At 38.6% G+C, this 288,358-nt stretch overlaps 2 protein-coding genes across 8 annotated transcripts; both read right to left on the reverse strand.

Annotated features, from left to right (window-relative positions):
- Positions 1 to 43,376: 43,376 nt before the first annotated feature.
- On the reverse strand, positions 43,377 to 116,371 carry Mtmr12 (myotubularin related protein 12). Of its 4 annotated transcripts, none has more exons than XM_076857342.1 (17): positions 116,188 to 116,273; positions 109,692 to 109,731; positions 85,802 to 85,862; positions 82,827 to 82,969; positions 80,767 to 80,839; positions 79,899 to 80,029; positions 78,261 to 78,354; positions 75,873 to 76,002; positions 72,137 to 72,212; positions 62,724 to 62,830; positions 61,397 to 61,521; positions 59,847 to 59,925; positions 57,618 to 57,688; positions 54,078 to 54,250; positions 51,328 to 51,495; positions 50,271 to 50,432; positions 43,378 to 46,437 (listed from the first exon to the last, which is right to left on the reverse strand). In XM_076857342.1, exons 2-17 carry the CDS (start codon positions 109,695 to 109,697, stop codon positions 45,868 to 45,870), a joined length of 2,169 nt encoding a protein of 722 aa, XP_076713457.1. In that variant the 5' UTR covers positions 109,698 to 109,731; positions 116,188 to 116,273; the 3' UTR covers positions 43,378 to 45,867. The 4 variants fall into 4 exon arrangements, with proteins under 4 accessions (XP_076713456.1, XP_076713457.1, XP_076713458.1 ...); XM_076857343.1 differs by lacking the exon at positions 116,188 to 116,273 and adding an exon at positions 115,688 to 115,718; XM_076857341.1 differs by lacking the exon at positions 109,692 to 109,731 and having other exon boundaries at positions 43,377 to 46,437; positions 116,188 to 116,350.
- A 12,443-nt stretch (positions 116,372 to 128,814) lies between these two features.
- Positions 128,815 to 204,169, reverse strand: Zfr (zinc finger RNA binding protein). Of its 4 annotated transcripts, XM_076857345.1 has the most exons (21): positions 204,060 to 204,169; positions 203,670 to 203,769; positions 185,856 to 185,879; positions 184,320 to 184,602; positions 182,013 to 182,157; positions 179,735 to 179,953; positions 172,371 to 172,618; positions 169,262 to 169,453; positions 167,927 to 168,218; positions 165,424 to 165,620; positions 163,418 to 163,537; positions 161,999 to 162,144; positions 159,862 to 160,024; positions 158,935 to 159,140; positions 157,736 to 157,886; positions 155,052 to 155,193; positions 150,409 to 150,506; positions 149,451 to 149,546; positions 136,411 to 136,522; positions 136,200 to 136,297; positions 128,815 to 130,667 (listed from the first exon to the last, which is right to left on the reverse strand). In XM_076857345.1, the coding sequence occupies exons 1-21, from the start codon at positions 204,094 to 204,096 to the stop codon at positions 130,488 to 130,490; spliced, it is 3,249 nt and encodes a 1,082-aa protein (XP_076713460.1). In that variant the 5' UTR covers positions 204,097 to 204,169; the 3' UTR covers positions 128,815 to 130,487. The 4 variants fall into 4 exon arrangements, with proteins under 4 accessions (XP_076713460.1, XP_076713461.1, XP_076713462.1 ...); XM_076857346.1 differs by lacking the exon at positions 185,856 to 185,879; XM_076857347.1 differs by lacking the exons at positions 185,856 to 185,879; positions 203,670 to 203,769 and having other exon boundaries at positions 204,060 to 204,160.
- Between the last annotated feature and the right edge of the window lie 84,189 nt (positions 204,170 to 288,358).

Below are 288,358 nucleotides of genomic sequence, written 5' to 3' on the forward strand. Positions count from 1 at the left end.
TTGCTTAGCGCCTTGCTGTCTCTGAGGCTGGCTTTGAACTTGTAATTCTCCTGTCTCAGCCTTCTGAGCTGCCGGAATTACAGGCGTGAACCACCCCAGTCTTCCTGTCTTTTTTTTTTTTTTTTTTAACATTTTTTGTTGTTGTTGTTGTAGATGGACATAATAACTTTTATTTATTTTTATTTTTATGAGGTGCCGGGGATAGAACCCAGTGCCTCAAGCATGCTAGTCAAGCACTGTACCACTGAGCCACAACCTCGCCCCCCTCCCATGTCCTTTTGATATGTGTCCCCATCTAGAGTTTGTTGTTTGTTTGTTTGTTTTCTTTTGGTACTGGGGATTAAACCCAGGGACAGAATACCACTGAACTACATCCCCAGCCCTTTTTATTTTTTATTTTGATACAAGGATCTTGCTAAATTGCCCAGGCTAGCCTTGAACTTGTGATCTGCCTGCCTTAGCCTCCCAAGTAGCTGGGATTATAGGCATGTGCCATTGGGCCTGGCTTTTAGCGTGGATTCCTTTTAAAAATGGAATAGGATTTAGAAAGATAAAGGGCACTGGGTGCATGTGCATTTTAAATGAAGTACTCATTGACCCTCCAACATACAGGCCCAGGTAGTGACTTCCTCGTTTGGACTACTAAATTTCAGGAAATAATACCAAGAATCAGTAAATGGGATGGCATCAAATTAAAACACCTCTGTACAGTGAAGGAAACAAGAGCATGAAGAGAGGGCTGAGGTTGTGGCTCAGTGGTAGGGTGCTCGCCTAGCACATGTGAGACACTGGGTTCCAACCTCAGCACCACATTAAAAAAATAAAGTTACATCCATCTACAACTAAAAAAATATTTTTAAAAAAGCATAAAGATAAAACCTACAGAATGGGAAAAAAATCTTTGCCGTCTACTCTTCACAAGGACAAATATCAAGAATATGTAATAAACTAAAAATCCAACCATCAAAAACACAAATAACCCAATCAATTAATGCAATGAATAAGTGAATGAGTAAATAGATACTTCTGAAAAGAAGAAATACAAATGACCAATAAATATATGAAAAAAATATTTAGCATCTTTAGCAATAAAGAAAATACAGATCAAAACTACACTGAATTATGGTATTATGTAAAAATGTGGATGTGTAACCGATGTGATTCTGCAATCTTTGTAATGTTTTGAATAACCAATAAAAAAAAAAAAACTACACTGAGATTTTGTTTCACTCCGATTACAACAGCAATAATCAAGAATACAAACAAAAATGTATGAGGTGGCTCACGTCCACAATCCCAGTGATTGGGAGACTGAAGCAGGAGGATTTCAACTTTGAGGCCAGACTCAGAAACTTAGCAAGGCCCCTTTCTCAAAATAAAAATAAAACCTTAGGATGTATCTCAGTGGTTAGAGCATCCCTAGGTTCAATCCCAGGATCACAATCAGTCAATAAATAAATAGAAGAAGAAGGAGAAGGAGAAGCAGGAGGAGGAGGAGGAGGAGGAGGAGGAGGAGGAGGAAGAGGAGGGGGAGAAAAAAAGTTACAGAGGATGTGGGGGGAAAGGAACACTTATACACAGTTGGTGGAATCATAAATTAGTACAATCAGTATGGAACTAAAAATGGAGAGTCCTCAAAAGACAAGGAATACAACCACCATGTGACCCAGCTATACCACTCTTTGCTATTTATCCAAAATTAGAGTCAGCCTACTATAGCAATGCATGCATACCCATGTTTATAGCAGCACACTTCACAATAGCTAAGTGATGGAACCAGCCTAGGTATCTATCAATAGACAAATGGATTTCAAAAATGTGTTATATATACACAATGGAGTTTTACTCAGTCATAAAGAATAATGAAATTATGTCATTTCAGGAAAATGGATGGAACTTGAGAGCACTATGTTAAGTGAAAAAGCCAGACTCAGTTAAGGATTGTATGTTTTCTCTCATATGTGGAAATTAGAGAGAAGAAAGAAAGGAGGGAAGGAAGGAAGGAGGGAAGAAAGGAAGGAAGGAAGGAAGGAAGAAGAAAGGAAAAGAAAATAAAAGAGGGAAAGAAAGAAAAGGTGAGTGATAGGAGTGTCTCATGAAAATAGATGAGAGACAGGTAGAATACAGGAAGGGGACCAAGGACATAGAGGAGGGGAAGGAGAGGGAAGATACTTGGGATTGAAATTGACCAAATTATGTTATGTGTATATATGAATATGTAACAACAAAGCCTACTATAATGATAATATACCAATAAAAAATAAATAAAAACAAAAGATCATAAAAAAGAACTTACGGGGCTATGGTTGTGGCTCAGTGGTTGAGCACTCACCTAGCATGCATGAGGCACTGGGTTCGATCCTCAGCATCATATAAAAATAAATAAATAGAGGAGAAGCCTGCCCCACTCCCAGAGATATTCAGTGAGCCACCCCACACTGGGGTTCCTTATTCACCAAAGCGTGGCTACACAGCTCAACATCAGGGTACATATAAGCTTGAGGCTACCACCACCACAAAACTGGGATATTGTCACTTCTATCAAGGGACAACAATAAGGACCTGGTAAGACATCACCAAGGTCCCTGTGGGCCCGGCTGCACCAGAGGTATCTCTACTAGGGATGCTAACAATTATCCTGTTGCTGAGGTAACAAGGAGTCTTGCATGGGGTTGCCTGTCTCTTGTTTCTCCTACTAACAGCCAACTTCTTATGATTACTTTTTCACTAATCATAAATCTAATACTTCCATATTGTCACATCCTACCTCATAAACATCTCAGCCAATCCCCCAGTCCCCACTTCTACCATTAGAAACTGTAAACCATTACACAAACCTATTGAATATAAGGTAGAAGATAACAGAACTCATCATTTCTGATTATAGTGACAAAACTATAAATATAAAAATAGAAGCTGATATATGACTGTATGTTGGGTACATTGAGTGCTGTAATATTGCGCTCCCCCTAAAAGTGAGGTATTGGTAGCCTATAGGGACACTATAAGACAATAGGGCAGAAGCTGTAATACCTCAGATCCACAGTACAAGAGAGGAAGACCCATGGATATCATGAAAAAACAAGGGAGAAAAGTGCCCCAAACAAACCAAGATACTACAACAATAGAATCTATAGATAGCGCAGTAGGTGAAATGTCAGAGAAGGAGTTCAGAATATTCATAACTAAAATGATTTGGGAATTAAAGAATGACCTAAGTGACCTAAGTGAGCAGATACAGGTAAAAATCAATCACTCCAACAAAGAGATAAGAGAACAAATACAGGCAACCACTGATCACACCAACAAAGAGATAAGAGAGCAAATACAGGTTGCAAGAGATTACTTCAAGAAAGAGAGATATGGGCTGTGGATGTGGCTCAAGTGGTAACGCGCTTGCCTGGCATGTACAAACAAAGATGTTGTGTTTGCCGAAAACTAAAAATAAATAAATAAATAAATAAAAAAGAAAGAAAGAGAGATACTGAAAGAAAAACTAAACAGAAATCCTTGAAATGAAAGAAACAATAAGCCAATTTAAAAACTCAATAGATAAGATCACCAAAAGACTAGATCACTTGGAAGTCTGGACCTCAGATAATGAAGACAAAATATACAAACTTGAAAATAAAGTTGACCTCACAGTGAAGATAGTAAGAAATCATGAACAGAATATCCAAGAATTACAGGATACCTTCAAAAGATCAAATTAAGATTCATTGGGATAGAGGAAAGTTCAGAGACTCAAACCAATGGAACGCACAATCTCTTCAATGAAATAATAGCAGAAAATTTCCCAAGCATGAAGAATGAACTGGAAAATCAAATACAAGAGGCCTATAAGATACCAAATGCACAAAATTACAACAGATCTACACCAAGACACATTATAATGAAAATGCCTAGAATACAGAATAAGGATAGAATTTCAAAGGTCGCAAGAGAGAAAAATCAGATTACCTATAAGGAAAGACCAATTCAGGTCTCAGTAGATTTTTCAACCCAACTGTCAAAGCTAGGAGATCCTGGAACAATATATACCAAGCTCTAAAAGATAATGGATATCAACCAAGAATCTTATATCCAGCAAAATTAAGTTTCAAATTTGACCATGAAATAAAAAAAAAAAAAAAGCTCGAAGAACTTACAGCAAGAAAGCCTGCACTACAGAACATTCTTGGCAAAATATTCCACAAGGAGGAAATGAAAAACACCAAGGAAAATCTGCAAAGGGAAGAATTACAATAAAGAAAAAGCCAACCAAAGAAGAAACCAAGTCAAGCTAAATACCAAAAATAAACAAAAATAACTCCTAATGTTAGACCAGGATGCAAGAAAAGACCACTAACTCCAATTAAAATCAAATTAAAGCAAGCTTATTATTTCCACCTGCCAGGCTGCCTCTCCTGGCAGCACTGCAGCTTTCTTGCAGCCCAGTTTTATAGCCCAGAAAGTTACACAATGGGGGGGGGGGAGGGTTTTACAGATAACAAAACTCTGAGGAGCATAACACAAAGGCTAGTTTACATTTTTGCTGGCTCCGACATCAGAATTTATGAAGGTCATTAGAGCCTCAGAGAGGGTCATTATCTGGCCAAGGAAGGCCAAGATTTATAAGGCATCATTAAAGTTTCAGAGGGCTGCTATCTGGTCAGAGAGCCAGGCATGGGTGAGTTCAAGGCACGGGCAGGCATTCCAAGCAAGTTCAGAATTTGCAGTAATTTATAGTAAAGCCAAAATTATCTTTTCATGGCTTTGTGGCGAGATGGCTCTCAATTTTAAGAGAAAATCAGGCTGGGCCTATCATTCCCCTCCTTTCTTATGTGTCCCTTTCAAATCTTTGTTAGGGTAGGGGAAGAGCACTGAGGGAATTTTAATCCCTCAGGTAACAGTCTCCAACTTTTTTTGAACTCACCCAAAACCAGTCTCCCTGATTTGACCTGACTTAATTAATTATTTATATTGACTGTCTATTTTTGGCTCCATTATTGTAAAAAGAGGGGCTTCACTAGTTTTGGCTTCTTCTGAGCTGAGAGGGGATGATGTGAGGGGGCACAGCATGAGGGACGTGAGTTTCCTTTTAGAAGTCAGTTCGGTTTGAAGTCTGGTTGGGGAAGAACAGGTTGTAAAGTCATCTGGGGATGGGTGCCTCTAAGAGAGAAACAAAAACCATGAGTACTGAATAAATGTTGCAGCAGCTGGAATATGTCACTGTATAATAGAAGTCCTCTCACCAGAAGGTGTGAGGGCTGAGAAGTTTATATATATTTACCAGGAGAAGCTGTCTCCATAATGAGGCCAGAGTGGACAAGGCCTGTATATAGAAATGTAAATATTTAAGATTTTAAAGTTATCAGGAATGTAAACACAACATTTACTTTTAATGTTACAGATATCTTTCCCCATAAGATACAGTTTAATAATTTAATGTCATCTGATCTTGTAAAATTTTTTTATCAGTCTAACCTCTGTGTCTAATAGAGAAACCTTTAATTCTGTTACTCAGGGCTGGATAATCATACTAGCAAACACCAAGCCTACCTGTGTAGGTTAGGAATATCTGTAGGCCTTAATCTAAAAACTTCTGTCTCTGGCATTCCTTTTGATAGTCTCTTTTTATAGTTATCAGGCATTTCTGTCTGAGAATCCTTCTTTGTAGCCTCCAGTCTTACTTATTTTGGGGGGCTAACATAAGGTATATACCTTAAATAATAATAATAATAATAATAATAATAATAATTATTATTATTATTATTATTAATTAAATGCCCAGGAATGGCTGTGTTTTGGTTTTAACTGTCTTTGCTAAGTGTTTAAGATGAAGCAGTCAAACTGACTTTTGTTTCTGTCTATTGTTAACAGTCAGCTGAGTTTTTATGGGAGTCATTCCTGGGGAAACTTGAGAGCAGCTTCTCTGTTCAGCTAGTGCCATTTGCGCTAGGATGGGTCCAGGTCTTGCTTGACCATGTGGCTTCCTTTCGAAGCATCAGGGATGTCTCCCTTCTCTAATGACCCTCCTCTTCATAACAAATGCACTGATTGGCTTTCTGTTCTCCAGTGGTCTCATTAATCTCCCTGATTGGAGGTTATGTGGCCCAGAGTTGTAAAGCTCTTTAGAGAAATCCCCCGTTTCCTGGATTCTGACTGACTCAGAGGGCAAGAGCCAAATATTGGTTTTCTTGGCCCTTTTAATTTAATTTTGATCTTTAAGTCTTGATCTTAAACATCTAACAAATTAACTTTATCAGCCTTAAATTAAAAGTACTGGGATTTAATGTCTATAACTTTACAATTATTTACCTTTTTTTATTAATTGGGGTCTGTATTATCCTATCTGTCTGATGGCTTATTATCTTAAATTAACCCAGGTTGTGCTCTTAAAGCAACACCTCTGCAAAATACTAACAGGGAAACTTTAGATCGTTTATAAGGAAATTACAAAATAAAATTAACAAGAGTAAAAACATATTTAGTTCATGTAATAGCTACCTTGAATTTTGGCTGAATTATACATTATATCCCCTGTTTAAGATCCTAGTAATCTTGACAGGAAAAAAAAAAAACAACTTTTGAATATAATTTTAAATGAACTAAAATCTGGCCTACTGATTTTGTAGTCATTCTCACATGTAGTAAGATGGGACTCAGAGCCTATTCTCAGGAAAGGTAGGGCTCTTCATAAATCTTAAGTGTTCTAGTTTTAAAGCTGATCTTTGCCTTTTAAATATCATTTTACAAAGTTTACATAAATTGTTTGAAGTCACATGAAATTAGCTAACAACATATTATATTACATTTAAAACATGAATTTAAGAAAGCCTGAAAGTTTTTAACCTTTTGTGGAAAGGTAGCAAAATACTTTGTGCTTTATAATATTAACCTTTACATAGATTAGGCTCTCATTAACTTAAAAATACATTTAAATTGTTCCCCAATGTAAAAAGTAACAAAAATTTATATATCTTATTGATTACAGGTAAATAAATCCCCAATATGTGTTTTTTAGCTTAAAATTACCATACAACTTTAGAACACCAGCTTGATATAATGCTCTTTTAAAGCTTTTATCTTACAAACTCATATACCTGGAAGATATGAGCACATTAATAGTATCACCATTACATTGATGTTTTTATATTAACCAAGTTTAGCTTTTGAAGAAATGACAATACAATGCTCTAAAATAACAGTTCTTATTTAACCAGTTGTTTAATTTTTATGGTTACTTGCTCTAGAAAGAAAGAAATAAAACTTAGTAAACACAATGTTATGGATAAACTTATGTTTTAAGAAATCTTTGTCTTTTTAACACATGACTGATTGTAAATCAATCAGATATCTAACAAAAGTACACATGAATGAGTAATCACATATCAAATTTACTTTACTTATTTTATCAAAATATTATATAAGTGTATTGAACAGTGTTAGCAATTTTTTCCTTGTTAAAGGAAAGTCCTAGAACCAAGGCATATTAGACATTTTATAGACATTAGTATTTTATTAGTTTTTTGAACACATAGAAAAACTTGTAAGCTTAAATTTAAAGACATTTATTTTTATCTGTTTATCCAATTTAAATTGAACCATTTAATTCACATGAATTAAAGATCTTTGGATCCATTTTTTAAAATTTTTATGAGTGCTCCTTATATCTGTTAATTTGTATATCATATATATGATATACAGACATATGTACATATAGACATACAACACATAACACAAGTGTGCACACATGACACAATAGTAAAGGTCTTGTGGCTTTTCGCAGATGAAATCTCCATTGCAATGTTTAAAAACTCCACAACTGATCAAAAACAGAACTGATCAGAAAAACATTAACCTAGGTCTGTAGGATCAAAATCATGAGCTCAAAAAAATACAGAATCTAAGAAAAAGCAAGAGTCCTAGAAAAGATGACTGGCCAGTAATTAGTAAATATCATACAATTTATTTATTTATTTATTTTCTTAGGCTTTAGATCAGTCTCCTACTGAGCTTGCAGGCTTTTTTCATTTGCATTTCAATGTAAGTCCTGGCTGAGGTCAGGAAGGAGCAGAGAAAACTGCTCTTCTGAACAGAAACCTCATGCCTAAGGCATTTTAACCATAAGTCTTAATTTTCAGGTTACATGTTGAAAATTTTGATACAAGTTTAAGATACAATTTACAAAATTACATCTTGTTTTCTCAACGGAAAAATTTTTTTCTACACTAGAAAAACTTGCTCACATACAACTGAAAATAGGATCTTACTTGATAATATAAAAGCTACCATCAGAAGAAATTCCTTCAGGATCATTAAGCTACTTTCTTTGCTCTGAAGTTCTTATAGTAGTATTAAATTATAAAAGAGAACCACACACTACCATCTATATCCAAAATTAAGCTTTAAAAATTCCCAAGACTATTGGTACTCAACGTCATTTTAATAAGCCAGACCAACCCCCAATCCAACACTTTTCTTTCCCAAGTCCTACACACTGAGGAGAACAGATACCATACTATGATTTACTATCCTTGTCCAAATTAATGCACTGGGACACACAGTGACATCTTCCCAGGCTCCCCAAATCAAAAATTGGTGAAAAAACTGAATGATTGGGAGTTACTTGCCAACTTGGAAGAAGAGTTCTTTAGTTTTCCATCTTAAGTATTTAAGTTCTCTGGCATGAATTATCTGAAATCATAAACTAAACAATTACCCAAACCCAACTTTTAACTAAAAGATTGTGCAATGCTTCAAAAACCCATTCAGATACCAGATTGTTACAATAAAACATCATCTTTTAGACCCACGTTTAGCCAAGATCATTCCCAAGAAACAATCTATAATATCAACACATTATTGCCCATGTCTTAAAGGGCCAGAAATGAACAAAGGTACAACAACAGACAGACAGAAAGGAGCTCCAGACTATGGCTGACAGACAGGAACTTTTAAAACCAACAGATCAGATAAGAGAAAAATCTCCCCAAGTTTCCAACTCCCATTTGATTATGACTCCTATACCAGTGGCACCATAGATGTCCCTCCCCACAGGGGACCAGATATTTTCACAGAGGGTCAACCAGAAATGTAAAATCAAGGGTCTCCGTGGCGATTTTACTGCATTTAGTGTCCCCTTTTTCTTTTTCTCTTTTTTAAGTAGACAGAGGTAGCATAATCCTTACAGTGCAGGGAAGGAAGGTGGGAATTCCTGGAAGCAAAAGGGCTTCGGCAGCTGCTGGGAGTCCCTCGGTCCCTCCTTTTATCTACAGGATTAGCTCCTCTGGTTGGGTTCCACCCCAGGCACGCTCCATCTCCTAACATTTCAATAGTCAGCTCTCAAAAAGTTCATCTTACATATTCGGCATGCAGTTGTTTGGAGTGCTAGACTTCCCCAAGAAAGCGGAGTGGGGCTCCTCTAGAATCCCCCCTGGGGTGTCAAAATTTGTAACTGAAAGTTTGCTTCCAGACCTCAAAGTCAATTGATGACAAGTTAATAATGAGGACAGGGCTTTGAGAAAAAGAAAAAGGGAGGTTTATTGCTTGGCTAACAAAGAAGAAACACAGGGGACTCCACCCCAAAGGTTGTGACTCTCTTGATCTGGAGGGACAAGGGGTTTTAAAGGAGTTTCACTTTTTAATCTGGGAGATATTCAGTTCTTAGACCCACAGCAGGCATTTCCCTCTGCAGTGGGTGTACTCAAGATGGCCAACTAGGGGCTTCTGTAATCCTGCTTAACAAAGGGGGGTAAAGTTTATCGCAGTTCCTTAAAACACAGTTCAAAGGGGTGTCAGGCTTACTTTCTTTATTACCCATTTTGAAGTCCAATTTCCTTAAATTTTTACCACAGAAGTCACACAACAAAAGGCAGAAAAAAACATATAGAACACAGAACAAAACACAAGAAAACAGAAACCCGGCGCTGAAACAGAAAAACAGAGGAGCAATGCAATGTCTTGCTAAAGCTCCCGGGGTAGGAGTGCATATGTGCCCGTTGGCACCTCTCTGCCCTTCCAGAGGAATTCCCTACAGACCAGTACAAAGGACAGAAGGATATCTTGTTACTGTCCCGGATAGGAGTATATGTGAGCCTCGCCAGGCCACCTCTCTGTCTTCAGAAGAGATCTCCCTTAACAGAATACCAGATGTTATAAAGGCGCCACAAACCTATAGAGGCCTCCTCCACCAGGTACTTGCTAATAGTTTTAGGGCAGCAGTTCACTGCAGTGCTCCGGGGACCAAAGGCTCACTCCAAAGCCTTGGAACGTCTCAAGGTGCGTACCCCCTAGAGTGGCCCTCCAGCCTGGAGCTCTGGAGCAAAGTCCGGCTTTAGAATTTCTAGCCGTCTGGTCTTGTGGTCTGGTCTGGCAGGGTCATCTCACTGGGGCCTCCAAAATGTTAGACCAGGACTCAAGAAAAGACCACTGACTCCAAATAAAATCAAATTAAAGCAAGCTTATTATTTCGACTGGCCAGGCTGCCTCTCCCAACAAAAACCACAGGAAAAAGACAGCACTGCAGTCTGCCATGCTACCAGCGCGAGCTTCATGAAAGAAGGTTCGGTTCATAAGAAACTGCTAATGAGTTTTAAATTAAAGAGATAGACTCTCATTACCTTTAACACAGCTCCGAGAGGGCTTCTCCTAGCTCCCGCCTCCAGCCACCTAATGCAGTGGCGAGGTTTACAGAAGAGACTAGCGAGAGAGGGAAAGCATGCCAGGGAGTGAGCTTTTATTGCGGAACAAAAAATTCCAGGGAAAATCCCATCCAATGAAGGTTAAGAGGGGCAGCATTCAAAGGTCAGGGGCGGCGATTGGGTCTTCAGGTCAGTGGCCAGGTACGCCTCTGCACGGATAATCCCTCAGACCTGGGAAAGGGTGGGGAAGGCTTTTTAACATCGGCTGTGTTTAAGCGCCTCTCACCCAGCCAGGGAGGTAACTCAAATCACATGCAAGGATGGCCTCCCACACTGCAGCTTTATAGCCCAGAAAGTTATTCAAAAGGGGGTTACAGATAAAAAACTCTGAGGAGCATAACACAAAGGCTAGTTTACATTTTTGCTGGCCCCAACATCAGAATTTATGAAGGTCATTAGAGTCTCAGAGAGGGTCGTTATCTGGTCAGGGAAGGCCAAGATTTATAAGGCATCATTAAAGTTTCAGAGGGCTGCTATCTGGTCAGAGAGGCAGGCATGGGTGAGTTCAAGGCACGGGCAGGCATTCCAAGCAAGTTCAGAATTTGCAGTAATTTATAGTAAAGCCGAAATTATCTTTTCATGGCTTTGTGGCGAGATGGCTCCCAATTTTAAGAGAAAATCAGGCTGGGTCTATCACTAATACAATTCATGTCTCTTTCAACCCTTTTGGATAAATTTTTATGCATAAAAATTTTAACTACAGGGGCTGGGGTTGTGGCTCAGTGGTAGAGTGCTCACCTACCATGCATGAGGCACTGGGTTCAATCCTCAGCACCACCTAAATGTAAAATAAAGATATCGTGTCCACTTCGAACTAAAAAATGAATATTTAAAAAAAATTTAACTACAATATCACCTAATTTTTCAGGTTTTTGTTTATTTTGTATTTTTTTGTATTCCATTTCTCTTCACAAAGTTACACAAATATTTTCTTTAAAAGTTTTAGCATTTTATACATTATATTTTAATATGTAATTAATCTGGTATGTGTATATACATGGTCTGTGATATGAGGTATATTTTACTCTCTTATAATCAAATATCCATTTATTCAAGATTCAAAGATAAAAAAACTCAGAATAAAAATTGTTTAATAAGGTATTTATGAAGGTAAGGGCAAGGTTGAGGGAAACTAACAAATTTTGTGAAGCACCTTTCCTTTGGTAAACTTGGAGAGGTAGGAGGTGAAAGAAGAGAGAGCCATTATGAAGAACTTGTAGGAGAAGGTGACCTAACCGAAGTTATTCCCACCAAAATCATGTAGAAAGCAACTCATGGTCTAATAAAGTCTTATAGGGAGGAATAAAGCACCTTGCTCCACTCTCGTATATTCTAAGTTCATCTCTTTGATGTCCCTTTCTGATGGAACTCAACAAGAAACCACATAACAAGAGGACTCATCATGCAGCCTACAGCATATGTCTCACCAAAAGGTGAAAGATAAAGAAAGAAGCCAATATGGCAGCCATTGGTTACATGAGGCTACTGAGTATTTGAAATGTTTCTAGTCTGAATTGAGATGTGCTATGTGTTAAATAGACATTAGATTCCAAAGAATTACTAGGACAAAGAAAATGAACATGAACTATCTTACTAACAATTATTTTCTTTACAAATTATGTTGGAAATCCATTGGGTTGAACAAAAATATATAAAAATTAATTTCTCTATTTTTTTTTTAAAAAGAAGTAAAGGAGAACAAAGTAACATAGTCTGTATCTTCACTGTAGTACTATATATCCATATTTATATGTTGTCATTTTTATATTTGTGTTATCAAAATCCATATAACTATAAAACTAAATAGGGCAAATTGTACCATATATAAATTATATCTCAAAAATATTGCTTTAAAAGAAATCTAGTTCATGAAGTGCTTTAACAGTATTGAGTACATACTAACTACCTGATAAATAATGGCTATTTTATAATTATTAAAACAACCAGCATCAAGCTGTTTCATAGTGGGGTAGGGAGGGGGAACATGGGAGGAATAGACGAACTTTAGATAGGGCAAAGGGGTGGGAGGGGAAGAGAAGGGCATGGGGTTAGAAATAATGATGGAATGAGATGGACATCATTATCCAAAGTACATGTATATATAGGAAAGACTATTTTACTTTCCTGATATTGTATTAATGACCATGTAGGTTTTTAAAATATTTCCACTATTATAAATGTTATTATTTGAAAATATTTTATTATTCCTATGATCTTCTCCAAAGTTCTCTAGTTCTAAAAATCAGATGTGCTCAATTTAATAATGTAGTCAAAGCCACTATTTTTTCTTTAATGGCATATCACTTGATTATCTATTTGGAAATAAATTTCCTTCCTAAATAATATTTGCTTTTCTTCTAATAAAATTGTAATATATGTGTAAAAAAAAAAAAAAGTACATGTATAAAGACCGAATGGTGTGATTCTACTTTGTATACAACCAGAGGTATGCTAAAATATGCTCTATATATGTAATATGAATTGTAGTACATTCTGCTGTCATATATCACAAATCAGAATAAAAATAAATAAATAAAATAAATGTACTGTGTCCATCTGCAACTAAAAAAATATTTTTTTATAAAAGAACTCATTGATTCTGAATAAACATTGCTCATGGGGCTGGGGATGTGGCTCAAGCGGTAGCGCGCTCGCCTGGCATGCGTGCGGCCCGGGTTCGATCCTCAGCACCACATACAAACAAAGATGTTGTGTCAGCCGAAAACTAAAAAATAAATATTAAAAAAAACAAAACAAAACATTGCTCATGATTGAATTGTAGGGGTTCTTTCAGGTTATTTGAGATTTTATATACATGTATAATGTATATAAATATAATGTATATAATGTATATAAATGTATATAAATATATATAATGTATATAATGTATATAAAATCTCAAATAACCTGAAAGAATGTATATATACATTATATATAAATACATTATACATATATATATATTACATATATATTATATATGTGCCCATTATACATATATATACATACACACACACACACACACACTCATATATATATATATATATATATATATATATATATATACACTAATAATTGAACACAGGGGCACTTGAACACTGAGTTACACCCCACTCCTTTTTATTTCTGTATTTTTTTATTTTGAGACAGGATCTGAATATGTTGCTCAAGCTGGCCTCGAATTTTGAACTTATAATCTTCCCGCCTCAGCCTCTTGAGTAACTGAGATCAAAAGTATGCATCACCACATCTGGTTGAGATTATATATTTATTCTATTTGTTCCCAAATAAAATAAAAGTACTTTTGTACCATTTCTTTCAAATATAAAAACAATACCCGGTCATTGTAAAAAGAATTCAGAAAATAAAAGCCATGAACATAATAAAAATCATGTTGCTAGATCCCTTTCCAGCCTCCCCGGGCAGACCTGGCTCTACAAGGAACCCCACTTCCATGCTGAGGGTGCAAAGTGGCCGGAGAAGAGCCAACTGCAGGAGAGTTAGGAGATGGGTGATTTTGCCTCAGGGGAGGAGCTAAGCTTGTGGGTAAAGGGAGGGACTGAGGGACACCCCCAGCAGCTGCCCAAGCTCCTTTTGCACTGGGGAACTTCCGTCTTCTCTCCCTGAATGGTACAGGTCGCTCCATCGTGGTCCACTTTGAGAAAAAGGAAACTGAACTCAGTAAAGTCGAGATACCCTTGGCCACCTGACTGGTGAAACTGGCCTGCCAGATGTTTAAACCCCAAACTTGGAGATCAAAGTCAAGGAAGTAAAAGGGTCAAGGAAAAAGCAGCCAACAGTTTGTCCCTTGTAGCCAGGACACAGAGAACAACAGGACTCCTCATGGGGCCCTGAAACTCCACCTGATCCCTGCCCTGTGTATGCCTTGTGCAGTCACCTGCCATCTGCCACTGTGGACCTCTGGACTGCTCTGATGCTGGATACCCTAAACTGTCCATGCCCACTTGATAGAGAACAAGAACTCTGGGTGGGTTACTTCCCCCAACTTTGCCCTCTTTCATCAAGAAGAGCATGAAGATGTTGTTATGGGCCAGGCTCTAAGGGCAATGACCAAACAGACTCCATTTTACCCTGAGTGTCCATAGCATGTAAGAAATGCTTCTCCGTGGGAAAGCCCCGCCTCTGTACCCATTAATAGTTACCTAGCATACTTGGCAACACAAAACAGTAATTCTTATACAATGTAAAATTGTTCTCTTTGCTTTCCATTTTTCTTGGGCAATCAATGTACCTTGCCAGAGATTGATTGTCTAGATGTTAGTAACTATTCTCTCACTTGTACTCAACTAGGGTCATTTTGACCCCCTTCCCTGCTGCTTGCTTGCTGCTACACCAACCTGGAAAGTCCAGTGGGAAATACAAATGCACCTATTACATTGTCTCATAACTACCCAATCCAGCTTCTGTACCTGTTTGTCAACCCAGATGTAGTTTTTGGCCTTTAAATATACTAAAATGCTCAGGCTCAGGGCTATTCTCTCTAGAGACAGTTATGGGTCCTGTGGGGAGCAGTCTCTGGCTGGCCGGCTAAATAAAGACTCTTCAATTTGGACAAAACTGGGACTTGGTGTGTTTTCTGAGCCACCTGCCCCACGACATTGGAAAGCCCCAGCGAGATCCACTTTTCTCACTTCCCAAAGATCACTCAGGACCACCAAGGGAGGTGCAGTGGTGAAGAGATGCCTAGGGGAGGACTCTGAGAGATGTTCCTCAGCCCCAGGCCATCCCTCCACCAACCCCAGTTCAATTTAGACAAAACTGGGACTTGGTGTGTTTTCTGAGTGACCTGTCCCACAACAATGTCATCATCCGTATTTCCATAGAAATGGAATGTAGACTTTGAGGCGGGGAAATATAACATGAATTCACTTTGTGCTTTGAATGTAATCCTTGCTTCTCTGCCACTGCAATTTTTAAAACAGACATGTTTCTTCCTCTTCCTCTCTCACAGCTCCTCCCTAATCTCTCCTCCTCCCTAACCTCAGAGGAAACAGGATTACCTTTCTTGCATGTCCTAGGCAGAATTATCTATCCCTGAGTACACACCTACCAAAGTCTGTTTGGTCCAGATTTTGGGGATAGCACCAGAAGATCTCAGAAATGACTCTCTTCCAAATTAACAAGTGAATTACAACTCCAGCAGAGAACCTATGGAATGTAGTCTTTTAATCACCTCTTTAAAATCTCCCTGATCCTGATAAAGGACAGAATCATAGCCTTTGGAGAGAGAGAATTTTTTTAATGTCTATTTTTTAGCCTTCAGCGGCCACAGCATCTCCGTTTGTATGTGGTGCTGAGGATCGAACCCGGGCCGCACGGATGCCAGGCGAGCACGCTACCGCTTGAGCCACATCCCCAGCCCTCAGAATCATAGCCTTTGGGACAGAAGTACCCTGTATTTCTCCTTTGCTGGCAAAGCAATAAAACTTTTTCCTTTTTCTCAAAACTGTGTCCTCCTTACTGCATTGGCATCAGGACATGGACCAAACTTTCAGTAACAATGTGACATTCTAAAGTCATTCCTTCTAATCACCTTCCATACATATAATTAAATAAAATCTGAATAAAGTGTACCTATAAAAAAAAACACATTGCTCTGTTATGTAGGGTTAACCACCAAGACAGTAATGGTGTAACTCTAATATTTTATAGTACGAATGCATCAAAAATATATTTCACTGGGGCTGGGGTCGTAGCTCAGCGGTGAAGCACTCACCTAGCACGTGCAGGGCCCTGGGTTTGATCATCAGCACTACATAAAAATAAAATAAAGGCATTGTGTCCAACTACAACTAAAAAATTTAATATATATATATATATATATATATATATATATATATATACATATTTTACCAAAATATAATTGTTGTATATTTCTAAAATGTGCACATGCAAATAGGTATACATATGTGCATATGTATATATGTGTTTATATATATAAGTTATGCATACATAAATTTATATTAAATACATATTTAAAGGATAAATTCCTAGAAGTAAAATTGCTGGGTCAAAAATATATGCATTGGGCTGGGGTTGTGGCTCAGTGGTAGAGCACTTGCCTAGCATGTGTGAGGCACTGGGTTTGATCCTTAGCACCAGATTAAAAGTAAATGAGTAAAATAAAGGCATTGTGTCCATCTACAACTAAAAAAAAATTTTAAAAAAATATATGCATATTGTAATTATAAAAGTGACCAGGACGGATCACTTTTATGCTTACAAATTCACAAATTCAGCAAAGCCTTTATTCAGGATGGAGTCATCACCCATATTTCCATAGAAATGGAATCAGGGATGGGAGGGCACACTTTCTGGGTGGAAAATGACCCCGATTACAGGGAAGGTATGGGTTTACATAGGCTACACACTGGGAGATGACTTAGCCATGGAAGACTTGAATGAATTCCAATTCATAGTACACATATAGAGCACGACTTTTCATGTCTCTGGTTATACACAAAGTAGAGTCACACCGTTTGTGTCTTCAGACCTGTTCTCAGGGTAATGATGTCCATCTCATTCCACCGTCTTTTCTACCCCTGTGCCCCACCCTCCCCTCCTACCCCTTTGCTCTATTTACAGTTCATCTCATCCTCCCATGCTCCACCTCAACCATGCAAGACTTTCACAGAACATATCAGTTTGGGCATTTAAGAAACAGGTTGTGAAAATTTGAAATTTGCTTTTACTGGGCAAGAAATGGAGGGTCCAGGGTTCAGCATTCAGTGCTTACCTCTCTCCCTCCAGGGTCTGTTGTACTGTCACTGGGAAAGGATTTATTTGGGGAAGGATCAATTTTTTGGCTCCTTCCCAGAGACTGTCATTTTTAGACTTGGTGGACCTTTTCTTCCCGGGCATTGTCCTGTCACTGGGTGATGTGTGCTTCCTTCCTAGGGACTGTTCTGTCACTGGGAAAGGATGTATGGGGAAAGGATCCATGTTGCAGTGAGTTGCCTTCTTCCTCCTTCCCTCTTCCCAGGCCTCGCCATTTGGGGGGGTTGTCATTTCCATATCCTTCACATATTATACATAGCAAAGAAAATGTGCTAACCATGATTAAACACCAGAAACATGCAATTAAAATCCCTTACGAGGGCTGGGGTTGTGGCTCAGCGGTAGAATGCTTTCCTAGCACGTGCGAGGCCCTGGGTTCGATCCTCAGCACCACATAAAAATAAATAATAAAAAAGTAAAGATACTGTGTTCAACTACAACTAAAAAAAATTTTTTTTAAATCCTTTACGACTATCAAAATGTGTAAAAAATTTAAAGTGACCATACCAAGAATGTGGAGCAACTGGAACTCGCTACACATTGATGGAGCTCTCAGAACCACTTTGGGAAGCTGGCGATATCACTAAAGCTGAACCACCCTGAAGGCCAAGACCTCAGTGTGAGTTCTACAGCCGTCTTTCCCATCTCAGGATGAAAATGCTGGCCATTTTCTTCTAATTCTTTCATTGTTTCATTTTTACCTTTTATCCTTAATCTCTGTGGAATGTAAGTATGAGGTAGAAATCTTAGTTTTATTTTTTTATTTTTTTTCACAAATGGTTATCCAAATTCTCCGACTGCATTTATTGAACAATTAATCATTTCTGAGCATAAATCAATTCACTTAGTGCAAAGACAAAGTAATAACATTCTAAATGCTTATATTTTCTTAAATACATATTTTTTCGTTTTCTTCTTTTTTGTTCTTTTAGTTATATGTGACAATAGAAAGCATTTTGACATATTATATATACATGGAGTGTAACTTCCCATTCTTGTGGTTGAACATGATGTGGAGTTACACCAGTCATATATTCATACATGAACATAGAAAAGTTATAATAAAAAAGTAAAGATACTCTTTTTTTTCCTATTCCCATCCCCTTTCCCTTCTTTTCATTCCCCTTTGACTAATTCAGTGAACTTCTGTTCTTCCTTCCTACCTGCTTATTGTGTTTTAGAACATGCAAATCAGGGAGAACATTTGGCCTTTGGTATTTGGGGACTGTTTTTTTGTTTTTTTTTTTGTTTTTTTTTTTTACTTAGCATGATAGTCTCTAGTTTCACCTATTCACTGGCAAATGCCATGATTTCATTCTTATTTATGGCTGAGTAATATTCCATTGTGTATATATACCACATTTTCTTTATTAGATTCATTTTTTAAACTTTATTCTTTTTCATCTGTCTTCCTTATTTTTGTGATGATTACTGAATCATATATCTTATTATCTACAGAGAAAATCTTCCTCTTTATTCTTCTTTCTCCAAAATACCCTCAGTATTTTCACATATCTCAATTCTAGTGGAACTGAAGCATCATTTTGTAAGAGTTGAATTTAATTTGGGATTTAGGTTGAAAATGGGTCAAATTTTAAGATAACCCAAGGAACTCTAACACATTCTGGAAGCGTGTGTGTTTCTCCATTTATTCAAATCTTTAATGTATGATGGGATTTATTTTGAGGCATAGTTGCCTGTAGAGTTCTTTATTCATTTTTGGTCCTCAGGTGGGGCAAAGTGCCTAGACACAACAGGTGCCTGAATGAAGTATTAGTCAACTGGGTGGACGAAGGGCTAAAGTGAGCTCTCAAAATACCCCTTCTTAGAAATGACCCACGTGTGCTCTCTTCACTAGAGCTCCTCCGTCATACATACTTTAGGACTTAGGGGGGCCTGAAGAGTGAAGGCGAAGATAAGAAATTTTCTTGATCAGGAGCCGGGGTGTACGTAGCTCAGTGGCAAAGCACTTGCCTGATATTTGCCAGGCTTTGGGTTTGATCCCTAGCACTGAAAGCAAAAAACAAAAAGACACGGACAGGAAAATATTCTTTGATTAAAGTGTGCACAATCACTCTGCCACCAGGAGTAAGAATGAAATAACTGGCACTTGAAGTAAAATGTGAAGAATCGGTTTTCATTGGCATGCTTGATTTTGCCCTTCAAGGAGCAGCTACATTTATGACTCACACTTCTTGTTTTATTTCATGGATGACAATATTAGTTTGAGACAGATCACTGGAGAAGAGAAATCGGTTATTGGCTGGAAATGCGTGTTTGGAGATGTCGATGACAATTCAGGGGACTCCACTGACGGAGCTTGCCCACATCCACGCATGATACAAATAGGAACGGACTAGGGAGAAACACTAATCTGAATTTTTAAAGCTCTAATGTCATGAAAATTCCATGGTATAATGTGTGGTTTTTCAAACCACGTTTCAACCTGTATGACCAAGTAAAGCCTGCCAGTTTGTTATATAGGATACAAACTTATGGGTGCAAAAATATAAATCTATCTTCCTGTAATTGAACTTAATTTCTATTGAAAGCCTTCATTCTGTCTTTTGTCTGAAAATGTAAACCTAGCTTTTGTAAGATGTTCTCAGTTGTTTTGGAGTTTTCTCACTTCTGAGAGTTGCTGCAGGGGGAGATGATCTTAAATCATACAAAGATGTGGCCATAAGACAGGAGGTATGCAGTGAATTCCCATCATTGTATGCTGGCTCAGTATCCACTCTGAGTATACGATGGACTTTTCTCACATGGGGAGCAGGGCTCAGTCATCCTTGATACAGTTTTCAGTTCTTCAGCTCTCAGTATGGTCCGAAAATATCTGCCTCATGCAACATCTTCTGGTGACCACTCCAGTCTGGGACAGCTAGTACAACCTACTTGATTCCACCCACTGACCCTACCTCTTATGTGCTTTGCAGATATGCCACAGTGACCCCTGTCTCAGTCAAAGCGAGACTCCAGGGAGCTGTCTGTCTGTCTGCTGTTAAACCACCAATTGGAACTCCCTGTGGGAAACCCACCCAGGGAACCCTTTACTGGGCCCCAATAAAGGCTTTGGCCTGCAGGTCTCTCTCTTTCAACCTCTCTAGCTCTATACTTGCAAGTGTGTCTATTACGGTTTGGATATGAGGCGTTCCCCAAAAGCTCAAGTGTGAGACAATGTAGGAATGTTCAGAGGAAACCATTAGATTATGAAAGCTGTAAACAATCAATCAACTAACCCTCTTGAAAGGATTAACTGGGTGGTAACTGTAGGCAGGTAGGAAGTAGGTCGTGGGGGGCAGGTGCTTTCTGGCCATCATCAACGGAGCAGCTTTCCTCTGCCACCCTTCTGCAATGATGTTCGCCTTTCCCTGGGCCCAGAGTGATGGAGTCCACTGACTCTGCACTGAGCCTCTGAAACCGTGAGCCAAAATAAACTTTTCCTCCTGTTGGCAGGAACAGATTGGACAGGGGTGATTGGTTACTTCTAAGTGGGGTGCACATTCAAACTGATTGGTTTTGGGACTTGTAATGTCTACGTGCCATTTTACAGAGTCCCAGGTTATTAGACAACCAGAGGAGCCAGTGAGAATGTTTACTGGGCAGCTCGGGTATTGTCCTAACAGCTACAGGGATTACAGGTTTCCGTGGTAGCAGAGGAATTGTAACAATAATCTTTTACTTTTTAACCCAAGCCTTGCAGTTAGAGACTTCACAATGTCCGGTCCTTTACACTTTAACTCTGGCTCTGCTGCTTAGAATCAGCTTAGAAATTTTACCTTTACATTCCCCACTCCTTTTTCTGACTACTTTTAATCTTAAAAGTACTGAATCATAATTATTGAAGGGTCTCATATTACATGAATTGTTTCACGTTCCCTGGAATCATTTTTAGTATGGCCTCTATTTTAGATCCCACTTGATATTAGACCGAATTTAACTACACTGACTACCTAACTTTAAATCTGACTTTGTTTCCCCCCCTCTAATTTGGGTCTATCGAGTGCTCCATGATAAAAGTCCAATTGAGAAGTAACAGACTGGAGGGCCATTTGAATGATGAGTGGTCCATAAGAGAAACAAGAATTCATTAGTACTGGAACCAGATTGATGGAGCAATAAATCCCACAGCACAGGAATATGCCAATGAGTATGATGGCAAAGACAAAGACTAACAATGTTTTCATCAGGCAGTACCAAGAACCAGGAGCTAAGATATTGTTTCCATGACAAAGTTGCTGAGGACATGGCTTCTATCTGAGCATGTAAATCTTTAAGGATACTTGTCATACAACATTTAACTTTTAGGGTTACAGATGCCCTTTCCCTTAAGATATAGTCTGTCTAATAATTTAATGTCATCTGATCTTGCAAAATCTTTTTACTAGTATGACCTCTGTGTCTAATAGAGAAATCTTTAATTCTGTTACTTAGGGCTGGATAACCATACTAGCAAACATTAAGCCTACCTGCGTTGGTTAAAGGCCTTGAACTAAAAACTACTCTGGCAGTTCCTTTCGATGGTTATCGGGCATTTTTACCTAAGAATCTCTTTTGTAGCCTCCAGTTTATTTATTTATGGAAGTTACAGTTAACTATTACTATCATTTAAAATGCCCAGGAACAGCTATGCTTTGGCTTTAACTGTCTTTGCTAAGTGTTTAAGATGAAGCAAGTCAAACTGACCTTTGTTTCCATCTATTGTTAACAGTCAGCTAAGTTTCCCTGGGAGTCCTCAGGGAACTTACAGCAGCTTCCCAGTTCTGCTAGTGCCATTTGCGCTAGGATGGGTCCAGGCCTCGCTTGACCATATGGCTTCCCTCGGAAGCATCAGGGATGTCTTCCCTTTTCTGATGACCCTCCTCTTCACAGCAAATGCACCGATTGGCTTTCTGTCCTCTACTGGTCTCATTAATCTCCCTGTTCAGGAGGTTATGTGGCCCAGAGTTGCAAAGCTCTTTGGAGAAGTCCCCCTATTCCCTGATTTAGACTGACTCAGAGGGCAAGAGCCAAATTTTTAATTTTAAAACTTGATCTTAAACATCCAGCAAATAAGTTCTAACAGGCTTATATTAAAAGTACTGGACTTTAATGTCTATCTCTCTATCCTGTAGGTGGTAACTCCTTATCTTAAGTTGAACCAGGTTGTAAGTTCTTAAAGCAGTATCTCCTTAAAACATTAACAGGCAATCCTTAGACCATCTAAGAGCAAACTACAAAACAAAACTAACTAGGGTAGAAACATATTTAGTTTACATATTAGCTACCTAGAATTTTGACAGAGCTATACATTATAATCCCCTGTTTGAGATCCTGGCAGTCGTGACAAAAACCAACTTCTGGACACAACTTTAAATGTACTGAAATCTGGCCTACTTTTTTATACTCACTTTTACATGTAGCGAGATGGGACATAGAGCCTTATCTCAAGTAAGGCTGGGCTCTTTATAAATCTCAAATACTATAGTTCTAAAGCTGATCTTTGTTTTTTAGACATCATTTTACAAAGTTTACATAAACTGCTGTTCAAGTTTACATGAACATAATATCACACCTAAAACATGAGTTAAAGAAAGGCTGAAAGTTTCTAACCTTTTATGGAAAAGTAGCAAAGTATTTTTGTGTTTTACGATAAAACCTTTACACAGATTAGGCCCTCATTAACTTAAAAATACACTTAAGTTGTATCTCAGTGTAAAAAGGTAACATAGAACTGTACATATCTTATTGATAACAAGCCCAGTTATAGAACACAAATGATATAAATAAATCTTTAACATGTCTCTTTTTTAAGTCTAAAATTACCATACAACTTTAGGACACCAGTTTGATACAATGTTCTTTTGAAGCTTCTACCTTACAGACTTGTATACCTGGAAGATATGAACATATTAAAATTACCATAATAACATTGATGATTTTATATTAACCAAGTTTGGCTTTTAAAGAAATGTCATAGCACAATTTTTTAAAAAGACAGCACTTGTTTAACCAGCTGTTTAATTTTTTAAAATTACTTGCTCAAAAACTTACACTCCTAACCAACTTACACAAACCTTTTTTATCACTTACTTAAACCCTCTTAATTACCTAATCACATAGACTTTCTTATCTAGAAACACATTTTCCCTCTATTAAATCCATATCTAGAACCTTCTAGTTTCTCTCTTTTTTATCTGTTAACCTCCTTCTGTTCACATTCTGAAACAATACTTGTAAATTTTTGAATTTAAGCAGATTATTTTATAGACATTAACACATAACTTAAGTTGTTTAAAAACTTTACAGTTGACCAAAAATAGAACTGATCAGGACAAAACAGCGTATAAGGTAGGAGCATAGTCCAATCTTTTATGCCGGTCTCCAAGCTTAATTTCGTTAAGGTCTCTTTGATGGTTCTATTTATCCTTTCTACCTGTCCTGAACTCTGGGGTCTATAGGCACAATGTAACTTCCAATTAATCCCCTGGGTCCTGGCCAGTCCCTGACTTACCTGGGCCACAAACGCCGGTCCATTATCGGACTTCATTACCTTAGGCAGTCCAAATCTTGGAAAGATGTCCTCCAGAATCTTTTTGACCACTATCTGGGTTATTTCTTTCTTTGTGGAGAAGGCTTCCCAGAGTTCTGTATCTGTGTCCCCAGATGATAAGCTGCCTGAATGTTCCTGTGCAGCCAAGTCTCCGTCTTGGAGGAAGCTGCTCTCATCCGTAAACCATACGACCTAAGGGTAGGGCAGTGGCTGATCCTTTAAGTCTCAGCGCACACTAATCTCTTCTACCAGTATGTGTTGACAATCATGAGCGACAGGTCCTGATGATTCTTCCGGCAACAGTGTAGCCAGGTTAAGTGGAGCAGGGGGTCCCAGCGTTATTCTGTCTTTGTCAAGCAAAAGGCTCTGGTAATGGGTCATTTTGGAGTTTGATAGCCACCTGTCTGGAGGCTGACGGATGATGCTCTCCAGGGCATGGGGGGCTATGATAGTTAGCTTCTGTCCCAACATTAATTTATCAGCATCCTTTATCAGAAGGGCTGCCGCTGCTATAGCCCTTAGGCAATGGGGCCACCCGCTGACCACTGGATTCAGTTTCTTTGATAAGTATGCTACCGGCCTTTTCCAAAGTCCCAAAGTCTGAGTGAGCACTCCCCGTGCTATTCCTTTCTTTTTCCTCGATGGAGAGTGAAGGGTTTTTTTTACATCTGGGAGTGCTAAGGCTGGGGCGGATAGCAGCGCCTTTTTGATATTATCAAAAGCCTGTTGGTGTTCAGGGGTCCATTGGAATTGGACATCCCCCTTTATCAGCTGGTATAAAGGGGCAGCCAGAGACGCAAACCCAGGAATCCATAACCTGCAAAAGCCGGCAGTCCCAAGAAACTCTCTGAGCTGTCTCTTATCAGATGGGGGCGGTATCTGCACAACAGTTCTTTTTCTGGGCTCTGTAAGTCATTGTTTGCCACCCCCAAGAGATTAACCCAGGTAGATTACTTTTTGTTGACAAACTTGGGCCTTTTTGGCAGAAGCCCTGTATCCGAGCTGAGCAAGCTCGGATAATAGTGCTTGGGTCCCAGACTCACAGTTTTCCTTGGTGTTGGCTGCCAGCAGCAGATCATCCACATATTGGAGTAGGGTGACTTTGGGGTGTGCAGTTCTGAAGTCGTTGAGGTCCTTGTGGAGAGCTTCATCAAAAAGAGTGGGGGAGTTTTTGAACCCCTGTGGGAGTCTAGTCCAGGTTAGTTGGCCAGATGTTCCTATTTCTGGGTCTATCCATTCGAAAGCGAACAATAACTGACTGTCCTTATGTAGGGGCAAGCAGAAGAAAGCATCTTTTAAGTCCAGCACAGTGTACCATATTCGCTCTAGATTCAGAGTGCTAAGCAAATTATATGGATTAGGCACCGAGGGGTGAATGTCCTGCACTCTGTTGTTGATCTCTCTCAGGTCTTGAATAGGACGATAGTCCCCAGTTCCTGGCTTTCTTACTGGTAACAGGGCGGGTGTTTCAGGCCGATTGACAGGGCCTTAGGACCCCAAGAGCCAGGTATTTCTGAATATGGGGTCTTATCTTATCCCTAGCTTCTTTGCTTAGAGGATATTGTTTAACACTGATTGGAGAGGCAGAGGCTTTTAATTCTATTACTACTGGAGGTTGTTTTATGGCCAGACCTAACCCAGCAGTTTCTGCCCAGGCATCAAGATAATCTTTTAGTTTGCTTGTTTGATCAGTCCCTGGGGGCGTAAAGAGTTGATATTTATCTTTTACTGACATAGTCAAAGCCGTGACTATGGGAGTTTTTATTGAAGGATTTAGAAATTTCAAATGTTACCCTGAGCTCGGGGAGGGGATCTGAGCCCCGACTTTCCTAGTCATCTTTTGGAGTCAGCATAACAGGCTGGTGTAGCTGCTTCTTTTTGGGGCACTCTTTGGCCCAGTGTCCTTTTTTTTTTTTACAGTAGGCACATTGGTCTGAGGCCAGGGGCAGCTTTTGGCATGGGCTCAGATATCCCTTCCTGTCTCCCTGCTTTCTAACTTCTGGCCTATCTGTGGCTGTGACCAGGACCTTAGCCAATGCTTTAGTCTGCCTTTTGTTCCTTTCATCTTTCTTTTGTTCCCTCTCTTCCTCAGTTTCTCTAGCCAAATCTCTTAAGGTCATACCCTGGATAATCTCTCTTACCTTGGCCAAATTAGTTGGCCGCCTAGCGGCCGTTTGGAGACCCACTACAAGAGCCCGGCGATAAGTGGACAGATGCTCCCTACCTTCAAAGGTGTTAGGGTCCCAGTTGGGTCGGTTCAAGAGGAAGCCAGCTTCAATGATATTGGGAAGTTGAGTTGGCCTCCCATCTGGTCCAAGAATATTCTTTCTGGCTTCCAAGAGGATTTTCTCCCATTCCTCTGTTGTGAAGACAGTCCCCAGAAGCTGTTGACAGTCATCCCAAGTGGGCTGGTGTGAGAACATCAGCAACTCGATTAAACCTGTAAGTCGGGTGGGGGGAGGGGTTGGAGCTGGAACAAGGAAGGGCTTCACCCATGTGGGAGGAAATTCGCAGAGATCCTGCCAGGATAAGATATATGGCTGTTGATCTGGATGGCCATGCAGCCCCGGCTGAAAGACAATATCTCTGACTTGGCAGATTCACTCTGAAGCGCAGAGTGTCTGCCAGGTCCGGCGTTTCACTGTAAAGGAAAGATTCTGGGCCCTTGCGCAGACATCTGTCCAATGATCAAGGGTCAGGGGCAGAGGCGTGGAATGGCTTTGTCCCATACTGGGAGTTACTTGAACCGAGACAGAGACAAGACAATACAAACAAGACACACTGAGACGCAATCACAGACACACAGTAAAACGTTTAACACAAGTTCAGAAGCAAAAATTAAAGACAGACAGTGAATTCAACCTGAGAACAACAAAAAGAATTGCCGGCAAAACCAGACGGATTGGCAGCAGAATACACCTGACGAGGGCTCCTCCCTCTACCTGATGGGGAGCACTTCCGTCCCCCCGAGTCCCCCAAGGCGTCCCTTGGAGGGTGGCCTGTGGCTCCAAAGACACGTCTGTCACCACAGCCAGGGAAAACTTACGCTTTCCACTGGCAGCCACACGCTGCCAAACCCAAACCCAAACCAAGGCTCTGAGAACTTACGCCCTCTGGGAGCTTACGCCCACCATTGAGCCACCAGAAACCAAACCCCGAGCGATCGCGAAAGAAAAGCAAGGAGAAGAAGAAGGAAAAGAGGCGCCTTACTTACTTACCCCCTAAAGCAGTCCGTTGGGGTCTCCCTGTCCGGCGATGCGCAGTTCCCGGCCAACGCACCAAATGTAAGGGTCCAGCGAAACGTCGGAGGGAGAGACCTCAAGAGACCGGCTCCGTGCAATTGGCAAAAGGGGTTTTATTGATTCAGCATGCCGAGGCTCCAGGCTCACTCAGGAAGATAGAGCAGCCCAGAGCCATGAGCAGAGGTCAGGCAGAGCTTAAGTACACTTTTTTGGAGAGGGCGGGGGGCTTTGCATACATCAGAACAAATCATCATGAGGCGCGGGAAAATCGAACAACAACTCTGAGACCTGGTTAGCACATTTGTTGGCAGGAACAGATTGGACAGGGGTGATTGGTTACTTCTAAGTGGGGTGCACATTCAAACTGATTGGTTTTGGGACTTGTAATGTCTACGTGCCATTTTACAGAGTCCCAGGTTATTAGACAACCAGAGGAGCCAGTGAGAATGTTTACTGGGCAGCTCGGGTATTGTCCTAACAGCTACAGGGATTACAGGTTACTGTGGTAGCAGAGGAATTGTAACAATAATCTTTTACTTTTTAACCCAAGCCTTGCAGTTAGAGACTTCACAATGTCCGGTCCTTTACACTTTAACTCTGGCTCTGCTGCTTAGAATCAGCTTAGAAATTTTACCTTTACACTCCTTTGAGTTGTTCCCGTCAGTGACACAAAGGGCTGTGGCAAAATCACAGTTTAAAGCACTGTGGCAAAATCACAGTTTAAAGGTTTGTAGATACAGATCTTTTAACAGGATTTGCTAGCTCTTTGCAAGATATTTCTACTTTAAACTTGTCTTCCAGCTTCTTTCTAGCTCAGCAATTGATATCTTTTATTCCATGAAATTTATAACATGTTCTCAACATCAGGTAGCTTCTGATCAGGTGGATCATCCAGCTATTATCGTGTAACAAATTACTCCAAAATTTAGTGGTTTAAAATGACCAATTTTTATTAGCTCACGATTCCTGGGAGCCAGGAATCTGGGCATGGCTTAGGCAGGTCCTCAGGCTCAAGGTCTCTTTCAAGTGGGGCTCTAGTCATACCGATGCTCACCCAGGGGAGGAGCCACTTCCAAGCTCCCTCATGTGGCTTTGGCAGGCCTCAGGTCTTCAGTGGCTGTTAGCCAGAGACACCGATTTCTTGCCATATGGACCTGTCCACGGGGCAGCTCACAAAATGGCAGCTTGCGTCCCCTGAATCAAGGGCTCCAAACAAGATGGGGGTGGAGAGAGGGGACCGTGGCCTTCTTTAAGCCCTTCACTTTTGCCATATTTCATTTGTGAGAAGCAAAACACTATGTCTATCCCATACTTGAGGACCCAGATCACACACAGACGCTGGGAGCCACTTCAGAGGCTGCCTGGCACACAGAGTGATTTTATTTTTCCTGATTATTACTATTCTTACCCTCATGTTCTTACAGGATGGATGAGGCCACAGGATGTGTCCAGTCAACTCCGAACTGACTCAGCTCATACATGAAGCACGTACTGTGTGTTCTTCCACAAATACTTTAATTAAACAATGACTACCTAAAGTGGGAGGGCCTTGTAGAGCAATCTCATTGTTCAGATCCATCTGGTTATTTAGACTTCCAGATCAACGGTGGGTAACATTTGGAGGCATTGGGCGCCTTTCCCTCAGAACCTGACTATCTCCTCTCCAAATGTCCTTGAAAGTCCTTTGTCCTACCTGCCCCTATTGAATGTCAGTGGGTTAGAATTAATTATGCAGGAAAAAAGACTTGAGGTTCCAAAATGCCACAGAACAGCGTATCAATACCACAGGACAAGGTTTTATGTACTTTTAAGGCTTTCTTCCAAGTAGTTCCAGGAGCACAAGCTCAGGTGTAGAGAGGGTTTATGAGGGATGAGTGATTTGGGCAGGGGAGAAGAAACACAACCAGAGAAGAAAGGTGCCAAAGATGACAGTCACTCACCATGTGGGGTGCGGGACTGCCAAGTTGTTTCAACCCCTCTGGGTTTGAATTTATTCCTTCCCAAAATGATGGGGTTGAAACGAATAATTTCTACATGTTTTGAGTTATTGGTAGTAGAAAGAATTTATGAATAAAGAATGTTTAGGTGTTTGAAAGTGAGAGACATAAATTAGGGCTGATGTATGATGAAGATACTGTGAATAATTTTTGAAATTAAAAAAATAACATACCTTCTACAAATCTTAATAAAGTTTCAGGTTGGGAAGTCTGTTTTTTCTTTTTTCTTTTTGTAAATACAAAACTCCCTTCTTTCTGGAAACAACCACCTCTTCAATTTGTCTCTCCGATCCCCCTCCACCATGATTTCCGTGGAAGCTGGTATGTTAGTGCACCAGGATTCCACCCCTATATGCAGGTGACTGGACCAGACGGGACATCCTCAATCCTTACCCTGAAGACTCGGGTTTGGAAGCAGGTACAGGCTCATCTTTAAAGTTCCCTGTCTTTCTTAAGAGTTCAGGACTCTAAATTGTGATGTTAGAGTCTTTCAGGTGCCATGTTTTCCTTCAATTGCACAAGAAAAAAAAAAAAAAAAAAGGAAGAAATGAAGTAGACAAAGGGAGAGAAGCCACCAAGATGAAGAACATAGACAGCATCCGCGTTTCTGTTCCAGGAACTGATAGACCCTGTAGTTCCTTATGGATGAGTTGCTGAGATAAACAGGATCTCATGGTAACTTTGTCCTGGGGTGAAAGCATAATTAATGGGTTTCGGTTGCTGTCTCCTGCAACTAAAGGGAAAATGGAACTAATTCATAAGTTTATTGAAGGAAAAAAATGCTCAAATTTTAAGCAAAAAATGATCGTGATTCTATCACTTCCAGATAACTTCTCTTAACATTTTGGGATTTTTTTCCCACCATTTATCTATGGATTTACATAAATAAAGTTTGAATTTTAGTGTGCTTTTTAAAAATTTGTGTCTTTTTCTCTTAAAGATTATATTGTGGGCATTTTCTGAGTCAATTAATACTCTTTGAAAATATAGTTCCTCTTATTCTATAATGATTCATGTTTATGAACTTTTTTTTGACCTTTATTTATTTTATGTGGTGCTGAGGATTGAACCCAGTACCTCTCACGTGGTAGGCAAGCGCTGTACCACTGAGCCAGAGCCCCAGCCCCATGTTTATGAAGTTTTAATAAATGTATCCATGTGGTATGACTGCAGAGAATAATTCAGTTTTATTTGGCCCACTTCTGAGAACAAGATCTATGATGTAATTAAGGGAAAGAAGAAAAATGGTTAATATGGAAAGGTACCATTGATCTATCTATGCTAACTGGAGAAAGAATATAAAGTCTTTGCATGATGTGATTTCCTTGAAAAACTTCTATTCCTTTCTCTCTCACCATTTACCCAAAAACAGGAAGTACTTCTAGGAAAAAAAAAAGTCAATGGTGCTATGTTCCCTGCATGGACTAATTTTTAAAAATACTCAAATAGGGGCTGGGGTTGTGGCTCAGAGGTAAAGCGCTTGCCTAGCATGCGTGAGGCACTGGGTTTGATCCCCAGCACCACATTTATAAACAAACAAAATAAAGGTTTTAAAAAAAGAATTACTTTAAAAAAATACTCAGATATGTATATGTAATATCTAGTTAACAAATAGATACTTCAAATTTAACTCTTGATACTTATTGCAAGAGAAAAAGACACCAATACAATTCTAGATAGGTTTCACAATAGATATAATATTTAGAATGAAATTAGTATTATGTTAACATAAAAATTAAGAGAAGAGGAAAGCTAAAGCCTGATGGAATTGCCTTCCCAGGAGACCAGCTCTACACATGTGACCATCCACTGCTGAATTGTGCCTTCATGGCTTCTGCCCTAGTTCTTACCATGGGAGACAGGCAGGGCCAGCTGATGAAGGGTCCTGAAAGAGGGGTTAAGGACTCACGTTTTTATTCTAAGGGCAATTAAAGGGCTCTAAAGAATTGGTTGCAAGTAGCATTTTGGAACAATTCTGGCTGCAGAGTGGGGGTCAGACTGGAGAGGAACAGAGGAAGGATGAGATCAGAGATGTTGATAGAGGAGTCCAGGTGATTGCCCATAAGGGCTGGGACAAAGGTAGTAACCAGGCATGGAGAGAAGGGAAAGAACTCAGAAGACAAGCAGCAGGTAGACTCCATGGACCTAAGGGTTAATTAGGGTTAGGGAGTGAGGGAAAACAAGACATCTAGAACAATCCTCAGATTTCTGCCTTGGACAATGAAGTGAATGACATAGACACTAAGACAGAAAATTCTGAAGATGTCAATCTGGATGAAATAAAATGAATTTAATATTGGTCGTTTGTGGTACTTTGAAGCCATTTCAAATGTTGATATGTGAGTCAAAGTAGGAGATAAAGATTCACAAGTCAGGGCTGGGGGGTGTAGCTCAGTTAGATTACATGCAGGAGATCTTGGGTTTCATCTCCACCCTAATATTTGGAGATCACTGGTGTGTAGGCAGAAGATAAGGGTTTGGGGGTCATTTGAACACAAAAGACTGAAAGCCTCAGAATGAATAATATCAGTAAGAAAGAGGGTTAAGAGTGAGAAGAGACTGGGGCTGGAGGTGTATTTCGTGTAGAGCGCTTGCCTAGTACCTGAGAGCACAGAAAGTAAACAAGAGTGAGAAGAGACAAAGGAGGTAGAACATCTCCCCAGGAGCAGCCAGAGGCTGGGAAGCAGCAGAAGTGCAATCTCATGGAGACCAAGAGAAGAGACTCCTGAAAGAGGAGGAGATGGCCCACAGAGATAACCGCCGAGAGACAGGCCTGGAGAGAGAGTTTCCTAATGCATTTCCTCCTCCTTGACTTGCCCCACCGGGTTTTAACTGATAGATAAATTGAGACCAGAAGTACCCTTCAAGTTTGGTGGCATGGAGCTGACTGAGAAGCGAGTGTGAGACCTAACAGTGAAAACCCAAGTCAAGGGGACTCTGAGAAGTTGGGGATCTGGGAGTTCAGCCCTGTGGTAGAGAAATTTCTTGGCATGCACAAAGGTCCTGGGTTTTTTAAAAATTAAGAGAAAGGAAATATGTCTGGATGGTGTAGGGCAGAGAGTGGGGTGTACACATAGCTTGAGCAGGAAGACCAAGGCACACATTTTGTTTTGAGACTGGCTAGACCAGGGCACCCTGCCATGCCCAGGAGCAGGATCAGGAGAGAGTAAAGGGCTGAGAGAGAGAAAATGATAGCAAAAGCAGCTAGGCCACGAGTGCAGGGCCAGGGATGGGGCGAGGAAGGCCAGGTCGACCACGGAAATGGGAAGGAGAGAAAGGTGGTGGGAGAAAGGAAGGAAGTAGTAGGAAGCGGGGGTGACGCAGAGCCTATCAGGAGCCACAGCCGCTCTGGGCAAGGCTGAGTCAGATCCAAGGAGCTAGCAAGGACGTCCCTCCTTATCTTCTCTGTTATTAAGACTGCCCTTAAAATCTCTGGTGGTGGCTTAGTTCACAAGTATCAAAGACGATCTTGGGCTGGGGATGTGGCTCAAGCGGTGGCGCGCTCGCTCGCTTGGCCTGCGTGCGGCCTGGGTTCAATCCTCAGCACCACATACAAATTTGAAAAAAAAATGTTGTGTCCGCCGAAAACTAAAATAAATCAATAAATAAATAGGGCTGAAGTTGTGGCTCAGTGGTAGAGAGTTTGTCTACCAAGGGTGAGGCACTGGGTTTCAATCTTCAGCACCACATAAAAATAAATAAATAAAATAAAGGTATTGTATCTATCTAAAACTAAAAATATATTTTAAAAAATAAAAAGGGATAGGGATGTGGTACAGTGGTTTAGCACTTCTGAGTTCAATTCCTGGTACCACAAATATTTTTAAAAAATTAATTTTAATTTTAAAAAACGTTGCCATTTCCTAGTAGGCAGAGGACAGAAGCCTGGGAGATAGGGCTCGCAGTACAGTAGGCTCCGCAGAGACAGCCTGGGGACAGGTAAGAGTGACTGTGCCTCACTGAGGACAAACGCAGGTGAAGGAGAGCCTAAGAAGCTGAAGGCAAGTGCTGTCATACAGATTCTTGGTGCAAACTTGCCGGGAAGAGCACAAGAAGCACCCAGTCAAGTTCTCAGAGTTTTCTAAAAAGTGCTCAGAGAGCTGGAAGACCATGTCTGCTGAAGAGAAAGAAAAATTGGAAGACATGGCAAAGGTGGGCAAGGCCCATTATGAAAAAGAAATGAAAACCTATTCCCTCCTAAAGGGGAAACAAGAAGTCCAAGAATTCCAATGTACTCAGGAGGCCTCCTTCAGCCTTAAAAAAAATAGTTCTTTTCTGAGTATTGCCCCCAAATCAGAGCATCCAGCTCCTCCACTGGCGAGAGGTGCACAGTGACCCTGGGCACAATCAGCCTTATGAAAAGAAGGCTCCTGAGCCACGGAAAAATGTGAAAAGGATGCCGGTGGCCACCAAGCTAACAAAAGGAAAAAAGGGAGTTCTCAAGGCTGAAAAAAGAAAACGAGAAAAAAAAGAGGAGGAGGATGAAGAAGATGATGTATAAGTTGGTTCTAGTTTAATTTTTTGCCTATAAAAAACTTGTCCCTGTAAATAACTCCTTAAAAAAAAAAAAAAAAACCTGAAATACAAGGATGAGTAAAATCTGTTTTACAACCACACGATCTCTCTTTTCGTGTGGCTAACACTCTACCGTCTGTGGGTTTAGATAGCGTTGTCCTGGTGGTGTTTTCAACAGCACTGACCTTGCCTGGAAATTTAAAGGTTCTTGTTGGGGCACAGCACAAATTAGTTATATGTGGGGACTGTAGTTTTTCATCTCTAGTTGTCTCTGATGCAACTCATATTGTTGTTCTGTTAACTGAATACCATTCTGCAACTGGAGGTGGGGGGTGCAGCTGTTTGTTGACATTCTGAATACTTCTAAGTAAACAGAATTTTTTTTAATTAAAAAAAAAAAAAAAAAAGTCTGGGAAATCATCGGGCCTGATAGCCAGAAGCTTTGGGCAGGGTGAAACTCACCCTCCTGTTTAAAAAAGGATATACTTAGAAATGCCTGCCTGGCTTTGAGGATGGAGAAAAAGTGCTCCTTTATAAACAGGGGAGATCCAGGTACACTTGGGACCGGGGGGAAAAAGGGTTTCTGTTGAAGCAGGAGAGAGCTGGAAACCCCAGGGAGGTCAGGCTTCTGAAGAGGCTGTTGTGTGCCCAGAATGAGGCCCTGTGAGCAGCCATGCCAGAATGCGCCAGGACTCTACCGCCAAACTAGAGCGATTTTTCACAAGAATACAGTCAGAAAAGCAAGATGAAGAGATGTGGGTAGAGCTGGGCAGGGATAAATGCCTGTAATCCCAGTGATTTATGAGATTTAGGTAGGAGGATCCCAAGTTGAAGGTCAGCCTGAGCAGCTTGGCTCTTTGCTTTGACAGTGTGGCTCCTTTCTGCTTGTCTCTGCAGGACAAATTCCCCTTGTGCTTAGAACACACTGAGCCCTTTCCCTGGGTTCAAAATAAAATCTAAAGAAGGGCTGGGTATGTAGGTCAGTGATGGAGTGCTGTCCTAGTATGTGTGAGGCCCTGGGTTTAATTCCCAGCACTGTTAAAAAAAAAAGATGTGGGTATAAACACCAGGCTCTTGTCCATCTGTTAGATATAAATCACATGAAATCGTCATTTTGCAGTAAAGAGTGGTCAAATGTTGGCCATTTTATATTGGTTCAATCTAATATTTATATATACTTGTATGTGATTATGTGAGTGTGAAAAACATTATAAAAGGAGGTATATGAGGTTAACAACGTAGTAGAGAAAAGAAGGGAAATGGAAGGCAAGAAACAAAGCAAAATGAAGACTATACCAGGAAAGAAAGAGAGAGAGAGAAAGAAAGAGAGAGAGAGAGAGAGAGAGAGAGAGAGAGAGAGAGAGAGAGAGAAACACAGACACATGAAAAGAGACATCCAGAGAAAGAAGAGAAACCTGATATACATATGTGATCCTCTTCATAAACAATGCTGTGTGTCTGCATAAACACTTGGTAAAGGGATGTGTTTGAACTTTCTGCTAAGCTTTGGTTCAAGCACAAACTCTTGCTCTGGGCAGGGTGCTGTCACAAGAGTAGACTCCTCTTCCGTACTCTGTGCCTGGTCTTTTAGGTCCTCCCACAAATGAAATCACAGAGACTTGCACTTCCAGTGTTTTTCCATTCGTGGGAACCTCTCAGGAAGTTACCAGGGACAGTTTCCTTTTCCTGAACCTTGCTCCCTGGTCAGCTAGATCCTCTGAGTAGGGGGTGGAGGGTCTTCCTTTGTTCATACCACTCTAGCTCAGATTTGGAAGTTGTAGCTACCCCAGAGAAAAAGAGGAGGGAGACTGTTAACCTGGAAATTGTAGAAACAGAAAATCATAAGTGCCACATTTTAAAACTCTGCCTCAGCTAGAGATTGAGACTAAAGCCTGAGGCTCCCAGGCTTCAAGTTAAAGGAAGAATGTTAACAGAGTCAGACTTTAGACCCTGCTGCTTTAAAAAAACAAAGGCTTGAACAGCCATTATACTTTCTAAACAAACAGGTAAGGAGAACAATATTTGCATACTAGTATCATAAAATCCAGGCCGAATTTGTACCTAGTTTATACTAAGTAATCAAACTTGCTTCTATTTACTATGAAGGGGAAAACGCTTTCCTATAGTATTGAAAAGTGTCAAAGTTCCAAGGAATGCTTGACTTGTAATCTGTAGGTCAAGAATGTCAGAATGAGCAAGCAGGGTTTCTTAACCACCTGGGACCAGATACTTCTTTGTTGAGGATGGAATTATCCTGTGCACCATAGGGTTTTTTTGCAACTTCCTGGGTCCCTACCCCATCAGCTGTCAGTCTACCCACCCCGGCTACAAGTTGTATGAACCAAAAATGCCTGTAGACACTGCTTAATATTCCCTGATGGGCTGGGGCACAAGGGTTAAAAGAGAACCATTAAGAACCCCTAGGTTGTTAAACTTCGTTTTTTAACACATTTGTCGAGGGCTGGGGTTGTAAATCAGTGGCAGAGCGCTTGCCTGGCACGTGTGAGACACTGGGTTTGATCCTCAGCACCACATAAAAATAAGTAAAATAAAGGTATTGTGCCATCTACAAATAAATAAAAGAAAAAAAAATTAAATGTTGTTGAAGAAAACTATGTCTATAAAGTTAAATTATGGTTATCATGAGTAGTTGATTTTGCCAGGTGCAGTGGTGCAGGCCTGTAATCCCAGCTACTTTGGAGGCTGATGCAGGATGGCAAGTTCAAGAATAGCCTTAACAATTTAGTGAGACCAGGGCTGGGGATATAGCTCAGCTGGCAGAGTGCTTGCCTCGCATGTACAAGGCCCTAGATTCAATCCTCAGTAGCACAAAAAACAAACAAAAAAACCCAAACAATTTAGTGAGACTCTGTCTCTAAACAAAAAAAATACAAAAAGCTGGGTATGTGGCTCAGTGGTAGAGTGGCCCTAGATTCAATCTCTGGCACCAAAAAAAATTTTTGGTTAATTTTACTCAGCAATTTATTATTTTTTTAGCAATTAATTTACTGTCTATTACTTCACTAACTTTATTTTGTAACTTAACTATTAGAAAAGTGGTAGAACTTCCCGTGTTAGAAAGCACCAAGACATATGGTCTTAGCTTTTTCTAAGGCTGTTTCTGATATTGAGAGACAAAATTTCAACAAACTTAAAGGTCAAATGGACTTTTATTAACAATTTATGAGTCAGTCAGCACCTCATCTATTATTAAGAAAATAGGTGCTCCATTGGGCATGGCAGAACGGTCAGTTTTTATAAGATAAAACAGGAACAAGGAAACAGAATACAGGTTAACATCAGGTCACTTCAGGTTACATTTTTGTAAGGGTTTAAGTAGGAGGAACTTCCTTTTCATACCAGCTTAAATTGACTGGGTGCTTTCACATTGGCTGTTGTGCATCTCTTGCTTTTAGAAATAATTGTTCTGTTTGGGATTTTCCTTCTTCCTTAAAGTTTCAGTTTAATTACATGGCACTTGGCAACTCCATTTTGGTTTGGTTTATTGGGTCCTTGTGCAAGATCTCAGTCTAAAACAACAGCTTCCCATAAATTCTATTTAATGCTGAGAACTCTTGTGATAAATCAAGTCATTTCTAAAAAAAACAACAGACATGCTAGTTTTTCTCCACTGAGAGGAAAAGGGGAGGCACCTAATCCACAAGATTCCAAATGGATTTGCTGAGACTGGAAAGAGAAGCTAAATACTTTGGTGTCATTTCATGTTGCAGAGGCCTGGACTACGGGTGGGGGTGGTGACTCGTGTGCTGAGATAGGTTAGACTAAGCCACCAGGTGCTCTGTCTTTGGCAAGGATGCTGTCCTCCAGCTTGCCATGGAGAGAATGGTACCTGTCTTCCAAGGGACCCTACAGACTACAGCAGATGGTGCCCTCCCCATATCTCCGGCAGTCCCTACCCATGCCAACAGATTCCCAGAAACAGTCCGCAATCAGGCAGTGGGAAGGAGTTGATGTGTCAACACCTCAACTTCCTCATTTTCTAGTGGGACCACTCTGAGCTCTTCCACATGGTCTCTCGGAGAGTCCTGGGGTAGGGAGTGAGCCCCAGTTGCTCACTTGCTCATTCATGCATTCTGTATTTTCTTTCCTATCTCAATTCTCTGCTTTTTTACAGTACTGCCTGGGACCACTGCCCAAATAAAGGACTTGGACCCAAATCCATATCTCAGTCGGCTTCTGGAGGAATCTAAGACATATAGACCTTACACAATGAGCCCCAGAGTAGCAGCCTTGGTGGCCAGAGGCCATAGGTAGACTTCATGTAGCCCAGGGCTCCATACTGCTCCAAGGAATGAGAGGAGGACTCCATATATAACTATGATTGAATATCCAGGAACACTAATCATCACTGACTTTCCATTAAGTCTGACAGGATGTCAAAAATTATCCTAAGTCAGTTTGGCCACTCAGCTGTTGTGCCATTCTTGGGGCAAATACCAGTAACTTCTAGAAGTTAGAGGTAGGTGGGGCTGTTTCCTTCAGCAGGAGGTGCTTCCAACGAAAGCCAGCATTGGACCAAGTATTTCAAATGCATAAACACTTATTAACAGCACAGATCAGTTGTTATTTGTTGTTCCTAGAGTTTGGAGGAAGGCCCACTCTTTGTCCTCAGGCTTCCACACAATACCTTCTGAGAAAGCTTCACTCCTAAGACAGATGCAGAAAGACAGCAGGCTCATGAACTTTGGGTCAGAGGATGTGAAGTTCACTGGGCCAGTGAAGTTCATAGACCTTGTGCTCTGCTTCTAAGGCCTTGACATAGAGGGGTCTGATGGATTTGTATATCCCGTGGGTGTGAGGATAGGGCCTCTACATCTTTTTATAGCCAATCACATACCTCAAGTATGTACTCATTTCACCTTTGAAAGACAATTTTAGCATTCCATGTGCTGCCAAACAACCCGTCTGGGGTAGGTTTTGAAAACATCTGAAGTGCTTATGTAGACACCTTTGGAACTTGGATTCCTGTTTATAGTACTTCAAATGCTATTTCTGGGATGGAGGCCAATTTACACACACATGCACATACAGCTAAATTTTTTGAACATTTATGTCCTGATAGAACTGAAAAGAAACTTATCTTTAACTCTCTAGCCCTTCAGTAAAGTAGGCTGCACGAATAGTGCCATTTTAAGCAGGAGGAAACAGAGACAGGGATGTGGCAGAGGATCTGTGAGTTGCAAATCAGGGTCTCAGACTCAGGCAGTCAGAGAGTCCAGATCCTCAGCAATCAGACTATACAGCTTCTGATGGGGGCCAATGGGGGAGTCAGTGTGGAGAAATAAAAAAAAAAAAAATAGGACTTTCACTCTATTACAAAATTTGAGAATCTGAAAGAGAAAAAGATGAATACTCAATAATTAGTAGAAAGGTAGTAGTTCTCCTGTGAACCTGTAGATACGTACATGTCATCTGTGGGAGCAGTCCTATTCCTGCATTTAGGCTCTGCCCCCAAAGAAAGTTGGCCCAGACACTCTTCCCCAGCATTGAAATGAGGACCAAGATTCCAGCTTTAACCTGACTGTTGCCTTGAAAACAGAGGTGCTGCAGGAGTTTCATCCCATTTCATGAACTGGAAAGATTAGGAAGCTGGTTTGAGAAAAGATCACAAGGTCCTCTAACACTGGGATCCAAGTCCCTCTGACCTCAATCTTCACACACACGTGAAATTCTTCTTTCTGGCTTAAGTTTTTGCACCTTGGAATTTTAATAAATACATACATGGAAAGTTTTTGAACTAAGAAAATACATGTCTACTTTATGAAGATTCATTGACAGTTTATGTGCTACAAAGCAAGACAGAGGGGACCAGAAACAGAGAAAAGTGAGGACAATGATCCAGGAAACAGAAAATGATAATATAGAGATCCTGGGAATGAGGAGAAAAAAAGGCCTGGTGGAGGAAGGGGAACATAAATATTCTAGTTCTTCCTTCAAGATCTCAAATTACTATTTGAAATTTCTTTCTTCTTTCTCCAAGTTTCATTATATCCCCTGGGGGCCAGGTAACTTGATAAGAATAGAGTTTCTCTTTTCCCTTAAAAAAAAAAAAACAACAATATACTGCTTAGTGTGGTGATGCACATCTGAAGTCCCAGCAACTGGGGAGGCTGAGGCGGGAGGATCAAAAGTTTGAGGCTAGCCTCAGCCACTTAGTGAGACCCTCTCTCGAAATTAAAACAAAACAAACAAACGAAAAAAACTAAAAAGGGCTGGGAACATACCTCAGTGGTAGAGTGTCCCTAGGTTCAACCCCCAGTACCATACACACACACAAAATAGAACCAATACACTTCCATATACATTTCCCATGTTTATAATTATTGAAGAATTTAAACTTTTACCCAATATATTGTAAAAAGTTTCAAATGTATAAAGTTTTAAGATGTTTGTGTAAACACTGCACTGTCCTATTCCTACCTCCGGATTATCTCACTGACATTTCATTGTATTTGATTTATCAAGCATCCAGCAATGTCCATTCCTCCATCAACTTAATTTTAGTGCAAAATTTTGACAATACTACACTCAGTATCATTAAAGAGTTCAATATTTGCTTAGTTTTTTTTTCTTTCGTTATTTATTTATTTAGTGTATGGAACCCAGGATCTTAGGCACACTAGGCAAGCACTCTACCACTAAGCTACATCCTCACCTTATTTTTCTCTTGATGCAAAATTCAAATATAACAAAATACCCAAATCTTAAATGTACATTTTCTGGGTCTGGGTGTATGTTTGTGTGTGTGTATAACTGCATAACACAAATGCTTATCAAGATATAGACTGCTGTAGCTGAGTGTGGTAGCCTGTAATCCCAGCAGCTCAGGAGACTGAGACGGGAGGATTTCGAGTTCAAAGCCAGCCTCAGCAAAAGTGAGGTGCTAAGCAACTCAGTGAGATCTTGTCTCTAAATAAAATACAAAATAGGGCTGGGGATGTGTCTCAGTGGTTGAGTGCCCCTGGGTTTAATCCCCAGTACCAAAAAAAAAAAAAAAAAAGAAAAAAAAAGATATAAACTACTATTATCATTCCAAAACATTCCTTCCAGTCCTTTCCCATCCATCCCTACCCCTCTCTTTTTAGTTCTCTCCTTGCGGCTACTTTAACAGATCCCAATCAGGGTCCTCAGTCCAGGGATGCAATGTGGTCTATCTGCATTCTTTCCCTGCACAAGAAAGGCGTGCACTTGTGCCTTCCAGTGCTGAAGATGATTGAATACTGTACTCACCAGGCTTAAATCGCTTTGAAGAAGATAATTTGAAAAGTCCTCCATTTAGGATTTTGTAAAAAGATTCAGGGCCAGTATAGTTCTTCATAAAAGACAGCCAGAAAGCTTACTGTGTATTTTACATATTGTATCATCCCTCCTTAATTGACAAAGTCAGTGAAATAAAATTATGAAAACAAAACAAAACAAAACCCCCAAACCTGGGCCTGAACCACAAAATAAGCTGAGATGGCTGCTTTGTTTTTTAATTATTATTATTTTGAACTCCAGGGGCACTGTACCACTGAGCTATATCCCCACCCTTTTATATTCTTTGAGACAAGGTCTTACTAAGTTGCTGAGGCTAACCTTTTGATCCTCCTGCCTCAGTCTCCTCTGAGTAGTTGGGATATGGATGTATGCCGCCACACTCCATATGTCTGTTCTTTTTTGTTTGTTTTTTGGGTACTGGGGGTTGAATTCAGGGGCACACAACCACTGAGTCACATCCCCAGCCCTATTTTGTATTTTATTTAGAAATAGGGTTTCACTGAGTTGCTCAGTGCCTTGTCATTGCTGAGGCTGGCTTTGAACACGCAATCCTCCTGTCTCAGCCTCCTGAGCTGCTGGATTACAGGCATATGCCACTGCACCTGGTGATACATCTGTATTTAAAGACACAAAACTACCACTTGAGCAAATTACTTTCTTCTTCAGTATGTAAGTGACATTTAAAACATTTAGTTTGCATGACACATGCTGACCTGGTTATCCACCTCATGTGTAAGTGCTTGGACATATCCCTGGTTACACTGGAACTTGTGGCACAAACAAGGACTGCCTTTTTACTCCCACTCTAATATTTTTGGTGTAGGGTGTGTGCATGCATGTGTGCATGTACATGTCTGTGTATTGGGGAGGTTCTTAGAAAGGTACATGTCAGTTGGATGTCCTGGCCCATGCCTGTAATCCCAGCGCTTGGGAGGCTGAGGCAAGAGGATTCCAAGTTCAAAGCCAGCTTCAGCAATTTAGCGAGACTCTGTTTCAAAATAAAAAAGGAAAGGGTTGGGGATGTGATTAAAAGCCCCTGGGTTCAATCCCTAATATCAATAAACAAGCAAGCAAACAAACAAACAAACAAAGAAAAGAAAGGTATATGTCAGCATAATAAGGACATGTATCACTATAGGTCCCAGGTGCTTACCCTAATTTGTCTTGTCCCAGGGATGGCTTTATAAATATTTAGAGTCACAATGAGGCATAAGCATAACCCTGCAGCACAACTGTGTCTACAACCACTGGAGAGGGTTAGAAAGCAGACTAGTCGGGCTTCTCTGCTGCCAACAACCACTCAAAGTCAGGAGGTGACACGAAGACACAGGTGCCAATTCTCAACAGGAACCAACCCCGCTCCTGTTTCACACTGAATGGAAAATGTTCCCATCTTTACTCCCTCATTAAGGCCCCTATGCCCTCACCTGAAACCAAGAAATAAGCAAAATTAAGAACCAGAGACAACAGAGTCCACCTAAAGGCCAAGAGCTAACCAGATGCGGAGTGCAACACTAGAAAACACTAAGCTCTCGGGTCATAACCACTTGGAAATTTCATACAGATATCAGAGAACTGAAAAGTCTGCAAGGAGAGCTTGGATTCCAGGGAGGCTTCAAGGCTGGCTTTCTGGACCCAGAGGGGCCTGATCAGAGGGAAGGACAGTGTGGACAAGCAAAGAAGCAGCAAGCCTGCTGTGCAGGTAGGGAAGGTCAGAGAAACGAAACTTTTAAGACCAGACATGTCTCAATCTAATAAGTACTAAACAAAACTAATTAGATAAAACCCTACCCTCATAAATCATTTCACTGTGCTAGCTCATGGATCCCCTCTGGGAGGAAAAACAAAGCCTTTTCTGTCAGTTTTAAAGGAACCAGATCCCTTCCAGCAATACAACAATAGATTCTAAAGTCACATATCCCCGCAAAAGCAAAGAAACAGTGGTGTTTAATCTCAGGAGTTAAAAACTCTTTTTCTTTTAGTTACCCTATAAGACCTCCTAACCCGACTTTATTTTTCTTGATAGCATTTTATCACCACCTGGAATTTTAAATATCTGTTTAGTTACACATTCCCTATCACCAGTCAACTGCACATGCGTGCACTCATGCACAGGAACTCCTGCCTGCTCTTCAGGAGAGCACAGCCTTGAGATTGTCACAGATCTTAACGTCTGTGGTAGGGCCTGCCAGGACCCAGGACAGGCTTACCAACATTTCCTGAATGAATGAAAAAGATTTCTCCATGTGTTAGATCACACCAAATACGGCAGTGCTTGTAAATTGTGCTTTAATTTCTGCAATCAGATATGTATAAACTTTCACTGTGCATTCAGAAAATAAAAAGCACATTTATACAGATTTAGCCTAACAGCTTAGTCCCTAAAAAAAAAAAAAAAAAAAAAAAAAAAAAAACCAACTTTGACTTTCATTAAAGCTAGTTTATCTTCAGTGTAAAAACCTGGAGGTATAAACAAAGTTGAGACATTACATACAGTGAATTATTAATGTACAATTCCAAACTTGCACAGTGCAGCATTTTAAACAAAGTAAATGGTCTCATTTCAGCTTTTACTATTAAGCATGATCCACATCTAAACCTTGAATATAAATTTCACAATATATAAACCCACTGAGAATTCTGTAGACAAATACAAGTTATAGAAATTGATTTCAAATATAAATACATAAATCATCATGACCTTACATGTTATAACAGCTTGCTTGTCTACTTATTTTTCTATTGTAATTTTAAAAAATTATAGAAAAATATTTCGATGCACATTCAACTGCTATGACAAGGGCCATGACCTTGTGCCTTTAAACCATACTTCGTGGAGTATAAAGCATCATACCACGCATTTTTGGAATGAAAATTACTAAGACTGAATAGGTGACTATAAATATTCATGTTATAATATGGTAACAAAAATAGTTAGCTCCATAGTGTAGCTGGGAGGCAATGGTGCAGATAAGTGAGTGGAGGTTAGCGCTGGTTTAAAAAGGCCCACAGAACAAACGTGAAGGTAGCTAAGGAAATAATGTATTTTAAAAATCCCTACTGCAAGCCTAACACTGACCTCATTCACAAGACTTTTTTTTTGGGGTACTAGGGATTGAACCTAGTGGTGCTTTCCCACTGAGCCACATCCCCAGCCCTTTTTATTTTTTATTTTGAGACAGGGTCTCACTAAGTTGCTTAGGGCCTTGTTAAATTGTTGAGTCTGGCTTTGAACTTGAATCCTCCTGCCTCAGCCTCCCAAGTTGCTGGGATTACAGGTGTGCACCACCATGCTGGGCTCATTCACAAGACTCTTAAGGCAACCAAGACTGCATGTGTGTTTGGCCCCCAGATGAACAGATGTTGCCCTACCCTCCACCTGTCATCTTAACAGACCAACCTGGCTTGTGCATTAAGGTGAAATGGGCAAAATGATTGTATGTACAGAAAACGATTCAGTGCAAATTAGAAACTTCTCTTTATCAATAGTTTCAAATTTTCTTATTGCCCTTGAGCAACTGAAAGTTTTTTCTAAATATCTAACATTCAAATGGTAATCTATCCTGGAGAGCAAATATATATAAAAGGCAAACATTCAATTTAAAATATTCTAATGTAGGTTTTTTCATTCTTTTGTAGGATTTGACAGGGTTCCAGTGAGCATGAAAACACTGGTCCTTACAAAGTACGCTTTCCTCCATTAGAATATAGATCACTTAGACAGCAGACCCAAGGGGGCCAGGCATCGCTGAGTTTCTTTATGGCTTTTAAATCACTGAGGTATCATGTGATAATCATCACTTCTGACGTCATGCTTCACTGCTTTCCTATGAAAGCCACATTCAAAAGTGACCCAGCCAGCAGCCTGTGAAGGTAATATTGAAGTGGGGCAGGGGGGAGTAGATGAGGTGCTGCTGCAAAAAAATACAGTCACAGGTGCTCCAAACCCTTGGCATATGATTAGCAGAGGGTGAAACACACTGTGTAGACACTGAGACTCCAGAGGAACAGAAGTTCCTCTGCTCAAAGAGATTCTGCCAGGTCAGCTGATAGTTTGAGCAGCAAGACACTGGACTATGTGCACCAAGGTGGGCAGCGGGAAGGGACAGTGGCATGTGGCATGGAGCAGGCAAAGGAAAGACCTGGAGCTGTCAGCACAGGAAAGAGGGCGGGTAGCTGGCTAGCCACTCTCACATACAATGTGATACAGTCTATGACACATCCAGGAAGGTGGAATGGACACATCTGGGAAGGAAGGAGACCAGACTAAATGTCAGGATGAGTGACACACTGAATTGCTCAGCTTTTCTACAGAGAAGGAGACAACAGAAAGAAAAAATGCTATTGGTAAAGTCATGCCATATGACTTACTACTTTTATCTCAATCTTTCAACTCGTAAATACCACAAAAAACTGAACTTGCTCCTTACTGAGATGGGTTATAGAGAACCCATTCTCAATGGCTGGATAAATTATATTGGCACAGAAAGGACTGGAAGAAAGTATCATGTCCAAGCACATCCTATCAAAGTTCTTTGCAGGTTGTACGTGATGCTTAGACCTCAGAAAATGGCCACAAACCTATGATGGGTCAAGTAGGAATTTCTTCCAATTAGTAATACTAGAGATATGATTTTAATTGCATAGTCTTTTGTAACCATGAAAAAAAAAAAAAATAAGAACCCGATCTTTTCCTGAAGGCCCAAGTTTTCTCCAAGAGCGCCAGGCTAATGACCCTCCCAGCCTTAGCATAGGACCAGCCCAGGGATCAACTGTCCCATTCTCCCACAAGCCATTTTCACAATCATTGTGCACACAAGTCACACATCCCCTAGATCCACAAACTCATCTTCTCGTTTGGCCAGATCTTCTTCATCTTCCAAGGCTTTCCAGCCACTGGTGGGCAAGACCGGCTTAGAGGAATGTCGCTGGAGCAAAGCAAAAGGAAATAAAGAGGACAGGCGGGCAGGGTTCCTCAGCAGGCAGGGGACCTCTGCCTGGAGGGCCTCCTGGCTGTGGTGTCTCTCATCGATTTTCTCTTGTAAGCTCTGGACTTCCTCCATCATTTCCAAGAGTTTGCTCATCGTGGTCACTCTGCCACCACCTGGGATTTGGGCTTCTGGAATCCAGCGCAAGTAGCGCTGGGCCCAGACTTTGATTTCTGGCCCCTCTACATGAGGCAACAACAATCCATGGTAGTCAGTAGGCTTGCTATGCCAGCTGTCATAAAATTCTCGAAAGTTGTCTTGCAGCTCATCAGAAGAATTAATAAGTTTACTAATTCTCTTGCCCAGAAGGTTTTTAATTAAATGATCTGTCTCTTCCCTGAAAAATCCTCTTTTGGGAGATGACTTAGATTGGGTGAGTGGCAAAGAAAGTTGTCGTTGGTGCTTTGAGAGAAAACAAATAAAAATCTTTGGTTAACAAAAGAGGTAAGGTTACAGTTACTGTTATAAAAAAAAGACACAGCTCTGCTTTAACAAATATCAAGAGATATCAGAATTGTCATGTGAATGCATGCTCATTAAAATGCGGTAACATATAGAAAGAAAGAGTGAGTTCTTATTTATTCTCATGATGCAAACATCAGATGCACACTGTACTCTCTATAAAGGTACATATGGCAGCAATGCAGAAAGCATGCTGGGACAGCAAGTGGTACTTTCCATCCCCCACCCCCTGGAATAGGGGTACCAAAGGACACAAAGTACTTTTAAGGAATGGGTTTAAGATAGGTTAATGATTTAGGAGAGTTTAGGGGTGAAGACTAATCATTCTTTAAAGGGAAACAAAATGTTTCTTCTTTGAGAATATTGGGACTGTTAACTGCTACTATATTCTGAACACCTCCAAGGAAGCAGTATTGACAACCTGAAGATTCGATCATGTGGCTGCAGCAACTTGGTAGTTTATCAGGCATTTGGCTAGAATTCAAGCCTCAAATCATAAGGATTCTTTTGAACACAGAAAACAGGCAGACGGAAGCAAAGGAATTTTGCTAAGAGGAACTGACTAAGTTGGCCAGTTGTTCTTGTCTGACATCTACATAGAGTAGAAAATATGAGAGCATTTAAATGTTTTTCCTTCTTGATAATTCTCTCTACAGCCAAAGCAAGGCGTTATTTTTTGGGGTATGCTCTAAGAGGTAATAAAGATGGCTGAAGTAATCAGAAGGTTCCAGGAACTCTTCAGTGCCCAAGGGAGAAGGTAAAAACTGTCAGGAAAAGCTGTTTTGTTTTGTTTTTTTTTTTTCCCCTGTCTCTTTTGTTTCTAACATGTTCATTTAAATTAAGAATAGATAAAAAATTTACTTTCATCCTAGCTTTATAATCTAACATATTTTTGCCAGTGGGTCTTCCTTGTAAAAAAAATGATCATGGAGCAAAAATTTCCTTATGATAGAATATGGAATAACAATAAAAATATAAAGAAGAAAACAAAATTATCCACAATCCACAACTGACCAGATCAGAAATGACCAGGATTTTTGACTCTGCATCTGGAGATAGGACAGATAAAGGCCAGGAGTCTTTCTCTATAGTCATCAAGGTGAGTGAGGCAGGAAAGGGAGTTGGGGAATGTGGAGGAAACCTGTTACTGAGCACTTACTGCCTGCTCAACTCTGTGCTCACTGTTATATGCACTGACTTATCCAATTCTCAAAGTCACTATTATTGCTCCATTTTATAAAAGTAATCTGTCCAAAGCACCAACCACCGTAGTTTTAAACAAGCTTGGCTCCAGTCTGTGTTCTTAACTGAACTTACTTGGTCTTGGAAGCCCTCTCCTCTCAGCCTCCTCAGTGAGTGGCACATTCAAGATGTGCCTAAGGGGGAGGATACCACATGCCCAAAGCGTGGCTGAATACTGGAGTGAAGCTAAGACTACCTGCCTGAGTGAATCCTGCCCCTCATGAGGCAATTCACAGAGCAGTGCTTGATCCTTTACCCTTACAAGTTACTATGGAACTTCTCTGAGGCCAAGGTCCCAAGGTCCCTGTTGCCCAGCCCCAACTCTGCTTTAATCTAATAAAATGTCTAGCCCTTCAGTACCAATCTCTCCACCAACCTCTCTTGGAGGTGAGGGACACTTAGAAAAACTGGGTCTGAGGAGAGAAATTAAATCCATTCTTAGAAAGAGCTGTAGGCCAGGTGCAGTGGCGCACTCCTGTAACCCCAGTAGCTCAGAAGATTGAGACAGGAGGATTGCAAGTTCAAAGATAGTCTCAGAAAAAGCGAAGTGCTAAGCAACTCAGTGAGACTCTGTCTCTAAATAAAATACAAAATAGGGCTGGGGATGTGGCTCAGTAGTGGTACAATCCCAAGTGCCCCTCTCCCCCACAAAAAAAGATGGTGTTTCTGAGGATCCTTGCTCCAAGGGCATTCAGCAGTTCTAGCATCCCAGCCCAGCTCTCATGAGAAGCATGCAGGTAACCACCAGGGGGCACAACACATTGAAGGAAAGATGATTTTTATAGCCACCTTGTTCCTGGGTTTGTAGCAATTTTGGTCAAACTAACAGAAAAGTGGTTGAATCAGAAAAGGGAAGCAATCATCTAGGGCCTGAGGACAACCAAGAGGGTCAAGTGGTAGTTTTAAACTGCACAGCCAAAGACATTTTCTCTGAGTGCTGACTTTGGTTCATGTCCTAAGAACAGAACCAACTGAACTGCAGGCTTCCTGGAATCTCTCATGATCAGGCAGGACTGGAAGGATGGTCACAACAACTTGGATTTATCATTACTGCTATCCATCTCCTCTATGGCTCTACTGGCAAGAGATTCCAGGCCAGACAGAGTTGGAAGTGTGTGAGGATGGCCTAAGGCCTGAGCCTAAGCAACTCCATTTTTAAAACTCCAGTTTGAAACTCCAGTCTCATTAGGCACATCCAACAGATTCCTCCAGTATGGCCTCAGACAAGTTACTTCCCCTCACCCTGATAAACAGAGTGAAGCCTCTGGCAGGCTGTCCTTGCCTGATAAGAGAGAAAGGTGAGAAGATCAGGGTGGATACCACCAAACCAGATGTTTCTGACCCCAGGGTAAATTATGTAGTGGTAGCTGATAAGGATTGAAGGGGGGGTGTCAAAGCCCCAAAATTTAGTTTAAATAATGGAGCTAAAGAATAGGGATTCAGCCAGCCGAAACAAGGATGCACTAGAGCTGAAGAGCCTGATGAGAACCTGGACTGACATCCCATCACTTGTCATCATTTCCTGATCCCCTGCGTGATCCTCACTGCTCTCAAACTCTACTGCCTCATCTGGACCCTGGTGAGAGCTGCAACTTCTCCATACAACCCTTTCCTCAACCGGTCATCCATTCCACACCTGGAAAAGCCTACCTTGGTTCTGGACCTGATCAACGTGGTCTGAGTAAGTGTGCATCTGCTGGACGTAAAGCCTAAGGCTTGAGACTTCTGAACTTAGCATGCAGAGGGAATGTCTGTCATTAGCCTGTCATGATTAAGCATGTTTGCAGTGCTAAGAATTGTTTGCAGTGTCCTATTGCAGTGCCTAGCATTAAGAATTGTCTTTTCTTGATTAAGAACCTATAGAGTGGAATTGTACTGAGTAATTTGAGTGAATAAAGCATTGAAAGGGGCAAAAGCATGTGGACATTCTTTATTTCTCCCCTCGACTACATACGTCGCAATTTTGCCCCCTTGAGACAAAGTGCCATTTAAATAATTTACCAGTGAAGGAATTTTTGAGTAAAATAAAATCAGGAATGAATAACTGAAAGGAAACTAAAGCTTTGACATTGTGGTTGGGCAAAATCTAGTGTGGCACCTGTTTTCATAAATACTGCAACACAGCAAGGCCCATTGGTTTGTGTACTGTCCAGGGCCACTTTAGTACCATGACAGCAGAGGGTAGTTGCAACAGAAACCATATAGCCCTTGACAAAAAAACGTAGCCAGCTCCTGGTTTACAGCTACAGCTCATTACCATGTAATGCATGACTTACACTATACAATCAATGTTCCTTTTACCTTACTAGCTACCACAGACGTGGGATAAGAGGCATGATTCCACACAGCATGACTAAGGGAATAGCATCCTCAGTGGCCTGCAGCAAACAGCCACTTCTCATCAGGCCAAAGACTACCTGCTAAAAGCAAAGGATTCACGTAGTGGGCCCTAAGGACTTGACCACCACACATCTTGATCCTTTACCCTTACATACAGGGAAATGAAGGGGATTTAGATGTGAACATCTTACTTTAAAACGCATTCCTTTCCGTTGGCCTTTGTCCAGTTTTGACTTTTCCACATAGAGAGGGTTTTTGAGCAACATCTGGGCTTTGGGTTCAAACTGTACAGACCAATCCCACACGGTGAGCAGATTCAAAGGCTTGCTTTGTGTATCTGGGCTTTCTCTACCCTGCCAAAACAAGCACAGGTCACCATGGCTTCCAGGAGGACTGAGGAAAGAAAGCATGCATTCTCAGAAACAGGCACCAGGAAGGGGGCTCCACCCTGCTCCAAGGCTGAATGTTCAGGGCACTTCATTTTCCACAGCCCAGGCTATCAGTGCTTACTCACTAAAAGCTCTAGGTGGGGGAGGAAGGTGCGGAGCACACTTCTTTGGGAGGGACCACATATCCCTCTGGGCTGGACACTTTACCAACATCCTTGTAAGATAGCTACTATTTTCCTAATTTTTTATTTGAGGAAACTGAGGCTCAGAAAACTGAAGTGAACTGCCTGAGATCACAAAGCTAGTGAGTCCCAAGAAACTCAGATTTGATTACTCCTACTTCACTATGGGATTTGGTAGCACAATTTCAAACAAACCCTGAGGCCAGAAGGCTGCCTGGAGGCAACTGATTTGTTTAGCACAGCTTCAAGAGTGACTCAAGGGCTTTAAGAAGCAAAGTCAGGCTGGCTTTCCTGTTTTGCAGTGTTCAGTATCTGTTCTCCTAGGAACTCCAGGCATGAAGATGAGGGAAGAGAAAGCACCTGGTCTGGAAAAAGAAGAGCTTTTAATTTGGCTTAACCCCTGCTCAAACACTAGCTTCAAATATTTACGATGTGACCTTGGGCTAGTTGCTTATTCTTTGTGTGCCTCAGCTTCCTCAGGGATAATAATATGTAACCCAGAGGGTACTGTAAAGATTAAATCCTTTCCAATTGTGAGTACCTGGAAAGTACTTAGAACAATGCCTGGCACACAGTCAATGTTAAAAGAAATATTATTTTTTTAGTATCAATGTTATTGCATCCTATTTGTGACATGCAGCTTCTTTAATATACAGGTTTCTTAGAGGAACTCTTACCATGTTAGTATCTTTCTGATGAGGTGAATTGAAGAAGAAGGTGCTAAAAATAGGTATGTACAGGCTATCTGACAACACTGTCAGGTAAGTCTCTGTGAATTCAAATGCTGGGGAATGCTGGTGCACCAGCTGCCAGACACAATCTAAGAAAAGCAGGAACACAGGAACCTACATGAAAACAAGATACAGGTTACTTAGAAGCTCCTTACAACATGAGCTGTAAGGAGCTCACTGTATAGCCATTTCAGCAGCTTTGAAGTAACCACTTCTGAGCCCTATATTCTCTGGGAAACATAGTATGCTCCATTCCATTACAAAAAATGAACATGCTCAACTGAAACCACATGCTTTCAACTAATAATGGTATTTGACAGTACCCATCTGTGTCAGACACTTCAAAAATGAAATATGGATCAGCAGGGGCTGGGGATGTGGCTCGAGCGGTAGCGCGCTCACCTGGCATGCATGTGGCCAGGATTTGATCCTCAGCACCACATACAAAACAAAGATGTTGTGTCCGCCAATAACTAAAAAATAAATATTAAAATTCTCTCTCTCTCTCTCCCTCTCTCTTTAAAAAAAAAGAAATATGGATCAGCATCACCAGATGAACATTTGCAATTAATTCTGATGACACAAAATAGCAATTTTAAACTCCAATTAAGTGAAATGTTGCCTTCCCCACAAAGAATTCCTTGTCCTAGTCCAATAACTGTTCAATGCAAAAATCTGTACTCAGTGATTGTTATTTTAAATTTTGTCAATAAAAAGTTGTTTGTTTGTGTGTGTGTGGGACTACCACTACCATTACCCACCCACACACAAACTAATAGGGTTGGTGTGAAGAGGCTGGAATGAGAAGCCTTCCTTCTCCATATCCCATGATGAGGGCCCAGAAGACAAAAGGGAGGGGAGAGAACGCAGCAAGAATGAGTTCCTAGCATTTTTTCACAAATGTTTTTCTTAAAAAATTTACAGGCTTCCTTTACTAGCCACTCAGAAGTGAGCCCTTTATTTAGTAGGGACAGTAGTTTCTAAGGTGCTTTATATTTACAAATGCTATTCTTGATTCACCAATGATTCTGCAGGCTGCATAAGACAAGCTATGTGACAGTCTCTCCCTTCTGGAAGATTAGTGGTGATGAGAGGCTGGTCAAGGTCTCAAATGGAGCTGGCAAGAAAGAGGAGTTAGGAATTCAAACTATTGGTTCAAAGGCTATATCTACTTCATATCACAAATTAGACCACCTGATTCTCCTTCAAACTCTGATTTATTGATGCTGAGGTGCTAAGAACCCCTTTTCAGAAACTTTAGTTCATACTTCATTTTAAGCACAATATCACTAAACAGAATGAAAAATATATGAATCTCACTGTATAGTCAGGGAAATGGGCTCATAAATTGTGAGTGACTCTCCAAAGGCTGGGTGAACAATAGATTAGGTCTTCTCTTGGCTCTTTCCCCACTAAATAGGGTGACAGTCACTATCCCTTTTCTTAAGATATACAAAATCATATTTTTATTCAGATAATACTAGTTCTATCCTGCTTCATGAGTACCATCAACCTTTCATATTATTTCCCCAAAGTTCCTTCTAAGACTAAAAGATGGTGACTTCTAGTCAGCTCAGTATCACACAGAGACATACAGACTGGGCCTAAAAGAAATTGCCTGGCCTAGCTAGTAATAGAGGCCTTGGTTTCCCCAGAAACCCACCCAGCTCTGCATGGCAGAAACCATGGCTCTCTATTCCCGCAGCATGCTGTGTCAAACTGCTCTGCACCACAGACAAACATGTTGTATATCAGGAGTAAGAAAAACCACAAGTCACAATACCAGTACATGTTAGCTCTACATGTTAGCTCTCGACTTATGAAAGACAGTGGGTTCATTTCCATTCTTCCTTCTACCCATCACCAATGAATCAGCCAGGAGAGTCTGTATGGCTGTTGCTTAGACAAGTCAACCTTAATTTGGGGGTGAATTAAAACACTAACTTTCCTGGCACAGATCTTAGGCCATTCACCTAGACACAAGCAGAAGAGGCTGCAGTATAGCCCACACACATCACTGCCAAGGCCCTGGCAATCAGACAGTATTAACTCAAACCTGTACTTTCCTTGGGAGAGGTTTATGTGGTAGGAAAATTTACTTTGTTATCACGTATTTCCTGTAGGAAATCTGCACAACGAATATCTACTTATTGCAAAGATTAACTTGGCAAAATTTGTAGGAGAATCTCTTACTGGGTTATTATATATGTAAGCTGGGTGTGGTGGTGCACGTCTATAATCCCAGTGGCTTGGGAGGCTGAGGCAGCAAGATGGTGAATTCAAAGCCAGCCTCAGCAAAAGTGAGGCACTAAGCAACTCAGTGAGACCGTGTCTCTAATTAAAATATAAAATAGCACTGGGGATGTGACTCAGTGGCCAAGTATCCCTGAGTTCAATCCCTGGCACCCCCTCCTAAAAAAAATCAATATTACTCCTACTATAAAATGTATTACATCCTTGCTATACACAACTTAGAAGAGAAGACTCTGAACATGCTTGTCTATCTTTTCCTTTGGGAAGGGCTTCGATATTGTTTAAAGCATTTAAAGTTACACATGATAATCTGATTCAGTTTTCCTAATGACTGTGTGTAGCATGTACTTTGTAAGCAGAAACTCTACATCTGAAGAATGGTATTGGTAAGAGACTGGGGAGTTCTCCCTGTGCCTGAAACAGTCTTCAGTGAGGGAACTCACCTCCTCCTTGTCACTCTGGCGGAGATGGTTGCAGCGATCCAAGAAACAGTGGCCACCCATGACCCACTCCTTTTGGATGAGGCTCTGGAAACCAATCTTGGTTCGGCAGTGGGGGTCCATCATCACTTGCACCAGAGAGGAAAGGAGGCAGCAGAGGTCGGAGGCATTTTCCTCTACGAGGGGCCCAGTAGCAGTGCCAAGAGGAAGGAGGGCATGGAGTGTTAAAAGCTATAATGCTCTCACCACACAGTTAAAAGCAGGGTTCCCAACACCAAAATCTGCTATTAGCACTCAAGTTCTTACTCCCTCCAGGAAACAGGAAATGAAAAAAAAAAAAAAAAAAAAGAAGCTTGATATTTTCAGACCAAGAGACAAAATGCTTCCAGCTTGTCTAGTACAGGTTCTAGCACACACTGGTGCTAAATATGGATTTGCTTACTGAATAAATGCAGCCCTGAAAATCCACTTTCAGTATTTGGGTGTTCAGATATACCACATAACCAGAGTGGAATCATCCACATGATGATAACCTGCCAGGCACAAACTGAGTCTGAATTCCTTCCCTCCTGGTGGGGCAAACCCTCAATCACTAAGCTCACTGTCCCAAGGCTTGCTATTTCTCAGACTCACCTTAGAGTTCCTTTCCTCTACTTCTTATTCCTCCTCTAACTCAACTTTGCAGGAAGTTCAAACTTTCTGGACTGTACCAAAATGATCTTATTTTCTGCCTCAAGGCTCTTTTCTTTTCTGTTTGAGGAGTGGTCTACAGGAGAAATTCTCCTTGGTCCACCTCCATGTGCTCACTTGGAATTCCCTTTACAAAACTCAAATGACTGAAAAGTCCATTTTTATACCTGTTTAGCACTCATGATTCAGAGCAAATAAAATCATTCATCTATAGCCTTATATTTGTCTTAAAGGATTTTTTAGTACCAGGGATTGAAATCAGAGGCACTCAACCACTGAGCAACATCCCCAGCCCTATTTTATATTTTATTTAAAGACAGGGTCTCACTGAGTTGCTCAGCACCTTGCTTTTGCTGAGGCTGGCTTTGAACTCATGATCTTCCTGTCTCAGTCTCCCAAGCTGCTGGGATTACAGGCATATATCATTGCACCTGGTTCAACCTGCTTTTTAAAAATGTCCGTAAGGGGATGTGAGGGCAATATGGCTGTGACATCTGTCACCCCACTGATCACCAGGGTTGATTTGACTGATCTGGCTGGCTAGACTGGTGTCCCCTTCCTCCCTCACCCCTCCATGTGCACCTCTCCTGAAGCTGCACGCTCTGTGGAAGAAGAAAACCTTCCTCTTTGGTCAAGGGTGTATGAGTAGCTGTACTTCCCTGCTAGAAACTCCAAACAAGCTCTCAAAAATGTCCATGAGCAGAATGGTGTGTGTATGATTAAAGAAATAAGGATAAATTTATTATTTTGGGGGGTAGTACTGGGGATTGAACCAAGGGACTCACACATGCTAAGCAAGAGATTTACCACTGAGTTACAGCCTCAGCCCCTGGCCCCCCATTTTTTTTTTTAAATTTTGAGACAGGGTCTTGCTAAGTTAGTGCTTTGCCTGACACTTGCAATCCTCTTGCCTTAGTCTGGGATTACAGATGTATATAGCACTGTGCCTGACTTAACTAAGGATGAACTTCAACTAGGAAGTTACTCCTACTCTTAGCACTTTTTCATCCTGACCCCCAGAATCATGAAGTACCACAGGTCTCGGCTTACACTGGTCTCTTCTAGGAAACAAACCTAAACTACAGGAAGACATGACTTCAATGAAAACAGATTTTTGTGCTTATCTTCTAGTGGTGTTTTAATTTAAAACAAGTTTCATTTTTCTTTAGCAGTGCTGGGGATTGAAAGCAGGACCTTATACATGCCAGGCAAGCATGCTATCACCGAGCTACGTCACCAACCCTACAGGTTTCATTTTTAAGGGAATCTTTCTTCTTGCATTTGAAAGATAATTATATCCTTCTGAGAGATGGGAAGAGGAACTAGACAATGAGACTTCAGAAGAGACAACACAGAAGTCCATCAAGGAGTGGAGGACATCTCACTTCCATTAGCTAAAGATTCAGATTTCATTTCAGGGGACTCTGATTATTGCAGTCTGGCCTTGAGCCCTACATTTCTCAGACTTCCAATCTTCCTCCTTTCACCAGTTATTTGGTACTCAAATAATACTCTTTTTTAGTCCTTATAAATACTAAGGTAGAAGCACAGAATCTGCACATTGTAGATGCTCAACTCCAAGTTAGTAAGCTAGTATCAGCTGTTCCAGAAGCCACCAGAAGATACATTTTCTAGATTGCTCTTAGAAACTAAGTTCCAACAGTCAAGGAAAGCATCAGAAAAAATGAAAAAAGTTTGGATTTATAAAAGCATGAGAAAAAAATTCATATGCAGTGTAGGACTAGAAGAAACAAAATATTATAAAAACCAAGCTGGGGGCTGGGGTTGTAGCTCAGTGATATAGCACTTGTCTAGCACTGGGTTTGATCCTCAGCACGACAAAAATAAATCAATCAAATAAAGGTATTGTGTCCATCTATAACTAAAAAAACAATACATATATTAAAAAAAAAAAAAAAAAACAAGCTGGACATAGTTGTGTAGTCCCAGCCTCTCTGGAGGCTGCAGCTAGAGGATCAATGAGCTCAGGAGTTTGAGTCCAGCCTGAACAACATACAAAGACATTGTCTCCTAAAATAAAATTTTAAAAAGGTCTTTTAGTTTGAAACAGGATCTCAATAAGTTACTCAAGCTCCTCTCAAACTTGCAATTTTCTTGCTTCAGGCTCCTGTGTTGCTGGGATTACAGGTGTGTACCACTGTGCTTGGCTACAGCAATCATCCTTATTACACAATGGTTTATACTTGCTTTTACACATTCTAAATGTTTATGTCACTGCCCTCATGTTTGCCAAATTAAATCCACTGAGAAAAGGGAAATAACAGCTCACCAACTTTCTATGGAAACTGCAAAAAAGTGTCAAATGGGGGGCCGGGGTTGTGGCTCAGCGGTAGAGCGCTCGCCTCACATGTGGGAGACCCTGGGTTCGATTCTCAGCACCGCATTAAAAAAATAAATAGGTGAAATAAAGGTGTTGTGTCCAACCACAACTAAAAAATAAAATTTAAAAAAAAGTGTCAAACGGATACAAAAATAATAATCATCTATGAGTCTATGTGAAAGGGATTACCAAAAGACTGTGACTTCAACCTAGTTAATAAAAAAACAAATCCAAAATATTAAGAAATGTGAGCTTTGGTAAAGATATCAAATAATTTCTTCTTGGGTTGTGAATAGATCTGCCAAGTTCCAAGTGAAAGAATTTTATTTTAAACTCTAACTCTGAAATCTGAGGCAAAGGATTCCAAGGTTCAGGAGAAAGACACTGGGAGGATTTCTACAGTAGCTTACTCTCTCATAAGACAATTACAATCCTGTTAAGTTACATACACAAAAAATTAAATCACAAGTGAGATAAAAAGAAAAATAATTTTTGTGCTTTAAATATGTTACCTAAAAGAAGAACGTTCATATTTTGTGCTTCCAGACATTCTATGATCTCTATTGCTTTTTTCAGGCAACGTCTGAATAGGAAAGAGACAAGAAATGAGCATTAGGTCTTGAGTTTGGTACCATGAACAATAAGTTTAGAGATAGCATGAATTGTTCTTCAGTTCTTTTTTTTAACACAATACCTTTATTTTATTTATGCATTTTTACGTGGTGCTGAGGATAGAACCCAGCGCCTCGCACATGCTAGGCGAGCACTCTACCGCTGAGCCACAACCCCAGCCCTCTTCAGTTTTTCCTTTCTTTTTTTTTAAATATATATATATATATATATTTTTAGTTTTAGATGGACACAATATCTTTATTTTATTTTATGTGGTGTTGAGGATAGAACCCAGTGCCTCACGCATGCCAGGTGAGCACGCTACCAGTTGAGCCACAGTTTTTTCTTTATTCATGAAAATAAAAATTAAAAAAAATACTTAACATTTACACTATTCAGATACTGAGAGATGTTTATCTGCCTATTAGAAACTGAGTATGGGTGTACATCCAAAGGGATTAGACCAGTTTCTCAGGTATCTGTGCTCCCATGTTCACTGCTGCATTATTCACAATAATCAAGATATGTAAACAACCTAAGAGTTCACTAACAAATGAATGGATAAGTACAATGGTGTGTGTGTGTGTGTGTAATGGAATATTATTCAGTACTTTAAAAAAGGGAAATTCCACCATTGTCATACCATGGGTGAACCTGGAATAAATATGTTAAATGAAATAAGCCAGGCACATAAAAACCACACAGCATGACCTTGGTTGTACATGAAATGTAAAAATGCTGAACTCGGGCTCAGTGGTAGAGCACTTACCTCGAATGTGCGGGGCACTGGGTTCAATTCTCAACACCACATATAAATAAAAACTAAAGGTCCATCAACAACTAAAATGAATAAAATAAATAGATTAAAAAAAAAAAGCTGAACTCTTATACAGAGTAGAATGGTAACTCCAAAGGGATGTGAGTGGAAAAAGTGGAGAGAAGTCAAAGGAATAAGACTTTCAGTTATAAGATAAACAAACCTGGGGGACCTAAAGTACAGCATGATTGGTGATGGATGTGTTCATTTGATTATGGTAATCATCACACAATATATGCCAAATCATCACACAGTGTGTCTTTTAAAAAAACACTGAGTATTTTGATACATACAATCTTTATTAATTAAATACTTAAATATTTAATTCAGAATAGTTAATAAAGAATATTTAATTCAGAAATATTTAATAAAGAAATGGAAAATTTTTTCAGAAGGGAAACCCAAACTAACATAAAAGTGCTCCTAGGCAATTTCTAAACTATAGATTCTTTCTGAAAACTTACATCTGAGTCTTCTGGTGAGTCCTAGTAAAACCCACAAACATCAATTCCTAGAGAATATGATCCATATTGCTTTATTCAAGGTGAATGTATGAGAGTGTCTGAAAAGATCCAATCTACTCAGAAAGATTTTTTTTTTGTAGTTGTACACAATAACTTTTTTTTTTTTTTTTTTTTAAGTTTATTCTTATGTGGTACTGAGAATCAAACCCAGGGCCTTGCACATGTGAGGCGAGCGCTCTCTTGCTGAGCTGAGCCATAACCCCAGTCCCAGAAAGATTTATCTCTTTCTATCTGTTATTCCCTTTAGGACTATAGCCACAGCTTGTAGCTTTGATTTGTCCCTAACTTCTAGCTAAGGAGCCATTTAATATATGAATTAGGAAAGGCAACATAACCACCCTCTGGGACTCTTAACCTAATTCCAAAACCAAAAATGACTAAATGACATTAACCATGGTTTAAAAAAAAATTTAAGTGGGTCATATACATATGACACAAAATTCAAAAAAGTATTTAGTGAAGTCAGTATCCCTCCTATTTTCATTCCCCAGTTTCCTCCTTGAGGGCAGCACTGTAGTCTCAATTATAATTTTGCATTATCACACCCTTTATTGTAGTCTTTTTATAGAGTGTATTTCTTTGTAAGCAGGTAACATGTTGGTAAGTTTTGTCAAATGTGCACAGAAATAATAAATATAAAATGTAAAATCCAGCCAAGCCCTGAATAGAACATATGGTCTAAGAATATTTAATTGTGAAATATCAAAGAGTTAAATTATTTGTCAATTAGCTCTACTACTCTGAATTAGACAACTGAAACTCATGAGCAAAACAATGGTTTGGAATACCTGATTATGTCAAGCCAGCTGCTATTTTCCAAGAGCGAAAACCATTTTATGTCTGTGTCCCAAAATTCAGTACTGTTATCTGAAAAAAGGAAAAGCAGAAAGATATTACACTTGCCACAAAACACCTGTTATTCCACTGTGCTGTTCAGATCATTGGTCCTAGACTCAACCTGCAGAATCCAGGCACGAGATTCTATTTTAAGTAAAGAACATTTCAGAACTTCAGCTGAAACAGTTTATGAAATTAGGCCTCAAGAAGGGTGTGGTTGTCAAGAAGAGGTCTTCCTTGCTGAAATAAGAAAAGCCTCTACCACATACTCAAAGCCATGGTCTACCCTATAATTCAACTGAGAGACTGACATGCTTTTGGCAGAAACAAGTGACATGGAGGCTGCTATTCCTAGAAGTGGAAAATGCAACCAGATGTATACTGCCATGGACGTCTAAGGTGAGACTTGACTTTTCTAAGAAATTTAAATACAAGTTCATTTACCTTGCACACCACTGTAGGATTCCCCCTTACACATCTTATAAAGCAGAAAATCTTGAATTTTAATACATTTAAAATAAATTTAATACATTTAAAAGTTGCAAACTCAAATCAGTAAAGAGAAGATATTCTGGAAATCCTGGGTAATTAAAATAAAACTGTAGAATCTCAGTCCTGGATCAAATAGGACCTTGCCTCCAGATCTCTACTTCTTACAATCTGTTTTATAACATGTATCACAACATGTTTTAGTTAGAGGCATATACTTCTGTTTCCCCTGTAAGAGTATGAGTTTTTGTGTTACATTTGCCTTGGGTAAATGCCTAGCAAAGTTAGTATATACAATGGAAATTCAATAAATGACAGCTGAGTAAATCCTAAAATAGTTAACCATTTGTCAGGTTAAAAAGTCCAAGTTAGGAAAAGTTACCTTTAAGCAAGCACACCTCAGAGAGTAAAGACTCATTCAAGAATGGAGAGAAATGAGACTAGTTCTAATTGTTACTAGCAGACTATGAGAGTAGGGAAATTGCCAAGGGAGGCTGGAATAAGCGTATTTCATTTTTTACTCTGTACATTTCTGATTAATTGTATTGAAATTAATTTTCATCCTAAGAAACTGTACATGCCTAATCAGGAAAGAAATATTAAAAATATTTCCCCTTTGGGAAAAAAGATCATTCACTTTATAAATGTTTATGCATATCAGTCATTAATAGGTAATGCATAGTCCAGAATTTTAAGTAGAGAAGCCAAAATGTTCATCACTGAGCAACCTGGTATGCTGGGAAAGAAGAGAGGAGAAGAATGCCTGTGTGATCACTGCCACAACAGGGGGGCCATGGAAGAAAAGCCTGAAGAGAGATGTTCTGCATGCAGCATGGCAGTGGCAGCTGGCCCTTTGGCTATTGACTCTTCCACTACATGATAGTGACCTTCGAGGCTAGGAGCGCCTGTGTATCACCAAAAGGAACCCAGGGGAAAGGTACCAACTTGCAGCTGATCCATGTGGCATGTCTTTCCCCATTTGACAGAAAGTTTTGCTCAACACTCTTCTCACCTATCAGAAATAGCTGTTTAAATTTAGAGTATGCCGTCTGGATTTCCTGCAAGGATATGAAGTTGCTTGATAGATCTTCAGTTTTAACAATTTCATAGGGTGGCCTATGGATGATCTTGTAAATTCTAGGTATGAAAAAGTAACATGAAATTAGAAGAGTTACATGAATTAAAAGAGATTATATTTCCTAAGCAATTACTATTTGCTCCGATATGTTTCAAAAGGACTGCAGGTATCCCCCTCCCTACCCTTACCTCTGAGGCAACTGCTACAGGACTGCTCTCCCCAGTTAACAGTGGGAATAGAGAACCCAAAGTAGAACTGCCCAGCCCAAGGTTATCAAGTTTCTAAATAGATGGGGCCATGATTTGGACCAAGGTAATTTAACTACAAAGTCCACTTTTTTTTTTTTTTTAATTTACTCACTTTGGATTTTTTTAAAAATATTTTTTAAGTTGTTGATAGACCTTTATTTATTTACTTATATGCAGTGCTGAGAATCGAACCCATTGCCTCACACATGCCAGGCAAGTGCGCTACCGCAGAGCCCTAGCCCTAGCCCTCCACTTTGGATTTTCTTTTCTTTTAAATACCTTTATTTATTTATTTGCTTGATTATTTATTTATTTGTTTGTTTGTTTGTTTATTTATTATGTGGTGCTAAGGATCGAACCCAGGGCCTTACACGCGCTAGGCGAGCACTCTGCCACTGAGCCACACCTCAGCCCCTCCACTTCAGATTTTCAAATTTATTTTGAAAAATTCCAATCATGTAGAAAAGTAGAAAAAGAACCATAGTGACATATATCATGACCTAGATTTGACAGGTATTAACATTATAGACAATGAGTGAAGGTGGTGGTTCAGTGGTAGAGCACTTACCTAGCATGTATAAGGCCTGGGTTTACAAACAACAACAACAACAAAAACCAGACACAAAAACGAAACCCAAACATTATAGATACTATGCCACTTCCTCCCTAAATACTTCAGTGTACATCTCTAAAAATAGCATAGTCAACATTCTTTATTTTTTGTCATTTTTATTGCAGTGCTGGGCATTTAACCCAGGGCCCTGTGCATGCTAGGCAAATGCTCTACCATTGAGTGGCATCCCTAGCCCCCATGAAATTTTGATTAGTGATTATGTTATACTGACTAATTAGTGATTATGTTATATTGACTCCTTTAAAAAGTAATTAAGAATGACCCCTATAGGTTGTATTTTTCTAACACTAAGCTACCTGTACGTACACAGAAATGGACACTACTAAGAACTAGTCCCTGCTTCTTAGAAAACAAAAACAGATGAAGAATAAGTACTGACCCATCCAAGACACTCTTCTGGATTTGCAAAACACCATCATCCTGTTCTTTGGGCGGTGCTGACATTTTCAAAAGGGCACTTCCATTGTGGCAGGACCAACACCATATCTGCAGGGGGCAGAAGACATTTGCCAGATGGAACATTCACAACCCAACAGCAAAGAGGTAAGCTTAGCATTCAAGTTCAGCCAGGGAAATTTATCTTTATGAAATAGCTGGATATATTCAATTTTATTAAGTCAGGGAGAATTTATTAAATGAAGAGAACTGATTTAATCTTAAAATGAAACTAAAAAACAGGAATAGGTAGTTACATTCAGACTTGCTTATGGTCTAACATACATCTTTTGACTTGACACTAAAGTGCTGGTGACCTAGATAATGACGACGACAACATTATTATTAGGATAGAAGCCATCACTAGAGAGCAGCTTACATGTCAGCCATTTTACATGAATTAATTCATTGAATTCTCATGGTAAGTCCTTGTGATGGGTATGATTATTATCCCCATGCACAGCAAGAAACTGAGGCTCAGGGAGACAAAGGATTGCCCCAAGACATGGAAAAAATAGCTGCAGTATAACTAAAGGTGATGCTTTACCTTGATGGCAAATTGAGGGGTCTTCCAACATCAGAGAAAGTTCACAGGAGAAAAACGGAGAGTTGGCTAATCAAGACAGTGAATAAAAGACTCACACACGGAAGGCACTGCACCAGGTTGTGAGAGGACAGAAAGGTGATTAAGGGATTGCTCTACTTTTGGAGACCATACACTCAAAATATGACAGAAGGTAGAACATGGCAGACAAGGGGATGGCAAAGAACAATAGAGGGGAGGCAAGGAATAAAGATATTCTATGAACGACTGCAAATAATAGGCTAAGGGGTTCCACCTTTTTTCTGGATACTATGAGAGATTTCAATTCTTATTTTGCAAGCATAAAAGGAGATTAGAACTAATCTTGGAGCAAAGTAATCTGCCAGTAGAGCCTAGAAGGGAGATAGGAAAGAGCAGGTTGAATAAGTAGATTCAGCTGTAGTCTCTGCCCTGCATACAGGCCTGACTAATGGCTTAAGAGTGGCTAACATCTGGTCCTTGCTCTGCTGACCAAGTCATCAGCCCTGGATCAACGGTTAACCCAATGAAAGAAATACTTTTGTAATTGGCTGCCTGAGTAGGCACCATTTTGGCTTCTACCCACACGCATAAACCATTTACTGGTTATACTAGCAACAGCCTGGGCCAAGAGGTAAAGACCAGCACTACAATCCAGAAAACACTTTGTACTATACTTGGAAAGTCAGAAAGAGGAACTGGTTTGGGGTTTCTGGGGAAGATGATGGGATTGGCACTGTGTGTTGCATGTCTAGTGCCATTAGGACATCCATATGGAGATACTCAGGAGGCTACTGACATGAAAGCTATGAGTATAAGACAGGAAGGCAGGACTGGAGTGCTGGACATGATAACTGATGGTCAGCTAAAGTACAAAAGATGACAAGTCCACCAGGAGAGCAAGGACACAGAAACACAGAACAGCTTTAGGAACTGCCAAAAAGAGCAATAACTCCCGAGAGTTAAACCATACTTTAAGACTCACATGCAGTGGAAATATTAGAACACTATGACAAATTCAAGGGACATTTGCTGTTCTCTTAGTCCCTTTTCCAATGTCATGCTAAGCAATGTGCAGAAACCACCACACAGATCTAGGGCCTCTGTGAAAGGTGGGGATATTCTTAATGCTCAAGGAGTTATGACCCCTAATTGATACAACTCACTCAGACATAAAGGAGTGTACTCTTAGTCATGACTGGATGATGGGATCTAAGAAATTAAAGTTTACCTCCATTCCTGGGGCAAAACCAGTAGGCCCTTGGTGTCATCCAACCACATTTCATTTTCTAGTTGGGACATGTGTAGTGATAACCTCCAATCAGAATTACCTTATCTTATCTGAGCTACAAAGAGGTACCTATTCTTTATTTGAAAGATTAAGTAGAAAGGAGTGAAATTCCTGGTCAGAGAGAGACTTCTCAGGAATTTAGCAAAAAGTCTTCTCCTATCATTATAATATGTACAGCTTCTCTTGGGAAAGAGCCACAGAGTTCTTAGTACTAATTACTTAACAACAGGCAAGAATCAATTTATTGATCACATTTATTTTCTAAAGGAAGAATTACTTGTTACTTTTTTTTTTGGGGGGGGGGTGCATTTTAAGGTGTCTCTCTGTAGAGTCAAAGAGCTTTAGAGTAACACCTATATCCCAGGTTAGAAAATAGTGCAGTAAGGGGACCAAGATAGTACAGTATTTCCAAAGTCAGGACTGGAATTTTAAAAAGGCAGGACATAATTAGTCAAAAACTGCAACAATGTTATAGAGAGGTGGGGCTGTCCAAAGCTCAATGTCTTCTGAGAGGGTAGTGTCCAAGTGGGGGGAGAAGTCAGTCACCTTGTAAGAAGAAATAGCAGCTGGTAGGCATGCGTGTGTGTATGTGTGTGTGTCTAAGTAGTAGTGTGTGTGTGTTTCAGTAGTGTGTGTGTGTCTAAGTAGTAGTGTGTGTGTGTCTCTCTCTCAGTAGTAGTAGTGTGTGTGTGTGTGTGTGTGTGTCTCAACAGTAGAGTGTGTGTTTAGCATGTGTGCAGCCCTGAATTTGATCACTAACACCCCAACGCCCCCCCCCCCAAAAAAAAAGAAAGAAGAAAGAAAAAGAAAAAAAGGAGTAGAAAAAACCAAGTATAGACTTGTTTACATATACTGGCAGTATAGGAAAGAACAAAGTAGTAGCTTCACTGTTAAGAAAGGGCTTTCTCCAAATGTCTTCTTTGATATAAAGAGAGCAACTAAGAACAGAACAGGGAGGAAGAGCATGAGGAAAAGATTAACATTAAACAAAGACGAGTGGGGGAGAGAAAGGGAGAGAAAAGGGAAAGCATATGGAAATGGTAGGAGACCCTCAATGTTACACAAAATTACATAGAAGAGGTTGTGAGGGGAAAGTGGGGGAAACAAGAGAGAGAATTGAACAACAGCAGATGAGGTAGAGAGGGAAGATGGGAGGGGAGGGGAGGGGGGATAGTAGGGGATAGGAAAGGTAGCAGAATACAACAGTCACTAATATGCCATTATGTAAAAATGTGAGTGTGTAACCGATGTGATGTGATTCTGCAATATGTATTTGGGGTAAAAATGGGAGTTCATAACCCAATTGAGTCAAATGTATGAAAGATGATATATCATGAGCTTTGTAATGTTTTGAACAACCAATAAAAAAATAAAAAAGAAAAAAAAAAGAAAAAAAGGGCTTTCTTAGAAGAGACTTAAAGATGTCTTGAGAGAGAGAACGAGAGAGAGAGAAGAACATGCTTTAGAAATATAATGGAAAAGGGAAGTCTGATGATGGAACCAGGCTCCAGACAAGGCAACCAATATTGCTGGCAGAGGTTCAGATTTGGTGCGAAGGAAGGAGGAGCACAGAGAAACAATAGGAGGTCAGAATAAGGAAGCTGTGGGAGTCTCAGGTCCCACTATAGTAGGGGAAAGGCTATAGCTGAGAGTATGAATTAACAATGATTTTACAAACGAAATGAAAACATATTTACTCAGGAAAGTATGATACAGGAATCACATCAGGGCCTGAGCAGGGCAAGGATGCCTACAGTTTTCATGAATCCCATTAAGCACAGTCTGCTATTTGGTTTGAATAATCAATAGAAACATTCTTTGCCTCAGAGCAAAAATTTTAAAAAGATAAAAAAAACCCCTCAGGGCTGGAGACTAGAGGAGGGTCAAGGAGGCCAAAGTCTCTAAAATGGCAAGAATTTGAATGAACTGACAAATTATGCAGGTCATGGCTTTAGAGATATATGTGAAGGTAGGAAGGAACAGACTAGATGAAAAGCCAAAACAAAAAAACATGGAGATATGGAAATGTTCTGGAACTAGATCACACAACATTGTGAATATACTAGGTAATATGCATTTTTTTAAAAAAATATTTATTTTTATGTGGTGCTGAGGATCGAACCCAGGGCCCTGCATGTGTGAGGCAAGCACTCTACCGCTGAGCCACAACCCCATGTGTATCTTAACACAATTAAAAAAACAAACCCTATGAATGGTACTGTAGGCCCTTCACAATTTAGGCCCAAATCATCTCTTTACTCTTGCTATTCTCTGATGCTCCTATTGCATATAACTGCTGCTATTATTTTTGTTGATGTGATAGTCCTGGGGATTGAAGGGGCACTTTACCACTGAGCTACATCCACAGTCATTTTTATTTTTTTATTTTGAAACAGGGTCTCACTAAATTGTAGAGGCTAGCCTGGAACTTGTAATCCTCCTGCCTCATATATGTGCCACCTTTCCCAGCTTAACTGCTACTGTTGATGTACGTGTTTACTTACCAAATCCTGGAGGAAATATTATATAACATTATAGATCAGTGGCTTTCAAACTTTTTGGTCTTATTCCTTTAATACTCTTAAAAATTATTTAGAACCCAAAGACTTTGTATTTGTGTGGATTATAGCTATTTATATTTAACACACTAGAAATTAAAACTGAAAGACTTTAAAATATTAATTCATTTTAAAACAATAATAAACCAATTGCATGTTGGTATAAATAACATTACACACACACACACACACACACACACACACACACATACACACACAGAGTAAGAGAAGTAGCATTTGTTGAATGTAGTAGTTTATGCCTATGATTTTGCTACTCAAAAGGCTGAGAGGCAGGAGGACTACAAGTTACCCCACCTGGGTAAATTAGTATAATCCTATTTTAAAAAAAAAAAAAAAAAAAGCGAAAGGGGTGAGTAGTTCAATGGTAAAGTGCTTGCCCTGCATGGGTGAGTCTCCAGGTTCCATCTCCACACCAGTCCACCAAAAACCAAAACAAAACAAAGTAGCATTGTTTTATATTTTTGCAAACCTCTTCCTTTGCTTTAACATAAGCTTAACTATGTTATCTACTCAATAACAACCAAGAACAAAGGAACACAGTACAAATAGATGGTAGGCTTAATAGAAATGAGAAGGAAAGACAAAGAGGATGCTTATGAATCCTTATGCTACTAACAGTCATATTTTCTATCTGGTGAGACATATGCTAATTAACCAAGAAAAAACCAATATAGATCATTCTATCTGGTGAGACATATGCTAATTAACCAAGAAAAAACTAACATAGATCATCTTAAGGCAGAATTTTCAACCTGTGTTTGCCCCACAAGGGACATTTGGCAATATCTGGACATACTTTGGTTGTCAGCAATGATGTTAACTATTCTATAATGATAACCCTGAAACAAATAATTATCTGGCCTAAAATATCAGTAGTGTCTAAATTGAGAAATTACGCCTTAAACAAAACAAAGAGCAAGTGGCCCCAGATTGCAATACTGATAATTTTACATTTGAAAGGTTTGGGTTTCCTAGGTTAAGGTACATAATTTCATCAATTCCAAATATAAAACATATTGCTTTCTAATTTGTCTGAGGTCATTTCTGGTGATCTTTCTATTCTAGTCAAATGAAAGTCTGAAGAGAGAGAGAGAGAGAGAGAGAGAGAGAGAGAGAGAGAGAGAGAGAGCGCACGCGCGCGCAAGCCAGGAATGATAACCTACACACGTAATCCCAGAGACTCAAGAGGCTGAGCAGGGAATTCAGTGGCAGAGCATCCCTGGGTTCAATACCCAATGGAAGGCAGGCAGGTAGTTAGGTAGGCAGGCAAGCTGGGGTATAGCAAGCACAAAGTCTTGGGTTTCATTCTCAGCATTGCAATGGGTAATGGGAGAGGGAAAGAGGGAAAGAGAGAGAGAAGAAGGGAGGGAGGCAGAGAGAGAGAGAGAGAGAGAGAGAGAGAGAGAGAGAAGGCAGGGAAGACTGACTGAAAGCTCTGTGTTCCCCTGGATAGATGTGTACATTCCATCTTGTATATAATTTTTCTGCTGTCTATTCATACAAACTCAACTAATGATTTTCAGAATATACAATTAAAGTAGAACTAATGATTAAAAAGTTGGTGTTTCTCACTTAGGTCTTACAAGAACATATTCTACTTCTCAACCCTTAGGCTTGGCTAGAACACGGTGTATGTAAATCTACATATGTGGATTTTTTTTTTTTTTTTTTTTTGAACATTGAATCCAAGGGTACTTAACCACTAAGCCACATCCCCAGCCCTTTTTATTTTCTATTTTGAGACAGGGTCTCATTAAGTTGCTTAGAATCTTGCTATATAGCTGAGGCTGGCTTTGAATTTGCAATTCTCCTGCCTCAGCCTCCCCAGCCCCTGGGATTACAGGAATGTGCCACTGCACCTGGCGACAATTCATCTTTGTTTCTTCCAATAGAACACTTTCTTTTCTAGGTTGCTCTGAGAGAGGCTGATCATTCCTCTAAGACTCTGATTTTCAGTAACTAACTGGGAAGTCCCAAAACCCTTTCAGGTGGTCTGAGAGGCCACAACCATTTTCATAATAATCCTAACAATATAATGTCTTTTCCATGGTGTTGACATCTGCACAAATGATGCAAATGTAGTGGTAGCAATGTGTTTTGTATTTGGAATTGATGAAATTATGTACCTTACTGAAATGATACAAATGTAGTGGTGGCTTAGCACCAATCAAGGAAGGGCCACACAACTGTAGTGGTTGTCACTGTGTTCTTCATCGATACCATTAGCAGGAAAGAAATCTGATTCTTTTGAGATTAACCTTAATGAAGGATTAACAATTATTATTTTTATTAATGTTGACCACACATGTATTTTAAATATTCTGTGTGCAAGAATGGGAAGTAAGCATTGAAGTTAAAATATTTGTCCCAATAAAAAGCTCTTTTATAACTGAGTTGAGAACTGAACTCGTACCCTCTTTTAAACAAATCATGGGTGTTCTGACTTTGGTATCTGGCAGATATTCATTTTTAAAAAATGAATAAAGGCTGGGATGTGGCTCAAGTGGTGGCGCGCTCGCCTGGCGTGCGTGCGGCTCGGGTTCGATCCTCAGCGCCGCATGCAAGCAGGAGTGTTGTGTCCGCCAAGAACTAAAAAAAATAGATATTAAAAAATTCTCTCTCTCTCTCTCTCCCCGTCTCTGTCCTCTAAAAAAAAAAAAAAAAAAAAATGAATAAAGTGGGCGGATGTGCACACCTGTAATTCCAGCGGCTTGGGAGGCTGAGAAAGGAGGATTTCAAGTTTAAAAGCCAGCCTCAGTAAAAGCAAGACTGCTAAGCAACTCAGTGACACCCTGAGTCTAAATACAATACAAAATAGGGCTGTCGATGTGGTTCAGAGGTCAGGTGCCCTTGAGTTCAATCCCAGTACCAAAAAAAAAAAAAAAAAGAATAAAGTGAGTTTATTACTTCATGGGAAAAAACTGATAATCTACTGTAAATGATAACAATTAGAATTTTGGAAAACTAGTACCTGTTACTTTTGCTGAGCAGATTCCCAACATTTAAAGACTCTTCTGAAGAGACCACAGTATTAATGAATAAGATTTTTAAAAAATTTTATAATAAAATGTGTCAATAGATAGGAGTTCTTTATAACCTATGAACCCATATTTTCCAAATGGTCAGGATACACTAGTACAAAATCATGCATGTTTTAAGATCCACTCAAAATGTAAGACAGACCAAAGGTTTTAATTTAACAGAGAATGGAAAGTTCATTACGTTTTCAGATAAGTTATTGCAAATAACCTTTATGAAATTTTCACTTGCCAACTTTTTGGTGTACCATCAGAGAATAATATTCTCAATTAGGTTGTTAAGTATTCTCTAAAAAGGCTATTAAATATTCCTTTCTTTTCCAAATACATAGCTTTGTGAATCTGAATTTTCTTCATGTACTTCAATCAAACCCCCAAATTACCACAACAGACTGAAAAAAAGAATCAGATATTAGAATCTAGCTGTCTTCTATTTTCAAGAATGTAAAATAATGTTATTCAAATTTACTGTTTTGAATAGTTATTTTTCATAGAAACATATTATTTATGCTAACATGTAATGTTACTTAACTTTTTCTTTTTTTGTGGTACTGGGGATTGAACCCAGAGACTCATAAATGTCAGATAAGCACTCTGCCACTGACCTATATATCCCCAGCCCCTTTTTATTTTATTTTTGTGGTACTAGAAATTGAACCCAGGGGCACTCTACCACTGAGCTACATCCCCAACCCTTTTTATTTTATTCTGAAATGGTCTAAGTTTTCCAGGCTGGCCTCAAACTTGTGGTCCTTATGCCTCAGTTTCCTAAGTAGCTTGGATTACAGGCATGTGCTACCATGCCTTGCTGTTACTTAAATTAAAAAAAAATTAGTCTAAATTTTTATATGGTAAGTACCAACAGTTACAACCCATATAAACAAAAGCTCTTGGAGAAAACTTTGATACTTTCTAAGAGTATAAAGATTCTGAGACCAGAAAGTTTGGGAACTGCTGCCCAAATTGCCCAAAGGTTGCAAATTGGTGGAATGTGTTTCAACTTTAGCCCAAACACATGTTTTTTAAGCTTTTGGATCAGTTGTATATATTTTGAGATCAGAAAAATGCACATGGAAATTGTATCTTCTGGCTACCCCTAAAAAATCAAGACATCTGGCAACACTCAGCTCATTTTCCCACATTGTACAGACTAGCTGGTGCTGAAGAGCTGCACTCTCGTACCAAGCAGAGGGGCCCCTGTTCACTGCAGGGGCCTTGCTCAGTACCTGCTTGGCCTCCACGGGCTTCTGAGCATGTAATGTTGCTTCGCCACCTTGCTTTCCACCCAGAATTGATCCTTTTGGTGAACCAGCCATGTACACAGCATACCAGTTATTTATAAATTCTCATTCCTTACTAAATTCCCCGCAGGCTTGGCAACTCCTAACCACCAATTAGAAATGGGGATGACTGCCAGAGTCTTGCCTTCTTTGATCAGTGACCCATTAAATATGGCTCCCATCCCATTCTATTCAGTAAAAACTAAGAAATGTTGTCTCTAGGAGAAGACACCACCATGCCCATACCAAGATTAACTGTGCCAACCACAAAGAATCTGAAATTTTACTACCCTGAGTGGTCAGCTGAGGTTCAAAATGACTTATGTGTTAAACCAGGTTTGCTTTCAATAGCAGACAAATCTGTAATTCTCTTAAAGCTTTTCAATGTCTTTTCTAAAACTCAAGTGTATTTATGAAAACTTCAGAACTCTATCTCACAGAGCCTCATGTTTAAGACTCTTCTAGGGAGTTCTTATGGTATTTTTGGATCACTCTTGGACTGAGGACAAACTCCTGAGTACCAAAGCCAAGAGCTTTAAGTAGGATCATTTTGCTAGGATGGGCCAATGAGCAACCCATGTCTCTTCAGGATTTCAGATACACTTACTGGTATGTTGTGACCCTGAAAGCGTTGCATATCCTCTTCAAGAAGAGGGGTAGGGACAACAAAGTATGCTGGCAACCTAGAAAAAAAGGATATCATCAGACTTTAGTACTACACATGATTTACAAAATATGAAAGCTCAATTTCAATGAATATAAGAAAGCTAAAGAGAGTGTTATAAAAATGACCATATCTCCCTGTTAAGAAGAATCAGCTCAGATGAACTGCCATTCTGTTTGGTATAAAGTACTGTGACCAAATTACTAGTTCTAATCCTAGCTCTGAATCCAATTCTGCATAATGTTGGGTAATTATACACCTCTCTAGGTCGATTACCTTTTCCATAAAATGATGGGACTGGAAAATATGGTATCTAAACACACATGAATTTCAAAAATGGAATAATCTTCCTTTCATAGTAACAATATAATATATATAGTAACAATATAAATACTTATGTTGCTTTAGTGTGAAAGAATTGGAGAATTAGGTGGAAGTCAAACCATTATGGGCCCTGGAGTGTTTGTTAAGAGTTCTGTTCTATACCAAAACCAGTCGGAAACCACTAAAGCTAGAATAAGTCTGATCAGATGCATATGGAGAGGTTCATTTTACCTGCTGTATGAAGAATGAATTCTGGGGAAGGGGTTATGGCCACATAAAAATAAATAAATAGTATTGGAGGACCAGAGAATATAGGAAAGACCATGGAGGCAATACTGTAGTGGCGTAGGAGAAACAAAGCACAGCCTTTCCTGTATTATGTTGACAGCTGAGGCAGTTCAAGTAGTATGTGTCAGCACTGAGTGCTCAGAGTCTTAAAATCCAGCTAAAGCTCAATTCTCCCCATTCATCACTAATCATAAAGTTTTCCCCTCTGACCTCTTAACCAGGTTTCATTTATTTATTCTTATTTCTTTTGTGTAGTACCAGAGACTGAATCCAGAGCTTCCTGCATGCTAGCCAAGCAATCTACCACTGAACTACACTCTTAGCCCCAACCAGGTATAGTTTTGAGATGCTGACACCTATGTAAACACCCCAAATCAGTATGTATCTGAATTAAAAAAATAATAATTCAGGGCATTGTGCATGTGGCACATGTCTTGGGAGACTGAGGCAGGAGTTAGAGGCTAGCCTAGGTAACACAGCAAGACCCCATTTTAAAAAACAAACAGAAAACAGTTCTGGGAACTGTGTAATGGGAACCTCCCATTACACCTCTTAGGAACAGGGGTTTCTAACTTCTTTCTGAGTGAGCGCTAGCTTTCCCCTTTCAAGCTTTTCACCCAGGAAAGTGGAAGCAGCAGTGTGGGGCTAACAGAGATGTTCTGGGAGGATCCTTCATAGGCCTCACACTGTCACCACAAACTGCATTATTGGGTGTCACCTGATAAATGCTTGAGACTGATCAAAATCTAAACTGACCTGCTAAAGAGGCCTATCAGAACCTGAATACAAAAACACTAACAAACAACAATATTTTATGAAATTGTTAGCAGGATGCTAGGGAGTGTGCTCCAAAATGATAAGAGTCAGGTTTCTAAAAACAGATTATGCAGAGTCATCCTTTTAAAAAGTAGGTCAGATCACTCCCTGCCTCTGCTCAAACTCCTCCTCACTATTTTCAGTGTCAGGAAGGATTATACTTCTGAAAGTGCCCAACCATCCCCTCTTTCCCCTCTCCTCACCTCTGCTTTTTCCTTCACTTATTCCTCTGCTGTCCCTCATCCCCTCACTGCTGCTCACACAGCTCTTGCCTCACTGTTCCTTCCACCTACAACACTTCTCTGCCAGCCACTCTCAAACTCAATCTTTCCTTTGCTTCAAGGCTTTGCTCAGAGGTCATTTAATCCTGAGGCCTTCCTGACCAACTATCCCCACCATAACCTCCAGCACTCCCCAGCCCTTTGCCTGATCTATTTATATATATATAAAACTCTCAACTGAACTACAGCCCCAGCCCAATTTAATTTTTCTAAAATATTTTTTAAATTGTGGATTGACACAATACCTTTATTTTATTTATTTATTTTTATGTGGTGCTGAGGATTGAATCTAGTGCCTCACACATGCCAGATGAGTGCACTACCACTGAGCCAAAACACCAGCTTAATTTTTGTGTGTGCGCGCCAAGGATTGAACATGTGCATTCTAGAAACACACTCTACCACTAAGCTGTACCTCCAGCTCCCTAGCAATTATAATATATGATATTTTACTTCTTTATTATTGTCTTCCTCCCACTAGAAGGAATGCTCCAGGAGGACACAGGTTTTCAGGTGCTTGTTGACTACTATCTTTCTAGTAATTAGGGCACTTCTTGGCATATAATAGGCATTCAAACTTTTTGTTGAATGAATAAACAAAGCATTCAATAAAAGGAAATAAAACACTATAAATTAAGAAATTCCTTTTTTACACTTAGGTTATAGCACAAAAATGGCAACAATCACAAAAAGATACAAACTCACTTTTGAGTATTTTAAGGTTTCTTTTAAAATCTAGTGTTGAGGGCTGGGGTTGTGGCTCAGCAGTAGAGCACTTGCCTAGCACATGCAAGGCCCTGGGTTCAATCCTCAGCACCACATAAAAATAAATAAATAAAATAAAGGTATTATGTCCAACTACAACTAAAAAATAAATATCTAAAAATAAAATAAAATAAAATCTAGTGTTGAACCTAGCATGCATAAGGCCCTGGGTTTGATCCCTAGCACTGCAAAATAAATAAATAAACAAAAATAAAAAATAAAGCTAGTGTTGAGGGGTTCAGGGTACAGTTCAGCAATAGAGCAATTGCCCAGAATGTGTATGACCCAAGTTCCATCCCAGCACCATGACAAAAATATAAACAAAAGTTTCCAAACACAGTGACACATGCATGTAATTCCAGCTACTAGGGAAGCTGAGGTAGGAGTATCGCAAATTTGAAGCCAGACTGGGCAACTTAGCAAGACTCTGTTTCAAAATAATTTTTTAAAAGGGTTGGGGATGTAGCTTAGTGTTAAGAGGATTCAATCCCCTATATTGCAAATTAAAATTAAAAACATAAATACATAAAAGCTAGTGTTGATTTGAAGAAAAGAATCCTTATACACTGGTAGTGGAAAGTAAAATGGTACAATCATCATGGAAAACAGTCTGGCAATTCCCCCCGCCAAATTAAACCATAGTTACCATATATTTTGGCAATTCAATTTCTAGATTATATATCACAAAGAAATAAAACCATATATTCATACATACACAAATGTTGCGAAGACCTAATTCACAAGAGATGAAAAGTAAAAGTAACACAAATGTCCATTAACTAATAAAAGGATAAATAAAATGTTGTATATCCATACCATGGAACATTATTTGGCAATAAAAAAGAGTGAAATTCTAATAATATGCTACAACATGGATGAATTTTGAAAACATTATACTAAATGTAAAAGGCCAGTCATGAAAGACTATATATTATATGATTCCATTTATATGAAATATTCAGAACAGGGAAATCTATAACAGAGACAATAATTAGATTAGTGGTTGCCTAAGGCTGGGGAGAGGGAGACGTTCAGAGGAAATATAGAGTGATTGCTAATGGATGTGAAGATTTTGGGGGGATGATGATGAAAATGTTCTAAAATGGACTGTGATGATGGTTACACAACCCTGTCAATAAAATTAAAAACACTAAACATTTCAAATGGTTGAATTATATGGCAAGTAGCCAGCAAGGAGAGCTTACCTCTCAGAGATTCTATAGCCTTCATTGACACTCACTGCTTTGTACTTCACATTGCCTTTTGTCCGTTCCAACTCCCAGCACCAGTCCTTAAGTGTGTCAAACATTACTGTCTGGTTCTTGGGATCAGTAGCTAACAAAACAAAATAAAAAAGACAATAAAATCTTTCTTTGAAGCACTGGTATTTTAATTATGTGGAAGTTCATCCTCAGACCCCAATTTCTATCACTAAGCCCATTTTTATCCAAGCAGAACTGACTGCTTAATAATAACCTTGTTCCAATTTTTTTAATCTAAGTTAAATTATGACTGAAGTTGTTGTTTTATATTGTAGGAAAGAAATTATTCATATTCCATTTCTTGAAAAAGTCATTTATAGCTACATTTTCAGTCATTTGACTATGAGACAATTTATATAAAACAAAAGGATCACGTGAAACAATAGAAGACAGGCTTGCACAAAAGCTAAAGTAATGAAATACTTTTAGTCCTAACAATATGTTCATAAGACAGTAAACTGATTTAAATAGCATGTCAGATTCTTAAATGTAAACTCTTAGGTCCTGAGGGATCACTGTCATTTCCAAGATCACAAAGCCAGAAAGTAGCTGGGCAAGGATTTGAACTCAGATAGGACAGACACCAAAACCTATGCCTGTATCATTTCATCTAAATTATCAGAGTTCCCAAAATGTAACATGCTCTCTAAGACAGCTATGCCTCTGCACTCCTCTAAACCTACCAGATGCTTCTACCATCCTCCACTACTTATTCAGGCACAGCCTTCTCTGATTTTTTGGCCCCCCTCAGAGAGGGTGGGTATGTCCATCAGAGGACACATCTCTCAGCTTCTAATCCTATTTGTGCACTCCTTGAGGCAGGGATTAAGTCCTGCTCTCTCCACGCCTGTATGGGATGTGTCCCACAGCAAGCATTCAATAAATGTTTACTAAATGAGTGGATAGTAACTCTGCAGTCCAGAAAACTTTATATGTTGGTGGATTTTGTTTGTTTTTGTTTTGTTTGACACTGGGGCCTCACACATGCTGAGACACATGCCCAGCCCTATACATATGCTTTTAAACAAACCTGCCACTTCCTTGATATGGGATTCATGGTAAGAGTAATGGGCACAGCAAGTGAATAAACTAAGGGAAAATAACTGGAGAATGAAGAAGACAGACATCTACAAAGACATATGCTAGGCATGGCTAATGGTTAATTCAGATGGCCAAAGTTTGTTACTAAATGCAGACTAAGGGCTGGAGATGTGGCTCAAGCAATAACGTGCTCGCCTGGCATGCGTGGGGCGCTGGGTTCGATCTTCAGCACCACATAAAAATAAAATAAAGATGGTGAGTCCACTGAAAACTAAAAAATAAATATTAAAAAATTCTCTCTCTCTTTAAAAAAATAAAAAAAAATGCAAACTAAATGGAAAACATTTGGTATTTTAAGTTTTCTCTTAACAAAACAGCTTTCTGAATGGGTTTCCTTATGTACAGATGTCTTATTTCCCTCAAAATATTTGCTATAAAACAAGCTCTGGTTGTTTAAAAACTTTCAGGAATGCAGGACATTCTCTAGAATCTTATGAAATGAAATCAAGTATATTTAAAAGAACCCAGGGATAAACAGGGTTATTTTCAAATAAAAAAGAATCCAGGGAAAAATACTGTTATTTTAAACTTGTTCCAGTTTTGTTTTTTTTTCCTATAGTTTCACACTCCTACTATAATATATTGATTTTACTTTTCATAAAAAGCAACCAAATGGGGATGGGGTTGTGGCTCAGAGGAAAGAGCACTCACCTAGCACGTGTGAGGCACTGGGTTTGATCCTCAGCACCACATAAAAATAAAATAAAGGTACTGTTTCCATCTACAACTAAAAAAAAAATGTTGTTTTTTTTTTAATAAAGCAACTAAACAGCAATCCAATTCAAAAAGCAAGTAAACAAATCTAAAAGGTAAGTTAAACAAAGATCACTGGAAAAGGCAGATGAGTTAACGCATGCCTATAATCCCAGCAACTTGAAAAACTGAGGCAGGGGGTTGCAAGTTAAAGGCCAACCTCAGTGACTAGCAATGCCCTATAAGTAACTTAGCAAGACCCTGTCTCAAAATAAAAAATAAAAAGGGCTGGGATGTGGCTCAGTGGTTAAATGCCCCTGGGTTTCATCTCTAGCACACACACAAAAAAAAAAAAAAAAAAAAGAAAAGAAAAAAAATCACAGGGAAAAAATATAAACCTTTTGAATGAATCACCCAAGCAATAGATGACCAACTGCTAGAGAAAAGAAAAACAAAAAACCTTCTCATGTTTACAGATTTTTAAAAAAAGTATGAAGGACACTGTCTATCCTCTAATTAAACCCAGAAGATGCTTACCTGTATTGTTTTGTGCAGCAGTTGCATAGGAAAACAGAAATAATCTCTTAAGAAGTATAGAGGTCTGGGTATGATGAATTATGCCACGGACAATCTAGAAAGAATGAACCAATGGGTATAGTTATGATTTTGACAGGTAAACACTAAGAAAGGCAGGAGCCAAGTTGTCTAGGTTCTCAGTCATGCTAATGGAGCTCTAGGGTCAACCCAGTAATCCTTGTTAAAGTATGAATCTATAATTTAGTTGTTGGAATAATGCCAGACCAACAGAATACTATTTTGTCAGACTTATTGAGCTCTGAATTTGTAGGGACAAGTTTTTATAATATAGTCAAATTTCTCAAAAACAAAGTGCTAAAATCCTTAAGTGCCCTATTAAAGTCACGTATTCCAAATATCTGACATGTTGAAGATTTCCAGGTGATATCAGATAATAGCCAAGACACTTAGCTGTTCTTTCTGACTCACCTGTGGTCTTTAGAATCTTCTAGAAGATGAAGAAGAACTCAGTCTACTGTGCCTTCTGTTTGTCTACTGTACTAAACAAAATTATGTTTTGATAGATGACTAAAATCAATGTTCTAAGTGAGGATTCCAGATTCTCAGTGCATAATCCATATCTATACCACTCTTTCTCCCCTCAAATATGTACACAAGTCATGTGTGTCATTCTACCTGAAATACCACACTACCATATGAAAGACAATCAAGCAGTGACCTGGAAGTAAGTGTACATGACTCATTACAGAAAAGACGCACTAGACTCTTGCTAAATCTCCCCTGATGTATGATACTGGCAAATGTGAGATCTTTATAATCTCAATAAGACAAATCTTGGAAGTTATAACGAACACTAAATTGCTACAGCCATTTTTTCAGTTCACTCAGTTATGGATCTCAATTTGCCACGACAACCAGGGAATCATGTTCACAGTCTCCAAAGGCACACCCGGTGACTCGGCTTTGTTCCTCTAACCTTAGCTGTTCTTAGCTGTACCTCCTCCTTTCAAGCACAACCAATACCTCCAAGAGTGACTCATTTATTCACAGGAATAGGAAGACAGTGCAACTATCTTTAGAATAGGTTGTCAAACATAGGGAGGATGGCAATGAGAGACAACTTAAACCTATCCCATCCTTCTCTTTCTCAACTACTTCCTGACCTGGCTTATCATCTTCCATCTTTTAGTGGCTCTAGAAATCAAAACATTATGAATTGAAGGAGTAAAGGAAGCATGTGCTAAGATGATATGCAGGCATGCTTTATCCAATTACCTCTCACATTCTGAAGAAAGAATATGGGATCCACAGAGTGGGGTGGTGCACACCTGTAATCCCAGTGGCTCTCAAGGCTGAGGTAGGAGAATCACAAGTTCAAAGTCAGCCTCAGCAATTTAGTGAGGCCCTAAGCAACTCAGTGAGACCCTGTCTCAAAAAATAAAAAGGGTCGGGGATGTTGCTCAATGGTTAAGCGCCCCTGGGTTCAATTCCCAGGATCAAAAAAAAAAAAAAATACACTGGATTCAATTTCACAGAATAAAAGGCTCCCCTCTACCTTCAGTCAATGTAAGCAAAACCTAGAGTCAGTAGGGAAAACCTGAAGGGAAACAAAACCTAAAAACAAATGCGACTAGTTACCCTTTTGACTTCCTCTTCTTTTGTGTATCTCAGACAAAAGTGAAACACTCGGAGGTCTTTGCAGTGGATGATAAGTTTCTCAGGGTATTTCTTCAGTTGTTCAGAGAGAATTTTTTTTTTCTCATCAAACACTATAGATCAACGATGAAATTGGGAAGAAAAATTATGTTATACAGCAATAAATTAATGTGAAAACAAGGCAGACTGCTAACTTCTTAGAATAGGTATTCAGACTGTCCCAGCAGGGCCCTGACTCTGAGAGCACACAGGGTTATTCACTGCCCTGGAGCAAGCATAAGACCCAAATGGACTGGCCACTATTAGCAGAATAGATTTCACTGGCATGAAGAAATCACAGCTCTGAAAGCTGAGATCATAAAGGATGGAAGAAAGAGCACTAGGGACATGCATTTCTGCCAGTCAACCCCTAGGTTTGTGCTGAGGCCCCTCCTGACACCTTCTTTCCTGTCCCAGAGCTACCCAATTAGCACCTATTGGTACTGAGAACATCATAAATAGCTATTGAATAACTTCTGGAAGTGCCCTAAACACAAAAATGGAGAAGAGAAACAGAGAATGAATTGGCAGGAGAGGCCTGTTTAACTAGCAGAAAAGATATTCTGATGCAATACAACAGACCTTCACAAATCAGCCTTAAACATGAATATAGAAGGATCAGTACTCCTCTAGCTAAGTAACTCCAAACAAGCTACTTCACATTTCAATTTATCATCCATAAAACTGACTTAAGTAAGGTAATTTATATGAATATATTTTTGTGAACTATAAAGGGCTATAATAATATTATCATCATTACTAACTATATATTCAAAAGCTGGCAATAATCCAAAGGAAAAGAGATCCTTACCTCCATAAATCTGATCAACACAGTGGAGTGTAATGTCATTTTCTCCCATAACCTTATTCTTAAACTGAGTTTCCTAAAAGATTCAAAAGGAAATAAATGTGACTCCCTTCTATGCCCTGTTAAGACATTTATAAGCAAAGTAAATCACCATTCTCCACTTGCACATTGAAATAAATGGGGGAATGCATCTGTATATTCCTAAGAAAGGGACAAGTGAGTATGGGAGAAGAGTTTATAAGCACTGATTCTTTCAAACTTGGGCAGACCATGCAATTTCTGGGCTGTTTCCAGGCCCACCACTCCACACAGCCACTTTGAGAAGTATGGGCAAGTGACGTGCAAGTTAATGTTCCTCCACATAAATGCTGAGATGACTGACAAGCTACCTGAGATCTTTAGGAAGAAAACACTGGGAGATTAAAGTTTATGGTGAATGCTGTCTTTATAAAGGAAAAGGAATTAAGTCACTACAGTGGACAGCAGCACAAGAGACCAGACTTGGAAGAAGCAAGGGAGGAGCCAGGCAGGCTAGCACGAGCCTACAACTACAGCTATTGGGAAGGTGAGGCAGGAGAATGGCAAAATTGAAGCCAGTCTCAGCAACTTAGGAAGAACCTGTCTCAAAACAAAAAGTAAAAAGGGCTAGGGGTGTAGCTTAGTAGTAAAGCAACCCTGGGTTCAGTCCCTAATATTGCAAAAATAAATAAATAAATAAAAGCAAAAACAAAAAGCCAAGGGTGGTCCAGGATGGCCTGCATATTGCGGGCATAGGGTGGGGGCGGGCCGGACTGGGTTTCCATTACCACACAGTGCTCTTCCAGTGTTGCAGACAGTCTTCTCCTTCCCCAGCATCTCAGTAATAAGTAGGAACAAGTCTCACAAGAATGTTGCCCCTAGATTCAGATTAGGCATAAAGTAGACTCAAATTCAAATGCTACACTTGCGATCCATTTCAGTATCAAACTTAGTTTCTAGATTTGAGGAAGAATTTAGAATAGAGAAAAAATGGGGAAGTAGTACATTTGGGGACATGTTATTTCAATGATTGGTTGATTTTTTTTTTTTTAATATATTGGGGATTGAACCCAGGGGCACTTAACCACTGAGCCACACCCCAATCCCCCCTTTTTTCCTAAAGTTGGATCAGTATTGGTGACCCATAAGTCTCTAAGACTCTAGCCATTCCTTTTTTTTTTTCAATTTTTTTTTTAGTTGCCAGTAGATTTTACACTTTATTTGTTTATTCATATGTGGTGTTGAGGATAGAACCCAGGGCCTCACACATGCTAGGCAAGCGCTCTACCACTGAGCCACAACTCCAGTCCCCGTTTTCTTTTTTTTATTATTATAATTTTAGTTGTAGATGGACCTTTTATTTTATTTATTTATTTTTACATAGTGTTGAGGCTCGAACCCAGTGCCTCACACATGCGATGCGAACACTCCATCACTGATCCACAGCCCCAAACATTCTTCCCCCAGCTCTCACCTTTTTAAAAATTTTATCTTGTAGTTGTAGATAGATGGACAGAATGCCTTTATTTTATTTGTTTACTTTTATGTGGTGCTAAGGATGGAACCCAGTTCCTCACACATGCTAGGCAAGTGCTCTGCCACTGAGCTATAGCCCCAGTCCCTCTAGCCCTCTTTGTTTTTATTTTGAGACAGGGTCTAAGTTGTTTAGGGCCTTGCTAAGTTGCTGAGGCTGACTCTGAACTGGTAATCCTCCCGTCTCAGCCTCCTGAGTTGCTGGGATTAGAGGGGTGCACCACAAGGCCCAGCTTCAGTGAGTGCTAAAATACAGAAGAAAATGAAAAAAACATTGATGGTGTCAACTTTTGAGGTTAAAAGCAAGCCAGCATGACATGAGGCATAGGTGGGAAATTTCTGAATGGTCCTATAGCTGAAAGAAACTCCTGAAGGATAGGAAGCAGATAAGTGATGAGACTTCTCTCTTTTGTTTTTATTATGTGTTAGAGTTGGGGTGGAAGAATTGAGAAGCTGAGGGAAGAAACAATGGAGCCATAACTCCATTCCCTCCAAACACAGCTCATACATACACCATTATCCAATGCAGATTCGTCATCGCCTAAGAAGGCAATCTTGAAGTCTGTGCAAACAAGTCTCCCATAGACTCCACGCTGACAGGAATCTTCCTGCACATACTTCAGGACAGTGTTGGCTTCACAAAGCAGCTGTTCACCTGGTGGAAACCAAAACAAGTCCTTCTTAGGGTCCTCAGTTAACAAAGTATCCAAACATTAAGAACTTTCTGCACTCTATTTAATGAGGACAAACATAGTACAATGCAGCACTTCAAAATGAGACACTTTTCGAGAAGGTCAAGAAGTGCAAATTTTAGGAAAGAAGATGAAGCAGAGTATGGAAAACAAAATGGCTCAGATAGAGGCTGGGGACTCAGCTCAGTGGTAGCATGTGTGAGGCCCTGGGTTTGATCCCTAGAACTGGAGGAAAAAAAGAAATAAAAAAGACTTAGAGGTGTCTCACTACAAATAATGGAAGTTTCCAAATAGGTGGTACTGATTTCAGTTTGCACTTTCAAGCATATATTTTAGTGTTTTTATTACTTTGACCCCAGCAGAGGTTCAACAACTGCAATACCCTAAGTGAGCAAAGACTGGAGCAGCTCGCTTGCATGCCTGGATGCAGGTCCCACTCCCTTTTCCTGTGAGAGCTCCAGGATTTCCTCAGACACAAGAGGCACTGCAGCCTTCCACAGCATGACCACCTTGTTCTGGCTGCACACGAGGAGGATGAGAGGAAAAAAAGAGGTCAGAGGCAGTGTGTGTGTGTGGGGGGGGGGGGGGGTGAGTTTCCTCTCTTTCTTAGTTGAGAACATTTCCTCTCCAGGTGTCACTTCTCCTGCTCTATCTGCAGGCACCCAGCCAACATGAGAAGCTATATTTCCTAGAGACAGAAATTCTGTTTATAGTTAAAAAGTTAGAACTGGGGTACAGGTAAGCATTCTCTGCTCCATGGAAGCAGAGATACTCCTGAGGGCTGAGATGTCTTGGTGAGGGTAGGAAAGAGAAGAAAAAGGGGAAAATGAAAAAACTAAATGTAAATACTCTGCAACAACAACAACAAAAGGAGTTTTCTTCTCATTCAACTATCTTCCCCCAGAATCTCCCTCTGGATTTTTCCATCTTTAAATTTATTTTTTGGGCTGAAAATACATTTTGTCTAGCTTGCAATAAGAAAACAAAGAAGAGGGCTGGGGTTGTGACTCAGTGGTAGAACATTCGCCTAGCATGTGCGAGACCCTGGGTTCCATCCTTAGCACCACATAAAAATAAATAAAATAGAGGTATTGTGTTCCACTACAACTAAAGAATAAATATTTTTTAAAAAAGAAGAAAACAAAGAAGAATTTCAGGCAAACAATCCAAGGGCCCATATTACAGCGTTTTCTTTTTTTATCTTTCAAGGGGTTAATTGCCCCTGCTGAAACACTAAGGAAATATTGGAAGATGGCTCAGTCACTAGGTCAGCCTCTTTAAACAACAGAGTTTAAAGAAAACAATGAAGTCAGGGCCTCATTAGGGTTTAAAATAGTCCCCCCCAAAATGTCACAGCTTAGTTCAAGGTGAAAGACACGTGGGCAAAGTTTCCTGTGCTTCAACTCCTAATGTGCAACAGCTTTTATCAGCAAGGCTCTCCTCAAGACCAGGATAGCCCATTACCAGAGTTTTGTATGGAGCCTAGAAATCAGCAATGTAGTCCTATTACAACCTTCCTGGTGAGACTCTCCACAGACATGGCAAGCTGTACCATGGTTACAAATTGTTTGTACCAGACAAACTCTCGAATCATGAGAGTTGGGAGTTGAAAATGATCTTAGTCTACTTTAGAAAACTGAGACTCAGAGAAGTTAACTGTAAACTCACAGCTGTGCACCTAGAAGAGACCATCTAGTAAGCCAGGAGAAGGGAGAATATGACACAAAATTTAAAACAAAAGTTAATTTCTGAATTTTTAAGTCCAAGAAAAGAAAAAAACAACAGGAGATATGAATCAAGGTTTAAGTCAACATTGTAGAAAAAAAAGCCTTTGAAATTTAAAAACATTAAAAAAGGTGGAAATGATCAAAATGTTATATGCAAGTAGGAATATGCTGTATTGAAGCCCACTATTCTGTAAAATTAAGATGTACTATTAAAAAAAGAAAAAAAGTTAAAGGGTTCTAATATGTTTTACCAAATAACATGAATCAGTCAGAAACTTGTACATATTCACATTCCCTGGACAAACTGGAACAAAGTTTAAAAATACCAGAATTGGGTCTCTATTGTTTTGGGAAAATGCACATAAAAATTTATTTAAAAAGTTATTTTGAATTGGGAAAAAATGGAAAAAGAGAATACATAACTGACAGGAATTTCCATAAATGGAGAGGATACTTCACCAAATAGTTTCTGTTCCTGAACTCAAATGTGATAAAACCTAACTTAAGTTACTGCCACTTTTTCCAGTCTCAAAAAAATTCAAGCAATTCATTCATAATGAATGACTCAGAGCAAAGCCCCAGTGGCCCCAGGATTGGTAAACCCCAGTATCCCCAGGACCCACTCTCAGATACACCAGCACAGATGGCAGGTGAGACCATCTACCAACACCTGCCCTGGGAGGCGTGGGTAGCTGCACTGTCCAAGGGCAACTACAGACTTAGGCAGCATAGACTGGGATTTTCCTGACTAGAAACCACAAATACTGGATGGGACCAAGTAAGACAACCTCATTTGCTTGTCAAAGAGGCAAGAATTTCCCAGGTTTATTTTCATCAGCTGGGGGGGTAAAGGGAAACAAGAAAGATCTTTTTTTCCAGATAGTGTAACACTCAGAGTCAGGTGTACAGTTATTGAACTAAAGACCTTGATATCTTTGTCTAACTCATTACTGTTATATGCCAAAAGATTAAAAAACAAAGAAGTTTATATATAGATAAACTAGGGATGATGTAATTTATCATTGGTTTTGAGTTGCACTGGAAGTATGAGGCTAACATTACTGTTACCTGGCAACAAGTGAAGAGTTACTTCCTTCTCTGTTACTTCCTTTTCGTTTGTGTGAATTTCCTAAAAAAAAAAAAAGAAGAAGAAGAAGAAGGAGAAGAAGAAGAAGAGCAAAGGATAATATTTTTCTTTGTTTAAAGGTTCACAGTAATATAAAGACATGCTTATAGAATACACACTAAACCACAGGAGCTTTATTTGACAAGCTAACTTGTTAACTAAAGGAAGACAGAAAATTCCAAAAAGTTAGTGATAATCAAGATATTAAACTAATTATTTAGGATTGATAACTATTAGTTGTCCCAAGCACAAATGCAGGGGTAGGCATCCTTTATGTAAAGGAACAAGTTGAAATAACACATAGCAAAGTAGAGTACACAGAGTCAGAAAGAAAAGACACAACCCAGCATGACTGCTTTCTATCCAGTGAGAATCAAGGATTGAAAGCAAAAGATCATGAGTTCTTGAGAGAAAACTGACATATATAAAAGGCTTAAAGGCAAAAATAGGAAAATATGACTGTATCTAGTTGGTACAGATCCACTTACTTTATAGCATACCAAGGCTCAGTAGAGAAAGCTGGAATGTTCACTGCCCACTATTAGTTACCTAAATCCACAAGAAAGTGCCAAGGAGTGCAACCACCTAATGGGTAATCAAGACCTTGTTCTGTGTCTGTTTCTCAATAAATGTATCTTCAAGTTCCTCTATTTCACGCTCAGTATTTATTGGATATGCAAAGATAATTAGCAAACTCTAATGAATGATGCTTTCAAAATAATGATCATGAATGGCTATTAAGACAACCAAAAGAGTGATGTGGTAATAAGCCTCCTAATGAAGTCTACCGAACCTCTATGAAGTATTCTTGCCAAAATATCTAATCTCAAACTGCTTGAGCTTCTATGGCAATTTACTAATTAATAAGAAACACTCAGACAAGAAACACATTAAATGGCACCATGGGAACATAATCAGTCCAACCAGGAAAATTCTATAACACAGGCTGGGCACTGTAGCACATGCCTGTAATCCCAGCAGATCGGGAGGCTGAGGCAAGAGGATCATAGGTTCAAAACCAGCTTCAGCAAAAGCAAGGTGCTAAACAACTCAATTTAGAGACCCTGTCTCTAAATAAAATACAAAAAAGAGCTGGAGAAGTGGCTCAATTAATGAGTGCCCCTGAGTTCAATCCCCCTCCCCCCAAAATTCTATAAAACACAAGTTTTGTCAACAAATAAAACTGTATTATTTTATTTTATTTTTGGTAGAAGGATCCAGATATAGCAATTTTCTAAATTTGTTAGTTCAGAATGAATTAGAAGAAATTTATATATACTTGAGGCAGGGGGAGATTAGATAGTCCATCTAAAGGCTGCAATAGAGTGCCACAACTTTTCCAGGGAACCCATATAGAGCATGGTCTACTGTGGAGGTGACTATGATTTCTATTCCAGGCAATGGCCACAAATCAAGTCCGTTGGGGCAATGCTTCTCAAACTTGGGACATGTTTGGTCATCTGGAAAGCCTGTTACATACACAGACACTCAGACCCACTCTACCACAAGCTAAATGATTAAGATGTTAAATGCTAAATAATCTTTCTTTAGATTTATAAACCCTAGAACATTTGTTGACAGTCAGATTATATCAGAAAGTGTAAAGATGATGCTTAACTTATAGAAAAGTAATATTTGTCTAAATAAGTACAGGAATTAGCTCCAGCCAGTCAAGGTCAATTGCAGTGTTCTGGGCAAAAAAAAAAAAAAAAAACAGACATTGTGCTCTGGATGACGGGAAGACCCTATTCAGGGAAGACCCTACTCAACACTTAATCTTTCTGCCCATTATCTGTCCCACTGTACCTCCCAATAAAAGCACTTTTGTGTGCACAAGTTCCCTAAGATGGTGCTTTAGGACAAAGGCCCCCTTCATCTTCTCATTGCCTGTCCTTGAATAAATCTGACTTTCCTTCCTACCAACTCTCATCTACAGAGTACTGGGTTTTGAGCAGTGAACTGACAGACTTGGGTCCAGTAACAGTAAAATATCAAATGGGGTGGAGGAGGTAACTATTCAAGCCAGTCCTTCTAAGAAAATGACACATGTGAATCCAGGTATGGAGACATATGCCTGTAATCCCAGCTACTGTGGAAATTGAGGCAGAAGGATTGCAAGTTTGAAGTCAGCTTTAGCAACTTTGTGAGACTATCTCAAAATGAAAGGGTTGATGATGTAGCTCAATGGTAGAGTACTTGTGTGAAACCCTGAATTAAATCCAAGAAGAAGAAGAGGAGGAGGAGGAGGAGGAGGAGGAGGAGGAGGAGGAGGAGGAGGAGGAGGAGGAGGAGGAGGAGGAGGGGATGGCACCTGTAGAATGTTCAGAATTTTAATAATGGACAGAAAGAAGAGGAAAGAAAAGAGAAGTTGTAAATACCTATAAAGGCAGGTAATGTTGCAAGAGAGGTAAGAAATATGGCTGGTATAAGCACAGTCTAAAGGAATTTGAGGCGTTTTGGCTTAATCCTGTTGGCAATGGGGAGCAACTGAAGGATTCTAATCAGGGGAGTGAATTAAGCACATATTATTTACTATCTCAAACTTTCAGGAAAAAGCACTGAACTAAATCAGGAACCTGGGTGGCTCCTACTCGACAAAGACACCAGGAAAACCTTGGGTAAGTGTCCCAGTATCAGTGTCCAATCTGGAAGAACAAAATGAAGAGCTGTTCTGCCTATTTTGTGAGGTGATGCACAAGAGAGTTGTGCATGGTTAAAATCACAATATGATTTGAATCTGGGTAGCTGTGTTCAGAGGGAGGCAGGGTGCTTGGTGGCTTTCCCTCATTAGAAATGGAAAAGGAAAGCTAGGATTGTAGAGTGCTTGCCTAGCATGAGTGAGGCCCTGGGTTTGACCTTCAGCAAATACTCCCTACCATAAATAAATAAATAAATAAATAAATAAATAAATAAATAAATAAGAGAGGGGGGGGAGGGAGGGAGGGAAGAAAACAAAGGTGGGAAGGGAAGGAAGGAAAGAGCAGGAGAAAAAAGAAATGGGTCTCCATTCTCAACATCCCAGATCAGTCATAGAATGTATGCTATTCATCCCTGAGAATACCTGTTACCTGGAGCATTTCCTGAAAGGAAAAAGGAGGAGGCAATGTGACCTTTTCCCACTCACCCTTATTTTATCAGATGCCTCAAAAACTCAGTGTACATTTTTTATTTTAGAAGTATTGACTTCTCTTTTTCCCCAGAACAAAGTTAAATATGTTTTAATGTTGGCACTATGCTGCTGACCAAAAATCAATTTGATAGAGAAAAGGGAAAACTCAAAAAGCAGTTAGGTCACCAGGAGCCAATATTTTATTAAGCATGAGATAATTCTACATTGGAAGAGGATGACAGAAAAACCACCAAGATTCCTGACAGCATTCAACTTCCTACTAAAGTTGCTGCTATTTATCTGACTTCCTTCAGTACTGCAGATAGGGAAAGGAAAGGTCAGAACAACAAAGTACACTGCTGTTGAAGAGCCAGTGTCTAAGAAAAATAACCAAATCAAATACATGCAAGCCCCTGCCTCAAAAGCAACTAAATCAACTATACCAAGACCCTATTCATTCCAAACCTAGATCATATAGCAACCTTTCACCTATTTGGAATACTGCCCAAAATCATAAGTCAAAAAGACTTCTGAGCAGTAATAAAAACATGTCCAACTCTGCAAAACAGATATCAAAGTCCTCCACAATCTGTTTGCCAGACTGATTCCACCACAACTAAATGCTTTTAATTCTAATGATAATAGCCAACTATCAGTAAGTTTCTATTATGTGCAAGATAAGTACTCTTCATTAGTATCTCATTACTTCTCATAACAATTCTAGTATTACCGCCATTTTGTGAAGAGGAAACAGATTTAGGGAGAATCAATAACCTGCCTTAGATTTTAGAGGAAAAACAAGTTACTAGTCAAGTATTAGCCCAAGCCCTATCCTAACTCAGGACTCATAATCTTTCTGCTGTTTGCTTGTAGAAGTTGAAACCAGTTTTACTACAAAACTGATTAGAACAAATTAGAAGAAATCTCTTAGGGGCTGGGGATGTGGCTCAAGTGGTAGCGCGCTCGCCTGGCATGCGTGCGGCCCGGGTTCGATTCTCAGCACCACATACAAAGAAAGATGTTGTGTCCGCCGATAACTAAAAAATAAATATCAAAAAAAATTGTCTCTCTCTCTCTCCTCTCTCACTCTCTCTTAAAAAAAAAAAAAAAAAGAAGAAATCTCTTAAGAGAACTGTATTTCACTGTACAAGAAACTGCCACATACAGGATTAAAACACACAAAAGTTAAAGTCAGCTACAGCTCCTGAAGATCTGCTAAAAAGACCAAGAGGTGGCCTGGTCACTTTCGTTCAACTAGTTCACAAAAAGTCAGTTCTTTGATTTCTTACCAAGTTCACCTTCAGAGCACACATCTTGTCAAAAGTTGATGGACCTGAGGGCACCTCACAAAAGTCAGAAAAGGGCCCTCCCTACCAGAAAGACCAATGACCTTGAAAAGAACCAGGTAGGGGTTCACAAAGACACTCTCATAGGTCAAAATGCTTATAAATGCTCAAATCAACAGCTTTCAGTCAAAAACTGAAATTACCTTAGTGATATGAATTTTATCCAGCAGAGGAACAAACTCTTAACAGGCAACATCCCTCAAGATCCCTAAAGATTCCAAAACACAATTTCTTTCCATTGCAACAAAATGCTAAAAGGACAAAAAACGCAGACACTGCACTTCCTCAAAGTTGCCCTATTTTTCTAGAATGATCATTTAATACTCTTTGTTTTCTCCACTAAATAGAAAATCTGAGAAAAATGTAGTTGCATCCACAAATTTGCATCTACGTGTGTATCTTAAAACAAAATTTACCTTTTTTAAAGCAAAAAGTTGTACTATAAATATAGCATAAAACCAATAATTTAAATTTTGCCTTCCCCATATTTCTCTAATCTTCTTTCTGTGCATGAATTAAAAACAGAAATAATACAGATTTGGGGAACACAGTCCAAATCTGGCTCTGGTGCCTACAGAAATGACTGGGAATGTCACTTAAACTAAACTTCAATTTATTCCTACATAAAATGGAAAAAGTCCCACCTAAGAGAAAAGCTTCAAGCTGTTTATATGTGTAAACAGCTGGCACCAGTATTTAGTAAATGGAATTTTTATAACTATTAAACATAGCAGTCTGTGCTGTTTCTTGCTTTTCTTTCTTCCATTTTCTCCTTTCCTTTCATGAGTAAACAAATAATTTAAATATAATACTTAAGAGATGAAACTGTTCAAGGTAATGTCACATGAGTACAATAATTTTTTCTCTCATAGTTGTTTCCCACATTAAAATAACTGTACTCAGGAAGTCCCTCATTCTTTTTTCTGTGATTCAGAAACTCTGAAAACCTGCAATACCAAAGTTGGCCCTAATTCTATAAGACTCTGACTACACAAGAATATCTACAGCCATAGAAAAATAAATAAAATGGTATTTTTCTATTAATAGGATGTGTTTTCTAGAAGTCCATAGTGATTTAGCTCTTTTCACTGTGAATCCTATATTTATATTTTGCAAAGAACATACTTTGAAGTCACCATAAGACCAAAGACCAAAAGTGTAGACTAAATTTTTTTTTTTTTTTTTTGGTACTGAGGACTGAACCCATGGGTGCTTTACCACAGAGCTATATCCCAGCTTTTTTTGTTTTTTATTTTGAGGCAAGGTCTCATTAAGTTGCCAAGGCTGGCCTCAAATTTGTGATCATCTGGCCTCAACCTCCTGAGTAGCTGGGATTATCGGCACATGCCAACATGCCTAGTTACTATTATTGCAAATAGATATAGTTGCTGTAAATTGGTAATAAATTGAAAATAACTGAAATAAGCACTCAAACATTTCAATTTAAGGTCTGACACTGTACTCAATCATCACTGATATCTAACCCTTTTCTGGTTAACACTTCAAAAAATTACAAACTATGCAATTCTTACATATAATTAACCAACATCAATTACATCAACCATCCCTCCCAATTAAAATATACACCAGTCCTAAGAAGAGAAATAACCTAAAGAACTCCAACAAATCACAGTATGCAAACAAAAAACATAAAGAAATCCACCCCTCAGAAATAGCTGACTGAAATTTTTCTTTGAATTTGGTTTTCAAAAGTTACCTGCTGTTTGGTAGGGAGGGAGTAGAGGAACAGAATGGATAGTATTCATTGTTAATGTCCTATAGTCTCTTTATATCCCTGTGTTTCTAAACAGTTTTTTTAATTCTACAAGAAAAACAAAGAAGGTACTAACAAATAGGGAGGTAATATATCAATATTCTTAAAATAGTTATACCATCCTTTGCTTGTTGATATCAGGAAAATGAACAGAGCTGATGGGAAGAAAAAGGAGGTAGATACTAACGAGATACAGAAGAGTCCACAGCTGGATGAGCTGAGTCCTGGAGGTGGACTTCTGTTGGTTTTGGACAAGATAAAATTTCCACACATGTGTGTCCTACTCCTGATCATGCTATTCTGATGGCATATAAGCTACTGTCTTCCTCAGCAAGTTTACTGGACAAATGATTACAGGCTATGCAACTTGACATTCACAACTGAATGAGTACATATAAATTCTTCCTTAGCACATTATAAGTTACTACAACTTGACTCGCGGATTGCTTGTGGACTGTAAAGATCACATCTATCCAATCTGTGAATGCCAAAGTCTACAATCCCTCTTTCCAAAGTAGGTACAGGGCCAGCCCTGAGGTAGAGAGCTAAACAATAAACATTTACTAAGCCATAAGTGCCAAGCATTGTTTAATGAGCTTTTTATTTATTTTGTTTATTTTTATTTTTTTATCTTTTATTGATTTTATTTTTTTTAAATACATGACAGCAGTGAAATGCATTACAATTCTTATTTCATATATAGAGCACAATTTTTCATATCCTTGTATATAAAGTATGTTCACGCCAATTTATGCCTTTATACATGTACTTTTGCATTACAATTCTTATTACACATATATACCACAATTTTTCATATCTGTTTGTATATAAAGTATGTTGACACCCAATTCAAGTCTTCATACATGTACTTTGTATAATGATGTCCATCACATTCCACCATCCTTGCTAGTCCCCTGCCCCCTCCCTCCCCTCCCACCCCTCTTCCCTATCTAGAATTCATCTAATCCTCCCATATGAGCTTTACATTTATTAACTCATTTAATCCTCACAGCAAGTCTCTGAAGTAGAGTTATATCCTCAAGCATCTCCATTTTACAGATGAAAACACCAACTGGTACATGTTGAGGTGGAATTCAAGCCCACGTACACTGGCTGTCTGTGTTCTTAACAGATGCCTCTTATGTGAAAGAAGGAATAAAGTTAAAGAGGAAAAGCAAGACAGAATGATTGGCTAGACACCCCTAAACCAGATGAAAACAAGCATTACAATCACCCAGGCAAACCTCAAGGAGCACTGTGGAGAGGCCAAAGGAAGCTGACGGGGAAGCAGAAAATACCTACCCTTCACAAATAATGAACGTAAGTGACACTGGCCGGTCACATGGGGAACAGAACCTTGGGGCTTCATCCACACCTGCTCAGAGTTATCTCTTATGACTTACTCCATTGTGTCCCAAGGCATCAGTGTCTAGGATCTTATTCCAACTGACCTTGAAGAGTTCAAGGAGAAGGGACAGATCCACTGCACTCTGGGAGAGCTCTACCTACAGAAAACATTGCTATGTACTACACAGAAATTCTGCGTCTGTCTCAAAGAGCATATAATCTAGAGGTCATTCTCTGAGTTTCCCTTTACACCTCCTTCAATTTCATCCTCAATATCCAATCTGTCCCCTGATCCTACCAATATTATCTACTAAATACATCTATAATCCATGAGTTTCTTTTATGTTCACCAATACCACTCTATTCCAAGTATTCTCATCTCTTTCCTAGACCACTGCAATGGCTTTGCAACTGGTCTACTTGCATCTGTTTAATCCATCTTCTCTCTTCAGGCAGGAGTGATCCTTTCACTTTCCTTTTCACAATCCACTTTGCCTTACTCATGGGATGACATGGTCTCCAAGGCCCTACACAATCTGGCCCATACTTACTTGCCCAGTGTGATCTCCTTCTATCGCCTTCCCTCATCTCTCCATTTTGGCCTCCCATACTTGCCTTGTGCTCTACCACACTGACAGTCATTTCCACAGGCTGGCTGTTCCTTCTATTTGGAATGCCTATCTCTCTTTGCCCTGTGAATTTTTTGTTTGTGGTAAAAGGGGTTGAACCCAGGGTCTTGCCCATGCTAGACAAATGCTCTGCCACTGAGCTACATCCTCAGCCCTTGTCCTGTGAATTTTTTGTGTAGCTATCAGATCTCAGGTCAAGAGTCATTTCCTTAAGGCAATTACCAGGTTCTAACAGCCTCATGGGTTTCTTTCTTGTTACATCTGTTTACAATTATAATGTAATATTTGTTGAAATAATTATTTAAGTCCAGCTCCCCACCATCTATAAGTCCTTGGGGACAGATATTTGTCCCTCGAATCTAATACAGGTCTTGCACTCACTAAGTATTCACATTTTTTGTTAAGGGCTTGGGATGTAGCACAGTGACAGAGCACTTGCCTAGCACTGCACCAAGCCCTGGGTTCAATACCCCATACTGAAAAACAAACAAAAAAGATTTTGTTGAATCAATTCATTAATAACAACTTTAAGTAGTGAGAGGTTTATTTATTTATTTTGTGGTACAGATTTTAATCTACTAAAGAAAGAGAGCATTCCCTTAAAGTCCACCATGTATTAAGGCTGTCCAAAAAGAACCGCATCAGGGCAAAAGCTGTGGATCTCATAGCCAATTTGCCCAGCAGCCAATGAAATGATTCAACCAAGTGCCTCTGTAGTACCCTTGTTTTTAGGGGTGGTAGAAGCTTCTTAAAACACCACCTAGTTTTGGAGAGGGGACCAGAATTCCCCTTATGCCTTTACTCCTTCTGTCATGCTACTTTTTCATTCTGCCACTCCCTGCCAACTGCCTACTCAGAAAATGGGGGCAAATCTTATTTCTGCAGCTATAAAAAGTGATATAAAATTCCATGCCAACCTCACTAACTATCACATTAAATGTGAATGTGTAGGAAATGAAAGAAAGAAAAGGTGTGGTTATTTAATAATCAAGAAGAACTGGTTTTACTGGTTAGGCTAAAAGACTTCTCAAACACTCATTTGAAAGCTACACAAATTTTCAACAAATGGGTCTGTTAAAAATGAACTATGTGCTCTATGTAGCACCTCTTGCCATTCATTTAGTTTTCACAAAGCTTGCTATTATGGCACAAAAGAAAGGCAAAATCTGCTGCAGCCATAGCATGTCCAAGTTTTTAAAACTAGGCTATCTCAGTGTTCTAAATTCAATTAGAATAGAGGCATGATGGAAATTAAGAGTAGTTCTGTCAAAGGGGTAGGATCAGGGCTAGGTTTTTGTTGTTGTTAATTTCATATTTCAAAGTTTATCTAAATGTTATGGCTATTCTTTTTTATTTGTTTGTTTTACTTTAAAAAGAGGATAAGATCATGAAAAATAAGTCTTTCAATTTCCTTATGCTTTATCCCACAGATCAAAAGGAGCTAACTGTATCTGTTCTAGCTCCCACTGTGAATAAACAATTCCCAGGATGCACAGTTACTACTTTACCCATGACATCTAAGAACCTCACCCATGCTGAGCCAGAAGCTTTCCTCTTCTAACAATGTCTACCCCAGACAAGATACTAGAGTTTGAAAACTGTCATCCATTCTTCAACAAGCATACGGTCCAAAGAAGACATATCTACTGGAATTCACATCAGCCAGCAATGAGAAAGTTGTCAATCTGATCTCTTTGCTTCTCTGTTCCTGAGAAGGAGTAGCCCAAATCACAGGGCTCCAATAAGGCTAAATCAACACTCAAGCTATATGTCTGGTTCCTCCAAGAGTTGCACAACAACTTTATTTCTCATATATACCAGTTCATTTCAACAAACAGCTCCTGAATATCCTAAATACAGGCTCCTCTGACCTCCTCATAAGGCCTGTGTACCCTGGATGAGTTCTGATCAGGTATTTCAATACTTTTGGCTGATGACCCCAAATAGTTCTTCACCAAGATCTGTCATCAGAGCTTCAGACCTGGACACCCTAAAGCCTTCCAGCTGCCTGTACTAGAATGTCCCTCAGATCCTTAAAATTCACATTTCAAACCAGCTCATCACCATCTCTGTTCCCTAGTGTTATCCCAGCCACTTGGGAGGCTGAGGCAAGAGGATGGCAAGCCTGCTCCTGTGGGCTCTGGCTAGCTTACCTAATCATACCAGAAACCTGGAAGTCACTCTTAACTATTCCCACCTCTTACATACTGTGCTCTGCTTTCTGAACACCTATAAATCCATCTACATCTGCCCCTGCCTGTTGCTGCTCTCTTACCTCAGGTCACCATCCTTCACATGCTCCTGTGACTGCCCATCTAACCACCTCTGTCTAGCCCCCATGCACCTACTAGGCCCACCCAATCTACTATCCCCAGTCCTGTCCATCCAACTCCCCATTCAATCCTCTGTCCACACAGTGCAAGCCCTTTGTGAAGCTTTCTTGGATTGAAACTTTCTCCATCAGAAAGTGGGGGGAACACCTTTTCTGGGTGCCCAAATCATATTCTGTATATGATTCCATTGCAGCACTTTTCACACTGTAGTGCAATAATCTCTTACCTAGTCTGTCTGGCCAATCAAAGACACAAATCGAGGGCTTAGGCTATATCTTTATGGACTTTAAGCTTTAACTCCTAGTATATAACTCCTGATAAAGTATATTGTTAATGAAAGTCCACTGAAAGTACACATACATGAAAAAATACAAAAAGACAAATACTTCTTGATCCTGGTAATGTTCTTTAATGCCAGGCACAGTTCTTTTTTTTTTTTTTGCGGTGGGCGGGGGCGGGGGGCGGGGAAGGTACTGGGGACTGAACTCAGGAGCACTAAACTACTGAGCCACATCCCCAGCCCTATTTTGTGTTTAGTTAGAGTCTCACTGAGCAATTTAGGGCCTTACTAAGTTGCTGAGACTGACTTTGAACTCATGATCTTCCTCCATCTTCAGCCTCCCCAGCTGCTGGTATTATAGGCATGTGCCACTGCGCCCGGCCCAGACATAGTTCTTCAAAGGTAAAGAAATAGTTCTATTAAAAATCCCCAAGCTGGGCACAGAGGTGTACATCTGTAATCCCAGAGGTTCGGGGGGCTGGGGCAAAAGGATCTCAATTTCAAAGGCAGCCTCAGCAACTTAGTGAGGCCTTAAGCAAGACCCATCTCAAAATAAAAAATAAAAAGGGCTGAGCATATGGTTCAGAGGTGAAATGCCCCTGGGTTCAATCCCTGGTTCCAAAAATAAATAAATTAAGTTCCAAGTGCTACAGTTAAGACCTGAAATGTCCATCAAAAGCCCATGTGGTAAAGGCTTAGTCCACAGCTTGGTGCTACTGGTAGGTGATGGAAACTTTAAGAGGTGAGGTCTAGCTGGGGGTGGTGGCACACATCTGTTATCCCAGCTACTTGGGAGGCTGAGGCAAGAGGACTGCAAGTTTAAGGCCAGACTGGACAATTTAGTGAGACCCTATCTCAAAGTAAAAACTAAAAAGGGCTGGAGATTGCACGAGGCCACAAAAAAAGGAAAAAATAAAAAAAGAAGAAGGAAAAAAAAAAAAAAAGGTTGGGCCTAGTGGGAGGTGTTTAGGTCACTGCAGGCATGCTCTCAAAGGGGACTGTGAAACCCAAGTCCACTCCTTTTTTCTACATCCTGGCCATGAAGGGAGCAGTTTGCCCTAGCACATTTTCCTGGCATCATGTGCTGCCTTGCCACAGGCCCAAAAGCAAAAAAGTCAAGCAAACAAGGATTGAACTTCCAAAACTGTGAGCCAAAATAAACCTTTGCTTTTAAGCTGTTAAAGTGATAGAAAGCTCACTAACACTCTATGTATATGATTAGTGCCAGGTTCAACTGAACTACTGTTCCATTTTTCCCTTAGCTAGCTTTCTGAAATGTACTTTAGTTTCATTGATGGAGTAGGGGCATACTCAAAATCAGACTTTAAGACTTCTCATTGAGGATACAGACTAGAGTCTGAATGAATCCATCCCTTATCCAGTTCTAGGGAGCTAGAAAAAGAAATAGGCTCTGTTTCCTACAGTTAGTTCCCAGAGCTGCTGATTGCCAGCTTCTGGCTGGAGGGGTTGGCTCTCTCAGAGTCAGCCTGACTAGCAGGCTCATTCCATAAGCCTCCGACTCTGAAAACATGACCAGGTAATAGCTTTGCTGCTGACCACAGCTCTATTCCCCTAACTATACACTGCCTGTGGCAGTTACAAGCACCAATTACTCTGACAATAAACCAAGAGAAACAACATCTGAAGCCAGGGAGGCAGACATGCAGTAAGACTAACTGACAATCTCTGTCTGGTCCCAAGGTAACAGACCATATACATAGATGACTGTACCTAGTCTTTAAGGACTCTGCTGTTTAAATACTTATTATGCAAATCAGCTATCAACCATAAAAAATGCTTATCTCATAAGGCTATTTGGAAACTCCAGACAGCATTTACAGACTAAGTGCTGTTACAAAGATGTACATCTAACTAAACACACAAAAATATAATTTGTTGGAGGTGTTACTGTGACCACTTTCATATGTCTCATGTCACTTGACAATCCTGTAAGGTATTTTCATCCCTACTTTACAGATAAATCCAATGAAGCTCTGAAAATTTAATAATATGTCCAAGGTTCATATAGCTAAATAGATGGTAAAGCCAGAACTTATTTTCAGACATTCTGACATCAACTTTAGAACTTCTGATCCTTAAACTTCTTTTTTTCTTTTTCTTTCTTTTTTTTTTTTTTTTTTTTTTTTTTCTGGTATCAGGGATTGAAACCAGGGGCACTTAAGCATTGAGCCACATCCCCAACCCTTTTTATTTTTTGAGACAGAGTCTTGTTAGTTGCTTAGGGCCTAAGTTGCTGTGGCTGGCTTTGAACTTGTGATCCTTTTATCTCAGTCTCCCAAGCCACTGGGATTACAGGTGTGTGCCATCAAACCTGATTTGAGGGCTGGGGATGTGGCTCAAGCCGTAGGGCGCTCACCTGGCATGCGTGTGCAGCCCGGGTTCGATCCTCAGCACCACATACAAAGATGTTGTGTCCGCCGAAAACTAAAAAATAAAATTATTAAAAAATTCTCTCTTGGGCTGGGGATGTGGCTCAAGCGGTAGCGCGCTCGCCTGGCGTGCGTGCGGCCCGGGTTCGATCCTCAGCACCACATACAAATAAAGATGTTGTGCCTGCCGATAACTAAAAAATAAATATTAAAATTCTCTCTTTCTCTCTCTCTCTCTACCTCTCTCTCTCTTTAAAAAAAAAAAAAATTCTCTCTCTAAAAACTTTGATCCTTAATCTTTTTTTCTTGTTTTTTAAACATTGGATTGCCTGCCTGCCTGCTTTCCTTCTTTCTTTCCTTCCTCCTTCCCTCCCTCCTTCCTTTGTACTTTTGCCTTCTAATTTTACCTCCTACTCTGTTCTGGCCTGCAAGCAATGAGTTGCTATCTAAATGTCAGCTCTGGAAATTAAAAACATAGCAGAGATTGATATTTTCCTACCTAATTATTTGTTTTTCCCCTCCTAAAAAATACATTTAAATGTCTTCAAGTCATAATGCACAGCATTTAGGCAAAAATTTCTGGACATGATAAAAAAATGTGATCCATAATCAGGAGGAAAATTAATCAATAGAAACTGATAAAATAATAAATAAGACATAAAAACTACTCACAATGGCTAGAACTTAAAGGTGTTTATGACCCAGGGTTGGGCATTTTTCTTATACCTTATGTCATGTAGAAAACTATACCCCTAGATTTTAGATGATCTAACAGCTGGAGACCTCCCCTTCCTAGTCTGTAGAGATTACTCACCAGATCCCCATAATTGGCTGGGTTCAGATTTTGTTATGCTTGTGGAAATATGAGAAAATGTGACTACTATTTTTTTTTAATATTTTTAACCAGACAAAACATCCTACACTACTACTTTGCACTCTCTGTGCTACCCAAACACAACATCTTGGGAACCTAATGTGGAAACTGGGACAATGGAGAGGAAGGACTGCTGATGTCGTCTGGTGGTTCCCTTGCTGCACATGCCCCTTCTCTGAAATAGTCCTTGAGGTCACAATGATTTGTGAAAAAACCTTTCCCTCCCTACAGTCCCCGCCCCCTTGTGCCTGATCCCTCTGAGTTGTCGCCCTGAGCAGGTCTGGTTAGTTGATAAATCAGGAGGAAAATTAATCAACAGGAGGAAAATTAATCAACAGAAACTGATGAAATAATAAATAAGACATAAAAACTGCTCACAATGGCTAGAACTTAAAGGTGTAAGGCCCATACATCAACCCTACTCTGTTTGGGTAGGGCTGAGGGAGAAGCCAGCTCATCTGAAGAGTCTACTCTTTCTCTATGCACCTAGTATGGCTCCTCCTGCCTAGAAGAAACCAGTTCCACAACTCACCTATTTAAAGAGTTTAATAATACAAAGTATTAAAATGGTGTTCGATATATTCATAGAGTTGTATAACCACCACCATAATCAATTTTAGAGCATTTTCATCACCCCATAAAATTGGCAACCACCAATGTTAAACCCCTTTCTTCTTACAAAGTAACACCTTCGAATGTCCTTTCAACTGTAACAAATTTCTAGGGTGGGGAAACCAGCAAGGACTTGTAAAAGTACACTACTCTGATAGCTAAGCAATATTACTTACTCATGTGGCAATTAAAAATCCTCTCTTTCACATTTAGACTTACTATTTTTTGTTTTTGTTGTTATTGATGTTGTTGTTGTTTGCCCTTGCCTTAGATTTCTCTCTCTGTCTCTTTTTTTTAAAGGAAGATAGTAACTGGTCAGTAGGGTGTTTACTGAATTCCTCACTCTGTTTTGACAGCTCATTCTTTATTGAAGGCAGTAAAAGCATTTCTTATTCATACTTCTTAGCAAGAATTATCCTCACCAGAATTTATTAAGCCTTTAAACAATCCAAACACTATATCAAACTCTCCCTAGTAAGAAATAAAGTCAGAGAAGAAATGGTAAGACCCAAATGCCAGTGAATCCACAGAACCCAGAGGTCTGACTTCACCAAACAATTGACTGGCTTGGTTCTCTCACTGTCTGAGTCACACCCAACAAAGAGAACCTATATACCTGATGGAGTAAGGAGTTGCCTGTGGAAGCAAAAGAGTAGCCAGAGACATAACAGGGGAACAACTGGGCTTCAAGCACCAGGACATGTCACTGGTTTAACAACTAACTGCCATACTATTAGTAAAAGGAGTATTTCAAGGCAAAGCACCTTATGCCAGAACTGATTACTGGGGCATAGAGACTGAGACTAGAGTCAGGGATCACTCTAAAGACCTAACACAGGGGCTGGGGATGCAGCTCAGCGGCAAAGCACCTGCATAGCATGTGTGCAGCTGCAAAAAAAAAAAAAAAAAAAAAAAAAAGAAAGAAAGCCTAACATATCTCACAACCTAAAATCTTCAAAAAATATTCAACAGAAGAAAAAAAGCCTCTGAATGATGCTAATCACTAAGAACCAGAAGTGCAGACAACTCATATACCGACCAAAAAAAAAAAAAAAAGGCGATGCCAGATGCCAATTATGAGGACAGGCTGCAGAGGCTGAAGGGATAAGGGCCTAGATACTGCTCAGCCAGGAGCTTGTCAAACTGCTTCTCACATCTCTCCTTTCTCTCTACATATTGTTGAGTTTTCCATGATTTCTTTTGAAATAGCAGTTCTCAACAAGGGATAAGGGAAGAGTTCAGTTACCTAAAATTTTGAAAAAAAATGTAGATTACTACAGTGCCTCCCTCCCCTATGGTATAATTATGTCTCCTATGTAAAAATTTTTATTTTATTTTTTGGTATTTACTTTTCATATCTGATTCTCTAAAAGAAACATGTTTTAAAACTCTATAGGAAATGAGACCTCAAGGTCACACAAAAATTGGCCAGAGCTCAGGCTTCCCAAATCCAAACTGATGCTCTTTCAACAAAACCAGAAGCAGGCTGAGATCCTGCATGAGCCTTGAAAGCTTGTTAAGATTTGGATCAGTGGAAGGGGCAGGAGAACAGAGGGCTCTTAGGTGGGAAATGACAACATGAAGACTGAACTCAGCAGGAGCCTGGCCGTGGTGTGCAGAGGATCTCTTGAGTGGTACAGATAGAAAGAGGTGGGAGGTGGAGAGGACAGTCAAGCTCTTGCAGAAAATGAACTCAGACACAAAGGGGGATACCAGACAGGAAGGGTGGCAATTCGTAAAAACACAGACTATCACAGAAGGCACCTGGGTACTGTGACTGGTTTGGAGTACAGGTGTCTAGGAAGAGAAAGGGGCTGCTGACTTAAAAGGAGAGAGAAGGAAGCTAAGCCAAATTGAAGGTGTCAGCTCAGGACTTACAACGCTACCAAACTTCAAGTCCTCCTAGAAGTTGGGACAAGAAAAGATAACTGCTATAGGAGGACAAAAAGGAAATCATGAATCTATTTATTGAAAAAGAAACTGCAGTTAAGGGAGGCCCTCTGGATAGAAAGTAAAGTTAGTCATGGTGGATAAGGTATAGTCATTCAAGAGCAAAGGCACCCCTGTCAGGTCCTGAGCTGGGTATACATAGTTGATTTCTTCTATCCTCAAAATAAGCCTGCATGGAATATGCCTATCCACATGTTATAGGTGAGGAGAAGTTTCAGGTGAAGTCCCACATTTAAGATCACCATCAAATGGCTGAACCAGGATTGAAAAACTCCAGAATCAAAGGCTCTTCTACAATATCATGGTACCTCCTTCCCATCTCCGAACTCCCACCTCTGGGAATACAAGGAAGAAAAATGCTCAAAGGAAATGAAGGTCAGGTATTACCATTATCAGAACCAGACTGACAGCTCAAAGAAAGGAAGAATAGCAACTAATTAATACTACAGGGCTGGGTTGTAGCTTGGTTGAAGAGCCTAACATTGGGGAGGCCCTGGGTTCAATCTCTAGTGCCACAAAACAAAGCCGGGTGAGGTGGCACATGCTTGTTATCCCAGTGGCTTGGGAGCTGAGCAGGAGGACCATAAGTTCAAAGGCAGCCTCAGCAAAAGCAAGGCGCTAAGCAACTCAGTGAGTACCTATCTCTAAATAAAATACAAAATACTACTGGGGATGTGGCTCAGTGGTCGAGTGACTCTGAGTTCAATCCCCGATACCCCCCAAAACCCCCAAACAGTAAAACTACACCTTAGATACTGTGTTAACAGCTTTCTATGAATTGCCTCATGTAAGACTAATAGCAATCTTAGGGGTTAGAACCTATTATTATTCCCATTTCAAAGATCAGAAGACTGAGGCTCAGAGAAGTTAAATAACCAGCCCAAATACACAGTTAGCAAGTAGCAGAGTTCTGATTCCACAGCCACGCTCTTAACTACTACATTATATGGTGGTGTTAGGATGTGTAAATGCCAGAGAAAAAGGTGGTAGGTGGCGGGTTACAGAGCTGTCATTGCCTTATAATTTAAGCTACGGGATGTGACTAATGGCAGCTGCAGAAACACATGGTGTTGCCTTCTGTGCCTCCCCCTCCACCAACTCCCTTAAAACCACTCTATAAACTTCAAGTTAGCCAAATAGGTGGGAAGAGCTCAATGCCTTGGAGCAAGAGAAGGACAAGAGGAAGCAGGGAGGGACGAATGAAAAGGATTCTACAGGCTCGCTAAGGGCCAGTTGACCTAATGGTAACGCAGCATGTTACAGAAAGAAGGAGTCCTTTAAAAAAAAATTTTCAGAAACATGTCCTGGAGGTGCTCCTTGGATTCTACTCAAGACTTCTCTCTCATTTTCATGCATGAGTACACATGTCTTATATAAGAGATGGGGACAGATGCTGTAACAACCCAATCTCAACATACTATGAGCCTTTCAAGCTGTCTCTCTTGCCTGCCTGCTACATTATCCCCCTCCTTCCCACACCAAATCCCATTTTAACACTGGCCTTTCCAAGTCCTACGCAGCCTTCATAGAAGACCAGATGCTGCAGTGGGTTCTGTAGTGGACCCTCCTCCTCCGTGCTCTGGAGCATTCTGGGTTCCCCTCTGTCTTAAGTAGGCAGCTCCTACCTCCCTGCATTAGAGCCATCTGGTGATCTATAGTCTCCCCAACAGAATGTGAAACTCCCAAGTACACATTATTTCTTTGGAGTTCTAATTTTAACCTAGTGTTTAGCAAATGGTAGGTACACAAAAATGTTGCTCAAACAAATACTCTTTCAGTGCAAGTTATTATTAATAATAAGAGCATCTAGCAGCTATTGAGTATCTTAGTTAGTTCCACATCTAAAGTCACCATCAAATAGCTGAAGCAGGACTGGAAACCTCCAAAATCAAAGGCTCTTCCATGATAACATGGCACCTCCAATATAGGTTTATTCCTCAGATGTCCCTCTGTTCAGCACCAGCCACAGTGACAGCCTGGCTCATACCATACTGAGGGCTGTTCTTATGTACCCCAGAGTGCCCCTACCCATCTTCTGTCTGCGAAACAGATCACAGCTGAAATATGGAGTTCCTTAGGCACTAATTATACATACACTGGGGTTTCTCTTATCACCCTTTGAGCACAGACCATCTTCTTTACTCAGCAGGTAGCAGACAAAGGCCTTTAAAATATGAAGGAAAAAGAGCAAAGCAGCATAAGGGATTACCGGGGCAAGTGAAAGTGAAGCAAAAACTAAGCAAGCTGGGTTGGGTAGGGAGTACAGATAGATGATAGGTAGTAGATAAAGGTGAGAAAAAGAGGGGCCAACAGATGGTATTTGTGGTCAAAGCAGAAGGCATGAGATGTGAACATGGAGCCCCACCCACAATACCCTGGGAGATAATACAGGTCCTGTTGATGAGACACAATTCATCCCTATGATAGAGTCCCAGACTCTCCTTTAACTAACATGATGTCCAATACCATAGACCAGGTCACTGGAGAAAGTGCTACACCTACTATTTTGCAAAAACAGGCAGCACATCTTCAAAGGGAGACAGAGTGAAAGAATCATGTGTCCCAAGCACAAGGAAACACTGGGAAAATGATCTTAAAGAATTCAATTCTTTATATTGTTATATAAAATCATCGTTATACAGAATACATGTATGATGTTGTGATGAGAAAAAGAAAAAAAAGTGTGTCACGTTGGATTGGATAGAGAGAAATGATGGGAGGGGAGGGGAGGAGTAGAGGGGGATAGGAAGAGCAGCAGAATAGAATAGACATTATGATTGCTGTATGTATATAGGTGACTCTGTGACCAGTGTGATTCTGCAATCTGTACAATTAGAAAAATGAGAAATTATACCCCAATGATTTAAATGTATGAATTGCCAAGATCATTGTATCATTGTAATGTCGTGTGTAGCTAATAAAAAAAAATAAAATTAAAAAAAGTATATAAATTATTAGTCTGGGCCTATGACTAGAGAGGAAATCAGTAGAAATATAAGAAATAGAATAAATGGGAGTAAGTTCAGAGTTTTTTTTTTTTTTTTTTTAATTCAAGAGGCAAGGATTTAGTTAATGCAGTATAGCAGCCAGATTATGGAAGTCTTGGTGTTTGATATTTGCTGAGGCTCATCTTCTATAGTAGTTTCCTAGGGCTTTCATAACAAATTGCCATAAATTGACTGGCTCAAAAGGAGAAATTAATGCTCTCATAGTTCAGGAACCAGACCTCTGAAATCAAGCTGTTGGCAAGGTTGACTTTTTCCTGGAGAATCAGGGAGAGAAAATAATATGTTTATGGTTTTGCTGTAAAGTAGAAATCACATTTTATTTAGATTGCAGAAGTTTCCAGACTTACATGAATTTGGGGAGGGGACACTATATAACCCACTACATCTTCTATTACACAGTTGGAACAGGAGGAAAAGTTAAGTGTGGATCAGAGTAAGTTCCGTTCTAATGATTTCCACATTTTTCTTGTGAAGTTGGTCCATCAGATAAATCTCAGATACATATAGATTTCATAATATTTAACTGAAAGATGGAAGTGGCTGTTGAGAATGGGTGATTGTTGGCTGACAAAGTGTATTACCATTAAGGTTTGTGATCAGTAATTTAATGTGGTGCCCATCTACTGCTATGAACTTGAACCTCAGATTCCAAGGTAGTGCCTTCAGAGCTCTCCGTTATCCTAACACAAATAACATCTTCACCTTTTGTGTTTGACCACTGACACATTATATACCCATACAAATCTATTGTTGTATAAAATTTTTATAACAAAATCATACCTACATGTTCCTAGTAATTTTTTTCCAGTTTATAATTTCTTTTTCTCCATTGTCCGTCTAGCCAAAAAGATTCTTCATGTGTATTTAGTTAATTTCATCCTTGCATGTACTCTGAATACATTTGTTAGATCAAAAAAAAAAAAAAAAAAAAAGAATTCAATTTTTTATCCAGAAAAAAGGCAAGAATATAGTGAGATTTTTTTATTTAAAAAACTGGGCTCATTCCCTTCAGGGCATTTGCAGGTATTTTAAACTCTCTTAGCAAAAACAAAAATAAAAAGACCAACAGTCAGCTGGATGTGGTGGCCTATGCCTCTAACCCCAGCAACTTGAGAGGCCGAAGCAGGAGGATCTCAAGTTTGAAGCCAGCCTAAGACTAAGACTAAGTTCCTAAGCAACTTAGTGAGACCCGGTCTCAAAATTAAAAAAAAAAAAAAATAATTAAAAGGGCCCAGAAATAGCTAAGTGGTCAAGTGCCTCTGGGTTTAATTCCTAGTGGGGGGGGGGGCGGGGATATGGATATATATATATATATATATATATATATATATATATATATATATATATATATATATATATATAACTCCAGTAGCTCAGGACTATTGTCTGAAACAGAGATTGACAATCTGTCCAAGAGACAGGTAGATTTCAAAATATTTCGCCACTGTGGCCAGGGCTTCCTTTGTCACCACCCACACTTAAGCTCTGCTGTCTTGTGGCTAAAATCCCTTCCTTCCCCAAAAATAATGGAGTTAGCATGCCACTTCTGACAGGCTGCCCACCAGACAGGTCTATAAGAAATGATGAAAGACAGGACACAAGAATATGATGACAGTATTTGGGAGAAAAGTATTTAAATATGAAACCCAAATACCACAGTCTTGCAACTGCCTTTGAAATAAACAGATATTATTCTGAGAGATAATTTGATTTTACTTAGGCTAATTGTGATTTTACTTGATTCAGAAATCACAAATATTCATAAATGAATACTGGACAAATGGATTGACTGGACAGAATTTGGTCTTTGTCAGAGTGGCCAGTTAGAAATGAGGAAAGAGGAAAAATAAGTCTTTAATGAAACTAGCAAAACGTCAAAGGACACATGTTAATAATGAAAAGAGACAACAACTAAGTGCTATCATTAGACTGGAATTTTAAATATAATCAAATCATTCTCAAATGTATAAAGGAACAAAGAAAAGAGGAAAAGAAACTTTTAGAGATAGTGAAAAATATTCTAAGAAAGAGTTACCACATGTAGTGAACTTTCCTGGCAACAACCACAATAACAAAATACTCCACTTTTATTAATACCTTTGCTGGGAAAGATTTTTGAACTCCAAGATTAATGATTAAGCACTTTATGAAACCATCCCAGCAGCTCTGACCAATTTCTGAATAACAGTAATAGCTCACTTCTATTGAAGGCTAACTATACAGCAAGTATCCTGTCTAGGGCTTTACATATGTAATTACAGTTAATAAATTCATAATTATTTTTGTGGTTCAAGGGATTGAAGTCAGAACCTCACACATGCTAAGCAAGTGTTCTACCACTGAGGCACATTCCCAGCCCCACAAAAATGTTCATACATACCTATCATATAAGATGGACATTATTATTATTATTTTTCCCACTTTTCAGGCAGAAAACAAGCAAGGCTTTAAGTAAATTTCCTAACCCTCAGCTAATATGAAGAGCCACTGACAAGTTTTTGCTTTCCTTAGAGATGTGATCAACAAAATAGGCAGAGTGAAATAAAGGAAAGGTGAAGCCCTGGAAATGAAAAGAGACAACAACTAAGTGCTTTCCATCTCTGACAGATTTACTTCTTCTTCCTCCCAAAGCAACAGCAGAGGTTAAAAGAATTATCCGCTTTAATCCAACTTCCTAATATATCTCATGAGATTTATATTTTAAACAATTCCATTAACGATTTAGAAAATACTGTTATATGGCTCCCATTCACCACAAAACTTACTTCAGTGACAGTAAACTCCGGGTGTCAAACTGAGACAACTTTGGTTTCTCAATGTGGGTGAACATGTATTTGACCAAAATTCCATCTATCCCAAACCTCTGCTATTTGTTAAACTTCCCCACATGTGGCTACCAAGGCATAACCCTAACAAAACCAGAGACTCGGCTTCAGCCTTTTTCTGGATTCACATATTCTCTTATCAAGACTACAAACCCACTGATGAGAAATAGAGGGTGGTTCCCAGCTATTAAAACGACTCAAAGTATATGCTCCACTCATATGCATTAGCAGTACCTAATCCATATCAGATTCCAAAAATGACAACCACACATGAAAGCTATATATTTTTACACACAAGCAGAATCACACACAAGAACAAAGCTTGGGCATACTATAAAAATGGAATAATTGCTTTGGCTAGGGTACCATAAGGGCAATTTTTTAATTTTTAACTTCCAAATACCAATGTTATTACACTTGAATTTATTATAACAAAGTATGGACTTTTTACAAAGATTTCTGGTCCCTGAAAACCAGATTCTCTGTAAAGCACACTGTTGTATAGGATAGTTTTATGTGGAAGTATTCCAAAATATCCAACATTCTATTGAGGATATTCATAGAAAGATCTAGAACTTTTAAACTTCTAAGTGTGATCCCACAAACTAAGATTCTGATAGTAGTACTGTGGGGGGAGGTGTACATGCACACTGAAGATCAAACCCTGGGCCTTGCACCTGCTAAGCATGTGCTCTACCACTAAGCTATACCCGCAGCCGCAATAGTCCTTATTGTAACACTGCAGATGGAAGGCTACAGAGGAATTTCTGGCTCTCAGCTGAAGGCTATGCGTGTGGCAGCTGTTTAATCGTGCTACAGGAAGTGTTGCTTGGCAGAGCCTCATGATGCTTTATGATGCTCCATCTGCAGAAGTTATGTGGTGTTGGATCTGGCCCAGGGATATGCTGCAGGAAGCACATGCAGGAGAGAAAAAGCGGAAGCTTTAGACAGATCATCAGGCTAAAGCCACAGCTAAGAAAGTGATTATTTTAGGAAGAGCTTTTATTGTCTTTGTTGGCCTGTTAAATCACTATCAGTGATTCAATTTGCAGGAGAAAATTCCACCATGAAAAAATTATTTGAGGAGCTGGGGGTATAGCTCTGTGGTAGAGCACTTGCCTGGCATGTGCAAGGCTCTAGGCTCACAGCACTGCATGCGCACATTCACATACACACACACACACAAGCCTGTGGAGGGGCTGAGGACAGGGGGCTGGTTGTGTATTTTAGTATCCTATCCCTATTAACAGAATCAAAGCAGTGTGTCTCACACACAGTAAGTGCCAAGTTAAGCACCGAAAGCATTCAAAAGCCAGAGGGGAAGAGGCTGGAAGTGGCTGCTCAATGTAGAGTACCTGCATAGTATGCCAGAGATCCAAGGTTCAAACCCCAGCACTGAAAATAAATAAATAGACAGATAAATAAATAACAAACAGATAAATAAATAAAGTCAGAGAGGCGGGTGTTCTGGGTTACAAAAAATCAGTTGGGAATGGAGAAAAAGTTTATGAAGTTATAGATTCTTTTAAAAAAACAGGCAGGGAGGTGGTGCATACCTATAATCCTCATAATTTGGAAGCTGAGGCAGGAGGATCACAAATTTCAGACCAGCCACAGGAACTTAGAGACAGACCGATCTCAAAATTAAAAATAAAAAGGGCTGGGGATGTAGCTCAATGGTAGAGTGCTTCTAGATTCAATTCCTAACACCTCCATGAAAAAAAAAGAAAAAGCAACCAACGTATCTGGACTTTTCTTTCTTCTTTCTTTCTCTCCTTCCCTCCCTCCCTCCCTTTCTGTCTTTCGTACCAGGGATTAAAACCAGGAGCAGTTAACCACTGAGTCACATCCCCAGCCCATTTTTATATTTTATTTAGAGACAGGTTCTTGCTGAGTTGCTTAGGTACTCACTAAATTGCCGACGCTGGCAATTTGAATTTACAATCCTCCTGCCTCAGTCTCCCAGGCCACTGGGATCAGGTGTGTATACCACCACACCCAGCTGGACTTTTCTTTAAAGTTTTTTTTTTTTTTTTGATATCAGGGATTGAACCCAGGGCACTTAACCACTGAGCCACGTCCCCAGCCCTTTTTTTATTTTATATAGAGATAAGATCTTGCCGAGTTGCTTAAGGCCTCACTAAATTGTGGGCTGGCTTTGAACTCAAGATCCTCCTGTCTCAGCCTCTCCTGCTCCTGGGATTACAGGCATGCACCGAGCTAATGCTACTTTTATTTACCAGGACTGAGAGAAGGAAGTCTGTTTTAGGATAAGTCATCTTTTCTTGTTATCATCATCATCTTATTAACATCTATCCACCAAAGTTAACAAAGTCAATGATCCAGCAAAAAAGTCACCTCAATAATTTTGTTTTGTAGACTGATATAGTCCTACTCAATACCTAGAATAATGTCTGGTAAATTTAGCAGGTGCTAAGTAAACATCTGTTAAACTAATGAACTGCATCTGTTAACTAATAAACACTGCCTCTAAAGACTAAAATATTTAAGGGGTCCCTGTATCTTTTTAGCAGTCACCTAGCTGATCATCTAACAAAAGCCTAGAAAGAAATGGCTACTGGAGAATACCAATGAGAAAGCACTCTAGTGTACAAAGGCCAAGTATAACTGTAAGCAAGTTTCATTAATATTTCTTGCATTCATAAGTATAAGGATAAAAGAATGAGTCCTGGAGTCAAAACTTTTTTGGAGGTGGGGTACACTGGGGATTTAACCAAGGGGCAATTTACCATGGAGCTACATCCCAGGCTCTTTTTGTTTTTGGGATTTCACTAAGTTGCTTAGGGCCTCATTAAGTTGCTGAGGCTGTCCTTGATCTTGAGATCCTCCTGCCTTGGCCCATCTCAAGCTGCTGAGATTACAGGCATGCACCATTGTGCTCAGCTGGAGTCAGACTTTTAAATCTGGCACCAAAAATTGCTATTTTGTTTGTTTGTTTTTGGTGGTACTGGGGACTGAACCCTGGTCTTGCTCTACCACAGGGCTATATCCCCAATCCCACTAGTTATGATCTTGACCAAGGTACTTAACTTCTCTGAGCCGTTTTCCACATCTGAAAACAAAGGGGAGGGGGGTTATAATAGGATCTGTTTCATAAGATTGTTGAAAATATGAAATAAGTATAGATCCTGGGCACAGAAATGCCTAATAAGTATATTAGGAATTACTCTGTCTGTTTTGGTTTATACCCACAGTCCTATCTCTGGGAAGAATACATTATCACAAATTCACTTCTCCCCACCAAAGGAATGGGTTAAAAAAGGGCTGTGCAATTTTTCCCTGAGGGATAAATTAAAAAAAAAAAAAATGGCTCTCACAACCATTATTTTATTTATTTATTTATTTTTGCCCTTCTCAATCTTCATCTCTCTTCTTGCCTTTTCTTCCCACATCTATATAAAGCCTTTCCTGAGTTCCTGTGGGTCTTGGCTTAGCCACTGACACTGCTGGATCTTTAGAAGACAGTTTTTAACTCTGATCTCTATTCTGCAATACCACTGTGGTCTTGAGCAGGACATTTAACCTGGTAGGTCTCAGTTTTTCACATTTATATAATGGAAAGAAGTAGAGAGGTGGACTAGATTAAAATCTTTCAAATCTAAAAATCCATCATTGATAATAATTACTATTATATTCTAGTGAAACATCAACTCAAGCTCTATTAGAATGTACATTGTAACCATATTTGAAGACCACACAAAAATAAGTACAAGTACAGCAGCAATTTAAAAGCTAAATTTTTCCAGGTCAGTTTTAAAGAACATGGAAGCTCCCTGAAGCTCTTATTTTACTGACTATCACAATGAAACGGATTCTTGTTAAATCAGAACTTTCTCTTAGGATCACCAAATTGTCCTTTATGTAAAAGCTTCACGGTACAGTGCTAAGAATTTCTAATCATTATAAATTACCAAACCAGTGCTAACAATTTCAAGGTATCTGAGCAAAGAACTGAGACTCTTGAAGAATCAGAATTGTCATTCAGCATCAGAAAAAGTTCCTAACAAAACTATCTGAATTTGAAAATCATCTCCTTTAGCCGTTTGTGCTACTATAGCTTTCCACTACAGTGTGTTTCTATTCAGGAAGAGGTTTGTTTGTTTGTTTGTTGATGTAGTAAACACTGAACCCAGGGCTTCAGCATACTAGGGAAGCACTCTGAAACCGAGCTACATCTCTAGCTCTTGCTAATTTAAAATAATGTTGTAACTGAACAACTGACATGGTAAGATGTTTATAATACATATTTTTGGAGAAAACATTAAAAAAACAGTATAATTAGCAGTATTAATCCCATTTTTGTAACATATACACACATATATATATACATATATGTATATGTATGTACTTATCTACATATCTGATGATACATAAATTGTTAGTAAGTTTATAATTTTTACTTAACATTTTTGTATATATTTGTCTTATTTTTCTGTAATGAACACCTATGTACGGCTTCTGATAAAATAATAATTTAAATTTTAAGTGTCATATTTTATAAAGATGGATCCAGCATCCAAACTATAACTAGATACCTGCCTGGAGCAGATCTCAGTACCCATCAGTTCCCTTGCACACAGGCACCAATATCCTTTGTATCTTGTGCTTGGGATTGAGCTAAGATAAGGGTGCTGAGATGTTTTTAGGCACCTAACATCAAGTACAAATACGGCCCCAGATTCCTCTCTCTTGTTCACCTAAAAGTTCAGAGCCTTCAGCTTCCTACTTACTAGTAACTCTGTGAATAATTTACAAAACTTGGCTACAGGTCCCCAATTACAGTTCAGAGTTTTACTTGTCATATTCACTGACTTACCAGAATTAAAGACAGAAGAGCACATGTTACTCTGGCAGAGATTCAATTTAAAAGTTGGGGTTAATTATTATCTCTCATTTTAGGCTATCAAAAGTCAGTTCTTTGTTTTTTTAATTGTAGATGGGCACAATATCTTTATTTATTTTTATGTGATGGTGAGAATCAAACTCAGGGCCTCACTCATGCAAAGCAAACACTCTACCACTAAGCCCCAGCCCCAGCCCAAAAAGTCAGTTCTTTTTTTTTTTTTTTTTTTAAACAGAGAGAGAGAGAATTTTTAATATTTTATTTTTTAGTTTTCTGTGGACACAACATCTTTGTATGTGGTGCTGAGGATCGGACCCGGGCCGCATGCATGCCAGGCGAGCAAGCTACTGTTTGAGTCACATCCCCAAGGGCGCTACTGCTTGAGCCACATCCCCAGCATGTCAGTTCTTTTTGATCAAGGAAAAAATAAGCCTATGTTTAACAACATTATCTTCAAATACTTTATCAATACTTTATTTTTGTTTTTCAACACAAAGTGCTGACTCTTGATAGACTTTTTGGTATACTGAAGGCCACTGACATTGAACATTCCAGGATCTGATCAGCCAAGAATAAGCTTTTCCCTACTTAGCTATCATTACACTGTAAGGCTAAAAGTTGTTCCGGCAGCTCAGACATCTACCAAAAAAAAAAAAAAAGCATCTGAGAAACTGCAATTTCCAGCTAGCAAAAGAAAGAAGTGATAGCAAGCCATATACCAAAGGCTTGTAAAGATGAAGGCAACATGAGGGACACAGGAGTAGAAACAGTGAATGACAACTTTAAGTGTTCTGAGGGACTCTCCCACTGGGTGAGTGTAGAGGTTACTAGACCCAAGGTTCTGCGACACATAAACAATGCCTCAATGCTGCTCACATGCATTTCCCATAATGGGAATTCTTGCAAAGCTATATACTTAAAAATAAATTCTTTCTCACCTCCTCCTACCCTTACTTAAAAAAAAATCATCCATAGTTTAGGTGAGAGCCTTATCCTGTTACAAAATATTTTTTAGAATCAGAATACAACAGAGAAGAATTGCATCTGACAGCATTATTTTAATGCAAGAAAACAAAACTGCCAACTCTAAGGATCTGAAAAATGCAATCAGGCTTATCTGGGGGCTGAACTACTCTCCTTTCCTAATTATCCCTCAAAAGAAATATATCAGGAACTGTGGGCAAAGAGTGAAAACATGTCTAATTACAACATGTGCATTTGGTGGATGAGGAATTTGAACATTCTTGAACTCTGGCCACATTTCAGAAGACTTTCCACTTGTAAGTTTAATCTCACTGAAGAGGAAAGGTTAAAGACCACTTGTTCTTCAACCAGGGCTCTATTAAAAAAGACACAAAAAGAAACTGACCAGGATGGGGTTGTGGCTCAGTGGTAGAGGGCTTACCTAGCATATGTGAGGCACTGAGTTTGATCCCTGGCACTACACAAATATAAAACAAATGAAATAAAGGTATTTTTTAAAGAGAATATTAAAAAAAAAAGAAAGAAAGAAAAGAAAAGAAACTGACCACATTACTTACATGTGATTACACGGGAAGTCTGCTGAAAATTTAAGATGACCGTGACTCCATATAAAGTACTAACAGAGGAAGTGGTTTTTATTTTAAAAGTAGGACTAAAAATAAGGCCCATTTCAAAAGTACTCTCCACTAGAGAAAACACACTCATCTTGAATTTGAAAATTCATATGCAAAAGGTTATGGAGTCCAGGTAGTCTTGAAGAATCAGTCCCTGATTAAGACCTCTCATCCACAGCTCACTTGTCTCTGCCTTACAGAGGTGAAAAGTGGGAAGAGAAGACATCTGGAGATAGGGAATTTGATAGTTGTGTGTGTTGTTGATTAAAGTGCTGTATGTAGGGAAAGGCAGATTAAACCTTCAACAAATCCAAAATGTGAAGGCATTTAATTAGGCATTCATTAAAAGCTACAGTTCTAAGAAACCATTAAAAAGGTCTAGAAATTTGCCTTTACCTCTCCCTCCTGCCCATAGGGCATGTGCAATGCTGGCTTCCCTTGCGCTCCTCCAAGCTTTCATGGCTTTCACCAGGCCACACCAGGCCCAGCTACCTGGATCACTCTTCGCTCATGTTTTGGCTCAAATGCCCCTTTTCAAGGATGAAAAGGATGCCTTTTGTTTCCCATACTTATCTTCTAATACACCCTATAATTTGCTTATATATCTATGATTTAGTCAGTTTCTCTTCTCCCTCTCACATAAGCTCCGGGGAGAGATCTTTGTTCTGCTCACTGATGATGTATATCACAAGTGTTCAGAACAGTGCTTCCTGGCACACAGTAGGAGCTCGGAAAGTATTTTAAGAATGAATGAATGAACGAACGAACTTCTTGACAGTAAAACGGCAGGGGAACCACAAGAAGCGGGGGTGATATGAAGGGGAAAGAAACAAAACAGAGGAATTCACAAGGGTCAGACAGAGACAGACTGAGGGCAGGGCCGACCCACATTCTAGCCGCAGCGCAGCGCTGATGGGAGGCAGCAGGTGGTGCAAAGTATCCCCCCAGTGGCATCAAATGGCACCCAGAAACAGGCAGCTGGGACAGGAGAGCTCTGAAGACTCACGGACAAAGTCCAGCGCAGACAGACCCACCGGGCTGCGGACTCTAGGAGCCGCCCCATGCGGGTCCCAAACACGAGCCCTTCCCTCTCAGAGCGGTGCCCACAATCCCAGTTCACCACTAGAGTACCCCAGGGCGGCCCAGCCGCAAGACCTTCCCGGCTCCGGCCCCTTCATTCCTTGGCCAGCGAGCCCGGCGCTAGGCTCGAGCACCTGCCTGCCCGCCCGGGGGTCCCGGCCCCGCCCGAGCGAGGCCGCTGCGGCCCTAAGGCCTCGCCCCGCCCCGAAGACCGGCAGGAAGCGCCCGGTTCCGCCTCAAGGCACGGTTCCGATACCCCTGGTCCCGGCCACTCCAGCCCGACGCTGAGCCCGCGCGGCGCACTCTCACCTCTGGGCGCACGTACGACACGAAGGAGGGCTTTGGCGCTTTGGTGCCACCGCCACCGCCGACTACCCCTTTCCCCAGCATTCCGCCGCTCTGGGAAGCAGCGACGCGCGGGAACTAAGGCGGCAGCTCGGTCTCCGGCTTGGGCAGCGGCGGTGGCCACCAGCACAAGCGGCCGGGGCTCCGCCCATTCCTAGAGCCTTGGCGGCCGCGGCGCCGCCCGCATCCGGCTCCGCAGCAGAATCCACTCGCCCCGCCCAGGCCCGCGCGCCCCGCCCACTTGCCTGGAGCTCGCAGCCGGGGGCCACGCCCTCTCTCTTCGCGGAAGGCAGGTCTGACCGCGGAGATTTTTCTCCGGTGACTTGTTCTATACCACCCCCCTGCGGCAAGGCCGGCCCCAGAATTCCTCTGATTGGCCAGAGGTGCTGCCTGCCTTCTTGAATCACCTGGAGAGATGTTTCCTGTCACCAATCCAGAGAGCGTTCACTCCGGGTTTCCTGGCGATTGGAGAGCGAGTATGTCGCTGTCATCCAATGAGCCTGTGATCACTAAGTTTTTCAGCGGCGTTGCTCCCTTCCGTTGATTGCCACTTTGTAATAAAACGTCCAGAAGTGTGATGTATAGAGTCTGACCGTATGAATTACAAGTCTAAATCAATAGCGTTCAAGCTTTATTATTTTTAAAAGGAAGAGGAACTAAGAGTTAACAGACACTAAGCAATAGGTTTGAGCAATGATAAAAAGATTTTTAAATGAATTTTTAAAAATATTGATAGATCTTTATTTTATTCATTTATTTATATGTGGTGCTGAGACTCGAACCCAGTGCCTTACACATGCTGAGCCCACAGCTTCAGCCCTGATAAAAAGATTTTGTCAACCTCATTTTCCGAAACTTTTTCGTTTGTTTCTAACAGAATGTCAAAAGCCCTTAAAGAGACTTATCTATTTCTCAAGTTAACAACAAACTCATTTTTAGTCAAGATTACATTAAAAAAAAAAAAAAAAACCTCAAAATTTATGTTTCACCTTTAGGGGCTGGGGATATAGCTCAATGATAGAACTTTTGACTAGCATTCATGAGGGCTTGAGTTTGACCCTCAGCACTGTAAAATAATAATAATAATAATAATAATAGGGCTGGGATTGTGGCTCAGTGGTAGAGTACTGGCCTAGCCGGCTTAAGGCACTGGGTTTGATGCTCAGCACCACATAAAAATTAAAAAAAAAAAGATACTCTGTCCACCTACAACTAAAAAATAAATATTTTTTTAAAAATTAAGTATTTTTTTAAAAAATAAAAATATTTATTTTTTAGTTGTAGTTGGACACAATACCTTTATTTTATTTATTCATTTTTTATGTAGTACTGAGGATCGAACCCAGGGCCTCGCAGGTGTTAGGCAAATGCTCTACTGCTGAGCCACAACCCCAGTCCCTAAAATATAAATATTAAAATAATAATAATAATAAATCCCAGATGAGTAAGATGGGCTCCACCTTCCAAGAAATTTAGTGTAGTGGGAAACACTGATAAATATTTGCAGTTAAGTTTCAAGTATCAGGTATTATGCTATAATTAAGCATTAGTCACATCAGTGACCTTGCTTTTTACCCAATTAATCTTTATGTGCTCCCCCTTCACAAATTCACTCTGGGTAAATATACAATGTAAGTGAAGCAAGTGTGGTGGCACACACCTGTCATCCCAGTGGCTGGGGAGGCTGAGACAGGGGGATCTCGAGTTTGAGGCTAGCTTGGGTGACTTAATGAAATCATGCCTCAAATTTTTAAAATGGGCTGGGGATATAGCTTGGTGATAGAGAATTTGCCTGGTATGGGTAAAGCCCTGGGTTTAATCCCCACGGAAAAATAAAATAATTAAACAAGTTGATCCCTCCGAGAGCTGGTAGATAAGAACTAAAGAGTTGATGACTATTCTCTCAACAAAAAGGACATAACCTACTTTGTTTCAGGAATGGCAGAAAGAGAAAAGTGACCCCTCCCTGTTCTTCAGCTGTGGGATCCTGTTAAACAGATTTTGTTTTTAATTTTTATTTTTGGTGGTGTAAGGGTCTGGCGAAGCGTCGGAGGAAGAGACCACCAAGAGACTGACTTTATGCAATAAGTAGGAGGGGGTTTATTGAGATTCCAGCATGCTGGGGCTCCGTGCCCACTCATGAAGGGAGAGCAGCCCACAGCCCAGAGCAGAGGTCAAGCAGTGCTTAAGTACACTTTTTGGGGAGGGCGGGGGCTTTGCATACATCAGAACAAATCATCATGAGGCGTGGGAAAATTGAACAACAACTCTGAGACATGATTTAGTACATTCATTGGCGGGAACAGATTGGGGGGGCGGTGATTGGTCACTCCTAAGCGGGGTACACATTCAAACTGATTGGTTTTAGGGCCTAAATGCCTAGGTGACAAGCTACACAGGGTCCCAGGTTATTCAACAACCAGAGAGTCAGTGGGAATATTTACCGGGCAGTTCGGGTATTGTCCTAACAGCTACAGGAATTTCAGGTTTTGGGGGTAGCAGAGGAACTTAACAATACCTTTTAACTTAACAATACCTTTTAATTCAGGCCTTGCAGCTTAGAAACTTTATAATGCCCGGTCTTTTACACTTTAACTTCAATTTCTTTTACCCTTACAGTGGTGCTGGGGATTGAACCCAGGGCTTTGTGAATATGAGACAACCACTCTACCAACTGAGCTATATCCCCAGCATTGTTTTTTTTTTTTTTTTGGTCATAGATGGACACACAATATCTTTGTTTATTAATTTATTTTTTATGTGGCTTGAACCCAGTGCCTCATACCTGCAAGGCAAGTGTTCTATCACTGAGCCACAACCCCAGCCCCCCAGCATTGTTTTTGTTTTTAACTTCTGGTCCTATCCTTGAACCAGAAATAATGGGTTTTAATAGAAATTCAAGCACATTTTCCTTCCTTCAAATCACCCTGCATTAAATGCTTACTTTACCCTGAACTTCACCATTCACTTGTGGTCATGTTGGTTTGTAATGTAATGATTATGGAAATGTTACCCTACCACAAGGTCCATACACTTGCAGAAAACTATAGCTAACAAATGCAGAAAGTTTTTAAGGAATGAAAGTCCAGCTCTTATGTCCCCACAAAGTCATGTTGGAACTTAATCACCAACACAATAGTATTAAGAAGCAGGACCTTTAGGAGGTGATTTAACCTTGAGGGAAGAGCCCCCATGAATGAAATTAGTGCCTTTATAAACAGATTGGAGGGAATTCCCTTGCCTATTGTCCTGAGAGGATGGAGAAAGCGGGTGCTCATCCTTGAAGCAGAGTAGCCCTCACCAGACAGAATCTGATGGTACCCTGATATGGAACTTACCAGCACTCAGAACGGTGAGAAGTAAGTTTCCATTATTTATAAGTTATTTTGAACAAAGTAAAATCTGTTCCCATCTTGCTCTTAAGGTTCCCCAGCAGAATATTTTTAGTTGCTCGTAGGGTGTAGTTCTAACCTCAGAAAAGTCTTACCCAGCCTACTGAAAAATTCCTGTCATGCTGAAGTCAAATAATACGCTACCTATTAATAAACTCTGATGGTAGCCCCTGGGATTTGAAATACCTTAACTTAATACACACAGTAGTTGTGTAATATTTTAAAAATATTTTTCCCTTAGTTGTTGATAGATCTTTATTTTATTTATATGTGGTGCTGAGAAACGAACCCAGTGCCTCACACATGCAAGGCAAGTGCGCTACCGCTGAGCCCCAGCCCCAGAAGGACATTCTTTCTCGCAATGCTGCCTTAATTTCTGGGAGAATTATAAATAGGAGCAAAGCTTACATAGAAAAAGTATGCCAGATCAAAGGCAGTCCTGTTTCTTCCCAGAAACTGACAGGCAGCAGCATACTCCCAGATGGGAGCAACATTTTATTCTGGCACATAGTTGAAGCCTAGCCATTTGCATTTCTTCCTTTTGGAGCCACTTGAAACAGCCTATTTGTGCATTTTACTCATTTTATCTAACAGGTGCCTAAATATAGGAGGAATTCAATAAATATTTGCACTTGAGTGAGTGAAATGGCATTGGATGAAAACCAGACAAGGCTATGATTAGTAAGCAAGCAAGATATATACATACATATATATTCAGGGACTAAAATGAAAGTGCTGTTTAGTGGCTACTTGCCAAATTTCAACTTTAGCAAATGGTCTGGTATCTTCAGACCTCCCTCTTCTTTCACAGGAAATAGAAAATTCCTTAGCCTCTGGCTATAACAAAAGGTATTTTGATTCTCCTATGAAGATGGTGAGGGATAAATTTGACGAAAGAAGCATTTAGATCATTCTTAATCTTGTGGTGCCATAATATAAGGATCTGCTAGAGAAAATTTCTGATGATTTATTTCTCTGTGTGTACATTGAGTGTAAACTGGTAGGGCAAGAGGGAAGGCAATTTTACAGTCTATCAAAAATAGCCTCAGAAGGGGCATGTGTGAGGTCCTGGGTTTGATCCTCAGCACCACATAAAAATAATTAAATAAAATAAAGGCATTGTGTCCAACTACAACTAAAAAGTAAGTCAAAAAAATAGTCTCCGAAACCCGTGTCCAAGCTTATTCACTATAGCATAACGGAAGAAGATTGGGAAAAACCTAAGTGTTTATCAATAGGTAATAATAATTTACAACAGCCATTCAATGGGATATTATGCAGCTGAGAAAATGAATGAAAAAGTTCTTTAGGTTGAAATTGTAAAGTTGGGTGGTTAAAGACAAATATTCTGAAATCAGACTGAGTTCAAGTCTGACCCACACCAATTACTGGATCTGTAATTTTTAAATTGATTGAAACTCAGTTTTTTCACCTCTAAAAATGAGGTTTGGGGACTGGGAGTGTAGCTCAGTAGTAGAGCATGTGCCTAGCATGCATGAGATTCTGAATTCAATTCCCAATACATATGTGCTATGCACCCAAACAAAGAAAAACAAAAAAGGAAAAAAAAAAAAAATAAGGGTTATGAGCATATTAATAGCATCTACCCTCATATGATTGTTGTGGGAATTAAAAGAGTTAAGTGTTCAGTGTTGGCGCTTGTGGTAGATAATTAGAGCAAGGTACAGAACAGTATGCGTAGTAGATAAGCTACCGTATGTGTAAAAAAAGAGAGCATTAAAAACTATGTATAATTATCTCTTAATATTTGCATAGAACATCTTCAGATAGTTACAAAAGAAACTACACACACACACACACACACACACACACACACAAATCCTATGACACCAGTTGCTTTCAGAAAGGGAAATTGGGTATTTCAAGAAAAGATAAAATGTTCTTAATGTACACACTTTTTTACCTTTGGATTCTGAACCATGAGAATTACTATTTAGCTTCAACAATAAATAAAATTTTAAAAACTTGTTTTTGGTTGTTGTTATCTCAGTGTAGCTTCCTTAGCCTGCTGAGGTGAATTTCACATTAACCATTTTATAGTGAAAACTTTAAATAATTTGAATTATTTCAGTGATACTAGGGATCAAACCCAGGGCCTTCTGCATGCTAGGCAAGTGTTTTACTGCTGGGCTGCAAAGCTAGCCCCGAACAATTTGAATATTAAAGACATGGTCCTTCAAGAATTTGCCATTTTCTGTCTGCCAGTCTTGGCATAGGTCTCTTATCATTTCCTCCAGCCTACTCCCAATATCAAGCCTCTGTGGATATGTTCCCAAAGATGGCCAGTAATAGGATAGACCTTTTCCGAATTCCTGGGCATCTAGAACTGTATGGTGCCTTGTACAAGCTTGGGATAACTGGAATTAAGTCCGTGTCTTTATCGTCTTCCTCAGAGTATGCTGGGAGATCCTCAAAGTCTGAGGCCCCTCCTGTGCTTCTGGATGCTTTTATTCTCTCCAGAAGAGTCCTCAGTGCTTTGAATATATTGTTGAATGGCAAAGTCTTCAGGACTTGCATGATCATGGGAGCCCCAGGGACAGGGAAACTGCACCCTCTACAGGACTATTTAAAAAGTGGTGAGAGGAAGGTATTCTCAGTCAACTGGGAAATTTTCTTAGCTCCATAGGGAAAACACTAAAGGAGTTGGCGCACATTCCTTTCTTGCTAGCACTCCGTCACCAGGCTTCCTCTGCTCAGCCACAATCACATAAAGTATGGAGTATTAACTGAGCTGAACTGTGGGCTCTAGGAGTGCACAAAGTCCCTGTGGGGGGTTAGGGGTACAGCCTCCCTGACCTGAGTCCCAGGGGCTTATCTCATCTGTCTCTGGAAAGTGCTCACTCAGGAAGTACAGACACTTCCTCCTGCCCCTATATAGCTCAATAGCTTGGTTTTTCCTTGGTGATGTAACTGAGTCCTTATCCCTTGGCAGTTTATGCATATCCTTTATTGGATGTGCCTTTTTCCTCTGCTGGGCACCTTAGTTTTCTCTCCTTATTACCTTCCATATACTTGAGGGCCATGGAAAACTTGGGAGACACAGAAGCAAGCACCAGGTAAAGCCATGCCACCATTTCAAGTACTTTGGCTGGGGGCTTGGACTAGGATCAGCAGGGCTTCCACATTCCTAAACTTCCATACAGGGGTGTAAGACTCAGGCCCACTCTTCTTGCAGTTTCCCACAAATTATAGGGAAACTGTAAGGCAGGTAGGTGATTAAGTGTTTGGACACTCTCTGGTCCTTACTCTGTCCTCTCTGTTCAGAGCTAGTTCTCTCCCTAGCTCACAGCCCTCAGTATCTGGGGTGTGCATGTGCCGGGAGGAAGAATTAAAGTGTCACAGGAAAGTGGGGAACTGAAACTCCAAAACTCAGTTCTTGTGCTCGCACAAAAGAAAATTTAAAGTCAGGCACCAAAAGCAAGCACCAGAGAGAGGCGGGGAGGGGGTGGTGGTGCGCGCGCGCATGAGCCATCTCTGATCAGATGTTGTCTCCAAATTTATTACTGTGTGATGTTTACCGGAAGAATTGGGGAATCATCATCTATACCCTTTGCTGATCAGTTGTTGGACTCCTTCTTCATGTAGGGCAGTGTAGTTTTGTTTTTTAGTTGTCAATCCATTATTTAAACGTGGTGCTAAGGATCGAACCCAAGGCCTCACACATGCCAGGCAAGTGGTCTACCACTGAACCACAACTCCAGCACACAAACGTGGCAGGCAAGTGGTCTACCAGCCCCTTATTTATTATTATTTTTTTAATTTTGAGACTGGTATCCCTAAATTGTCAAGGTTGGCCTTAAATTTATGATCCACCTGCCTCAGCCTCCCAGATAGCTGGGATGACAGGCATATACCACCTTACCTGACTTTCTTAAAAAAAGAAATTATTAAGTATAATTTATTATTAGAAGAACTGATCTCTAGCTTTTAACTTTTGCCACTTAACAGTAAATCTTAATAAAATAAAGTCAGGTGCAGTGATGCATGCCTATAATCCCAATGACTGAGGAAGCTGAGACAGGAGGATCTCAAGTTCAAAATCAGCCTCAACAACTCAGTGAAGCCCTAAACAAGTTAGGGAGAAATTGTCTCAAAATATACCAATAAATAAATAAAACAAAAAATAAAAACTCCAAACAGAAGAAGCCCCAAACTGGAAGCATTTTGGGGAAAAAAAATGGTGTGTGTATGCATATAAATGCACACATATTAAAACAAAGAGAATACACATGCGTTTACTTTTTTCATTGAATGTACTAGTTTTTTCAACTTTTCTTGACCTAACACTCCTGAGTAACAAGGAAAGGGTTTTAAGGATGGGACTTTCCCCTTTAGAATCACTGGTCTATAATATCATTTAATTGGTTGGGCTGTATTTCACTGAACTCCTTAACAGATTTTTCAACTGTTTACGAGTCTTATGCTGATAATATATCAGTAAATATACTAGAATTTATAAATTTATACATGTATCTGGGGTTTTTTTTTTTTGGTACCAGGGATCAAACCTGGGGGCGCTTGACCACTGAGCCATAACCCCAGCCCTTTTCATTTATGTTTTAGACAGGGTCTTGCTAAGTTGCTCAGGGCCTCATTAAACTGAAGAGACTGGCTTTGAACTCTGGATCCTCCTGCCTCAGCCTACCAAGTTGCTGGGATTGCAGGCATGCACCACTGTATCTGGCTCTATATGTATTTTTTTTTTAAAGTTAATTTATGTTAACTCTGCTTGTGCTCCTTGATTTTTGAGATCTTGGTATTCCTCAGACCTTAATATTTTCAATATTACCTTTAAAAAAAACCCTTATACTTATTTGATTACTAGTAAGGTTAAAAAACCGACTTCATATAGTTATCAGCCACTTATATTTTGAGAATATGTATCTTTTGAGAATTGTTTGATTGTGTAATTGTACATTTACCCTTTTAAAGAAAACTGATATTATAGTATTACCAAAATGTTCCATGTTCATTTCCAAATAATAGGAATTAGTTCAAAAAAGTCATGAAGAATCTCATAACCCAGGGATAGCCAGTGTTATTTTTTTCCCCCAGACATGAAGACAAGCAGGCTGCTCTAATGTTACTGAGTTTATTGAGATGAGTGGTTTTGGTCTCACCTCTGAAATAAAAGATTCCCTCTTAAGGTTCTAACTTGCTTCTATTTCAACCCTCCCTTCCCCACATTTGTCTTGAATTTACTGTGAAGGAAGTATATCATTCTTTCTCTGTGGTGGTTTCTCTCATTAAATTTGGAACATTAAGTATCCTCATGCATAACAAGCATCTGATCCCTTGACTGAAGAATTTTAGAACTAAGAATAACTTTAGCAATTATGCCCAAGAGATTTGGCTACATACTAAAATTTAAAGTATTTAATTTCTGACTTTTGACCAAAGATCAAAATGCAGAACATTAATAGAATCCTCTCCTTTTCCCTAACCTTATTTAACCACTGACCTTGGAAAGAGATATAGCTTTGTAGGTTCTTTAGAATGAACAGAGAAAAAAGGCTGATGGGTAGGTAGTACTTTCGAGCAGATCAAAACTGGAATATCTGAAATCTACTTGAATACTTAATAAGCATTACTACCCTATATAGAAAAAAGGCTTTGTTAAAAGACATTTATAAGAGGTACCTAGTGTTAAAAGCTCAGGTTTTAAAGTCAACAGAATTCCCCAATTATGAAGCATTTTGATGATGTGAATCATTTGGATGATCCTTTATTATACCAATATTAAGTTACATAGCCTTAAACCTCAGCTTGCTTATATATAATGAATACTTATCATAGCAATACTATGAGTATGAAATAATATATGCTGTTGAGCCATGATGCAGCTGTCTGAAGGCCTTTGAAACATTTTTTTTTGAGACAAGGTCTTGGTAAATTGTCAATGCTGGAGTTGAACCTGTGATCCTCCTGCTTCAGCCTCCCAAAAGACTGGGTTTACAGGCCTGCACCACTAAGCCTGCCTTAAAGGCTTCTAAAAGTAGCAGTAATCAGACTTAGAAGGAATATACAAGGGCTGTACGATGATTAGTACAGACTGGAGTTTGAATAAAAACAGGATTTGAAAATAATTTGAATTCAAATAAACAGGATTTGAAAATAATTTGAATATAAAGCTTGGAAGAGAAATGAGATAGGTTATAAATCCCACGTACAAGTAGAAAAAACACCGTACCAGAAGAACGAAGTACCACTTAGAAACAGAAAGGGCAGGAAAAATAACACACACACACACACCCAGAAAATTCAGTGCCAAGACAAGTGTTAAGGTAATAGCAAAACCAGCACCAATTGTCCCAAAATTTTATGTATCTTAGCTGTCATGAAACCATTTGGTTATGGGGTGGGGGTTAAACCCAGGGTAATTCAACCATCACACTACATCCCCACCCTTTTTATGAGAGGGGGCTCAGGGGCAGAACCTTCACCTAGGATATTTGAGGCCCTGGGCTTGATTCCCTACAGGGGGGAAAAAGGGAGGGAAACAAATTCACTTAGTCATTCTCTCTTGAGCATCTCTTACACTTAATGCTCAGAATGGAACACCATATTCCAGATCTGATGTGACCAATGCCAAGTGTAGAAGGACTTTATTATGTACATCCATCATTTTGATGTTATTCAGACACGGAAACTTTTCCTGTTAAGAGTTCCAATGCTAGCTCACTAATTTGGCGGATACTGGCAATAGAAGTTTTAACTACCCTACGACCCCTCAGAACATATATTACCAAAAGTCAGGTCTTTGTTTACATTATAAGTCAAAGATTGTACTAGGAGCCTGTGCATGTTAAGCACATGCTCTACCGCTAAGCTATAGCCCTAGCCCTTTCAAAATTTTTCAGACAGGGTTTTGTTATATCACCCAGGCTTGTACTCGAACTTGAGATCCTCCTGCCTCAGCCTCCAGAATAGCTAGGGTTAGGGCTGAGGATATAGTTCAGTTGGGAGAGTGCTCACCTTACAAAAACAAGGCCCTGGGTTCAATCTCCAACACACACACACATAAACAAAAAAAAAAAAAAAAAAAAAAAATTGACATCCAATTCATGTCTTCATACATGTACTTTGGATAATGATGTCCATCACATTCCATCAACATAAAGAACATTTTTATTTGGAAACATCCTATATTTTACAAGGCTTATTTTTATTCAAGTGAAATATGTTGCTTCCTAACCCCCCTTTTAAAAAATTCATCCATTTTAAAAGTAATTAGTAGGTTTTGGGATCAAATTAATCATCTATACTTCTGATCAATAGGAGATTGCTGCTTTTTTAGAAAGCATTTCATAAAGGCCAGTTACTATAATGACTAAAGTTACTGTTATGAAGAATGTTTACTAAAGCAAGAACCACGGGCCACTTGTATGAGAATCACATCAATTAAAGAAAAAGTCTGGGGCTGGGGTTGTAGCTCAGTGGTAAAGTGCTTGCCTAGCATGTGTGAGGAACTGGGTTCGATCCTCAGCACCACTTAAAACTAAATAAAGGAAGCATACATTTGTGATAATGTGTGCAGGAATCATCTGTGAAAGAATATGAAAGAATACAAAGAGTCAATACTGACTGCTCCTGGAAAAATGACAACTAAAGGTAAGGTGAGGTAGAATACTTACACCATATACCACTTTACATCTTTTTGACTTTTATATCATGTGTATGTGCTATCCAAATAGATATTAAAAGTTATCTTATTGACTTTTTTTTTTTTTGGCAGTACTAGGGATTGAGTTGCTGAGGCTGGCCATAAACTTGCCATCCTACTGCCTCAGCATTTGACTTGTTGGGATTACAGGCTATAGGCATGTACTACCATTCCTAACAGAAACCCATCTTAAAATGAAGACTCTCAGACTTACTCTGGCCTTCTTCAGTAACAATCTGTAATTAGGGCTGAGAAATCTTAATCTTAAAAATGTTCTGCAGGTGACTCTCATGAAAAACTTTGAGATGACTACTATGAACATTATCTTTATATGACACTAAAATCTTTGCTTTTTATTGGGAAAAAATTTTTAAATTTAAAAAAATTTAAAAATTTCATAACAAAAGGTTTTTTATTTTTTTTAAGTACGCAGGAAGATAATGATTTTATACTGTTGACTTAAGAAAAAACCGGATTCTTTGCTAATTTGTTTATGTAATTTTGCATTTTAATTCTAGATTACTGAGAGAAATAGAAACAGGGGCTGGGGATATAGCTCAGTCGGTAGAGTGCTTGCCTCGCATGCACAAGGCCCTGAGTTCAATCCCCAGTACCACCCCCGCCCCCCCAAAAAAGACAAAAAACACCCAAAGAAACAGAAACATAATAGTGCTTAAGACAAAGAAAATAATCTAATTTGGAATGCATTATATCATTAGGGCATGGTGAGAAAGAATAAATTTATTTGGTTTACCATTAAATTATTTTAAAATAAGATGCAGTAATAACAGGGAAAGCCAGTCTGAGATGCAGAGAATAACTGGTAAATAAACCAGCTGACGAAACAACTAGCTCAAGCATGCATTAAGGTGAAAATCAATGCTTCTTTATACTACAGAGTAAATTATTCTTTCATACAAGATGGTTACTACGGGTTTAGCCATAGTTACTACAACAATTAAGCTGTGCCAAAAAAAAAAAAAAAATCAATACACAAGTAATTTAGCAAAAAAATGTAAATGGGCCAATTGTATTTCTGGATCAAGGCACCCAAACCAAAGGCAAAATTTTGAAACATGGGTTGAAAACATTTTTTGAACATAACTGCAATAGTGGGGCCAGTCTGACAAAATGTTGTTGACCATAAATTTTGAAATTTGGGTCTTAATTTCAACTGTCACTTAATACTGAAGATGTATGATCTTTTATTCTGGGCTTCAGTTTCCTCATGTGGAAAATAAGTAGTATGGTACTTTCACTTACCATGAATAGGTTTATTGATTTATATTTTGGTGCTGGAGACTGAAGCCAGGGCATCAAGCATGCTATGCAAGCACTCTTAACAATGAGACTTTGTTATGAATAGTTTTACATGGAAAAAAAGAGAAAAAAGCTAATACGGTGTTTGTCATCAGTGAAAAAAAAAAAATTCCTTCCCTTAAGAGAACTGTAAGGAAAAAAATTCTAAAATTATAGTGGAAGACTACTAGGGTAGACTTGGGGGGTGGGGGAGAGAAAAGAAAAGGGAGGAAAAAAGGAAGAAAAAAAGAGGCTTGACAAAGTCATACAGATAGTTTGTGACATATCTGGGAGAGAAGCCTATTTATTTCCCCAGTTGTGTCTCTGGTGATGTAAAAGTCTGGGGGAAAATCATGAGCCTAGAATTAAAATGAACCAATACAGTACAGAACTATAAAAGTTTCTGGTAATTATGCACTAAGGTAGCACTTACGTTAGGAATAACGATATGTAGTACCCAAGAAATTTGAATATAATTTTACTGAAGCATAAGTCATTTAAAAGCAAAAGAAGTTTATGATATAAATTCTAACATATAATACAGTTAAGTCATTATATGAATTTAAGTTTTTATTTATGTATTTCACTGTAGTGCTGTGACAACAAAATGACATCTGTGTACCAGAGCATACATACATCAACAGTAAGATGTAACTTTTCATTACACCACTGCTAGAATATTTAGTTATTTGTAGAAGACATTAGCATGTAAGATGGCCACACCAAATAATTTTCTGGTTTTTTTTTTTCCTTAGATAGTCTTAATTTTTTAAATCAGTAATACTTTATCAACCTCACTGTTAATAGAACTGTAAATTATCTGGGTGATGGGGTGTGTGTGTGTGGGAATCATTCAACTGTGTTATACTGTAATAGTTGCTAGAGTAATCTCACACACACCGAAAAGAAACTGTCACCATAATTAAGGGCTAGTTGTTAGTTGCACAATGATAAACTTTTTCTGAAAATAATAGCCCACTTATATGTGAAAAATGCTCTTTCCACTTATACAGAAGAAAAAAATATTCAGAAAGTTATTTTCTGGCCTTGCTATGTCAAAAAGTCAACTGTACAAAGATCTACGTGTTAAACCTAAAATTATAATTTTAAAAGTCTATTAAAAACAAAAGCGTCATGCATTTTTATTATCAGTTATGCAGAGGCTTTAAAACTGTTGCAAGACCATATAGTATATATTAGCTTTTATACTGCTAATGCACAACTAACAGCAAACTTGATTAGATTAACAGAAATCTGTCTTAATTACACCTTTATATATCACACTAGAGACAAATGCCACAAGATCTGCAGAAACATTTTGTTCTGAGCACTTGAATGGCAGGATAACTTTTTGTGTTGTAATCCTTCACATACAGTAACAAAAGGAAAAAAATCCTGCAGTCTCACGTTACAAAAAAACGTACTGCTGTAAAATATTAAGGGGTAAAGGATATCATCTATAACACAAAGCAACTTAACAACTAATGTCAAAAAGCAAACAAAACTTCTAAATAAAAATATCCAAATACACAGAGCAACTAAAGCACAAATCCTGCATTAAATACAGTAAAGATTTAATAAGACAATGCACTAGTTAATAAGACACAAAAATAGGGGGCGATAGGGCAATCAGGAAATAAAACCAAAATAATGGAGAAAAAAACCCAGAACCTCTGTTTTTCCTTAGTTGGAACACAATTTTTCTGGTGTCTTTCCATTCATATAATACCTAACACTGTACATTGTTTTTAATGCCATAGAAAAACTTGGTTCTTCCATGAAATTCTTAAATTCTTGATAAAATTTTCAAAGTAGACATTATTATGAATGAAAAAGAGCCAACAAACCGGCACCTGTTGTTTTTAACACTGAAGATTTGCAGAAACTTTTTAAAAGTTATCATAATCTTTTTTGTCTTTCTTCCCCTCAGCTTCAAATCCATCAACTCCATCACTATCCCTTCTTCGTTTCCTGTTGTTGTGGATGTTAAAACGTTGGCTCATTTGGGGTAATGGATCCATGCCTAGAACTTTATGTATCTGGCGGAATGCAAGGAGTCTCAATGCAAACTGTAACAAGAGACAGAATTTAGAATTAATTTTTAAAACCAACATATTCTTATGTTTATTCCCTCCATTTAACAACTTTAAAAAAGCAGGTTTAATGAAATACACATGCTGAATTAATTAGTTTCATAACTCATCATCAGAACTGACATCTATACTCTCTGATGTTTTTTTATCCCCCAGGATTTTGTATGTGCATGTTGCTTTCTGAAACATTAAGTTAAAAAACAAATTACCAGCCAGGTACAGTGGCCCATGCCTATAATTCCAGTGGCTTGGGAGGCTGAGGCAGAAGGATTGCAATTTCAAAGCCAGCCTCAGTAACTTAGCCGAGATCCTGTCTCTAAATAAAAAAAATATATAAAAAAGGACCGGGAATAGCTCAGTGATCAGGTGCCCTTGGGTTCAATCCCAGGTGCCAAATAAAGAATAAAAAAGTACTGAGGTACACCTCAAGCCCCCAATCCCTTCTAAAATTTTGAGACAGGGTCTAACCCCAAGCTAACCTCAAACTTTAAATCCCACTTCCTCAGCCTTCTGAGTAGCGGGGAGTACAGGGATGTGAAACCACAGCCAGTTAAAAAATAAACTGTTAATAAATTTAGTGATATATTCACTGGGAAAAAACATCCTGAAATAAAAGGTCTCTTTCTCAATGAGCAAACTGTTCTTTTGTTCATATCTACCTATTTTACTACTTTTTCTTTGGATACCCATGAGCACAGGCTCAAGGCACGTGTTGTACACACATATACGGCTTTACAAAAGTGAAGCATACTTCAATTTCTTTCCCATTTAGCCATTCATTCATATGCTTGCTCCTTTTAGATATCTAAGTAAGCACTTACTATGCCAGAATATAAATAACATTTCTGCTTTCACGAAGCTTACTATTTAGTGAAGATACATGAAAACAAACTAAAACATAAATTAACTATAAATTATGATACATCAAAAAATATACAGGACATATAAAACAAAAAAATGCAGGTTAACCGCTTTCATATAATGGTTGGTGACAGCCTTCCTAAACATATGGTATAAAGTACAACTTTGGAACTGCAGTTATACTCAAAAGTTATTGGTTTTTTGGATTAAATTCAGGAGCACGTTAGTATTGAGTTACATTCCTAGCCTTTTCATTTTTTATTTTGACAGGGCCTTGCTAATTTTATCAGCCTTGCCCTTGAACTTGTGGTCCTCCTGCCTTGAGTCTTCTGAGTAGTGGGATTTCAGGTATATGACACCATACGTGGTTTACTGGATATTTTGGTATCTGGTAGTTACCGTTTGTGTTTTGTAAGATCAGGCAAACTTCATATTGAACCATGCCAACTAGTCTTTTGCATTGTCCCTCTACCATTGCACCCCACCCCCACCTGCCTCTTACATGGAGTATGTATGATACTTCCCATTTAGTGCTTGTACATGATGTGGAGTTATACTGGTCATGCCTATAATTCCAGTGGCTTGGGAGGCTGAGGCAGGAGGATACATATATGAACATAGGAAAATTGTGTCCAATTCATTCTACTGTCCTTCCTATTCCCATCCCCCTCCTTTCCCTTCATCCCCTTTTTTACTTTATACATTTTTAATTTGTTTTAATTAGTTATAGATGACAGCAGAATGTTTTTATGCACTTTGATACACATAAATGGGGTATATTTCCTCATTTTTCTGATTGTACATTTTGTAGAATCACACTAGTCATAAAGGCATGTATGTACATAAGGTCACAATGTCTGTTTCAATCTGTTATCCTTCCTATCCCCATATCCCCTCGACTCCCCTCTACCTAATCTAAACTAACTCTGTTGTTCCCTAATGCCCCATCCTTATTGTGAATTAGCACCCGCATATCAGAGGAAGCATTCGGCCTTTGCATTTTGGGAATTGGCTTATTTCACTTAGTATGATATTCTTCAGCTCCATTTATCAGCAAAAGCTACAATCTCATTCTTCTTTATGGCTGAGTAATATTCCATTGTGTATGTATCCCACATTTTATTTATCCATTCATCTGTTGAAGAATACCTCGGTTGGTTCCATAGCTTAGCTATTGTGAACTGAGCTGCTAAAACATTAATGTGGCTGCATCACTATACTGTGCTGATTTTAAGTCCTTTGGGTGTATGCTTGCTTATGTTTATTCACTATAAGATATCTTAAAGATATTCTGTTAGGGCTGGGGCTGTGGCTCAGTGGTAGAGCACTCATCTCGCATGTGTGAGGCCCTAAATTCGATCCTCAGCATCACATAAATAAAAATAAAGTTATGTGTCCACCCACAACTAAAAAGATATTTAAAAAAAAAGTTCTGTTACTGTAGCTGGTTTTCAATGAGTTGAAACAATCCCCTAACAACAGATAATCCCCAAATGATCTCTTAGAACACACACATACAAATTCTACTTTCTAGTAACACAGTGGAAAAGGCTAAACTACAAAACCTAAATAATTCTGGGTAATTCATAACATGTTATTGAATAATCATTAAGCACCAACCCATTATGCAAACCAACTTTCTGTCACTGTGAAAACATAATTACCAAGAATATAAAAACACTGCATGACACTGATATCCCCATGGTTTAAAAAAAAAAAAAATCCTTGTTAGTTCATGAATAAAAAAGATTCTCACTATATGACTATGTCTATAGTGAATAGTGGTGTCTTTGGCACCAATGGCAAGATTTCATGAAATCTTGAAAGTTGGGCTGGGGTACAGGTCATTGGTAGTGGGTGTGCTTAGCATACACAACACCCTGGCTTCAATCCCCAGCACCACAAACTGAACTATAGTTCACACATCATAAGGTTAACCCCCGCTTCCTTTTCTAGTATCAAAGGGGATCAAACCCAGGGTCTTGCACATGGTACTGTTGAGCTATATCCCCAAACCCAAGACTCACACTTTCAAAGAGTAGAATTCAGTCATTTTTAGTAATACTTATGAAGTTGTTAAATTGTCTCCATTAATTCCCAAACCTTTATCACTCTTAAAAAGAAACTCTATACCCAACAAGTTACTCTTTAAGCCTTCTACTTTAAGACCCTCACAGCTAAACTATATTTTTCTGTATCTTACAGATTTGCCTATTTAAAATAATTTGCATAAAATGTTTGTGTGTGTGTGTGTGTGTGTGTGTGTGTGTGTGTGTGTTTGGTTCCATTCACTTAGCATTAAGATTTTCAAGATTAATTTTAATGACTGAATAATATCCTACTATATGAATATACTACATTTATCAATCCATTCATCAATTGATGGACATTTAGGTTGTTTCCACTTCTTGGCAATTATGTATAATGCTACTATGAACATTTGTGAACAAGTTTTCATATGGACTTTTTTCTTCTGATGTGGAGAGGTGATCTAAATTATGGCCTATCTAACTTTTGTGGCTGCATTTGTGCTGGGAGCTGCCTGTGTGAAGGTGTGGGTCAAGATGCCCAGTTGCTGTGGTAACGCTGGGGGAGGTGGGCTATGTGAGAAGGCATGTGGCTCTATTAGCGGAGGCCTTGAGTTCAGCACCTTCTCCCAGGGATACTGAATTCTGAGCAAAACAAGATGACCCTAATGTCTTGCCAATCCTGCATCCTTCAGATTGCCTGCTTTACTGAAACTTTCCCACAAATAAAACCTTTGATGAAACCTGTATAATAAAACTTGCTTGGCTAGTTCCGGAGTCAGTCAAGCCTCACCAGGACTTGGCTACACACCTGGCTCCAGTTTTTTCTTCCTATGTGTGTCTGTTTGTCTTTTCTTTATCCACTATGTCTGGTATCACCTTAATTAATGGCTGCGGCTGACAGAAAGAGAGGGTCACAGCATTCTGATTTCATGAGTTTATTAACAGGAATCAAAGAATTGATGAAGCACAGGATAATTTATGTATAACTTATTAAGGGACCGTTAACTTATTTTTCAAAATGGCATACAAGAAGGTGAATGTTTTTGGAAGGAAAAGAGGAATGGTCCTAAAAAGGGACAAAGGAAGGAAAGAGAAACATAAAACATGGACATGAAGAAACAAGCTGAAAATTGGTTCAATATAGAGACTATTCAGATTTCACTATTTATATATGTACATCCCTCTTCAATTTTATTATATATGTAGCTGTACATTATTAACCACCATCACAATCAAGATATTCAACTGTATCATGAGCACAAGATTCCCTTTAAAGCTACAATGTTCTCTTTTCCTAGCCCTAACTTTCAGGATTCACTAATCTCTTCTTAACTGCAATTTCAAGGATGTTTAATAAACTGAATTATGGACTCTGTAACTCCATCACTTTTAATAAGAACATTTCTAACTACCTCCTAAAATTAGACAATTTTCTTCAAGGCTGCTTTAAAAAAAAAAGTACTTTTTAAAATTGTCAATTCTAGTTGGTCATAGTGGCACAAGCTTTTAATCCCAACAATCTGGGATAGGCTAAGGCAAGATGATTGTAAATTTGAGGACCATGTGGGCAACTCAAAGAGACTCTGTCACAAAATAAAAATGGCTGAGTACATGGCTCAGTGGTACTGTGCCCCTCGGTTCAATTCCTAGTACAGTGAGGAGTGAGCGGGTGGCTTGCAGAGTGAGTTTTCAAATGCCTGCTCCTAACCCCAAATTTCTTTTCACTTAAATTCACAATTAATTCTTTTGAAAATTAAATCAAGGAAATCAAAACTAGTTTAATACTGTAGAATTGGTTCTATTTTAAGTCTATAAAATATCCCTAATGTTCTAATACTACTGCCTCCCACCCAGTATACTTTCCAGTGTAACATTTACTTATGCCTGACATCTTTGAAATTCCAAATTACCCTTGCCAGTAGAGGCAATAAATCTTAAGTTTAACAACTCTCATCTACCATAGAATGGATTACTGTTGTTCACAGCTAATGTTTCCCCCCCACTACGCAGTACATTTCTGGGATCATAAAAATTATGGCTAGCTATAATAATTTTAGATTGATAACTGATGATGACACTAACATTTAAGATCTTTCAATATACCTAGTAGTATACTATAATTACATATATTAACCAATTTAATTTTCCCAATGATCCTGTTTGAGCTAGAAACTGCTTTCCTCCCATTTTATAAACAAGATGGCAGAGTTGGTATTCAAGCCCAGGTAGTCTGACCCCGGAGTCCACACTTTCACTTATTATATTGTGCACTGTTAGGAAAGGCTAAATTATATCAATAACGTCTAAAACCAGATACCCTACAACTTCCATGTAATGAGAAAACATGATTTTCTGCTTATCTTGATATATATATACATATATATACACACTAATACTCTGATTAAACGAAACATCGAAAATACTGTGTTTATAGTACATAATGTTCTTAATTGAAAATTCTAGTAGCAAAATCTAATTTAAGGTAAGTCTTTTTTAAAGGTTTACTTAATAAAGAAGCAAAATATTATACAGTGACTTCATCTAAAAAACAATTATGAAAAAATAAAACTTTAAAGACAGTAACCCAACAAAGCTTTGGGATTAGAAATTCTAGTACCTGTGCACTGGATGTAATATCTTCCCGCTGCTGGTCAGTCATTGTTGCCAAGGTATCAAAGGGATCCTTTTCACAAGGATCCAAAAGTCCAGGGCTACCTACAATCATTACAACAAGGAGACAAACGTATTAGCAATACCCATCTGTAAGAGAAGAACTTTTATTTAACTATCATACAATTTTACTTCATTAAGAACAAAATGAAATATACCTTTAAGAATAATCCCTGAAGAAATGCATTCAAACACTCTTCTCAGAGCATCCCCAGGGCTCTGAGGACTGGAAGCACTACTAATTGCTTTCTCTACTAATAACTCCATCGCCTAAAAACAAAAACAAGAATATGTTTAATAACATACAGATAAAAGAAATTATTCTTTTTTCCCCGTTTTTGGTAGTACTGAGGCTTGAACCCAGGGCTGCTCTATCACTATGCTACATCTCCACCCCTTCAATTCTTTTTTTTTTTTTTTTAACAACTTTGACATAGCTACAAAGTTACCAAGGCAGGCCTCAAATTTGTGATCCTCCTGTCTCAGCTTCCTGAATAGCTGTAATTTACAGGCATGTGCCACCAAGCCAATAAATAAAATTCATTTTCAAACACTAGAATGAAAAATACACATATTTTTTTGGTGGTACCAGGCATGTAGTACCTGGGATGACTTTACCCGTGAGCAACATCCCCAGACCCCAGCTCTATTTTGAGATAAGATCTTGCTAAATTGCTGAGGCCATCTTCAAACTTGGAATCCTCTTGCCTCAGCCCTCTGAATAGCTGGGCTTACACACACATGCTACCACTCCTGGTTGTCATTAAAAATATTAGATTGCCAGGCATGGTGGCACATGCCTGTAATCCCAGGTGTTCAGGAGGCTGAGGCAGGAGGATTCCAAGTTCAAAGCCAGCATCAGCAATTTAGTGAGACCCTCAGCAACTTCATGAGACCCTGTCTCAAATTTAAAAGAACTGAGGGTGTAGCTCAGTGGTAAAGTGCCCCTGGGTTCAATCCCTAGTACTAAGGGGATGGGAAGAGAATAAAGGGTAAAAATGAAAAGAGAAAAAATTTAAAAGTTTAAAAATATTACATAAAATAAGTCACAAGGCTGGGGTTTGGCTCAGTGGTAGAGCGCTTGCCTAGCATGTGTGAGGCACTGGGTTCGATTCTCAGCACCACATAAAAATAAATGAAATAAAGGTCCATTGACAACTAAAGAATATTTTAAAATAAATAAATAAAATAAAATGAGTCACAAAAACAGAAAATAGAAATTTATACTATAGGGACTGGGGTTGTGGCGCAGCAGCAGAGCGCTTGTCTAACACGTGCAAGGCCCTGGGTTCAATCCTTAGCATCACATAAAAATAATTACGTAAAATAAAAAGATATTTGGGCTGGGGATATAGCTCAGTTGGTAGAGTGCTTGCCCTGCATGCACAAGGCCCTGGGTTCAATCCCCAGCACCAAATAAATAAATAAAATTTAAAAAATTAAAAAAAAAAGAAATTTATAATAATAGTATAGAACTTTAAAAATTAAATACAAATAAAGAAATAAAAATAGGGGCTGGGGTTGTAGCTCAGCGGTAGAGCTCTCACCTAGCATGTGTGAGACCCTGGGTTCAATCCTCTATACCACATAAAAATAAGTAAAATAAAGGTATTATCCAACTACAACTAAAAAATAAAATATTTTTTTAAAAAAGAAATAAAAACAAAGGATTGGTAATATGTACTCATAATCCCAATTATTTGGGAGGTTGAGGCAGGACTACTGAGCCAAGGAATTCAAGGCTAGCCTGGGCAACCTAGCAAGATCTCATCTCCCCAAACCAAAACACCAAAAGTAATAAGACAATATAAAATTTACATTTAAAAAAAAGTGGATGTGTAACCGATGTGATTCTACAATCCATATACGGGGTAAAAATGGGAGTTCATAACCACTTGAATGAAATGTATGAAATATGATATGTCAAGAGCTATGTAATGTTTTGAACAACTAATAATAAAAAAATTGTGCTTCTCTTTATATATGTACATACATACATATACATAACTATTACATATATGTATTGTGTTATACATATTTTGTATTATAACTTATGGCTTAATTTAAAAATTTTTGTTTAATGAAGAAAAATTGAAGAATAGATTTAATTTATTTTTAATTAAAACCTTCCTTTACCACACACACAAAAAACAAAAACTCTTAAATTATTTTCGTCCCACATACACTGTTTTCTCATACCTACAGATTGATGCTGCTACAAATTAGGACAATATTCTACTGAAAATACTTCTACTTTTTCTTTACAAAATACATGTATCATCTATACTTCCATTAGATGTATAACTGAACTTCTATTATCTGAGGAAAATACAAAGTATACAATCACTATAAAATCACATTTAAGAAACTCAAAATCTAAACCAATGAATAGAAGACAAAAATAAAAATACAGAATTAAAAAGCAGCCAACTCGGGACATGTTGTGAAGGGTCTCTAATTAGAAAAATATGTTTTCAAAAATATTAAAAACTGTTTTCTAATTCACATATAAGATCCACTTTTTTTGTATAGTACTGGGGAAGCCCAGGGGTGCACTCTACCACTGAGCTACATCCCCAGTATGTTAAATTTTGAGACAGAATCTTGCTAAGTCCTCCAGGCTGGCCTCAAACTTGCAATCCTGCCTCAACCTCTGGAGTAGCTGGAATTACAGGCAAATGCTACCATGCCCAGTGATATTCACCCTTTGAAAGTAAAAGTGTACAATTCAGTGGCTTTTAGTATACTTACAAATTGTCCAAACATCATCATCTAATTCTCAAAAACTTTTCATCATTTCATAAAGAAACCCCATATCCAAAAGACTGTTCTTTTTTCCATTCCCCTTTTTTTTCAACTCTGGGCAACCACCAACCTATTTTCAACTTCTTCAGATTTTCCTACTCTGAACATTTCATTCAGGTGGAACCACATTAAGACTGGTTTCTTTCACTTAGAATAATACTTAGATTTCATTCATGTTATGGCTTTTATTTAAATTATAAGTGAAACCACAAATAACAATTCAAAGAAAAAAAATATTTTTTTTAAAAATTAGATGGACACAATACTTTTACTTTATTTATTTTTTATGTGGTGCAAGGGATTGAACCCAGTGCCTCACACATGCTAGGCAAGCACTCTACCACTGAGCCACAGCGCGTCCCCAAAGAAAATATGTTTTATGAAACTATTACAAAGAAATCCTTAAAATGATATGGGAGCTAAAAAAGATTCCATGTTTAGTTATACACTAAAAAACTCACAGAGAACAGAGGTAAAAACTATTTACTTCAAGACCATTTCTCAAAATCTAAAATGTAAAAAGTTGGACACAGAGAGACTATAGTTCCAAAGTTATGAATACACTTCAAGAGAGGTGTAACTTATAGAAATCACACATTAATGGCTGTGAAAAAATGATAGCTTGCATAAATGAGACTGAAAATGATAAATGCTTATAATATAAATCACAGTGAAAAAAATTAAAATAGCTCAGTTTATTCAGTTGAAGAATATAGAAAGATGGTGAGGACATTTTTTAAAGGAATGTCATTTAAAGGTTTTAGTGTTTTAAGGAATAAGCTTCAATCATCTAGAAAACTCCATACATGTGAAAGGAATATCTCTCATTTCTGAAAAAATTAAAGATGTCCAAAAGACTGAGATTATTAAAGTAGATATTTATTTTAATGAGATTAAGGTAGATATTTATTTTGAATTTCCTAAACTAGCATAAATTGCCAGCATATAGTAAATAATGTTTTGAAACAGAGTATTTCTAACCTAATTTCAAATTGTACTACAGAACCATAGAAACAAAACAACATTGTACTTGTTAAAAAATAGACATGTAGATCAATGGTACAGAATACAGAGAAAAACCCACACAATCATATGATTCTTTATAAAGGTGCCAAAAACATTCAAAGGAGAAAGGGCCATCTCTGATGGGAAACTAAATATTCATATATAGGAGAATGAAACTAGAACCCTCTCACTTTGCACAAAAGTCAATGTGAAACGAATCAAGTGTAAGACCTAAAATTTTCTAATTGTTAGGAAAAACAAAACAAAACATCAACAACAACAAAAACCCAAAACAACAACAACAACAAACCCCAAAAAACAAACAAACAAAAAAACCCGGGAAATTTCAACATATAGGCTCAGACAAAGAATTCCTGATTGGGAACCTTACAGCTTAGGTAGGAAATAAGAGAATCAATAAATGGGATGGCATCAAATTGAAGAGCACAGCAAAGGAAACAACACAGTGAAGAGAGAACCTACAAAATTAAAGAAAATCTTTGCAGTTGCCCTTCCTACAGAGGATTAATATCTAGAAAAAAAATATATATATATATAAAAAAACTCAACACTAATAAAACAAATAAGCCAGCCAATAAATGGGTAAGTGAACTAAACATACATTTCTCAAAAGATGTAAAAATGGCCAATAAATTACCTGAAAAAAATGTTTAACAACTCTTGCCATCAGGGCAATTCAAATCTTGATATTATATCTCAATCTGTTATAATGGCAATCATCAAGAATATAAATAATAAATGCTGGTAAGGATGGTGGGGTGGGGAGAGAAACTATTTATACACTGTTAGTGGGAATGTAACTTAGTATAGTCACTACGGAAATCAGTATGGAGGTCCCTCAAAAAGCTAAAATTGGAACTACTATATGATCTACATATTTCTCTAAAATAATTAAATTCAGCATATTTTCAAGATACATTCATACTCATGTTTATCACAGCACAATTCACATTAGTTATGGAATCAGCCCAGGTGTCTATCAACAGATGAAAGATAAAATGTGGTATGCATGTACAATGGAGTTTTAACTATAAAGAAAAATGAAATCAATATTTGCAGGATAAAAACTGGAGACGATAAATTTTTAGCAAAATAAATTAAAAGAAAAAAGCATTACATATTTTCTCTCATGTGTGTGGAAGCTAGAGGGGAAAAAAACAGGGGAAAAAAAGGTGATGCCATGGAAGAAGGGAAACCATTAGGGTAGAGAATAGGGATGAAATGGGAGGAGGAACTGAGGAGTAAAATTGATAAAATTACATTTTTATGTATATATGAATATTCACTAATAAAAAAAATTTACAAAGAATGTGAGAATAGCACTGACAACTCAGTGATGAAAGAAATTGAGACCCTGTCTCTAATAAAATACAAAATAGGGCTGATGTTGCTTAATGGTCGAGTGCCTGAGTTCAATCCCTAGTATCCACCCCCTCAAAATATTATAAAATATGCAACTTTTCAAAAATGTCTCAGATTTTCACAGTGTACTTCTAGAGAAAGTTGTGGGAAAATTAATCAATTATAAATTTAGGTATGTTAAGACATGACATGTGGGGCTGGGGTTGTACCTCAGTACCACACAGAAATAAATTTAAAAAAAAAGGCATTGTGTTCATCTACTACTAAAAATAAAAATAATCTATGATTGTAATATTTGCTTGTATTTAATTATTAGTATTTTTTTGGTACCAGGGGCACTTAACCCATGGGCACTTAACCACTGAGCCACACCCCCAGCCCCTTTTATTTTGAGGCAAGGTCTTGATAAATTGCTTAGGGCCTCACAAAGTTGCTGAAGCTAGTCTTGAACTTCGGATTCTCTTGCCTCAGCCTCTAGAGTTGTTGTGATTACAGGCAAGTATTCATGAAGTGCTAAGCACTATAAATACATGATTTCATTTAATTCTCATAGATCCTATTATACCACAATTTTAAAGATATAAAAAAAGATACCTTAAAAGATATTAAGCAGTTTGTCTAAGACTATTGTAGGTAATAAAGCTATCACCTAAATTCTTCTAAGTCAAAACCAACTTTTTCAAACCTTTCCTTAGACATTAATTCCTAGTTCTGGTAGAGGTTAAAAAAAAAAAGTCATGTTAAAAAAAAACACAAAACCACACACACACATATACACTTGAAGAGACTGTAGTAAAACAGGCACTTTCATTAGTGGGAGTATAAAGCAATAAAACCATTTTTAGCACACAACCAGAAAGCTCTATCAAAGTCTTAAATGGCACATATTAATTAAACCAGGAAAGTCAGTATGTTACACTTAACAAAAGCACAAAAAATACTCATCTGTGACTAGAAGAAATCTCTAGCATTAGTTCTGATTAAATAATAGTAGTAGCAGGTATCCTGTTCACCATTTTAGTTACTATTTACTTAGCACTTATCCTGCAGTAACCACTGGTCTCAGTTTTTATATACGTTGACTAGTTTTTACCATTAAAACCACCTTCTGGAGGTAGATATAACTATTATTCAAATTTTACAGATTATATTTATGCTATTAAAAAAGGATTCTATAGATCCATTATGAACAATTCTATATACAACAGCCAATTATATATTCTAGTTGACATAGATTAATACTAATGCATGAGTGACAGATTTCCATTTTTTAAGTCCAATCACAGGAAGTTGTATTTTTGTAACATAACTTATGCAGAACAACTTACTTCAAAGTGCTGCAATCTACAAAAGTTTTAAACTGTTATGACTTTGGGGGGAAAGTTTACTTTTAGCTAAATGCTGAGTTATTACCCTTTTTTAAGTTAAAGTAAATGAGATGATACTCCTGTACAAGCTGCTGATTCTTTTGTAAGCAAACATAATGTTAGTTCTTTGCCTGGAGTTATCAATATACTATCATTTAATTTTTTTTCATTAATTCCATCAGCGATAGACAAGAACTCTCTTGCTATCAGCACTAATATCTAAATTACTTACAAACACACTGAAGAAAAAAATATGTGAAAAGTAATGTTAAATTACGTATTTCAATTATTATGTGAGCAGTAAGTATTATTAGAACAGTTCTCCCCACAATCTGAGAGAACTTGAAAAGCTCAGGTCAAATTTATGAAATGTAAAGTTAACTATTTTAAAAAGTGAACAACTAGTATTTTATTCACTATGTTGTGCAATCATCACCTCTACTTAGTTCTAAAAGATTTCCAACACACCCAAGTAAACTCCTTACCCCTTAAGCAGTCTTTCCCTAGTCCATAAAGATACACATTCCTTGTATGAAATTTTTAATTCTCATTATTTCATACAAATGGAAACAATATGACTTTTTGTGCCTGGCTTCTTGCACATTTTTTTAAAACATTTATTTTTTTAGTTGGACAAAATATCTTTATTTTTTATTTTTATTGCTAGGCAAGCACTCTACCACTGAGCCACAACCCCAGCCCGGCTTCTTGCACTTTAAACAATGCTTTGGAGATTCATTTATTACTACAACAGATTATTATCCGTGTGAACTATTTATCATCCAAATACACTATTCAGCAATAAGATATATATTTTTAGAAATTCAACTACGCACCATTCATAATTTACAGCATGTATACCATACTAAAGAAGCTATGGATACTATATAGCAATTCTGATGTCAGACCAACCTTACAAAAGAACTCCACTGAATTTTTTTGCACTTCATCATGACAAATTCAGAACAAAAGAACTAATTTGAAGGTAGAATACCATTTTCAATACTATTGCAATGTATGTGAAAATCCATAAAAGCAAGCATTATTATTTATTTGTTCCAAGTAAGTAATCAGAATGCTATATAAAATTAAAATTAAGAACCTCCAATTTCTTTTATGAAAATCAAGAAGAAAGGTTATTAAAATGACAACACACAAGAGCCAAATCCCAAGATCTTCTGGCCCCCAAACATGACTATGATTAAAAAATAAATTACAAGCTGGGTACAGTGGTGCACATCTGTAATCCCAGTGACTCAGTAGGCTGAAGGAGAAGGATCACAAGTTTGAGGTCAGCCTTGGCAACTTAGTGAGACTGTTTCAACATAAAATTTAGAAAAGAGAGCGCCCCTGGTTCAATGACAAGTACTGAGATTTAAAAAAAGAAAAGAAATATATAATAATGTGCATGTGCTTCTGCCAGTAACCAAGACTGCAATAACTTGAACCAAATACAGGAAAGGCTAGTCAGTGAAGGAGAACATTTACAAGAAACTGAGAGCTTACCCTGTTTGGGTAACTCTCATGTAGGTCTTGGTCTTATTGGGCTCTCCAGACAGGGGTGGGGGGGGTGGGAAGTGGGGAAGGAATAGGGTTGACTGAGTGAACAAAATCCAAAAGACTTCATCAATAATCTCCAAGCTGTAGAAAGGTAGCATGAGTTATGCTGCAGGTAGTTCTAGGAGAAGAAATGTTCCTGAAAAGAAAAACCTCTTCTGATCACCTTCTACCTCAGCAGGAAAAAGGGAGCATAATTTGCAGTGCTGAAGTTTTTGTAGAAATCAGGAAAGAGTAGAAGAATCATACTTATTCACTTCTAATTATGCCCAATAATAAAAAGACATGGCTAAAATACAGGTAAAATAAAAATAAATAAATAAACAAAGCGAGTACCAAGTAAATAGGGGAAAAAAAATAACATCTAAGATGGTTGTGGCTGGGCATGGTGATGCACACCTGTGATCCCACCTGCGGCTCAGGAGGCCAAGATAGGAGGATCTTGAGTTCAAAGCCAGCCTCAGCAAAAAGAGAAGAGTTAAGCAATTCAGTGAGACTGTCTTTAAATCAAATATAAAATAGGGCTGGGTATGTGGTTCAGTGGCCAAGTGCTCCTCAGTTCAATCCCCAGTACCCCCAACCCCAAAAAAGATGGTTATGAACTCTCAAAAGGGCTTCAAACACCCTCAGTGGTGTCACGAGTGAGGTTGTTCCTAAAATGATATGGCAATCAGATTCAGGAAACAAACGGAGATTTTGCCAGAGAAAAGGCTCTTGGATTTAAAACCTGAAGCAGATACAGTAGAGTGCATAGCCCATGTCTGTTAGCAAGGGTGCATATAGCCAAATCCAACTCCTTTGTAAAAGCAGTTCTTATAATGCACAGTGGAAGAAAAACAAGAAATATTAAAAACATTCTTGATCTGGGCATAGTAGACATGCCTATAATCCCATTAGCTTGGAGGCAGAGACAGGATGATTCCAAGTTCAAGATCAGCCTCAGCAACTTAGCAAGGACCTAAGCAATTTAGTGAAACCCTATCCCAGAATAAAAAGGACTGGGAATGTGGCTCAGGGGTTAAGTGCCCCTGGGTTCAATGCCCAGTACCAAAAACAAACAAAAAAAAACAATATTTGTCAACAGATAACTGAATAAAAAAAAAATAAGGCATACAAACACAACAGAATGTTATTCAGTCATGAAAAAGAATGTAATTCTGACATTTGCAGCAACATGAATAGAAATAGAGAGTATTATTTTAAGTAAAATACCTCAGGCCTTTTTTTGGGGATTGAACTGAGGGGTGGTTAAGCACTGAGCCACATCTCCAGCCCTTTTAAATATTTTATTTAGAGACAGGGTCTCGCTGAATTGCTTAGGGCCTCACTAAGTTGCTGAGGCTAGCTTTGAACTCATGATTTCCTGTGTCAGCTTCCCAAGCTGCTAGGTACACCAGGCTTTTGAGAAAGATTAATATTGCATGTTCTCACTTATATGTGGAAATTAAAAAGTTGATCTCAGGGGGATGGGGTTATAGTTCAGTGGTAGAGCACGTGCCTAGCACACATGAGGCCTTGGGTTGAATCCTCAGCATCACATAAAAATAAATAAATAAACAAATAAACAAATAAATAAATGTATTGTGTCCATCTATAACTTAAAAAAGTTGATCTCATAAAGTACGAAGTACAAGAGCAATTATCAGAGCCTGGGAAGGGAGTACAGGAGAGTAAAGTAAAATGAACATAGGATTGTTAATGGGTACAGGGGAGCCAACAGGATAGGCAGAATACCTTCTCGTGTTCTATAACACAGTGGGGTAATTATGGTTGACAGCAATTAATTATATGCTTCTTTTTCTTTTGGTGGTGCTGAGGATAGAATCCATGACCTCACACATGCTATAATCATTCTATCCCACTTAGCTTTATTACTAGTCCTAAATGTATATTTCAAATTAGCAAAGAGAGGGTTTTGAATGTTCTTAGAATTAAAAAATGATGTTTGAAGTGATGAACATGCCAATTTCTCTGATATGATCATTACACATTACATAAATGTACTGAGATGTCACATTTTACCCCACAAGCATCAACTAAGAATAAAAAAACACATTTAAAAAAAGTGGAATAGATTTGCATGATATTTTGTACTTTTGTGCCCTATAATACGGAAAATAAGAGATGAAAAATCTATTCTTTATATACTTTAGATGATAAGGACATGTCAAAGTAGTTCAATTGTTGTTGAGCAGGATGTTGATGGTAGGAGAGGCGGTGCATGTGTAGTGATAAAGAATATGTGGGAACTCAATATTTTTCACTGAATTTTTCTGTGAGTCAAAATCTGCTATAAAATTTGAAGTCCATTAAAATCTGTTCTGAATGAATCTTAATTTATGGGAATGAAAGTAAATTCTAACATTTGAGTTCTAGAGTATGATGTGTAATTGAAGGCACTTAAAATTAAGAGGTTTTTAAAATTATAGGGCTAATAAAGCAAACTGAAATACAAAATAACTTAGAGAACTAAGCAAAAAATAGGACATAGCTGAAAACTAAGTTGTTGCCAAGGAGATAATCACTGGGGATACAAGAAGAAAGAAAGAAGACAGAGACTAAACAATTGAAAAAAACAGTAGATATGTTAGACAAAGGCAACCAAACAATAGGACAATCCGTGTTCCTAAAATAAGCATATTGATCAAACATAACAAAATTATTCTTCACCTTTAGCTATAAGAAAAGTAAAAAGTAAGAGGCAAGAAAACACAAACATTTTAAAGAAACACGGATAATAAGAACAAGATTTTCAGACAAACGTGGTTAAGTTACTCAAATTCCAGGATAAAGGAAACAATTTTAAATAAACTCATGCATCAGATAAAGGGCAAAAAAAAACTTAACTGGGATTTAGATTTAGTAATACTAAATGTCAGAAGATAATGGAGCAACAATTACAAATGGAGAGGGAAAAACTGTAACCTAACCAAGTATTCCTCATTGAAATAATGGTGACTGGCAGAATCTCAAATATGTAAGAAATTTAAAGCATACTTTTTGTTAAGAATTGTTTGATGATAAAATGCAGTCAGTCAAGAAATGAAAAGCCACCTCAATAAAGACCTAGTGAGCCATTCAAATATAGAACTAATTTAGCAATCTGTCTACAAAAGTACATAGCTGGATTCATCTTTGATCAATTTCTAGTTTTTAAGTTAATTTTTAACTAAACAAGTAATACTTAGTTTTTTTTCCTGGTAAAAATTAAACATGATAAGTCTTTTTTAAAATCATTTTAAATTTTTTTTTTTTTGTAGTTGTAGATGGACAGAATGCCTTTATTTTATTTATTTATGTGGTGCTAAGGATCAAACCCAGTGCCTCACACATGCCAGGCTAGCGCTCCGCCACTGGGCTATAGCCCCAGACCAAACATTACAAATCTTTATCCTAACCATCCCTTCCTCCCACTAAACATGCAGGGAGTACACATATGTGCCACCACACCCAGCAGAATTTATAAAAATTTAGAAGACTTTTATATAGCAAGAATTATGAACTGAAGAGCACCTGAGAAACTGGAAAATATCATTTAACAGAGACAAAGGCCAATTTCTTATTGTGGAAAAAGTTAAGTCTAGGGTCAGTCTCAGTAATTTAGTGAGATCGTGTCTCAAAATAAAATAAAAAACTGGGAAAGCATCCTTTGGTTCAATTTCTAGTACCAAAAAAAGAAAGAAAAGAAACAAATGAAAAATGAGATGGCTTATTTTGTCTATTATATATTGTTAAGCATTAAGAAGTATGATGAGCTGGGGGCGGAGATGCACGCCTATAATCCCAGTGGCTCAGGAGGCTGAGGCCCTAAGCAACTTAGCAAGACCCTCTATCAAAATAAAAACTAAAAGTTTTAGGTTAGGGATGGGATGTGCCTCAGTCATTAAATGACCCTGGATTCAAGTCTCAGTACAAAAAGAAAAGTACAATGATATCCCAGAATATTTTGAAATTTTAAATGATCCAACTTTGTGATGAACAATTAGAACATGTTCTTTGATCTTGGAATTTCAGCTGTAGCAATTTATTCTACCTTCAAAAACTTGAAAATAATATATAAAATGAGGACTTAAAGCTGAAGTCTGCAAAAACCTCCAATGTCTATCAAATGAATACTAAATAAAGTACAGCACAAGGGAATACTACATAGTTAATACAGAGAATGGGGTGCTTTTCAAAAATATCTATTTTGTTAAGAAAGATGTAAATAGTATATAACAGTACAGTTATTTATAAGTTAAAAAAAAAAAAAAAAAACCAGAAACACAGGGGCTATGGAATAGCCTAAGATATGCAAGGCCCTGGGTTCAATTCCCCAGCAATACCTGCCACCCCAAAAAAAACAAAAGGCTTGACTGAAATCAAATATATGGTATGCCCTTTAAATAAGGAGGCTTTCAATACTTATTTTTAACCATTCTAAATTATTGAATTTTTGAAATTTTCAATTTTATACATTATTTTAAAAACATATGAACAGAATTCTGCACAGGAGGCTTAACAGCTCATTTTCAGACTTTTAAATATACCTATATGTGTAAAATCCAACTAATTACTGCTGTTAATATAAAAAAAAACCACTGGGAAGAGGAAAAAAAGAGCAAAGAAAAAATACAAAATAAGTATGACACATAATTCTTTATTAACTTCTGAGAAAAATCAAACATGCTAAGATGCCCAGCATTTCCCATCAAAAGACAACAAACAAAAAATTAACAAAAAAACAACAAAACACTGGACATGGTGGTGCACAGCTATAATCCCAGTGGCTTGGGAGGCTGAGGCAGGAGGATGAAGAATTCAAAGCCAGCCTCAGCAACCAGGAGGTGCTAAGCAACCCAGTGAGACCCTGTCTCTAAATAAACAAAATACAAAATAGGTCTAGGGATGTGGCTCAGTTGTTGAGTGATCCTGAATTCAATCCCCAGTGCCAAAACACACACAAAAATAAACAATAAAACCCTGTATTTTATAAATAAAAATAAGACTGATAACTAAATAGACGCTTAAGGGTAAAAGTAACTGCAGACATATTTCCTGAATGTCTGTTTTTTTACACCATGCAGTTATATACTACTTACCCAGCTGGGAAAATCAGACCACGTTGGAACTCGCTGACAGAGGTCTCGGAGAATACGTATGATAATCACACAGGACTGCAGACCGTTAGCTCTAGCCTTGAGGGCAATACAAAAACCAACTGGATTAAACTTAGAAATACTGAAAATATCCCTTGATGAAAAAAAAATTAAAATACCACTGTTCAATGGAAGCTCAGATAAAAACAAAAAATAACCACACTTAAAAGTTGGATTCAATGAGCTGCCATTTACAGCAGTATTTTATGCCAGGGTTAGTATATAAAAGTTGGTATTTAGGTCAAAGTAAACAGATTATACAAGAATAAAATTTCTTGATCCCCTGTGAACCTTGACCTATATTCATTTAAAACAGTAAACTTAAAATAAAAAATCTGCCTACATTAGAAATAAAAGAAATAGTGAAGAGCTAAAAAGTTTGTCTAGGGACTGAAAGGCTAAGGAAATCTGTTTGGTTTCCTTGCTGTGCCTTTGCATGACTGCAAAGTCACTAAACCAAACAGCTGCTTCCTCACCTTTCACTCCCTACACTTATTAACTTAGAGAAAGAGGGGGGAAAAATCTTAAAAAACTATACACAAAGCTTTAAACACATATTCCATTATTTAAAGCAAAGTTAATCTGCAGCCTTATGGAATATAATACATATACAAACATGTCATGTTCCTAAACAAGTCAAGTTTAAATATAGCCACTAAAAAGAAAAAAGAAAAACCCAAACTACAAAACACCCCCAAAACGAAAGTTTATTGTCAAATTAATAGTAACTGCAATATGCAGAATCTTCACACCCAGCTTTCTATGTTAACATATTTTCTGAGATTTAATTTAAAATAATATTGCTTGGGCAATCTTTTGAAATGTTTAAGCACAGTTAAACATGTGTACTGAACGACTCTCTCATAAGGCTACAAGAAAAAAGTAAAATGATGTTCCGAACCTGGAACCACTTAGCGTGGCGTAGAGCAGCCAGAGCGTCAAGGCATTTTTGCCTGTCCAAGACGTCCGGTGGGTCTTTCACCATACCCGAGGTTACATCTAAAATGGATTGAATTGGCAAAATGCAGTGAGGAATGGGTGTTTGACCAGGTGAGCAAGACACTTCCTTAAAGTAGCATCAGTGTCACATGAGCCATTTGAAGTTTGTTAGCACTTTAACACACCCAGGGAGTTATTTTCAACAAATTTACATAATTCAATTTTAAGAATAAAAGGAGAAATTAAGTTTAACTCTTAATTTAATAATATAATATTTTCTGGAAAAATAAACCCTACCCACCCAAATGAAATCCAAAGGAAAGATTCCTGGACACAGCGCACCAGCACAAAGATGACAAGACAAAGGGAACACAAAAATCCACCTTAATAAATGAGAATGTACAATTAACTACTGAGTTTGTTGAGTATTCTAAGTGATCAAAGATTATTCTGAGGCTAATTATAGCAAAGAACTGATGATAAATATGAAATGATCAATAGAATATAGGGGGCCCCTAAACAGGCATTTCTCTAAGAGATCAATGATTTTCTTCCTCAAGAGGATTTTAGAATATGAAATGCCCCTTAAAATTTAAAGTTTTCACAAAATGTAATCCAAAGAGTAACTAGAGAAGCAATGGGTAAAGCAGAAATGGGTAACAGAAACTAGCATGGTTAAATGGAATTAAGAACAGAGAAGGTGGAATAAGATGAATGAATGTTTTGATGATAAATAATATATAGGGATCTTTCAACTTGGTTAAAACATAAATGATGTACATAAAACTTGTGGAGAAAATATGAAACTAAACCAGGACAAGAAGTTAACTTTAAACTAAAAAAAGTCACTCACATAAGCAGTCAAAGGACCAACCATATATTCATCTAAACAAATCTATAAAATGTACATGATATATCAAATATGCAAATCAAACTATCAGCAAGCAAATAGTAACTTTTTAAATCTAATTCACAGTTTCCAGTGACTTTATAGTACATTTTCTATTTTATCAGTTAATTACAGCAGTCCTTTGGTCAAAGAATACCAAAATCCCGAGGCACTCAGGATATAATTCATTGAGAACCCCAAATGAATATTGGGGACAAAAGAAGAAACAGAAGATAAAACAAAAAAAAGGTAAGGATGCAAATTACTTCAATGTATATCTTATCATGAGTATTAAGAAATCTTAAAAAAGACAGCTTGTCCTCATTCTAAGCAGATGACATATAAAGAAGTATATTAAAAAATTGATGAAGAATTTCATCCCATTTGGGTTTTCCTTTCTCAGTTATTATTCCTCAAATAATCAGATACAAAATTTTTAGAAGACCTATAAAAAGGAAGTCTTATAGATAATCAAGGAAAATTATGTAGTATTTTGAGAATGGGCAATGAAGGAGGGATTTGGTGCTAAAAAGAAACTATTAAAGAAAAAATATTAGTAGGTAATTTCAAAATTTGAAAGACTAGCTACTGAAAACAAGAAATAAATTTTAATATAAGAAAAAGACTTCTTTGAAATAAGGAAGAAAGACATGTGAAAGCACAGTTAAGGGGAAGGAAAAAAAAAAAAACAAACCAACTCCCCAAACCATTCTTGCTCTCCAAAGTATCTAGAACATGCTTTTAAAGGACCTCTTTTCCATGTCCCTTATTTATATTATTTGCTGAAGCTAAAATGCAAAGATGATGGTGTGCAATCTCCTTTTAAGTTTCCAAATAATCTAATGTTAATGCACCATTTTAAAATTTCCTCCAATACAGAAGAATTTTGTTCACAAGCATTCATAACTTTGGAAATTTTAATCAATGACACAAATTCAAAGATGCCAAGACACCTATTTCAAGTTAAAAATATATTAGAACTATAAGTAGGAAATTGCTGTTAAATTTAGAGTGTGGATTTTTGCACCCATTTTTTACTTCAAGTGGATTAACCCCTTAGATATATCGTGCTAAAATCATACTTACTGCCTAACACCCAGTTAAAACAGAAATCAGTTAATTTATAAAAACAAAATGCAAATTATTATTCTACATGAACATATTTCAAAAATTTTAAGGGGTTAATCACCAATTAGAAGACATGCTGTGTCCACACTATTTTATGATTAAAAGTTAATAAGAATATATTAATTTAAATTAACATGGTTATGTAAAATATATAATCTACTCAACCATTTAAAAACTAGTGTGAACACTGCTTAATTCTAGAAGAGACAAAGACAAAACAAACAAAACAGCCACACGAAAGACAATAAATGCCAGACTCTGCATCCAAAATCCCTCCTTAACCAAATGGCAGATGTGACACTGAGCTTTTGAAAACCTTGGTCAAAAATCCTTCCGATGTCTTGGCAGCAACCCCTGACAGGAATCAATTCCCTCTGTTAGAAGGCTTTGGACCGGGCCTGATAAGCTACAGGTGAAAAAAAAAACACACACAATACTTGACTTGCTGCAGAAAACAATTCTGTAGCAAGGGTTAGAGCATTTTGAACATTTTAAGCTTTAAGTCAATTAAATGTTAACTGTCAAACACAGTACTATAAAGTAAATCTGTCATGCGTTTAACAGTTATTAGAACAATTTAATAGTTTCTTTTATTAAATATTTTTTCATATGAAACAGGGCTTTTACACAAAGAGCTACCACACTATGTGCACGTAGTCAGTCTCATGATTTACAATGTTCTTCCGGCAAAGCCTTCCTTAACCCCTGTACTAACTCCCCAAAGCAAGCTATAGGCTTTAAGTGATTTTAAGACACAGAGCATCGGGAGCTGCAGTGAGAGAGAATACATACCGTTACTCTGCAGCAAGAAAGAAGCAATCTTCGTAATGAAGCTAAAGACATGATTTACTGCAGTTATCTGCAGCAAGGAACACTCTATCAATGTTTCTACACTTTTGCATATCCAACTTTCCAGCTCAGTGTCTTGAAGCACAATCTTTCAATTTTGAACTGACCATTTCCCTCAGGTTCATTTTTATAATTCATAACAGTAATTCTAACTCAAGTCTGGGTCAGACAAAAATATAATTTTGTTTCCTTTAAAAGGGATAGGTTATCAAAGAACTTACACTTATGACACTATTAATTTTAATTTTTTGCAACATAATAAAAAGGCTTGATACTGTACATAATTTAATTCAGTCTAAACATAATTGGACAGAATGTACTCTGAAACAAAGTTAATTGTTATATAATTTCACACTAAAATAGCAACATTTATAATATTTTGTATTAGAAAGTTTTAAAATTTCCAGTCCTAAATAAAAGGTCATATGCTACATGTTAAAAGTCATATGCTACATAAGTAAAAGGTCATATGCTACTTATGACCTGATCAGATTGACTCAAACTCTTTCTCCAGCAACACCCATGGCCAAACATTGAGTGGAAACTCATGTTACATAAAAGATCCTTTACACGAAACTCATTTATTTTGAAGATGCAAAGCTTAAGATACAACATACAAATCCTAATATGGTAAATTAACAAAGTATGCAAGATAAAACATGTCTCCCAATGACATTTTAGGTAAAATGACTTTTTCCTGGGTTGTAGAAAGCCCAGTGCCATAAAAAACAAAAACAAACAAACAAACAAAAAAAACCAATGCTTTGCTGTAAGAAAACAAATTTAAAGGGACAGTAATTGAGAGGCTTTTCTCAACCTGTATCACAAAGAAGTATTAGTGTAATTCCATATTTAACAAGTTAAGATGTATAAAAACAACATGAAAGGAAACAAAGTAAATTTTATCTGACCCATAAAACAAAAGAACCAACATATTGCAGACACTGATCATGCTTTTTGGCTTAAAAGCTTTTGAAGCTTTAAAAATGTTACAGAACAGTCCCTAAAGCAACATTGCTGGCACCAGCAGGATTCATATTCTACAATGGCAAATTACGTTTAAAAATGCTGAACTGTACTCTAACTCACTAACTCTATCTGCCTAATTTATTTTTAATTCTAATATGATATTCAGGCCAAATATCAAAATCTGTGTGCATTAGGATGATCAACATTTATGAAAGTGCTCCAAACCAAAGAGCAACCTCAGAGAACTAGAAATATTTACCTCAGAACAAGCCAAATCCATGATTACATATATAATAATACCTCAAATGTAAGTGCTAAGAATAGTTAGCCAATTTTGTCTGTGAAACTTTCTTGTCTTCTTTTAAGACAAGGCAAGATTGAGAACTTCTTAATGGAAGTTAAAGTTGTGGCCCCTATACTAGTAAACATTTAAATTTTTTTTTTTCACAAGTCAACTATGCCAAATAAAAATAATTTTGAATTTTTTTCCAGAAATCTGAGGTTAGCAAGAAAAGAAAAAAAATCAAGAAAACCAATCATATCCTATGAGTTTCATGTAAAAATTATCATTAACAAGAGCATTTACTTTGTGGGAAATGATCTCAACCCAAACTGGTTGCTAAATAAGTCAAATCTATTAAATATGTAATGCCAGCATGTTGCCTTCTAGGGCTTAATGCCATCTTAAAGAGTAGGTAAATTGAAAATAATGATAAAACAAAACAAAAAAACAGTTAATAGAAAAGTAGAATGTTTAACAGCTTTCCAACCTCCTTCCCTCATGTTCTCTTCTCGAATAATTGGAGATGTCAGGGTGATAGTGACTTGCATTTTGGGTTCCACACATGAATTCAAAATTATCGCTGCTTCAGATACAGCACATTTTATGTCATATTTCTCAGGACTTATAACCTATGTAAAAAAGATTATAAGAAATTAGTTGGATATAATGCATTTGTTAACAGACAAAAGCAGTTTCATTATGATTCTTTTAGTTTTCCATTACCCTAACCATTCTGTAAAGACAAGCTCATATACTACTATAAGATCTGCCATATATATCCATATCATTAATCTCTTGTACCTCTTTATTTTCAAAATCTTTGTTGAGCTAATATTTAACATTATTAATATTATTTGGGATATTTGTAAATGTGTATGTCTCTTAGATGATGAATTCTTAGATAAAAAAAATAATGGCATTATTTTTCATATTTACAGAACTTGGAACTAAAATAACTGGACCTAACAATTCAACCATTGGATCCTACAGCCACAATTCAACCATTCCCAGTATATATTCTCAGTGAATTCAATAGATCCACATCTTATTAGGAAGCAGGAAGTCCAACTTAAGAACAAAAAACAAACTCCAAGATTTATCGCAATTTGGTAGACATGTAAAAAGTCACAATTTATATGAACAAATTAAAGTTTTAGACAAAAATTACATGAAGTGCTTACAGTGTAGCGTCGAGTCTTAAACCCTAGCTCTACTTTATAAGCCATGTGAAGATGGGCAAATTATTTACCCTGTGATTGTTCCTGTAAAATATGAACAATAATTGTACCTAACACTTAGATTGTTAATTACGTAAAACCCATTACTAAGTAAATGTTAACTATGATGATGATGAAGAATTAATTTTACTTTACTTGCTAATTCACTTACATAATAAGAGCAGGTAGCTTTGAAAGAGCTATCTGCTTTAGCTTAACTGTTAATTATTTAGTTAGGATACAGGATTTCCTGCTCTGTAGTTTTATTAAGCACCACATTAGAATGGAGATGTTTCTTACAAATTCTATGACTTTATTCTAAGGTCCCTAATCTTTTCTTTTCCCCTTTCATTGGCCTAACAGGGACAACAAAGAGGTAAAAAGACAAACAGGAACTTCCTCTCTGGAACAATGGTAAGAGAACAATAGAAAGTGCTAGAGTGGTGCAAGTTTAAGTTCAACAAGGTGCTTTCACTGTTCCTTTTATCATCTGTTGTAATATTGCTGTCAGGTAGTATTCTGACTTAGTACTGTAGGATCCATACTGCCAATGAAATTTTAATCCCTGAATTCAGAATGGCTAAATTGAAAGGTTTTGAATAAAATTTATTCAAGGTATCATGACTTTATACCCCCCCCCACAAAAAAAAAAAAAAACAAACTCAAGCTTTAAAGTAAGGTTGTTTTGTAAAACTAAAAGGGAATATTCTTGTCACACGACTATAATCCCTGAGGCTTGGAGGATGAGACAGGAAGATCTTGAGTTCAAAGCCAGCCTCAGAAAAAGCAAGGTGCTAAGCAACTCACTGAAACCCTGTCTCTAAATAATTTAAACACAAAAATAGGACTGGGGATGTGGCTCAGTGGTTGAGTACCCCTGAGTTCAATTCCTGGTACCAAAAATAAATAGGAATGTTCTCTTAATTTCGAACATTTTTTGCTGGAGACAAGAGAAGTACTTCCTACCATTATAAACATTAGAAAATTGAAACTAAAGAAGTTATCCCTTATCTGTAGTTTCACCTTCTGTAGTGTTACATGTTGTCACTGCAGTCTGAAAATATTATACAGTAAATTCTAGAAACAGATAATTCATAAGTTTTAAATTACATGCTATTCTGAATAGCATGATGAAATCTTGAGGCACCCTCCCCTATCTGGCCAGCTATGTGAATCATGACTTTGCCTAGCCCATGCTATATATGCCCATTAGCCCCTTAGTCGAACTGTTATTAGATTGTTATGGAATGGCAGTGCTTGTGTTCAAGTAACCCTTATTTTACTTAAAGGTCCCAAAGTGCAGAGTAGTGATGCTGGCAATTAAAATCTACAAAAGATTATCTGTGCCTAACATGTAAATTAAACCTTATCAAAGGTATGTATGAATAAAGAAAACATAATATACACAGAGTTTGGTATTATCATTTAAGGTATTGAATGGGCGTCTTGGAACACATCCCTGAGGATAAGGGGGTACTATTGTATTCATAATTAAACTGAAGAAATCAAAATCAGATCCTTTCTTTTAGTTATATATTATTAAAAATATGTCAAACTACATAAGTAAGAGGTTCATGAATTTAAAAACTTAAAATTAAGCACTGGTAGTGTGGCTTTGTTAAGAGGGGGAAAAAAAAATCACTTTTTGTCCCCATCAACTGCCTTACACTTTAAGTATTGAAAAAAGAACAGGAAAAGGAGGGCATATGCTACAATTTTCCATTTCAAAATAAACTGGCAAGATGGCTTCATGTCAAATACAAGCACCATAAAACCTAAAAAGACAAAGTAGAAAATAGTTTTATCAGTTTGCACAATTAAGCAAAAAACTCAATATGGAAAGTCAAGCCAAAAATTTAAAGACTGGCTGAGGTTTAAACTGAAGCACAGTTAGTCCTGCCAAAAACTTTTGAACCAGACAAGGGGTAAATTTAACATTTTCCATCATACTTACAGCAAGCTGTTTGGGTAGGTTTTCTGCAATACGGCTTAATAATGTCTTTGAAGGTTTTTCTGAGCATAGCAAAACAAGGTTGACATTTCTATCTCCCCGGAGAAGTAGTCCTTTTGCCAATACTCCCACTCGCAACACTCCTTTCAAAGCTCTGTAGCAAAATCAACTCATATTATAATATGACATTTATTTCCTTTTTTCCCCCGTCTTCTTTCTTTTTTGCAACGCTGAGCATCGAATCCAGGGCTTCTTCCATGCTGGGCATGCACTCTACCACTGACCTATATATGCCCTCAGTCAGAACCATGATATTCTCTAAACACAATATTAAGGGAAAATTATTTTAATACTATTAAAATCTTCATCAACTACACTAACAAAACTATAGTATTTTTAACTATACTTCATTAGATAAGCAATATGGATTAAAAATAAATCAAGAACAAAGTTCTTGGCTGGGCATGGTAGCACACACCTGTAATCCCAGTAGCTTGGGAGGCTGAGGCCTTGGGTCACGAGTTCAAAGCCTGCCTCAGCAAGAGTGAGGTGCTAATAAGCAACTCAGCGAGACCCTGTCTCTAAATAAAATACAAAATAGGGCTGGAAACTTGGCTCAGTGGTCAAGTGCCCCTGTGTTCAATCCCCAGTACCTTCCCCCCAACCCAAGAACTAAGTACTCACAGGCAAAACAAAGGTTACCAAGTACTTCTGTTTTTCACTTTACCATTAATAAAAGTCATGTTTGAATTAATACAAAAATATTTCCAAATGGTAAAAGGAAAAGTAAAAAGTCATAGATCATACTATACAAACTCAATAAGAAAGATGGAGCTAAAGTTTGGGCTTATTCATGGTTTATGGTTAGTTTATGGTTAGTAAAACGAAGACTGCAAGAGGGACATACCAACAAAAAAAGAAGAGAAATTAGCGGCTGAATGCAACTGGAAAACCATACCAGAGACTATGAAACAGATTTAATATGTTTTTATGTAAAGTTAAGTGAGTAAAATCCAAGGTTTAAACTGTGTTGTCAGTGGGACTATGTATTTCTCATTTTAGCTGAAAATATTACCTATCTAACACAAGGATAGTTAAGAAAGGTAGACTCACACAGGAATTATCTAATTGTGATTTCAAATGTAAAAAGTGCACGTAAGGAAAACTAAAAATATGTACAGTAAATAACACTGAAAACACACCTGTCTTTACCTCCCTCTTTTTTATCATCTCCTTCTTTGCTCTTGCTCTTCTCATGTTCAGACAAACTGTCTGAAACGAGTTTTAAAGCACGTTCAGTGATAGAAACAATTTTCTGAACTGCTTGCAACTCCTCTTCTGTTGGATAAATGGTTGCATGTTTTGTCATTACATAACGGTCATCAGATGAGTCAGGACGACGTAAGGGCTAGAGAGAAAAGTTATACTTGAATTTAGCAAAGCCCTAAGCAACTTAGTGAGACCCTGTCTCTACATAAAATATAAAAAAGGACTAGGGATATGGCTCAGTGATTAAGCATCCTTGGGTTTAATCCCTGATACTAAAAAAGTCTTCTGAGCAAAAGTAACTATTATTTTTTGACTACACTTGATCATATCTTTCCAATAAAAACCAGTTAAGCAAAATATCCACTAAACAAATTTCAATTTTCCATTTCAGTAAAATGAAAATGCAAGACTACATGTGTAGTAGAAATCAAACCCAGGGACTTGACCTCTACTACTGAGGTACATGGCTACCCCTGAAAATATGCTTTAATAAATTTAAAGTATTGATGATTTTAAAATTTTGATTTCTGTAACTCAAAATTTTACAACAGCCAAGACTTTATGATGACAAATGAGAAAGAATAGGCAAAGGAGTTTGCTGTTTTTTTCTAACTGCTGAATGTTTGTTCTTGTTTTCAGTAGTCTGGACTTCTTGAGATGTTCCTCATAATCCTTTTAGCCAGTTTGTTCAGAATATAAACTCTCAAGACACAGATCTTTGTGAGAAACATCTAAATCAGATGAAAAAAAAATCCCATTAGATTAAGAGATTTAGTCTACAAACTAGCCCTCCAAACGATCTCCTAATGTTGAAACAAGTTTAAATTTTCATTTCTTATATAAAAAACATAGACACTCACTGCAGGACCCTGTGGTTGAGGAGGCATGCCTGGTCTAACACCCAGAAGACCTAATGGGCCTGGAGGGCCATGAGGATAGCCTCCATCGGGCATTCGGCGACGATCATCCCAATGATGCTGTTCTTCCTCCATTCGTCTCCAGTACATGTCCTCTTCGTACCGTCTGAAACACAAAGAATATTACAAGGTTATGAGAAGAAATACAACCCAAGGACTTGCATCAGTGATGACATAAAAATTCTACCCAAGTCAGCCTAACATTTTTCTTCTTCCCTACTTATCTGATTTCCCATATTTGCTTTCATTGAGAAGTACATCAATGTAAAAACAGTACCAGAGAGAACAAAAAACAGAAGAAAACTTCAGAGCTGAAGGTCAAAGTAGAAAGAACAGAAATAGTTCCTTCCAACCTCTCCCCATTGAAATTTTGCTTTCTATAACTTAAAATTTTACAACAGCCAAGACTTTATGATGACAAATGAGAAAGAATAGGCAAAAGACTGTAAACAAGGCAAAGATCGGAAACCCAAATATCTACTCCTAAGGGGGCTCAACCTGTAATATATATAAAACACCCAATGTGCACACAGACATTAATAGCATTTTCTTGGTCTTTATAAAACTAAAACTCTCTCCTACATTTTTTTTACCTTAAAGAAAGCCTCTTAAAATACCTTTAATTTCTCTATTTGTGATATAGGCACAACATATATACTTCTCTAATATGTGCAAAATCAATAGTGTATAGTAATAAATGGCAATTCAAGGTCAATGAGACAGTCTCATTGTTGGAGACCTATAAAGAGCAACAGAGATTACAGTACAGTACAAAGCAAATATCCTGTCTAGAGATAACAGCTGTGACTTAGTTCATAATAACTGTGGCCATAAGGAATAATGAATGCATTTGCCAAGGTCATCAGGGTTTTTATGAAAACTTCATGGTTCAGATGAAAATTTACTATGTATTCCAAATAAAACACCCATGAACTGAACCTGGAATGTGGACATTTAGTGTACAGGTGACATCTTTCTAATCTATTCTACAATCTTCTTCACCATCTCTTTCCCTCTGGGTTCTACCTTTATTTTCAACTTCAAACTAGCATAGTAAGAGCTCTCAAGAATTATGCTTCTTGACCACCACTCTAACAAACTACTCATTTCTTCATGTTGGGAATAAGCATTGCTTTTTAGGTAATCCAAGGACTGAGAGAACCAAATATCCTGTTATGTGATGTAGGCCTTGAGAAAAAAAAAAAAAAACACAAAAAAAACATAAAAACTGCTTGAAGGTTCTGAAAAATCATGTTCAGTCCAACTTGGAATAGTTTATTTTAGTGCTAAAGATGTTTAAGTAAAATAACAGCTGGGACATTTAACTGTTGTTTGCCAATTCACATTATAGTACGGAACACATTTACCGGCAATTAGGTACTTAATAAATTTTAGACATACAAGTAAAACAAAATAATTATAAAACCTACTAGAGAGAGGAAAGTCCTAGTATAGGGAAGAATACAATACAAAGGCAGAAGCTTCAAAAAGGAAATAGGACTCATTTTTATCTTACACATAAAAACTGGTTTACGCATAATGGTAAAACTCTGCGGTTGGGGAAACAGCCCAATGAGCATTACCGCAGAGGAGCCAATCAGTTGGCAGCTAGAAGTTTGCTGGGGCCGCGGTGAGCCAATCATAAGCTGGCAGCTGGAAGTTTGCTGGGGCCCCTTCAGTTGTGGCTCTCAACACTTGCCTAGCATGTGTGAGGCCCTGGATTTAATCCTCAGCACCACATAAAACTAAATAAATAAAATAAAGGAATTATGTCCATCTACAACGAAAAACCCTTATATTCAGAATACTGTTATCAGAACCAGTCATTCTATCTTGCCTGTTTTAAATTGTGGTACTTATTCATTTATAACATGAAATTCTTTATATGATACCACTTTCAACAAAATTCCTAATCCCAATAATTTAATTTTAATATAATTTTTCCTAGACTTACGATTTTACTAAACACTAAAAGTACATTAAAGAAATATGAATTGCTCTAAATGGAAGACATATACCCAGAAACTTTTTTTTATGAAGACAGAATCACTATCATGCTATTAAAAGTTAAGGATATTACCTCATTTCCATTCTCCAGCGTTCCTCTTCTTCCCGTCTCCGCCAATATTCCTCCTTCTGCATCTGCTTCCTCATTTTCTCTTCTTGAATCTTTCTTGCTCGAATACTAGGTTTTACTTCTACTTGCAAATCTGGGTTTACTTTTTTCTGTTACAAAAAAAAAAAAGCAGCCACCTTCAACAATTTACCTCCATCTTTAGCCATACAACTACACATATTGATCATAGAGGCTTTTACTTACAAAATTTCCTAAAGAGAAAAATCAGCATAACTAAATTGAATCAGAGAAAATAATTCAGAATACATTAACTAAAATGCAAAATTACTAGGCTGGGATTTGTGGCTCCGAGGTTGAGCGCTTGCCTTGTATATGTGAGGTACTGGGTTTCATCCTCAGCACCACATATACATAAATAATGGTATTGTCTCCATCTGCAACTAAAAAATTATAAAATATATACATAAAAGTATGTAATTTAGTGTTGACCAACAGAAAGTCCTTGTGGGACTGATTGATGAATATTTAATTTTAGTTGTTTATAAATAGATGAAACATTCTAAGTATCTGCCTTGGCAATATTTCTTTTCATGAAAATATTGCCATTTAACAGACTGTTTTGCCAGCCCTGCATTTTAAAGAGAAAATATGAAACTAGTTCATTAATCTAACCTAGTTAAAACTTTAAATATTAAGATTTATCTTAACATTTATCTAATCATTAGATTGGGTAGAGAGAGGTGATGGGATGGGAGGGGAGGGGGGGATAGGAAGGGCAGCAGAATAAAATAGACACTAGTATAGCTGTATGTATATAAGCGGCCGTATAACCAATGTGATTCTGCAACCTGTACACTTGGAAAAATGAGAATTCATACCCCATTTGAATCAAATGTATGATGTCAAGATCATTGTATTGTCATGAGCAACTAATAAAAAATAAATACATAAATTTTTTTTAGTTGTAAAAAAAAATAAGAAGGTAAATTAATTAAAAAAAAAAAAGATTTATCTTAATTCTTACAGTGTATCTAGTGAAGAATTCCTAGGGCAAGATGATGAAATTTTTCAAAAAAAAAAAATCAACTTAAAATTCATTTTATTTGGAGTTCTACCAAGATAAAGGAAGTAGATAAAGATTTGACACGTTTTTCAAATACTATATGGAACAACTATCTTTAAATGATTACTTGATCAAAGCAACATTTGTTCATTTTTCCACAATTACCAAAATTGATGAGAAAATAGTTATATTGGTTTTACTAACTACTAAATAAAAAACAAACATCTGATTTAGTACATACGTGAATCTTTCAAAAGCTCATGCGAGTTCACTGACTGGGTGAGTTGTGGTTAGATGTTTTGTTTTACATAAAGAATATATGAGTTGTAAGAAAAACAGAATAGTTAAAATTTACTTACTTTATATTGAAGTCTGTGTCTCCGTCCTTTCAAGTGCATCTCCTTAGCATTGGGATCATTAAAGCTGCATTCACATAATTTACAATGAAACCGTATTACTTTTCCTTCATCATTTCGTACCTTGGTGTAGAAAAAACAGGAAATAATTGTAAAATTTCATTCATAGATCCTTACAGATTCTTTGTGTCTGTATTTTTTAATGTGTGTAATTGTACATAATGGTGTAATTCATTTTGCAAATTTCATACACTCACACAATATTCATGGATTATTTAATACAGATGTGAACATCTGGAATTTGAAGTGGGAGAAAAACATAAACGGCATGGATATACTATTTTAAAAGGATAGAAACTGAGAATGAAAGTATTTTTAACTTTCAAAATATTACATACATTTGCTTTTGTAATTCTCTTTCATTTGACTATTTTAATCTATAAACACTTAAATTGAAATTTATCTAGATGCCTTAAATTTTCTCATCAGTAGTACAGAATACCTAAAGCTGGCCAAAATTGTTCTTGGAGAAATGAAGATATTTAAAAGCATTACTGTATCATACAACTTCCTCAAAGCTCAAGATTTTATATATGTAACTTTAAGGAAAGTCCAGATTAATTTTTTTCTAACTGTACAATCAGAAAGATAAGTAGACAAGAATGTTATTACAAATTTAACAATGGATATGCAGTTGAAATTACAAGCATTTAGACTGGCTCTGAATGCAAATTTCTGAAATTTTTGAGTATTTAATTAATCCAAATCAATCAGAAATTAGGATGCTTGAATTAAAAACATTTTTTTTAAAAAAGAATACCAAATCTTACATTTTTTAAGTGATACTGCATACTGAACCCAGGGGTGCTTTACCATTGTATTAAATCACCAGACCTTTTTTTAGTTTTGAGACAGGGCCTAAGTGGCTGAGGCTGGCCTTGAACTTGCCATCTTCCTGCCTCAGCCTCTAGTCACTGATATTACAAGCATGTGCCACTGTGCCCAGCTCAAATTTTACTCTTACAAGAGATAAAGCTAAGTTAGAATTGTTTTAAACTACTTATAAATTACAGAATGCATCTTGTAAGTAAAGAACTCAAAATAATATGCAGTCTTCCAGGCATGTACTAGGTTCTTAGTTTCATCTAATATTCATAATTTTATTGAGGAATATTCCTATTTTATAGATGTGGACACTGAAGCTCAGAAAAATGATACAATGCTCTGCAATAAAACGAAAGTAAATAGCAGTGTCACAACACTGTATAGTTTCTTTCCTGTTAACAGCAAACGCTAATCCTAAACCTAATTTATTCAAGTCTAATGTCCCCTTGCTCCCACATTTACTAATTTTTTTAACCTTTAAATAGGAATAGTGTTCTAATCAACTTGAGAAACCAAATAAATGTCATGTGTTAAATTAGCAACCTTAATTTTAAACATAAATCAAAATAATTGTTCAAAAGGAGATCTACTTGCTCTCTCCATCATTATTTTTGCTTTACAGAATTAAAAAAAAATATGCATTTTTTTTATTTTTTAATATTTTTTTGTACCAGGGATTGAACTCAAGGGCACTGAACTACTGAGCCACATCCCCAACTCTTTTTATTTTTTATTTTGAGATAGGGTCTCACTAAATTGCTGAGGCTGGCTTTGAACTCACAATCCTCCTGCCTCAGGATACAGAGCCACTGGGATTACAGGCATGCACCACTGCACCCAGCAGAATTTTTTAAATTTTAATGTTTTATGATAGCTAAATAGAATATTACAAGAATATCTGCAAATAAAAGTTACCTTACACTTCAGTGACACTGTTAACAAGAATAAAAAGTTAAATAGGCAAGCTTAAGGGACTTTTTTATAATACTCATTCCTTCATAAGTGACCTAAATCTAAAATATACCTAAGTATACTTTTATTTTACATGTAGAGCATGCTTGCAACAAAGTCACATAATTTTCCCTTTACCCCATTTCAGAGCTATAGTATTCTCAAAGCAATACCTCTTCCACATAATCATGGCCCACTGGTTGCACATCACTCTGCAATGCAGCAAGAGATGCTGGTGTGACTGGTTCTGACACTGTGTCTGTCTTTACTTCAGGAATCTGCACAGCAGAAGTGACAGGAGTACTTTTAACACATTCAGTTCCTTTTAAGTCTTCTGTTTTATTTCCTGTTGACTGTAGCTTGTTACCACCTAGAACAACAAAGAATTACAGTAATTTTATTTCTATACAAAAGGACAAACCCTGATACAATGAAAACTTCATAGAAAGTTATTTTCTACCAATAGTCAAACTTCTGTGTGAATACTAAAGATTGGAATTTTAAAGAACGACATAAGTGGCTTCTAAAATCCTATTAATAAAACATATTTCTGAACTTCCCCCTTCTTTAGCTCTAAAATCCAAAATCTAATCAAAAAGTTTGTTATTCTAAACTGATAGTATGAATAATCTCAAAAACTGAAATAAAACCCCATAAATCATGGTTTTATTTTAATTATCTACTAAACTAAAGAAATTGAAAAAAATTTTTTAGTTGTTGATGGATATTTATTTATATTTGGTGGTGAGACTTGAACCCAGTGCCTCATACGTGCTAGGCAACCCAGTGCAATAGGCAAATGCTCTACTGCTGAGCTACCACCCCAGCCCACTATCAACTAAACTTAACATTTTAAATAACTATCCAAGAGAACGCCTGAGTACCTGATTGCAAATTTTCTATAAAGACTTTCTTTCAAAAATATTTTAAACAATATACAAAATGAGGGCAATGTCCTAAGTTTTGATAATACCATAAGAGAATGTAGCCAGTTGTGGTGATACACGCCTATTGATCCCAGATACTTGGATCCCAAGTTTAAGGCCAACCTCAGCAACTTAGCAAGACCCTAAGTAGAAATTAAAAAAAAAAAACAAAACAAAAATGGGTGTGGGGGGCAGGTCAGAGGGTTGGTGATCAAGTTCAGTGTTAAGCACCTGTGTTCTGGGGGCAGAAGACATTGTAGATGCTTTTTAGGTGCCCAAAATTAAAAAGAAAAAGCAAAAAAGCAAATAATTATACCATGTGAGAGTGCTATAATAAGTAGGAACCAAATATTGTAGGAAAGCTAAAGAAAGAAGTCATTACTCTTTAACAGGATCCAGTTAAGAAAGGCTACACAAAGGGTGTGAAACTTGAACTGGGCTTGGAAAGAGGAGGATTATAATACTGGTCAGGAAGAAAGGAAAAAATAATGTTTAAACAGAACAGCATGTTCTTAAAAAACACAGCAATAAGGGAATTAAAGTGGAAAATTCAAGGAAAAGTCAATTCAGTATAAATTACTATCTAGGAAGAAGTGACAAGATATGAAACTAGGAAGGTAGTAAGAGGCAGATTATGAAGAATCTTATATGACAGAATTAAGGAATACAAATATGCTTGGGGAAAGCCAAAGTGAATTTTTAAGTGGAAGACTAATACAATTTGGCATGTATTTTATGATGACTGATCAGACTATCAAACAACATATTGAAGATACTGGATAGAGTAAGAAACAAAAGTTCTAAGAAAGAGACCTCAGACCTAAAAATTAAGGCAAGGGTAATTAAAAAGACAGGAAAAAGCAGGAGGAAGAAATGAATAAAAAGTATTAGTAAATTTTTTTATTTGAAAAATCAGTAATTTTGTGAGATTATATTGTGGTATTCTTGTGACAGATTTATGGGTTAGAACAGAACACATTGCAAATCATCTGTGAAACCATACAGAGAATGAACAGAGAATAAGTATGTAAAACACAGCTCTAAAACTCTGGGGTTTTTAATTTGCCAAAAAATATTTCAAGTCACCGAACATTATCAGAATGGATGAGACCACCCAGGAATAATGGAGCATAGTGAGATAACAGCTAGAATCAGCATCTTAGGAACTATTTAATGAGCATCCAGGAAGTGGACCAATAATGATACTTGAGGAAAAGGATGTGTGGACCTATAAAAAGAGATAAAGACGTATCTTAAGTTTTATAGTACAGCAGTCAATGGTACTGAATGTCGGTGGGGAGGGGTTGTCAATAGGATGAAACCAAAATCTGGTCACTGCGCTCAGCAATTAAGTCTTTGGTGAATCCTGAAATCAGTTTCAGGGAACACTACAGTAGACTGAATTGAAAAGGAACTACAGAAGTAGATAAAGTAAGGATTCAGGAGGGATATAGCTCAGTGGTGGTGTTTGTCTGGCATACACAAAGCCCTGGGTTTGATTCCTAACACTGTGCCAAAAACCCCAAACCAAAAAAGGTCTCTGTGTACATCCACAACTACGTAAGATATGGTCATATTTCTATGGCTGAAGGGAAGAAAACAGTATAGGATAGATACAGAGAAAAGGGTAGATATCTGAAGAAGATAAAGGATGAGTTGAATAGCATAAGCAGAAGGGTTAATCCTTCAATAGAAAAGAAATACTATTTTGACAGAGTTAAGAGGAACACAGAGAAACTTCAGTACTTGCCAACAAAGTTTATTTTGGGTGTAGATGTTTTCTTGGCAGCCATATTGGTAGGCACTGCTGATACTTTAGTATTGGATGTACTATTAAGAGATGAATTTCCTGTAGTCACAAGACCTTTCACTGAAGAAGTTGCAATTGATGAAGTATTCACAGTGCAATTGCTTGCTGCAATGCTTGAAGGAGAGGCAGTTGGTTTTGAAGCAGAGACAGCCGTTGAAGAAGTAGCTTGGCTAACAACGTTTGGTTCTGTTGAAGGAATAGGTTTACCAAGTTTTGTGTGTAATTTAACCACCTACAAAACAAAAGTGCATTTATTTGTCAGGAAACACAAAATGCAAACTTTTAAGCTTATCTAAATGACATTATTAAAAAAAAGAACATATTTTTCTTTGCTATATTTTTTCCATTTTATTGGTGCTTTATAGTTGTACATATTGATGGAATTTGTTGTTACACATTCACAAATGCATATAACGTAATATGATAATCTGGCCCAGCACTTTACGTCCCCACTGGTTCTTTTCATCTACTGATCTCCCTCTGATTTTTAGGAGATCCAACCCCACCTTTGTTTTCCTTTTTCCTCTCTAGCTTCCACATATAGAAAGAAAACATCTGACTCTGAACCCTCCAAGTTTGACTTGTTTCACTTAACAAATGGATGGTCTCTAGTTCCATTCTTTTTCCTGTAAATCTCATAATTTCATTTTTCTTTATGGCTATATAAAACTCCATTGTGTATATGCACATTTTCTTTATTTATTCATCCACTGATGGATACCTAGGCTGGTTCCATAATTTGGCTATTGTGAACTGTGCTGCTATAAACATAGGTATGCAAGTATCACTGTAATAGGTATCACTGTAATATTTTAATTCTTCAGGATAAATAACAAGTAGTAGTACAGCTGGGTCATGTGGTGGCTCCATGCATAGTTTTTGAAGAGCCATATTTTTTAAGTGAAATGCTTTTATGTACAAAACTCATTATTTTCAAGGTACTTTGTGAAGCAGGTACGTATACATATTCCATCTATTACCAGATGAGGAAATAGTCAGGGAAAGATGAAACAACTTGGTCACATGCAAGCCAATCTATAATTAAAAAAGACTAAGTAGAAAGTGATAATATCATTTCAAACATGAAATAAATGGTTTAATTCAATTTAAAGAAAGGAATCTAGTCTTTCCCTTTAAAGAATTATATATGTTAGCACATAAGCAAGGCTTAGAACACAATGTTTTCAAAATTTGAAGTCATCTTTACTAAAATCCCCATTGAAAAGGTAAAAGAAAACAAAGACATAAGGCTGTGTGCCAAAAAAATCCACCTACTTTCTGATGCTTAGCACCACGAATGTGGGCAGCATATGCATCTGCTCCTGTACAAGACACATCGCAGAGCTCACAACGTAGCTGATTCTGAGTCCCACGAGTAGAGTTGTTGCTGCTGCTGGTATTTTGTGAGGCTTTCAATGCAGCTTCTTTTTTTTTATGTTTCTGTCCTTCTAAGTGTTCTTTATAAGTCTGTTTTAAACAAAAAGGGCAAATTTTGCTTCACTGATATTCTTTCTACAGAATTTCATATTACTTAATTCTCAAATTTCTAATACTCACTTAAAAAAATGTAAATTTGAAAAGCAGCTGAATAAGAATGTGAGCACGAGCATGAAGAATTCTCTCTATATGTGATACATCCGTGAGTCTCTGCAGGCTCTTTATTGAGATTACTTTTTTGTGCGTGGTGGTGCAGGGGCTGAATTAGAAACTTGTGTGTGCTAAGCAGGCCCTTCATCAATGAGGTATACCTCCCTCCAAGAATACATTTATCCGACACTTTGAGCTGCAGAACACTTTCATACATAGTCATAACATAAGCAACTTCTTCCAGTTTCAAGAATTCATATCTTTTATTGCTTATGTATAATATTGAACAGAGAATGCTCAGGGAGAATGGTCATTCAACAAACAAATTAATTACAGAATTAAGATGAGGGAAGAAAAATGTACCTTATACCAATACCAAAAGCTACTGCATAGGGCTGGGGTTGTGGCTCAGTGGGAGCGCGTTTGCCTGGCATGTGAGGCACTGGGTTTGATCCTCAGCACCACATAAAAATAAAATAAAGGCATTGTGCTCACCTACAACTAAAAAAAGCTTATTAAAATTAAAAAAAAAAAAAAGCTATTGCATGGTAATAAGAGTCTTGACAAATAGGCATGTTTATTTATAAAACTGACTTTTCTAACTCAGAATGTATTCTGAAACATTACCTGTATTATAATCCATGTCACCTGCACAAAAGCTTATTTAAAATAGGTACCTAAGAGTTAAAACTGTATATATTTGTAAGGAAAACCATTATTATGGTAAAATTACCAATATACCATGCAGATATTTTGCACATGATTAAGGAAGGCAGGTAATTAAAATAAGAGAACAATAAGAATTACTAGGCAATTTTGTTTTCCGTGTGGCCAAATGGTTCTTATTTCATGTTTTATTATTAAAATTATGTTTAAGACTCACAAATGTTAAGCATCAAATTTTATGTTCATCATGGGATTTCAGAGCTGGGTGAGATTTTAAGAACCAGTTGTTTGATTCTCCTGTCATTACCTCAGTGGCCTCAAGTAGTTCCATGTACTAGTTTATTAATTACTTAAGACAAATCCTTGTTATGGAAAGAAAAGCTCAAAGAAGTCTGTCTCTAACATAGTTAGTGGTAGAACCAAGATTAAACCTTGGCCCTGAATTCACCTTAACTCTCCCTTTCTTGGCCCACACATAGAGTCTAATTCAAATCTCAGTGATATTTTTCTTTAAGATTCATTAACACTTTAAGGCTCAGTCTCTGACTTGCAGAAATACCCTTGGCCCATTCTTGTGTAGCCATCTAACTCTCCCCTCTTCCCCTTTAATCAACGGTCTAAACTATCACCATAGTACCATGTTTCATGTTTTTCATATGGGCACCCACATAATCAATAAATCTCCTATTTCTGTGCTTGCTACTCGTATCATAAAAATCACTTGCCCCCACCACCAACCATGTGGCCACAATGCCACCATTTCCTATCATACCCAAAAACAGGGGAGGAAAAAATAAAACAAAAAACCCACATGGTTTTATAAATCTAGCCACATATATTAAAATTGGTTTCAGTAACTCAGTACTAGTAATTGAAAACACTCCTCAAATTTGTAATTAAACACAGAAGTAATCTAGTAAATAAAAAAGAAATGTACATTGGATGGGCAGAGGGATAGCTGGCTATAATATAAAGAAACTACCAGAAAGGCAAAATGATTTTTTCTTTTAAATTAATGTTTTTTTTTTTTTTTTTTTTAAATCTACCAAGCTACAAGACTGGGAGAGGCGTTGAATTTAAAACCGGAGCCAAACAAAACCAGAAAATAAAGGTCTTACATACTTCATTAATTGTTCTTTTTGAAAAAGACATGTGCTTATATGCTTATATCTTCCTTATTCCCAACATTCCTACAGTCAGTCCTTATACGAAAATTTATAGAAATAAATTATATTCTACAAAGCATGTATACTTCAGTCTCAGAAAAGTTATAAATTTGAATATAAAACTTTAAAATTGAATTTAGCTTTTAATTAATAAGCAAAGCAGCCATCCTGAAAAAAGTTCAATTTCCCTATTTTTCATTTATACTCATAATCATTTTTATAGCTTCCCCCCCTCCGCCAAACAATATTTTCAAATTGCAATACAAAGAGCTTCTAAAAAATGATTGTCAGACATGGTTATACATGCCTGTAACCCCAGCAACTGGGGACATTGAAGCAGGAGGATCAAAAGTTCAAAGCCAGCCTTAGAAACTTAGTGAGGCCCTAAGAAACTTAGCAAGACCCTGTTTCAAAATAAAGAAGACTGAGGATGAGGATCAGTGGTTAAGTGCTCCTGGGTTCAATCCCCAAGACCACCCCCCAACCCCTACTCCCAACCCCCAATCAAAAAAAGACTATTTGAGAAATACAGTCTTCCTTTACTGCCAGTGAGAGACTGGTTACCAAATTCCAAGGCTGTGCATCCTTAGGTAGAATGGCACAGTCCTATTTATTTCCTCCTGTATACATCAAATCATCGCTAGACTATATTTATAATACCTAATATAACGTAAATAGCTGTTGTACTGTATTGTTTAGGGAAAAATAAAAAGGGAAAAATTTCTGTACATCTTTAGTATAGATGTGTTTTGCCACACATATTTCTGATACATGGTTAGCTGAGACCATGGATGTGCTAACCTGCAGATGTGAAGGTCCAAATATATGTATGTATTAGCTAAAAGCTAACAGGAAAAAAAAAAATGTAAATCTTTTTTTGTGTAGGCACAAGAGTCAGAAAATCAGCATACTTAACTACCAAAAATAACTACTGAGATTCATGATAAAACATACAACACAAGTACCTGCGGTCCAGCACAGCTGATCTTACAAACATCACAATAGTGAATCTGGGGTGGTTTGGGAGGCTGTTTTGGTTTCAGTTGTTTATTTTGGAATGGTGCTTTTTTAGTAAAGGTGGTCCCTGTCCAGGCAGCTGTTGCAGCTGCAGCAGCTGCTGCTGCTGCTGCTTGCTTCTGTTGCTGCTGCTGCTGTTGGTAGTAGGAAGATGCAGCTGAATACACTGCTGCTTCATAACCTGAATAAGACGTACCTTACAAATAAAATCAAACAAAAATTATGTTACATAATTATAAAACAAGTTAAATATTATTTATAAATTTAAAGTCAATAAATCCCGCCAATACAGGTAGATTTACATGTGAATATTTACAATAATGTATACCCAGAAACTTTTTATCTTCCATCTACATGTCACTCAAGCAGTGACTCAACACATGCCAGGTGTTACAGAGATATAAAGTATAAGATTTGGTCTGTCTTGAAGAAGCTTATAATTCAAATAATTCAAATGGAGGGATGTAATAGTGTTTGACAAACTTATGCAGTCATAGAACCTATTAATATTTCCCAAACAAAAATCCTCTGAACAAAATTTGGGAAGCATTGGATCTGAGGTAGAATCTTAAGTAGGATACTAGACAGGAAAAATCAACTCCCACCAAAAAAAAATCATGAAAATAAGAATTGATTTGCTTAGAGGGTAAGAGGATAAAAGAGATTTTAAAAAGAGAAAAACACACAAAGATGATATGAAGATCATAAACTCCAAGACTGACTGATGGGTTGCGCAAGTGATAAAACCAAAGAACTGATAGGAGCTATTATGCACATTATGCAAGTTACTGACATACTACATAAACATTTATGTTAAACGGTTTACAGATTTTGGAATTTATAAAGCTGTAAAATTTGACAAAATTGCTGGATTTATATATAAGACTATCTGAACACTGGAAAACGTAACTGTCATAAACCCAAATCTCCAGAAATTTGATATACTCCCTCTTCAATGTATTTCAGTTAGGCCTTTATTCCCTTAAGTGAGACTAGTCAGGCAAAGAGTGAGTGAGGCTCAGGAGAGAGATTCCTAGTGGTCAAGATGGCAAAGAACACTACTCAAGAGAACTCAACTCTTTGGTCCCTTGAATGTAGGCTCCTCTACTAAAAGGTCTTAAAACCCACTGATTCCAATATATATATACACACTGGGAAGAATGCATAGCTAGAAGAATAAGAGAAAAAATGTATAGGAAATCAGAATCATAAGTAACTGGAAATGGACATATCCAGAAAAGAAAGAAGTCAAGCAATTTTTGAGAAAAGCATTCTCAAATGTCTGTTAGTTTGTTAAAGTATACAAATGCTTATGAAGTTTTAAGATAGAGTGTTGAAATAGACAAGTGATACCTAACATCAAGTAAGAAAAAGTAAGCAGACATATCAGTGAAAAGCACAAAATCAGATAAAACAGAAAATAATTAATATGACTAGTTAAGAGAAAAATTCTATAGTTTCAACTATTTTTTTTTTTTTTTTTTGTGGTAGAGGGATGGTGAAACTGGGGATTGAACCCAGGGCCTCACCCACATCAGGTAATCAATAAACTCTTTTTGTTGTTGTTGTTGTTAATTGACTTTTATTTTATTTATATGTGGTGCTGTGAATTGAACCCACTGCCTCACACATGCCAGGCAAGTGTGTTACCACTGAGCCACAGCCCAGATTCGTTATAGGCCATCCTATCACTGTCTTCTGTTACTTAAGAATGTGATTAAAGATCATAATTAGGGCTGGGGTTGAGGCTCAGTGGCAGAGCACTTGCCCAGTGAGGCACTGGGTTCAATTCTCAGCACCACATATAAATAAATGAATAAAATAAAGGTTCATGAACATCTAGAAAATATTTTTAAAAGGATCATAATTAAACTTACAGCTAAAGGCTTTCAAATTTATAAGCAAAAACAGTTTAAATTTCTCTATAAAGAAACACAATAAATTTGTTAAATTAAAAACAACAAAGCTAGATGGACAGAGTAGCAAGCACCTGTAGTCCCAGCTATTTATGAGTCTGAGGCACTAGGATCAATCAAGCCCCGGAATTCTAGGCTAGACTAGGCAACACGGTGAGATCCTGTCTAAAAAAAATCACAAATTAAGAGCCAGGAGTTATGGTGCATGCCTATAATGCCAGCAACTTGGGAGGTTGAGGCATGAGGATCACAAGTTCAAAGCCAGCCTCAGCAAAAGCAAGGCGCTAAGCAACTCAGTGAGACCTTTTCTCTAAATAAAATATGAAATAGGGCTGGGGATGTGGCTTGGTGGTTGAATGCCCGAGTTCAATCCCCGGTACCAAAAAAATAAATTAAAAATTAAATCATAAATTAAGAACAAAACTATTTCTAGACTATCACTTATTAGGATCATGATTAGGATCATGAAATGCCCCCTTTTCTTCGGGGGGGGGGGGGGGAATCCTGGGGGTCAAACCCAAGGCCTTGCATGTTCTAGGCACACACTCTATCACTGTTGTATACCCCTAGCCTCTATGAAGTCTTCATAATAGACATCTTCCAAATGATTTCAGTCCTGTATAGAAAATGTAAAAATGCCATTTAAATATAACTTCATGAATTGTTATGAAGAAAACAAAGAGAAAAACGGCAACAGAGGCCAACAGTACTGAATGACCAGGTCTTCTAATTCTTTTAATTTGAGAGTTCACAATATGAGGAGCAATGTGTCAGACACAGCGCAGATAAGTACCACTGCCTGTACTTAACAGATGAGAAAACTTAGACTGAGAGAGTATGAGAGTTCCTTTAACAGTGACTTATTTAACCATAAAATGACCAGGTTAAGCCTAACATTGAGTCATCTCCACTTGCACACAGGTAGTTCAAAACTAATAAAAGGCAAGTCTAATTTATAGTTTATTACTCAGTTTACAAAAACAGAATAAACACTGAAAGGTGGTAAAATTTTCCGGAATTCTGCTAAAGAACAACTTTAATTCTCCTGTTAACTACTAGCAAACAAATGTATATTTCTAATAAAAGTACTGTGGGAAAACATAAGTCTGTCAATAAGTTGAGTAAAAGCTTGACTTTTTTTTATTTTTCTGGTACTGAACACTGAACTGGGGCACTTTACCACTGAATTACATCACCAGCCCTTTTTATTTCTTGCCTCATACTCCCAAGGAAGGATTACAGATAAGCTCTACTGCACGCAGCTAAAAGCTCCATTTTAAAAACTAAAATAGTTTCACTTTAAGCGACATTATTAGAACTGAAATATTCCTAAGTGTACATATCAGAAACAAAAACATAAGTTCAATCAACCCTTCATGTTTCAAGTAATATATGCTAACTTGGTAGCAATATTCTACAACTCCTTATTTATTTTTTTTTTTTGACAGACCTTTATGTGGTGCTGAGAATCAAACCCAGTGGCTCACACATGCCAGGCAATTGTGCTACAGCTGAGCCATAGCCCCATTCCCTAGAACTCCTTTTTATTTATTTATTTATTTTTTTAGTTGTTAATGGACCTTTATTTTACTTAGTTATATGTAGTGCTGAGAATAGAACCCAGTGTCTTACACATGCTAGGCAAGCACTCTACCACTGAACTATACCCCCAACCCCCCTAGAACTCCTTATTTTGAGATAAAAATAACCTAAGTTTTAATTGTCAAAGCCCACAAGTAAAAGAATTCAGAAGCCCTAAGACTGCTCTCTGGTAGGTAATTTCATAGTGTATATCACATATTCTAAAAAATGGTTCCATGTAGAAATTTATCTTAAGATAAGGACTAATCTATCTAGTTATGTCAGTAAACATTTAATACATTAATATCAGACTTGTTGAGAAAGAAATCAAGAATGCAAGCCTACCTGCAATAAGCACAAAACCCAAAAATCCAGAAATAAATTTAACCAAGAAAGTAAATGATCTCTACAACAAAAATTACAAAGTATTGATGAAAGAAACCGAAGAGGGAACACATGCAAACAAATAAGGACTCCATGTTCATGAACTGGAAGAACTAATATTGTTAAAATGTCCATACTACCCAAAGTGATCTATAAATTCAACATGATTCCCATCAAACACTATTAACATTCTTCATGGAAATTCACAACATTCCTAAAATGTACATGGAACCACAAAAGGTCCTTACTAGCTAAAGCTCTCCTGAGCAAACAAACAAAAACAACACAATACAAAAGACCAAAAACAAACTGTTAACAAAAAACAAAACAATAAAAACAACAACAACAAAAACCCAACCCAAACAGGAGAAAGTATGTGCAAATTATTCATTCAGTAAGGGATTAATTTTAAAAACATAAGAAACAATTCAACAGGAAAAACAAAACCCACAAATAAACTGATTTTAAAAATGGAGTTGGGAGTGTAACAGTGGTAGTATATATGCTTGCTGGCCAGTCACAGTTCAGTTGCCAGCACCTGAGGCTGGAGGGATGACTTTAACAGATATTTCCCAAAAGAAGATACCCAAATAGCCAACAAGTACGACAAAATGCTCAATATTATTAATTATTAGGGAAACCCCAGTCAAAACTAGAATGAGATAGTATCTCATCCAGTTAGAATAGCTACTAACAAATGTTGGCTGGGATGTGAACAGAGAAGAACTAGTACAGCCATTATGGAAAATGGGAGATTCTTCAAAACACTAGAAATAAAACTATCATATCATCTAGCAATATTTCACTATATATTCAAAGGGATGAACATTTCTATGATGAAGAGGCATTGTACTTGCTTTTTATTGCAATGCTATTCATAACAATAAAGATAAGGAATTAACATGGGTGTCCATCAACAGAAAAAACAGACAAAAATGTGGTATATATAAGCAAAACATTATTAAGCCATAAAAAAAGATGAAAATTTGTCATTTGCAGCAACATGGATAGAACAGGAGGACATTATGTTTAGTGAAGTAAGTCAGGCACAGAAGGACACATGCTGTATGTTCTCATTCATATGTGGAAGCTAAAATTTGATCTCAAAGAAACACAAAATAGAATAGTGGTTACCAAACCCAGGGAAGGGTATGGTGAAGGGTGGATAGTGAGAGGACAGTTAATGGGTATGGCAGGGTACAATCCAACAGGAGAAATACTTTCTAGTATTTTATACTGCACAGTGGGAAAAACTACGGTTGACAACCATTAACTGAACATTTCAAAATAGCTAGTAGGGATTTATAATGTTCCCAATATAGAGAAGTGATGTTTGAGGTTGTTATGGATCTATCCATTACCCTAATCTGATCATTATGCAATATAAATAAATGCATATTAAAAGTCACACTGTGCCTAATAGTCTTTTATATTTTAATATAATTATTATGTCAATTAAAATTAAATGCCCCCAAATACATATTTCAAAATATAGTACATCCATACAATAAAATACCATGCAGCCTAATACCTAATACCACAGGCATTTATAAGAAACCATTTCAGGAAATGGGAAGCTCAAAATGTATCTGTAATAACTTACACTGCCAAAAAAAAAGAAGAGCTCAAAGACTAATGTAGCCATGTCAAAAAGACTCAGGAGCTGATTTGAGTCAAATACTGTTAGCCAAATTTGGGACATTTGAGTCTTGAAGATAGCAACAAGAGTAATGGATCATAATACATTGAATAACAAAGAAAAAGTCCACAGAAATCAAAAAAAGTAGAAGGAGGGGGCTCTTTTATAGAGAAGAATGCCCAATAACATTAAGGAAATACTTTCCAAAGATGTAAGGGCAAAATACCACATTGTCTGCAACTTAAAAATATATTACTAAACCATATGAAAATAGATTTTAAGGAAAAGGAAAGATAAAGTAGATGTGAAAAACCATTAATAATTGCTGAATCTAGGTTAATAGTATGCAGGTATTCCTTATACTATTTTTCCAACTTTTCTACAAAATTCAAAATTTCCAAAATAAAAAGTTGGATAAAAGCATCAATCAAAGAAATGCTACATCTCTATACTTAGTAATGTAAAAGGACATTCACTGTGAGAATAAAGGAGTTCACAAAATAGCATGTTTAAGACAAATTCATTTTTATGAAGAATTATATTGATATATGCATACTGCCAAATACATAAGGAATATTGTAGACACACATGCACTAAAATGTGAATGACAATTGATGTCTAGATATAAAATGCATAGTGGTTTAACTTTTCTTAAAAAAAAAAAAAAAAGTCAACAGTTTCTAATTTTAATAATTATCTATAAACTGGGTAAGGTAAAAAAATCAAGCTACCTGAAAGAGTTGTTGTAGTTACATAAAACAATGTCTTTATTCTTAGGAAATACTTTCTGAAGAATCCAGGGTAATGTACTAGGTTGGAACTTATCTAAGAGGAATATAATGAGTAGAAAGGGATGCTTTTGTACTTCCTATTTTCTTGAAGCTAATGTGGACATTAAAAAAAAAAAGTGCCCAATCATTTCATTGCAGTAATTTTGGTTATAATTATAACTAACTACCCAGATACACAAAAATCTGTACCTGGGAAGTCTTGTATAATAATATACAAATAATATAATAAATAGTTTCTTGTGATCTTAACAAAGGACTTCCTTCTTAAATAGGGAATATCCTGGACTATGTTTCTTAATAGATTATATTAGTACTAATTAGCCCATGTCACCTTAAAGCTTCCATTGAACGAGATAGAGTATTAAGGAATAAATAAAATGCAAAACAATAAGAAACAATGCAGTAATATAAAACCAAGAGTTTACAAACAATGTGGGATTTCAATTACTGCAACACCATGAAATACCTCAACTAGAAATTAGCAAGAGTCATGGACATAGCAAGGTTTTAATGATCATATTTCTTTAGGGAAAATTTATGATTATTGAAGAAAAATAGAGCTATTCTGTATTTTAAATATAGATGTGTTACATAACCATCTTATAGTTTATCCCTTTAGTGCTATCCTTGAGTTTTCAAACTCATTTGAAAAAGTCAGAAAGGAAGTGATCCTATAAGACTGGGTATTTGTTCTTTTAATTGCAATACTAAGTCAAAGACTCATTACTGACTTTCAAATTCCCAAAGAGTACTTTATATTCTGCTAAAATAGTTCACTTAAAACAAAAAAAGAAACCCCATTCCCCCACCCCCCACACATGCACACACCCCACCAACCCCAAACTACTTAGAGTATGGTCTTTTGTCATAATATGCACATACATTTATATTAGTGCCTATCAATTCAGTTCTTGCTATCAGGAATAAGATAATTCCACAGAATATCAAGAGTTTCCCTTTGTAATTTGTTTAGTCATTTAAACACAGTTTATCAGTCTTACCAGAATAAGTAACTGCTGTGGTACTGTAAGTAGCACTCTGAGTATAGGATGGCACCACAGTAGCTGCAGCTGCTACTGGCTGTACGGTGGAGGACACAGGATAAATGGAGAAAGTAGTGGTAGCTGGACTTGGTGTAGCTGGCTTTATGGCTGTCACTTGTCGAGTTTGCTGGGCTTGAGTATACTGAGTTGCACCTTGGCTATACCCTGCTTTGGGAGCTAAAGTAAGAAACACATTAGAAAATGAGAAGAGTGAGTCAGCTTAGCTTCTATAACAATATTCTTAAACACCAACAAAAACAGGTTCTAGCAATTTCTTCTTGGTAAAATTCTTATTACCAATATGAATGAAATACGTAAATAATTTACTACCTTTTCCCAAATACTTTCTACACATTTCCAAAATGATACTTTGGCAAACTTTACAACTGGAATAGTAATACTACTTACAACTGGTAGATAAAAAGTTTTTAGATAAGCAGTATATGTGTATTTGGGTTAGTCACTAGTACACTAGAGAATCAAACTTATGTTTGGAACATAATTGAGAGTGCCTTCAAATATACATTTCAATTTACATTAAAAATTTCAAGGCTTAATTCTAAGGAACATGTTCACATACCATTCATCACATTTAAGTGATTTGACCCTAGTGAACATCAATATAACTCTTAACTCCCAAGGTACTACTGGCTTAATTCTTCAAATGTCAATAGCTTTAGTACAGCAATTCAAACAACTACCACTCATGTTTCTGCTAAACTTTCTCCTGCCTTCAACCATATTCAAAACAAATATACACTTTGAAAGAATCTTATGAGCCTTATTATCAATCACTAAATTAGTAATTAATCACTTAACAATGATCACTAAAAAATACAAAGGTTATTTCTGAGAAAGCCAAATCTCAGAAGACCATAATCATTCTGTAACATTTATCTGTTACCTATGAAATGTGATCCACACAGATGAAGATAACATTTCACAGAGAAAAAACTAATATTTAAGACCTAAATGACTTTAAAAGTCATACAATATCAGAACTTAAGATGAAACCAAGATCTTCTGACTCTTAGGTAATTCAATGCTCTTAAATATGTATAAGCCTAGCCTGGTAATTAATTAACTAGGAAGTTCATTATAGACAATTACACGCCAAAATCAACAGAGAAGGCAGCAAGCAAAACAATAGCAGTCATTACAATTCAAAATATTTTAATACTACTTTGAAGAGACTCATAAAATAGTAAAATCAGAAAGGACACCCTACAGAAATCTGGGCCAGAGATGGATTAAAAAAACAAAACAAAAACCTCACCCATACCAATAATAGTAAAGGCAGAGCTGGAAGCCAATTTTACTTTCTAGTAATCCAGGGCTCTATTCACATTCTCAGGTCCTTCAAAAATAATTAAAGGAGCTACCAACTTTTCAGACTTCAAAAAGCTTTGTTTTAAAAGTTCTTAATTGAATTTATATGAGAAATTCATTTTTTACAGTAAAAAATATGCAGGCTTCTTTACATACAGAACACTTGCTGATTTGCAACATCACATATACCGTATTTAACGTTATCAGTGGCTGATAACAGAACTAACAGTCATTAAAATGAGAGATGTTTATATATGGATACACTACCAGTGTAACTCTGCATCATGTACAAATACACACTCTATTGTCATGTATTATCTAAAAAGAACAAACTTTTTTAAAAAGAAAAAAAAAAAAAAAGAAATTACCAAATATGGAGCCCATTAATGAAGTCTCCATTAGTTACAAAGGCAATCAGCAATATAAGTGTTCTAGGCATTTCTGATAAAGGTAAGAATGTGGTCGGAATTATTACCACAGCTGCTTCTATATAGTTTATTTCAGCAGGAAGGGAACTATCTGCTAAAGACCACAAATGGAATACATTCCCAGGAGAAAAGGACATGATTATGAACTGCTTCCATTAACTTCTTTATGACTCAAAGGATTTCCAGTAGTTAAAAAGAAGGACATGGCTAGAACCTGCTACTCAATAAATACATAAAACTACTGATTTAGGTGGACTCATTTGTGTGCTACTAAGCTTTGTGATTACTCATTAAAAATATTCTCAATCAGGGCTAGGGTTATGGCTCAGTAGTAGAGGACTTGACTAGCGTGCAAAAGATACTGGGTTCGATCCTCAGCACCACATAAATGAATGAATGAATGAATGTATTTAAGAAAATATCCTGAATCATATATTTTGATGGTTAAAAATGAAATTGTGTAAGTTAATACAACCCACCTGTCTGATAGTAGGTTTCAGCAACAGAAGGTTGAGGCTGGGCAGCAGCAGCTACAGCAGCAGCAGTTGCTGTTGGCTGTTGATAGTACTGCTTACTATCATAAGCTACGGCAGGAGCTGTGGATCTTACATATGAGTATGAGTCCTAAAGAAAATGAAAGGAAATCTTGCTAAAAATTGGCAAGCAAAAAATCCTTACTATATAGAAACACAAAAAAGAAAAACAACATAAATATCAGACCTAGACATAAAGGAATCAACTCAATATAAAGAAATTAATTTTGAACTACATCAAGATCAAAAACACTTCTAGCAGCATGTTTAACTTCTAAAATCAGAACCATCACTGAAATATTTAAAAATAACATTTATTCAAATAAAATTTAATTTCATTTAAAAATTCACATCACAATTCAGGAGATCGAGACAAGAGAATCACCAAGTTCAAAACCAGCCTCAGCAACTTGGCAATGTCCTAAGCAATTCAGAGAGACCCTGTTGCAAAATAAATTTAAAATGGGACTGGGGAGATGACTCAATGGTTAAGTGCACCTGGGTTCAATCCCCGATACCAAAAATTAACCAAAAAGACTTATGGAAATTTTTCCTTAAAGATGGATCCTACAACATTAGAAAAAATGACCCATGAAGCTAAGGATGTAGCTCTGTGGTACAGAGCACACCAAACTATTTGTGTTATTAAGCTTTGCGTTTTCTCTTCCATTTTTTTTTTTCTTTCTTTCTTTCTGAAAGATCAAGGTGAGCTGAGTGAATTCTGGCACTGTCTAAAGTAAGGAGGGGTGGAAAGGCTGAAGAAGTAGGCATGGCCCAGAAAATGATGGGTTTCAAAGACCCTATTAGAAACAACAAAGTTAGGTTGGGGCTGTGGCTCAGCAGTAGAGCACTTGCCTAGCATGTGTGAGGCACTGGGTTTGATTCTCAGCACTGCATATAAGTAAATAAAGGTTCACCAACAACTAAAAAAATAAAATCAATAGCAAGTACTAGTAATGTTGATTTCATTTTTTTCCACAAATAATAGAAATCTGGGGCAAGTCCAGTAGGATCAAAGTTTAAAATCAAACAAACAGCCAGGCACAGTGCGCATTCACGCTTGTAATCCCAGCAGCTTGGGTTCAAAGCCAGCCTCAGCAATTCAGCGAGGCCCTAAGCAACTTAGCAAGATTCTGTCTCTAAATGAAAAAAAAAAAAAAAAAAAAACTCAGTGGTTGAGCACCTCTGGGGGTTCAATCCCTGGCACCAAAATAAACAAACAAATAAATAAATCCAAACAAAACAAAAAGAAACTGGGTTAAAGAAATCAGAACTAAATTTAATTAAGCTAATGGTAATCAAGTAATGTCTTCAAACAAAATACTATATAAAGGTGATTTAGAACTTCAAAAAGAATGAACAAGTACCTAGATGAATAAGAGCATGAACAATTTTTTGTTATTTACTAAAAAAGAAAATCTTGACAACATAAATGTACAGGCCACGGGATTTCCATCTTTGGTAAGTGCCTAGAAGAAAATATGTAATATATTTGTCCAATATAGCTTAGGCCCATGAGTAAAAAAAAAAAAAAATCTTTTTGAGTTGTAGATGGACAGAATGCCCTTGCTTATTTTATGTGGTACTGAGAATCAAACCCAATGCCTCATACATGCTAGGCAAGCATTCTGCTCTGCCACTGAGCTATAGTCCCAGTCCCTATCATTCTTAAAAGAGCGAGCCACACCTATGTTTCAGATGGATAAATAACATTCTAGTACAATCAAGAACATCTTTCCTATGCCTTCTTTTTTTTTAATCAAAAACTTGGGTACAAAATATTTAACCTAGAATTCATGTGTAACTTTTAAAAAGCTAAAGCAAAAAAAAAAAAAAAAAAAGAGTGTGTGTGTGTATACATACACACACACACACACACACACACACACACACACACGTATAATAAACGGGGTAAGGGAGAATTACTAAAATTCATTTCAAGAAAATTTAATGCTTATTGTCTCCCCCCAAATATCCAAATACCTAGAAAATCCATTCACTTTTCTCGTTACCTATATATTTTGGAAGACTCAAGTTTGAGAAGTACTGACTTGGGCATTATATTATATACTGAGAGCCCACTGAACTTTCACATTAAGATGATTGAAACTAGTAGTTTTCTTACCTGATAGTTCTGTGTAGTAGCTGTGTAGTAGACTCAAGTTTGAGAAGTACTGACTTGGGCATTATATTATATACTGAGAGCCCACTGAACTTTCACATTAAGATGATTGAAACTAGTAGTTTTCTTACCTGATAGTTCTGTGTAGTAGCTGGGGGTGGTGGTGGCGGTGCTTCTTGTTGCCTCTGGGTGTAACCATAGTCAGTTGCTGTGTGTGCAGTAGGGTATCCTCCATAAGCAGCAGCTGTTGCGGCAGCTGCAACAGCTACTGGTGCGGGCCTGGCAACTGCAACTGTGGCGGCTGCTGGTGCATAGGCAGCAGTAACTGTGTGAGCAGCTACTGGAGCCTGATGGACAGTGTAGCTAGCAACTGTAGTTGGATGAGAATAGGCTACACCGGAAGCTGGCTGCTGGCTATATTGTGAAGTAGAAGAATAAATATAACAAAATTTAATTTTAAAATCAAGGAGTAAGTCAACTTAAAATTATTCATCAACTTAAATTAAAATCACATTTGCAAGTAATTTAGTCACAGACTACAAAAGGCCAAGTATTTGAACTCAATAAACCTCCTACTTAACACCATATTTGTTTCTGTTCTGTAATTTCTATTCCTGAATCCCAATACATTATATATTCACACATATTATGTTTCAGAGCATGGATGCAAAGTAAGGACAGCAAACTGGGATAGGATCATTAGGAAGAAAAAGAAAACTGACCAAATTAGGAATTTAAAGAATTATTTGTTGTATGTGAAGTTCTTTATTGTATTCTAGTTTTTATAATCTGAACAACAAAATCTTGGCACTCTACCACTGAACTCTACCCACAGTCCTGTAGATATTTTTGATGAACAAACTTCAGAGGATATGTGCTACTAGCATTTAACTTAGTGGGCAGAAGAGGCCAGGGATTCTGTTAAGACATCTTAAAATACACCACCAAAACAAATACCTAATTTATGTCAACAGTCCTCTGGCTGAGTAATTATGTCTTAGGGTAGAAAACTTCCATTGGAATACGAACTTAGATAAACATTCCATCTTAGAGGCAGCATTTCATTATATTAATTTTTCTTAAAAATGTTATAGAAGGAGATCCAAATCAGATGATTTGCAATCATTACCTCAAAAGAGGCAAAAATATTTTCCTTAACACTAATCAAATAATTTCCCACCATTATTTTAACTTTTAAATTGAGACCCTATGTCACTTAAAACCGAAGGCCTATAGATTTGTTGCTTAACATTCTCACGATTCCACTTGTCAAAGCTGAATAATTAAGGTAGAAATGAGGGCCCCAATGGCTATTAAGTGGGCAAAGGTAAGCTGACCACAAGTTTTAATGAGCTGACAGTTAAGAATAGCTAAGTGGGTAGTGGGGACCCAGACATAAGCTGAAGCTGCACTAATACAGTATCTGAATTCATGGGATATAGTACAGGGTATTCTGCATGGGTGTCCATGGTACCATACAGTTTAGAATAAAAATTTGGGGGCATTATATTTTAACTGTATTATGGAAAACACTGAAAACCCGGATGTGTTAAGGGGGAATCAAGATAAATCTTACAGATATGGGTTTTATTTCATGTAAAACAGAAGGACCTGAGGAAATTCAGTCTAGAAAAGGTAATAGCTGCCTTCTAAAAGAAGACACTTACTCCATGTTGCTCCAGAAAACAGAACTAGAACCAACAGATGGAAGTTACAGGGTGGCAGATTTCAGTCCAATATGAAAAAGAAAACAAAAAACAAAACAAACAAACAAACAAAACTTAGAATAGGGTCCAAAGAACAGAATCCAAAGAAATGCCAATAGTTTCTATTTGGATGAGATTTCCATATTTTGATATAAAACTAACCAACATTTTCTACATAAATGCCAAGTTATAAGACAGGAAAAGGGAATTTTATATTTTAATAGTGGGAAGTGGTTGGGAATTGACATTTTCTGTGGGCAATTCTACATTCTTAAGAAAAACTGTCAAATAAGTTATACATCATCAAAATTCCCAGACCTGAGAAAAAGAATTATAGTTAAATATAAATACACTAGGTCTGTGAAACCTATATTAATCATTTACTAATAGGGTAATATTTCACACATCCAAACTATATTGGATAGAAAGGACTTTGGTTATATAAAAATTCAAATAGTTTTGGATTCTTATACAGTTGTCCCTCAGTATCTATATGAGATTGGTTCTATGACTTCCCATGGATGACAAAAACCAAAGATACTCAAAAGTCCTTATATAAACTGCTCCAATATTTGCATACAACCTATATTCATTCTCTTGTAAACTGTAGATCATCTCCAGATTAACTGTAACACTTAGTATTACATAAATATTTGTTATGTTGTATTTTTTAGGAAATAAAGATAAGAACTTCACCATGTTTAATATAGATGTTATTTTCCTTTGAATTTTTCCATTCACAAAGTAGAACACACAGGTATAGATGGCTAACTATACTGTTTCCATTCATCCCACCATTTCTTATCCAGTATTTGTCCACATTTCTTGGTCCCCAAAGTTTGTCCTATATGACAAAAAGCAAGTGGGAATATAGTAGAATGTCAAGTCAGCTGGCAGGCAAGTGATTTATATTCCCTCTGATTATAATTCTAAAAGTACATGTGACACAGGAATATGACTATGCTCTTATTTATTCCTTCTGCCCCAGTATAAAAAGTATTCTCCATCACTTTTCCAAGTGTCTCAGTTTGAACAATAAATTAACGTCACCCTTCCTAGGAAGCTTACAGAAAACATGCCAGTTCAATTAGCAATTACTGCACACACACACACACACACACACACACACACACACACACATATATATATTTATATCATAGGCTGTCTAATCCAACTCTGCCCTGTAGAGCCAGATACGTACTCATCTGAACTGGAATGATAATATCTGCCAAAAGCATTAGGAAGAATGATAATGCAGTTTTAATTCCTAGTGCACCAAGCTCTAGGGCAGCTGAATGCTGTTCAAAATAAGGTTAGAGAACCCAAAGAGTGTGTTATTTTAAATCCATCTGAGAAATTCTTTCAATTACAAACATTTTTAGAAAAATTACCTTTAACATGATATAGATGATAAGATTCAACTAATTAATTGCACTGATTCAATTAACTATCTAATGGATAAGTAAATTTATTAAAAAAAAAAAAAATTCAGACCAAGGACTGGGGGATGTAGCTCAGTGGTAGAGCACTTTTCTACATGAGGGAGGCCCTGGTTCATCCCTAACACTGAGGATTGAAGGTGCATTATAAAGAAAAGAAAATTCAGGTCAAATCAAGTTCAAATTAGTTTATGCAAACTTTATCATAGTAAGAGACAGTAAAAATCAAAGGTTTTTACTTAGTTTGAAGCATTAAAATAAAAGGTATTAAATTTTCTCACTACACAAAACATAAAATGTACCTGTCTTTAAATTATTTCTTGAGTAAACCAGGACATGAAGTAAACAAAAATTCAAGTATTGGGTCATAAAAATATTTGTGAAATATGAAACTTCTGTTTACTAAGCATCCTGTACAGCAGAAACTCCTATTTGGATAATAATCTCCCTGTGAAGAAAGTCTAATTATCTTGTCTGTTTTAAACTGGAAAAGCTAATTAATCAACCAGGAAACAAACACAAGAATAACGTGTAAGAAAGGTAAAGGAATATTTCAAGAGTCAGACATAAATAGTTACTTCTCTTGGTAAAAAAGAAAATAATAGAAAAGACAGTATTTAGAGAATTATTAAGCAGTAAAAACATTCTTTATATTCTTGGATTTGCCTTGGAAGTTAATGACCAGATTCCTACCCGCTTGTCAAAAAGTGAGCTAGAGGCCTAGAACTTCCAGGCAGCCTACTGCTTTTTCTTTAAATAAATAAATTAATTAACAACCAAAATCACCAGACATTTAAAGAAAGCCTATTTTAACTACAAAACCTCGTGGGAAATAAATATCTCAAGGTAACAGATGAGAATTTTCAAAAACTAATTTGTATCTATAAAACAAGAACTTAGCACTACTTAGAACATGAAGTTGAGCGATACAGTCAAGTTAAAGATATGAAAAATATAAAAGAAAAAGGATACATTTACAAGGTCTAATATCCAAGTAGAAGGAATTAGAGAGAAAAGGAAAAAAAAAGTAGATGAAAGAAATTCCCTAAACAACTGAGCGAGACCCTGTCTCAAAATTAAATATGAAAGAGCTAGGGATATGGCTTAGTGGTTAAGTGCCCCTGGGTTCAATCCCTGGTATCAAAGGGAAAAAAAAGAAAGAGATTTTTAAAATCCCCCACTTCTGCAGGAAAACACATTTTCAAATTCAAAGGTGGGCCTACACAATGCAAGCAAAACAGAATAAAAGAACCAAACTTGGAGACATACTATTTTTTACAACATTGCAACACCAAAAAACATCTTTCAATTTGCCAAAGAAGGACAGAAAAAAAAAACAAAAACAAACAAACAACCTAGCCACCTACAGTGAAATGAAAATTAACTTCTTATAGATAGATATACTAGTGGCTAGTAGACAGTAGGGAAACGTCTGTTCCAAACTCAAGGAAAAATTATTATTAATGTAGACTCCTGCACTCAGTCCAATTACCCAGCATAATGATATTTTTAGACATGCAGGGAGTGAAATTTATCTCCTGTAAGCCTTTTCTTAGGAAGCTCCACGAAGATACTCTCCAGGCTAAACAAAAAGCATACCAAGAAATCATGGGGTCATGCCAACAGTGGAGAAAGATGAAAGCATAGGTCAGCAGCTACACAGCGGGCCCAGTCATTTATGGTTTAAAAACTGGAATCAGCAGAACAGAAATCTCGGAGAAAACGATATCCAGAAGACAGAGGATTGTTCACAGTAGATAAGAGACAAGGAGGCTAGAAATCTCAAAATATAATCAAGACAGTGACAGCAGGTTAAAAAAAAAAAGCAATGAAAGACTTCAGGAAATATGAAAACTACTCAGGAAAGGCATGATCACAGTAGAAGAGTTCACAATTGGGCAATTAGTACAGTATGTAAAAGGAAAAATCCATTTGAACTTCAGCCTTCAAAGATTTTGTTAAGTGGTACAAGATTGTAAAAATGAACATACTGGAAAATGTAATCCTAGAATGAATGGTATCTGGATCCTCAGTGAACACTATTTACACATTCATAATGGAAGAGTTTTTGCTTTAAAGTTTTGGCACCAACCTAAATTACAGAAGATAAACTGATTGCAGAATATAATATAAATGTTATCATAAGTAAAACTATAACATGAGATGAGGTGAATAGAAGAAAATCACAAGCATTTAAAATTCTTAGAGAATACTGAATCTTTGATGGGCTAGAAATGGAATGTATTATCTGAAGAAATAGAAAGAGTCTACGGCTGAATTTTGGAAGAAGAAAAATGAGAAGCAAGAGAAGATAAGCACTAAATTTTAAACAATGATTACAGGAAATACAAAGATAACTGCATTCTGCTGATAAATTAAGAAATAACAAAAGAGGCACATTATTTAGTGATATGGAGATTAACACCAAAAGAAAACTAGACTTCATTAAGGACAAAGGTCTCTGGGAAGGGTAAATTTTTAGTTTCTACACAACAGTGGCTCTAAAAATGTGATCCACGGATTCCTAAGACCTTTACAAAAGGGTTCATGAGGTTCTTCCCTTTTTTATTAAACATGAGACCAGACTGCCTTCATATATTTTAATCCAAACAATTTACTGCAACAGGCAAAATGCAGAAACAGATTTAAGAATCCAATAGCTTCGACTGAGAATTAAAAATTTTTTAAAAAATGTAAAACAAGTCTTTCTGATCTATTTTTTGGAATTTCATTATTTTTCATAAAGATATTTTTGGTTGGCATGTTATTTCTCTTATATTGAATATTTTAGTTTTAATTTCTAATGTAGTAAATATCAACACAGCCCAAAAAAACCAAAAGCCCTTTGGGATCCTCAATAATTGCAAGGGTCTGAGGGAATCCTAATACCAAAAAGAACTATTTTTATGACACAATCCATTAACTTTGAGTTTGTAATGATTATTCAGCATTCATTTTCCTGCTATTTATTACCCCTTAAACCAAAAAGATTCTTTTTATTATGCAACAGAAAAAGAAATTGCCTAGTTTATTAATAACAACTACTTACAGTGACAGTGAAGTATGACTTATAATCAATGGGAACCTAACAGAAAATTACTTAACCTAAACTCAAGAAGCATATAACAAGTAGGACAGAAGCCTGAAGAGTATGGCCCCAGTGTATGTACTCTTAGCTACCATGTTGACTCTATAAACTTGTGTTCTTAAAGAGTCTACAACATGGAGACAAATTCAACATTTAACAAAAATCAATTAATGTAATTAATACACAGAAACAGAGTGAAAGCCAAAATCCATGCAATCATATCAAATGATGTAGAAAATGCATGTATTATAAAAAGCACTCGACAAACTAGAAACTGAAGAAATGACTTCAACATAATAAAACTAGTTATGAAAAGCCTACTACTAACATCATAATTAATAAGAGTAAGACTCAAAGCATTTTCTTGAAGATCAAGAAAAAGATTTCTATTTAACATGGAACTGGAAATCATAGCCAGAGTAATTATGTACGAAAAGGAAAGAAAATGTGTCCAATTAAGAAAGAAAATAAAACTATCTTTGTTCACAAATGACATGAAATTGCATGTAGAAATCCCACAATATACCACAAAAATAAACAGTCAGACTACGCAAATTCACCAAAAAGTTGTAGAATATAAAGTTAATACACAAACATTGGTACATTCTATATAATAATCCAAAAAGAAAATTAGGAAAACAATTCTATGTACAACAGAATCAAAATGAATAAAAATATTTAAGAATAAACTTAGTCAAGAAGATGGAAGACTTGTATAATTAAAACCATAAAACACTGCCAGAACATTTAAAGATACAAAGTGGAAAAACACCCCAAGTTTGTGGGTTGGAACACTTAGTATTAGGATGTCAATACTCAGTGAGCCACAGATGCAATGCAATATATATCAAAATCCCAATGACTTTAAATTGCAGAAATTTAAAAATCAATTCTAAAATTTGTATGAAACTGCAAGGGAACCCACATAGCCAAACAACCTTAAAAAAGGACAAAGCTGGAGGTCTCATACTTCCCAATTTCAACCTAAAGTAACCAACCAACCAAACAAACAAACAAACAAACAAAAAAAACCTATGGTCATCAAAACACTGTGGTACTAACATAAAGACAACATATTGATCAATGGAAAAGAATAAAGGGCCCACAAACAAACTCTTTGCATACAGTCAACTCTTTCTTGACAAGCATGCCAAGACCATTCAATGGGGGAAGGGACAGTCTTCTCAACAAATAGGGCTGGGAAAACTGGACATTTACAGGCCAACAAATAAAAGATGGCTCCTTACTGAATACCATATACAAAAAATAACTCAAAATGGATGAAAGGGTCTGTGGGTGTAGATCAGCAGCACAGTACATGTTTAGCATGTATGAGGCCCTGGGTTCAATGCCCAGCACTCCGCCATACACACAAATCAAAGACCCAAATAAAAGTACTTAAACTATTAAACTAAAATTCTTAATAGAAAACAGAAGGGAAAAGTTTAATCACAGTAGATTTGGCAATGACAGACAACTGGAACTATATCACACTTAAAAACTTCTATGAATTAAAGGGTATAACCATCACAGTGAAAAGACATACCAAGCAGAAGAAAATATTTGTAAATTAGCTGGGTGTGGTGACACACTCTAATCCAGGCACTCAAGAGGCTGAGGCACAAGCATTGTAAGTTTGAGGGCAGCCTGGCAACTCAGCAAGCCGTCTCAAAATAAAAAGAGGTGGGGAACATATCTCGGTGGTAAGTGCTTGTCTGGTATGTATAAGACCCTGGACTGGATCCCCAGTATGGAGAGATGGGGCATAAAGAACATATGAAAAGATGCTCAAAATCTTAAATGATTAGAGAAACGCAAATCAAAGTTATAACAAGATATAATTTCATACCCACTAGAATGGCTATTATAAAAACTAAACACATGTTTGAGATAGACAAAAGGAATTAAAACTGTACTGTTGATGTGATTATAAAATGATGCAACTGCTGTAGAAAACAGCATAGAGGTTCCCCAAAAAATTAAAAGTAGGTACCCAGGCACAGTGATACAGGCCTGTAATCCCAGTTACTAAAGAGGCTAAGGCAGGAGAATCCCAAATTCAAGGCCAAGCCTGGACAACTCAGTGAGACCCCGCCTCAAAAATAAAATTTAAAAATTGGCAGTGGTAGAGCATCTGCCTAGCATGTGCAAGGACCTGGATTTAATTCCCAATACCTCAACAACAACAACAAAAAAACATAAAAAGCAAACATCATATGACCCAGCAATTGCATTTTTGCATATATGTCCAAAAAATTAAAAGCACAACATCCAAGAGATATTTTTATGTCTAGCACCATTCACAAGAACCAAGAAGTGAAGCAACTCAAACATCTAACAAATGAGGAATGAAAAAACAAAATGTGATATGCACACACAATGTCATATATTCGGCCTCAAAAAAGGAAAGGAAATTCTGTCACATGAGCACACTATGAATGAACCTTAATAACATTATGCTAAGTGAAATCAGCTAGTTAAAAATAACAAATACTTATATGAGATATCTAGAGTGATAAAATTCACAGAAACAGAAAGTAGGATGGTGGTTACCAGGGACTAGGGAAAGGCAAAAGAAGTTGTGGTTTAATGGGTCTAGTTTCAGATTTTTGAGATGAACAATGTCTGAAGATGTGTTTCACAACAATGTGAACACAATGCTTACTGAACTATATACTTAAAAATACTAAGATGATTAATTTTTTTTGACAAATCTGAATAGTGCACTCCCACATTCTGATTTAATATGGCTAAGACAATTTTTCAAAGTAGAAAAAACAAATGAACATTTAGCATTCAGTTAGGTAAATTTATATAAGATAACTCAAAAATATTAGCAACTATAAGACATCTAAAATGGGGACCAAATACTTTTAAAAATTTATCTGTTAATACAAGTGAGAATATTGGACAGAAAAAAAAGGAAATTCTGTAGCTAAAAATCAAAGGTAATCCTAATAAGTTTTACTCCATGTTTGTAATAATGTCAAAATATATTCTACTGTCATGTATATCTAAAAAGAATAAAAAATAAAAAAACAACAACAAAAAACCACACAAGTATACTAGCTATTCTGATGGCATCTGCTGATTTTTGATCCCTGGAGGTTTAGAACACTGATACTTAAGGTAACAGGTCTTCAAACTGCTGTTTTTCTGCAGGGAAAGAAAATTAAGTACTGAAATTAAGTCAATGTATCACTTCCCAAGAGGAATTTTGCTACCAAAAAAAAAAAAAAAAGAGTTGAATTAAATAGTATGTTTAGTAATGTAGTTGATTTGCATTCTCTACAAATACCTTTTATAGGCTGCTAATAAGAGGTCGCAGAGCAGCACCAGTCTACCACACTTTTGAGTGGTATAAAAGCAGAACTTGCCACCAGATGTTAGTATCATTTCTTAGAACAAACCGGCAGTGCACGAGTAGCAAGAACCCAAATCTATTGCTTAGAGCAGCAACTACTCTTATCCAGAGCTCCAAATCTTCCCACTTCATCCAGTATACTGCTGCATAAACATCATTTTCTGTTATCAGAAACATGAGAGAATTTGGGGGGCTCCCAAATTCTTCCAAAAAAGCTCTCTTCCATCTTTAAGGGAAAACTGTAAGAAAACTTCAGCCTTGGCTCTGTGTAAATAAAAGTTTCCCCTTTAACCACAATGTTCAGGTTCTAGGATTTACATCTGACCAGGATCGAAGCCAAGAAGTTAGTTTAATCTAACTCTACACTGTATTTCAGATTACAAAATATGTTTTTCTCCCTACATGTTGCAGACAATGTTCCAACAAACAAAAAATGAATTAAAAAAAAAATCACAAGCCCCATAAGGCACACAAGCTACTATGTACAAAAGAATTCACAGAATTAAAAAGAAATTTTATTTCTGAAAAGACAACAGGTATTAGAATTACTGGGTACAAAATAGATAAAGGAACAAGAGATGGATCAAAAATAATCAGATACATTTTTTAAAAACCAAGCAGAATTTCCAAAACTAAATGTAGTATATATAAATCACAACCAGAAACTCAGGAAGGCATTACATAACCAACTACACATGGTTAACAAAAAAAACTAGTGAACTGGAAAACATCTGTAAAAACTATCCAGAATAAACAAAGACAGAGATGAAAAACATGAGAGATTGAAAACCTGAGGACAGAATAAAAAGTGTTAATTTACAACTAAGTCATACTACAAATGGAGAAAAACAGGAAAGAAATATCTGAAAAGAAATATTGTCCCCCAATTTTTCCTCACACAAGCTACGCAAGCGCTCTACTGCTGAGCCACAACCTCAGCCCAGCCCCAAATTAATAAAAGATAATCTTCATATTCGAGAGCCCCAATAAACGCCAAGTAGGATTAAATAAAAGGAAATTCATACCAACATACACTCAAGTGAAATGGTCAACATGATAAAAACTCTTAAACAGCTGGAGAAAAAAATTGCCTATAGAAACCAAATGATGACTACTCAAGGATAAGGGCATTTTTAAAGATTGAGATTTTAAAAGGCAACAACAAAAAAACTCAGTTACTCTTATATCAACGCTAAAGGAAATTCAGATTTACTTTAGGAAGAACGAAAATGATCTCATAAAGAATGAATGTTAAGTAAAAAGCGATAAATATGAAGGTAAATTTAAATAATCGTTCACTGTGTACAACAATTATGTCCAACAATAGTTTTAAAAAAATCTAAAACATTGTACAATTGCCTAAACATTTTTACAGGAAATTCTTATAACTAAGTGAAAATAGAAGTGCTTAAAAAAGAGTAAAAGCTAATGGATACCATAAGTTAACTAAAAGTGCTCCAAAACTCTGTACTCAAGAATAACACACACTTTGTCATTTCTCAAATATATTAAAATCACTTCAGGGAATGATACAACTATTCACAGAAATGAAAAAACTGAAAGTAGCCATTGACCAATTCTGTTTTTATACTTTTTTTTTTTAACAAACTTAATAGAAGATTTTCAGATATGTTTGGATTTCATACTGTGGGAAAGGGATCAGACACTGACACCTCTAAAAGAAAAACAATCAGACACTCCAACAATAATTTAAGTAGAAGAGTGTTATGATTAAATTTACATTTTATAAAGAGCATTATGCTCATGGTTAAAAAAAAAAGATTGGGTGGGCAAGGTTGGGGTTAGTCAGAGAAGCTATAAAGCCATTTTCATAAATCATAGCAATTCACTGTTATTGTTTAAAGGCGTTTTTTGTTTTTCTTTTAACTAAAAAAGTATTATGTCTGGGCTGGGGTTGTGGCTCAGAGGTACAGCGCTTGCCTAACACTCTCGAGACCCTGGGTTTGATCCTTAGCACCAATAAACCCCAAGTAGGATTAAATAAAATAAAGGCATTGTGTTCAACAACAAATAAAAAAGTATTATGTCTTTAACTTCTTTTTGAACATTACTTGACAACATCTCTTCCTTTCTCTGGCTTTGCCTTAAACACAGATGTTTCCCAACTTTATAAACACAGCTTATTCTTTCCCTATTTTTCTTTCATCCATTCAAAACAAATTGGAAACTGTACTTTTCTGATTTTGTTCCAAGTCACAGCTGTAGGGATCATCACCACATGGAAGATGATATTCAGATTTATGCTACCAACCTGTATCCCTTTTTTGAACCCGATTTCCCAACACCTACTGAATAATGGCTGACAATGATGGGAATACAATGTATGCCAGCTACTATGAATGACAATGAATCTTCAAAACAACACAATGGAAGAATGCAGAGGCCTCCAGGTGTTGACAATGTTTTGTTTTATTTAATTTGGGTACAGGTTACACAGGTGTACTCAGTATCTTCTTATATGTGCAGTTTTATTTTTATATATATAAAAATGTTCTTAAGACTTTAAATCTTATGAGGGGCTGTGGTTGTGGCTCAGTGGTATCTCTCCTGCCTTGCACTCATAAGGCCCCGGGGTTGATCCTCAGCACCACATAAAAATAAATAAAAATTAAAAGATATTGTGTCCATCTACAACTAAATTTTTTTTAAAAAAACTTAAATTTTATGAGGTAAAAAAATATTATCTCCAATTTATAGGTAAAGAAACTAAAGTACTACTAAGAGACCATATTGTTCAAAGTTACATGGCAGGTGAAAGAAACCAGATACAGCTTTTAGTCTAACTTCAGAGCCCATCCAATTTCAAGCACATAAGGCAATTTACACATTCCTGTCTTGGCTCAACACAACACTTTTGTCTAAATTGACAATCCCTCCATTTTCAAAATGTAAAACCATGACATCTATCTCAAACTCCATAGCCAGAATCCTCCAATTTCTCATTTCAGAATTTCATAAAAAGTTATCATGGCATAGTTATTTGTACAAATAGCTGTTCCTACCCTCCTGCCCAAGAAATGTAAACTTCTTGAGAGAAGGGACTATGCTTCCCCCTCCCAGCCCCACAAAGTGCTGGAGTTGAGTCCAGGGAACACATGATAGCAAGCAAGAGTTCTACTACTATGCTATGACCCCAGGCCTACAAATATACAGAGTATAAAGAAAACGAAAGCAAAAGGCTAGGGTTTATTTCATCCATTTGATCTTTATAAGTAATGAAGAGTTGAACTGCACATGGCTTTCATGAAATACTAAGAAATGCCATACTCAGAAAAACGTACACTAATATTGTATCCTACAGTGGTGTCAAGGACAATTTACGAACAAGCACAGTAGATGAGTCCTCAGCTTTAATATAGGATAAAGATGTATCTCAGTAATCATAACAATTACTACTCTTCTAGATTAACCTGCTGGCATATTTCTAAAATAATGTGGCTTTTTTTTTTTTTTTAAAGAGAGAGTGAGAGAGGGAGGGAGGGGGAGAAAAAGAGAGAGAGAGAATTTTTAATATTTATTTTTTAGTTATTGGCAGACACATCATCTTTGTCTGTATGTGGTACTGAGGATTGAACCCGGGCCGCACGCATGCCAGGCGAGCGCGCTACTGCTTGAGCCACATCCCCAGTCCAACAATGTGGCTTTTTAAAAAACAAATACCTCTAAGTAGCTATACATTCTAACTAACTGTATATTTAAGCATAGGTCTATCTATGGAATTTGTTGTTTTTTTTTAAATATTTACTTTTTAATTTTAGGTGGACACAATATCTTTATTTTGCATTTTCATGTGGTGCTGAGGATGGAACCCAATGCCTCATGCATGCTAGGTGAGCACTCTATCACTGAGCCACAACCCCAGCCCTGGAATTTGTTTTAATCCAACAATCTATGTCTATCTCCAAGTCAATATTACTTTTTTAAAAATAAAGTTTTGTTATTTGATATTCCAAGTCTTTGCTTATCATTTCTTACCAGATTGTCAGGACTATGTTCTTCACTACAAACAATAAAAGTCCCCCAAGTTAACCCAAAAATCTTGATATTTTTATTGGAATTACATTTTACATAGACTACTAGTAGTCAATAACTTGATGGCACTAATTTTTTTCCTCGAATATAACCTTAATTTCCACAACTTTTATATTCGATTGTATTTTCTTCTTAAGGTGTTTTGCATGTTTCATTTGTTTTATTCCTACTTATGTTTGATGGCTATATCTAAACAGGTCTTACGTGAAACTTAATGGTCTAATAAATTAGTATTAAAATATTGCTGCAACAGGAATGCTACTGTCTTTTGCCTGATCTTAGGTCCAGAGAACTTAAAGTTTTGTTTTTCTTTTTTGCAGAACTGGAGATTAAACCAAAGTCCTCAAGCATGCTAGACAAGTGCTCTACTACTCAAGCTACACACCCCAGCCATTTCTGTATTTTATTTTGAGACAAGGTCTTACCATGTTGTCCAAAGTGGCCTTGAACTTGCATTCCTCCTGCCTCAACTGGGACTATAGGTATGTGCCACTATACCCTACCAATGTGCTGCTTTTATTATTTCTCACTTTTTTTGATCTGATAATTTTAAATCTCATGTTGTCTGCATATAAGAAAAACTTTCTTCCCTCCTGTTACATTTTTAAAAAATTTTATTGTGAGATTATGAAATTCTATGTGTTAAGTATATTCGATATTAACCAAGGAGCTTTTAAAAACCATTATAGTATTGTTATTCGAATATCAACTTCGTAGGAATATTACAACATTGATTGGAATATTTACTGAAAACCAGGTTCTAGGCTAGGAAACTTCATATTTAATTTTCAGCTCAAGGCAAGTTAGGTGAGAAAACAGTGGTAGAGAGGCTAAGTGCCCTGGCCAAGTAACAGAAGAGATAAAGCTGGGATTCAAATCCAAGACCAACTAGCTCCAAAAGTCATGCTCTTTTCACCATATAAATAATAAGGGTGTGTACAAAAGCATACTCAAAAATACACCTTAACATTCTATGTGGGGATATTTGGGCTCAACCTAATCCTTTTTTATTTTTTGCAGTGTTGGGGATTAAACCCTTTGTTTTAAGCATGCTCTTCCACTTAGCTACACTCTAGCACTTTCCAATTACTTTTTTTTGGTACTGGGGATTGAACTCAGGGGCACTCAACCACTGAGCCACATCCCAAGTCCTATTTTGTATTTTATTTAGTGCTGTCTCACTGAGTTTCTAAGAGCCTTGCTAAGTTGCTGAGGCTGGCTTTGAACTTGAGATCCTCCTGTTTCAGTCTCCTGGACAGCTGGGATTAAAGGTGCACACTACCTCGCCTGGCTTCCAACTACTCTAAAGGCTCTAAAAACATATAAGGGAACTATCATTAAATGCAACAGCAACTGCAACTACCTTTTAAGAAAATTAGTTTTCATTATTTCAAATTTATCCAAACAAGATATGTTCTAGGCTCTCTGATTCAACAATGGAAGAGCCAATATACTTAAAAGTTGGAAAAATAATTTTTTCATAAAGCCAGTAAATTTCCACCACCATGGTTGGTTTCAAAAACCTGTTCACCTGGTTTTTTCACCTCCTCAGTTAGTGATTAATCCTTTTAGATCTTACTAGTACTACTTTTATTCTTTCTTTCAAGACATAATATTTTTAACTCTATATTGGAAAGTGTAAAAGAAAAAAGAAAAAAGTAAACTCATTGGCTAACCAACCTACCCAAGCTAAATGTTAGCCAACCAAAGTTATTTTAGTGATATTTAGACACTTATCATTTAGGAACACACACCTCAAAAGACATCTCAAAATCATTAGATAAGATTCCTTCGTTGGACTAGCAAATCCTTAATTTAAATGTCCAACAACAAATTGTTTAACATTTGCAAAAATTAAGAATATGGGAGTACTCTGCATGTTTATGTAACATTTAAAGTCTCTGGATTCAATAAATACTAGATAAAACATAGTAAAAAAAAAAAATGTTAAAGGTAGAATAGCATTCAGACATCAATGACACACCAAGAGTATATAAAGGACAAAGAAAACTAATTTAAGTACAAGGCAAAGATGTAGGTTATTGCTTTGCATAGGCCCCAAGTCAACAGGGTCAATTGACCAAGGACTGAAATCTCTGAAATCATGAGCCAAAATAAACCAGGCTGATCTTAGTTCTCTCAGTCATATATAGTAGGCTGAGCAAAAACAGAAATACAATGAGTACTATGTAAAATCATCTTGCCATTGATTAAAAGTTTATAATAGTTAAAAAAAAAAAAAAGATTTAGGTTACCTAGGTAACAGACAAGTGTCTTGACTTAATAGGAGAATAACAAGGAATGTCCAAGGTTTTTCTAAAAGATTAGATGCAACAAAACTGGCTGTTTAAAACTCTCAAGTAAATGGTTACATCCTATTAATTATAGAATGGATAAAATTCATAACATACATTTGTATATACCCCAATCCCCTTGAAAAATTCAAGTACTACGAGAAATTCTGTAGCCCTGTCAAAGGAATGGGGAAAGGATTTTTGATCCTAAAGTATTACAAAGTTTTCTTCCCATTGAGAATTATTTTCCTTCACATTCTTTGTTCAAACAGTTCTTTTCTCAAGAATTTGTTATAAAATTAGTCCTGTATCTCTAAAAGTGTATCTTTTCTAACAGACAACTGCTACATTAAAGTAGGTTATCCACCCAAGTTCCCTTTCTGCCAGAAAACCATCCATGTTCTCACCATGCCTGAGATTTTCTGTCCTGTACACTCACAAATTAATGTCCTATAAAAACATACAAATAAACATACAAATATATGTGTGTGTGTGTGTGTATCTGTGTGTTGTGTGTATAAAAATTTCCCATGAGAGATTAAAAGCTGTGAAAGGTAAGAAAATAAAAAGATTCCATTTGCAAAGATGGCTTAGTGGGTTTATTTACATGCCTTTACGAACAACATAAAACAGGAAAAAAAAAAAACAGTGAATGATGGGAGGTAACATAAAGATTAAGTAAATGCTTACCACAAAAATGTTCAATACTCATTACCAAAAATAAAACCTAAAAGTTATTACAATAAATTTAAAGATCTCCTTATAACATCTTAACTTGATCTTCAGCATGCCACTGTGAATATCTACTATTAAGCTGGAGATGTAGTTCAGTGGTAAAGCATTTGTCTAGCATGCATAAGGCCCTGGCATTACCCAAAACAAAAAATAATCCTTAGACCTAAAATAAATTCAATCAAATACTTTGCACAACTTTAACCAAGAAAACTAAGAATTGGAATTAAAATTTAGAACATTTACTCCATAAGTACTTAAAATTCCTGGGTTTCAGATCTTTCAAATTAAGAAAACAAAAACAAAATTAGCAAACTAAGCTGTGTTCTTTCACTCTGAAAGTTCAACTGTTTCCAGCCAGAAGAAAAATCAGCAACATAACTGCTTTTTTTTTTGCATATGCCTTTGCTATTCATGTTATTTATTCATCTTCCTTGGCCAAAGTATTAGCATCCTTGGATCTGATTTCTTCTATATAAATGCAAGAAATTTTCATGAACAATATGTACAAGGACAAAAAAGCTTTAATAATTAATTTTGGTAACATGCATTCAAAGACTAGTATTTTCTCATTAAGACATACACAGATCAATTCAGTAATTTGGATTGTTATTACAGTTTACTGAAATGGATTCAAAATATTCGGTACAAAATTTTGTAAGAGTATTCTATTCTGGGATAACACACATGTAAATATCTTTAAAATTAAGTCTCTTTAAATTGATATTTCTTCTTTGTTTCTATCTGTAGTTATGTATTTATAAAAAATATTTCAGAACTGCAACAATATTAGGTACAGAAATTCTGTAGTAAGTTTCACATACTGGGATAAAACATAAATGTAAGTATTTTACACAAAAAATCAAGTATCTTTAAATTCATACTACCTCCCTTTACTTCTATGTCTGCATTTAGAAAAAAAGAATTCTAAACTGCAACAAAAAAACCCATCACTATTTAGTGAGCAGCTAATGATTTAACAAATCTATCACTCAGTCAATACTAAGAAAACAGAAAAATACTATATAAAACAGCCCTTTCTAGAACACATGGTACTTGCTAGCAGTAGATAAATGGCACAGATGCCAATTAGCTATCTCGTTTCCCAGAAAAATAAAATGGCTTTTTTTCTCTTCAGAAAAATTACTAACTCTAAAAGGGTTTATTATTGAAACTTTGTATAGTTTTTACAACTTGTAAGCAAAGGATTTAATAATAATTAAATAATTAATAACCAAATTCTGCTGTAACAATGTCCTCTCAGTTCTTTTTTGCAATACAGACCTCAAGATAAGACAGCTGTAAAATGGCACATATGATGATGCATTCAACAATTAGTAAAATACAAATTTTGTCAATATAACATACCCTTATACATTTTAAAATCAATGGGGTCTTAAACACTGCATCTTATTTTAATTGGCAGATTTTTTTCCCAGGAGCATATATAATAATGGTGTCTCTTGCAATAAATGGCATCCTAAGACTCCATGATATAGGGCAACTTTCTCAGAATTCGAAGTTTCAACCCCAAAACACAGTTGACCCAGTACTAACTTTTACAGATGGAGAAAATGAAAACCCAAATGTATGCTGTCCCCAGCATCATAAAATCAAGAGCAAGAGAGACTGTCATTGAAATGGTATGACTCTACTGATGCCCTTTTCCATTATACAACCTGTGCCCTGAAGTAAATTGGGGTGGGGAAGGAATCTATCTGGGTTTAACTAATACCCCGACTACATCTGGACATCTATACATTATAAAGCTTACTACTACTCAGGAGCCATGTGCTCTTATGGTCTAAATCAAGAGACTGTGTCAGAATGACTCAAGTGTAATAAAAACAAAACATTCATCCAGTTTTGTGTTTTTATCTTTGCAAAGCTTTATAATGAACTACAGATAATTCGGAATTGACAGCTTCCCTTAAGGTAGAGATTTTAGCCAGTGCATTGCAATGACTCAGTATAATCTCAATTGCGTTTCCTTTTCCCCAAAGGAGAAAGACCCCCAAGGTGAATTACTGGCCCACCTGAAGCCTAAACTCAGTAGCTAAAACAAGGCTGTGCACTCATTTATCAGCACCAGAAACTTGCACATCTTTTCCAGTGAACTACACAATTCACAGGTGGTTGGCATATTAACATTTCTCTTTGCGTGGAAAACTGAGGGGAAAAGATGAAAGCAGTGACGCCGGCAGTGGGTTTGCAGGACTGGGGGCGCAGGGTGAGGGGAGGCAGGGGAAACAGGACGGAGGAGAAGGTGCCTAGACAACGACATATATCTGGGCTCAGGGGGCTGAAGCACAAGGGGAAGACCAAGAGAGGCGTCGGAGAAAAGGCCGACAGGCCTGCGACTCAACACTCCTCTAGAGGTCCTTTCCATCCCCTCTCCATCTCCCGAGGAGAGAACGATAAGAGTGGGGGCTGGAGAGGCGGAGGCGGGGACTGGGGGCCTGCCGGACGGCGGTGGCGGGCGGCTCGGCTCCGCTCCAAGGCCGCAGGAGGCCATTTTAACTCCGGGGCCGCCGAAGGCCCCAGCGGCCCTCCACGTCCCCAAACCTCGGCTGTCTCTCCCTCCCCGCCCCCACCGGGGGCGGCTCCCCGCCGCGGTCCGGGCCGGACGGGCCGGGGCGGGGCGGGCCTGGAGAGCCGCGGGGCCCTGCTGGGCCTGCCGCAGGCCCGGGCTCGGGGCTGCCGGGTGGGGGCTGGCGCGGGAGCGGCCGCGGGGGCGTCGCGTCGGCGGGATCCGGGCCCAGGGGCGAGGAGGGGGAGAGAAGGAAGGGAGTGGGGAGCCGTTACCTATACTGGGCCGCAGCCGCCGCCGCCGCCGCCCCGCTGTGGGTGAATCCAAAGTAGTTGCCGGTCGCCATTTTGGCATCTTCCCCCAGCCGGCTGGGCACTGCGGCGGGCACGGAGAGTCGGGTCCCATGGCGGGAGGAAAGAAGCGGAGGGACCGGGACGCCGAGGGAGGGAAGGGGAGAGAGAGAGGCGCCGTGAGAAGCCGCCCTGGCCGGCCCGGCCGCGGCCGCGCTGCCGTCCGCCTCCCGCCCCGCACTCCCTCACTCCCTCGCACGCCCCGGTGGCGGCCGCCGCCTCCTCCCCGAAGCCAGCCCCAACCTCCGCGCCTCCCCGCTGCCCCAGGCCAGAGAAGGGACAGGGCAGAGGCCTCGCGGGCCACATTAGACTCACCATAGGTGAAAGAAACTACAGGGCATATGGGAATCATGGGCTCGGGCTGCTGCTGCTGAACTCTGAACTCTCACCCGCTGCCTCCCTCCTCTGCCCCACTCCTCCTCAGCGGAGAACAGACCGCCGCCTCCGGCCGCACTGCGCAGGCGCACTCGCGTTCGGCATCCTGGGAGCTGTAGTCCCCGCCGCCCTCGCAGCCCCCGCGGGCACAAGCCAGGCCTTGGCTTGGGGGAACCTCGCGCGACCGTGAGCCTGGGCCTCTCCCAGGTGGTAGAGACCGCGAGGTGCGGCCCGGCCGCACGAGTGCAAGAAAAGAGCGTCTCGCCCAGCCACGGGGAATAGGGAAGAGGGATCGGAGGGTGTGACGTCTGTTAGCCTTTTCGCCCTCTTCACGCGTTTACTTTTTCATTTGCATTTGTTCTCTTATGTTTCAGTCTTCCCCTTCCTTTCACTTTTCATTACAATTTGAGCTGGGTTAGTTCGAATTCTGCCTCATTTCCTGCATTCCTGCTGTTTGTCCTCGGCCTTTGAAGTGGAGAGGGAGAGAAGGGGAGAAGAGAAAGAAAAAATAATGTCTAGTGTGCTAGACGGAAAAAAAACACGCCTGACGCCCCTGCCACATACACTTCCCGCCATTCCCTGTGTCCCGCCGCACCCTCTCCTTTGAGTCACTCAAGCGTATATAGACCCCTACAAGTTGCCAGGCGCAGTTGTAAGTGCTGTAGACGTGGCCGTGAGCAAAACCACGTCCACGTTCACATGGGATTCACATGCTAGGAAGGGGCCTGAGTCAGATAATAGCCAAAACAGAAAGTCGGATGGTAATTGGAGCTAAGAATAAAGCAGGGCAAGAAAGTAAGCAGAGCTATTTTATTAGGATGAAGTTAAGGCCACCACTTGTGTAGAGACTGAAGGAAGTGAGGGAATCAGCGAGCTAGAGACTTGGGAAAGGGAAGGAAGTGGTAGGGTCCTAACTCAGGACCTAACTTTTGAGTATCCAAGAGGTCAGAGTGGCGGGACAAACCAGTTCTAAAAGGTGCTTGGTATGGATGCCTGACCTTCATGGTAAAGATGGAACAATATTCTTCCTCCATGCAAAAATCTCTTCCTTCCTTCTGCTTTCTCTTTAAACTGTCTCAGTTCATTTTCAATCATTCCCTTTCTTCTTTCAGTCCCTCTTCTGGTGGACTGTTTTGCCGCCTTCCCTTTTTTCTGGCTTTCATCCTTGCGAAGTGCTCCATTTCACCTCTGCCTTACCTTCTCCATGCCCACCCCCCAGATCCCCTTGTACTCGTGTCTGCGCAGTGTTGGATATGAGCATTAAAAAGAAATTCAAAGGGTGAATCAGAGCTCCCCCATGAAAGTCAGGGCTTTATCTCACCTTCTCTCTTTCAGAGCAGAAACAATGCCTCAATTCTTATTTGTGCCAACCCTGCTCTCCCACACCTCCTACAAAAGTACAGGTTATGAGAACCTGTCTGATATGTCCTCTTAATCATTTCGAAAAGAGAAAATGTAGAACATTGTGGGGGGGGGGGGAGAAACTGTCATTGTTTTTGAAAATACTGATGTTTCCTCAAGCAAAATTTATTTGTGCTCCTAGTGTGTTGTTAGGAAAAAATATATCCTACACATAGTATATTAAAACTGCATTTTAAAGGTAACTTGCCTCAAACTTCATTGAGTAATCAAGCCTCAAGACATATGCTAATTGAACAAAACCAGAGGAGAAAAGACAGGTGTGAATCACCGGCCTGAAAAGATTTTGTTTTGGCTGATTTTGTTTGGCAGATCTTTAGAGGATGGTGTGCAATTGGCACATCCTAAACCCATAACTAGAAAGAGGAAGATCTGCCTCTTCTTGGAGGCTATTCTTAGGAGTCAGTAGGTGTGGCAGTAGTGAAATTGTTTACAACCACACCCCCAAAGATGCAGCCTAGGCCTGGGGTTGTGGCTCATGGGTAGAGTGCTCACCTAGCGTTTGTGAGGCCCTGGGTTTGATCCTCAGCACCACATAAAAAATAAAATAAATAAAGCAAAGACATTGTGTCCAACTAAAAAAAAAAAAAAAAATATATATATATATATATATATATATATATATATATATATATATATAAGATGCAGCCTATAGGAATACCGTGAACATTCCCTGACTTGGCCTTATTTAAGGAAATAATGTTGGAGAGGACTGGAGTAAAAAAGGCTTAGGTCTTTTTCTTGCACAATTAGTGGTGGACTGACCCAACATGTTATTTAATCTTTCTGAACCTGTGAAACAAGAATAACAATATCATGTCCTTTATAGGATTGTGGTGGGGGCTTAATGAGTTGACATTTATGTAAAGAAACACCTAAAACAAAACACCTAAAAGAAACACCTAAAACACCTTTTTTATTTAAAAAGAATTAGCCTGGATATTTGTGAATATTTTTTAAAATTAACCTTGTAAATGAATGACTGTGCAGGTCACTCACATACAACCCAAAAGTAGGCAGCTCTGCCCAGAAGGGTATAAGTCCCACAGTATCCAGTCTAGGCAATATGGCAGCACGTAATCCTCTAGGCTGATAACAGAAGATGAAAGACTTGACTGGAGGCAATTAGCTATAGTATCTGGTATCCTTTATGCCCAGAAATGATTCAAAACACAAATCTGATCAAACTCTGTATTTCCCAGTCCTCCCAGGATAAAGCAAAATTCTTCCATGTAGCCTACAAGACTTTATAAGATCTGGCCTTCCTACTTTTTCAGCATCTCCCTCCTTATTCTCTTCATTCCAGCTACCTTCACTTCCTATTTATCATCCTTCCTCCCACCACTGGGCTTTGCATGATCTCTGTGACTAGCATGTTCTTTCTTCTCTCTGCCTGGTTAATCTTCATGCTTGGAGGTCTCAGTTCAGTCAATCCCTCCTCATTCTTCTCTGACCTCAATGGATTAGACCTTTATTATGCTCGCAGAGCACCAGACATCTCCTCTTAGTTGCCTTGTCACAGCTGCAACCTTAAACTAATTTATTGTGTGACTATTCCATTAATATGCATTTCTCCCATCAAATTATGATCTTCATGAGGGCAGAAAGCCAGTATTGGGTGCCTAGTGATTGGGACCCAGTAAGTACTGAAGGAAGGAATAAACCAGAAGAGCACAACTTAATCTTTCTTTTGTGATTCAGAAGGTCCAAAACCTGTAGTGCCTCAGGGTCATACTTTTGAGCCTCAATTAGCATCTAAAAGCAAATGAGGAAATCTTAATTGGGAGTACTGTTAACCACGAGGTGGCACTAGCCTGAGAAAGTTGTCCCTAGACAACTGAAAATTCTGTACTCAAATCACCTTCAGTCACACCTTAGAATAAAGACCTGGTATCCTGAAAGACCTTATTAAAATATAGATATATTAGTTAGAAAGTTTATCATACTATCTAGTCTATACTGAGAAGAATATAATGAGGTAAATAAAAGCAACAATTCTAGCTGGTCCCAGCTGGTTTCAAATCCCAGCTCTGTTACTCCCTGCTATGTGACCTCAGTCACAACCTCTCTATGCATGTTTTTTTTTTTTCCCCTCCTCTGTAAATTGAGATGTAAAAGTAGATTCTATATGAGGGAGTTGTTGGTAGGGCTTTATTTCTTGTAGATGTTAACCTCTAAATCGTTGCCTGCCTCGTTGCAAGCGCAATGTGAGTGTAAGTTATTATTCTAACCACCACCATTCTTCTCATAATCGGAAAGTGGGTCAAAGGATGGAGAGAGGAAGATCTATCCCACACAGGCGTAAAATGAGAGGTATCTGTATAGGTAGCAGCAGTATGGAGGAAATGGGGAGATAGGGACAAACTGCTATTGTTTCTTTATTCCTGGGAGCCCAGGGAGAGAGGCAGGAGACCAGGAAGCTCATTTAGAACATGTGATCCTCTTTTAGGACACATAATTACAGTCTTTCATTTGGGGCTAATAAATAAACAAATGAAAATAAAGCACTGGCATTGGTCATGATTCAGACAGGCTCAGACTCCAGGCATTCTGGGACTGTTCTAATAAAGGTTGGTGATGGGAGGGCACGGCATGTAGGGAACAGCAGGACCAGGTAAGGTTGACCAAGATGTTCATCTCCTAAGGGGCAAGTGAGGTAGGACAGTGCTCAGGGTTCAAGGGGAATGCTTGTTGACGGACATTATGTTGTTTCCATTGTTTGGCTATTGTGAATACTACTGTGAACACCAGTATACCGGTTTTTTTTTCTGGATGTCTGTTTTCAGTTGTTTTGAGTTTATACTAGGAGTGGAATTGCTGCTATACCTTTTTTTTTTTTTTTTTTAAAGAGAGAGAATTTTAATATTTATTTTTTAGTTTTCGGCGGACACAACATCTTCGTTTGTATGTGGTGCTGAGGATTGAACCCGGGCCGCACGCATGCCAGGCGAGCGCGCTACCGCTTGAGCCACATCCCCAGCCCAAGCTGCTATAGCTTTTTAAAAAAAACTTTATAAGTATCTAAAATTCTTTTCCTCTCCACAGTCACTGTCCTAGTTCATCTCTTGCTCGAGACTATTCAACAGCCTACTAGTTGATCTCTCTTCCTAAAGATCCAATCCTCTCAATCCCATCTTCCACACAATTATAAGATTTGTGGAAGTAGTGATATGAACAACCATGTATGTTATAATGAATCATTTCAATTATTCTTTAGAAAAACCTGTGAGGTAGAAACTAGTATGATTACTCTATGTAGAGACAGTATACTGAGTTCACAAAGCTAATAAGTGCCACAAGCAATATTTAGAGTAGGTCTGACCAGATGTCTGAACTCTATGACATACTGCTTCCTTGAAACACATCAGCCCACATGTCACCGCCCTGCTGAAAATCTCACAAAGATTCTCACTTTTCAAAAGTAAGAACATGTCCTGTCACTGATGAGTCACTAGAGTCATCTTTGTGTTTCCAGTTTTAGCACACAGGGCTATTTCTCATTTACAAATTCCTAGAGCACTCATAATATTGTCTAATTATTTGGCATTACATACTTTGCATTTCCCAACACCCAGCAAACTTGTCACTTATTGCTTGATATCTATCTTCCCCGCAATAAAGAACCTAAGCTCCACAGGGTCAGGAACTATGTAAATTCAGCCACTAAGTTTTCTATGTCTAGGACCATGCATAGAATATAGTTGACACTTAAGTGTTTGTGGGATGGATAAAATTAGTCTCATATCCCTTTCTTGAAGGCAATGGTTTTATGACATATGTCTTTAATATCTTCTTCTCTCCTTGCCCAACTACCACCTGACATAGCAATAGGCACATAAGCAAAAATCAGCCTATTTTAGTCTTCCCAACTCCCTTGACATTCTACCATATGGTATTTGCTGCCAAGCCTCAACATGCAACATCAATGTTGTAAGGGTTTCATTGTGACACAGATTATTTTTTTAAAAATGGACACAATATCTTTATTTTATTTTATTTTATTTTTTTTAAAGAGAGAGTGAGAGAGGAGAGAATTTTTTTAATATTTATTTTTTAGTTATCGGCGGACACAACATCTTTCTCTGTACGTAGTGCTGAGAATCGAACCTGGGCCGCACGCATGCCAGGCGAGCGCGCTACCACTTGAGCCACATCCCCAGCCCCTTATTTTTTTTTTAATGTGGTGCTTAGGATCAAACCCAGTGCTTCACATGTGCTAGGTAAGAGCACTACCACTGAGCCACAATCCAAGCACTGTGACACACATTCTTAGGAGTCTGAAGAACCTGTGGGAGTGCAGGACAGTCACAAGGAAAAACTATTTTAAAGGTATAAAGAGGTAGAGCACTTGCTTAGCATGTGCAAGGTCCTGGGTTTGAGCCCCAACACCTTAAAAAGAATTAAAGAAGGTAATTTAAAAAAAGGCTTGGAGAGAATTTTAACCACAATTTGACCTTATTTGGAATTTGTTGATCTTATCAATGAGAGATGCCAAAGGGTATATTGGTTTAGGGCTTACAGTCTAGAGCAATACTCTCCAATAGAGTTTTCTTTAATGATGGAAATGTTCTATCTCTGCACTGCCCAATATGGCAACCACTAGCTACATGTGGCTGCTGAGCACTTCAAATGTGGTAGTTGGACAGAAACTAAATTTTTTAAAATTTATATCCATATCTGGCTAATGGTTACCATATTGTATACAATATGTGCTATACTAGATTCCAATTATCTAGGTTCAAATCCAGCTGCACTACTTGCTTCAGCCAAATTACTTAACCTTCTTGTGTGCTGGCCTCTCCATCTATAAAATAGGGAGGAAAAACCTACTACTGCTTACTTCATAAATTCAATGTGAGAATTGAATAAATAAACACATTTTGTACATGGTCCATCAAGTGTGTACTAGGATGGCTGGGAAAAGAGATTGATTGACTTCTGTAAGATGGGACATCTTGTCTACCTGGATATTTGAGTATCTCCACCACTGGCAACACTCTCTGATGAACATTTATGTAATATGTTAGTTTCTTAGTGCTGCTGTAACAAATCATTGTGGAATTCCTGGCCTAAACTATACACATTTATTCATTTATTATCTTACAATTTGGCAGTTTAAAAATCTTTTTTTTTTTTTCAGTACTGGGGATTAAACCCAGAAATGGGTTCCCATTAAGTTCTAACCTTAGCCTGTTTATTTTTTATTTTGAGACAGGGTTTCACTAAGTTGCCCATGCTGTCCTTAAATATGTAACCCTTCTGCCTCAGCCTTCCAAACAAAGTTTCTGGGATTACAGGTGTGTGCTGCCACATCTGGAAGTTTAGAAATCTTACTGAGCTAAAATCCGGTTGTTAACAAGGTTATATTCCTTCTGCTTCATAGGGAGTTCTTTATTACCAATTAATGAAAGAAGCAAACAGTTTTAAATATATATATTTTCCCCCCTATATTTCAGCCTGGTGTGGTGGCACACACCTGTAACTTGGGAGGCTGAGACCAGATGATCACAAGTTCAAGTCCTGTCTTGGCAATTTAGCAAGACCCTCTAGGGTGGCCCCGCCTCAAAATAATAAATAAAAAAGGAATGGGAATGTAGTTCTATTAAAGCATTTCTGGTTTCAATCTCCAGTTAAAAAGAAATAAATGAAATGAGAGAGTGGGAGACACTGCCTACCTTTTAAATCTCTCTGATTCTGATACTCCTGTCTTCCTTTTAAAAGGAAGATGCTTGGGCCCACCTTTATAATCTAGGATATTCTCCTTGTCTTAAAATCCTTCAGTTAATCTAATCTGTGAGAGTTCCTTTTGCCATGCCATCTTTTAGGTTTGTGGGCCAAAGTTCACAAGATATGAATGTCTTCACATTCTGTAAACTTTCTAAAAGGTCTATCCATACTTTTCTCCCCTAGTCATTCTTTCATATTTTTTTTTAGTTCTTTCCCAGTCCCTGATCAGCTGACAGCCTACCAGCCAGTGCCCATTTATAAGTGTAAATCCATACTCAATGTGTCTTTGTTTACACATGATATAGACAATAAGGTGTACTCCCTGAAACCGGCCCTTTAACACTAGAGTTTACAAGTCCCCTAAGTTAGACAGCAGGGCAACAATTCTCCATTTCAACTCACACCAGCATACCATGCAGTTAGACTAATGATTTAGGCCTTTAATTCTTGTTTGCCTCTTTCCTTAACTGGTCATAGGGGTCTCCCCACGAGGCTACAAGGACAGCTAGAAGAAGAGAGTACAAGGTACTGGAACAGGTACCATGGGATTCTGGGCCATCTGCTATACGACTTTACTGTTCACTTCAGGACTGCTCTACCTTGATTATTTACATATAATATATGTTATATATATTTAAATTTTGAAATGTTGCTGTGTATATTTTATTTTATGGTTCAGTGTATCAGATAATACAGTCTGGATATGGTTTAAGTATGTCTTCTAATAGTTCATGTGTTGTTAAGCTTGGTCCCCAGTATGATGATGTTGGGAGGTGGAACCTTTAAGAGGTAGGGCCCAGGAGGATGTCTTTAAGTCATTGGGGGAGATGCCTTTGAAAGATTTTAAGATAGCTTTCATGGGACTCCTGAGTTCTCAAGAAAACAAGCTGTAGTAAGAGAAAGACTGACCCCTGAATTGCTTTCTGGCTTCTGGTTTTGAGATGTGATCTCTTCCTCTTACACATGCTCTCACAGCTCTGTCATCAGGTCCTTCCTTTTGAATCTCCAGATCTGTGAGCTAAATAAACCTTTTTTTCTTTATAAAGTTAGCCTGCCTCAGACATTTGTTATAGTAATTAACAGTGGAATAATAGAAGTTCTCATACTTAGTTGTTCAGTCTCTACCAGGGCCTAGAAGCCTCTCAGGAACTTTTTCTCAAGTAGAAGAGCTGTTGGCATACATGACACAATCTGATTTTAAACCTTAGGGGTTTTGCCCTGGATTTTCCTGTTGGGGCTTGCCAGAGGAAGTGCACAGCATCTCTGTGCAGAAATTTTCAGAATTCCTGTATCCTTGGATCATCAGGCCCAGTGGGAAAGCAGTTTGAATCACGCTGTTTTCCTGCTTAAGAGCTTCCTCATAATCTTCCTCATAATCACACTCAAAATTTGTAGCCTTATGGGTTTCCCAGTAAATGGAAAATACCCAGATGCCATACATGTTGCTTCAAAAATCCAAGGATGTCTCCCAGGCACTGTGCCTCAACCAAGGAGGGTCCTTGGAAGAGGCCTTAAGTCATGAGGCATCTATCCCAGATGCAACACTCAAAAACTTTTATTCAGGAGAAGGTGGCTTCTTCAGACTGTTGTCCAGGGAAGTGTGGGGGGACTTGAGGATCAGCATTCTTAGCTCTAACTATACCTTCCCAAATGCCTCCATCTCATCTCATGTCTCAAAGTTCCTTTCTCCACCTATGACTTAATTTTAGTAAATACTTATCAACATTCAGTGCTTAATAGGTGCTGAAACTCTGCAGCCCTTACCATTACATCCTGGACTTGGTCTTCAGCCATTTTTCCCCCTATGACCTCATAGGAGAGGAGGGACTTAGTCAAACTGCCATTGTGATTTCCAAATAATGACATCCTTTCTTAGGTGAATAGTCACTTCATTTCCCAATGCCTTGCCCTGCCCCTTCACATCATCTCATATCACTTAGCAGCTATAATATGAGAAACTATGATGCCATCACATGCCAGGATCTATTCATGTCCCTGTTCCCCTGGACAAGTGGGCTCCTCAAATATGTGAGCAACCTAATTCTACTTTTCCATTTCTGTTTCCAATATTCTAGGCCATTCTTGGTATATTATACAGTACTAGTCAGAACCTCAGAAGAAAACAGAGGGGCATTCAACTTGAGTAATTTGGCATAAAAGATCTAGGAAATGATTAGGTCCTGGAACCTCAAGAAAGAGAGCTGTATGGTAAAGGGCACAAAGAAAGCTGTTGATCTGGAAGGGAAGAAGCTGTGGGAGAGTCAATGCCCTGAGCTCACTCTTCTCCTTTTCACTGATCTTCCTGGGTTCCAAATTGGCCAACCTTAACAAGAAGCTTGTGTAATCCAGACAGCTCAGGCTCCCTGAGTAGAGTAGCAAATGCTAAAGAGTGGGTTTGGAAGAAAGAGCAAATAAATGAATGTTTCTAACTCAAAGATAAGGTCAAATGCCGCAGTCTGGCTGGGCACAATTCAGGAGCCACTTGTCAAAAGAAATGAACTTTATTTTTAGAACCACACACCAAACCACACAGCTCCTCAGGAAAAACCTTCAGAGCCCAACTGCCACCACCGGCTTCCCACAAGCCTCTCCACCTCCCACACTCCTCCTCCTCTTGAGGCTGATTGGCTGGGTCGTGTGGGCGGAGCAAAAAAAAGTCCCCCAATGAGCAGCTCCATGGTCTGAAAGGGCGGGGAAACAGCCCAATGAGCATCACCGCAGAGGAGCCAATCAGTTGGCAGCTAGAAGTTTGCTGGGGCTGCTGTGAGCCAATCATCAGCTGGCAGCTGGAAGTTTGCTGGCAGCTGGAAGTTTGCTGGGGCCCCTTCGGCTGTGGCTCTCAACAGTCAAATCAAACTTTTATGAGACCTAGATCTATTTTTTTACTTGTTTTATGAGGTTCTTTATTTGAATATTTCTCTCAGGCACCTCCAAATCAACATGAGCAAAACAGTACTCATCTTGCCTTCCAAACGTACACTTTCTCTACTCTTCCAACTTTAGTTATGGTTCTATTTTTTTTTTTTTTAAGATACTTGGGGTTGAACCCAGGGTCTTACACATACTATGTAAGTGTTTTCCCATTGAGCAACTTTCCCAGACACCACGCTTCCTTTTAGACAGAGTCCTTCTAAGTTACCCAGGCTGGCCTTGAACTTGCGATCCTCCTGCCTCAGTCTCCCTAATAACGGGGATACAGGCCTGCACCATGGCATTCACCTAGAGGGGGTGTAATTTCTTTAGGCAGCTAGTCAAGAAACCTGGGAATTATCTTATCTCTCCCTTTCACTTATATCCTGCATCTACTTAGTCAACATTCTGTTAATAGCTTTCAACTTCATCTTTCCTTTGCATTCCCCCACCAGATTGTCAATTCAAGCCCTCATCATTTCTCATCTGAATATGGTGACAACCTCTTAACGAATCTTCCTTCCCTTCCTCTATTAAACCACACTCCTATTAAATCAGAGTGATTTTCCTGAACTTGAAATGTAAACCCAGAAAATTACTCCTTTGTTTACAAACTCTCATTACCCCAACCCTGAGGTTGAAATCTAAGTTTTTTAGGATGGCAGTCAACATTCTTGGCAATATGGTTCCTGTGCCTTCTTTCAGCCGCATCAGTTGCTAATTGGTATGTGCTCTGTCCTTCAACCATACAAAATACTTGACATTTTATGAATGTCTTCTTATTCCATATCTGTGCCTTCCCATATAGTTTCCCCCTTTGCCTGTTACCTTCCCCCCTTCTGCCCACCAGGCAAGTGACACACCTTTTAAGAGTCAGCTCAGAGGATCTCTTTTCTGGGAAGCTAGAGTTGAAAAATTCCAAGCTGGGGTCCTCTAGGAACAAATGAATGCTTGAAATATAATTAGAGGAGTTCAGAGTATTACACTAATGGATAAATGTCAGGCATTATCATGCATCCATGAGGATGAAGTGGGAAAAAAAAGTGAAAACCAGCAAAGGGAGGATCTACACTAAAGGGACATTCAATCAAATGAGAAACTAAGACAAATCAAAAACCAGAAATAAATCAAAATGACAGAGAATACAAATCATATCTCAAGGCAGCAGAATACAACAGACACTAGTATGGCAATATATAAATCAATGGAAGTGTAACTGATGTGATTCTGCAATCTGTATACGGGGTAAAAATGGGAGTTCTTAACCCACTTGAATCAAAGTGTGAAATATGATATATCAAGAACTATGTAATGTTTTGAACAGCCAACAATAAAAAAAATTTTAAAATTCAAATCATATCTCAATAATAACCTTGAATGTTAACAGCCTAAACTCATGAATCAGACATAGACTGGCAGATTTGATTAAAAAGCAAGACCCAACAATATGCTGTCTTCAAGAGACTCACCTCATGGGCAAAGACATCCACAGGCTGAAGGTGAAGGGATGGGAAAAAAACTTATCACTCATATGGATTGTGTGAACAAGCAGGGGTTTCCATTCCCATTTCAGATAAAGTAGACTTTAAACTAAAGTTAATCAGAAGAGACAAAGAAGGATATTTCATACTTCTTAAGGGAAGTATATATAAGCAAGACATAACAATGATAAATATTTGTGCTCCAAACAATGGAGCATCTATGTATTTCAAACAAACCCTTCTCAATTTCAAGTGTCAAATAGACCACAATACAATAATACTGGGTGACTTTAACACACTTCTCTCCCTGCTAGACAGATCTTCCAAACAAGAACTAAATAAGGTAACTTGCTGAGAGTCATAGCCAAGTAGGAATGACGCATGGCATTTTGCTTTGAAAGGTGACCCTGCTCAGGGATTAGGGTGACTCCAGGTTTAGGGTGGATCCTGCTGGATTAGGGTGGCTCCGGGTTTAGTGTGGATTGGGTTTAGGGTGGATACTGCTGGGAAAAGGGCAGTTCCAGGTTTAGGGTGGATCCTGCTGGGAATAGGGTGTATCCTGCTGCCTCAGGCGCCCGCTCCTTGAGTTCTGAGAGAATTGGCACGCGGAGCCCCGGTGGAGGCAGTGTATTTTCCCAGAATGTGCGTGTAGAGTGCCGGTGACAGTTCGGGAATAAAGAGCTGCTGTTTGAATCTACAAGACTTTTGTGGTGGCTCGGTTATTTTGTGCCCAGACAGACTGCAGCAGTAACTATTGAACTAAACAATCAATAATATAGACTTACCAGACATATATAGAATATTTCATCCATCAATGACCAAATATACTTTCTTCTCAGCAGTACGTGGCTCCTTCTCTAAAATACACCACAATTTTATGCCACAAAGCAACTCTCAGTAAATACAAAAGAAAAAAAAGAGACATAATACCTTGAATTCTATCAGACCACAATGGAATGAAATTAGAAATCAATGATAAAATAAAAAATAGAAGCTACTGTAACAAATGGAGACTAAATAATACACAATGAGAAGGTCATACATGCTTTGAATGATGAATGTGTAGTAGAAGAAATCAAGGATGAAATAAAAAACTTCTTAGAGTTTAAATGAGAATGCTGATAACATATCAAAATCTCTGGGACACTATGAAGGCAGTACTAAGAGGAAAGTTTATTGCAGTGAGCACAATCATTAAAAGAATAAAAAGTCAACAAATAAATGATCTAACACTACATCTCAAAGCCCTAGATAAAGAAGAACAAATCAACACCAAAAGCAATAGAAGACAGGAAATAATTAAAACCAGAGCTGAAATTAATGAAATTAAAACAAAAGAAATTATTGAAAAAATTGACAAAACAAAAAGTTAGTTCTTTGAAAAAAATAAATAAAATAGATAAACCCCTGGCCATGCTAATGAAGAGAAAAAGAGAGAAATCTCAAATTACTAAAATACAAGATGAAGAAGGAAATGTCACAATGGACACATCTGAAATACAAAAATAATTAGAAACTATTTTGAAAATTTATACGTTAATAAAATAGAAAATAATAAGAGTTCGGCAAGTTTCTAGAGACATATGACCTACCCAAACTGAATGAGAAGGTCATACATGCTTTAAACATATCAATTTCAAGTAATGAAATAGAAAACACCATCAAAAGCCTACCAAGCAAGAAAAGCCAAGGACCAGATGGAGTCTCAGCTGGGTTCTACAAGACCTTCAAAGAAGAATCAGCACCAATACTCCTCAAAGTATTCCATGAAATAGAAAAGGAGGGAACACTTCCTAACTCATTCTATGAGGCTAATATGACCCTGACACCAAAACCAGACAAAACACATCAAGAAAAGAAAACTTCAGACCAATATCCCTAATGACCGTAGATACAAAAATTCTCAATAAAATTCTGGCAAATAGCATACAACAACATATTAAAATGATAGTACACCATGATCAAGTGGGATTCATTCCAGGGATGCAAGGTTGGTTCAACAAACGGAAATCAATAAACGTAATTTGTCACATCAATAGACTTAAAGATAAGAATTATATGATCATCTCAATAGATGCAGAAAAAGCATTTGTCAAAATACAGCAACCTTTATATTCAAAACACAAGAAAAAATAGGGATAGTAGGAATATACCTCAACACTGTAAAAGCTATATATACTCAACTCAAAGCCAGCTTCATTCTAAATGGAAAAAAATTGCAAGCCTTCCCCCTAAAATCTGGAACAAGGAAAGGATATCTTCTTTCACCACTTCTATTCAACATCATTCTTGAAACTCTAGTGAGAGCAATTAGACAAAAGAAAGAAATTAAAGGGATACAAATAGGAAAAGAAGAACTCAAACTATCACTATTAACAGATGATATGATTCTATATCTTAAAGATCCAAAATATTCCACCAGAAAACTTCTAGAACTAATAAATGAATTCAGCAAAGTAGCAGGATATTAAATCAATACCCATAAATCAAATGCATTCATGTACATCAGCGATGAATCCACTGCAAGAGAAATTAGGAAAACTACTTCATTGACAATAGCCTCAAAATAAAAAATTACCTGGGAATCAATCTAACAAAAGAGGTGAAAGACCTCCACAATGAAAACTACAGAACGCTAAATAAAGAAATTGAAGAAAACCTCAGAAGATGGAAAGATCTCCCATGCTCCTAGATAGGCAGAATTAATATTGTCAAAACGGCCACATTACTAAAAGCATAATACAGATTTAATTCAATACCTATTAAAATCCCAATGACATTCTTCATAGAACTAGAAAAAGCAATCATGAAATTCATTTGGAAAAAAAAAAGAGACCCAGAATAGCTATAGCAATCCTTAGCAAGAAAAGTGAAGCAGGAGGCATCACTATACCAGAACTTAAACTATAGTACAGAGCTTTAGTAACAAAAATGGCACGATATTGGCTCCAAAATAGACTTGTAGACCAATGGTACAGAATAGAGGACACAGAGAAAAACCCACATAAATACAGTTATCTCATTCTAGACAAAGGTGCCAAAAACATTCACTGGAGAAAAGACAGCCTATTCAACAAACAGTGCTGGGAAAACTGGAAATTCATATGTAGCAAAATGAATTAAACCTCCATCTCTCACCCTGCACAAAAATAAACTCAAAATGGATCAAAAACTTAGGCACTAGAACAGAGACTCTGTACCTGATAGAAGAAAAATAGGCCCAAATCTTCACCACATCGGCCTTGGATCTGACTTCCTTAACAAGTCTCCTAAAGTGCAAGAAGTAAAATCAAGAATCCATAAATGGGATGGGTTCAAATTAATATGATTCTTCTCAGCAAAGGAAATAATCAGTAATGTGATGAGAGAGACTACAGAATGGAAATTATCACATGCACATCAGATAGAGCACTAATCTCCAGGATATATAAAGAACTCAAAAACCTTAACACCAAAAAAAAAAAAATTAATAATAACCCAATCAATAAATGGGCTAAGGAACTGAACAGACACTTCACAGAAGAAATACAATTGATCAACAAATATATGAAAAAGTGTTCAACATCTATAGCAATTAGAGAAATGCAAATAAAAATTATTCTAAGATTTCATCTCCTGTCAGAATGGCAATCATCAAGAATACAGGCAACAATAAACATAGGCAAGGATGTGGTTGAAGAAGATACAATCATACATTGCTGGTGGAACTGCAAATTGGTGCAACCACTATGGAAATCCTCAGAAAACTGGGAATAGAACCACCATTTGATCCACCTATTCCACTCCTTAGTTTATACCCAAAGAACTTAAAATCAGCATACTATAGTGACGCAGCCACATCAATAGCAGTTCAATACACAACAGCTAGACTATGGAACCAACCTAGGTGTCCCTCAATAGATGAATGAATAAAGAAAATGTGGTATATATACTCAATGGATTATTACTCAGCTTTAAAAAAGAGTAAAATTATGGCATTTTCCAGTAAATGGTTAGAGTTGGAGAATATCATGCCAAGCAAAATAAGCCAATCCCAGAAAACCAGAGGCTGAATGTTTCCTCTAATATGCACATGCTAATTCACAATAAGGCAGGGGGCACTAGGGAAGAATAGAGGAAAGTGATGGGAGGGAAGGGAAGGGGATGGGGGGATAGGAAATATATTAGAATGAAACAGTCATTATTACTGTATGAATATATGTGACTACATGATCAATATGATTCTGCAACATGTTCACTCAGAAAAATGAGAAATTATATCCCATCTATGTATGATATATCAAAGTGCATAAATACATTCTCCGGTCATGTATGACTAATTAAAACAAGTAAAAAATTTAAAAAGTAATAATTATATACATTTATGGGCTACAATGTTATGTTATATGTATCACATGTAAAATATTTATGTTTACATGTATACAATGTAGGGTGATTAAACCGGTCTCATTATCATGAAAAAAAAAAAAAAAAGATTTGGTGGTAACGTAACTTTTCCGGAAGATACTGAATATATCAGGTGCTTGCCCCTCTGTGAAAATCTCCATGGATACAACAATGGCAAGCAGAGACTGAATCAGGCAATATACTAGTTAATTAAGGAGGCACCCATGATGTAATTCTCTGAAATGGTTAAACAATCTGCTGAGATGCTAAACAGATCACAGTACAACCATCTTTCCATGTGCACAATGATGACATTCTCTTAAAGTTCAGAGCCTGTTAAAACTGCAGAAATACTTTGTGTTTATATGTGAAAGCTGAGCTAGATTCTAGACTCACTTAATTCTGATGACCTTACAAGGTAGGTGTCATTATTATTATCATTACTAAGTTTGAACCCAGATGCTCTCACAAGGCACTATCATTATTCCTAGGGTTTCCCCTGCTCCCCCCAGTAACAGGCATGAGTCTATTGAAAACAGACCTTCTTAAGGGAAAGCGTGAGCCTTCTCAGAGAGGACAAGGATGGCAGGCCCCTCCTGGCCTCCAGTTTATTTGGGGCTCTCATGGAAGTTTACAGAATCCTGCTCAGGTCCACCTTTTGACTTGATTGATGGCCTAGGAACTGCATGAACTACCTCCAAAAGATGGTGTGGTGTTTACAGAGCTGGAGATATTAAGGAATTGAGTACCTCAGTTTCCTGCCCCATTAATTGGCTTATTTATTACACTTTGAATAGTTTAGCAAGCTTTCTTTGAGAGGGTCTTGATGTTTTGGTTTCCAGAGTGATTGAAGGTTGTGACAGTTTCTGATGAGAGAGACTCTCTGCCACCTGGTAGGGTATGACATGATCTTGAAACAATAATTTTTCTTAAGAGAATGTAATTTTGGGGGGATGGTTAACATACCAAATGCCCTTCTTACAGATGCTTATTAGTCAGATAAGTCTCCCTGAGGTTTTTAGTCACCCTTCATGGTCTTTTCTCTCCTCACCACACTAATGACTTGGGTCCCTAAGTTATTTTCGGGCATTTGGGCATTGACTCCTCTGGCTGCTTCCTGCTGAGAGAGGGTGAAGTTAGGGGAAAGTATCCTTGTTCTCTCTTAGGTGCGAATAGTCAGTTAAGGGTATGCAGCGGTCAGGACAATTCAAAGGTCTATGGTGGCGGGTGGCATGGGATGAGGCATACAGAGGGCAGGGGACTGTACTTAGATGTGAGTTAGAGTTCCCACTGATTTGAGTCTTGAGTGGGACCCTTCAACGTTTAGTTGGTCTGAAGATCCAGATAAAGAAAGTACTAGAAAGAGAAACAGGTCTCTTTACCCTAATGGGAGTTGGGATTTTGAGTCTCCTGATCACAGGCTTTTAGATTCTTTAAGAGTTTGTCCTTGTAAAGAATTCAATTCAATTGTCAGTGGGCAAGTTTGTCCCCCAAAAGGACAGTGGGTGGAAGCCTCAATGTAGACCCCTGAGGGCTACAACATTAGAGTTCCAATCAAGAGATCTTTTCTCCCTTAGTAGAGTGAGCTCTAGCCCAAGACACTTTTATGATTTCAAGATTTTTCTTCTAGCCCCCCAGAATCCAAGCTGGAGAGTATAGGTTCAGAAAAGGCGAAACAGAGAGAGTAACCAGGAAATAATTGAGGGTAACCCATGATAAGATGGTAGTGAACCTATTATAGGGCAGAAGGCCTACCACACAGCTGAGGGTGCCTAGGCCCCCTCTTCAAACTCTGAATCTTGGAATCATGCCAAAATGTTTTCAGACATTTCACTCATTTTTTTCCCCTCAGTTACAGGCATGAGTTTATTGAAGGATAGGAAAAGAGAAAGGGGACATTCTCAAGGGAGACAGTGGGTCCTCTCAAAGAGGATAAGGACCTTATTTCTAGGTTTGGATGAGAAAGCTGAAGCACAGAGAACTTAAGTAACATTCCAAGGGTCACATAATTAATAAGCTATGAGCCAGGATTGGCACCCAAGGACATGGTTGCAAAGATAGAGCTTATCCATTATGGCATTCTGCCTCCAAGGTGGGAAAGCACCCTTTTGCCAAGAAGTTGTACCTTGGGCATAGAGAAATGGTCTACTCCTCCATTGGCTAAATGCCTTTTTTTTTTTTTTTTTTTTTTTGGCATTCGGTCTGCTTGGAGAGAAGTCCTGTGGTCACCTGCATCATTGAGATTACATTCAGCTTGGTCCACAAAATATTTCCTTGGTTATCTCAGCCATTATGGTGCAGACTGAGTGTGGCTGGGGCATTTCTTCTGTTGTAATAGGACTTGGTTTATGACAAATGGTCTAGAACATACAAAGATGTACAGGAGCCTACCAGCAGATCCCTGAATGTATCCCAGGTGTACAACCTTTGCTGCCAATGCTCAGTATATGTACCATCAACAACGTCATAACTATTTATGTCGCCCAATTTCTGAGCAATATCTGGGAATAGGTACAAGTGACTCTGAAAGATTAAATTCTAGTAATGGAAATCTATGTACTTCTTCGTTTGATTTTCCAATAGGTCTTCCTTTTTTTTTTTTTACCATCTTTGCCCCAGATAGCTAAATCTGAGCCATCTACTTTTCTGGGACTGTAAAAATTAGGGATCTCTGGAATAGAAGGAATAGAAACCAATTCTGACCAGTGTGATGGAAAGAGGAGTTTAGAGGAGGCCATGGAGAACAGGAAATATGAGAATCAGACTCAGAATCAGACTCAGATACCGCTGCCCAGTGAATGGATACCAACCATTTTCATTTCTTTCTCTGCAAACACTGGAACCAGAGACAGAATCGATTACAGATGGATTGCAGATTTAAATGTGAAAGGAAAATCAATGAAGCCTTAAGAGGAAAACCAAGAAGAGCACTTTTGGGCCAGAGACAGCAGGGCAGGCAGGGCAAGACCCCCACCAAACAAAGCCAGGCTTGTGGAGCAGAGAATTCCTCATTCACACCAGGAACAGAAACAGGGTAGGGCAAAGGGACTCAGAAGCTGGCACATCCCTGTGGCTTGTGGCATGAGAAGCTCAAGCTCAGCAGACTCTAGGCCCATCCCAGTGTAACTGATTCCAAATCCTTCCCACGCTGGCTTAGATTTCTATGATACACCTCCTTCTCGATCAACGTCAGCTCAGCCTCCCAAGAAAGGGCCTCAGGACCCATAGCGGATCAGGGAATGGGAGACACACGACTGACTGGTTGCAATGGATTAGGGACAAGTCTGGAGACTTAGTGTGTTAAAAATCCAGTATTCTCAGAGAAGCTATTTGAAACTGCAACACACAGTCACGAGATACTGAAGCCACCATTCCGGGCCATTAGTGACCTCAATAGCTCTGTAAGGCATAGAGTTGTGGAAGAATAGATGTTTTGCTTTGTTTTAGTAAAACAAACAGACAAACAAACAAAACCCCCACTATTATGCCAGGTGTTTACATGTGCTATATTATTTAATCCTCTAAATAACTCTATCTTGAATCACTATGACTTGCCCCATTTAACAGACGAGGAAACCAAGACTCAGAAAGCTTAAGGCACTTGCCTCAGGTTACAGCTATTTAAAGAGGCACAGCTTCTATTTAAGCATTGGCAATATGACTCCAGAAACACTTAAAAATAGCTCTCAATATAGAGTGTAAGCCTCTCATACATAGATTCCAAAACTGACTCTGAGAAAGAACTGGCAACCAGAGTTGCATCCAAAGTCAAGCAGACACATCCCAGTGCACTGCAAGTATGAGAAACAGGGAGCCAAACAGGAGGAGGACGGCGTGTCAAACGGTTAGGGTATGGGCATGTGATTACGTGGAGGCACAGTTTGTATGACCTTCATTTACCTTGAATCTTACTTTTAGAGGACACCTGAATGTGGTTGTAGGTGTCATGTGGGACTTCCAGCACCAGATTGATAATGAGACTCATGGGCTCCTTTAGAATTCCACAATGGAACTTGCCTAGAAAACTTGCTACTTTTAAAAATAGATTTTATTTATTTTTTATTTTATTGTGTTAAGAACAATTAATTAATGGGCAATGTACCCTGTTAACATTTTTTTTTTTTTGGAAACAGGGTGTTGCTATGTGGCCCTGGCTGTCCTTGAACCCCTGAGCTCAAGTGATCATCTTGCTTAAACCTCCAAGATAGCTGGAATGACAGGTTCAGGCCACATGTCCAGCTTAACAAATTAGTTTACAATGCAGTTAACTATAAAGACAACATCTAGCAGCTTTCTAAAACTTACTCATATTGCTTAACTGAAATGTTATGCCCGTTGGTTAGTAACTCTTCATTGTCCCCTTTCCCCAAGCCCTGTAAACACCATTCCATTCTTTGATTCTACGTTTTAGGATATTTTAAGGTACCCCAAATCAGTGGCAGCATGAAGTATTTTTACTTCTGTAACTGGCTTATTTCACTTGGCATAATGTCCTCAAGTTTTCTTCATGTTTCATATTGTTGGATTTCCTTCTTTCTTTAAAGCTGAATAGTAGTCCACTGTGTATGTGCCACATTTTTCGTACCCCTTCATCCATTGATGGACATTTAGGTTATTTTCACATTTTAGCTATTGTGAATAGTGATTCAATGACTAATCCTGCTGCCTTGAACTACTTTGCATGCACCCCTAACTTCTTCAACACGAATGACTTTGGCCTTGCTAAAATTGGTCAATGATCCAACCAACCCACCTTCCTTCCTTCCTTCTCCCTTCCTTCCTTCCTTCCTTCCTTCCTTTCTTCCTTTCTCTCTCTCTCTCTCTTTCTTACTTTCTTTCTTTCACAGTAGAATGCATTTTGACACATTGTACATAATTGGAGCAAAACTTCTCATTCCTCTGACTGTATATGGTACATGGTCACTCCAGTGAGTAATCATGCATGTATATAGGTAATAATGTCTGTCTCATTCTACCATCCTTCCCATCCCCACAGCCCCACCCCTCCCTCACAATCCATCTGCACAATCCAAAGTTCCTTCATTGTTCCCTATCATGGCATCCCACTACGGATCAGCATCTGCTGATCAGAGAAAACATTTGGCTTTTGTTTTTTTGAAATTGGCTTATTTCATGTAGCATGATAGTCTCTAGTTCCATCCATTTACCTGCAAATGTCATAATTTCATCCTTCTTTAAGGCTAAGTAATATTCCATTATGTAAATATACCACATTTTCTTTATCCATTCATCTATTGAAGGGCTTTATGTTGGTTCCATGGTTTAGCTATCGTGAATTGAACTGCTATAAACTTTGATGTGGCTACATCAGTGTAGTATTCTGTTTTTAAATCATTTAGGTATAAACCAAGGAGAGGGATAGCTGGATCAAATGGTGGATACATTCCAAGTTTTCTCCATACTGCTTTCCATAGTAGTCGCACAAGTTTGCAGTCCCATCAGCAATGGATGAGTGTATCTTTTACCCCACATCCTTGCTGATACTTATTATTGCTTATATTCTTGATAATTGTCATCCTAACTGGAGTGAGATGAAATCTTAGAGTAGTTTTGATTTGAATTTCTCTAATTGCTAGAGATGATGAACTTTTTTTTCATGTTTGTTGATCAATTGTATTTCTTCTTCTGTGAAGTGTCTGTTCAGTTCCTTAGCCCATTTATTGATTGGGTTATCTGGCTTTTTTTGTGGGTTAAGTTTTTTGAGTTCTTTATATATCCTGGAGATTAGTGCTCTATCTGATGTGCATGTGACAAAGATTTTTTTCCCATTCTCTAGTCTCTCTCATCACGTTATTATTTTCTTTGCTGAGAAGAAGTGTTTTAATTTGAATCCGTCCCATTTATTGATTCTTGATTTTACTTCTTGTGCCTTAGGAGTCTTGTTAAGGAATTCAGATCCTAGACAGATGTGGTGAAGATTTGGGCCTACTTTTTCTTCTATTAGGCACAGGGTCTCTGTTCTAGTACCTAAGTCTCTGATCCACTTTGAGTTGATTTTTGTGCAGAGTGAGAGATAGAGGTTTAATTTCATTTTGCTACATATGAATTTCCAGTTTTCCCAGCACCATTTGTTGAAAAGGCTATCTTTTCTCCAGTGAATGTTTTTGGCACCTTTGTGTAGAAATAGATAACTGTATTTATGTGGGTTTGTCTCTGTGTCTTCTTTCTGTGCCATTGGTCTACAAGTCTATTTTAGAGCTAATACCATGCCATTTTTTTTTTTACTATAGTTCCATAGTATAGTTTAAGGTCTGGTATTGTGAGACCTCCTGCTTCACTCTTTTTTGCTTAGATTGCTTTGGCTCAGAATATCAAGTGTCTGATGTTTCCAAATGAATTTCATGATTGTCTTCTCTAGTTCTATGAAGAATGTCACTGAGATTTTAACAGGTATTGCATTAAATCTGTATAACGTTTTCGAAAGTATGACCATTTTGACTATATTAATTCTGTCTATCCAAGAGCATGGGAGATCTTTCCATCCTCTAAGGTCTTCTTCATTTTCTTTCTTTAGTGTTCTGTAGTTTTCATTGAAGAGGTCTTTCACCTCTTTTGTTAGATTGATTCCCAAGTATTTTTTTCTTTTGCGGCTATTATGAATGGAGTGGTTTTCCTAATTTCTCTTGCAGTGGATTCATCACTCGTGTATAGAAATGCATTCAACTTATGGGTATTGATTTTATATCCCGCTACTTTGCTGAATTCATTTCATCAATGATTCTTTTTGCTCTTAGGAATATGTACATATTTCTTCCCATGGCCTCCAAAACCTTGAATAACTCAAAATCCCCAAGTTTCAGCTGTAGTCTTCCCAACCTCCCCTCTGAGTCCCACATGGTGGATTTACTCCAGGCTCTTCCACTTTGTTTCCCCGGAACACCCCTGTCTCTAACCTGGGTTACCTATTCTTCAAGGCACAGCTCAAATCCTATCCCCTCCACTTAGCCTTCCGTATTAGTCAGGGGTTTCCAGAGTACATGTCCAATTCTATCTATCTATCTATCTATCTATCTATCTATCTATCTATCTTTCTATCTGTCTGTCTATCTATCTATCTATCCATCCATCCATCCATCTATTTAGATATAGATACACACACATATATTCATATTTACATATCTATCTATCTCATAGACATATATATGTATGTAGCTGTGTATATAGAGAGGGTGGGGGACTATCAGCCCTCATATCTGTAGGCCATACAGCAATGGATTCAACCAATTGCAGATTGAAAATATCATACACACACCCAGTTTTGTCCATAATGAACATGTACAGACTTTTTCCTTGTCATTTCATTATTCCCTAAACAACACAGCAAAACAACTGTTTTATACATAGCATTTACATTGTATTAGGTATTATGGGTAATCTAAAGATAATTTATAAGTATGTGCATAGTTTATATGCAAATACACCATCATTTTATAAAGGGACTTGAGCATCCATGAACTTTGGTATCCAGGGAAGTCCTGGAACCAGTTCTGCATGGGTACTGAGAAATAATTCTCTCTCTCTCTCTCTCTCTCTCTGTGTGTGTATGTGTGTGTGTGTGTGTGTGTGTGTGTGTGTGTGATAGAGAGAGAGAGAGAGAGAGAGAGAGAGAGAGAGAGAGAGATTGACTCATGTGATTATGGATGCTGAGGAATCCCAAGATCTACAGGCTACAGGCCAAGTTGGAGACTTAGAAAAGATAAGTAGTTCAGTCCAAATCTGAAGGCCTGAGAATCAGAAGAGCTTATGGTGTAAGTGCCATTCTGAAAGCCCACAGTCTTGAGACCCAAGAAGAGACAATGTTTTGGTTAGAGTCCAAAGACTGGAAAATAATAAATGTAGGTATGTAGGTAGGAGGCATTTCTTTTTTTCCAGCCGGAAGGTCAGCCTTTTTGCTTTATTCAGTTCCTCAGCCTATTGAACAAAGCTCACCTACATTAGAAAGGGCAATCTACTTTTCTAAGTATACCCATTCAAATGTGAATGTCATCCAAACACACTATTATTCACGTGCCCAGAATAATGTTTGACCAAATGTTTGGGTTCCCCATGGCCCAGTCAAATTGACCCATACCATCATAACATCACTTTAAAAAAATGAGAACTATTTCTTCTAAGCCCCAAATTATTGTTACCTGTGATTACTGTGTGTGTGTGTGTGTGTGGTATTGGGGATTAAACTCAGGGGTGAACTACCACTGAACTATATCCCCACATCTTTTTTATTTTTTGTTTTGAGATGGGGGTCTCACTAAGTTGCCCAAACTGTTCTTGAATCTGCAATCCTCCTGCCTCTGCTGGGATTACTTGCATACACTAACATGCCAGATAGTTGTGGTTATTCTTTTTTTTTTTTTTTAAGAGAGAGAGAGAGAGAGAGAGAGAGAGAGAGAGAGAGAGAGAGAATTTTTAATATTTTTTAGTTTTCGGCGGACACAACATCTTTGTTTGTATGTGGTGCTGAGGATCGAACTTGGGCCGCACGCATGCCAGGTGAGCGCGCTACTGCTTGAGCCACATCCCCAGCCCTAGTTGTGGTTATTCTTGAAGGGTGGGATTTTGGAGGGGAATGCAGTGTTTCTTGTTTTACTCTGTGTTGTTCAAAAAGAGGATTAAAAGACTGGAACTTTGAATGAATTGTGCTTTCTTATTCTGTGTGTTTCTCAATTTTCCAAATTTTTATACTGAAAATATAAAATTACTTTATAGAAAATTAAGATGAGAGAGGAACATGATTAAATAAATCATCTGATGTAATAGGCAAAATCCACGACTGTTAGAAACTGTGATATTGTTGAAAGATACATTTGGATTTCATCCCTGTCCCTGGTTTATAACTCCCTCTCCAAGGTAGGTCATGGAAACTGCAATTGCTCTTCTCTAAGAAATTAGAATTAGAAATTCTAATCATCCCCTATTTTCCATCTTGGAGCTGGCCATAAAGAAATTCTCTGACTTGCCCTATACTGCTAGTAGGTCATAAAACCCTCCTCATACCAGAAGAGTTCTTCACAGAAAGGTCAACAGTAATACTAAAGCAGGCAGGCCTTGCTGGGTTTCCCACCCAATCTGTTAACACTACCTATGCAATGAAGTCTCCATAACTCCATAATGATCCAAAAAACAGGGGTCAGAGAGCTTCTGGATATATGAAGACCTGGAGATTCCTTTTTATCTGTGTCCTTTGAAATATCCTTTATAATAAACCTGTAAATGGAAATGTTTCCCTGAGTTCTGTGAGCTGCTCAAGCAAATGGCTTAGAGGCGGGTGGGGGGAACCCGATAAATACTTGGTTGGTCAGAAGCACAGGTAAAAACAATCCGGCTCGTGACTGGCATCTGAAATGGGGTGTGGTACAACCTTGGGACTGAACCTTCAACCTGGGGGATCCGATGCTATCTCCAGGTAGACAGTATCAGAACTGTGTTGAATTAGACCCCCAGCCCATGTCTGCAGCTGAAGCACTGCTTCTTTGCTGGTGGGAGAAGTCCCCATACATTTCAAGGTCACAAAAGTCTTCTGTTCTGATTGTTGTGGTGTGAGCACACAGGAAAATCATACTGTTTTATTTTGTTTTTGTTTTCCCAGCAGAAAAAAAACTATATATATGATAAATAATCTGGTATTTTCAACAGATAAATTTCAAGTGTTATAAAAAGAAATGGAAGAAGGACCAATGATTAAAAGAGATTTGAGCAACATAGTAACCATTTGCAATTTTTGGACATTATTTGGACCCCATTTCCCTCTCCCCACACCCCCCCGCAAAAATCAAAAGACCTCTTCAAAGCAAAGTTAGAAAAGTTTGTAACATGTGCATGGGTGTCATGATTGGATATAAAGTATCCCCCCAAATTATCTGCATTAGCAGAAATATTCAGAGAAGAAAGGATGAGATGATGAGAGTGGTAACATAATCGAATTATGAGGCCCTGTTATGGTTTGGATATGAATGTCCTTGTTAATGCAGGATTGTGAGAGCTGTAACCTAATTAGTTCATCCTAGTTTGAATATACCAATTGGGTGGTACCTATAGGTAGGTGGGATACGACTGGAGGAGGTGGGTTACTTCCCTGGAAGGGTTTATCTTCCTTGTGTCCCTCACTGCTCTGCTTTCTGGCTACCATGAGGTGAGCATCTTTCTTCTGCCATGATGTTCTGCTTTACCTTGGGCTCAGAGCGATGGATTTGGCCAACTGTGGACTAAATCTTTGAAACCATGAGCCCAAATAAACTTTTCCTCCTCTAAGTTGTTCTTGACAGATATTTTGATCACAGCAACAAAAAGCTGACTAACACAATGGCTATGTTTTAAAAACCTATCTTTTAGCTAGCTGTGTTGGCACATGTCTGAATCCCAGAGACTCAGGAGACTGAGGTAGGAGGACAGCAAGTTCAAAGCCAGCCTCAGCAACTTAGTAAGGCCCTAAGAAACTTGGCAAGATCTTGTCTTAAAATAAAAAATCTAAAAGGACTAGAGATATAGCTCAGTGGTAAAGCACCCCTGTGTTCAATTCCTGGTACAAAAAAACAAAGCAAAACAACCCTATCTTTTAGAGAAGCATGCTAAAATATTTATGGATGATGTGATATCATATCTAAGATTTGCTTCAAAATAGTTTTGGAGAAGAGTAGATAGATGAGGGTATGGATGTTTCATGGATTGATGGTTTTGGGGGGTTAGGTTATGGATATATCAGGGGCACTCGTTTTACCGTTTGGTCTATTTTGTGTCAGATAGAAATTCTCCATAAATAAAAGGACTAAAAATCACGATATATTCAATACAATTTGATTGCAGATGATCATTTCTATCCTAACAACTGTGAAAGACTTATTTTAAAAACTTAAAGTTTCACAGAGAAGATAGTTTCAAATGCTAAGAAATAGTCATCCCTCTTTTCCTCCTACCACACAACATAATTGACATCCTGGCTGCAGAACTGGTGTGAAATCATGCATAACACAAAGTTAATTGTCAGCTCACTTTGGGTCTCTGGCTGCAACTGAGCCGTGATTTGGCTGGTACCTTCTGGTTCTGAGCTGTAGTTTCAGTTGAGACTTTCTCTGCCATAGAGACATGGGCTAGGCACAGAGCTTATGCAAAATCTAGAAGGGTCACCAAGATACTTGAGGCCTCTGCCCTCATGCACACGGATCAATAGTTCACAATAATTTATTAGGTATTTTCTGAAGAACTAGAAGATGCCGCAGTCTGGCTGGGCACAAAATAACCGAGCCACCACAAAGCCTTGTAGATTCAAACAGCAACTCTTTATTCCCAAACTCTCACCGGCACTCTACACACACTACCTGGGAAAAATACTCCCTCCACTGGGCTCTGCGTACCAATTCTCTCAGAACCCCGCGAGAACTCCAAAGGAGCAGGTGCCTGAGGCAGCAGGATCCGCCCTAATCCTGGAGCCACCCTATTCCCAGCAGGATCCACCCTAAACCCAGAGCCACCCTAATCCCTGAGCAGGGTCACCTTTCAACCCCAAATGCCATGCATCATTCCTACTTGGCTATGGCTTTCAGCATCTCCCCGCTTCTGTTTAATTAAACAAAAAGCAATGTGGCTTAGGGACCGTGCCTCTTAGGTTGTCCAATTCAACATATGGTGCTTACCCGTCATCGGATGAGCTGACCTCTAGGCATCAGCTTCCTGTCTTAGGTTGGTACCACTGTAATTGGATCATACCCGTCACTGACTACTGGTCCAGCATACAGCCATACTTGTGGATAGGCCTATGCACCAGTGGGGAGGTGAGGTTCTTTGCTTTCTAACACACACACACACACACACACACAAACACACATACACACACACAAGGCTTAAGGAGAAGCAAATCTTAATTATCATGATTTGATCATTGCATATCATATACAGGTATCAAAATATTACACTGTATCCCTTAAATATGTACAATTTTGTGTACTGATTACAATTTTTTTTAAAAGAATGAGGTATTAACTACGTTAGCTTTTCACGCTGTGACCAAAATATCTGACATAAATGTCTTAGAGGAAGAAAGATTTATTTTGGCTTGTGGTTTCAGAGGTTTTAGTTCATAGTCAGCCAGCTCCATTGTTCTGAGCCTGAGATGAGGCAGAAAATCATGGCAGAAGAAAGATGCTCAGCACACAGCAGCCAGGAAAAAGAAAGGAGAGAAAGAAAGAAGATGGGCTGGGGTTGTGGCTCAGCGGTAGAGCACTCGTCTAGCACGTGCAAGGCCCTGGGTTCAATCCTCAGAACCTCATAAGAATAAATAAATAAAGGTATTTAAAAACAAGAAAGAAGAGGGGGGCTAGAGACGAGACATAGTCCTCAAACACACATAACCAGTGACCTACTTCTTCCAGTTTGGCCCCACCTGCCTTCAGTATCTATCTACCAGCAGTCCATTCAAATTATTAATCCATTAATTAATCACTGATGATGTAAGAGCCAAACCCATTCCCAAACCCCCACCTCTGGATATTTTTGCAATGGGGACCTATTCTTCAGCACAGCTCCTTGGGAGACATTCTAGATTCAAAGAATAACATTGTACCCCTTAACTCCAAAAGTTCATGCCCCTCACACAATTCAAAATTCAGTTCCTTCCAAGAGTTTCCATAACCCTAACAATTCCAGCATTGCTCAAAAGTTCAAGTCCATTGCTGCTCAGTGGTAGAGCACCTGCTTAGCATGTGTGAGGCAATGCATATAAATAAATGAATAAAATAAAGGTCCATCAACGTCTAAAAACTATATTAAAAAAAAAAAGTTCAGGTCCAAAGTCTCCTCTGAGATTCAAGGCAAACTTAGCTGTGAGCCTCTATAAAAACCAAAGAGGCAAGTTACATGCTTCTGATATACAATGGCATAGAATAAACATTCCCATTCCAAAAGGCAGGAATGGGGACATAGAAAGGAATGATGGGACCACAGCACAACAGAAGCCCAGCAGAGTAAACATTGGCCCTTAACTCTACATCCAGCATCTGGGACACATGGTGTGGGGGGTTTGGGCCCCAGAGGCTTAGGCAGCACTGCTCCAACACCCTTGCTGGTTGCAGATCACATGTCCTGTCTCTTGGGCTGGCTCTGCTCATTGCCTGCAGCTTTTCTTGGTGGACATAGCACATTCCTGGCATCTTTAACTTCTTGGGGTTTCCACTGAAGCTTTGGGTTTATTCTTATAACTTCATGCCTCACCCCTCAAGGAATGCTCACAGGGGTTCTGGCCCTGGGGCACGCTGCCTGGCCTCCAGGCCTTCCTTTGAAATCTTGGTGGAAGCCTCCATGACCCCCTAACTCCTACATTCTTCATGCCTGCAGAACCAGCACCATGTGGATGAGGCCAAGGTCTGCTGCCAACTCAGAAATAGCCTGCTTCCCTTGAACCATGGCTGCAGAGGTCTCTGAATGCCTGGGTGACTGAGCACGTAAAACAAGTCCTAGGGAAAAATCTTGGGTGGCCCCGTGAGAGCAGGGTGCCCCTGGCACTCTCAAAGCAGAAATCTTTCAGAAAGAGTTTTCACTTTTACACTCTTGAGTCTTTTATGGTGGTGTCTTGCTCTTTCCTGAGATGTCCTCAAGGCACGTTTACTATTGTCTCTGTGCTAAGTACTTGGTTTCTTTAATGGTGTTAATCTCTTCAGCAACCCCACCTTTCTTGGCTTCAACACTTAATGGGTTCCTTCTCTAGCCACACTGAAAGCTCTTTAACTCTGTTTTTCACTCTTGATTCTCACTGTCAACTGGGCATGTCCTCCCAAAACTCAGGTGTTAAAGGTTAGGTACCCAGTGCATCAGTACCCAGATGTCGATATTTGGAAAATAATTGGCTCATGAGGGCTCTAACCTCATCAGTGGATCAACTCACTTGATGGAATGACACAGTAAACCCTGGGGATGAGCCAGAGAAGGGAACTGGATCAATCAGGTTTTGCTGCAATGAGTCTATATAAAAATAAAAAAACAAAGATAAAAACACAAGAAACACCACCAAAATTCAGTGGCTTCCAAGAACATAGACACCACATCTGTGTAACTCACCTCTACGTGTTCAGGTTTGCAGCGGTGGCTGGCTTTGCTTCAGGCTGGGGTTTTGTTTGGTTCAAATCTATCCCACAAGTTTCTCACCTAAGAACCAGTAGCTTCTTTAGGAAGATGGCAGAGGTTCAAGAAGGCAAGCCAAACCATGCAAGCACATTCCAAACCTCTGCTCAGATGACCTCCACTAATATTCCATTGACAAACACATCACATGGCCAAGCCCAATATCAGTGGGTCATGAAAATACTCTGCCTGTTCTAGTGGGAGAGCCCGGAAAGTCACATAGAGCAGGCTGTGGATATTTAATTCTCTTTCAGGAAGGGAGTGCAGAATGAGAGCAGTAATCCAATCTCCCACAGGGCCTATGATGGCTGTTTGGAGGTACAAGTGGGTTACCATGGAGACATCTTCAATGAGTAGAAAGAAACTGAACAGTTCGGTCCTGAAGCCTTTGTTACTGTCACTTTGATGCGAATTCCTTGATTTTCATCCTCCGGGCTAAGATTTGAACCTCCTTGATTTTTACCTTCAGGCTTACATTTGAGTTTAGGGAAAAGTCAAATTACAGGACCATGAGCATCTATCTCTGGCAGGAAGTAGCGAGGCCAAGAACTGGAGCTTAACTTACAACTTCAACCCCACAGGACGACACTGGTGCAGCAAAATGCAGCAACCAGGCTTTCCATGAGGAAAAAAAAAAAAAGTATTTTTCTATTTCAGTTTTGTGTGACACTCTAGATAAAGTTAGTTCTTTGCTATGATTTGAATGTGGCTTAATTGTGCCCCACCAGGGTCCATGTGTTGGAGACTTGGTTCCAGTATGGTAACGTTGAAAGGTAGCGGGGTCTTTACGAGATGAGGCCTAGTGATGGGTCCTTGGGGTCACTATCCTCAGAAGGAATTAATACAGTTTTTGTGGGATCCTGCTTAGTTCTCAAGAGAAGTTTGTTATAAAAGAGAAAGCGTGGCTCCTCCCCATCTCTCTGGCTTCCTATCTCTTCAGGGGATCTATCTCTGTCACATATACGCCCATCAAAATGCCATCACCACTATGTGATGCAGCCAGGGGGATCTTTGCCAGAGCCAGAGCCATGCTGTTTGGATTTTTGACCTCCAAACCTCTGAGCTAAGTAAATCTCTTTTCTTTATACATCACCCAGCTTCAGGTATTTTGTTACAGTAACAGAAAACAGATGGATAGACTTTTCTTTGCTCTACATTTATGTGCTTGGTTCTGTGATGACGACTTTTCATGTCTAAGAATTTTAACAATGCTTAGTTTATCCAGCATTGTGGAGGAATGAGGGTTTAACATAACTTATATTTTCATGTAATGGAAAATGGTTCCCTCAAATGTAAAAGTGTTTATTCGAACCATTTTTTAAAACCCGAATTATTCTATAACATACTACCAGTTTTATAAATCACAGTGTTCTAAAGAAATTCAATATTTTCTTAAGGTCTATCTATGTCTGTTAATGCACAGCACCACATTTTTCTCTTGCCTTATGTCTCAGTGTTCCTTGTTAACAGTTCTTTAAAAATGATCTTTAAAGAAGAGACTGAAAAAAGGGAATTGTTTTTATTATGACTAGATCAGGAAGATTATTTGGGATCCAGGACACTCTAATAAGATTTGAAAAGATAAAATCTCAAAGGAGGAACTAGGTTGAGGAACCAACTGGGAAATTATATGTGAAGATCAGGATGGAGATTCATCAAGCCTTAGAGAAGAATGAAATTCTGGCACATGCAATGTAGATGAACTTTGAAGAAATTAAGTTAGGTGAAGAAAAGCCAGTCACTAAAAGACACGTATTGTATGATTCCACTTGTAGGAGATATCCAGAGTAGGCAGATTCAAGATTGACAGAAAAGCAGTATGGTCATCACTAGGGGCTGGGGGAAGCGGGAGTTGGAGTTATTGTTTAATGGTTATGACATTTTCATTTGGGAAATAGAGGAAAACTGTTTTGGAGGGGGTACAGATGATTACACAGTGTGATGGTCAATTTCATGTGAAACTTGACTCATGTAAAAGATCCCAGATAGTTGATAGTCGGCAGTTTCTAGGCATGTCTGTACGGATGTTTCTGGAAAAGACCAGCATTTGAATTGGCAAACTGAGAAAAGAGCCTGTCCTCCCCAGTATGGTTGGGCATCATCCAGTCTTTGGAGGACACGAAGAGAATGAAAAGGTGGAAGAGAGGTGAGTTGACTCTCTCTGGGCTGAGAATCCATCTTCACCTGCCCTTGGATATAAGTTCTTCTCAGATATTTGGGCTTCCAAACTTCTACCATGGCCAACTCCACTTCTCTCATTTTGAGGCCTTTGGCCTTAGACTGAATTATACCGCCAGCTTTCTTGGTTCTCCATCTTGCAGGTGACGGATTATGGGACTTCTTAGTCCCCATTGCCAATATGAGCCAATTCCTATAGTAAATTTTTATAATAAACACAATAAATAAATATCCTATTGGTTTTTAATTCTTTGGAGAAGAGTAATATGCACATTGATGTGAATGTACTTAATGTCTCTAAACTGTACTCTCAAAAAGGCAAATTTTATGTTATATATAATGTCATCACAATTTTAAAAGTAATATATCTATAACAGAATCTGAGCATCATTTCCATCCTATCATGACCATTTGTAGAAAAATCAAAGTCCAAATGTTGAATCCCCCTTTTCTCTTTTGAGATTGACTTTTAGACAAAATCCAATATTTTTCCCTTTTCCTTATGTTCCATTTCCTCCTGGGGGCTCTCAGATTGGTGCCTGGTAGAGTCAAGTCTACTTCAGCAAGATGCCCAAGTCTGCTGGAGTGAGTATTGTTCTTTTAAAACTAAAGACATTGAATTCGTTCAACAGTTAGACTCTGATGTGCCTCTCTAAGACTCCAAAGCATAAATAGGATCCACAGGGCGGTCACAGCACCAGTCCCATACCTACCATATTTGGAAACTTCTTAAATTCAATTCCAAATCCTGCCCCATCCAACCCCACCCTGGGATATTTCTAAATATACAAAGCTTAATCTAGACATTGATGATTACCAAAAGACGATGCAATGCCAGAGAGGGGGAATTGGCAAAGAAATCCTTTTGTTTCCAACCCTACCAGAAAGCTAGCCATTCCAGGTCAGCTTTCTGGAGACCATTAATCTCGCCCAGAGGTGAATCAGAGAACCGCACGTTTCATATATCCCCAAAGAACAATGTCTCCTCCTCTGGAAGCTGGAGTCTTAGGCTTGCTGCCTTCTTGCAGTCACCGTGTTCAATTGAGACCCTTTTCTTAGCCATCCGGCTGTTTCAAACGACTCAATTCTACCTCCCCCTGTGTCCCAGAGGAACTCAGGACTCTGGTGACATAGCCTCCTCTTGGTCTCACACTCCTCGTTACACAATAGCTCAGGCCTAGGCAGAGAGTCCGCAGAGATGCCCCAGGAAAACCATTCCAATGGTTTACCACCAGTATCCACTGGAAACCGCTCCCGGGCCTTGGTAATGCGCCTGTTTCCCCCGCGTCTCCCTTTTGGTTCAGCTGGAATCGCTCCCTCAGCCGACTGAACTGAAGCGTCTCTTGAAAGCTGTATTCAATGCCATCTGTTCAGCCGCAAGTCCCAGGCTTTTTTTCAGCTCTTCATATTTTTCACATCCTGTCTTTGATTTCAGGACTTGCATGACTGTCTTCTGCTGCGTCTTTTTCTGCAGTATTGGAATCATCCCCTGCAGTTCCATAGTCCCTCAGAAGGGGTCTGAGCGGTTTAGCCATCTATTTACGGTGGTTTACTCTTCTCTAACGGTTCACTGCATCTGAGTGCTTTTAGTTCTGTGTATGTTTTGCTTTCTAGCTCACATTCTTTCTTTTTCCTGCTGAGCTGGGAATTGAACATGACCTCACCTGTGCTAGGTAAGTAAATTACCACTGAGGTACATCCCTGGGCCTAGGTGTTTGTTTTTCTACCATAATCCTCTACAATTTATTTCATGAGGTCCCAGAGACAGAAATAAAAGCAGTGAGTGATGGGTTCTCTGAAAGTATTTCCAAACAAACAACAATGGCAATAGACAAATGTTAATGTCTCTTCCTGCAACAAATAATTCCATCCTGGGGATAGGTATTAGTCCATTTTCTCTTACTATATCAAAATACCTGAAGCTGGATATTTTAAAAATAAAAGAGGTTTATTTAGCTCACAGGTCTGGAGAGTCAAGAGCATGACACTGCATGGGCTTGGCTTTGGTGAGGACCTTCTGATAGATGGCATCACAATTCGGGGAGTACAAGCAGAAGAGATCAAATAGAAAGCCAGAGAGAGAGATTCAGGTGTCACACTTGCTCTAATTATAACTCACTCTCGTGGGAACTAGCCAGGATCCCATAAGAACTACATTAATCTCATCTGAGGGGGATTCCTCCAGGGACCTAATTAACTACCACTAGGCCCCCACCTGTTACAAGTTCCATCCTCTCAACATCGCCACACGGAGACCAGGCCTTCAGTGTGCAAGGCTTTGGGTAAAACACTCAAACCATACTCAAACCAGAGCAGTTATTCTGTATTCAAAACATTTAACAAAGTCTGGACCTGGCTGATTATCATCCGATATGGTTTGCCTTTGATTTTCTTTGTCCCTAGGTCTCTGCTGGGGGTCCACTGTAGTTTGAATATGTTGGAACTTGATCCCCAACATGGAGGTGTTGGGAAATGGGACCTTCAGGTCACAGGGTGCTGCCTTCCTAATGAGAGATACCATTGTCCGGGGAGCGAGTTCCTGTTAAAGGGAACCTTTATAAGGCTCCCCCACACCTGGCTCTCTCTTGCCCTCCTGCGTTCTGCCATGAAGGCCTTCACTAGGTGCCGACCTTGAATCTTGAACTTCCTAGCCTACAAAATCCCGAGCCAATAAGTTTCTGTTCATTATAAATTACCCAGCTTGTGGCATTCTCTATGGCAGCACGAAAAAGACTCAGACAGACCAAACTTTAGACAGACATTGGGCATGTTCCTTTAGGGCCAGGTAATACCCATTTATACCTACAGCAAATAACATGCAGTTAATAATGTTTGGGTTATGTGAAGGTTTACTTTCCTGATTTTTTTTTTCTCTTAGTACTGGGGAATGAACCTAGAGACACTTTACCACTGAGCCACATCTCCAGCTCTTTTTATTTTTTATTTTGAGTCAAGGTCTCACTGTGTTGCTGAGGGCCTTGCTAAGTTGCTGAGGCTGGCATTGAACTTGCAATTGTCCTGCCTCAGACTCCCAAATCATTGGGATTACAGGCATGCACCACTGTGCCTGGCTATTTTCCTAATTTTTAAAAAATTGTGTCAGGGGCTGGGGATGTGGCTCAAATGGTAGCGCGCTCGCCTGGCATGCGTGCGGCCCGGGTTCGATCCTCAGTACCACATACAGACAAAAGATGTTGTGTCCGCCAAATACTAAAAAATAAATATTAAAAAATAAAAAAAAAATTGTGTCAGAATATGCACAATAGAAATTTATTATTTTAATCACTAAAATTATTTATAATAGTCAAAATGTGGAAACAAATCCTACGGCTTAGAGATAGGTGAATGGATAAACATCTTCCATGTTTTAAAGTTTGGTGACATTAAGTCCATTCGTGTTGTTGTGTAACTGTGACTTTTATCCGTCTGTAGAACCATCATTCCAAACTGAAGTTTGGTACCTGTTAAACAGGAACTCCTCATTTCCCTTTCCTGCCTCGTGGCCTCTGTCAGTCACCATGCCGCTTTCGAGTCTCCATGACTATTCCAAGGTCCTCGGGTGAGTGGACTCAGACTGCATTTGCCAATTAGGGCCTGGTTTCTTTCACTTAGCACGATGTCTTCAGACTCATCCATGTCGTAGCCTGTGTCACAATTTCCTTCATTTTTCTGCTGAATAACAGTCCATTGTGTGGATAGACCTCATTTTGTTTATCTATCTGCTGGTGAACATGAGGCTTGTTTCTACATTTTGGCCGTTGTGAACGATGCTGCTATGAACATGGGTGTACAAAAGTCTATTCGAGACCTTGCTTTCAGTTCTTTGGAGTACATGCCCATAAGTGAAATTGCTGTATGATATGACAGTTCAATTTTAATATTTTTGAGTACCCCATTTCCATAAATGCAGTGCCATCTCATGTTCCTACAATCAATACACAAGGGTTCGAACTTCTCCCACATCCTGACAGAATTTATTTTCTCTTTCTCTTTTTTTTTTAAACAAAAGCCATTCTAATGGGTATTTTATAGAGGTTTTGATTTGCATTTTCCTAAGAATCAGTGAAGTTGATCATCTTTTCAAGAGTTTATTGATATTTGTGTATCTTTTTAGAAAAAATATTCATTAAAATTCTCTACTCATTTTTAATTGGGTGTTTGTTTGTTTTTGTTGTTGGGCTGTGGGATTTCTTCATATAACTTGGATAATAACCTTAATCAGATATATGACTGGAAAATATTTCCTTGCATTCCATGGGCTGCTTTTTTACTCTATTGATTATTTCCTTTGATGGAGAGAAGTTTCAACATTTATTTATTTATATATTTTTTTCTATTCTCAACTTTTTTTTTGAATATTTTTTTTTAACTGTAATGGACACAATATCCTTATTTATTTATTTTTATATGCTGCTGAAGATCGAATCCAGGGCCTCACACGGGTGAGGCAGGTGCTAAGCAAGGGCCCCAGACCAGTTTTAAATTTTGACATAGTTTCATTTGTCTATTTTTTGCTTTTGTTGTCATAACCAAGAAATTTTGGACAAATCCCTTGTCATTAAGCTTTCCCCCTAGGCTTTCTTTCTATTAAGAGTTTTATAGTTTCAGTTCTTATATTTAGGGTTTTGATCCACTTTGAGTTAATTTTTTTATATGGTGTTAGATAAAGGTTCAATTCATTCCTTTGTCTGCGGATGCCCAGTTTTCCAGCACAATTTGTTAAGATGACTGTCCCTTTCCAATTGAGTGGTCATGGCATTTTTGTGGAAGATCATTTGATCACATACGCTAGGGTTTGTAGTTTATTTCTGAGCTCTCTATTCTATACCATTGGTCTGTATATCTATGTTTATGCCAGGTGGATACTGTTTTGATTACTGTAATTCTGTACTAAGTTTTGAAATCAGGAAGTGTGAGACCTCCATTTTTTTTTTTTTTTATTGTTGTTGTTGTTCTTTTTGGAGGTTGTTTTGGATATTTGGGTTTGAGATTCAATAGGAAATTAAAAGTGTGTTTTTCTATTTCTGTAAAAACATCGTTGGGATTTTGCTAAAAGATTTGCTCTGAATCTGTAGATTACTTTGGGCAGCACTGATGTTTTAACAATAGTAAATCTTCCAATCCATGAGCACAGAATCTTCTCCCACTTATGTTTGTCTTTAAATCTTTCAGTAATTTTATATAGTTTTGAACATATTAAGTGTTGGCCCTCATTAGATTTATTCCTATTTTTTTAATGCTATTGTGTGCCATAGTCTGGCTGGGCACAAAATAACCGAGCCGCCACAAAGCATTGTAGGCTCAAAACAGCAACTCTTAATTCTCATCTCTCACCGGCACTCTACACACACTTCCGAGGAACACACTGCCTCCACTGGGCTCCACGCCAATTCTCTCAGAACCCCGCAAGAACTCAAGGAGAACTCTAAAGTAGCAGGCGCCAGAGGCAGCAGAATCCGCCCTAATACTGGAGCTGCCCTATTCCCAGCAGGATCCTCCCTAATCCAGGAGCAGGGTCACCTTTCAACCATTCCCTCTGGCAAAAATGCCAGGTGTCATTCTGACTAAACTGTGGCTCTCAACAATTGTGAAATGAATTATTCTATCAATTTCCTGTTTGTATTGTTTATTGTTAATGTATAGACATACAATTGATGTTGTGTCTTGATTTTGTAGCTGTATCTTTGAATTTATTTATTCTAACAGTCTTTTTTTTTTTTTTTTGGTGGGAGCTTTGTACATATAAGATCAGGTTATCTATGGACAGATACCTTAGTTCTTTTTTTTTATTGGTTGTTCAAAACATTACAAAGCTCTTGACATATCATATTTCATACATTAGATTCAAGTGGGTTATGAACTCCCATTTTTACCCCAAATACAAATTGCAGAATCACATCGGTTACACATCCACAATTTTACATAATGCCCTATTAGTAACTGTTGTATTCTGCTACCTTTCCTAGCCTCTACTATCCCCCCTCCCCTCCCCTCACATCTTCTCTCTCTACTCCATCTACTGTAATTCATTTCTCTCCTTGTTTATTTTCCCATTTCCCTCACAACCTCTTATATGTAATTTTGTATAGCAATGAGGGTCTCCTTCCATTTCCATGCAATTTCCCTTTTCTCTCCCTTTCCCTCCCACCTCATGTCTCTGTTTAATGTTAATCGTTTCTTCCTGCTCTTCCTCCCTGCTCTGTTCTTAGTTGCTCTCATTATATCAGAGAAGACATTTGGTATTTGTTTTTTAGGGATTGGCTAGCTTCACTAAGCATAATCTGCTCTAGTACGATCCATTTCCCTGCAAATTCCATGATTTTGTCATTTTCAGTGGTGCATAATACTCCATGGTATACAAATGCCACATTTTTTTTTATCCATTCATCTATTGAAGGGCATCTGGGTTGGTTCCACAGTCTAGCTATTGTGAATTGTGCTGCTATGAACATCGATGTGGCAGTATCCCTGTAGTACGCTCTTTTAAGGTCTTCAGGGAATAGTCCGAGAAGGGCAATAGCTGGGTCAAATGGTGGTTCCATTCCCAGCTTTCCCAGGAATCTCCATACTGCTTTCCAAATTGGCCACACCAATTTGCAGTCCCACCAGCAATGTACAAGAGTACCCTTTTCCCCACATCCTCACCAGCACTTGTTGTTGTTTGACTTCATAATGGCTGCCAATCTTACTGGAGTGAGATGGTATCTTAGGGTGGTTTTGATTTGCATTTCTCTGACTGCTAGAGATAGTGAGCATTTTTTCATGTACTTGTTGATTGATTGTATGTCCTCCTCTGAGAAGTGTCTGTTCAGGTCCTTGGCCCATTTGTTGATTGGGTTATTTGTTATATTATTGTCTAATTTTTTGAGTTCTTTGTATACTCTGGATATTAGGGCTCTGTCTGAAGTGTGAGGAGTAAAAATTTGTTCCCATGATGTAGGCTCCCTATTTACCTCTCTTATTGTTTCTCTTGCTGAGAAAAAACTTTTTAGTTTAAGTAAGTCCCATTTGTTGATTCTTGTTATTAACTCTTGTGCTATGGGTGTCCTATTAAGGAATTTGGAGCCCGACCCCACAATATGTAGATTGGAGCCAACTTTTTCTTCTATCAGACGCAGAGTCTCTGATTTGATATCAAGCTTCTTGATCCATTTTGAGTTAACTTTTGTGCATGGCAAGAGGAGGGGATTCAGTTTCATTTTGTTGCATATGGATTTCCAGTTTTCCCAACACCATTTGTTGAAGATGCTATCCTTCCTCCATTGCATGCTTTTAGCCCCTTTATCAAATATAAGATAGTTGTAACTTTGTGGATTAGTCTCTGTGTCCTCTATTCTGTACCATTGGTCCACCCACTTGTTTTGGTACCAGTACCACGCTGTTTTTGTTACTATTGCTTTGTAGTACAATTTGAACTCTGGTATCGCTATACCGCCTGATTCACACTTCCTGCTTAGAATTGCTTTTGCTATTCTGGGTCTTTTATTTTTCCATATGAATTCATGATTGCTTTATCTATTTCTACAAGTAATGCCTTTGGGATTTTGATTGGCATTGCATTAAACCTATAGAGAACTTTTGGTAATATCGCCATTTTGATGATGTTAGTTCTGCCTATCCATGAACAGGGTATATCTAAGATCTTCTTCTACTTCTCTCTTTAGGGTTCTGTAGTTTTCATTGTATAAATCTTTCACGCCTTTTGTTAGGTTGATTCCCAAGTATTTTTTTTTTTTGAGGATATTGTGAATGGAGTGTTTTTCCTCATTTCCATTTCAGAAGTTTTGTCGCTGATATACAGAAATGCCTTTGATTTATGCGTGTTGATTTTATATCCTGTCACTTTGCTGAATTCATTTATTAGTTCTAGTAGTTTTTTTGTAGACCCTTTTGGGTCTTCTAGGTATAGAATCATGTCAACCGCAAATAGTGATAATTTAAGTTCTTCTTTTCCTATTTTTATGCCTTTAATTTCTTTCGTCTGTCTAATTGCTCTGGCCAGTGTTTCGAGAACTATATTGAATAGAAGTGGTGATAGAGGGCATCCCTGTCTTGTTCCAGATTTTAGAGGGAATGCCTTCAGTTTTTCTCCATTCAGAATGATGCTAGCCTGAGGCTTAGCATAGATTGCTTTTACAATGTTGAGGTAAGTTCCTGTTACCCTAGTTTTTCTAATTTCTTGAACATAAAGGGATGCTGTACTTTGTCAAATGCTTTTTCTGCATCTATCGAGATGATCATATGGTTCTTATTTTTAAGTCTATTGATGTGGTGAATAAAATTTATTGATTTCTGTATATTGAACCATCCTTGCATCCCAGGGATGAATCCCACTTTTCATGGTGCACAATTTTTTTGATGTGCCTTTGTATCCGATTCGCCAGAATTTTATTGAGGATTTTTGCATCTAAGTTCATCAGGGATATTGGTCTGTAGTTTTCTTTCTTTGAGGTGTCTTTGTCTGGTTTCGGAATCAGGGTGATGTTGGCCTCATAGAATGAATTTGGAAGAGCTCCCTCTTTTTCTATTTCCTGAAATAACTTGAAAAGTATTGGTATTAATTCTTCTTTAAAGGTTTTGTAAAACTCCCCTGTATACCCATCCGGTCCTGGGCTTTTCTTGGTTAGTAGTCTTTTGATTGCTTCTTCTATTTCATTCATTGATATTGGTCTGTTCAAATTGTGTGTATCCTCCTGACTCAGTCTGGGCAAATCATATGACTTAAGAAATTTTTCGATGTCTTCACTATCTTCTATTTTATTGGAATATAGGTTTTCAAAATAATTTCTAATTGTCTTCTGTATTTCTGTAGCATCTGTTGTGATATTGCCTTTTTCATCCCATATGTTAGTAATTTGAGTTCTCTCTCTTCTTCTCTTCGTTAGCATGGCTAAGGGTCTGTCGATCTTATTTATTTTTTCAAAGAACCAACTTTTAGTTTTATTAATTTTTTCAATTGTTTCTTTTGTTTCAATTTTGTTGATTTCTGCTCTGATTTTAATTATTTCTTGCCTTTTGCTACATTTGCTGTTGTTTTGCTCTTCCTTTTCTAGGGCTTTGAGATGAATTGTGAGCTCATTTATTTGTTGGTTTTTCCTTTTTTTGAGGAATGATCTCTAGGCGATGAATTTCCCTCTTAAAACTGCTTTCATTGTGTCCCATAGATACCGATATGTTGTGTCTGTATTTTCATTTATCTCTAAGAATTTTTTGATTTCCTCCTTTATGTCTTCTGTAACCCATTGATAATTCAGTAACATATTGTTCATTTTCCATGTGATGTAGGATTTTTCCTTTCTTCTTTTATCATTGATTTCCAGTTTCATTCCATTTTGATCAGATAAAATGCATGGTATTATCTCCACCCCTTTATATTTACTGAGGGTTGCCCTATGGCATACTATATGGTCTATTTTTGAGAAGGATCCATGTGCTGCTGAGAAAAAAGTATATCCACTTGATGATGGTTGATATATTCTATATATGTCAGTTAAGTCTAGGTTATTGATTATGATATTGAGTTCTATAGTTTCTTTATTCAACTTTTGTTTGGAGGATCTGTCCAATGGTGAGAGAGGTGTGTTGAAGTCACCCATAATTATTGTGTTGTGGTCTATTTGATTCTTGAACTTGAGCAGAGTTTGTTTTATGAACATCGCAGCACCATTATTTGGTGCATAAATATTGATAATTGTTATGTCTTGTTGGTGAGTGGTTCCTTTTAACAGTATATAATGTCCTTCCTTATCCCTTTTGATTAACTTAGTCTTGAAGTCGATTTTATTCGATATGAGGATGGCCACCCCGCTTGCTTATGAGGACCGTGTTCATGTATATTTTTTCCCAACCTTTCACCTTCAGCCTGTGTATGTCTTTTCCAATCAGATGTGTCTCCTGGAGGCAGCATATTGTTGGATTTGTTTTTTTAATCCATGTTACCAGACTATGTCGCTTTATTGGAGAGTTTAAGCCATTAACATCTAGAGTTACTATTGATATATGGTTTGTACTTCCTGCCATGTTTGATTAAATATCTTTTTTTTCTTTTCTAATTTAGTTTGTTTCTCCATGATTAGCTTTCCCCCCTCCCTCTGTCTTTACCGATGCACTTCCCACTGATGGTTTTGGTTATTGTTTTTCATTTTTTTCTCGTGTAGTGTTTTGCTCAAGACACTTTCCAATGCTGGTTTTCTGTCTGCAAATTCTTTTAGCTTTTGTTTATCATGAAAGATTTTTATTTCGTTGTCATACCTGAAGCTTAATTTTGCTGGATACAGAATTCTTGGTTGGCATCCATTGTCTTTCAGTGTTTGAAAAACGTTGTTCCAGGATCTTCTTGCTTTCAGCGTCTGTGATGAAAAATCCATTGTTAACCTTATTGGTTTACCCCTGAATGTAATCTGTCTCCTTTCTCTTGTAGCTTTTAATATTTTCTCTTTGTTTTGTATATTGGATATCTTCATAACAATGTGTCTTGGCGTTGGTCTACTGTGATTTTGTGTGCTCGGTGTCCTCTATGCATCTACAATTTGTATATTCGTTTCCTTTTTTATTTCTGGAAAGTTTTCTGTAATTATTTCATGTAGCAGGTTACTCATTCCCTTGGTTTGAATCTCTATACCTTCCTCTATCCCGATGACTCTTAAATTTGTTTTTTTTTATGTTATCCCATATCTCTTGGATGTTTTTCTCGTGATTTTTAATGAGTCTTTCTGAGTTGGCTAGACTCTTTTCAATATGATATAATTTGTCTTCATAATCTGACGTTCTGGCTTCTACTTGCTCCACTCTGTTAGTGATACTCTCATTTGAGTTTTTAATTTGGTTTATAGTTTCTTTCATTTCTAGAATTATTGTTTGATTTTTTTATAATCTCTATCTCCTGATAAAGATGCGTAACTTCTTCTTTTATCTGTTTATGTAATTCATTTTAAATGTATTCTTTCACTGTTTGAATTTGTTGTCTCCTATCCTCTTTAAGGTTCCATTCCATCTGTCTAAGGCATTCCTTGAGTTCCTTATATGATCATTTTTCTGATGACTCTAGGTCCTCCTGAATATTTAGGCTGTCCTTCATTGTTTGTACTCCTTTTCTTCCTTGCTTTTTCATGCTGCTCATGTTACTTCTTGTTCTGTTTGACTGCTGAGTTACTGTTTACTCCTATAAATTTATTTGATGCTTGGGAGGAAAGGTATTAGAAGGGAAGGGAAGAAGTCACTAAAGAGAATGAGAGTAAGCAGGTAGAATTTAAGGAAGGGGGAATAAGAGAATTGAAAAGAAATGAAAAGACAAAAGAAAAAAATAGAAAATAAAAAAAGAAAAAAATAATAATAAAAAAATAAAAATTAAAATTAAAAAAAAAATTAAAAAATTTAAAAAAATTTAAAAAAATATTTAAAAAACAACAGCAAAAAAATGAAAATGAAGAAAAAAATTAATAAATGCAGTCTTAGAGTTTGATTACCTTCTCTTCCTGTAGGTGGAGCTGTGCCCACTGGGCCAAGCTTCTCCTCTCCAAAGGCGGGAACCAATCATTGTGCAGCAGCTCTTCCTCCCAGACTGGGCGGGTCTCCAATCCTGAGTGCCAAGGGCCTTCTCTTGTGTTTCCTCAAGCCAGGCCCCACTCATCGGTGACGCTCACCACAATACTGGCTACACGCCAGGTCTGCTGCTCCTGGGAGCCCTGTTCTCATGAACTCCTGGGCACACTCTCCCTGTTTGCCATTCCCTCAGACCCTAAGTTTGTAGAGCTTGGGGCTGAGAACCCCCAGCGAATTTGCTTGCCCTCTGGTAGCCACGCCCCCGGTAGCTGGTGCAAGGGACCTCAGTTGTCAGCACTGGTGGGAGCGGTAGCCAGGAGTTCCATGCCTCGAGTCCCACGCCACTCCTTATTCCCTTGGTCTGGCTATGGCGCTCAAGGTAGAGCTGGGAGGGGCCCTTAAGGTTTCCCCGCTGTGTGGAGAGGGAAGGCTAGGGGAGTACACACCTGTCGCCGCTGGTTTCAATGAATTTATCTCCTCCGCCGCGTTTTGGTGACGTCAATTCTCTGCCATGGTGGTATCCCATGCAAATGGCGACAGTTCGTTCCCTTTGCCGGGTGACCAATGCTATGGGTGGGTCCTGACTGTCTCTCCCAAGCCCTGTTTCAATCCTGTGGCCACTGCCTATGAAGGCTCGGTTGACATTTACCTCCGTAGGATCAGAAGGGCCTACCAGTTGTTTCGGTGGGATCGTTAGTGCTGAGTCACAGCGGTTTGGCCGATACCTTGGTTCTTTCCAATTTGAATGCCATTAATTCTTTTTCCTGCCTAGATATTCTGGCAAGGGCTTTCTAGTACTATGCAAATAGGCAAAAGAACATGTCTTTGTCTTTTTCTGGATCTTAGAGGAAAAGCTTTTAAGCTTTTATCACTGAGGATGATTTTAGCTGTGGGATTTCCATATGCACATTTTAATTATTACAAAGAAACTTACTTTTTGCTGTCATTTTATTGTATAACCATTGGCGTGTTACATTGGATGATGTGATGGAACATGCTTTCAATGGAAAACAGAATATGGGGAAAATTACTTGGCTTAGGCAATGTATTAGTCCTTCTTTATGTTGCCATGACAAAATACTCAAGAAATGCAACTTACAGAAGGAATTTTTTTTGATGTTGTTCATAGTTTCAGAAGTTTCAGTCCATAGCTGCTCAGCCCCATTGCTGTGGTGTGTGGTGAGGAAGAAGGAGCCAGAACATCATGGCAGGGAGGGTGTGGGAGAGCAAAGCTGCTAACCTCATGGTGGCCAGGAAGTAGAGGGTGGAGAGAAAGATATACCCTTCTAGGGAGCACCCCAGGTGATCTACGTCTTCCAGCTAGATCTCTTATAGTTCTATCACCTCCAAAGTCCATTCAGTTATGAACCCATGAATGGATTAATCTGCTGATGAAGTCAGAGCCTCATGACCAATCACTTCCCAAAGCCCTGCCTCTAAACATTGCTGCCTTGGGAACCAAGGCTTCAACACATGAGCTTTTGGGGGACAATGCAGACCAAACCTTGATGGGCAATGGATTAGAAGTTAATAGATTGTCATGATTCATATTAGAGTATTCTGAGGTCAAAATATAAATGACCCAAGAGGCAGATTTGCAAAAGAACAGTAGATATTCTTTTTTCCTTTTTTTTTTTTTTTTTTGGTGTGTGTGTGTGTGGGGGGTACTAGGACTTGAACCCAGGGTGTACTACCATGCAGCTACATCCCCAGCCCTCTCCCTCCCCTTTTTAATATTTTGAAGCAGGGTCTTGCTAAGTTGCCCAGGCTGGCATTGAGCTTGCAGTCTTCCTTTCTCAGCCTCTTAAATCACTGTGATTAAAGGCATAGGCCACCATATCCAGAAGAGTCAAGAATATTCTGATAAATGCCTGATCTCTTTCTCACATGGGAAGAGGGGAAATCTTCTAAAAAAGGGCTATAAGAAAAAAGATTACGAAAATGTTTAAGGGAATCTTCATTTCCTGGCCTTGGTCAGAGTCCAGAAGAACATTTCTATCCTCTTTTTACTCCTTACCCATTCATTGATCCCTATGAGAAGAAGACAGGTCTGCTGATTGTTGAGTTAGGTACAAGGGGCTGGGCACCGTGGTTCAGCTCTTTACCTGCCATCTTCCAAGGTGTCTGCTTGTTGCATTTTAGCCTGTTCCCTGCTCTGTAGCAGCCTCCAAAGCCTGTTTCATACAGGGAGTGGATGTCCAGGAATGCCTGGGGCCCAACAGATAAGTCTGTATTCATTCGGGGGCAAAATATCAGCAATTTTTTCTAGATTAACCATTAGGCCATTTTTCCTAATTAGTTTGTTAACAACACAGACATATTTATTTCTGTCAGCTTTCAACTTGTGTCTTTCCGCCTCCATTGTTTTATTTATTGATTGATTCTAAACTTAGGAAAGGAAAATGTAGAATTTAAGGGAAATTTCGCCTTTGCTCTCTGAAAGTTCACCAGGCTGAATTCACAAGTAGACAGATTAAATAGAAGAAAAGGCATACAGTAAGTTTATTAAAAGGGAAAAAAAATCACAGCTTGAGGGGAAATCACAGGAGTGTGATTATTCGCTAACCCAACATGATTCAGAAACTTATATCCCTCTTTGCCATAGGAAAGAAAAGGAAGGGAGAAGGTCAGGGGAATAGTAGGTGATTTTTAGGGGAACTCAGAGAACTTGGAGAATGTGCCATGGCCTAGGACCAAGTCTGTTTTGCCCACAGAAAAGATAATGGATTGTAAATGATTTTCTAGGGACCAAAATAGAGGACAAACATGTGTGACAAAAGTCTGTCCATGTGTGTTGGCAGATTTCAGTTTTTCCTCCTGCAATATGAATTTAGATAATGAAAGCTCAGGGGCGGGACTAGAGGTAATTGTTTCTTCGTTGGCAAGCGTCTATTTTGGCATACAGGGAACTTTGTAGAAAGCTTCTCCCTGTGCTTGGGAAGGGAGAAGCAAGACACATTTAGGGGGACTTTGATTCCAAGCTTGCTTTTAAAACCTTTTAGTTTCCTTTAGATCAAGTTGCTTAGGATGGGGCTGGAGTTGTGGCTCACTGGCAGAGCGCTTGCCTCTCACATGTGAGACACTAAGTTTGATTCTCAGCACCACATAAAAATAAATAAACAAAATAAAGATATTTTAAAAATTATTAAAAAATCTCTCAGTATGCCTGAAAGACATATATTTAAGGTATCATTTTCTGAGCCACAATAGAGTAAAAGAATATCATTTTGGCTTTCTAAACCCTGTGGTATAGTACACAGCAATTAAAAAGAACTAAGTAGGGTTGTGGATATCGCTCAGAGGTAGAGTGGTCATGTAGCATGTATAAAACTCTGGATTGATCTCTAGCATTGCTTCTATGCAAAACAAAACAAAAACAAAAAAAGAAGAGGCTCCATATGTACGTACACACATAAGATTTGTTGATAACAAAGAGTCTTATTATTAATTTAAAAAATCAAGGTACAAAAGAAAAAAGAGAAGATAGGTACAATATTGTTACATGATATAAAAATTAGATAGCCTAATTGAACTCTTGTCTAAACCCTAACTCTGAGGTAGGATAGAAAAGAAACAAAAGAGAGGAAGAAAGGGTACAAAAGAAAGGACAAGGTGACTATAACTTTAATCAGAAAGCCTACACTAAAGTCCCTTATATCTACCTACTTAGTTCCCTTTCCCAGACCTGTCGCTCCCAAATTTCTAGGAAATCAACAAATCTTCATTCATATTTAAATTACTGGAAATTCACCCACTTATGAAAATTGTCCAATGCATTATTAATTAGCCCACTAACATGTATTTTTAGAATAGTTGAGCAAAGGGAGATGTAAAACTTATAGTATGGGGTACTTTTCTAACATCATCTATTGGTCAGAAAATGGAGAAGACATCAACGAAAGGATCCTAAGAATTTCCATACCACCTGTATTAGTCAGCTTTTTTTGCTGCTGTGACTTAAAAGATCTAACCTAAAGAGGGAAAAGTTAATTTGAGGGCTCTTAGTTTCAGAGGTCTCAATCTATAGCAGCTGGCTCCATTCCTCAAGGCTCCAGGTGAGACAGGAACAAGATGGCGGAAGAGTGTGGCAGAGGGAAGCAGCTTATATGGTGAGCAGGAAGCAAAAAGTCTCCACTTGCCAGATACAAAATATATCCCCCAAAGCCACATCCCAATTCCCACCCCCTTCCAGCCATACCCTACCACCTACACTCAGTGAATCCCTAATCAAAGGATTAATTTACTGATTGGCTTAGAACTCACACAACCCAATTATTTCTCCTCTGAACCTTCTTGCATTGTCTCACATGTGAGCTTTTGGGGGACACCTCACATCCAAACCACAACACCACCATAAATCATCTTGTGATCACCAGACTGCTATCATCTCCTTTATCTTCCCAAGCTCACCCCTCACCAAGTTTCCTTTAAAAGAGCTTGAGGGGTTGGGGATACAGCTCAGCTGGTAGAGTGCTTGCCTTGCATGTACAAGGCCATGGGTTCAATCTCCTGTAGCACCCACAAGAAAGAGCTTGAGAGCCCCCAAAGGCATCTCACTCTTGAGACAGCCCACATCCTCCCTTGAATGTATCTCTGCTTTCCTAAATAAATCTGTGACTCTAACTTATGAATCCTTAAATTCATTTCTGCAATGTTTTAAAAAACCTCATTTGTCCTGAGTTGAGGTACCCCTTTCCAGGAACTCCTCGGACTTCCTCTTGTGACAACATTGTTTATTTCTAAGGAAAGGGTGTTTATGGCCAAAGAGTCCAGTGTAACTGAAGACAGCCACTTCAATGACCTGTACCAGACCCCAAGCTCCATTTTTAAATTCATCTGCATGCTAAGTGACACCCCCCCCCCCAATGCAGGACACTTTACAATTGCCATCACAACAAAAGAAAGAATCATAAAAGGAGTGAGAAGAGGTGGTACCCATATTCCCAGAAAATTTCTGCCCATCCCAGAAAAGACATGAATATCCCTCACCTTATAAGCCTACCTCTCCCCCTCATTTATTTTAGTCTATATGTATGACTTTTCCGCCCCTAAAGGCTTGAGAAGCTGACTTGGGAGTTGGGCTCCTACTTTTTCATTCTCTGGCCATTGAATAAACTTATGCTGTCAGTGTTCAGCATTCAGTCCCAGTTTTTGGCTTCATGACATCACACAGAAGATCCAGCTTTGGGGGTATTCCCCTTCTAGGAGGAGTATTGTTACTGTTGAGAGACATCTCAACAAGTCCAGGTCCTTGGTGTCTAAAACAAAGAACTGAGCAAGACACACAGAAGTAACAGGCAAGGTACAGATTTACTGAAGGTGAAAATAGCACTCTGTTAGGTAGAGCAGAGTAGGCTGAGCAGAGAGAGAGAGGCTCAAGACCTCAATGTCTGGAAATTAGGCGCTCTTTCTCCTATATGGACCTGATTGAAGACCTTACCCTATTTGCTTCCATTGGTAACCTTATGATACCTCATTAATTAGAATATTTCCCAGTTTTACTCAGTTTTTTTTTCCTGCTGTGACCAAAAGACCTGATCAGAACAACTGTAGAGGAGAAAAGGTTTATTTAGGGGCTCACAGTTTCAGAGATCTCAGTCCATAAGTGGCTGGCTCCATTCCTCGGGGCTCAAGGCCAGGCAGGGCATCATGGCAGAAGAATGTGGCAAAGGGAAGCAGCTCACATGATGATTAGATGACCAAGAGAGAGACTCCCCTGGCCAGATAAAAAATATATACCCCAAAGCCCTGCCCTGCCCTCTGTCCCACCTCCTCCAGCCACACTCCATCTGCCTTCAGTTACCACTGAGTTAATCCCTATCAGGGGATTAATTCACTGATGGGTTAAGGCTCTCACAACCCAGTCATTTCTTCTCTAAACCTTCTTGCATTGTCTCACACATGAGCTTTTGGGAGACACCTCATCCTACAAACCATAACACCTCCCATTAGTTACTTCAGAAAACCTAAATGCTGCCCACTTTACCCCATAGGTCATTACCCCATAGGTCATTTTAAATGGCAGAAAAGACATGAATATCCCTCTGCTCACTTTACCCTATAGGTCATTTTAAATTTCGAACCTGTGGTGGGAGTTGTCATGGTGATAAGCCTTCAGTAGCAGAAGTTGCCATGGTAATGCGATTTATTGTAAACAGGGACATGACTTGTCTCCTTATCTTGTCCTCTAGCAGTTTCTTTCTTATACTCTGTTTCTGCCATCTTGGTGTCCCTGAACTTCTAGTTAACAGCATGACCCAATTTATACTAAAAAAACAAATCTTCACAGACTCACAAAGTTCTATATCTTTGTGCATTTATGTATGTGAATACACATAGAAAGTTGTGGAAACACATGCTGCAAAGTAATAATGATGGCTTCTGTACGTGGTATTTGAATTTTTTTAATAATCGAATATTTCTATGTAATTTATAGTTGAAAATGTTAAAATCTTGCATGTGAGTAGTGTCTGGCGAAGACCGAGAGTGCCATAGAGACAAAAGGCAAATGCACTACAGGGCTTTAACTCCTGGCCTGATGACCATTAGAAGATAGTATGGTTGTTTTTTTCTTCTTTGCTCACCCACCTTGATTCATAGCTTGTTAAGTATTAAAGCTTGATATGTGCCTTTCCCATCTCTCTTAAACAACCTTGTCATCTTAAGGGACCAGTATATCATTGGGACCAGGATGTTCTTTCCATGACTCTCAGGACCAACAACATAAAGAATAAAAACTGTTGAGGAGTCATAGAAATGGCAAATTCCTAGGGTCCTTAACTTGTTACTTGCTGTGAGTTGTGTTCTCTTCCATTTCCCACCCATGAGTTTCTCAGCTACAGTCACTCATCCTTATCACAAGATGAGATGTTTGCACAGAATACTGCATTGATAGGAAAAGCCAACATTTGGCTCCAGGATGACCAGTAACCATGCCTTCCTCAGAGTTAAAGTCTGAAACAGTCCAATTAACATTCCTAAACTTTACTCCCCTTTCACGCTTTCCCTGTGTTGGGGGCGGGGTGGTGTTGGGGAACAGACTGACATTCCTCTGTGTGTGCTGTGTCTCCCTTCTCTTAGGAGAAGCCCTAACAAAAGCTTTGCCTGTATGTTCTCTTGCCCGACTTGATTTCATTTCTATAATCACCAGGTCGAAGTTCCTGTGTCCAGCCTCATGGCTGAGGGTTCGGAGACCCTTTCGTATTGGTTCCAGGCTGAGAATTGTGAGAGATTCCCTAATGGGAGTTGATAAGGAAGGGGTGGCTATGCTAGACAGGTGAAGGTCAGGTGCCATAGTGTAAATATACTCTCCCCCAAGGTGCAGATTCTGGGGTCAGGAGAGATAAGTGTTGGGTTGGAAAAGCAGTCCTAAAGGAGGGGGGAAACTAGGCAGGAAGGACTGGGATTGAAGTGTGGGTGCTGGTGGAGCCAGAGAGCTGAAGCCGAATTTGAGGTTGAAGTGCTTGAGGTTTATAAAGACAATGAATCAACAAATTAAATTTAACTCTTGGTTGTTTTTATTGACTGCTTTCTATATCATGAACTGGTTGGTGGGTTAGCCTGGGTTAATGTATAGAGGTGGATCAGACAAAAACTGTACTTTTTTTTAAAAACAATTTTTTTTTAGTTGTAGATGGACACAATATCTTTATTTTTATTTATTTATTTTATGTGGTGCTGGGGATTGAACTCAAGGCCTAACACTTGCAAGGCAAGTGCTCTACCACTGAGCTATGGCCCCAGCTCAAGAACTATACTTTTAAGGGTTACCAAATGTCTGCATTTAGGAAGCTCAAGGTACCCAATTAATGTTTGAGGTGTAAGGAAAAAGTGTGGGATGCCACCCAAACTATATGGATTTCTTACCTGTCAAATTGTCCTGATTCCACTTGAAAAGGACTCTGCACCTGCAGATTGGTCCCTGAAAAAGCTTTGTGTGGGTGTTAAATGCAAGAGTGATAACAACTTTGATTTTCTTTTCCCCTATGGTAAATTGTAGTTTACCTCCAAACCACCAGGGGGCGCACGGATTTCGGTAGGAGACTTGGCTTGGGATGAATAAGGGCTGAGCTGGGTTAATTACTTCCAGGTACGGGGTCCTCTGATGCCTCTTCCCAGAGGCCATCAGAATTAACCCTTCAGTTGGCCAAGTGGATTATGTCTTTGTGACTTTTGGTGCTGCCTGTGGCCACTGGTCCCAAGCCAGTCTTATAAAGACTGGACTAACATGTTGCACTTGGCTCTTGATTATCCTAGATTTCATTTAGGAATGATTTGAGCTGGTTGCTAGTGCTGATTCCTTCTGTGTTTATGTTGAGGCCATGTTATCAATCCTCTGCAAATCGGCAAAAGCAGAGTGAGAGAGTAGACTACCATGTGTCTTCAATTTTGTCATCAAAGACTATCACAAAAAGACCCATTCCTTTATAAACAGAAAGAAAAGAGACAAATGGCACAGAGATTCCTAGAAGCAATGTTCAGTCTTTTGTTTGTCTCTTTTGTTTGTTTTGCTTTGAGGTTGTGAGCAGATGGCCCAGCTACATCAATAACAGAGCTGACTGGGAAAGAGCTGGAGATTCAAGAGGGTGGGCTGTGCTAATGGCCTCCTCATGTCCCTGGGGCACAATTTCTCCAAGTGTAGTCTGACCCCCACCTGCATTAGGCCACCCTGGGGAAGAGAGCCTGTGAAAATACAGCTTTCTGGGCTGCATCCCAGCCTAATGCATTAGCATCTAGACCTCTGAATCTGCATTTTAAATGAGTTCCCTTCCTGATTTCTCTTGGAAAGGCATTACCTGTAAGATTAGAGGTAAGCCTCTTGGGATAAGGTAGAAGGAGGGATGTGATACCCAAGCGGCATATTTTTGACGCATCAGGAGTCAAGGACCTTGCTCTGAGACAAAGGTTACATGTCCCAGGAAGCTGCCCTGTAGGAAATAAAGTGACCAGTAGCTCGGCCTGGGAATAGACCAGAAAGATCATGAGGTCACAGGAGCTGGGCTCTGGGCGTCACTGGCAGCCATCTGGAAGGACAAATGGGAACTCTGGAAGGAAACTGAGGATTCTTTGCTCTCTGCTACTAAGAAGCATCTAGAAACCAGAAGCATGATATCCAGCAATGTTGGTTGCTGAGAGCCATTGCCAAGCAGGAATGACGCATGGCAATTTCTTTGTCAGCCTACCCCATGTTGCTTAGAGGAAGGACTCTCCATTGTGGACCCAGGTCATTTGCAGTGACTTTGCATGTAAGGTGACCTTGCTCAAGGACCAGGGCGGATCCGGGTTTAGGGTGGATCAGGGTTTAGGGCGGTTCCAGGTTTAAGGTGATTCCTGCTGGGAATAGGGTGTATCCTGCTGCCTCAGGCGCCTTGAGTTCCCGTTGAGTTCTTGTGGGATTCAGAGAGTATTCGGGATTGAGCCCAGTGGAGAGTGTGGATTTTCCCAAGAACGTGCATGTAGAGTGCCAGTGGATTTGGCCCAGAACGTGCTTGTAGAATGGCGATGTGAGTTCGGGAATAAAGAATTGCTGTTTGAATCTACAAGGGTGTGAGTGGCTCGTGATTTTGTGCCCACCTAGACTGCAGCAGTTGGTTGTATCTGCAGAACACCTGTGAAAAATTGCCCTTGCCCCAGAATCTCTCCCATATGGCAGGCAAATTCCTCTCTTAATTACACATCCTGGACTTTTACCAAGAATAGTTTAACTGGGGATTTTTGTTTTGTTTTTCAATTTTCTTTCCAAATGCAAATCCCCTTGTGAAAATGAAAAATCTGTTTGGAGGTTGGAGGGAATTAACTTATTACCTCTTATTACAGAGTTGTGATCTCTCACACTAGAAGGAAATGAAACATTTTTATTGAATTGAGAGGAAGAGGTAATTTTAAAATGCAAGAGGTAATTTTAAAATGCAAAATGAGAAGCTGAAAAGGTGGAAGAATGGGAATAGAATATTGATTCCAGGAACATTCTAAGCAGGGCACCATTTAAGAGCTACTTCTGGTTTTGGAGGGTTTTAAGCCCTGGGATAATCCTGGCCTGCAGAAATAAGAAATAGTACTTGTGGCGGGAATGAATTTCAGTCTGCGAACTCCAGAATGAAAGACATAGCACCTTCTTTGTTTCTATGTCATCCCGATTTCTCTTTTGTATTTCTCAATTCCCCTGTAGAATAGGTTATGCTGGAACAACAAAGTCTTCAAAAGATCTGTGGTTTAACAACAGAGGAGGGACTGGGATTGTGGTTTAGCAGTACAGCCCTCGCCTAATATGTGTGAGGCCCTGGGTCTGATCCTCAGCACCACATAAAAAATAAAATAAATAAAATAAATGTAAACAAACAAACAAACAAAAAAACAACAACAGAGGAGTATGACTTATGGTACCTGTCACTGTGGATCAGCAGAGGACTCTATTTGCCATAGTTCCTGAGAGATCTAGGCTGTAGGACTTGCTTCCAGGTCACTGTGTGTGTTTAGAAACACACCTCTAAACCCAGGTATGCTCAGAAAGAGAGAAAGAAATTCTATTGTCTCACACAGGTTTTTTTCCCCAGAATATTAAACTTTATTTTATTTATTTATTCATTTATTTTTTATGTGGTGCTGAGGATCGAACCCAGGGCCCACAGGTGCTAGGCAAATGCTCAACCACTGAGCCACAACCCCAGCACCTGCTCACACAGTTTTGGGGGCTGGCAAGTCTGAAATACAAGGAGGCTAGAGACCCAGCAAAGAGCTGATGTTACAGCTTGAGTCATCTCAAGGAAGTCTGGAGGGAGAATTCTTCCTTGGAGGCACCCCAGTGGTTTTCTCTTAAGATCTTCAACTGGTTAGATGAAGTCTGCCCACATAGGATGGGAAATCTGTTTTACTTCAAAGTCAACAGATTTAAATGATAATCACCTCTCAAGTAGCTTAATAACAACATCCAGACTAGTGTTTGACCAAATACTGGAACAAACAAGGTACCAATATTTGCCTGGTCAAGTTGACACATAAAATTCACCTTCTCAGACTCTTCATGCGCAGCATAGACAGGACACATCTCACTTCTGCTCATATGTCATTGACCAAAATGTACCACATGGTCACAGGTAACTTCAAGGGGACAGAAAAATGTAAATCCTACCATCTCCCCGGGAGAAGACTGCCAGGATATTGTGAACAGCTAATCCTTACTTCCCTAAGGCAGTAGAAACCCATTCTAATTCAATATGGAGTCCCCTCTTTCTCTGGGCTTTACCGAGTAAAGTGGAAGTGGGTTTACCTATGCTATGACATCAGGGGACACCCATACCTCGTTCATCATCTTTTTAGGGTGGCATCTCCTAAGGCATCCATGTGGTCTGCTGTGACCAGCCTTCCTCATTCCAATTTGCTATGCTTTGTGACAGCCAGAAGATTTTACAGTCACATCTCTGTCTCTCTGGGAAAAATGGGAATTATTCTGCTTTTCCTGGGTCATTTATTCTCTTCCTTTGGTCTTCGTGTCTATTTTGGCGCCAATATCATGCCATTTTTGTTATTATAGCTCTGCAGTATAATTTAAGGTCTGGTGTTGTGGTGCCTCCTGCTAAAAAGCTTTCTCACAGCAAAGGAAACAATCAAGAGCATGTAGAGAGAGCCTACAGAATAGGAGAAAAATCTTTGCCACCAACAACTAGCATTAATATCCAGGATATATAAAGAACTCAAAAAATTTAACATAAATATTTATAAATAACTCAATAAATAAATAAATGGGCAAAGGAAGTGAACAGGCACTTTACCGAAGAAGAAAGATGAATGATTGACAGATATATAAAAAATGTTCAGCATCTCTAGTAATTAAAGAGTTGCAAATTAAAATTACACTGTGATTCCATTTCACTCCAGTCAGAAGGGCAACAATCAAGAATACATTAACAATAAATGTTGGTGAGGATATTGGGGGGAAAGTTACACTCATACATTTCTGGTGGGACTGCAAATTAGTGCAACCACTCTGGAAAGCAGTATGGAGATTTCTCAGAAAACTTGGAATGGAACCACCATTTGACCAAGCTATCTCATTCCTCAGTATATACCTTAAGAACTTCAAATCAGCATACTACAGTGACATAGCCACATCAGTATTTATAGCAACTCAATTCACAATAGCAATCAATGGAACCAACCTAGGTGCCCTTCAACAGATGAATGGATAAAGAAAATGTGGCATATATACACAATGGAATATCACTCAGCCATAAAAAAGAAATGACTTTATGACTTTTGCCAGTAAATGGATGGATCAGGAGACTATCATGCTAAGTGAAATAAGCCAATCCCAGAAAAACCAAAGGCCAAATGTTCTCTCTGATACATGAATGCTAACACACAACAAGATGTGGCGGGGTGAAGAATAGAAATTCATTGGGTTAAACAAAGGGGAATGAAGGGAAGGAGGGGTATGGGAATAAGAAAGACAGTAGAATGAATCTGACACAACTTTACTATGTATGTACATGAATACACCACAGGGAATCTCAACATCCACAAGACTGGGATCCTCATTAGAATAAGTTATACTTCATGTATGTATAATATGTCAAAATACATTCTACTGTCATGTATATCTAAAAAGAACAAATTAAAAATCCCTATTCCTGAGGATTGAGGCAGTTGAAGTTCATATCTGCTAACTCCCTGTTGGTTAAAGGCAGCTTCTGGAGGCCTTCACTCTCTGGTACTTTGGGATTGCCCAAGCTGCAGGACAAGCAGTCTCCTGTGGCTAGTCAGGACTGTCAGTGGTGAGAGTCAAAGTGGGTACTCAGTCTTCTCTCTAATCCGGTCCCCATGTTGAAATCAGGATAGCTTGAGGAGCAGGGGAGGGGAAGAGTCTCTCCTTTAAGAAATACATTAGCCTTATTTAAAGTGAGAACATGAAGTTCTTAGAACTTCTGTTTTCCAGGTTCTGTATAATAGATGCTTCAGCCGGGACCAGCCTCGTAATTTACAGGACCCAGTGCACAATGAAAATGCTTGGGCCCTCCTTCAAAAGTAATTAAGATTTTCAACCTATCCACAGGAGAGAGGACCCTTCTATGAACGGGTGCCTGTGCACTGTGCAGGTCACACATTCGAAAAGCTGCCAGGTTTCTGCTCTGGAGTATTTATAATATCTTGTAACTCCAAGGGCTCTTGAAAGATCTCTTATTAGTCTAAACTCAAAGTTCCCAACTCAGATTTTACTGTCTTCCACTTGGCTTTCGTTTATGGATTTTGTCCTCCCTCTCATTCCTCCCAACACAAATACAGGAAACGTAGAGGTCCTTCAGAAACGTCTCAGCCCATCTTTCTGTTTTTGACATGAAACAGCCCCACTCATGGATTAACTGTGAGCGAGATGAAGTCATGCTACGTGCCTGGTGTGGACGACAGGGTTTGTTTTTTTTGTTGTTGTTGTGGTTTTACTCTCGGTTATAATGTTAGAGGACAGATGGATGAGAATGGTGGGAACACAAGGTTGAGAGAATAATTCAATAAAATGGTCCCACCGTGCTGACATTGCTTTCTTTGCCACAAAGCAATTCGCCTGCAGCCCCGCCTGGTCTAACTGGACGGATATAGGTCACGTTCATCCACAGACGGAGGAAGGGCAAAGATCAGGCAGGCAGTGTAGGTGGTGAAGGATGGGGGTCGAAAGTGAAGACTGGTTATCAGAGAGAAAACAATGGGTTGCGATGGGTTGACCTCCATGATTGTACTCTGCACTCTGGGTTGCTAACAATTAACCAGTGTGCCCCTGCTCTTGGTCACGTAGACAGGGAAGAAAGAGAAGACAATGATTCTATAGAGGGGTTCTGGGGTCTATAAAAAAAAAATCCCAGGATCCCTCTCCCACAGGCTGTCAGCTCCGAGGCCCCTTTCTCTCTGGGGAAGTGTGTCTTTATCACCTTCTTAAATAAAACTTGCTCTCTGTGCTTGCTCTGGCCTCTCTGGGGTGTTTGATCTTGCACACTGGGGACAAGAACCCATCTCGACCTCCAAGATCAGCATCAATAATAAGCTCAGAGCTTGCCTTGTAGGTCCCTGGCTTCGTGGTTTTTTTTCTTTTCTTTTCTCCTGGGTCTTGTTCCCTGATGTGTCTGATACTGGGAAACTTTACCTCTGGCCCACGGCAGTTCTGGCTAGCAGCCCCGTGGAGTCCAAGTGAGAAAGAATGGTAACTGGGGCCAGGGGGACCTTTGGAGATGGGAAAGGGCTGATTTGACAGGGAGTAAAATTGTCACATCAATAGGATTGGGTGATCGATCGATCAAATAAGAGAAGCAGGGATATTGAGGAGTATTTCCGTTAATGGACAAGATCGACATTTAATGAATTTCTCCCACGTATTAGGCGCTGTTAGGCCCTTCTAGGTACTTAACTCTTCCCCATTCGTTATATTTTGAAAAAAAAAGTCTCATTAAGTCATTTATTTTCCTGAAGCAGGGCTCCCCTTGATTTAAAAGGGGAACTTGCAAACAGAACAAAACAAGGCAAAAGCAGAACATTAAACATAGCCGCATTCCTTAACTATTTAACATTTGAATGATAAAGCTACTGAACAGCAATTAAAGGATACATTTTATTGCATATAAACTGTATCTTAATATATACATTTTTTTAAAATTCTAAATCAGGGACTCCTGATCTCAGAGATTTTGATATTTTGGGTGAGATGTTTCTCTGTTGGGTGGGGGGCTGCACTGTACATTGTAGGATATTTAGTATCTTCTCAATCCACTAGATGCTGGCAATGCACCCTCCTCCAGTTGTGATGAAAGAAAACATTTCCAGACATTGCCAAATGCTCTCTGGGGGACAAAAGTGCTCCTGGTTTGGAAACACTGCTTTAGAGCAAAACAAAGTTGGTTTCTGATGTCCTGGTATATTTAAGTGCTAAGAAAATGTGCTGTTCTGTTTAACAAATTCAGAACATAAAATGTACAAATAATATACATTTTTTACTCTAAAGAAAATTCTCAAAATTTTAAAAAATATTATCTGGGTCTAATGGGCTTAGCATCTGGCATCCCTGTGGGAATCCTCAAAAGACAAAAGGAAATGATATCAGAAGGGATGGGAAGTCACCAAGGGCATACTTTGCCAATTTCTGTTTTGGGTCTGAGCTTCTTCCTTCCCCCAGGCCTAAAATGGTAGGGGAGGTAGAGTGACCATGGGCTTTATTTTGGAGTCTTTATCATTTACCAAAATATTAGTCATTTTCTTTTTCTATGTTGATCACACACACACCCATACATACTGTATAGAATAAATATGTACCTGATATAAAAAATTAGATGCTAATGTTACCGCTGTTGACCGGTGATGAGTCCTTGCTTCCCCAATGTTGAAGAATAACACCAGAGAAGCACGCTGAGGCAAGGGCAGAATAGGAATTAGAAGTTTATTAAAGGACAGCAGAAAAGACTTCTCCTGGAGGAAAAAGGGGACCCAAGAGGTGGAATCCGTGGAGGTGCGGTTGTCTCCCCTTTTTATAGTTCTTTCAGTGATGGAATGTAGGTTGGAAGGCTGGAGGGGTGGGACACAGGTGGGCCAAAGTAGTAATCTGGGCAGGAAGGACTTCATTAACATTTTTTGGGATGGGCTATCTTCAAATCTGCTGTTCATTAACACTTCTTTGGGATGGACTCTGGGCCTAGGGCTTTTCTCAGGACTTCATTAACATTCCATGAGTTGTCCTGCATTTCCGGAATTCATTCTCCGCATGGCCTCCATTTTAGATTTCACTCGATATTAGACCCCATTTACCTAACTACGCTGACTACCCAACTTTAAATCTGGCTTCACTAAGAGCAACAAAAAATAACTAATATTTTAAGTTGTGAATTGTCGCCCTTAAAATATAGGACAGGGCAATATTAACCTATTTGTCCTGTATTTCCTGGAAACTCTTTGTCACCCTCTTTTGCATTCATTGCAGCCTTTGAGTTTTGCCAGATTAGTCCTGAAGGGAATGGGAAGGACTAAGAAACAATCTGATGTAAAAGCTATGCTGTGGTCCTCGGCACCCCGCACAGATTCCTGTGACTGGGGTAACAGAGTAGAAGCCTTGCGTGCAGGGGCGTGGATTCCCAAGTAAGGGTTGAAAGGAAAGCAAGGAACCAGGAGACGGCAAGCGAGAAATGAAAGACGGAGACCAGGCAGAGATACACAGGAGAGTTTATTTATCAGGGATGACAAATAAAGGCACATCTGTCCATAGATGGAGAGAGGCAAAACAGGCTTGGGGTTTGGGATAGGCTCAGGGATTAGAGCTGGGTGGGTCCTAGGCAGGCAGTTGGGGCTGGGTTGGTATGAGGGAGTGGTGAGCCTTTCTCAGAATCGCCTTTGGGTGGGAAAGTGAAACTTTTTTCTTAAAATGGCAGCTGTCACTTAAGATGGCCATCCAGATGCTAAGCAAGGACCTTATAAGGGCACCCTGGGCTCATCAAGAAAGATAAAACCCCTGGGAGCAGAGGACACTCAGCCTTTTCCCGCAGATACAGATCCAGGGGTGTGCCAAAGCCCACAGAGAAAAAAATGTTACGAGGTGTAGCTAGGCAAATACAGTTGTATCTGAGTTGTACAAGTTAAGATTATGTTTGGGGCTGGAGTCGGGTGTGTGCTGACCATGCAAGAGGCCCTGAGTTCAATCCTCAGCATGCATGAGGATTGAACACACACAGTATGTTTGGATGTGAGTGTCCCGAAATATAAAAACAGTTGAAACATTTAAAATTCCGTTCACTTGACGGCTCTCCTTGCTTCTAGCTCCCATGGTTTGCTTTATTTTCATTTTCATTTCTTGGCACTTATCATAGTAAATGTAAGTGAATTAATCAATCTTCTCTCCTAATGGACTGTAATCTCCTGGAAGGCATTGTCCTAACCTGTCAAACTCTCCATCATAGCCTCATTGCCTAGAGCATATTAAGCTTTCAAGAGGTATGTATTGAATGAATGATGTGTGTATGTAGGAATGAATGAATAAACAAGATGGAAATTCCTCATTTGGGTCTCAGGCATTTGGGTCAGCCAAACGTTTGATACACTGAACATCCTTAGTTTGGGTGAATATCCTTGAAATCAGTGTCTGTGGAACAAAGAAGAGGGGCTAGATTGATGGGTTTCACTAGCAATAAAGGAAGGAAAAGAGCTTAATAAAAAATTTTTTTTCATGGAACCTTATAGGAGGCTTATTTATATTTCTTTTCTTTGTTATGGTGCTGGTAATTGAACCCGGGCCCTTGTTGCATGCATGCTAAACAAATGCTCTACCACTGATCCCTATATTTCTTAAAATTTTTTTAAGTAAAATAATATACAATATTTTTAAAAAATCAAACACTGCAAGGACATACCTATCCCTGTGCCCAGACTGCTACCAGGAAATAGCCTCTGGGTTCTGGTTATTAGGTAGTTACTTCTGTGCCTCTAAATACTATGTGTGCACGGGGATTTCCTGGTTTATCAACCATAGACATTATCTCTTGACTTCCTGTTGTGAATGATAAGGATTTAGCTCACCACATTTCTCTTCCAGTAAAGATATATCATTTTTTAGGTCCTCTACTGGTTACCGGCTTAACATGACACAAGTAGGCTGAAACCTGTCTTTCATGTTCCAGTGATTTTAAGTGGTGCTTTCTTGACTTCTCCCTTGGAAAAAAAAAAAAAAAAAAGCTTGCATTTCCCTTAAACGGTCCTTTCTGAGTTTCTCAGTTTCTGATGTCTGTAATTTTGCTTTCATCTTGTCAAGGCTGGTGGGGCTTACATTCTGTTCTCTGTCATTCCTCCATGATTTATCTATCTGGCTTGATTCTTAAAGGTGAAATTCTCCAGGTGGGAGAAGACAATGAGGACAGGGGTTTGAGGCCTGATCTGAAAGGGCCACCTGGATAGGAATAGGGGACTTTACATGAAAGGTCTTTTGTTGAAGGACCCAAAAACTGAGTCATTATCTGAAGATGAGCTGTCTCCACTAGTCTTTTCCCGGGGCCCAGGGTCTCAGCTGGCTGTGTTTCCTATTAACACCCCCTGAGAATGATTCTTCAACAGTAGCCAGTCCTTCTCCCAATGTCAGTGCAATCTAGTGACTCCAGTCTATCCCCAAACCTTTGCTCAGTCCCTGTCTGACTTATCCTATAAGACTAGCTTACACTTTATGACATCAGTAAGCCCAAGAAAAGGAGACCGTCATCTTAAAACTCACTGGGCAAAATCCCCCATTAGTCCTGGAAAGGTACCAGCTATGGCTCCCCACCTACCTACCCATCCAGGGTTGGAACAGTGGTTAGACCTTTGGTTGACCCTTTAACACTTCACTTCTCAGTCTGCTCTGTCATACCTATAGAATGTCGGGAGGCCGTTCCCTTTGGTGTTTCTATACATGTTGTGGCAACTTTCGTCCAGACTGTCTTTCCAAGATTCCTTAGCAAACATCTTTGGAAGCTAGAAATACTGTTTACCCTGGGGTCAAAGGACAGTTTTGTTTCCTGACCACTATAATAAAGATAATGTCTTCCTCTGGGGCAAAGCAGGTCCAGGCTCGCTAGCAGTTCCTTTATAAGATTGGAGCTCAGTGTTCCACAGCCTCAGGATTCACCTGGCCAGCTCTGTACAACACCTTGAGGCCTGAAGGGCAAAGAAGCCAATGAGAACATGGAACTTACGCTTCTGCTGTCTGTCAGTAATAAACTATCTACACTGATTTGGTCTGGCTAAATCTATGAAAGTGTTGCAAGTCAGCAGACCTCACAGCTGCAGGAATAGCTGACATTCATGAACCTAACCACTTGACCACTTAACACAGGACCCTCTGCAGAGCTTCCTCTGGGTCAGGCACTCCCTGTACTTTAAAGGCAGTGGCTTCTTTCACAGGCCTTGAAATCCGTAGCAGTTGATACCTCTGTTCCATTCTCTTCTTTACTGTAGTCTTGATGAAGTATTAGGTGTTGGAGGTGGTAATTATTGGTATGTGTGCTCCGATTACCTAGTAGGAACTCCACTTGCAATTCAGTATAGACTGAAGAAATAACAGAAAGAACTTTGTGAGATCTTCAGCTTTGCATATGCAACATAATTTTCAACTAGTAAGCTGCAAAGCATAATGCATCTTAAAAGGGATATTTTTTGCTGCTTCTAGAATCTCTGTCTCCTGCGTTTTCACCACAGGAATCTGCAGAACCCTTTAAAGATCAGACACTAAGCAGCTTTTCCAGAGGCAGCAAGAAAGGGGAAGCAGGGAGACATGGTGTGCTCCACTGTAAATCTCAGGATTATTCTGTGGATTGGTTTGCAGAACACCATTCCATGAATTCCTGCACGCAGGAGCTGGGCAGCAGCAGCCACCGCCAGCTGGACGGACGCCTCCGCAGTCAGGATTCCTCATGAGACAGTGGTCTTAGTCCATTTTCTGTTGCCATAACTGAATACTGGGATCATGATAAAGAATAAAGGTTAATTTCCCTCATAGTCTGAAGTCTGTGAAGTTCAAAAGCAGGCTGTGTATTGGACAATGTCCTTCTTGCTGGTGGGAACTCTCTACATAGTCCAAGGCAGCACAGGGCATCATATGGCAAGACAGAATGAGCAGAGCAAGCCAGAGAGAGCTTGCTTTTATAACAAAGTCACTCTCAAGATAACTCATTAATCCACTAGACCATTAATCCATGAATGAGTTCATTCTTGAAAGATCCCCAATGACTCAATCAGCTCTGCACAGTCCCACCTAATCCCGTTTCTTAATACTTCTCAGGATGGATTAAATTTCAACATAAATTCTGGTGAGACAACCAAACCACAGCAACCGCCATTTCACCAGACCATACGCATGGGTGAAATCTTGTACTTTAAGTAGAAGTCAGACCCCAACTGAGGGTAAGGAGACTACATTTTTAGGAAAGCACCACGGCAGAGGTTTTGTGGTTGTTCTGGAACAGCTGATGGCATGACTACTGCTAACCTGTACAGCATATCTTTGTATTAATTAGAAAAAATTATAACCATTGTTATGGTTTCGATATTAGATGCCCCCCCAAGAGCTCATGTGTGAGACAATGCAAGCAAGTTTAGAGTTGAAATGTTTAAGTTCTAAGGGATTTAGTCTAATCAGTGCATTAAATCGCTGATAGGGATTTACTTGGTGGTAAATGTAGGTAGAGACTGGCTGAAGGAGGTAGGTCCCTGGGGGGGTGCCTCTGGGGTTTATATTTTTTCCTTCTTGAGCAGAGCTCTCTCTGCTTCCTGGTGCCATGATCCCAGCTGCTTTCCTCTACCACAAAATTTGCCATGATGTTCTGCCTCATCTCAGGGAAATGGAGTCGGTTATCTATGGACTGAGATCTCTGAAACTATAAGCCCCCAAATAAACTTTGCTGCCTCTAAAATTGTTTTTGTCTGGTCTTTTGGTCATGGCAATGAAAAAAGCTAACTAAAATACCTATTTCTGCACCAAACACTTAAATTACATCTATAAAAAAAAAAGTTGCTTATTAACATACTGATATATGAGAATAAGACACCATCTGCTGGAAATCGTAATAAACAAATCTAAGATGTCCATAGTGTGGCTAACATGTTCTGGAATAAAGAAAATCATGGCCATGTGCCGAAGTCTGGCTGGGCACAAATAACCGAGCTTCCACAAAGCCTTGTAGGTTCAAACAGCAACTCTTTATTCCCGAACTCTCACTGGCACTCTACACACACTTGGCTCTCTGCACACACTTTCCGGGGAACACACTCCCTCCACCTGGCTCTGCGTGTGCCAATTCTCCCGGAACCCCGTGAGAACTCAACGGGAACTCCAAAGTAGCGGGCACCCAAAGCAACAGGATCCGCCCTAATCCCAGCAGGATCCGCCCTACTCCCGGAGCCACCGTAATCCAGGAGCAGGGTCACCTTTCAACCATTCCCTCTAGCAAAATGCCAGGTGTCATTTGGACTAAACTGTGGCTCTCAACAGCCATGGATGCTAAGTGGCGTGTAGTTGCATACTGAGATCATTGTTAAAAGATTCTCTTGTCGGGGCTGGGATTGTGGCTCAGTGGTAGAGCGCTTGCCTAGCATGTGTGGGGCACTGGGTTTGATCCTCAGTACTACATAAAAATTAATAAAATAAAGGTCCATTGACAACTAAGAAAATATTTAAAAAAAAAAAAAAAAAAGATTCTATCGGGAATCAGTCCAAGCTTGGTTCCCTAGTTCGCTCAAAGTGAGTGCTATAGTTTAGACTGGATCTGGAATGACCCCAAACGCCCACATATTAGTCTTGGTTACCAGCATGATACATTAACTAGCTTTTATATCACGGTGGCAAATACCTGACAAAAACAATGTAGAAGAGGGAGAGTTTATTTTGGCTCCTGGGTTCTGAGTTCAGCCCACCGTCAGCCACCTCTAGAGCTCTGGGCCTGAGATGAAGCAGAACATCATTGTGGAAGGGCATGGAGAGGAACGTAGCTCAGGGCAACCAGAAAGAGAGCTCTGCTCGCCAAAGACCACCCCAGAGGCAAATCTCCAGTGACCTACTTCCTTCAGCCACACCCTAGCTACCTACAGTTATTACCCAGGTAATCCATACCAGTTAATCCACCCATCAGGTACAGGTCTTCTAATCTAATCATCTCACCTCTGAACATTCTTACATTATCTCCTACATAAATATTTGGGGGACACTTACACTTTATCTAAATCACAACAGTATGTTAGAAATTGGTGGGAAATTTTAAGAGGTGGGGACTAGAGGCAGGTCCTCACTGGGGGTTGTGTTCGCAAAGCAGATTGCTGGACCATGGTCTCTTCCTTTGTGTGTGTGTGTGTGAGTGTCCCAGCCATGATGCAAACAGGCTTTGCTCTGCCATGATGTGGCTGCTTTGTCACAGGCCCCAAAGAAACGGGGTTAATTGGATCTTGGACCAAAACCTCCAAAACAGTGAGCCCAGATAACCCTTTTCTATTTAGAGGAAAATAGAACATTAACAGGTAATGTTACAGTAATGGAAAGTTAACACAGGGAGAGGGGGTTCTTGTCTGCTACTAATAATCGTGACTATACAGATACAAAAGGCAGAGAAGGTACCAGCAGTGAGAAGGACAGGAGGAAAATCAAATGGCTCTTTGAGATTTGTAAAAAAAAAAAAAAAAAGAGTCCCATAGGAAGAAACCTAGATATAGAGAAGTCCGTTTCCATGAAACTGCTGGAGAGACAGCGAGTTTCTTGAAAGGACTCCTAACATTCACATGTAAGAGAGTGTCACAAGTTCAGCACAGAGGAAGAAATGCATTTTTTTGAAAAATAAATTCAGAGGGGATTTCAAAGTCAGCAAAATATTGCCTTTGTGATACCTTACAATTCAGAAGTTGAATGCTTTTAAAAATAAATAAATACGCAACCCCATCAGTTTACTCCTGTGTTGGAAAGGCATGGCCATGTGATCCATGCCACAATGGCCTTGCTGACGAAGCACAGACACTGAATCGGGAAGACTGTCCGTTAGTGGGTCTGCAGGGGAGCTAGAAATTTGGGGGTGGTCTCTGTGCCCTATTTTACTAACCTCCCTCCTGGATTTCCTTCTTAGTGTACAAAACCTCAGTTTAGAACTGCTTAAGCCAGAATGCCTCTTACTTTGGTATTACCCATCTAGTCATTTTATTAATTCTTAAAACTTCTAGTAAAAGTTGTGTGGGGAAGGGACTAAATCCTTGATTTTGTTGGCAATTTAAAGACTATGTCTCCGAGGGTACGGTGGTATAAACCTGTAATCCCAGAAACTCAGAAGCCTGACATAGCAGGATCACAAGTTCTAGGCCAGTCTCAGAAACTTAGCTAGATCCTGTCTCAAAATAAAAAAATTAAAAGGGCATTGTATATCAATGGGTCTTTAATGCATTGTTACTGGAAGTGTTTGCAATAAAGGAATAATTTTCACCTTCATTAAAAAAAAAAATTAAAAGGGCAGGGGATGTAGCTCAGTGGTAAAGCATCTCTGGGTTCAATCCCCAGTATTGGGGGAATAAAAGAAAGGCTATATCTCCTTTTATAGTTTGCTTTGTCATTCATTTGCAGACTTTTATTTTTTCCATGAAAGACAACTGAGATATCTTGCCTTTGCTTTTTTACCCCACTAGAGTTTATTTTCTCCTCTCTCTGTGTCAGGGCTTTTTCTTCCCTTACTTAACATTTTGTCCCCTTCTAATCAGTCTGAATTGTCCGTTTTGCGGCTTCATCCAGTTATTTCCTAGATGGACCCAGAGCTTTAAGCTCTAATAGTGCTGGAAAGAGAAGGCTTGCCCTGGGGGTGGCAGAGGGAGGAATCCAATCTCTGACTCTTCCCAGTTTAACACATCTTTAGGTTATTATGCTAAGCAGCCTGCCTGCCTTATTGTGCTATTTGAATCCATTTTGCATTCAACCTCAGCAGGAAGAAGGGTAAAGCAGGAAAAAAAATCCTTCCTGCCTCTAATAAAATATCGCAGATGTTAACTGATGATTACAAAAGACGGTAAAGCAGGCCAAGAAACCATAGGAGGGAGGGAGGGGGGGACTACAGTGGAGGGGGTGTGGTGGAACTGACTGTTCAGGAGGATTAAATTGCACAGAGAGTAAGGTGGTTGGTGCCATCCCCCAGCCCTGCTCTGGAGGGCTTGGAGCTATTTCCAGCCAGTGAGAAAGAAAAAGGGCCTGTACTTTCTGTCTTTAGGAGTTACTATTTTCTTCCTCGTTTTGGAAAATGATACCCAGCTCTGCACATATGTGGGTGCGTTTTTTTATGAAGCATTACTTAGGGATCCAGAATAAGGAACAGTGGTAGACAGGGCGTCTATGGGTTTTGCATCCTCAGCAGCCACCCCCTGCCTCTAATAACAGCACTGTGAATTGTGTGTGTGGGGGGGTGTATGTGGGAACTTTCCTTACTCTTTATCCCTGCGGTTCAGGTGAGACTGACTGCCACTAGACTCAACACCCCTATCCACGCTGGGCACCTCTATCAACCTAAGCAGGCATTTATACTGGAATGTCCATGTAATTTTAGTCAGAACATGAGAGTCTTCCTCAGGACTTTCGCTGACACTTCCATGAAAGAGGGGCTTGTTTTTCGCTGTGAGTGCCAAGTGGATGGGATATAAGTCTGGAGTCGCTCCTCCGTTGCTTTGTAAAAGCTTGCCAGAGAATGAAGCCAAGGAGACTCAGCTGAGCAATGAAGAGAGAAGGTTCCTGAGGACATTGTCTGTGAGCCTCTGTTCAGCTGCAGCTGAAACTGATACTACTTGAGGACTTTTTAGTTCTGTGTTTATTAATCTTCCCTATCCCTGTATTTTCACCACTTTGCATTTCTTTCACTTTTAACCTTTCCTAATACAAACAGCTTCAGAAAGTCCAAAAGGCTTGTCCAGGTTATTGTACTGGGCAGAATGGAACAAGTGCTACTGCTAGCTGCCATGGCCTCAATGCTGTTCACAATGTGGACTAAGCCTGAACTTTTCAGGTTGTGTATACAGCTGCCTCTGAGAAAGACTGCCAGGCAGGAATCAGCAGCCAGAACTCAGCTCGACAGTTAACATGTTCAGTTCTTTGCGATTGTATAGCGTTGCTCTCCAGGGACACTGCTGACCACAAATGAATGTGCACAAAGGTTCAACGTGCACTCAGGAAGCCAGGGTCTACACTTATCCCATATGCAAAGGAGTAATTGTTCTCAACGCCCCTGGAAGAGACAGTTCTTGGCTCACTCACATGAGCTGATGTGAAAATGTTCCTTGAGTGGAAAGCAACAGGAAGCAGCTGTAAAAGTGATGGATAATTAGAAAGTAGAGGCCACTTTAATGTTCACCCATTTGTCCTACATGGATTAATCGCGTGCCTTCTATTGTGCTATGGATAGAAACACTAATATAAAAGAAAAATTTAAGAATACAGTTGAGTCAGGGAGTGAGAAAGAAAATCAATGGGCAAATAATGCAATAAAAGGAAATACAATAATAGGAGAGTGCTGTCTACCCCAAAGTATTCCCTTCTTCTTTCTTAATTATGAAATCCTGATTTCATTCCAGGAGTCAAGATGTTCAGGTGGGGGAGGAATCCCTCTCCCAGAACCAGAATGAGGTATGGTAAATCTAACATAGGGATGCCAAATTTTTGTTTGCATCAGAATCACCTGGAGGGCTTGTTACCAGAGTTCTTGTTAAAACCCCCAGAGTTTCTGATTTAGTGGTTCTAGGTGAGGCCCAAGGTTTGCATTTCTAACAAGTTCCTTGCGGATGTTGATGCTGCTGGCCCGAGGACCACTTATCTCAACAAGTGTGGTCATGTGGGTCACCTATTTGAGTATAACTCACTCTCTTTTTTTGTGGGTTCAGCATCCGAGGATTCAATCAACCAAGGCTTGAAAATGTGGTTAGAACCTTATGACGGTTGTCTGCACTGAACATGTACAGACTTTTTTTCTTGTCAGGATTCTCTAAACAATACAGTATAACAACTATTTATATAGCATCTACATTTTATTAGCTATTTAAAGTATGCAGGAGGATATATGTAGGTTATATCTAGATACTATGTCATTTTGAATAAGGGATTTGAGCATCCATGGATTTTGGTACCCTCAGGGGGTTTCTGGAACCAACGCCCCTGACCCCATCCAATACAGGATAACTGTGTTGGGTTTAGTGACAGAACATGGCCGCGTTCTGGACTGAGAAATGAAAGGTAAAATTGATGGAGTAGTTCCTGGAAGACATTTTCCTTCTTGGCAAAAAGTGAGATGGAAGGGAAACCTGCGTTTTCACCCCACTTGAAGTGAGTTTATGTGAAGGATGCTGTTTAGAGCAGCTGTTGTCATGTGACCATGTGGACTTGGCCAAGAGAGCCGCAAAATTCCTGACCCCATTCCCTGACATTGTTGAGGAGATCATCGGACTCTGAAAGTACCACACCCTCAGAGTCTGTTATGTGAAATAAATATAGTTATTCCCATCTTCTATTAGAGCTGGAAGTATACCAAATGATTCAGAGGGCTACCAATTTGAGCCTGGGAGGGATAGAGGATCAGGAAAGACTTCCAAAAGGAAGTGACTCATTCTTGTCCCCAGCTTTTCAGGGAGAATGGCTCCCATTTGTGCTTTGGTAAAATGACAAATGATGACACTTTGTAAACTGTCTTTTAGAGGAACTTTTAAATTGTCTAAACTAGAAATGTTAAGTTCTGGACTGGGAAATGAAAGGGAAAATTGATGGAATAGTTACTGGAAGTTTAAATGTTATGAATGCCAAGGGTTTATTTCATGGATAAATAACTGTTGGAATAGAGAGTGAGAAAACCATTAATTATCCCCATGGTGAAGTCAAGGAAAAATTTATGGAAGATGTGACATTTGGGCCAGACCACTGAAGCTGATGGCAGGGGAGGGGGTGTGCTTATAGTAGTAGAGCCTATCATAGTGCCTGATGTGTAGTTTGTACCCATATGTTTTTAGGGCTTAATTGACTGGAAGAATACATCCCCCAGAGGAAATGGCATGGACCCCAGTCAAAAGACATGGCAGTTTGATGTCTCTGGGTATAAGTACACCGTTATGGTAACCCAGAGGCAATATGGGTTCAACTGACACAGCACGAAAAAAGTTGGCAAGATTGGATTAGATTAAAGTGGAAAGCAGAATAAAAAAAAAAAAATTAGTTAGGCCAACCAAAAAGAAAATTTAAATATTTCAACCTTCAAAAACTTCTGAAATTTAATCTTTTAAGCTTCTCTCTCTCAAGAAGGGTTATATCCTTTGCCTAAGAAGGCAGTCTTTCCCTTGTGTAGGAACTGTCTTATGCCCTACTTCTCATTTTGCTATGTCAATAACCAAAATCTAAATACTACACGGCCTGCTGCAGAGCAGGGTGGGACAGATCAGGGTGTGAAAAGAGCAAGGAAATGGCAACACAAAATGACTTGAATAGCATGACAATTACTTATACCTAGTGTGGCTATTCCAGGGGCTCCATTCACTTAGCACCTAACTACAACAATAGTGAGGGGACAGTCTCTATACGTCTGTGACCCATTGTTTACTTATATTTTTTAAGTCCTGATGTTGTTTCTAAGAATGTATTTTGAGGATGCTTAAACAAGAATGTTGGAACATAATTTTAGTCTGGGTTGGATGTAGTGATATGGGTGCAGTTACATGCTAGTGCAGACAGGAGGATCATTTGTCTTTACACAGAAATAACCTTTTTTTTTTTTTTTTTTTTTTTTTTTTTAGTTGTAGATGGACACAGTACCTTTATTTATTTATATGTGGTGCTGAGGATGGAACCCAGTGCTTCACTCGTGCAAGGCAAGCGCTGTACCTCTGAGCCCCAGCCCCAGCCCTGAAAAATAACTTTTAAAATAATTTAAAACAATGTTCATTAAAACAATTCAGTAAAACATAAGGAAAAATTAAAATTGCCTGAAATCTCACTGCATTGAGAATAGTTTAATAATGGTTTTAAGAGTTTTTTGTTTTGTTTTGATGGGGGGCGGAGTGGTCAGCTGGCCCTGACCTGAAATACTGCTGGCTCATTTGTGATTTATATGGAAAGGCCAGAAATTCTTTGGCATGAGAGAGCAGAGATCTCAAATGACTGCACATTAGAATCACCTGGGGAACTTTAAAAATCACTGGTGCCTGGGCAACTCAATCAGAATCTTGAGGGAGGAGGGGACGCAGTATTTTTAACTGATAGATGATTCTAATATCTATTATGAGTTGTGAACAACTGATAGAGGGAGAGGAATTAAAAAATTTTAGGAGACAGGAATGCTAGATTCGCTCTTACAAGAATTTTGTGCCAGTCAGAAATTCAACTAAAAAAATATAAACCACTCTAGATATTTGAAGCAGAAAGGAATTGAATGCAGGGGGTTGGTTACAAAGGTGTTGGAAGAACTGGAAGAGCAAAACAGATGTAGATTTATCTAGAGATCAGAGAGCTGCTACCACTTGATGCTGAAGCCTGAGAACTCGTGCTCACTGCTGATCTGCTCCAGATGACAAGTGATCTGAGTTGGCATTTCCATGATTGAAATTGCAGTGCCATTGCAACCTATTTATTGTCTACAATTAGTACTTCTGCCAGAGCCAGGAGAGACTGAGCCCTCCTACTTCCTATCTTTCACCCCGCTTCAAAGGCAGGACCTCTATCCAGTACTGAGTTGATGAATGAGTTTGGGAAATATTCCAAGAATTCCTAACAAACACATAGAAGGATGTAGAAAGGGTGAAATTGGGCCTGATTTTCAACTGACAAAATCTGACATAAACATCTTGTCCACCTACCCCCTAACTATATCTCCTTGAGAGGGTGTAGGGCAGGCCCAAGATGGCTATAGTTAAACTCCTTTGTTGCAGCTTCCCACAGGTTATGTTTTTAGACAAGGTCATGAATTCATGCCAAGGTCATGATACTCTCAATCAATATATGTATTCAAGGTCATAAACATTTGCTTGTAAGCATGTGTCTACTTATGTTACCTGTTAGCAATGTGCTTTCTTTGTCTGGCCTACATATAAAGGAAGTCTATAGTAATGGCTGGGGGAGGGGGTTTAAATGGAACTGGCTGGGGCAAATTGGGGCTAGAGCTGGAGGCTGCGGGGTGGGGGGCTGCTGCTACCTCTGAATAAAGAGCATCTACTATCCCAACTGTGTCTTGCATCTTTTTCCACCTGCTGGGATCTCAAATCTGTTCCCAGGGTCTGAGCTTCAACTGTCATAATAAACACCCTGATTCAGCATTTGTATTCAAAGTCACAAACATGTGCTTGTGAGTATGTGCTCAGTTATGTAATCTGGCGACACTCTGCCTTCTTTGTTTGGCCTGTGGAACGACAGGGTTGGAGGACTGCTGCCACCTCTAAATAAATCATGGCTACTATCCCAAATGCACTTTGCATCTTTTCTAGCTTCTGGGATCCTGAATCTGTTTTCCAGGGGCTGGGCCTCAACAGGACAGAGGGTATGTAAAAAAATAATAATAATAAAATCTCATTTCACCAGACTTGGATATTGAAGCACCAGGAACTTCTCAGTAGTCTGTGGGCTAGGACTGGTGGTAGGAATTGTTGATGTTGAAGCTTTTTTCCTATTATAAGCAGGTATCCAGGAGTGCACAGTGGCAGAGTACAAAGAAAACTAATTAACTGCTGGAAGCAAAGTGGTCATGGTTACTCAACTGGTTCCAGTAGGCTTGGTAAAAAATAATGGAAAAGGGTCTGATTGTCAGACTCTGCCTATGGTATCCCAGGGAGTGAAATCAACAGGTGAATCATGCAGGTTTTCTGTGATGTGAGTAACTGAACTAAAACAAGCTTCAGGTTTGGAGAACAAAGGCCTGATTTGAACTTCCACAGAAATCACAGCTCATATTCCAGTTCATAGACCCAGACTGGTAACAGACCCAGATGCCCAGAAAGGAAATGACACCAGATATCTGCAGGAAGGACCTATCTCACTCATACTGCCAGACTCTGAAACCTCTTACCTGCCATTCCGAAAGGGACCTTGAACTATATCTGGTAATTGTGTCCTGGGGTATGCGAAAAGAATAAAGAGTACTGGTTCTGAACTAATAGGAGATTTCTAGAGACCCACAACTCCATTGTAGTCCCTGATTAGAGTGGATTTAATGGTAATCAGTGAAAAGTGGGGTTTTAACCTGAGTTCATATTATAATAGGTCCAGTGATTATTTCTCTAGTTCCTGAGTAAAGCATAGAGTTGGAACGAAAGCCTTAGCAAGTGTCAGATCCCCATCCTCAGATGACTCTCTGAGCAATATAGAAAGGAGCACTGTGTTTTCAAAGGCCAAATAGAAACCACTGAAGTTTGTTCTCCTCACCAGAATAATAAACAAATCTAATACTGTACCTCTCAGGGAATCACAAGCCACAGTTAAACACTTTGAAACTAAGCTTGATTCCTTGTATGCCCATTACCAGGATAGATGGCTCCTGGAAATAGTAGTGGATTAAGTAAACCTAATTAGTTGGTAACTCCTATTTCAGTGACTGATTAAGATACAGTTTATCTTCTGGGAGCTTATTAACACAGTCCCTGCACCCAAAACAGATAAAGCAATGGTATTTTTTTCCCCATTCTGATAAAGGCTGTTCCAGATAGAGTTTGCTTTCACTTAATAGAAATATATTCCTGGCCACACTGCCGTAGGGATATGTTGAGTCCAGTAAGGATCTTGACCATCTCACCGTCCTATAAGCCATAAAGCAGATCTTCATTGAATATACCAAACATATGTGGTCTATGGAGTGGAAGCAGCTATTCTCAATGGTTTAAAAAATTTGTTTTTAGATGTTGATGAACCTTTATTGTATTTATCTATTTATATGCAGTGCTGAGAATCGAAACCCAGTGCCTCACACAGGCCAGGCAAGCGCTTTACCACTAAGCCACAACCCCAGCCCTATCACTGGTGTTGACATCAATATTTTAGACACATACATGCCAGAGGGTGGGAAGGAAATATTATGAAAATATAAGAATTTGCTGTTTCATGAAATCTTCTAGGGGAGGACCCAGTGGACTAAAATAGGGATCGATCCATATTCTCTACAATTTATAGGGATTCCTAAATTTGGAGGTAATGGAAAACACATTTGGTTGCCCTGCTCCATTAACTGGGGAACCCAGAACTGCCAGCCCATACTTGAGAAAAAGGCACATCTTCTACCTCATCCAGACTGCAGAGGAGATGCCTTTAGGACCTAGCTGCTACAGCAATGGTCCATAATATCAGAGGGAGATGAGTCTTCAGCTAAGGAACTTGCCATATAATGAACACAGAAAGGAAACAGGACATGGCACTAACTAGTTAACTGGTTTTATCATGTACTTGGTAACTTGAAGCATCTAATACCTGGAAGGAAATACTGGTAGAGGATTTGGGAATGGTGCCTTTCAAAGTTTTATCTAACTTACCCGATCATAAAATGCTTGCTTCCCATTTACTCAACTCTGGACTTCGCTGTGTTGGTATTTTATTCTCTAAGGGAAGAATACCTGCCTTAGGGAACATATTTTCTCTCTTAGGCACCTAGTTATGGATGGCAAGAAAGAGTCATGGTGTTGGCAAGTGTGGTGGACACTGCTCAAAGGAAAATGATCCCCGCTGCCAAGTGGGGATCCACATGAGAAGTCTAGGGATACCTCGGGGACTTCCTTGTTTTGGTGTATGTATCTGTGTCCAAAGTAACAGTCAGTGGGTGATTATTTCAGCCTTCCAACTGGCATGACCACCAAAGGCTGAGATCACTTTGAAATGCAGGTTTGGGTGGAAAAATTGCTGTCCACTTGAAGTGCTGGTCAGAGGTCAGGGCAAGAAGGGATTGGATAATGGAGAAGAGAATGCTAAATATCAGCTGTGGTCTAGTGATCAATGACAGTGTTTCCTTCCAGGTGTTTACCTCCTTCAATAAGTTGATGCATAAATATAAATATCATACACACAAACGTACATATAAGTATACATATTCCAGAATAATAAAATAATGTTTGTTTTTCTCTTCTTGATCACCTTGTTCAGTCTATAATGGAGATGGGCTCACACGCTTCTCAGGAGAGAGCTCAAAAATGACAAATGCAATAGCCAAATTCTCACCTTCCAATTCTAGAGCTAAGAGTTTAAAATCTAAGGTAGAAAACTTGAAAGTCTGTGATCAGCAAGAATCCTTTTTCCTTGTGCCTTTCCATCCCTAACTAGAACAGCACTCCTCAAGCTGAAAAGAGTAAAGGAGTTGAACGGAAGTTAGAAAGAATGGAGGGGCCATACACTCTGCCCCCTCACCATCTCTTGTCGGGAGCCATCCATGGGCTGTGTGTGAGAGCTATGTGTATTGGAGCTATATGAGGGGACAGGTCTGGCATTACATGCTGATTAGGCTGTGCTAATGCGCCTCTCCTCTAGCTCTGCTTGTGATCCCACCCAGCACTTGAGATGGGTGTAACTTGCCAAGATGTCAATCAATCTGCTGACCACAAGACATCAAAAAGAAAGACTCCACCTTTGAAACCTTATCTCTTGCTTTATTTGGTGAACAACATTCCATGGAACCTCCTTTGTGTGTCCCCTATAAAAATAAAGAGATTCTGGGTGCATGTTCTCTTTCTAGCACCTTCCAGCGTGGGAGCTGACCCTTAAGGTCGCAGAGCCGTCCTACCCTCAAAATGAAAACTACTTCTGTGTTGCATGATTTCTTCACCGTTTTCTTAGCTTAATGTTGCAGCCAGTTCTTTTGAACCCAGCGCAGGTTGTTGATGAGAGTCTCTCAATAGGCCTGGGGGATAGGAACTCCTCTTAGAATCTGGAAATTGGAGAGTAATATGGATATTTGCTCTGGTTTAATCTAGAATTTTAAGAAGGGTGTGGAATGGCAGATATGAGCAACCACATGAGGAGAATGGAAAATAAGGTGGGATCATAAGACTAGCTAGAAACTAGGATTAACCTGAAGTTTCTTGGGGCTCCCAGGTAGTGGAGAAGGAGAGCTGAAAGTTCCTGTGTGCAAGGAGAGAGGGAAGGCGCACAGCTGAGAGACACTGGTTAAGGTACCTGAATTGACAGGAGTTCCCTGTCCTAGCCAACTACAGTTTGAAAAAATCTGTAGGGGAGAGACTACTGTTGATGGTACCTTTCAGCTGGCTTTAAGAAGGGTCACAGATCCAGAATACATAAAGAACGCTAACAACTCAATGATCACAATACAAATACCAATTTTAAAATGGGCAAAATATTTGAATAGATTTTTTCTAAAGAAGCTTTATAAGTGGCCAATAAATACCCCAACCAATTACTAATGACTCATGACTCATTAATACCTCAATAAATACCCCAACCAGTTATTAATGACTAATAACTCAACATCATTAGTCATCAGGGAAATAATAAAACCTCAGTGAGATACCTCTTCAAGTTCAGTAGGGTGGCTAAAATAATAGTGGCTGTCAATAGCAAGAGCTGACCAGGATGTGAAGAAATTAAAATGCTCATTTCCTGCTGATGGAACTGTATACGGTGCAGCCACTTTAGAACACAGTTTTGGAGTTCCACAAAAAGTTAAACATAGAGTCACCATATGACCCAGCAGTGTGCAGTCAAGAGAACTGAAAACGTACATCCATACAAAAACTTTCTCAGGAGTGTTTACAGAAGCATTATTCACAAGCCAACAAATAGAAATAACCAGCTTTGTCCATCAAGGACGGATAAATGTCAAGTGTGGAATATCCAAATAATAGAATATTTTCAAACCTAAAATGGAAGGAAGCATTGATTCATGCTACAGTATGAGGGAAACCTCGGAAACATTATGTTAAGTGGAAGAAGCCAGGAATGAAAGATCATATTTTATGATTTTCTTTATATTAATTTTCTAGAGTAAAAAAAAATCATAGAAATGAAGAGCATAGTAGTGGTTTCCAGGGCTGGGAGAAGGAGGTAATTGAAAGAAAAGTGACCACAACACTCGGAGCTACCAAAAGATCTTTATTGCAGCAGTGCATCAAAGAGAAAAGAAAGTAGGAAAGAAGGAGAGAGAGAGAGAGAGAGAGAGAGAGAGAGAGAGAGAGAGAGAGAGAGAGAGAGAGAGAGAAGAGGGGAGGGGAGAGGAGAGGAGAGGAGAGGAGAGGAGAAATGAAGAGGGAGAGAGCAAGAGCAAGAGAGAGACAGAGAGCATGGTCAAGAAAGAAAAAGAGAGCAAGAGAGAGGGGGGCCTGGCAGGAGGGAGTTTATATAGCCCAAATCTAATGGGGCCTCTGGGTCTGCAAGCTGCCTTGTTAGCCCAAGTGGGGGTTAAGTATTCAGCCGTGAGCGGGGTTGGATGTTCAGACTTGAGGCAAACAGGTGATAAAGGACCAGATAGAGGGGGGTTTGAGTGCGTGGGCTATCTTGCATCCAACATCTGTTCAGCCTGCTCTGCACCCAACAGTAATGGGGAAGAATTTTTAATGTGTTGGGGATTTCTTTGGGGGTGGTGGTGATGAAGTTACAGAGCGGGATGGTTGCATAAGCTGTGTGGCTATACTAAAAACACATTGAATTGTACACTTTAAAAATATTGATTTTATGATATGTGTGTGCTTTATACAGCCTAGCACTGCATGGCATTTTAGTCAATGGTGACTTTTCACCATCTCCCTAGTGCATGACATTTTAGTCACATGTAATTGCCCCATAAGATTATATGGTCTAGTTCCATGGTAGCTGTCCAGGTTTGTTTTTACATTCAATGATGTTCAAACGGGGATGAAATCACCTACTGATGCATTTCTTAACCAAAGCAGAGGCCATGCCCGCATCTCCTTCAAGGGATGAAGAGCAGTCAGACAACTTCCTGATCAGTGCAACCAAGTAACCAGAAAAAAAAGCATCATCTTGAATCACTTAATATTTCATGGAAACTCCAAGTCCGGGGTGGTCAGAAGTCACAGAAAGCGGGGGAGAGACTGGTGGAGGAAGAGGAGAAAAGAGCATTCAGGACACCCTCTCTTCAACTTTGGGGCCTATACCTTGAGTGAACCAAGCTGGGGGGAGGAAAGATTCCTTAAGTTTACAAAAAGTAGCGGGGCGTGGTAGCGCACGCCTGTAATCCCAGCTGCTTGGGAGGCTGAGGCAGGAGGATCACAAGTTCAAAACAAACCTCAGCAAAAGCGAGGCACTAAGCAACTCAGTGAGACCCTGTCTCTAAATAAAAAATAAATAAATAGGGCTGGGGATGTGGCTCGGTGGTTAAGTGCCCCCGAGTTCAATCCCTTGCCCCCCCAAAAAAAGTTTACAAAAAGTTAGAAGCTCTGATTATTATTTTGGACTGAACATATTAGTTTCTAAAATTAGATTTTTCTTGCAACTGAGAGCAATCAGAGAATATTTTTCTCTTTTCCCGGAGTGAGTGATAAACTATTGGGCAAAAACCAGCCCTCTGGAGCATCTGATTCTTCTTCAACATAGAAGTTACTCTAATAAATGTCAGAGAGTGTCAAGAACCATGAAGGAATAATAACAGTTCAAAGGAGAGATGATGGTATAAAGTATTTGGGCAAAGAGGTGAAATGGGTTTAAAAATAGACAATTTTTGGCAGCAGATTAGATGTGAGAAGTAAAAATAAATCTTTCTCTTCTAAAGATGACTCTAAATTTTCTGGTGTGGGGAAATTAGGTGCATGATTGTCCTAATAGTTGAAATAAGGAACACAAAAGGAGGAGATTTTGGTGGAGAAGAGGAAAATAACTTGTTTTGTTTTAGACATGCCGAATTTAAAGTACATGTGTCATCAAAATATCAGAGACTAGGGCTGGGGATGTGGCTCAAGTGGTAGCGCGCTCGCCTGGCATGCCTGCGGCCCGGGTTCGATCCTCAGCACCACATACAAACAAAGATGTTGTGTCCGCCGATAACTAAAAAATAAATATTAAAATTCTCTCTCTCTCTCTCTCTCTCCCTCCCTCCCTCTCTCACTCTCTCTTTAAAAAAAAAATATCAGAGACTAGGAGATGGTTGGAAATACAGTTTGGAGATCAGGTGGCAACTCAGATGGTATAGATTTTGGAATTTTCAAGGCATTGTATAATGAAGGAAGCACAAGGTTAGATAAAATCATGTAGGGAGAAAGAGCATAGAGTGAGAAAATGGCTTGGGATAGAACCAACAATTAATGGTTAGTGGTGAGTACTAGAGCAACTAAAAAAGAGGTGGTAGAAAAATCTAAAGAAGATGTGGTAGCTATGCCTGTAGTATAAGGTGAGTGAGGATGTCTGCCCACCCAATCACTCCCTTCAATAGCACTGACAAATTAAATGTTGGTGATGGCTGGACCAATAGTCACAAACTGCAGGTCTTCATAATACATTAGCTTTATATCATTTGAGCTAGGGATGAACTTGCAGTGTTCCATCTATGCATTTTCCTGGTGATTCCATGAAATTGGTGACTTGATCTTGCAAGTCAGTTGAATGGGATCAAGGTTCAGAATGAGGTCAACCGTTGACTTCTGAGTCACTTATGAGATCCAAAATGCCTTAACCTGTTTTGTACTTCCCTTTCTTCCCTGATTCCTTTCTAACCTCATATCTCACAGTTGCCTTTCCCCACCCTACCCTCCAAACGTTCTGATTCCTTGAATGTGCCCAAAGTTTCCTCGCACCTTCATGTCTTTATTTCTTTTGTGCTTTTAGAGACAGGGTCTCACTCTGTTTCCCAGGCTAGTCTGGAACTCCTGTGTTCAAGAAATCCTCCTGTTGTAGCCTCCCAAGTAGCTGGAACTGTAGGCAGGGGCTACCACGTGGGCTCCATCTCTCTGAACATGCTGTTTCTTCAGCTTGGAATACTAGTCTCCAGCTTAAAATATTTTGTCAACTTCCCCCTAGTCTTGGAATAAATTTAAATTCAAGGTATAGTCTTGTCTACTGATGAAGAAAAATAACTCCATAATAGAACTTCATACTGCTTAAATTGCCGGTTAGAGAAAAAGTCAAAATCTTAGCAAAATCCCAGCTCATTAAGATTTTGCTGGACACTGTGTCCCATTTGATATGTGTGCTATCAGCATCTTTTTACTGAAGCTACACTTTAGAATTTGCTCACTTATAATCATGTTTCCCTTCCTCTGCAGAACAACATGAAATTCTCTCCCTCATCTCAGTATCATGAACATTCTTCTGAATATCACAAATCCTCCTCCCCTGAGTATCACAAGATTATTCTCAGTGAAGGCATTAAATTGTATTGTGTGTTAAAAGACAACTGGGGAGTTGGGAGAGAGATAGAATGAGAGAGATTACCTCCATTGTTTTCCTCTCCCATAACCTCAGTCTAATCATGAGAAAACATTAAATACAAATTAAAGGACATTTTACAAAATACCTGGCATTCTTCAAGAGTGTCAAGGTCAAGAAAAATAAGGAAAGACTGAGAAACTGCCACATGGGGAGACTAAGGACACAGGACAAATAACGGAATGCAATAATAATAATAATAATAATTAACAAGCCAAACAAAAACCCATTCTCCAAAGGAATAATGCTTGGTTGGGTCTGTTAGATAATACTCCAGCATGACATTGAAAGACATGCAATGATCTTTTTGCCTTAATTCCAGTCTAGGACATTACCAAGAAAAGAAAAAAAAAAAAAAGAGCAAACAAAAAACAAAAAAAGCCACAAAAGAATATTTCTGGGTAAGGTGGCACACTCCTGTAATTCCATCTGCTAGGGAGGTTGAGTCAAGAGAAGCACAAGTTCAAGGCCAGCCCAGGGAACAAAATGAGATCTAGTTAAAAAAAAAAAAAAAAAAAAAAGGAAAGAAAAAGAAATGAATGATTCTCAGCTACTTGGGGAGCAAGACATTGGACATTTGCGTCATCACATCTCCCTAAAAATCATTATTATGGATCTTGCACCTCTTCTTCAAGAGTCAGTCAATGTTTCACGTCTATGACATCTGTAGAGAGTTTTCTCTCAATATCATGCAGACAGAGGTGCACAATCCTCATTTGCAAGATGGTGATTGTTATTAGATTTTTTTCCCATGACTGTACCCTGGTTTATGCCACGACCTGCTATTACTCTTGTCTCTGTTACTTCTGGGCTTTCGTGAGTGTGTGTGTGTGTGTGTGTGTGTGTGTGTGTGTATGAAATCCTTACTGTGGATTCCCAGAAGTAATCGAAAAGAGAATTTGAAGGCAAAAGCCCAGTTTCTAAGTCAGCATGCGAGGACCAGGGACCAGGGCAAGGCAAGCAGAAACAGAAAGATGACTTCATCCATAACCTAGCTAGAGGGACGTGCTGCACGCTGGTTAGACAGGTATCAGGGCTGCTTTCCTCCACCTCTCCCAGTTCCATGAGACACCACTCTGCAAAACAGGTTCAAAGACCAGCCTGGAGTGTGAGTGTGTGCCTTTCTCTAGTTTTAGAACTTACCTTTTTCTGGGGAGGAGTGCTTGAACTGGGACTATCCTGAGAAGAAAGTGTTTCCAAGGTAAATAATGACTCACAATCCCCTTAATACATCAGAAGGACCCTTTCTCAGCAAATGGCATCTTGCCAGGGAATTAACTCAAAACAAATCTGAAACAGCCCTGAGGTGCTGGAGGGGAGTTTCAGAGCAGTCAGCATGGGAGGGCTGCGCAACCGCTTACAGGGATTGCCTCACTCTGATGCTGGTTCTCTGCAGAGCCTCTGCTGCTGCAAAACAGCATGCAGGAATTGGAGCCAGTTACATCAGGAAGAGACCTTGGGGACCATCTATTCCATCTTTCTCATTGTGCAGGTAAGAAGTCCAAGGCACAGAGAGTTTAATGCGTTTGCCCAAAGGAACACAGTGGAGAGCTGCGAGTAGAACTCAGATCGCTTGTTTCCTAGTTCAGATGTTTCCAATCCCTATACTTTACAGATGGACGAGGCAGGGAGTGTGGTACCCACATGCATTTGCTCTCTGGCTGACATGGGTCTATTCCTGATGTAGGCATCAGACATCATTCAGCAAGCAGGAAGACGAGATAGATGTGGTCTCACTGTATGGGAGCAGCATGCAACACTGCTACAAGATATTTCAGCACAGGCACAATTTAAAGCAGTGCCATGGCAACCAGCATTCACTCTGGTGAATAGCGCCACTAACTAGGGGGGGAGGGTATCGTTGAAAATGTCTTCTCATCTGCTGAGTGGTTTCCCTGTTCAGTGACTCTAAAATAAACCAAGCACTGAATGCAGCAGAATGGGTCCAGTTTTTCATTACCAAGAGTTGAGGTGGGTGGTTCAGCATAACTCAAGGAGAAATAAATTCAGCAGCCTCAGGAATCCCCCCAAATTAGAGTGTCTATCTGTAAAGCAGTACGGTTTCATTTCCTCTTAGAGGGACATGTTTCAAAGTGTCCTTCTGAGCATTGGTGATCCAACAAGGTGCTTTTAGGTGTGAGGGGAAGGCAAGGGAAGGGGACTATTAATATCTTTCTTATATATTCAGTTCTGCTACAACTAACCAACAAAATCAACATAAACAATTTAACCCATGGTGAAGGAAGTGGTCTAGAATGAGTTAAGCTTCACTAGCAGGATTAACTGTTGGGCTGAAGCCTCCTTGATTTTAACTCTAATGCTTATAGCATCTTTCCTGAAACAGAACTGAAACAGAGACCATTTGTTGTTCCCCAAAGTACACTGCCTCCTGTTTTGTTTTGCTTTTTGAATTTCTAATTGGGCACTCTGATTTGTTTGCTTTTCTTTTTTGTGGCGCTAGGGCTTTGTTCCTGCTAGACAAGCACTCTAACAATTGAGTTACATCCCCAGCCCCCCATAACCTGTAGAGTGTGTGTGCTGCTGGCAATTGAACCCAAGGCCTCATGCATGTCAGGCAAGCACTCTGCCACAAAGCCACATTTCCAGCCTTAATTGGGCACTCTGGAATGAAACGTCCAGCTTCCCTGAGAAATAGGCATGGCCTATGTGACCTAGTTCTCACCATTGCGCTATGAGTGAAGGGCAGCCTTCGGGAGTGTGCCCTGTCTTGGAGCCTCCCCCTCTTCCATGGACTGACTTGCAGTTGAGTGAAGGCAAGTTATCTTGGGCCACAAGGATGAGACAACATCATAGGAATGGCAGAGGACTCAGACATGCTTCTATGATAATTTAAATAAACTGCTATTTCTTTTCACTACTAAAAATAAGAAAGTAGGAAGTATTCAATATGCTAAATAAAAGAAGCCTAGATCTGAGCAAATTTTTTTTTTTTTGCAGTGTTGGGGATCAAATTCGGGGTCTCTTGCATACCAGGTTAGATGCTCCACCATCGAGCTATAACCCCAGCCTCCAAGCAAAGCTCTGCAAGCTGCCTAACTAGCCCTCTATTAAGAAAATCCTTTTTGACTGTATGACCAATGTGATTCTGAAACCTGTACAATCAGAAAAATGAGAAATTATACCCCATTTGATTCAAATGTATGAATTGTCAAGATCATTGTACTGTCATGTGTAATTAATTTAAAAAATCCTTTTATGTTAGAATAGATGTTCTTTGGATTAGTCAAAGCATAATGAAGGAAAGGGAGTGGGGAATGGGAATGAGAAAGACAGCAGAATGAATGAGACATAACTTTCCTAGGTTCATATATGAATCTACGACTACTGAAACTTCAGATCATGTACAACCACAAGAATGGCATCCTACTTAGAGTAAGTTATACTCCATGCATGTATATGTAAAAATACACTCTACTGTCATGTATATCTAAAAAGGACAAATAAAAAAAATTTTAAAGGAAGTCAATAGAGTAGACCTTAGTCCAATGTGACAGGTGTCATTATTAAATGGGGAAATCTGGAGCCAGCCACATAGGCAGAGAGAACACCCTGTGAATGTGAAGATGCACATCAACTAACCAAGGTCATCTTCCTCTCACAACACTCGAAACAACACACCCAACACC

Source organism: Callospermophilus lateralis, chromosome 5 (genome assembly GCF_048772815.1).
Source record: "Callospermophilus lateralis isolate mCalLat2 chromosome 5, mCalLat2.hap1, whole genome shotgun sequence".
Taxonomy (NCBI): Eukaryota; Metazoa; Chordata; class Mammalia; order Rodentia; family Sciuridae; genus Callospermophilus; species Callospermophilus lateralis.

Excerpts from the sequence above, each read along its gene's own strand:
- Mtmr12 (XM_076857341.1), bottom strand. The coding sequence starts at position 116,268 with ATGCTGGGGAAAGGGGTAGTCGGCGGTGGCGGTGGCACCAAAGCGCCA. Across the intron at positions 82,970-85,801 it reads AACTCTTCACTTGTTGCCAG|GTGAACAGCTGCTTTGTGAA; the intron begins GTAACAGTAATG and ends GGTTTCCACCAG. Across the intron at positions 76,003-78,260 it reads TGCTGCACAAAACAATACAG|CTACTGATCCCAAGAACCAG; the intron begins GTAAGCATCTTC and ends TTGTTTTGTTAG.
- Zfr (XM_076857345.1), bottom strand. The coding sequence starts at position 204,096 with ATGATTCCCATATGCCCTGTAGTTTCTTTCACCTATG. Across the intron at positions 165,621-167,926 it reads ACCCAAAATAAACTTTGTTG|GTGGTAACAAGCTACAGTCA; the intron begins GCAAGTACTGAA and ends TTGTTGTTCTAG. Across the intron at positions 159,141-159,861 it reads CTCAACCACAGGGTCCTGCA|CCCTTACGTCGTCCTGACTC; the intron begins GTGAGTGTCTAT and ends TTTTCTCTCTAG.